The sequence below is a fragment of the Dendrobates tinctorius genome, unplaced genomic scaffold (genome assembly GCF_039654945.1).
Source record: "Dendrobates tinctorius isolate UK_male_01 unplaced genomic scaffold, ASM3965494v1 ptg000206l, whole genome shotgun sequence".
NCBI lineage: Eukaryota > Metazoa > Chordata > Amphibia > Anura > Dendrobatidae > Dendrobates > Dendrobates tinctorius.
Window position 1 is genome coordinate 1,415,874 of NW_027361873.1, and position 288,358 is coordinate 1,704,231.

The following is a 288,358-nucleotide window of genomic DNA, read 5'->3' on the forward strand; positions in this document are numbered from 1 at the left end:
TTCCCTACAGGCGCACCTCTAAAAATCCTTGCTGTCAGACATAAAAACACTGTTGCAAGCAAGAGCGATCTCCCCAGTTCCACAACAGGAGATAGGCAGAGGCCACTACTCTCGCCTCTTCATAATTATAAAACCCTCAGGGAAGCACAGGGTTATAATAAACTTAAAGCCCTTGAACCAAGTGGTAAAGTTTAGACGATTCAAGATGGAGTCGGTCAAGTCAGCAATCCCCCTCATAGGACAAAATTGGGTGATGGCCACAATAGACCTGAAGGACGCTTACTATCACGTCCCAATTCATCCAGACCACAGGAGATTCCTCAGGTTTGCAGTTTCCCAGGGTCCCCAGGTCAACCACTACCAGTTCATTGTCCTGCCGTTTGGGGTGTCATCAGCCCCTCGAGTGTTTACCAAGATAATGGCAGAGGCAATGATCTTCATTCGCCAGCAGGGGATCTGCATTGTCCCATACCTATATGACCTTCTCATAATGGCTCCATCTATATATCGCCTGAACTAGGATGTAGAGAGATCCCTGAAGATTTTACAGTCCTTAGGTTGGATTCCCAACCTGGAGAAATCAGACCTTCTTCCCTCTGCAAGGAAAAAGTTCTTGGGGATACTCTTGGACTCAGAAAATTTCAAGCTGTCTCATGGGCTCAAGCCCATACTTGGATCCTTCAGTCCTATGTACTCCAGAGTTCAAAGAAATATCGGAATACACTGAACAAGAGAACCCCTCTTCCCGGTCACGTGAAGGCGTCTCTCCTGTGGTGGCTGGACTACCAGAATCTTCAGCGGGGTGTCAGCTGGGATCAGCTCCCCTGAAAATCGTCACCACAGATGCCAGTCAGAGAGGCTGGGGTGCTATAGTGGAGAAATCACACTTTCAGGGGATATGGGCCCCAGACATCAGAGCCAGCTCCTCAAATGTGAGAGAACTGAAAGCAGTAGAGGAAACGTTGCAGGCAGCTTCAACCCTTGTCCAAAATCATCATGTACGCATATGCTCAGACAATATGACTACAGTGTCCTACATCCAACACCAAGGAAGCACGAAATTCTTCAGCCTAAAATTGGTGGCTGCAAGAATCTTTTCTTGGGCAGAGAAACATCTGCTGTCCATATCAGAAGTACATCTAAGGGCATCGGACAACGCGGAGGCGGACTTCCTCAGCAGGAAGGATGTTCATCCTGGGGAATGGAGCCTAGACCAAACAGTTTTTTTGTCTCTGGTGTCAAGGTGGGGAAATCACGATGTGGACCTTTATGCCAGCGGTCAAAACGCGAAGGTGTAAACATTTTTTTCCCTCAGTTCCACCGACGGAGCGTGGGAAGTAGATGCCTTCTCCCATCCATGGCAGTTCAATCTGGCTTACGCCTTCTCTCCGATTCCCATGATAGCGAGAACACTGCAGAAGATACGGGCAGAGCAAGTCACTACAATCCTAGTAGCTCCCTTGTGGCCAGGGAGAAGCTGGTATGGAACCCTACAGAACATGGCTCAGGAAGGCCCAATACTTCTGCCCCAGAGGGCCAATCTCCTTCACCAGGGCCCTCTACTGCACCAGACCCGCACAAAATGAACCTTGTGGCCTGACTACTGAAGCCAAAATTCTAAAGGCTAAAGGCCTGTCCGAAAAAGTAATCCAAGCTCTACAGAATAGTAGGAAACCGGTGACTAACGTCATCTACGGGGTAGGTTTGGAAAAAGTTCTCAACTTGGTGTTCCCCAAATGTTCCAGACCCCTTCCATCCTAATATCGCACAGATCTTAGAGTTTCTTCACACCTAGTACATTAAAGGTTCAGGTGTCAGCCCTTAGTTCATTCTACGATCAAGATCTGACAAGCCATCGATGGATCAAGCGATTCATAACCTCAGCAGCTAGGGTCCGTCCCAGACTCCATAGTCAGGTTCCCCCCTGGGACTTGAACCTAGTTCTCAAGGGCTTGACCAGGGAGCCGTTTGAACCACTGTCCTCCACGACTCTGAAAAACTTAACACTAAAAACCGTGTTTTTGGTAGCAATTACTACCGCAAGGTGCATAGGAGAATTGCAAGCCCTTTCAATACAGGAGCCATACTTGACCATCACGGATCCCTCCTTTATGCCTAAGGTAGTCTCCAACTTTCATAGTTTCCAGGACATTGTATTGCCTTCCTTCTGGCCAAACCCCTCCAACACGAAGGAAGAAGTGTTTTACACCCTTGATGTCCATAGAATAGTTCTCTTCTACCTCCAGCAGACGGAGAGTTGGAGGATTGACCAGAATTTATTCATTCAAATTTCCAGTCGGAATAAAGGCAAAAAGGCGGCCAAAAATACAATCGCGAATTGGATCAAGCAAGCTACCAGCCTCGCCTACTCGTCACAGAACGTTCCCCCTCCTACATCTCTGAAAGCCCAGTCTACTCGTTCAATATCAACATCGTGGGCAGAAAGAGGGAACGCATCTTCTGAGCAGATATGCAGAGCCGCTACCTGGTCGTCTGTCCATACATTCACCAGACATTATAGACTAAATTTCAACAGGGATTTAACATTTGGCAGACGTGTTCTGCAGGCTGTTGTCCCTCCCTAAGAAATTAGTTGTTGGTACTCCTCCGATATGACTGTCGTGAAAGGTGACTATAGAAAATAGAGTAATAGTCTTACTGGTAATTCGGTTTCTAGGAACCTTCCACGACAACACTAATTTCCCTCCCTATCTGATACTCTACTGGATGATTCCTGCACTTTGGTGGTAACTATACATGCTAGTGTGTACAGAAAAAACACTGGAGATAGCAGTTAAGGGAGGGTTATTTAACCTCTTGTGCATTTCTTGTCCCCCATTAGGGCGGGTAGACATCCTCCGATATGGCTGTCGTGGAAGGTTCCTAGAAACCGAGTTACCGGTAAGACTAATTCTATTATTTATTTATATAGCACCATTAATTCCATGGTGCTGTACATGAGACGGGGTTACATCAAAATACAAATATCACTTACAGTAAGCAAACTAACAATGACAGACTGGTACAGAGGGAAGAGGACCCTTCCCTTGCAGGCTTACATTCTACAGGATTATGGGGAAGGAGACAGTAGGTCTGAGGTTGCAGTAGCTCCGATGGTGTTGAGGTGGCCGCGTGGTCATTATAGGTTGTAAGCTTTTATGAAGAGATGGGTTTTCATGTTCCGTCTGAAGGATCCAAATGTGGTGGATAACCAGACGTGTTGGGGCACAAATGAGAGAAATATTCGGGAGAAATCTTGGAGGCAATTGGATGAGGAGCAAATAAGCGTGGAGAAGAGAAGGAGGTCTTGGGAGGACCGGCAATTACGTGAGGGAAGATATTGAGAGATTAGTTCGGAAATATATGGAGGAGAGAGGTTATGGATGGCGTTGTAGGTTAGTGTTAGTAGCTTAACCCCTTAATGACTTAGGTTTTTTCGGTTTTGCGTTTTCATTTTTCGCTTCCCTTCTGCCATAACGTTTTTATTTTTCTGTCAATATGGCCATGTGAGGGCTTATTTTTTGGGGGACGAGTTGTACCTTTGAGCGACACCATTGTTTTTACCATGTAGTGTACTAGAAAATGGGAAAAAATTCCAAGTGCGGTGAACTTGCAAAAAAAAGTGCAATCCCACACTTGTTTTTTGTTTGGCTTTTTTGCTAGGTTCATTAAATGCTAAAACTGACCTGCCATTATGATTCTGCAGGTCATTAAGAGTTCATAGACACCAAACATGTCTAGGTTCTCCTTTATCTAAATGGTGACAAAAAAATTGCAAAGATTGCTTTAAAAAAAAATAAAAACTGCACCATTTTCCGAGACCTGTAACGTCTTCATTTTTCGTGATCTCTGGTCGGGTCAGGGCTTATTTTTGCGTGTCGAGCTTACATTTTTAATTATACCACTTTTGTGCAGATGCGTTCTTTTGATCGCCCATTATTGCATTTTAATGCAGTGTCGCGGCGACCAAAATAACGTAATTCTGGCGTTTTGATTTTTTCTCTCTACACCGTTTAGCGAGCAGGTTAATCCTTTTTTTTTATAGGGTGATTCTGAACGCGGCGACACCAAATATGTGTAGGTTTCACTTTTTTTGTTTTATTTTGATTAGGGCGAAAGGAGGGTGATTTAAACTTTTAGGTTTTTTTAGGCTAGAAGCATCCCATACTTGATCGGTTCTCCTACATATACTGTAGGTGATGCTCAGAACGCCTATATGTAGCAGAAATACAGCATTGCTATGAGCGCCGACCTCTGGTTGTCATGGCAACGCGTCGCTGACCCCCGAACACGTGACAGGGTCGGCAGGTTCAAGTTAAATGCCCGCTGTCAGCGTTTGACAGCGGAATTTAACTAGTTAATAGGTGCGGGCGGATCGCGATTCCGCTCGCGCCTATTGCGGGCACATGTCAGCTGTTTAAAACAGCTGACATGTCGTGGCTTTGAGGTGGGCTCACCGCCGGAGCCCACCTCAAACCAGGGGATACTGACCGCTGATGTACTATCCCGTCAGCAGTCAGTAAGGGGTTAAACTGGATAAGCTGGGAAATTGGGAGCCAGTGAAGGGATTTGCAGAGGGGAGAAGCGGAGGAGTAGCGAGGAGAGACATGAATTAGTCAGGCAGCAGAGTTAAGGATGGACTGGAGAGGTGCGAGAGTGTTAGCAGGGAGGCCACAGAAGAGGATGTTGCAGTAGTCGAGGCGGGAGATGATTAGGGCATGCACAAGCATTTCGGTAGTGTGAGGGTTGAGGAAAGGATGGATTCTGGAAATATTTTTGAGCTGGAGGTGACAGGAGGTGGCGAGAGCTTGGATGTGCGGTTTGAAGGACAGGGCAGAGTCGAGGGTTACTCCGAGGCTGCAGATTTCCAGGACAGGGGAAAGTGTGTTTTCATTTATTGTGATAGACCATGTAGGGAAGGTATACGAGATGGAGGAAAGATAATTAGTTCAGTTTTGTCCACATTGAGCTTCAGGAAGTGAGAGGTGAAGAAGGAGAATATGTCTGATAGACACTCTGGGATTCTGGACAGTAGAGAGATGACATCTGGGCCAGAGAGGTAGATCTGAGTGTCATCAGCATATAGATGGTACTGGAAGTCATAGGACTTTGAGTTGTCCCAGGCCAAGGGTATAGACTGAGAAGAGAAAGGGTCCTAGGACAGAGCCTTGAGAGACACCAACAGAGGGCGGGTGAGATGAGGAGGTAGTGTGGGAGTAGGAAATGCTAAAAGTGCGGTTGGTAAGGTATGAGGAGATCCAGGATAGGGAAAGGTCTTTGACACCAAAGGAAGTGAGGATCTGTAGTAGGAGGCAGTGGTCAACTGTGTCTAAGGCAGAGGACAGTCTAGGAGTGTAGAGAATTGACTGTTAGCTTTGACTATAAGTAAGTCGTTTAGTAAGTTTGATCAGGGCAGTCTCAGTGGAATAGTGGGGACGGAAGCCAGATTGTAGGTTGTCAAAGAGCGAGTTAGATGCAAAGTGAGAGGAAAGTTAAGCGTGGATGTGCTGCTCAAGGAGTTTGGAAGCAAATGGGAGCAAAGATATGGCGTAATAGCTGGACATAGCACTTAGGTCAAGGGATAGCTTTTTGAAGATAGGTGTGATTGTGGCATGTTTTAAGCAGAGGGGAAGGTACCAGAAGTTAGTGATAGGTTGAAGAGATGGGTTAGGGATGGGATAAGTGTAGTGGTGAGGTTGGGGAGGAGGTGGGATGGGACGGGATCAAGCGCACAAGTGGTGAGGTGTGATTTGGAGAGAAGATGAGCAAGCTTTCCTTCAGTGATTTTGGAGAGGGAAGTTATGGGGTTAGGGCATTGGTCTGGTATACAAAGGGGTTGTGGTTGTCGGACAACAAAGATTTGCCTTGTTTGGTCTATCTTATTTTTGAAGTGTGTGGCAAAGTCCTCAGCAGAGAATAGGGAAGTCAGAGGGGGCAGTGGTGGGCAGAGGAGGGAGTTAAAAGTGGTGAACAACTGTTTGGGGTTGTGGGATAAGGAAGATACAAGGGATGTAAAATAGGCCTGTTTAGCAGAAGTGAGAGCTGATTGAATGCAAGTGTTGCTTGTTTGAATGAGGTGAAGTCGTCTTGCGAGTGTGTTTTCTTTCAACGGTGCTTTGCAATTCTGGACACTTGCCGAAGCTTTTTAGTGATGTTATTGTGCCAGGGTTGTCTATTAATTAATCGCACTCTGCTATGCATGACAGGGGCGACCGAGTTGATGGCTGATGCAAGAGTGGCATTGTAGAAACTAGATGTGTGATGCTTCTGCGGGGGTGCCCAAGTTGATGGACATGGGTGACAGGTGAGAGGACATTGATGAAAACGTGAGATAGTGGTCAGATAGAGGGAGAGGGGAGGTTGTAAATTTAGATAGGGAGCACAGATTGGTGAAGACTAGGTCTAATGTATGTCCATCTGTGTGGGTGGTGGCTGCAGAGGACCACTGAGTAAGTCCAAAAGATGAAGTGAGCGACAGGAGTTTTGAGGCTGCTGACTGGTGGGTGTCAATGGGGATGTTGAAGTCACCCATGATGATGGTGGGAATGTCAGCAGAGAGAAATTGAAGAAGCCAGGTGGAGAACTGATCAATAAAGGCAGTGGTCACTTGGAGATTGGAGGGAGAGTAGATACGGAATGAGTGGACTTCAAAAGAGGGGGAGGATAAGGGAGGGTAGAGGTGGGATTGGGTTAAAGGTACAGTTGGAAGAAAGGAGAAGGTCCTTTCCTCCTCCATGTCTGTTGCCAGAGCGAGGAAGGTGAAGTGGAGGCTGTGTCGGAGGGTGTCAGCCATATTTCGGTGAGTCCCAGGAAGGAAAAATTGCGAGAGGTAAAGAGGTTGTGAATCACATGGAGTTTATTGAAGAAGGAGCGGGCATTCCAGAGTGATCCAAAGAGAGGGAACAGGGTGGTGGGCATCAAGGGCACGGATTTGAAGCGGGTGAGTTTTCGGGTATTTATATTGGGTTGGGAGCGATAGGAGGGGGTAGTAATGGGAGGTATGATCTGAGGGGGTCTTATATAGGGGCTTCCATTCAAATCTCTGACAGACATGATTCAGATGAAACCCGTGAGGGAGTCACTCGCTATAATGAGGCAGCAGAGTTACTCTGGACACCATCTGGTGTTGTGAGTTCATTTTCCCCTTCACCATTGAGGTCTGATGAACTCCCTCTTCTGGTGAAGGAAGGTAGTGAGGCTGATTACCAAGCACCTGAGCAGAATGATGATGACTGGGTGACTGGAATTGCTGACTGGATATAAGGCAGCCGACGCCCTTCTGCCTTGCGGGTGATTTCTCTGAGGGATTCTAGGAGACCAGTCTGATTCCTGCTCCTCAAAAGCTAAATTTTCTGCTCTGCTTTTTGCATTTGTGTTTTGGTATTGTTTTGCCTTGTTTTTCTGGATTTCTGCCATTACCTGCTGGGGTGAGCTGAATTCCTTTTTGCTCTGTCTTCAGAAAATACTTGAGTACTGATATAGTCTTTTTGAAGCCTAGCGTCTTCAGGCCTTTTTTCCCTATCAGTCTGTTGGCTCTTGTTTTGATAGGATTTTGGCGGATTGCAGACAGCAGCTTTTCTATCCTGTCCTGTTTAGTTAGCTTGGGCCCCATCATTTGCTCAGCCTATCTTTCTATCTGTGTGAGTGTTTTTTCATCTTGCTTCACCGTCATTATATGTTGGGGGCTGCCTATTGCTTTGGGGTCTGCTCTGGGGCAGTTTAGATTTCCCTTTCTGTCTTTAGGCTATTTAGTTCTCCGGCTGTGATCGAGGGGTCTAGGGCACCGTAGGAACCCCCCACGGCTACTGCTAGTTGTTGTTGATAGGTTCAGGGGCCTGCAATCCGATAGCTGCCAACTTCTCTGGTTTTCTGGACTTAGCTAGTATTTCTGTTTTTGCCTCCTACGGTGACTCATTCATAACAATCTGGCCTTTATCCTTCATTTCAGAAATGCACACAACTGTGGCCGACAGCACTTTTATGCATGCCTAAAAAGATGGATCACAGGTCAGATGGCGTCCACAGTGCCTCTGGTTGATTTCATCACACCAAGCTGCTTGCCTATTGCAGATTCAGTCTTCCCAGCCTGGTGCAGGGCTACAATTTTTTTTCTGGTGTCATTCGACAGCCCTTTGGTCTTCACCATAGTGGAGTTTGGAATGTGACTGACGTTGTGGATAGGTGACTTTTATACTGATAACAAGCTCAAAAGAGGTGCCATTACTACAAGTAATGAGTGGAGGACAGAGGAGCCTCTTAAAGAAGAAATTACAGGTCTGTGAGAGCCAGAAATCTTGCATGTGTTTAGGTGACCAAATACGTATTTTCCACCATAATTTGCAAAATAAATGATGCCAAATCAGACAAGGTGATTTTCTGTATTTGTTTTCTCATTTTGACTCTCATAGTTGTGGTCTACCTATAATGTCAAATTTTACAGTGGGTGCAAGACACCGTGGCTTGTACACCTCTCCAGGTCTCTGTCTAACCATTAGACGACCAGGTGTTGTTCAAAGCTGAAAATTAGACTCATCAGAGAAGATTACCTTACTCCAGTCCTCTATGGTCCAATCCTTATGGTCTTTGGCAAACTTCAGCCTGGCTCTCCTTTGCTTCTCATTGATGAAAGGCTTTTTCTAGCTTGCTGAGTGACATTCGAATAAGATAACTGTCTTCCTGGGCAGTGGAGTCGTTTTCGCCCTCTGCTGGTCTGTAGCTTTGTTGTCCCCAATGTCTGCTGCTTGACCTTATTGTACTGAACTTCCGTCTTAGAAATTTTAAGGATGGAGGCAACATGACACTCACTGTATTTCTCTGCTAGTAAAGTCAGAATTGAGCTCTTCTTATCCTCACTCAAGACTTTTCTTTTCATCTCCTTTGATATGGTTAAAAGTTATTTTTTCATTCCTGTTACTTTTGGGATATTACTAGCACTTTTTTTGCACACATAACTGCTGCTGCCAAATACTGGAATGAACAGTCCATGACAATTTAGGCAGCAGGAGAATTGTGTTAGCAAATTGGCAGTGGGAGATTTACAGGGGGAGTGAATTTGCCTGCTAAACCTGATCAGGTGACACACAGGAAGGACTTCCGTAATATAAAAGGCCTGGCCAGGCTGAGAAGAGCAGTTAGAGCCAGAACTTGCACCAAGGCAGGCTGTATGCCTGTGAGGTGGGCTTGCAGCCACCGTTGCCACACAAGAGTGTGAGAGCAGTCAGATGCCGGAGAAGGCCTGAGTTGTGAGGAAGGACCCTACCCACTAAAGTGGAAGGCCGTGACCAGAGCCAAACCAGGCCTGAGGGACACGGCAGCTGTTACTGGGACATACTTAGATAGTGAGACAGGTGGGACATCATGAGCTAGTGAGTGAGATTCGGATGACTTCAGTTGAGGCCTGGAATCCAGACTATGCTGGTCAAGTACCGAAGACCAGAGCAACTCCGGTCAAGACCTGTAACCCAGACGATGCCAGTCATGAGTTAAGGACCAGTCCCCCACTTTACCAGATCAAGGAGATGCCCGTTGGCGGCCAAGCACTGAAGATTATCGAACAATATGCGACCAGAGACTCTCACCTCAGCTGGTGATCGGAGGATCCGAATGAGCAGGGCTGTTGCTTTCAGCATAGACTCACCGTACCGGGTGTGGGCAGGGGGAAGATGCAGATGAGACCGGGCCTGTCTGATGCTAGAGCAGTCCAGAAAGCATTATTAGACTTTAACAGGTCACGGAAAGCCGCAAGTGTGCCCTAGAGCCTGTTCCCCCTAAATACAGCGTTTGCCCACTTGCTGGTTAGACCAAGGTTGGACGGTAGACCACAAACTGATCTCGAGGACATGTCTCTTGTAATGTACTAACCAATATATCTCTATGCATATACAGTTGAGATAGGTGGATAGGTCTTTCAGCATGATAATGATCCCAATCACACTGCCAGGGCAACAAAGAAGTGGCTTCATAAGAAGCATATGAAGGTTCTGGAATGGTCTAGTCAGTCTCCAGATCTTAACCCCATAGAAAACCTTTGGAGGGATTTGAAATCCGTGTTGCCCAGCGACAGGCCCAAAACATCACTGCTCTAGAGGAGATCTGCATGGAGGAATGGGCCAACATACCAACAACAGTGTGTGCCAATCTTGTGAAGACTTACAAAAAACATTTGACCTCTGTCGTTGCCAACAAAAGATATATAACAAAATATTGAGATGAACTCTCAAAATATTGAGATGACCAAATTCTTATTTTCCACCATAATTTGAAAAATAAATCTTGCAAAATCAGACAAGGTGATTTTCTGGATTTGTTTTCTCGTTTTGACTCTCGTAGTTGTGGTCTACCTCTGATGTCAATTACAGGCCTCTCTCATGTCTTTAAGTTTGAGAACTTGCACAATTGGTGGCTGGCTAAATACTTTTTTCCCCACTGTAATTGCTGGTAAATTATACTGTGAATATTGTTCTTGTGCGATATATCTGTGATAATCTTTCCCGCATTTATCCCTGTAGCATGTAAGCCCGAAAGGGCAGGGTCCTCTCTCCCCTCTGTATCAGTCTGTCATTGTTAGTTTGTTTACTGTAAGTGATATCTGTAATTTGTATGTAACCCCTTCTCATGTACAGCACCATGGAATCAATGGTGCTATATAAATAAATAATAATAAATAATAATATGAATAAAGGAGAAGTAGATTGCTGATCCCACTTGTTGTCTCCGCTGTTGCATTCTTATCACCTGCTTTACACACACATGCGGTATAGTTGGTGGGGTATCACCACTGAACACTGTCAAGACCCCCCAAAGGCAGCTGCGGAGAACTAGCACCATATGAGTATACATACATTTGTTATTTTTGCCTATGCACTGAAAACATTTAAATCTGGAAAACGTATTTAAAGAAACATTTGACTGCAGCATTTTTGGTAAAGCAAAATCATTGTTAAAACACCCTGAAAAAGTAATCTGAAAACCATGTTGGCACATCCAGAGCCTCTGGCTGCACTGTTAATAGGCAAATGGGAGACACCAGCTTTGACAATAAAACGGCCTTATCTCCGCCCCATTAAACATCCTGATGACCAAACTCAGATGCAGGTCCTTGTGCATATTGTATGGGCCAAAACTGGCTTGCAAAATTTAGCCTGGGGGCAATCACATAATACTGGCCCACGAGTTGCAAATGGCCCATCTTTAACCTGCTTACCTCTGACTGCTGCATAAAAGCAACAGAAGTAATAAGGCGAAAAAAACTGTTTTATTGGTGTAGTTTTCATACTGGGATTGTGGACACAATGTGCAATGAAACATGTGCAATTCTAGATACATTATTGCGCTGTTAGTAACAGCATGATCATTTAGAGCCGGCTTGCAGAGGGCCAGAGGATGTTGTGTTGCCTGCAAAGAATTGGCAGACTCCGGTTCTTATCTCCCTATATTCAACTGTATTCGAGTCTGAAAGTTAAACACTTTGCCACCGGGACTGAAGTAGCCCTGTCCCTGACGGCAGCAGCATGATGAGGTCATCACACTGCAGCTGTTTCCGGTACCACGGAGCGGAAGAGGCAATGATGCCATGGTAAACAGTAAGCACTCCAGGAGGTGCTGAAGATTAAATATCCTATTGTTGGATGGGGGTTTCTGTTATTATGATGTTACATTATGGAACAATGGGGATAGGATTGTGAAGGAAGCACAGTGTGCAGAGGGGCAGGTTGTGTGGGGATTATTATGGAGAGGAGCTGTGTGTGGAGAATGGTACTGAGAAGAGTTGTGTGGGGGAAATATTACTGAGAGGACCTTTGTGGAGGAGATATTATGGAGAGGAGCGTTGTAGAGGGAAATATTACGGAGAGGAGCTTTGTTTGGGTGTACTTTACAGACAGGATCTTTGTGGGAGGGACCTTATGGAAAAGGGCAGTGTGGGAGGAATATTATGGAGAGGGGCATAGATGGGGAATATTATGGAAAGGGGCAGTGTGGGGAAGATATTTTGTGCAGAAAGTACAGTGATGGACAATTATTTATTCAGGGGTGCAGCATAGGAGATATCTTTATATATGGGGCAGAATAATAATACTTTTATTTTTAAGGGCTCAGTGTCAGGAGGTGCTGCAGAACTCAGAGAAGAGGAAAGTCTGCAGAGACAAGCTGTTGACGTGAAATCTCATCATGTCTTCTGTCCTCTCTGTTAAAACTGCAGAATCAATGTCCATCTGAGTCCATCTTTCCTGCAAATCAATGGTCATTAGGCCCATACAACAATAGTTGCCCAACAGCCCATGAGCAGAGTTCAGTTTCTTCAACCCAGTAGGGACATCGGGTTGTCATTTGTCTCCACGGGTCAGCATGACCCTGGTCTTGCCAGTTTAGAGACCCTGACACAGAGTGCCCAAGTTCCTTTGCAACTAAAGGCCCGTTGGTCAACATATTAATAGCTCCAGCAGTCCAGGAGCACAGTCCATAAAGTCCCTGGTCAGTGCTTTAAGACAAGGATACAGTTCACACAGTCCTGACCTGGCTCAAACATCAAGTTGTCCATTTCTTCCTCTACACCTTATGTGAACAACAGTCCCTTTAAATTTCACAATGCTGCCCTAGTGTCAGGCTCACAGTCCCTGGGGGCAAAGTTCATGTAAAACAAGAGGTAGAGTTCATAGCAAGATGGGACAGAGTCCATAAGGCACGTGCACAGTCCATAGGAGCAGAAAGGACTTGAGACACTTAAATGGTTCACAGTCCTTCAATTCAGCAGGGGAATATGCAATGTGCATAAAACAACTGAGAAAGGAGAAAGAAAACACAAACCTTTGGCTGTCCTGTCACCGGTCATTTCTGAGTCTCTTGTTCTCCGGAACGTGGAACATTCCTATTTTCCTTTCTTCTTTTCTTTATGTGCAACAAGCACAAGTTATCAACTTGGTAAGGGTTGACCTTTTATTTTTGGCCCACTATGTTAGATACTGCAGCTGCCTTCACATCCAAATCTCCCTTGCTTTGGACCACCCAACATAGGTGGTTGAATGGGAGCCCTGGGGCACTATTACCGTTGCCGGAGCACTGGCCACTTCAGTCAGGCCCAAGCCCTTTGCACTGACAGTGTAAGATGCAGTGCTGTATCCTATTTCTCCACTGTTCTTCCAGGTCCATTCCATGGAACCGGAGAACACAGGAGTGGGAAGTGTTGGGGCTCTGACCGAGGGTATCTCATGCTGTGTGCCTATGACAGTCTGGAGAGTCACTTTTTCTGGTTGCACGGCTTGCGGTTCTCCCTCTGATAGGACTACTGCCATCGCATACGACCCTCTTGGTCCCCCCTCTTTTACAAAGCGGACGCGGACCATTCTACTGGAGAGTGGGCCTGTACTTTAGTGACTTGACATTCACTTAGACCTGGTCATTTGTTCCTGCCTCCTGAAGCCACAACCCTTCTTGCCATCCAAGTATTTTACGACCCCATTTGTTATCTGGTCGCCGAGTGCACCACCTCCATAAAGACTTAGCTGGGTCTGCACCCACGCCTCCCACTCCTTCCCCTGAATCACTCTTCAAACCCATCGGGCTTTTTCAGGGGCTGGGGTCTCTTCCACGTACAAAAATTGCAGGGGAAGGGGCCTGCTTCCTGGGCTGGGGCCTCTTTAGGGGGTCAAGGTGCACTCACTGCCAATGTCACCCCCAGGGTCTTCAGCTGTGCTGCCTTTCCACAGGGCCTTGGCCTCACCGATGCATCCGCTGCTGGTTTCGGGTTGTGCTCTGGGACTTCTGATTGACCTTCTGTCTGGAAACTTGGCTCCGAATCCTTCCTTGAGTAGTGCCTGCACAGGAACTATTGTGGCTAATAATACTCCCAGATACATCTCTCCCTCTCCTCTTACTGGGTCATCCTTGCCTTCAACTTGGCCTGTCAAGACCCTCCATGGAATGCTATGCTGTAAGACTCTTCCATCACATCTTGCCTACGTCTATGCTTACCCTTATCTGAGTGGGGTTACTTCCAGCAAACCTGCCCATTTTCTGACAGTTGCCGCCCGTTCTTCATTGACATACTGTAATGGACAGAGTTTCTTTTTCTTCCATTCTTTACATTACTTATATGCTGTACATTATTACAACACATTACATAAGATGCACATCATTATTTCATGTAATACCGCATGACACTATACACACAGTGCAATTGTTGTCTTCAGGAGCAGGAACAGGGTAAGACAGTCCACATCTCTATAGTAGCACTGCCCTCAAATGATTCAGCATTATCAGGTGGCTGTGATAGAAGCAGTAACACCAGCGCTGCCCCCTGATGACTATTCATTTGAGGGTGGTGCTACCAGCAGTGGGGTAGGGCAGGTGTCACTCACTGCTTTTATCACTGCCCCCTGAGAACGATTTATTTGAGGGGAGTGCTATCAGCTGTGGGTTGCACTCTTGTTACTCACCGCTTCGATAACTTTCCCTTGATGACGAGGTGGAAATAGAAGCAGAGTGCGGGCGCTGCACTCACATCTCCCATGGATTCTATCGTTGCGAAACCAGGACATCTTCAAGGGGCGGCGATACAAGAAGCTGTAGTAAGTAACTGCAATGCTGCCCTCTGATGATGTCCTGTTCCAGGAGGAGCAATAAGCTCTACAGGGAAGTGAATGCAGCGCCACCCTCCTGTGATGTCCTGTGTGAGAGTCTTCTCAGACGAAAAAAGTTACAGGAAGTGCAATAAAAAAAACACATTTATGGATTAACTAGATAGGGAGAAGTCAAGGTCATTTTTGAGTAAAGCTAATTACAAAACTGGTTAGGTTGTATAGATAAATATTTATGGACATTTTAGGTTCCAGACCACCCCTTTAAAGGTTTACAGTATTCTTGAAATGCTAAGCGATGCTGTCATATAGGTGTACAATATAAGGTTTTTAGTGGAGTGGAATACATTAATAAATTTTTAATTTATTTTTTGTGGTACTTGAATGATACAAACGGTCTAATTAATTGCCAAGAAAACCCACTCTAGTAGACATTGGTCAACCAGAGAAAGGACTATGCAGTTTATGATTATGTTGTGAAAATTCCTCCTTAGATGTCTTACAAACAACTAGGGGGCACTATGATACTGTTTGCTAAAATTGTACTGATCTTAAAGATCTACAGTGTGGGCCATTTATATGGATACACCGAAATAAAATGGGAGTGGTTGGTGATATCAACTTCCTGTTTGTGGCACATTAGTATATGGGAGGGCGGAAACTTTTCAAGATGGGTGGTGACCATGGTGGCGATTTTGAAGTCAGCCATTTTGGATCCAACTTTATTTTTTTAAAGGTGAAGGGGGTCATGCGACACATGAAACTTATTGAGAATTTCACAAGAAAAACAATGGTGTGCTTGGTTTTAACGTAACTTTATTCTTTCATGAGTTATTTACAAGTTTATGACCACTAATAAAATGTGTTCAAAGTGCTGCCCATTGTGTTGGATTGTCAATGCAAGCAACCCTCTTCTCCCACTGATAGCAACACCGCAGAAGAAATGCTAGCACATGCTTCCAGTATCCGTTGCTTCAGATGCTGCACATCTCGTATCTTCACAGCATAGACAATTGCCTTCAGATGACCCCAAAGATAAAAGTCTAAGAGGGTCAGATCGGGAGACCTTGATGGCCATTCAGCTGGCCCACGATGACCAAAGCACTTTCCAGGAAACTGTTCATGTAAGAATGCTCGGACCTGACACCCATAATTGATGGTATGGTGTGGTATATGCGGTATAAATATAGTGGGCCCATTCTTCATCAATGGAAACCTCAATGCCACTGGATATCTGAAATTGCTACATGATGATGTGTTGCCCTCTTTATGCACTGAAGATGGCAAGTTCCCTGAGTTCTTCCAGCAAGATGGTGCACCACCACATCAGGTCCAAGCATTCCTACAAGGAATCTGACCCCCTTAGACTAGCATTTCTTCTGCGGTGTTGCTGTCAGTGTGTCAAGAGTGGGAGAAGTTTGATGTGTGATATCACCCTCTTCACATTGGAAAAAATAAAGTTGGATCCAAAATGGCCGCCATGGTCACCACCCATCTTCAAAAGTTTCCCCCTCCCATATACTAATGTGCCACAAACAGGAAGTTGACATCACCAACCATTCCCATTTTATTTAGGTGTATCCATATAAATGGCCCACCCTGTAAAACTGTGAAAAAATGAGAACTAATCCCGCTCATAATTGTAAATTATGACATATTAGCAATGACAGAAGTAGTAGCATCCGATGACAGATATGTTAAGCAGTGGGAAATATATTGATTTTTCAACAGGCTTCTGAATACTTTAATCAAGACACCATCTTCAAGATGACAAGCATTTTAAAAAAAATTGACAAGCAGGAGACTAACCATAACAAAGCAGTATTGGTGACAATGAATATTTTCCATTATTTCTAAATGCTGGATTCATAAAAATATCATGATCTGCTACAGCAATATGATCCTCTGGTCAATTATCAAACTTGGTAAGATGATCATCTTTGAAGCTTGTGTGATCAACCAGATCCATTTGGGAGCTCACTAATTCTTTTAGTGAAGTCAGAAAGTACAAACATACAGTTTTATGTAATTATTAGAGGAATCTAGTTGCACCTTTTCAACAGGCTGAATATTTCTTGACTAGTTTGTAACCTGTAATTGATAACCAAGCCTTAGAATGCATTCTAGAGTTTGTCACAAAGGTCAGATTTTGCATTTTTTGGCAAACTAACTTTAACATCAGCAAGGCAATGGTGTCTTATAAGTGATGGCCAATTAATTTAATCACTTTTATTTTGACATTTGTGCAGATATTTGTTTTATTACGCTTTATTTCACGCTGCATCTTTCCAATTCATATGACATTATAGCATTTTTAGTCGAGAGCAATAAAACACACAAATGACCAATAATAGTGATGAGCGAGTATGCTCGGTACTCGAGATTTCTGAGCATGCTCGGGTGGTCTCCGAGTATTTTGGCGTGCTCGGAGATTTAGTTTGTGTCGCCGTAGCTGCATGATTTGTGGCTGCTGGACAGGCAGAATACATGTGTGGAATTCTTAACAAACAGGCAATCCCCAAATGTATTCAGGCTGTCTAGCAGTCGCAAATCATGCAGCTGCGGCGACACAAACTAAATCTCTGAACACGCCCAAAATACATGGAGAGCACCCGAGCACGCTCGGAAATCTCGAGTACCGAGCAAACTCGCTCATCACTAATGACCAACATTTCATTCTTTCAGTAAAGTATCCCTGATTCTTACTTATAATGCGCATGTCCAGTTTGTGGACTGAAATGTTGAAGAATTGTTCTTAAAGGCTATGGCCACCTTTTGGGGAATTATTTCTACTTAAATGCTTGCATTTTTGGCCAAAATAGCATTTTGAAATATTGTTTTTTTCATCAATTTTGCACAGTTTGGCTTCTATAGCCTTTATATGTCACAGTACATAGTGGACTGTATAATGAGTTGACTCCATCTGTATGCTCATTATCACACATGCTCTGTAACTCTTATCTTTCTTTTCCTGGAAGATCTTCTAAGTTGATTTATGACCAAGTGAAAGTAGGTCATAAAAGAGAATGTCTGCACTGTGTACTGTGATACCAAACTGTACAACATTTTTTAATTAAAATCTATTTTTACAATGCTTTATAACCAAAATACAGCCACTCACTTAGAAAATAAAAAACCCAAAGGTGACAAGGCCTTAAATGATTTATTAGGATATAGTGTTATTACTGAGGCACTTCATGACCAAATATTCTTAAAACTCTGGATCCATGCTTTTCAATATTAGTTTAGTCCAAAAAAATCCCTGTAACCAGTATTGTGTAGCTAATGAGTAAACTCGTAGAAATAAACTTACTAATATCTATGCTACTTCAATTAATAATTTGTCCAGGAGACATCAAAATCAGTTTGGTTGACATACGGACATTTTTTACACATTAATTCACTGACTTTTAACATAATGTACATTTACACAAGTGCAACTTCTACAGCATCAGTATGTTTCCATTAAGGGTAAAAAATAGAGGAAAGATTAAAAAAATAACCACAATATATAAAGTAAAACCACAAACTCTGACCTTGCTGTTTTGCATAGATAATACATTTTCTGTAGGTGAATAAATTGCATCCACATTTTTTTTAAGCAAAAGGAAAACAATGTTACAAAACAGAAATGTTTAAGGGGCAATTATTGGTTTGATTTGAGTGTAATTAACATTCTGGGAAAAAATCCTTATCTACTGGGAATTTATTTCAAAAAGAAATAAAATCTAAAAAAAAATTGAAGGTTTTCCCGAGGCCTCATTCAGACGTCCATGTTGCACGTGTGCGTTGGGTTTGTTTGTTTTCACGGATAGAACACATACCCCTTATAATCTATGGTGCTGTTCACATGTCCGTGTTTTTTCATAAGCTGTTTGTCAGTTCAAAACTCAGGGAGACTAGTGATGAGCGAGTATACTTGTTGCCCGGGTTTTTCCGAGCATGCTCGGGTGGTCTCCGAGTATTTTTGGTGTGCTCGGAGATTTAGTTTTCGTCGTCTCAGCTGCATGATTTGCGACTGCTAGACAGCTTGAATACATGTGTGGAATGCCTGTTTGTTAGGGAATTTCCACATGTATTCAGCCTGTCTACAAGTCGCAAATCATTATTATACAAAAATCCAGACTCATTGTATGCCATGCACAAATGTGCTGTGCTCTGACAAAAATTGATCTCCACTCCAAATAACATATGAAAAACAAGCGAACCACAGGAGTTTTTGTTTAGTATAAAATTACAAAAAGTTTTATTACATGTCCAAAAAGACCACATATAAGAATAAAACACACATGTGCTCAATTAGACACCACCAATGTGCTACTTGTAGCTGTAATTTAATTTATATCGGGTTAACATCTAGGGAATTGAGACTACAAGTGAGGGAACATGTGTGGGATATTATGGGGGCAAGAAATGCACAAGATGTTTCAGAACTAAAAACAATTCCCCCGGCATTTTAGGGAAATTCACAATTGTGATCCAACAAAATTTATGGTGAGGGGGATTGAAATTGTCCATACTGGAATACGTGGGGGTAATGTTAAAAAACTTTTGGCCCAACGGGAATTAAAATGGATTATTACATTGGGTACCATGAAGCCATTCGGCCTTAATGACTCCCTGAACTTTGGCCCCTTCTTGTAGTAAAATTGTTTGCTATAAAATCCTTCCACATATTGGTATACTTTTATGTGTGTGGTTGTTTTATATTTTAATTGTTGTTTTGTTTTTATTATTTAGTGAAAATTATTATACTGGTGCATGTACCTTTAAATTTTATCCATGGGATACCCCATATAAAGAAATTCTAAGCCTACCATATGAAGAATGGAAATCGGTGCAACATTATATGGACTAAAATGAATATCTGCTTGAGGCATGGATTTCTGTGACGTCCTGAAAATGGAGTACCAGCACGACCAGAAAGAATTATTTGTGTATTCATGAGGCTTACGTGGACCGTCACTTTAAAGATATGGACTTATTGATGTGTCCTTACTGTTGTAATTATGGTGGTGACAAAAATCTTTTGGTTGGTATGCAATTAGGGGTTTAAACATCGGTGATTCGGTGGCACTGTGGTGCGCGTGCGTCTTTCATCCGGCCGCTCCCGGCCCGCGGGATCCAGCACAGCTATCGCAGGCTTTGTGATCGGGGAGTTTTCTCCTCCCTCACGGGCAGGCGGGGCACCGCCGGGTGACGCGGATATGGGAGGGTTGGGGATCGGCGCATGCGCCGCCATTACACAGTGATATCTGCATGTGTCAGGTGATGGTTACCTGACACAATCACCATGGATACTTAAGGTCCTGCTGCTCAAACTTCCCACACACCTCCCCTTGAGAAAGCGGCATAAAACCTAAGCGAAACGCGTGTCGGGGTGCGTTAGGAACTGGGCTCTGATACTATTCCTGGTAAGAAGGAATTTTTCCTCCTCCCCTTTCTCCTCTTTTCTACTGATTCCTAGCAAATTGTGTTTTAGCACTGCATGGGTTGTGCACTATCGGACAAAAAAGAGAGGGTTATCTTATCCCCTGTTACTTAATGAGGGGCTCCATTATAGCTATGGTGCCTTTTTGGGATTTGTTATAGGATATGACACATACTTGATGTGGGGGAATAGGATATCAGGTTATATATGTATCAGGATGACATGTATATAAGATATTTGATATAGAGGCCCAATCTCCCTTGGTGGTGTCTAATTGAGCACACGTGTGTTTTATTCTTATATGTGGTTACTGTGGTCTTTTTGGACATGTAATAAAACTTTTTGCAATTTTATACTCAACAAAAACTCCTGTGGTTCGCTTGTGTTTCATAAGTTGCAAGTCATGCAGCTGAGATGACGAAATCTAAATCTCCGAGCACGCCAAAATACTCTGAGCTCACCTGAGCATGCTCGGGAAAACATAAGCAACGAGTATACTCACTCATCACTAATGGAGACACCTCTGTTTTTTTTCTGAAAAGGGTCAATCCAAGTCTATGGGTCCTTGAAAACACGTATAGCACATAGATGGCACTGGCGTGGTGTCCATATTTAACACTGCAAATTATAGGAGAAGCTGCGTAATTTATTTATCCATCTGTGAAAAACACTGATTAAACACTGATGATACAAATGGAGTCACGGACCGAACACTGATCCCACACACTGATGACGACGCCGGTACCATTTTTTTTCATGTTTAAACACGGACATGTGAATGAGGCCCAAACAAGCATTTAATGGACAGCTTTCATGTCCTAACCCATCGTACCAACATAACAGCTATGATCTAATTACTAGCTATTTTTGGGGTAGATTGCCTTCACCGGAATTCACATATTTCCTTTAGTTGTGTGGTACCAATTTTTACCGCAAAAGTATACTGTGATAATAATTTGCACCTAATAGAACTCACTAGCATAGGAAGACAGTGCAATCTAATGCATCAGCACTCGTAATGGCTGCAAGAGCAACCAATTAGTTTGCAGAGACTGGTTTTCCACAATGGACTTTTTAACACATTTTTTCCCCTTGCTGCATATTCCAACCTCGCTCTCCTTCACCACTTATGGTCAAAGTTTCTAGAACTATATTGAGGCCCCACGATTTACATGGAAACCTATAGCAGGATAAACAGAAACATGGGGAATGAGACATCAATTCTTATTTTGTTGTGTTAAGTAATATTTTACATTTATAGAATATTTTACTAGTAGGCTAGAGTGGGAAATTTTGGCAGAAGTAGTTTTCAGTTAAACAGTTTGCTTACTGTATTAAGTCAGCATTGCGACCTACTTATTATATAATAGGCCATGCCTACCGGAATTCTCAAGTGTCAATCCACAGAGAATTGGGCGATCCCTGATCCACAGAAAACTGTACATTTCCAACTAGAAACTGGAAGAAAAACCAACCCCTTTTCCCATTTACAAAATGTATACTGTATATTATTATATTATATCTCCATTGGTACATGTGTTTCTTCTTTGGTCATCAATATACCTTTCATTAAGTTTTCAGAAAAGGAATATTAATGGAGCAATTGCAATTTTTGCCATTTAATAATAATATCCTATATACCTCCGCTGAGAAAAGTCAGCTATAAACGTTATATATCCTCTTATTTCTATGGCTTTTATTACCGGGCATTTCAGTAGTGAGAATCATTTACTTTACGTAGGACTCAAATGTGCTAAAATTTTCAAAGCTACAAGGATCATTGGGAACCAACTTTATAAGAGAACGTAGAAGGAGGCTGAGAGGGGCGGACAGAGGATTACTGATTCTCCTTCAAGAGTTTGTTGACTTTTACAGGAAAGTGCCACCAATTGGAGGCAATCTTCTCGCAAGTGCCACCAATTAGAGGTAGCTACATAGTAAGGCCTTTAATGAGCCTTGGTGCATGACCATGGCTAAATGCCAAGCCAGAAACTGTTTTGGGTGTTTGCCCCTATTCAGTGTAGGTGGTACTTTGCAAGATAGTCACTTTTGATCTACAAGAGACCTAACTCGCATCCCTTTGTTTTCCATGGAGCGTTGCCTGTGTACAGACACACGGACTCTGCTGTACACTGATAAGGTGCAAACAGGCTAACTGTAGGGGAGTTTCCACCTGGGCACTTACCCTTGGTCATATTGCAAGGCTTAGTAACCGGTCAGACATTGACTTATAGGGTTGTCACCGCTCTTCAAGGGTGTTTTGCCAGATACATTATTTTACTCTGCAACAGAGTTATTTTAATAACACTTAACATGAAAGGGTTTTGAAAGCAGAAAAAAATGGAAAATGAGACAGGGTGAGATGTCAGATTTAAAGAAAACGACAATTAGGCCGGGATCACACATGCAAGGAATACGGCCGAGTCTCGCATGGTAATACCCGGCACTGCTGTCAGCACACAGGAGCAGAGTGTGCGGCTCCATTTATTTCTATGCAGCCGCACGCTCCGCTCCGGAGTGCCGGCACCAGAGCTTGGTTTTAACCTGCGAGACTCGGCCGTATCTCGCTGTGTGTGATCCTGGCCTAATACTTATACTCACCTCTCTTTACAACTCCATCATGCTACCTACTGTTGGAGCTGGTGTTTGGCCATTGCCGTCAGTCACTAGGCTTTAAAGTGCTGATGGCAGTCGTAGAATTCACATGAGTACTCGGGGACAAAGAGTCCTGGGGAGCAGCAGTGCGGCGGCGTTAGAATGGTAGTGGGATTATCAAGCTTATAGGTTCTTTCATTATTTTATTGCATCCCCCTGCACCTTGGCTAAATTATTTCTGATCTGGGGAAAACCCCTTTAATATTAATATGAATTTAATTGTGCCCACAAGGTAATTTAGATATACTGTACACAATGGAAATTTTAAAATCTGAGAAGGAAACAACATGTTTCATAGTTTGTCTATGTGCTGCCTGTTAACTTGTTATATAGGACCAGTGGATCTTATGGCTGCCTCAGTAATTGACCACCACAGAGCGCATTCGTGTATCTCTACACCCAATATCCCAACTTGTGAAAGATTGGAATCGGAAGGGCCGAGGTTAGCGCATCATATAAGGCTTGCATAACAACAGCGCATATTAACAGTACAATTGTTATTTTTAGGATAAAGTAAATATCCACCCTTAAACGCCATTTTAATTTTCTTATTCTGTGACAATTTCCTACTACCTTTTTCGTAAGTCAAATGTCCAAGCACAGATATAGTAAAATGCAAAAATTCTGCCTGCGGCAACCACTGCAGGGAGCTACGGGCCTGACTATATAGAGCAGAGGAATCAAAAACCACATGTCTCATTCCCTGAGGCAGGGGGAAGGCGCGCATTCAGGAGCATGCGATCCGCGATGGCTGTTCTGTGTGCGCACTCTGCACAGGACCTGTGACGAGGTCACAGGAGGGGGAGGAGTCCAGGGTTCACATGATCAGGGGCCTCCGTGTATGCAAGACGCTGCTGTCTGTGCTGGTTATCATGGTGCTGGCTGAGGTAAAGTTTCTGTGTGGGGTCAGGAGGTGTTTACAGGATGGATGTAGCAGAGCTGTGTGTGTACGGAGCGGTGCTGTGTGTGTATGAGGTGTATGGAGCCATGTGTGTACGGAGCGGAGCCGTGTGTACAAGGTGTATGGAGCAGAGACTTGCCGTGTGTGTACAGAGCTGCATGTGAACGAGGTGTATGGAGCAGAGCCGTGTGTGTACGAGCTGTACGGAGCGAAGCCGTGTGTGTACGAGGTGTGCGGAGCGGAGCCGTGTGTGTACGAGGTGTATGGAGCGGAGCCGTGTGTGTACGAGGTGTACAGAGCGGAGCCGTGTGTGTACGAGGTGTACGGAGCGGAGCCGTGTGTGTACGAGGTGTACGGAGCGGAGCCGTGTGTGTACGAGGTGTACGGAGAGGAGCCGTATGTGTACGGGGTGTACGGAGAGGAGCCGTGTGTGTACGAGGTGTACGGAGCGGAGCCGTGTGTGTACGAGGTGTGCAGAGCGGAGCCGCGTGTGCATGAGGTGTACAGAGCGGAGCGGCGTGTGCATGAGGTGTACAGAGCGGAGCCGTGTGTGTACGAGGTGTGCGGAGCGGAGCCGCGTGTGCATGAGGTGTACAGAGCGGAGCCGCGTGTGCATGAGGTGTACAGAGCGGAGCCGCGTGTGCATGAGGTGTACAGAGCAGAGCCGTGTGTGTACGAGGTGTGCGGAGCGGAGCCGCGTGTGCATGAGGTGTACAGAGCGGAGGTGTGCGGAGCGAAGCCGTGTGTGTACGAGGTGTACGGAGCGGAGCCGTGTGTGCACGAGGTGTACAGAGCGGAGCCGTGTGTACACGAGGTGTACGGAGCGGAGCCGTGTGTGCACGAGGTGTACAGAGCGGAGCCGTGTGTGCACGAGGTGTACAGAGCGGAGCCGTGTGTACACGAGGTGTACAGAGCGGAGCCGTGTGTACACGAGGTGTACAGAGCGGAGCCGTGTGTGCACGAGGTGTACGGAGCGGAGCCACGTGTGCATGAGGTGTACAGAGCAGAGCCGTGTGTGCACGAGGTGTACAGAGCAGAGCCGTGTGTGCACGAGGTGTACGGAGCGGAGCCGTGTGTGCACGAGGTGTACGGAGCGGAGCCGTGTGTGCACGAGGTGTACGGAGCGGAGCCGTGTGTGTACGAGGTGTGCGGAGCCGTGTGTGTACGTGGTGTACGGAGTGGAGCCGCGTGTGTACGAGGTGTACGGCCCGCAGCCGCGTGTGTACGAGGTGTACGGAGCGGAGCCGCGTGTGTACGAGGTGTACGGAGCGGAGCCGCGTGTGTACGAGGTGTACGGAGCGGAGCCGTGTGTGTACGAGGTGTATTATGTTTGAAAGGAATGCGGCCCCCCAGCTCAAATTTTTTTTCTGTGCGGCCCATTTACTCTGCCGAGTTTGAGACCCCTGATATAGAGTGTTATTACAGCATTCAGTGCACAGGCAGTATGCAGTAAACGTCTCAAATCCCTGTAGTGGTGGCAGAAGGCAAAAAATAATGGTATAATTTCATTTTATAATTTAATGTCTGATCAGAGATAGGTCCAAAGCAATCATATTTTGTCTCTTAAATGATACCGCCATGGTTATTATGTAGCTCCACTCTTGCATTAGATGTGTGTTGGTGGTGGCTATATGTTCTTAGTGTGGTCTTGCATACCAAGAGGTGTAACTTATTTATGGAAATTGAAAAAATAGCTTCTTTTTTGACTTGTGGCTCAGTTATATAACTGTTTTTTTAGGTCCATTTACTTTATTTTACCCAAAATGGGACCAAATCTCAGCAGAGATAAAAAGATGTAATATTTCTATTAAAAATATGGACAAGAACATGGACTATAAATATGGCCGTGTAATTAAAACCTTATCAGCAATCGTGCTCACGCAGAACATGCCAAGTCATTTAGATAAGGAAGCTACATTATTGTCCTCCTTGCTCTGAGTTGGGATCCTTTTAGTTTGTATGAATGATGGTTCGTATGATCATTCGGTCCCTTTCCTGTCATTATTGTCTGCAGCACATACCTATTGAATCGAGGGGATGGGCTTAATGATATTTAACTATTAGTGATGAGCGAGCGTGCTTGAATAAGGTGTTATCTGAGCATGCTTGTGTCTTAATTGAATATTTTCTATGTGCTTGAAAAAAAAGCTTGAGTCTCGGCGGCCGTTCGAGATCTGCAACACATGCAGGGATTGTCTAACAATCAAGCAATCCCTGCATGTGTTGCAGCTGCTGAACAGCCGTGCGACATGAAGTCAAAAATACTCGATTAAGACACGCGCACCTTATCCGAGTACGCTCACTATCACTTTGATTTTACCTTTTACACAAGCATAAATAATCTACAAACTAATTTGTTGGCTGATTGATGGGCATGTTCATATGGAGCAATGATCAGGAATAAGCTGATCTATGAACCCATGTAAAAGGCCCTTTAAGGGAATCTGTCAGCAGGTTTTTGCCATCTAATCTAACATCAGCATGATATTTGATCAGAGACCCTGATTCTAGTGATGTGTTACTTACTAGGCTGCTTGCTATATATTCAGCAGGAGATAATCACTAAAGGACTAGCTGTGTCATGCCATGTAGTCTTCCTACTGTATAATCAGGTCCCCACCACTGATTAGCAGATTTTTGCCTATGCACAGTGTACACAGAAAGCTGACAATCAGCGGCATGGGTGGGGTTATACAGAGCTCAGCATTCAGAGAACTGCTAGATCCGATGCAGAGATTTTATCAAAATGATAGCAAACTAGTAAGTGACACATCACTGGAATCAGGGTCTCTATCCCTGCATCATGCTGCTCTCACATTACATAGGAAACACTTGGTGACAGATTTCCTTTAAGCATGGAATGGACGTTGGGATTCCAGATCATCTGATATAACCCACTGGTGTCACATTAGAGTATTTTTGGATTTACTCTATTTAATGTCTAGTGGTATGCCGCCTTTGACATTCGACCAGCAAATTGGTAAAAGATTATGTAAGTCCTATTATTAACCGCCTGCAGATAAAAATGACACCCATACATAAATATGTGTCAGGTAAAGTGGATAACGTTGTCATAGACTAAGACGTATGAGAAACAAATAAATATGATAACCATATGTTAGCAAGCGGCACAATGATGCTAGGACCAATGACAAACCTGAGCATTTATGTCTCCGACATTCTCCAAACACAGTTATGCAAATCTGCAGCCCACCGCGCACCATCCAATGTACCGAAGCAGTTGGTGACATTTTCCACAGCGGCAATATGCAAGCCCAACGCCGTATTGCGGAATCGCCTTCCTAGCGTAACACATTACTTTGGTATAATGTAAATCATCACGTATGGCTTTAGCAGCTTATACATAACAATGAAGGTGTCTAAGTGAAAAAATGAGATTATTGGAGAAGGGAAACCACTAAACAATACAAGAGGAAAAAAACATCCTATATGAAAGGTTTAGGAGTTGAAGATGGACGAGACGCAATGAGATGAGGTGTTACTGTTTATAATCTGTTCTCCGAGATGTATCTTATGACAGATATGAAAATGAGATTTATATCATCCTGTGACTTTGTCATCAAAATATTTAAGAAAAAAAAAAAGAGGAGTGAGAAGGACAAACCGGGAAGGAGAATGAGGAGGACAGGAGGTGTGGTAATTGAAGAGACAGGTGGTGAGCGCAGAGGTGAGCCGGGCTGTGGAATGAATGCAGCATTAGCTGATTATTGCAGGCTGTCACTCCGAGAGCTCATTATCCTGTCTCTCATTGTGAGGATACAATAACTTCCGCAGATTAGTCTTATGTGCAGGGAATCAGAATGGCACATAGCTGCTGGAGAGGCTGGCCGATCTGCAATGTCACACATCATTCTGGGAAACGTAGAATACGTAACTCCTGATGGGAGACATAACCACTGGAGTGCCTTGGATTAAAAAAAAAAGGACAAATTGCAGTCCTTTCGTATAACAGACTGCTTGTCAAGCTGTCATCTCCTGCGGTGCGATTTCAGGCTACAATGTGGGCTTGAGATGTGAAATATCCAACCCCATTCCAATCCACACTCTTCTACTACGTGGATAGAAGAGTTCAGACAAATGGTAGGGTTTCTTAGAAAATGAGAAATTCACAAATGACGCATGGTATGGAAACAGAGAATGGTCGGAAGAATCTAGGAATAAAGGAAGAGTGCGGCTCTCTGCAGAGAGATCGGAAAGGTATAATTCTACGCAAAATGATGGGCGAGAAGGAAACAGAAATCTGATAATGTAGGGGAAGAGTAAAATAAAGCTAATTACATACTCAGAACACATTTGTAGCAAACAAAAACCCAAAGATTTAAGATGAACATAAAATTACCATGGAAGGATAAAAAACGGAGAAAGAGGAACAGTGCCGAGAGGCTGTAGCAGTTGTAGGTTGGAGGGATCGAATGTAAGAATATTAGTATCAGGAAGGCTAGAAAAATGGAAGGTGAATAAGAGATGACTTTTGAACTGGGATTTTAAATTTAGTCATCTAGCTCCAACCTAAAGCATAGGTGTTCTCAAAGGATAGGGAATAACATCCTGATTACTGGGGGGGGGTCTGACTAGTATGACCCCCATCAATCTTGAGAACCTTGTGAATGGAGTGGTGGTTGATCATGCGCATTGTCGCTGCATTTAATTTTAATAGGACTGCCAGGGATAGCTGAGCGCTGTACTTGGCTGGTCTTCAGCACACCCATAACAATGAATGGAGCAGCAGTGCGCATAATCGATCACTGCTTCGTTCACACAGTTGTCGAAATCAGTAGGGGTGCCAGCGATTAGATCTCCAGCAATCCGGAAGTTATTCCCAATCCCATGGCTAGGGGATAACGTTCAAACTTGAAAAGGATTGTTGCTCAGTTCAGTTTCGCATTGAGAATCGAGTGTCACGGTTACCAATACCTACGATGGAAAAGTATTAGTAGGAGTGACATCACCTACCTCACTCACCTCCTGTTCTAGAAATACTCATCAGCCTGTCTTTGGTGAGGGGATAACAGTTTATGGGATGAACATTTTTAACATTATGACTTCATAGCCAACTCAACATATTTTTAGCAGCGCTATACAAAGGCCTTGTCTACTGGAAAAGTCAGTAGGAGGCAGATCACTCAGATCCATCAAACGTGAAGATGACTCAGATATTCGAGGGGACGTTATAAGACAAGGTTCCCTATGTTATTCTTCAGCGCACGTTGCCTGTAGCTAATTATAACTGATGTCTTACAGATTAATATTATGCCGATAGAGGACGGACACATCTCTCAAATGATTTGTTGTTTATACAGCCAGGTTAACAATGATGACCTTTTTTTTGGAAACAACTGTGTCAGATGAAGTTTATTGTAATCGTGGAGGATTTATTGCCTTTAGGTTGTGCAACATATTTTTAAGTGATGGTGAAAATTTATTGATGAAGAGGACACAAATGATCCATGTTCTCTCATGCTTATCAAACTTACAAGGAACCTGACAGCTGATAAATGCTGCCCGAACCACTGGCACCATGTATCAGATACTGGCTGCATGATTTCAGCCAACTCTGAAATGCTGCGGTCTGTCAGTGAAGAACATAATTTAAGAGACACCAAGGAGCAATCTGCACTGGTGACTCTACGAAAAATCAGATCCCAATGCCTGACAAGTCTATCCTTACACATGCACGAAGGGAGAGACTTGTCACTCAAGGAGAGAGGGTGTGAGAAGTCGCAAGGGAACGGCCTTTTTAAATGATCACCAGTGCGGCTTAGTAACCTGGCTGGCTTTTAAAGTATGTGCAGAGTCAAACATATATCTGAATTCATCCAGCCAGTGCCTGGTGCATCCTGCCCCGTTCCCTTTAAGCAAAACGTAGATCATGGAAACTGAGTTTTTATTCATAACTTATAAATCTTTTTGGAATTTCACATCCTGTAATCTTTGGGTTAATCGTAGTGATAGATTCGCTTTACCTTATTTTCCAGGACCTAAAAATCTATAAACTTGGACTTAAAATTGAAAGGGAACCTGTCATGCCAAAAAATGCCATTAACCTGCAGACTTGGTGAGAATTTGCAGATTTAAAGGGAATCTGTCACCCCTTTTTTGAGATATCACCTGCTCCCCCCTCCCTGTCTTGACTACACATTTCTTCTTGTGTAGAGCAAGACAGGGAGGGGGGAGCAGGTGAATAAGCCCCGCCCATCGGACCGCGGACCGTGGCAGTTTACATACATCTGAACCGATATAAAAAAGGTATTTATGCATGAAAGGTGCGGGGTCAGGGGGAAGCAAAAGTACTAAGAGAATCCTTATGTGACACACAATTGAATGATATCATTATATGATATCTCAAAAAAGGGGGGACAGATTCCCTTTAAAAGCGTTCTTAAGCTGTGCGGCCCAAGTAGCCTCTGCTTTTAGTCAGAGATGCGGCCATGACTTTAATAGAATCATAGAATCATAGAATCGTAGAGTTGGAAGGGACCTCCTGGGCCATCTGGTCCAACCCCCTGCTCAAAGCAGGATTCGCTAAATCATCCCAGTCAGATGTCTGTCCAGCCTCTGTTTGAAGACTTCCATTGAAGGAGAACTCACCACTTCTCGTGGCAGCCTGTTCCACTCATTGATCACTCTAACTGTCAAAAAGTTTTTTCTAATATCTAATCTGTGTCTCCTCCCATTCAGTTTCATCCCATTGCTTCTAGTCTTTCCTTGTGCAAATGAGAATAAAGTTGATCCTACTACAATGTGACAGCCCTTTAGATATTTGTAGACAGCTATTAAGTCTCCTCTCAGTCTTCTCTTTTGCAAACTAAACATTCCCAAATCCTGCAACCTTTCCTCATAAGACAGGGTTTGCAGACCGGTCACCATTCTGGTCGCTCTTTTCTGAACTTGCTCCAGTTTGTTGATGTCTTTTTTAAAATGTGGTGCCCAAAACTGGACACAATATTCCAGATGAGGTCTGACCAAAGAGGAGTAGAGGGAAATAATGACTTCACGTGATCTAGACTGTATGCTTCTGTTAATACATCCTAGAATTGCATTTGCCTTTTTTGCTGCTGCATCACACTGTTGACTCATATTCAGTCTGTGATCTATTAGTATACCCAAGTCTTTTTCACATGTGCTGTCACTTAGCCCTATTCCTCCCATTCTATATATGTTTTTTCCATTTTTATTGCCCAGATGTAGTACTTTGCATTTCTCCCTGTTAAAAACCATTCTGTTAGTTGCTGCCCACTTCTCCAGTTTATTTAAATCTTTTTGAATCCTCTCTCTCTCTTCTCTAGTATTAGCTAGAGAACCACTTCTTAGTAAATAGTGAGTGGTGGCTGTAACCATGCCGACAGCATTGAATGACAGCTGGTTTTGTACTGTTGCGCTGGTGAACCGGCTGTCAGTCAGTGCTTGGGCGTGGTTAGAGCCACTGCTCACTATGTACTGAAGGGTGACTGAAGCTGTACCTCTATGACTGAAAGCCAAAAGCTGCTGAGAGGAACAAAGTCAATTTCCTCCCAGGAGCTGGGCCGGCATTGTCGCTGCCCTGAAGCCGATCAGTAGCCACTTTAGGGCTTACTTCTTACTATAGGGCTTGCGTTCTTACTTCTCTTGGACGAAAGTCAAAAAAGCGGAAGAAGCTACGAGTTCAGCAGACAAATACTATACTAACCAATAACCGCCTGTCTCTTGGCAATCCAGTGTAGAAGCTCCCGTGACTCTATCAGTCTTTACTTTTAATCACATGTCCACTGCAGCCAATCAGTGGCCATAGGAGGAGTTTTATTTCAAGGGATGTTACTGACGGATATTTGAAGTCTTTTCTCCACGGGGCAACCACAAACAATTGGGAGTAAGGAAATAAACTGTTTTTGTAAATTTCACAAAGGGGGCAGGGTACAGCAGAATGGCTGAGATGAGAATAATTTGAAGGGAAATTTAGTGCTGAAATACCTGAAACTGAATAAGTTTTATTTTTTTTTTGCAGCAAAAAAGGCCAAAATATATATATATATAATAACTTTTGCAATGAGTTTTTGGCTGCCCAATGCTTTTGACATTGTGAACGTCTTGGAGAGTTCTGACACATCCTGTCTATAGCCCTGACTGTGGCACTTCTGATTATAGCCTTAAAGTGGAAATGTGAAGATGGCTGCGAGCAGGAGAAATCTTTTTACAAGGATTTGTTGCTTTGGTCTACTGCTTAGACAAGTGTAACAACAGAGAAGACGATTATGTTGAAAACCAGACTGCATGTTTATGTAATTCAATGTACAGCGATTGTATTAAAATTGCAGGGAACCTTACTTTTCTACTTGTAATTCAGGCTCCTGCATGAAACAGATGTAATCCCTATTGTTAGAACATAGAAGATGACAAAATGTATATATAACAAAATTTCATTACACTATGAATGAAGCGATAGATGCTGAAATGCATGAATGCAATAGAATAGAGAATGTGCACATCGAAGCTGAGATACAGAGTAGAACGATGCGGAATTTATAAAAAAAAAAAACTGTAAAGCAAAAAGGGACAAGGAGGTGAGATAATAGTAACTAAATGGATAGGATGAAAATCCTCAGCAAACAATAGAATGGTAATATTCTCTATACAGGGATACTTTATCATGAGGACGGACATTCCTGCTTTGAAAAATAACAATAGCAATTATTTTTTTGCTCTTGAAGCAGCCAGAAGCTTATTGGGTTTCCATTGCGATTGCAGCAAAGGGAATCGGGGCTTCATAGCAATCCCCCTGGTGTCACAAGAGAAAACGTCTGAACGGGGTATGGGACAATTATACTTCAAGCAGATACTTCAACGTAGACATATGGAAGGAGAATAGAGAGCGCTACATTTAACATCAACCCATTCAGCAAATTAGGGGGCTAAGGCGAATGATATTGTGGGGGAAGGGAAGACAAATTAACCTTAGTGCTGCCTTTCTCCGGTGCTATGTAGAAAACATTACACATTAGCTGGAGCTCATTAACCCTGCTGACCCTGTGCCCAGCAGCCAAAGAGTTAACCCTTTAGCGACCAAAATTGTTATTGCTCATAAATATAGAGTTATATATCCGTATACATATATACACCTATTATATATAGAAAGTCCCTTCGTGTCACAGATTTTAAAAGCACAGATGGTCACCTGACAATTTAAATGCCCATGCATTTTCCATGCAAATCCTCCCATGCACATTCAGACACCGGAGGGTAAGTCCCATATTTCTCGAGATCTTAGGGGCTCCTCCTCTGTACACCGCAGTCCATTTATAAGTGGGGGATGGGCAGGAGAAACTCCTGAAAGTACATCTAAGTTCATGGCTTGATATCCCCATCATCACTTCATGCCACTGCGCAGGACCTGATTTGCAGCTATTAGCATTACACTAATGATGAAAGCGATGGCGAAGGCGCAGATCAGACTTTTACGGACACAGGTCTGGCGGATTTGTTGATTTGGGGAAGCTGAAACAAAAAAACAAAAAGTGTATTATATTCTATGAATTAGTATAGCAATCATATGCCAACTCTAATGTATTAATGAGAATGTCACCAGGATTTTGCAGCATAATCTAAGACCAGTGTAAGGAGGTGGAATGATGCTATTCTTTTGCTCTCTCTCTCTCTCTCTTAATGTTCTGAATGTTTTTATAATAATCTGGTGGTACTGCTACATGGCATCATGTATTATCACCCAGAATGAATGGTATTGCCACACTGTTATATGTGTTACCATTTGCTGTAAATATGTTGTTTCATTGTGTAATGCTGTGTTTTAGATTGGGAAAGTGCAGTGCCCCCTTTGGGACACTAGAGGGGGGCACTCTAGTATATAGAGCTTTTAGTAGGATAGGGTTAAGTGTAGGAGGGGCTGCCGGGAGTTAAGGTTAGATGAGAAGGAAGTTAGTTCAGACGGGCCAGGGTGCCCGAAGTGTCCACATGGGCTATAGGCCCAGGACGGCTCAGCAGCCACGCAACGATAAGCAACAACAGTCCAAGTTATCCACGGCTATTGGACATCAGTATAGTGGGTCAAAGCAGTAGAGAAGATGTGGCGACTTGTAGCTTGGGCGGATGCTCTTAGGGCGGGAGTCGGACAAGCTGAGGATGCTGTAGCTTCACAGGGAACAGCACAGGTGGGTCCGATGCTTTTCCAGAGTAAACTAAACCAGGTGGCAGATGATTTCAAGTCTGGGGCGAAACAGGCAGAAGGAAATGTCATCATGGCAAGTTTAGGCCAGAAAGAAGCTGGGAAGCAGTCTAAGACCGTCCAGTCTGGGTACGAGCCGTATAGAAACATCAGCAAAGTAGGGAGAGCTGAGGAAGCAAGTAAAGATGCATGTGTCATCTACAATGTGCCAACTGTGGATATATTGTGTGAAGTTATCAGTAAAGAAACCGTTCAAGTTACCATGGACTGTGTCTCAGTCACTGGGAGTCGCCTCGGAGGGGGGCCATTGCCGCTTGGGAAGTGCCCAGGGGGGCCCAAACCTGGAGACGCAGGTACATCGAACAGTGGATTGTATTTTTCTGTGATGGAAGGCTTGGACACAGATGCTTTAGTGTCTCTGGCCACGACTATAGTCCTGGCCGACCCTTACACCAGCACGGTGTAGAGATAGAGACTCTGATTCCAGCGATGAATCTCTTACTGGGCTACTTACTGTAGTTTTGATAAAATAACTGTTATATCAGCAGGAGATTATCACTAGAAGACTAGCAAACTTGCTGCCATGTAGTCCACAACTGACTGATTGGTAGCTTTCTGCCTATGCACAGTGTACACAGAAGTGGTGGTGTGGGAGGGTTTATATAAAGCTTAGTATTCAGGGAACTGGTAGAACTGCAGCAGATAAAACAGGAATTTTATTAAAATTTCAACATGTAGTCCAGCAAGTGACACATTGCTGGAATCAGGGTCTTAGCCCCTACATAATGCTGCTCTCAGGTAGTGTAACAAAAACATGGTGACAGATTCATTGAAACATGTTTGAGAAGACTGAAATTTGATAGAAAACTACCCTTGGTTTCCCATGTTCAATAACTGGTCTAAGGATTTAGCTGAAGATTTACTCTGGAGCGAATAGATAAGTTTGTTACAATAAATTGGTATTATCATTATTTTGTGTTTGTGAGCTTCCACAACTATGGCCACAGTTGAACCAACACACAGGATTAATACTTGCTTTCCATATCTACAGGACAATCCCCTCTTGTTCCGAGGTTTCCAGCCTCTTCAGTCAAGATAATGTTCTCAATGTCACGCATGGATAGGTGCTCACAAAAAGTGTCGTATAATAATCTCTTCAGTTCCTCGACAGACAATGACTGCATGTCACACTGCAAAGAAATATATAGAAGATAAGGAGTTTAACTGAAAAGTACAGTTATGAGACGTTTGCATCATCCTAAAACAAGGGAACCTCACAAGCGCCTATGTTCACCATGACTGCTATACTCTAAATGACGAATAGTAGATTAATGCTGCTCCTGCTAGATATTATGGAATTTATCTTATAAGAAGGGATACTTTAAAAGGGTGGTTCGTACTTTGATATGATGATCTTGATATTGATTTTCTATCCTTACGACCCCCACCAATCTCATACTGGTGACCTAAGGACAGATCATCATCATTATCAAAGTAGTAGGAAACTCCATTAATGCTACAGCATACAATTAACAAATACATCATAAACTGTGTGACCATCTTTTTCGCAAAGTTTGGTGAAGAACTTCTTTGGTCTGACATGACAGATCTTTGAATAAAAAAAAAATTTCCACAATTGGATGTGTTTAAAAGAATGTTCCAGTGCTGAAATAGCCTTATAACTGTGCCCCTGCTGTGTAGTGTGTAATGGCTGTGTCTGACCGTACAGGGACATGGGCTGATCATACCACAGCTCCTGGGCAGCGGAGGAAGCAATAGAGGATACAGACAGGACAGCACGGGATCATAGCTGATTCTTCCTTTAACCCCTTAACGACCACCGATAAGCCTTTTAACAGCGGCAGTTAAGGGGCCTTATTCCTCAGCATATAAATGTATAGTGTTCTGTCCCCACATGAGGCGAATGGAGGTATAGTTGATTGGGGCTGGGAGAGGTCCTGCCTTCGTTTCCTCAATGCAGGGCAGACAGGACCAATATGTTGCTCAGCGTCCGGAGAGATGATGCACACCAGGGATTGTACAGTCCAGACTTGTTTAATTGGAAATCTGGACATACAGCGTATGACAGACTGTCAGTACAATAAGTTCTCCAGAAAAGCAGAGTGTTAACAGCAAGGTGTGAGCAGCAAAGTGTGTGTGTGTGGTCAAAAGACTGATGCCTTTCACAGCTCGGTACAAACATGTCTCTCCCAGGAGAAAGTGAAACTAACAATGGCTGGAAGGAGGAAGAGAAGGAGTGACCTCTGAACCGGAAGTGAAAGGCATGTACAAGAATTAATTAGCTGCAGGCTGCCATACAGAAAAAAGACCAGCAGGTGGCAGCAGAACAAATGCAAGACAATTATACAAAGAATGGAAATAATAATTCAATCTATACAAACCATAGAAGCATAATTCAGATGGAACAGGACATATAGCGCCCCCCAGCATTGGAAAATCTCTGGTGTCTCGGCTAACTAGGGTAGCTGAGACCCCAGAGAACATGATTCGGGTTGGTTCTTACCATTCCCAGTCATATGATCACTGTTATTCACCGAATTAAAAAAAGTCAGATTTTCCATTCATTTCTCTCTCCTCTGATACGATCTAGAGAGAAATGGGGTCCCCCGAGCCCCCCCCCAGTACCTCCGCGATCTCCAGACCCTCCTGCTCTGTCCCCGGCACGGCATCATCTTCCTGAAAGAAAATCGCGGGCACATGCGCAGTGCGCCCACCGAGATCTGCCGGCCGGTTCCCAGCAACAATAGGAGATTTTTCCTATTGGTTCATTTTGATCACTGTAATAGACCATATCACAGTGATCAAAATCAAAAAATAGTAAATCAAACCCCCCCTTTGTCACCCTCTTAGATAAAAATAATAAAATAAAAAAATTGTATTTTTTTTACATTCTTTGCAGTTAGGGTTCGGGTTAGAGCTAGGGTTAGGGTCGGGGCTAGGGTTAAGGTTGAGGATAGAGTTAGGGTTGGGGCTATGGTTAAGGTTGAGGCTAGATTTAGTTTTGGGGTTAGGGTTGTGTTGGGATTACGGTTGTGTTGGGGTTACAGTTGTGGTGTTGGGGTTAGGCTTGTGGTTAGGGTTGTGTTGGGGTTATGGTTGTGGTTAGGGTTAGGATTAGGGTTGTGTTGGAGTTAGGGTTGTGTAGGGATTACGGTTGGAGGCTACGGTTGTTTTGAGGTTACGATTGAGGTGTTGGGGACAGCGTTGTGTTGGGGTTAGGGTTGGGATTAGGGTTAAGTGTGTATTCGGGCTAGGATTGAGGTTAGGGCTGTGTTAGGGTTGGAGATAGAATTGGGGGGTTTCCATTTTTTAGGCACATCAGGGGGTCTCCAAACACGACATGGTGCCCACCATCGATCTTAGCCAATTTTGCATTCAAAACGTCAAATGATGCTCCCTCCCTTCCAAGTCAGGCACCCAAACAGTGGCTTTCCCCCACATATGGGGTATTGGCATACCCAGGAGAAATTGCACAACAAATTTTATGGTTCATTTTGTTCTGATACCCTTGTGAAAATAAGAAAGTTTGGGTCTAAAGTAAATTTTTTCTGAAAAAACTTAAATGTTATTTTTTTCCTTCCACATTGCTTTAGTTCTCGTGAAGCACCTGAAGTGTTAATAAAATTCTTGAATGTGCTTTTGAGCACCTTGAGGGGTGGAGTTTTTGAATAGTGTCACTTTTGGGTCTTTTTTGTCATATTGACCCCTCAAAATCCCTTCAAATGTGAGGTGGTCCCTAAAAAATGGTTTTGTAAATTTTGTTTGAAAAATGAGAAATCGCTGGTCAACTTTTGACCCTTATAACGTCCTAACAAAAAAAAATGTGTCTCAGAATCAGTGGGATCCATTGAAGTATTCCAGAGTTATGACCTCATAAAGTGACAGTGGTCAGAATTTAAAAAATTGACCTGGTCAGGAAGATGAAAACAGAGGAGTGAAGGGGTTACACTTTAAAAACACTTTAAATAGTTGATGCCCAATTTCAGCTGACCACTATCCTTCCAACCTCTCCAGACACATGCGCTCTTGGCTTGTCTAAGTTTGCATTTTCTCTATGTGAGAGGAAACTGCTGTCATACACCTTTGGCAGCCATTTATATGCCAGAAGAATAGGGTATGTTTAAGTCTAACAGGCAGGTCATTCTTTCTCCAGACATCTGCTATCAGGAGAAAATCAGGACATCCTCACACACATTTGGTTGGTCAGTCCTGCTTAAACTGTCAGGTGCAGAAGATGTTAAAGGGAATCTGTCAGCAGGTTTTTGATATTTAATCTCAGGGCAGCATAATACAGAGCAAGTGAGCCTGATTTCAAGGATGTGTCATTCAATGAGCTGTGTGTTGTAGTTTCAATACAATCTGTGTTTTATCAGCAGGAGATTATCACTGTCTGACTTGGTGTCACATGCACAACAGTCAGGCTAATCTGTGTAACCCACCCCCATCACTGATTGGCAGCTTGCTGACAATATACACTGTATACAGGAAGCTGCCAATCAGGGATTCTATCAAAACTGCACCAAGCAGTCCAGTAAGTGATACATTGCAGGAATCAGGCTCTCTTGCCCTATATTATGTTGTCCTCAGATTACATGTCAAAAACCTTCACTTTAATTTAATTTGCATGGTTTCATTTACCAGGAATATGGGCCATTACAGCAGTGAAGGAAACAAACTCTATATTAATGCAAATATTGTAATTTTTGATTGTTGAGCACAATGCTCCTAGCCTCTTCTCTTTGGGACCACCATTGGAATATCTTTGTTGCAGTAGGCCTTTTTGAACAGCTATGGAATATCATTTAGTTAAAGGGTCGCTCATAACTTCCAAAATATCCTCGGATATTTTTTTACAAGGTGAGGTTGGAAGTGGAAGTCTGAAAAAATCAATCATTTTTAACATAAATTTCTATAGCAACAAATAAAAATCCAGTTTAAATATTCTAGCAAGTTCAACATACTGAAAGGGTAACCAATGGGAAGCCAAACTACACTGCTCCAAAAAATAAAGGGAACACTTAAACAACAGAATATAACTCCAAGTAAATCAAACTTCTCTGAAATCAACCTGTCCACTTAGGAAGCAACACTGATTGACAATCAAATTCACATGCTGTAGTGCAAATGGAATAGACAAGAGATGGAAATTATAGGCAATTATCAAGACACCCTCAATAAAGGAGTTGTTCTGCAGGTGGGGACCACAGACCACATCTCATTGCCAATGCTTTCTGGCTGATGTTTTGGTCACTTTTGAATGTTGGTTGTGCTTTCACACTAGTGGTAGCATGAGACGGACTCTACAACCCACACAAGTGGCTCAGGTAGTGCAGCTCATCCAGGATGGCACATCAATGCGAGCTGTGGCAAGAAGGTTTGCTGTGTCTGTCAACGTAGTGTCCAGAGGCTGGAGGCGCTACCAGTAGACGTGGAGGGGGCCGTAGGAGGGCAACAGCCCAGCAGCAGGACCGCTACCTCCGCCTTTGTGCAAGGAGGAACAGGAGGAGCACTGCCAGAGCCCTGCAAAATGACCTCCAGCAGGCCACAAATGTGCATGTGTCTGCACAAACAGTTAGAAACCGACTCCATGAGGATGGTCTGAGGGCCGATGTCCACAGATGGGGGTTGTGCTCACAGCCCAACACTGTGCAGGACGCTTGACATTTGCCACAGAACACCAGGATTAGCAAATTCGTCACTGGCGCCCTGTGCTCTTCACAGATGAAAGCAGGTTCACACTGAGCACGTGACAGACGTGACAGAGTCTGGAGATGCCATGGAGAGCAATCTGCTGCCTTCAACATCCTTCAGCATGGCCGGTTTGGCAGTGGGTCAGTAATGATGTGGGGTGGCGTTTCTTTGGAGGGCCGCACAGCCCTCCATGTGCTCGCCAGAGGTAGCCTTACTGCCATTAGGTACCGAAATGAAATCCTCAGACCATATGCTGGTGCGGTTGGCCATGGTTTCCTCCTAATGCAGGACAATGCCAGACCTCGTGTGGCTGGATTATATCAGCAATTCCTGCAGGATGAAGGCATTGAAGCTATGGACTGGCCCTCCTGTTCCCCAGACCTGAATCTGATTGAGCACATCTGGGACATAATGTCTCGCTCCATCCACCAACGTCACGTTGCACCACAGACTGTCCAGGAGTTGGCGGATGCTTTAGTCCAGGTCTGGGAGGAAATCCCTCAGGAGACCATCCGCCGCCTCATCAGGAGCATGCCCAGGCGTTGTACAGTAGGGAGGTCATACAGGCACGTGGAGGCCACACACAATACTGAGCATCTTTTCCTTGTCATTAGGAATTTCCACTGAAGTTGGATCAGCCTGTAATTTGATTTTCCACTTTGATTTTGAGTATCATTCCAAATCCAGACCTCCATGGGATATTCATTTTGATTTACATTGATAATTGTTATGTTTTATTGTTCTGAACACATTCCACTATGCAATGAATTAAAATTTGCAACTGGAATATTTCATTCAGAGATATCTAGGATGTGGTATTTTAGTGTTCCCTTTATTTTTTGAGCAGTGTATATTTCTATATGTTGCGTATCCTTTATTCACTCATTAGTGACAATCTCGAGGCTGTACATCAGACCTTTTCATGGATATTTTACATTACATCCATCACAGTTGCGTTGGTTTCCAGCTAGCACCACTTGAAGACATAATTGTCATTAACAAATAGAGAATCGGTCAGGTTATTAATGATTGCCTTTAAGCTACATAAAAACTATCTGTTATGCTCTGCAGAGATCACTTCTCAGCACTCATCTTGGTACCATCAGAGACACTATTACAAGGGTAGGTAACATCTCTATTATAAAGATGGAGGCAGATAACACAGCCACCACTAACAATAGGTGAGATCTTATTCCTTGTACATGCCACAGGGCATGCCCACAGCATTCTCTCACAGAAACTAGTGAGCAGTTTTCTGGAGAAGGTTTCTTAGAGTTATGTCTTTTTCATGTGTCTGGGCATTACCTACCATAGAAATTCATAGCAAGCACTTGTCACCAAGAACACCACAAATAATGTCTAGACCATGAGGGATCAAGCATCTAACGGCCCTAAGCACCGCCAAGTCCTGAATATCTATTGTGTTGATTATGTTACTACACAATAAGAATAATTCACAGTCAAATTGTTTTGAAAAATGGCAAGTGCCAAATTCTGAATGCATAGCTGACCATCAGAGACCAGGGCTTATGTATATTTCTACTTTCTAGTACAAGGGTGTACTATGCAGTGAATGTACATATTCCAAGTTAGGATGCCCCTTTAACAATCCTAATTACACCTCTATCACAGACATTTAGTTTGCTGGGCCTATATACCCTGGAAAATGCAAAAAGGCTCCTTTGCTGAACCCAGCATCAGGGGACACCTTCTGGAATAGATTCCCCCCAGGCCACACATACCTCAGAAGCAATCCACCAAGCTTCCCCATACCCAGTAATGTTCTTTTAATGGTTTAGTATAAAGCTTTTTTTTTTGCTTAGGCCTGTTTCACACTTCAGTTTTTGTCCATCAGTCAAGATCCGCCGTTTTGCAAAAAAAACGGATCCGCTATTTTGTTTGGCGGATCCCTTTTTTTTCCCATTGAGTTGCATTACCGGCGGATCTTGACGGATGGCCATCAGTTGGATCCGTTTTTTGGCGGATCCGCCAAAATGTTGCCGTCCGCCGACATGCCCGAACGGAGCATGTAACGTTTTTTCGGGCGGCAGGATCCGCACTTCACACTGCGCATGCCCGAAAGACTTCACTCAGCCTGAAATTTAACCCAAAAGTCTGTTCTGGCGCCTGGAAAAAAAATCTCTCTCTCTCTCTCCCCTCCCCTCCCCGGGCTGCGGTTCCTTTAAAATTCTTCATTCATCGGATCCGTCAGAAAAACAGTCCGGTGGCATCCATTCACATCAGTTAGCAACGGATCCGCTTTCCGCCATTTTGCCGGATTTTAACTGACAAAAAAACTGAAGTGTTTAAACAGGCCTTAACTCTGGAGTACAGCTGGGATCAAAGTAAATTGACTCTTATGGGCACCATGTAATATAATAATGATCTTTATATAGCGCTAACATATTTTGCAGCGCTTTATTATTATCGCTGTCCCCCATGGGGCTCACAATCTAAATTCCCTACCAGTATGTCTTTGGAGTGTGGGAGGAAACCAGAGAAAACCTACGCAAACACAGGGAGAACATACAAACTCCTTGCAGATGTTGTTCTTGGTGGGATTCGAACCCAGGACCCCAGCGCTACAAGGCTGCAGTGCTAGCCACTGTGCCGCCTGTTCATTTTCAAACAAGTAATGAGTAAAACTTGCCTTAGTATCAATGAAATGGGTGCCAATGTAATAAGGTTCTTACACTTTAATTATCACAAAGCCCAGGTTTATACAATTAAAATGTCTATGATAATGCAGTATTGGATATTCTCATGCATATGACACAAATCTAAAAAATGACAAAAGGCTCATGGCATGAGGCAAGACACACTACCCATATTTTCTCAAGTTATTCAACATTGTTTATCCAATTATTTAGAAAATAAAAGTAGACAAACATATGTGCTGATGCAGATGGAAGTCATCAAAGTCATCTTTGATTATACATCTTTTAATATAGATCAACAGACGTGATAATTGCTACTCTAATTCCATAATCATGAAAATATGTAGTTTGTAAATGCATTTTATCTGGTAATTTATGTGATGCAACATAGCAGATTATTTAGCTGTGTGGCTTCAAACAGCAGCTACAGTATACTTGCTATGGTTGGTACATTTTCTTGTGAGTAAATTTGGACAGATGGTGTAACATATGCAATGATTATTTATTTTTTTTTATAACGATTTTAAGAATGAAATTTTTGGAAAATTCTTGGAACTGGTAATAATGTTTATACCTATGCATATCTTATGTCATAGGAAATAAGAAGTTTGGAAAAAAATACTGAGCCTTGGGTGATTCTGTTTGGGGAAGTCCAGATGGCCTACAAAGTAAATCTAACGGGATGTAGAGTAAATGAGTATTTTATTGTTTTAAATTTACTCAAAGTTATAAAAAACAAAAGCAAATTTAAATGTAAAAAATCCATGGCAACTTTTTACATTTAACTCTATGCCTGTTTGTTGATGTTTATACCTTTGACTAATTTTTTAACAATAAAATACTCATTTAGTCCAAATTCTGCCAGATCTTATGACACTAGTCACTACTGATGCACAAGCTGTGAGGCAGGGTGGTTAAGAGATCTGGGGTCAGATACCAAGAGAGCTCATCGTAAACTAAGGGGAAAGACAGAGGCGTAGGTAGGTCATAGTCTGAGATCAGAATTTCAGGAGAACAGCAGATCAAGACAAAAGGGCCAGACAAATGGGCCGAGGTCTGTCAACAAAGATCAGAATAAAATAACTCAGGTCACAGAGCAAACACACACCATTTGAGCTAAGCTACAACTGGCAGTAATCAGAAGCAGAGAGCCAGCTAAATAGCCAGGTAATCACATGGAGGAACTCCACAGCTGGAGTGTCACTCAAAACACTGACAACTCAACACGCCCCAGGCTCCGATTGGATGGCTGAGCTGTTCATCACCATACTGACAGCTCAGCATGCCCCAGCCCTAAATTGGACAGAAGAACAGTCACTCTCTGACACACCAATAGGTGGAATCATGACAGATCTACTTTGTATCCCAACTAGACTTCCTCAACCAGAAGCGCCCAGTATTTCTATGCACACTTCCTGTTTAGCATTTTCATGGATGCCCAGATATCACAAGCGCTACTAAGTGACTGCTGCAGCTGATTCTGTGCGCACTCAGACTTTTACTATACGCTGATTCCCAGTGTTGTGCCTGCTCACTACATACCCCCTAATGTAAGAAGCTCTGCGGGGAGGTTGGTACTAGCCTGGGGTTATAAACCCATCTTGTAGTTATTATTCTAGGAGATGTTGTATTTCTATCTTTTACTTTCCTTGGCCCATTTCAAGTCAAATAACATATTCAAACATGGTGCTCCAAGTCTCTAGGCCGAAAAATGCGACATCATGCCTCACTGGAATTTTATTTGCTCTTTATATAAAACTAATGATTTGCAATCAGTATTTCATCGTTGTTGGCCACAGATTAAAATGGTTTTCCAAGCTTAGCAGAATTTCTGCAGTCACTCTATACTTTATATCTGTAGTCTTTGAAATCATTACAGTGTGCTGTGTGCATACTGTCAGGATTCCTGTCTATCTCCAGTGCAAATGGCTTGGCATGTGACTACAAGTATGCGATTTGCATATTTGTGGTCACAGCTGACTAAATTCTCTAGCGTTAAGCACATAACCGTAACTATGTAAATCACATATTTGCAGTCACGTGACCACCTATTCATGCTGGATGTATCATAACAGTGTGCACATTGCAGGCTCCAGGTTTTGTGGACCCCGGGAGAAACAGTCTCTGTGGGCCCCGTTAACACAGACCACGGATTCTTGATGCACAGATAAGAAATATAGGTATAGTACAATGCCAAAGGTTTCACTTACTTCTTACATTACATGAGTGATATCTATTGTAAATCGTCGCAGCGCACAGCACACAGAATGACTGCAGACTCATCTTTTTAGACCGGACAGTATAGTCCTCCAAACAGTATTATTGGCACCACATAGTCCTTCATACAGTATTATGGGCAGCACATAGTCCTCCATACAGTATTATGGGCACCACATAGTCCTCCAAACAGTATTTTGGGCACCACATAGTCCTCTATACAGAATTATAGGCACCATACAGTTCTGCATACAGAATTAAAGGCACCATAGTCCTCCATACAGAATTATGGGCCCCATATATTGCTCCATGAAGAATAATGGCTCCATATACTGCTTCATACAATATAATGGGCCCCATATATTGCTCCCTACAGTATTATGAGCCCTATATAATGCTCCATACAGTATAATAGGCCCCATATATTGCTCTATACAGTATAATGGGTCCCATTTATTGATCCATACAGTATAATGGGCCCCATATATTGCTCCATACAGTATAATGGTCCCACACAGTGCTCCATACAGTATATAATGGCCTCATATATAGCTACACATAGTATAACAGTCCCCATATATTGTTCCATATGGTGTAATGGACCCCATATATAGCTTCTTACAGTATAATGGGCTCAATATATTTCTCCATACAGTATATAATGGCCCCATATATTACTACATACAGTATAATGGGCCCCCTGTAATCCTCCATACAGTATAATGCTCCATACAGTATAATGGGCCCCATATAATGCTCCATATATAAAAAATAAATCAGATACTCAGCTCTCCCGTTCCCCGCATCTCTGGTCTCCACAGCGCCTTATGATTCTCTGCAGTTCTCAGCACAGAGGGCACTTTGTGGTGACGTCATTGCGCCTTCTGCCCTGAGACATCACAAAGGAGTCTGTTGACACTGGAGACACAGGGAATGAGGAGAGGTGAGTATTTGAGGGGAAAGGGGGCTGGAGTCCCCTGACTCAAGGACCCATAGCGTGCTGGTGTCCCCAACTTCGAGTGAGACCCCCCATTCATCCAGTGCCCTGGCACTTGCCAGATTGGCCCCCTGGTGGTGACGCCAGCCCTAGCATTGCATGCTGTTATAATTTGGCAACCTGCAGTCACAGAGTAACTGCAAAAGTATCTACTGCATCTGGAAAATGCCTTTAATAAAGTTTCTGGAGCCATGTCCAGATTTTGACATTTTACCGCAATAGTAAGTGCAGCAACCGGTATGCAGTAGCTGGAAGTCAGTGGTATGTTCAATGCTTTTAGCGGCTTTATAAACATTTTACACTGGGCCTCACCAGCCAAAACTAAGTGACACATAGACCTAGCCAGTGGTTGTAGTCCATGGCAAAGTCAAAAGATTATTCAATGTTTACCATATGGACAAAACCATGTGGAAACACCTCTTTATTATTGAATGAAGATTTTTCATTCAGCCCTATTGTCAAAGGTGCATAAAATGAAGCGTCTAGCCATGCTGTCTGCCCTTACAAACATTTGTGAAAGAAGAGTTGATTCGTAAGAGCTCACTGAATTTTTGCATGGTACAGTAATAGGATGCCATCATTGAAAGAAGTCAGTTTTAAATATTTTTCCCCTCCTAAATATTCCACAATCAATTGATGTTATGAAAAGACTAAGAAGCGGCAGGGTTGCCGAATACTGAGGAGCATAGCGCATAAAACTTGCCAATGTTCTTCTAACTCAATAGCTGCAAAGCTCCAAAACAAACTGTGTGCTATGAGTTTCCTTGCATGGGTTTCCATAGCCAAGAAGTTGCATACAAGCCTTCCATCACAAAGTACAATGTCAAGCGTTAAATGAAGTGGTGTAAAGCATGTCACGACTGGACTGAAATCACGCTTCTCTATCTGGAAGAGTATGGGTTTGGCAAATGCCAAGAAATCATTACCCACCTGAATGCTTGTGTCAAGTGTAAAGCTTAGGGGAGGAAGTGTAATATTATTGTTTCTGGGCCTTTCGCCCTTAGTTGCAGTGAAGGGAAATATTAATGCTCCAGCATACCAATTCATTTTGAACAATTGTTTGCTTCCAAATTTAGTTTGGAGAAGGTCCCAATCTGTTTCAGCATGACTATATCTAAGTGCACTTAGAAAGATCCATGAAGGCATGTATGAGTGAGTTTGGTGGGGAAACAGGGCTATGGAGTCAGTAAACCAAACCTGCACGTCCGACTCCTCAACTAAAAGCCTAGATCCTTAGATCAGGGATAGAACAGACACTTGTAAGACATTTCATAACTTTCCAAAATTCTTATGAAAAAAATTACATCACATACTGCATTGAACTACTGCACCAATTTATTATATATTTTAGAAGTCTGAGTCGGTCCATTTTATATTGACTCCACCAAAATGGACACCGAGTCCGACTCCACAGCCCTCTGTGGAAGTATTTGACTGGCCTGCACAAAGCCTCGATCTTATCCCCTTTGAATGCCTTTTCTTGTACAAACTAGAAGAGTTTCAAAGCCAAGCTATCTCATTCAACACAGTTGTCTTTATGTCACAAATGCACTTCTAGAAGAATGGGTGCAACTTCCCACAGACCAGACTCTCCAAACTCTTATAGAAAGCTACTCCAGAAGAGTAAAAGCAGTTTCAGCTACAAAAGGGGACCAGCAATTTTATTAATGCCTTTCAATTTAAAAGGACATGTCATACAAGCTTCTGTAGGTGAAATGTGTAAGTGTCCCAGAACTTTTGTCCATGCAGTATATATTTAGTCTCTTGAACAAAATTAGAGATGAATCTGAACTGATTCTAATTTGGCAAATAACGCATAGTTATCAGGGAAATTCGATTTGCATCAAAGGTATTCGATGCATCTTGAGTGTTCTGTATTATACACTGAGGTCTCACCAGACCTCTACACTCATCGCGCATATCTACTTCTCTTTGGGCCACTGCTTTCAGCAGACTAGGCCTCTGACATCCCTGCATGACATGGTCTATTCGGAACCTTGGGGGATGCACGTGATGACATTATGATGTGCACTGCGATGACATGGCACACAGGGATTTGAGGCTTATTGCCGCCAGGAGCCTCAGACCAAAGTGAAGGGGCAAAAGGAGAAAGGCAAAAAAGAGGCACAGAAGACCAGATGGAGAGCTGGGGAGGGGCAACAGGACAAGTGGACGATGAGGTGATTATTATTAATTTTTTCTTACTTTTTGCTGGCCCTGCACAACTTAGCAAAATGGAGAATATGAATTTTTGGAAATTTCAAGGACAATTGAATTCCACTCAAATAAATTATCTCCAAACCCAATATAATATATTCTGTATCCCACTAGCAATATACTATTGCTAAATAGTATTGTGCCCATTTTAGTTAGGTATGTACTGTACTGTTATATTAATGCTTATCACTACTATTGTCCTTTTGGTACGCTGCTGCAAATGTGCAACAGATCTAGTGATACACTACATGGGTAATAAAGTTATTAATAATTTCAAGGCCAATACAAAACATGGGAGAAACACTCCAAGAATACTAGTGCCTAGATAGGATACCACAGAGTAGAATCCGTGAAGTCTGAATTGCTGCGCACTAGGAGCAAAGGTTGTGCTGTCCCTTAAAGAGTCAAGACACTGAGTTGCTGGTGGCATGGGTCAGCATGGAGTCAGCTTTAACATGCATCACTATGTAATGAGATGGCCTGTATAAGAAGGGTGAAGATTACTCATTTAGCAACCTGGTTACAGGACCATGAAAAACAATACAAAAATCTGTGCTACTGTATATCTATGCATTATTACATTGTCAAGCTCATTATATCAGTTTCAAGTAAGAATGGTAATAATTCGTTCCACCTTCAGTATTTAATTTGTGATAATTTATTTCAGTCTATAAATTTTTATTCTGAGTACATTCCATACTTTTGGTCCAGAACCATAGATTTGTGAAATCACTTGTTAAATACCTTCCAAAACACAGTGTCAAAGTCAGCACCATGAAACTTGTCCGGGATTCCCGAAGTTGTAATTTTTGGTCCCAGTAATGTCACAAACTCTTCAAAATCGACCTGGCCATCGCCTAAAAAAAGGGAAAAGAAAATCCAAAACAATTAATACATCATGCTACATATACAGACCTAGAAAAATTTGTTCGTTCTCTTCTGTCAAAGTCAGAAAGCCCCACAATGGTTTGAATTTAAATTGACTGAATATCAACTAACTAACTTGTAGGATTGCTACTACCAACAGGTGGCGCTATAGAGTTCAAGTCCTCTTTTTCTCTGAAGAGGCAATTTGCATATTAACTAATGAAAACCAGACATTGCTTTTGAATTGTGGTTCAATAGAAAAATGTTAAAAAATAACTAATGAAACTGGCATGGACAAAAATGATGGCACCCTTAACTTAATATTTTGTTGCACAACCTTTTGAGGCTATCATTGCAAACAAATAATTTCTGCATCTCATCATTAGTAAACTGCTCCAGCTGTCTCAGGTTTGAGGGTTACCTTCTCTGGACAGCATGTTTTAACTCCTTCCATAGATGTTCAACAGGATTTAGATCCAGGGTACATGGCAGGTCACTTCAGAATAGTCCAATGCTTTACTCTTAGCCATTCTTCACTGTTTTTAGCTGTTTGATGTGGGTCATTACCCTGTTGGAAGACACCTGACGTGACTGAAACCAAGCTTTCTGACACTGGGTAGCACATTTAGCTCCAGAATGCATTGCTATTTTTAAGATTTCATTGTACCCTGCACTGATTCAAGACACCCTGTTCAAAGCAGCCCCAAAACATAACCACATCTCCATGTTTCACAATAGGCACAATGATCTTTTCTTTGAATGGTTCATTTTTGGTTCTGGGAACATAGAGCTGATGTGACTTGCTCAAAAAGCTCCAGTTGTGTCTCATCTGTCCAAAGAACATTCTTACATAAGCATTGTGGCTTGTCAATATGCATTTTGCCAAACTCCAGTTTCGCTATTTTACAGTGGTTCCTTCTTGATCTTCTTCCATGAAATCTTCTTTGGCCAAGACAGTGATGGACAGTGCAATCTTACACTGTTGTACCTTGACCTTGAAGTTAATCTCTAATATTTTTGAATATTTTTGATCTCGTTGGTTACTATTCATATTATCCGTCTGTTGTGGCCATGTCATGGGAAGTTGGCTACTGTTCATAGAGCTTAAACTTCTGAATAATATGTGCTACTGCAGTGACAGGAACATCAAGCTGTTTGGAGATGATCTTATCGCTTTTAATTCTCACATATTTGTTTATAATTTTCTGTTTAATCTCCAGAAACAACTGTCTTCATAGCTTTCCTTGGATCATGTTCAGTGTGGTACACTCAATGATACCAAACAGCATAGTGACTACTTTTCACCCTTGAACCCCTTCACGCCGCAATTCTTAAATTTTTCTGTCCACATTGAAATATGAGCCCTTTTTTTGTGGCAAGTGTTGTACTTTTGAATTACACCATTCATTTTACCACTCAGTGTACAGTGAAATTGTGAAAAAGCTCACAATTCTGACGTTGTTTTTTGGAATTGTTTTTACGGTGTACATTTTCTGATTAAAAATGACCATACAATATGATTCTTCTCATCAACACGATTATGGCGATACCCAACACATCCTTTTTTTTATTATTTTAGTGGTGGAAAAAAACCAGAACATTTTTTGAGGTTGTCATCATTTTCCGAGACCTGTAACATTTTTATTTTATGGAGCTGTGTAATGGCTTATTTTTTGTGGGGCGAGCCAACGTTTTTAATATTACCATTTTGGGACAGATGTGACTTTTTTATTGCTTGTTACAGCTTTTTTTGTGGAAATGTGGTGACAAAAAAAAACAATTTTTGAGTTCTTGAATCTTTTCCGTTTACGGTGTTCACTGATCGAGTTAATTATTTTTAGATTTTGATAGAGTGGACTTTTCTGAAAGAGACGATGTATATCTTTACTGTCAATGGGGGAAAAGGGTGATGATTTGAACCTTTAGTTTTTTTATTTTTTAAAACTCTTTTTTTTACTTTTTACAGTGGGACAGTGGCAGGTGGGGAGTTTAACTGGGGCGGTACACCTGTCAAACAGTATCGCTGGGGTCCTAAGGTGAGCTCAGGGAGGCCAGAAACCTCCCCTCGAGCAGAAGTGCAAGAGCAAAAGCATCGCTGTATATAGCAGAAATCACTATTTCCTATTGTGTTTTGGTTTTTTAATTGTGGATCAACAAACACATTCTTAAAATCTTAGGCTCGGTCCGTAATGCGTTTGTGCCCACTATTGGGCACATATACTCAACAGCTATGAACCCAACAGTAGCCACAGTCAGGATAGATGCCAAGGCATCTGTCCATCATAGGGACCCACTATAAAGAAATTATATCGCGAGTTAACGATGATCTTAGTAAAATCGCAGTCTGCTGTACTTTGCTATACAGATAATCATAGCGGCCAGACGAACCTCAAAATTACACGCTTTTGCCTCCTTTTTTAAACATTTAATCCATTTTTAAGTGGAAAAATTATTTTAACAGTTCTTCAATAAAGACATATATGGGCTATTAAATCAATGTATTTGCTCATATTAATACATGTGGGATTTTTTTACCTAAACCTCTACTGGCCACCTGTCACACAGTTTTCCCTATGGTTTCTCTCCAAGTGTGTTATGTCAAAGGACCTGCCGAGCAGATATGTAAATTGCCTATGTAAATTTAATAAAGAAATTGCTTCTAACCTGTCTTCCAATGTGTCAGGCCCACAATGCACATCAGCCTGATGCTTTGGCTGCACGAAAGAGCCAAAGGCAATCTATCTGCATCATAAGACTGAAAAACTTCACTAGAGTGTGTCCGCTTACATATCATGGTATGAACCTGTTTTGCTGATATGACTCAATTTCTAAAGGGCAACCGGTAGTTAATATGTACCTTTAAAGCATCAGAATGCATTTCAAATTAGACATTGAATATAGTAAAATATTTCTTCTTGTGAGTATTTGGATTGTGTTGTAAATGGCACTACATTTGGCACTATTCGTTACTCGCACAAATAGTACGCTATTAGGGCTATTTGTTACTTGCGAGTAGTTTGCTATTCACTTTGGTATATTCGAGTGACCTGCTCTGCATTTTTTGCAGTTTATTTGCAGCCAATGAACATGCTGGGTTTGCTTGCCAATCACAGTAATGCCGGCACCATCTTTGGTGCCGGCATTACTGTGATTGACTGCCGGAAAAACGGGTGTTTGTCGCGTTGTCATGTGCATGATTATTTCACCATCGGTCAGAGAACCTCACTTCCCACGCTGTCAAAAGATCGCGTGATTTTGCAGCTGTGATCGGAGGTATAAAGTTCACCTTCAGTCACTGGTGTCAGCTGATGGGACTATGGCTGCGTTCCCAGCCGGGCTGAACTGCGGTGACCTTTTTTGGGCGGCTGCAGGCTGCTATTTTTAGGCTGGGAGGGGAAATATTCATGGCCCCTTACCAGCCTGAGAATACCAACCCCCAAGTGTCAGCGGTAGCAAGGTTGGTTGTCAAAATCATTTTTTTAAAATTATTTAAATAATTAAAAAATACAGTGTGGGGACCCCTCAATTCTTGATAACCAGCTTTGTTAACACTGACAGCTGAGGGTTGCAGCCCTCAGCTGTGAGTTTTGCTTGGCTGGTTATCAAAATACAGGGGAACCCATATCGTTTTTTTTAAATTATTTATTTACAGCACACGAGGCGGCTGATGAATACGCTCTTTGAATTTGAATATATACAGTGAGTGTTGAGGGAACAGGAGGTATGTGTTTTTTCTTTCTTTCATACAGTGGGTACGGAAAGTATTCAGACCCCTTTAAAATTTTCACTCTTTGTTTCATTGCAGCCATTTGGTATATTCAAAAAATTCTAGGTTCTTCAAAATAGCTACCATTTTCTTTGATTACTGCTGTGCACACTCTTGGCATTCTCTTGATGAGCTTCAAGAGGTAGTCACCGGAAATGGTTTTCACTTCACAGGTGTGCCCTGTCAGGTTCATTAAGTGGGATTTCTTGCCTTATAAATGGGGTTGGGACTATCAGTTGTGTTGTGCAGAAGTCTGGTGGATACACAGCTGATAGTCCTACTGAATAGACTGTTAGAATTTGTATTATGGCAAGAAAAAAGCAGCTAAGTAAAGAAAAATGAGTGACCATCATTACTTTAAGAAATGAAGGTCAGTCAGTTTGAAAAATTGGGAAAACTTTGAAAGTGTCCCGAAGTGCAGTGGCAAAAGCGCTACAAAGAAACTGGCTCACATGAGGACCGCCCCAGAAAGAAAGTCCAAGAGTCACCTCTGCTGCGGAGGATAAGTTCATCCGAGTCACCAGCCTTAGAAATCGCAGGTTAACAGCAGCTCAGATTAGAGACCAGGTCAATGCCACAGAGAATTCTAGCAGCAGACACATCTCTACAACAACTGTTAAGAGGAGACGTTGTACAGCAGGCCTTCATGGTAAAATAGCTGCTAGGAAACCACTGCTAAGGACAGGCAACAAGCAGAAGAGACTTGTTTGGGCTAAAGAACACAAGGAATGGACATTAGACCAGTGGAAATCTGTGCTTTGGTCAGATGAGTCCAAATTTGAGATCTTTAATTCCATCCACCGTGTCTTTGTGCGACACAGAAAAGGTGAACGGATGGACTCTACATGCCTGGTTCCCACCGTGAAGCATGGAGGAGGAGGTGTGATGGTGTGGGGGTGCTTTGCTGGTGACACTGTTGGGGATTTTTTCAAAATTGAAGGCATACTGAACCAGCATGGCTACCACAGCATCTAGCAGCGGCATGCTATTCCATCCGGTTTGCGTTTAGCTGGACCATCATTTATTTTGCTGGTCTTAGGAGCGCAGGAGAGAGACTCAGACGAGAGATGGGGTTAAACCACAATGCGTTTGGACGGAGGATCCGTCTTCATCAGGTGGATGAAGACGGATCCTCCGTCGAAACGCGTTGTGGTTTAACCCCATCTCTCGTCTAAGTCTCTTTCCTGCGCTCCTAAGACCGCTTTCCATTTTCTCATTGCTCCTATCCTCCATCGGAGGTTTTCGGCTGGAGCTGCGGTGGAGACCTGACATTCTAATCTGCCCCTGGGTTGCTTCCCAAGCGCTCCTCTATGACCGCTCATTACTGACTCTAATTATTTAAAATAAAGGACTTTATTCTAGATGTGTATATTTTATGTATATCATTATAGGGTTAGTAATGGGGTTGTCTTTTAGACGCCTCGCCATTACTAACCCCTTGACTTGATGTCACCTTTGTATTGTCATGTGACATCAACCCCAACACTATCACCCCACTTGTCACCGCACCAGGGTAAGTGGGAAGAGTGAGGCTAAGTGGCAGAATTGGCGTATCTTATGGATGTGTCATTTCTGGAGTGGGTGAGAGCTGATGTTTTAGTCTGAGAGGGGGCCAATATCCATGGCCCCTTTTTAGGCTATTAATATTAGCCCACAGCCATCTGCCTAGCCTTTGCTGGTTATTAATTATAGGGGGTCTCTACGCGATTTTTTTGTGTGGGTCCTCCATTTTAATAACCAGGAAACGCGGCTAAGTATACAGCTTTGAGTTGATATTAATAGCCTGGGAAACTCCATGAGTATTTCTCCCTTCCAAGGCTATAACCCCAGCTGTCCTTTTCCCCTCTGATGGTTAATAAAATGTTGGGGGATCCCACGCCTTTTTTTTCTGAAAGGAATTTGTTTGCTAAAATAAAAACATTAAACAATACAGTAAACTACACACACAAAGCACTGAATATATATCTCACTCGTATATTTACAGTATATACTTGTGTATAAGCCGAGATTTTCAGCACATTTTTTGTGCTGAATACGACCCCCTCAGCTTGTACACGAGTCATTGTCCAGAAAGCTGATGGGAGAGGGGGAGTGGCAAAGCAGTGGTAGGAGCCGGTGGCTGTGGCACAGTGACAGCTGCAGCCGCCGGCTTCAAGAAGACATCATACTCACCCTCCTCACGCCGTTGCTGTATCTCCATCCCTGCATCTCTGTCCCAGCAGCTCTTCACCTGTGCTGAGCGGTCACGTGATATCACTCATTAAGGTAATGAACATGCACGCATCTCCACTCCCATAGGCGTGGAGCGCATATTCATTACCTTAATGAGTGGTACCACGTGAACGGTGAGCACAGGAAGAGTTGCCAGCACCAGGACAACGGAGAGGCAGAGATGGTGCGAGGAGGGTGAGTAGGTCGCGGGGGGGTGAGACATATGGGACCGGGGAAGCTGAGCCATGCGGGATCGGGAAGTTATGTGGGACCGGGGAGCCATGCATACAACAGGAGGAGTCACACATAGCAGGACAGGACGGGGGGAGCCACACATAGCAGGACAGGATGGGGGGAGGAGCCACACATACCATGACAGGACGGGAACCACGCATAGCAGGACAGGGATAAGGGGACAATGCATACCCGGCTTATACTCGAATCAATAAGCTTATCCAGTTTTCTGTGGCAACATTAGGTGCCTCGCTTTATACTCGGGTCGGCTTATACTTGAGTATATACGGTATATATCTTTTTGTATATATCTATTTCTAGATATATACAGGTGCTTCTCACAAAATTAGAATATCATCAAAAAGTTAATTTATTTCGGTTCTTCAATACAAAAAGTGAAACTCATATATTATATAGAGTCATTACAAACAGAGTGATCTATTTCAAGTGTTTATTTCTGTTATTGTTGATGATTATGGCTTACTGTCAATGAAAACCCAAAAGTCATTATCTCAGTAAATTAGAATACTTTATAACACCAGCTTGAAAAATTATTTTAAATCCGAAAAGGTTGGCCTACTGAAATGTATGTTCAGTAAATGCACTCAATACTTGGTCGGGGCTCCTTTTGCATCAATGCCGCGTGGCATGGAGGCGATCAGCCTGTGGCACTCACTGCTGAGGTATTATGGAAGCCCAGGTTGATTTGATAGCAGCCTTCAGCTCATCTGCATTGTTGGATCTGGTGTCTCTCATCTTCCTCTTGACAATACCCTATATATTCTCTATGGGGTTAAGGTCAGGCAAGTTTGCTGGCCAATCAAGCACAGTGACACTGTTGTTTGTAATCCAGGTATTGGTACTTTTGGCAGTGTGAACAGCTGCCAAGTCCTGCTGGAGAATCAAATTTACTCGCATGTAAATAGCATGACACTTGTCCCACTTTTCTGGACCGAAATCGGACCGTTTTTTCTTTGGTGATGGGTATGAGCTCTTAAAGTAATTTTAGGATTTTTTTTACACAGAATACAGAAATTTACAGTATAAATGTGACCTTTGTCATAAACATGTCTACAGAACAGTGGCTTAGCTTATTCATTGCAACCTACAAGGACAGAATATACATATTCATTTGTATGCATGTTTATATCTTGTACTCGTCTGCGGTGGCAATTTCCTAATAAGTATGGTCTGGAATTAGATTTATCATTATTGGCGGCAGTGCTCCCAGAGTGGTTCATTTCTCTGATATATGTGAACATGGCTGTCGATACACTCGCCCGCTAACAGTTTTATTAGGCTAAGTTCACACGTAGCGGAATTCCCGCAGAGGTTACCGTGAGAATTCCGGAAGTCCATTCCGCGGGAAAATCGCATTTTAAATTCCCACGATTTTCCCGTGGAAAAACTAGCGATTTGCAAGCGTAATTAGCTTGCAGAATGCTAGCGTTTTCCAAACGATCTGGAGCATCGCTTGGAGAACTGATTGACAGGTTGGTCACACTCGTCAAACATAGTGTTTGACAAGTGTGACCAACTTTTTACTACTGATGCTGCCTATGCAGCATCAGTAGTAAAAGATAGGATGTAAAAAATAATAAATAAAAAATATTGTAATTCTCACCTTCCGGCGTCCCGCACAGCCTTCCCGCCTCTCTCCACGCTCCCGGCATCTTCCGGTCCCAGTAATCCTTTGTGCGAATGACCGCGAGACGTCGCGCTTCCGCGAGACCGCAACGTCATCGTGGTCATTCTCGCAAAGGATTACTGGGACCGGAAGATGCCGGGAGCGTGGAGAGAGGCAGGAAGGCTGCGCGGGATGCCAGAAGGTGAGAATAACAATATTTTTTATTTTAAATTCTATTTTTTACAGGGATATGGTACCCACAGCCCGGAGGACAGTCTCCTCTCCTCCGGACCGTGGGTACCATCCGCAAATATTCTGCTTACTTTTCGCATGGTGCGCACAGCCACATGCGGAAAGTAAACAGAACAATGCATTCCTATGTGGGCGGAATCGCCGCAATTCTGCTAAATTACTGAGCATGCTGCGTTTTTTACCGCGAAGTGATTCCGCTGCGGAAAAAAACGCAGCATTAGCACAGCATTGTGGAATCCCATAGGATTGCATGGGATGCTTATTTTTCGTGTTTTCGCAGCAAAATCGCGCGTTTAAAACAGCCGCGAAAATGCAAAAAAAACCGCGACGTGTGAACGCAGCCTTAAAGTGGATAAAAATACATATAAGACAGTTCATTTGAATTCTTGAATTAATTAATAGAATGAAATAATGTTTTATTTTTTAGTGATGATATTGACTCTTGGACAATATGAGGTTTCAAAACAGAGGTGCAGACACATTGATGGAGACATTTTCCCACAGAGGTCACATTGACGGAAAAGAAAGGTGAAGTGATTTAATTGACTGTGAACTCTCAGGACCTGTCTGACTGCACCGTGAGTAGGAGATCTTTCCTACACTCATGGTGCCCTCAGACAGGGACAGGAGTTCACTGGGAGACACTGAGCACACGGTGCTCAGTGTTTCTGCTGAATGACAGGCTGTATGGTCGCACCATGCAACCATGCAGCCTGCCATCTAGATGTAGCAGCGCTAGATCCGTCGTGGGACAAATGGATTAGCAGCATCTCTGCGGAAACGTGAGGAATATTGTTTTTTTTTAAACTCTTTTGCAGATGATAACGGCATCGGGGAAAGGGCGAAGTCCTAAGTATGGTGTAACTAAGATTTATTAAAGGAGTCTGTATCATTATTTCAATTAAAGGACTTTTTTTCGGGGTGTCTGTGTTTTCATACAATGTGACTATGGGATTAGTAATGGGGGCGTCTTATTGATGCCTTTCCATTACTAACCTCAGGGCTTGATGTCACCTGGCAATACAAAGGTGACATCAACCCCCCCAACTATCACCCCACTTGCTACTGCTACAGGGCAAGTGGGAAGAGTGAGACTAAGTGCCAGAATTGGTGCATCTTAGAGATGTGCCTTTTCTGGGGCAGATGAGAGCTGATGTTTTTAGCCTGGGGAGGAAGTATCCATGGCCCCTTCCTAGGCTATTAATATCAACCCACACCCGCCTGCATAGCCTTTCCTGGTTATTAACCCCTTTCTGCCATATGACGTAATATTCTGTCCATGTGCCCTGGGACTTAATTCCCAAGGACGGGATAGTACATCATAGCGATCAGCGTCACCCACCGGGGGAGCGCCACTGATTGCGACCGGGTGTCAACTGATTATCACAGCTGACACCCGGCATTATGTGTCAGGGGCAGTCACAGACCGCCCCCGGCACGTTCACCCCTGGCACACTGCGATCAAGCATGATCGCAGTGTACTGGGGGTTTAGAGAAGCATCGGCAGAGAGGGGGCTCCCTCTGTGCTTCCCTGAGACCCCCGGAGCAGCGCGATGTGCTGCGCTTCTCTGGGGGCCTCCTTCCCTGAAGGTCCCCGGATCCAATATGGCCGCGGGGGCCTTCGGGGGCCTACAGAGAGGCGGCTTCCTCAGTGCCTACAGAAAGCAGGTAGTGAGGAAGCCTCTGCAGTGCCTGTCAGATCGCTGATCTGATACAGCGCTGTGTGATGTGTCAGATCAGCGATCTGACACATGACAGTGATGTCACCCTCCTGGGACAATGTAATAAAGTGAAAAAAAAAAAGTGTAAAAATAATTTATAAAAAAATCGCTAAAAAAAAATATTCCCTAATAAATTCATTTTTTGGAAATAAAAAAAAACAATAAAAGTATACATATTTAGTATCACCACGTCCGTAACGACCCGCCCTATAAAACTGTCCCACTAGTTAACCCCTTTAGCGAACCCCTTAAAAAATAAAAATAAAAAACAAAGCAAAAAACGATGCTTTATCATCATACCGCCAAACAAAAAGTGCAATAGTGCGCAAGCAAAAAGACGAATATAAATAACCATGGTACCGCTGAAAACATCATCTTGTCTTGCAAAAAACGAGCTGCCATAGAGCATTATCAGTGAAAAAATAAAAAAAGTTATAGCTCACAGAATAAAGTGATGCATAAATAATTCTTTTTTTTATATAAAATTGTTTTTATTGTCTAAAAGCACCAAAACATAAAAAAGCATAAATGAGGTATCGCTGTAATCATACTGACATGAAGAATAAAACCGCTTTATTAATTTTACCGGATGCGGAACAGTGTAAATGCACACCCCAAATGAAATTCATGAAATGCTGGTTTTTGCTCATTCTGTGTCCCAAAAATCAGAATAAAAAGCGATCAAAAAATGTCACATGCCCGAAAATGGTACCAATAAAAACGTCAACTCGTCCCGTAAAAAATAAGACCTCACATGACTTGGTGGGTCAAAATATGGAAAAATTATAGCTCCCAAAATGTGGTGATGCAAAAACTATTTTTACAATAAAAAGCGCCTTTTAGCATGTGACAGCTGCCAAACATAAAAACACACTATAAGTACTAAATCAAACCCCCCTTCATCACCTTCTTAGTTAGGGAAAAATAATAAAATAAAAAAAAATGTATTTATTTCCATTTTCCCATTAGGGCTAGGGCTAGGGTTAGGGCTGAGATTAGGGTTATGGGTGTGTTGGGGTTAGGGTTGGAGTTAGAATTGGGGGGTTTCCACTGTTTGGGCACATCAGAGGCTCTCCAAACGCGACATGACACACGCAGACCATCAAAATCTGCATTCTAAAACGTCACTACTTCCCTTCCAAGCCCCGATGTGTGTGCCCATACAGTAGTTTTCTCCCACATATGGGATATCGGCATACTCAGTACAAATTGGACAACAACTTTTGGGGTCCCAATTTCTTCTGTTACCCTTGGCAAAATAAAAAAATTGGGGACTAAAAGGTCATGTTTGTGGAAAAAATATGATTTTTTTATTTTCACGGCCGGGCGTTATAAACTTCTGTGAAGCACTTGGGGGTTCAAATTGCTCACCACACATCTAGATAAGTTCCTTGGGGGGTCTAGTTTCCAAAATGGGGTCACTTGTGGGGGGGTTTCCACAATTTAGGTACATCAGGGGCTCTCCAAAGACAACATGACACCCACAGACCATCCCATCAAAGTCTGCATTCCAAAACGTCACTACTTCCCTTCCAAGCCCTGACGTGTGCCCATAGAGTAGTTTTCTCCCGCATATGGGATATCAGCGTACTCAGGACAAATTGGACAACAACTTTTGGGGTCCAATTTCTCCTGTTACCCTTAGCAAAATAAAAAAATTGGGGACTAAAAGATCATGTTTGTGGAAAAAATATGATTTTTTTATTTTCACGGCCTGGCGTTATAAACTTCTGTGAAGCACTTGGGGGTTCAAAGTGCTCACCACACATCTAGATAAGTTCCTTGGGGGCGTCTAGTTTCCAAAATGGTGTTATTTGTGTGGGGTTTCCACTGTTTAGGCACATCAGGGGCTTTCCAAATGCGGCATGGCGTCCGATCCCAATTCCATCCAAAAAAGTCAAATGGCGCTGCATCCCTTCTGAGCTCTGCCATGCGCCCAAATAGTGGTTTACCCCCCATGTGGGGTATCAGCGTACTCAGGACAAATTGCACAATAACGTTTGGGGTCCTGTTACCCTTGGAAAAATAAAAATTGGGGGTGAAAAGATCATTTTTGTGGAAAAAATTTGATTTTTTAATTTCACGGCTGTACGTTATAAACTTCTGTGAAGCCCTTGGGGGTTCAAAGTTCTCACCACATATCTAGATAAGTTCCTTGTGGGGTCTAGTTTCCAAAATGGGGTTACTTGTGGGGGTTTCCACTGTTTAGGCACATCAGGGGCTCTCCAAACGTGACATGGCGTCCGATCTGAATTCCAGCCAATTTTGCATTGAAAAAGTCAAACAGCGCTCCTTCTTTTCTGAGCTCTGCCATGCGCCAAAACAGTGGTTCCCCCCACATATCAGGTATCAAGATACTCAGGAAAAATTGCACAATAACTTTTGCAGTCCAATTTCTCCTGTTACCCTTGGTAAAATAAAAAAAATTGGACCTGAAGTAATTTTTTTGTGAAAAAAAGTTAAATGTTCATTTTTTTTTTAAACATTCAAAAAATTCCTGTGAAGCACCTGAAGGGTTAATAAACTTCTTGAATGTGGTTTTGAGCACCTTGAGGGGTGCAGTTTTTAGAATGGTGTCGCTTTTGGGTATTTTTTTATCATATAGACCCCTCAGGCTGTGTTCACACACAGCGTTTTTTTAGCGTTTTTTACCGCGGTTTTCACTATAAAACCGCTATAAAACCGCTAAAAATAAGCTTCCCATTCATTTCTATGCATTTTGCACTTTCTGTGCACATTGATGCCGCGAAAAAACTGCATCGCGGTAGAAAACGCAGCATGCACATTAATTTTGCAGTTTTTTCTGCGGTTTAGGCTTCTCCCATGCTTTTAGAAACCGCTGCGGTAAAAAACGCATCAAAAACGCATCAAAACCGCGCAAAAAACGCGCAAAAACCGCCGCAGAAAAATAGGTGCGGCTTCTGGGAAGGGATTCAGGTTTTTGTGCAGAAATTTTCTGCAACGTGTGCACATACCCTCAAAGTGACTTCAAATGTGATGTGGTCCCTAAAAATAAAATGGTGTTGTAAAAATGAGAAATCGCTAGTCAACTTTTAACCCTTATAACTTCCTAACAAAAAAAAAATTTTGGTTACAAAATTGTGCTGATGTAAAGTAAACATGTGGGAAATGTTATTTATTAAGTTTTTTGTGTGCCATATCTCTGTGATTTAAGGACATAAAAATTCAAACTTTTCACAAATAAACGCAAGTTATATGAATGAAATTTTACCACTAACATGAAGTACAATATGTCACGAGAAAACTGTGTCAGAAGCACCAGGATCCATGGAAGCGTTCCAGAGTTATGATCTCATAGAGGGACAGTGGTCAGAATTGTAAAAATTGGCCCGGTCGGTCATTAACGTGCAAACCGCCCTTGGGTGTAAAGGGTTTAATTATATTTTTTAGGGTCCGTCCCCATTTTAATAGCCAGGAAAGGCTAAGTATACAGCTGTGAGCTGATATTAATAGCCTGGGAAGCTCCATGGGTATTACCCCCTTGCCAGGCTATAAACATCGGCCCCCAGCCGTCGGCTTTCCCTCTGCTAGTTACGAAAATTGTGTGGGAGCCCACGCCATTGTTTTCTGAAAAATAATCTTTTATTAATTAAATTCATGTACAGTAATTTGCACACACACTGCACTAATTGTATTTGTCACTGACATCTATCTACCTATTCTATATATATTACTGTATGTAATCCATCTTTTCTATTCTATCGGGTCCTGCAGTTATTTTACGGTACACGGGAGATGAATTGCTGGCTTTTCTTCTATCTATCTATCTATCTATCTATCTATCTATCTATCTAATATATACTGCTCAAAAAATAAACGGAACACTTAAACAACAAAACTCCAAAATAACTCCAAGTCAGTCACACTTCTGTGAAATCAACATTGATTGTGATTCAATTTCTCCTGCTGTTGTGCCAATGGAATAAACAACAGGTTTGAAATGATAGGAAGGTCACTAGAATCCATGTGTCTGCTCAGTAAGAGTGTCTAGTGTTCCCTTTATTTTTTTGAGCGGTATATATACTTACAGTATATATGTGTGTCACTGACAGCTATATACAGTATCTTTGTATTCTATGTGTACATATCTATTTTATCTACTCTATTCTAACCTGTCACTCTGATTTTACTGTATGCGAAACACAAAAAACTGAACTGGAGTAGACTTGAATGACATGCATGATGTAAAAGCATGTTCACACTGGCCATAAAAGCAAGCAAAACCAAAGGAAAAAACAATGTGTGTATATACCCTAATGAAAATAAATAAGTAAAAAAGCAAGTGCATTAAATAACATAGGGTACTTGGTAAACACTGTTTTGATAAAAAAACCTAGGTTTTACCGTTAGTGTAGTTACTGTCTCAAATGGGTACACCTTGCCGTGGTGGGACAGCTTTATACTTTTTTGATCAAAACAGTGTTTACCAAGTACCCTATGTTATTTAATGCACTTGCTTTTTTACTTATTTATTTTCATTAGGGTATATACACACATTGTTTTTAATGTATGCGGCACATGAAATGCTGGCTTTTCAAATGACACCGGTGCATAAAAAAAATCGGACAGCACTCTCATGGTCCGAGTGCTGTGCAATTTTTTTCTCGCACCCATAGGCTTGCATTGGTAAGTTTTGGCCGAGTCTCGGTGATAATTGCAGCATGCTGGGATTTTACACGCACGCTGAATACGCCCGAGAAAATAAACGGTGATGTGAGCTGCCCCATAGATTAACAATGGGTCGAGTGCTATGTGATGTTTTCTCGCATAGCACTTTCCCGTATTCTACGGTAGTGTGACGCCGGCCTTAGAGAAGGCTGTCTTGGGGGCAGAAAAAACATTTACTGCCTCGGCTGACCAGGAGGAAAAGTCTGTTTCCTTCTTGGTCCAGCCAGTTAAAGGCTTGGCTATGACCAAAAATTCTTAATTAACTTCTTATAAGAATTAACAAAGCCTAGAAATCTCTGCAAGGCTTTAAGGTTACTCGGCTGCACCCAATCAAGGATGGCCTGTGATTTAACTAGATCCATCTGAAAACCTGAAGCAAAAACCAAATGGCCTAAGAACTGGACCTGCTGTACTTCAATATTACATTTCTCCAGTTTAGCAAATACATGGTTGTCACTTAAAATCTGGAGGACCTGTTGGACATGCTCATGACGCTCCTCCTGAGTACACCATTAAATCAATATATCATCCAGTTAAATTACCACAAATCTACCCACCAGAGCATAAAATGTAATTTATGAAATTTTGAAAAACTGATGGAGCATTGGTCAACGCGAACAGCATCACTAAATTTTCAAAATGACCATCAGACGTATTGAAAGCAGTTTTCCATTCGACACTCTGCCGAACACGTATGAGGTTATATGCCCCACCTCAAATCAAGTTTAGAACACCAATTAGATCCAGCTAGTTAATTAAACAGGTCAGGTATAAGGAGTAAATGATAGGGGTTGCAGATCATGATCTTCTTAATCTCTCTAAAATCCAAGTATGGACGCAACCATCCATCCATCTTTCTTTTTAACAAAAAAGAACCCCACGGCGTCTGGAGAGGTGGATGGCCATTTATTAGAGATATCCCTGAATTGGCACCCTTAAACCAGATAGAAATCTAACCAATTAATTACAAAAATCACTGACTGTGGTGGAAAATGATAAAACTTAACTTTTAATAAATTGTGAATAAACAATATATCAAATCTTCCACAGTGCTTGTGTGCAGTCTGTCCAATCAACCCCAACCACAAGAGGGGGTCATAAAGGACACTAATATAATTATACAACACTGTATTCATGGACTCCAAGTCACCCTTTAATGAGGGAAATGCCAAGGAGATTAAGTTTCAGGGTGTAGAGAAGATTAGGGCTTCCCCCAGGAGGGGTGACTTGGATAATAGGATTTTGAGGAAAGAAGCCCAGTAGATATTTTGGTTAAAGACAGTTAATCCACTGGGTCTGAATGAATGTATTTCCTATACCCCTTTTATCTAGTCATCTTTGAGTCTCTTATATTGACATAGGGTTGTATTATCTAGCAGCATTAGATCAATGTATTATTTTTGGAGGTGCTGTGCATTCTATTTTTCAGCATGTTGCACGATCTGTCCATTTTTCTTTGGGTGTGCACTCCTCCCATTTGGCACAGGTGATTTTAAATTAGCAGGAGACTGCAAAGAAAGGCCCATTTTTGTTCTCACTGGAGAGCTTGAGGAAGGGGAGTTTCAATGCTCCTTTCATTTGGTGTGGGTGCTGTGTGGCGGCCATTGTTGCTGTAGTTTTGTGCTGGTGGGGCGGTGCAGTCTGGAGTCATGGGGACTCAGTCTTGCAACATGGGTGCTGTGAGGCACCAAGCCGTCCGCCCTGCTGGTGCATTGTCACTGCATCAGTGGTCGGCACAAGGCTCTGCTCCATTAGGGAGATAGGGACCCAATAAGAGGTTTGCAGTGATGTGGCAGTGGGCTTCATATAGTCTGATCAGAATGTTAAACTAAGAACCTCATGTTCAGTTACTGTATTTTGTGGTTTCTAAGACGCACCGGATTATAGGACGCACCCCAAATTTTGAGGTGAAAAATAGGAATAAAAACTAATAAAATGGTGGTGCTTCTTACAATCCATGCATCTTATTGCTTACCAGGGGTGTTGGCTGCGGTGAAGCGTGGTCCCAGGGTCGCTGCTGGTGGAGGCAGGAGTGAGGCGATGCTGCGGACCCCAGATTGGGAGAAAGGGGTGTTCGGCTGTGCGACGCTGCAGATATCCGGTGGTAAAGTGGCTTCGCCAACATTTTGTGAAGGCCTGGAGCCCCCATACTTCCATGATTTACATTGCGGTTGGCTCCGGAAAAATGGCCGCCAGGGGCAGCGCATGCGCAGATGGAGATCTTGGTGCTGAGACCTCATGTCCCAAGATCTTGGTGCCGAGATCTCCATCTGTGCATGCGCTGCCTCTGGCAGCCATTTTCCCCGAGTCCACCACAATGTAAACCATGGAAGTGCGGAGGCTCCGGGCTTTCACAAAATGTTGGCGGACACCGTACACCCGCAGTGTTGCACCTCAAAACACCCCCTCATCCCAGCCTGTGGCTTGCAGCAACGCGCCACTCTTGCCTCCTCCAGCGGCGACCCTGAGACCCTGCTCCATTGCGGCTGGTAAGATATATTCGAATTATAAGATGCACCCCCATTTTCCCCCCAAATTTGGGAGCAAAAAGTGCGTCTTATAATCCGAAAAATACGGTTTATATATTTTTTCTAGCGGCATTAGATCAATATATGATTTTTGGAGGTGTTGTGCATTCTCTTTTTCAGCAAATTATAACCACAGTTTACAGTAAAATCATGATAAATAAGAAACCACAAATGCAGGTGTAAAAATAAAACCAGATTTAGTCCCCAGGACACCTGTAAGAAAAACTCCAGTGTTTTTATGATAGACAACCTCAGACTCTTTGAACCTGCATCTTTGCTCTTCAGTATACTTCTTTTTCTTTAGAAAATTAATTATTATATTTGAAACATGGCATGACCAGAACGACCACAATTTAAACAAAAAGGAGCTTATCCTCCAAGTTCAGAACCCTCTCTTGGATCTCTGCAAGCACCAATTTGCATAAGATTGTGTGGTGAAGAGAAGGAGGAACTTAAATGGGGTTACCTCTCCTGCTCCGTGTCTGGAACCACCTGGCCAGGCAGCAGTGTTTCCGGGGGGAAGGTTATGGAACCTGGACCGACCTTTCCATGTGACAGCAGGGGACGGTGACCTGTTAAAAAGGGGCTGCGTGCAGAAAGCAGAGCAGAGTCAGGGCGGGAAAGTACTGCCTGGGCGTGAGGGCCCTCCGTCTGAGGACTGAGACAGACAGGTAGTACGCTGTGAGCGCCCTTTGTGTGAACGTGGACCCACCAGACAGGTCAGAGACAGTCGCTGGTGTATGCAGGCACGGCGTACACAGTGACAGGTCTGAGCCCTTGAGAGAAGTAGCTGGATTGACCGAGGAGCGCAACATCGTTCCTCCGGTGACCCGTACTGAGTATAAATTTGTGACTAAGAGTGGTGAAAGCAGACCCCCTATCACCGCCCAGCACCCTGTTGTTTTCCCCGGTGGCCATTTCATCATCGTGGACAGAGACTTAAGATTCCTCACATGTGCTGTTGACTGTGCCAACGTTGGAGAATTAGATGCTTCAATCAAGCCTTCTACAGACTGATAAGTTTATTCCTGCCTTTGTTTATTTCCTTAAATACTGTATTACCTCTTACTTGTTGCAACTATCCCCCTTGTTGCTCCTCCCTGCGTGGAGTGAATATCCCTGTAAATAAACCTTTAACTCTTGGTCTGCCTCAGCTCTGTGGCAGCATCCTCTGTACCTGCAGGTTATTACAAGACCACCAGTCTCATCTACTCGAGATGCCAGAGAAACATTTTTAAATGTGTCTCTATCTTTCAGTTGTCTATTTAAACAAACAGCAAGTGTTAGGGTACGTGCACACGCTGTGGATTGCAGTGCGGATTTGGTCGCGCAGATTTTGTAAAATCCGCAGGTAAATCTGCAGGTCAAAAGACCTGCGGTTTTACCTGCGGATTGCTCTGCGGTTTTGCCCTGCGGTTTTTCATCTCCTCAATGGAGGAGATGGCAAACCGCAGCGGAATCCGCAGAAAGAATTGACATGTCAATTCTTTCTGCGGTTTCAAAACCGCAGAAAAACCGCGCGGAAAAATCTGCACCGTCTGCACTATTGTTTTTAATTCCCATAGGGAATAATGGTATTGTACACCGCAGCAAAAACTGCTGCGGATCCGCAGCGGCCAAATCCGCTGCGGAACCGCAGCAGAATCCGCAGCATGTGCACACACCCTTATAGCTTCCTCCAAGAACTGCGGACAGGAAATGTAAACCATCATGTACTTTATCTGATCCAAAAGTCCCTGGCAGAACTGTGAAGAGAAGCGTTGTTCCAGGCAGTCAAAACTGCCCAGCGTCTAAACTCTGAGCATTAGTCCTCAACTCTATGACCTCCCTGAGTCAATACATGGATCTTGGATTCATGCACAGCAACTTTGGCAGGATCGTCATAAATAACGCCAAGAGCCTATAAAAATGCATTAACACAGGAAAACACTGGGGAATCCTTTGAGAAAGAAAGTGCCGAAACATGTGGATCTCCACGAAGCAAAGACAAAACAATACCCACCCGTTGGCTCTTGGACCCAGAGGATGCTGGACATCGGCAGGAGACATGAAGCAAAAAAGAAGGAAAGTTTACTTCTGTCCCCATCAAGGCGATCCAGCAATTTTACCTTGGGTTCTAATACAACGTTCTGATGGACCAAGTCCTCTGTAGTGGCAGAATGTGCATGGTACTGCTGGAGCTTGATATCCACCACCTCCAGGAACAAGGCATGAATAGAATCCTTCTGGAAGCCCCAGCACACACTAAATGGACTGCCTATAATGCTATGAAATAATGGAGGAAGGACTAATAAAGGAAGATGCTGCACCTACACCCAACTAGTCTCTGTACAAACTACTTTAGAAAAGTCCCTAGCCACACAACTGAAAACCACCAACTGGGACCTGGCTCCATAAAAGGCCATCAAGGGGTTTTCTAGTACCTCCTGAGGAACCATAGGGAAGGCCACACACAAATCCTACAAAGGGAAAGGAGAGTGTGCAGAGAAACACCAGGACCCAGGGTAAGAAACTAAACATGTTCACACAGGATGGACAGAGCAAAATGCAGAGGACCAAAAACTAAACAGACTAAGAGAAAACTTCTCAATCCCCAAACATAAAAAAGGAAAGGGTGCTGCGGAGGATAACTCACAAACAGACCGCAGGAAAGCAACTAAGATTAGTAAAACAAGATAATCTCTAGCTAAGGAGCTGGCACTCCAAACACCCATCAACCTTGAAATACAACTAGCAAAGAAAGCAGGTGCAAGGTGAGTATAAATAGCCCCCCAAGAGGTGATAGTGTAAGGTGGCCAGGGTGGTAGTTATGGCAACTGGCTTTACTGTTCCCACACCCTAACGCCTCACAGATAAAACAACAAGTCCTTTCTGCTGTGTGTGTGATGTGTGCAGCTGAGTACTTACTTTAGTTGCTGGAGTCCCCTCGGTCTCTGTCACTCCAGCTTCAGGTTTCCAGGTTCCATAAAACACTACAGAGTCACAGTCCTTTTCTAAGGGTCCCGTTACACATAGCGACGCATCAGCGATCCCGACAACTATATGACCTGGTCAGGATCGCTGGTGAGTCGCTACATGATCGCTGGTGAGCTGTCAAACAGGCAGACTCACCAGAGATCAGGACCAGCGAGGATGCGGATAACTAAGCGCGCGCGCCGCTTAGTTACCCGCTGTGTACCCTGGATACCAGCGTGCTGGCGCTGGGAGCTAGTATCCAAGGTAAACAGCGGGTAACTAAGCGCGCGCGGCACCCCTCCCATTTACTTAACCCCTACGCTGCCTATGCCTTACTAACTCTTACATCTATTCTATGCTCTCCTATCTCTATGATGCCCCCCTTGTACTCTAATCCCCTATGGTCCTATATTATGTCCTAATCAATCCCTAAGCTAAAGCACAATACATCACATTACAGTACGTGACAATAACATTAGAAAACCACACATTAACAATGAGGTGCTGCATGTAACCATGCAAACAGTGTCCAGGAGAAAGAATGCACACGAGGGTTCCTGCCACCCCCTTATAATAGGACAGAACAAAATGGATAAGTAACTGACACCTGAATAGAAGAAAACCAAGGAAAAGAAGGCAAAGACAAGCATACCATCAGTAGTTGAACAGAGACTACGCAGGCTGTGGCTCAGCAGAAAGGGAAAACGACCACGCAGCAAAAGGTCACCGGATCAAGTCCCGAAACCAAGCTGTGACTTATGCAATCTGTATTAAAAATTAAAGATTAAATTCTGCCATTTTTCAGTGTACCCTTGGCGGCAGACCACACGGCCGATGGGGGCCCACCTCTTCATCGCACTGAATCCTGGATGCCGATACAGTTGAAAACAATGATGGGAGAGGCAGCTGTCGCTCTCTCTCCCATCATTCCCACTCTGTGATGTCTCAGTGCAGAGGGCGTGATGATGTCACTATAGCGTGCCCTCTGTGCCAAGCAGTACAATGGGTCAGAAGACGTGCTAAAGGAAAATGTGAGTATTTGTTTATTTTTTATGTATGGAGGACTATGTGGTGCCCATAATACTGAGGCTTTTATAAATTCATACTTCCATTTGTTTCAGTAAGTAAAAGATATACATAGCCAGAATGGTCCAACTCTGACACTATCTTTTGTATTGAAATGTCAAACATGCCTCTGCAAAGGTCATTGTGAAGGGAAAGGGGAGCAGGGTCAGCTGTGACATCTCCTATTGTGAATGATGGATCCTATGTTATCAGCTGCATATAGAGATGTTACCTTTCATTGTAGTCCTACCTCTACCAAGTAAACAAAAATTCTCTTGTAAACGCCACCTGAAAGGACAGGAAGTCAGAGTCTAAAAAAGCCCCAGTGGCCAGTGTAAAAATTGCAAGATTATTCCTTTTTTAAATTTAAATAATAATCTTAAAATTAAAAAAAAATGTTGGAAAAATGAAAAAAAAAATACATGTAACATAAAAACCTGATTTAAAAAGTAGGTAATTTTCTGATAGCTTTCATTCAAAGAGGCACTAAGTTTATTAGACTAGACTGTCTGAAAAGACACCAAAAATCGCTGTGTCGCGTGCTGTTTAAGTTTCCGCTCTCCAAACATGAAGCAGCATTAGTAAATCTGCTCCAATAAGACAACTTTACTAATGCTGTCTAATTTTTAAACAGTGTAAATTTACACTGGACATTTTTAAAATGCACCAAATTTATAACTTTCTTTTTATTTGAAAAATGTAATTATATAATATATGTATTGTGTATAATAATATAAAAACAAAATTAACTTACCCTTTCTCCCTTGTCCCATTCTACCAAAGAGCACCAAAGTGGCATTCAAAGTATTAATCATTGTTGTGACATATGCCGAGAAGGTCTGTTACTCCAAGTCCACTTCGGAAATGTTCACCAACCCTAAAAAAAACACGCTTCAAAAACTCTTGGAAAATTCTTTCAGTTCATTACTATGGAAAATTCATTTTGCTGTTCATACAAGGATATTTTTTAGATTTTATTTCCTGAAAAGATACTGAAAAATGACTGGTGAAAAAAAAAGTACTTGCACTTCTTTTATGACAATCCTGAAGGAAACACTAAACCAAGCACTGTCCAATCGAAAGGCTATGTGTACTAGACATCTTTTAAACTAAGGCTAACCTGCTGAGCTTTTCAGTAATGGGGTAAAGTTTAGTGAGTACAATGTCAAGAAGTGAGGTGCTGAAGGAAAGGGCTGTAGAGTCCTTGATTCTAGAAATTCAAAATTCACCGCACACTCCCGAGTTCATGATGAAAAAGGATTTTTATTCAAGTCCATGAATAAAAGCAATTTTATAAGAGCAGGTGAAATGGGGATACAAAAGAGTGACTAAAATTAAATGACAATGTTTCCACCAGTCCGGGGTCTTAATCATTAAGTCACTAAAACAAAAAAAGACAACGTGTGAGAATAGAGACAAATAACATGAGACAAGCAAAATAGCACTTAGGAGAAATATTGGTACATTGAATAATGGTTTGCTCAATGTTGTTGGTCAAAACATGCTGAAACCAGATAAAAATCCACTTGAAAAAAATAAAAGTAAAAACTGAAACTGTGGATGTCCACTATTGTAGCTGTGTTGAAAAGGATATATCCTTAGAGTTAGTCAAAACAGTGTGAAAAAAGGTTGAAAAAAGAGGGGGGGAGGAGAAATAAAAAGATTAGTAAAATAGACTGAAGTGTAAAAAGTAAAACACTAGTAGTAGGCTGTGTAAGCTGGGTACCTAGGTGGCATATAAGGCTAACCGGTGCATAGGTGGTAGAAGACAGAGACAATATAGTGTCAATATAAGTTATTTCCCTGTTTTCTGAAGGTAGAAGAGCAAGGTATCACATTAATGATGGGGGGAGGATTTCCCTGAGGGATCCACAAAGAGGGTGCTGTTCACTCTTTTGAATCACCATTTGATCTGCTCCCATAATATTGTTTTTTTTCATGGGCTTGAATAAAAAACCTTTTTCACCATGAACTCAGGAGTGTGCAGTGAATTTTGAACTTCTAGAGCTTTTCAAGAAGACACTTTAGGAAACTCTAGTGTTATTTTTTCTAATATACAGGGTGGGTCTGTTTGTGGCACATTAGTATATGGGAGGGGGGAAACTTTTCAAGATGGGTGGTGACCATGGCAGCCATTTTGAAGTCAGCCATTTTGGATCCAACTTTATTTTTTTCAATGGGAAGAGGGTCATGTAACACATCAAATTGAGAATTTATTATTTATTTATTGAGAATTTCACAAGAAAAACAATATTGTACTTGGTTTTAATGTAACTTTATTCTTTCGTGAGTTATTTACAAGTTTATGACCACTTATAAAATGTGTTCAAGGTGCTGCCCATTGTGTTGTATTGTCAATGCAACCCTCTTCTCCCACTCTTGACACACTGATAGCAACATCTAAAGGCATTTGTCTATGCTGTGAAGATACGTGATGTGCAGCATCTGAAACAATGGATACTGGAAGCCTGTGCTAGCATTTCTTCTGTGGTGTTGCTATCAGTGTGTCAAGAGTGGTGAAAGAAGGTTGCATTGACAATCCAACACAATGGGCAGCACTTTGTTTTCCAAACGTTTTATTGGAGTTTTAATAAATGGGGAAGAAGGTGTAGGGGAGGGAAGGAAAGATGAAAAGGAAAAGAGGAAGGACAACAGTGTCCAAATGTAAAGAATACATAAAATGTAACATGTTAATGCAGACGCATTTTATACAATGAACTATTACAAAGGTAAGTATTTAAGCATATAATATATTAAATTTGTTCCAAGCCAAAGACCTAACCCCCAAAGGGGCCTAGGCAGGCGCACTCTGGTTGAAGACCTTAAGAGAACAGCTCCAGCCATCTAGACCATTTCCTAGCATGTTTGGCAAATTAATCATGCATATGTGCAAATTTCAGTTCAAAGGAATGATGAAGGCTAATTTTGTCTATAATATCGTTAATTTGTGGAGGTTTTGGATTTTTCCAAAGGAAAGCGATATTGTGTTTGGAAACTAGTAAAATGTGCATAATCAACAGCCTGTTAGTAGGGTCAATTTTGTCAGCGTCTAGAGAAAGAAGGGCCAGACGAGGAGACAAAATAAGTTGCGTTCCTAAGATAAAATCGATAAGATTTGAAACCTTTCTCCAAAAGGGAACAATTTTGGGACATTGCCAAAATATATGCAAAATATTTCCTGGCCTTCCACAACCCCTCCAACAGAGCGGAGAATTGTCAGGGTTGATTCTATGGAGTCTTACGGGGGTATAATACCATCTCATTAAAAGTTTGAAGTGGGTCTCTTGTAGTGATAAGGAAATGGTAGAGGCGTACGAGAGGGAGCATGCCTGTTCAAGGTCAGGAGGGTCAATTATTGTATGTAATTCGTTTTCCCATTTGATAATATTTTGAGTCTTGACCACTGCAAAGCTATTATTACACCACTTGTAAGTATGCTCAAAACTCCAGAAAATATTATGGTCTATATTACAAATAAGATTAACTGCTGGTTCAGAAATTCTTGGTGAAATAGCAAGGAACTCATGGAGTTTGTCTTTAAGGATGACATATTGTAAGAAAGCAGGAGTAGTAGATTGAAATCTATTCTTGAGCTTCTTATAAGGTGTACAAAGAGCACCATCGTATAAATCTTTGAGTCTTTTGAGACCAAGTGCAGACCAAACGGGGTCAATAGTCTGATTGGATGCTTGAAAAATAACTGATAAGGTCAAATTTTGTAATGTGACTTCTTTATTAGAGCGTCTTTTTGGAACAGAAATTTTTTTCCAAGCTTCAGAAATAGCTTGAAAAATTGGATGAGAGTTTTCAATTAATTTTTTATGCAGGAGTTGGTTCAGAATTATTAGGTGAAGAGGTTTATAATTGTTAAAAGACAATTCTAGTTCATGCAAAGCTGGTTTCTTATCATGTGGCCACCAGAATGCGCTTTGACTAAATTTGCAGTGTAATAAGCCGTGATATTTGGGGAACCAGCTCCACCACAAGATTTATGACTGTAGAGAATGTTTTTTGCTATTCTGGGTCTTTTGTTATTCCATATAAAGGAATTCAATGAGGCTTGGAGATTTGTAAGAGAAGAAGTGGGAACTTTATAGATATATATAGGATTTTTGGGATGATGTATGATTTAACCATCATGATACTTCCCCACCAAGAGAGTCCATCATCTCTAGATATACAAAATTCTTTAAAAAGCTTTTTGGTAAGAATCTCTAAGTTTACTTTTATAAGAGAGTTTATATTTTTGACAAATTTTAGGCCTAGGTATGTCAGCCCATCAGTAGCCCAACCCCAAGGCGAGAGGCCCTCAATTTTTCCTTGGTCTATTCCCAGGTTAAAGCCAAGTATTTTGGATTTAGAGTCGTTTATTTTAAAATAAGAGACCTTGGAAAAAGTCTGGATTAGAGTTTATAAGGCAGTGATAAAGTTGCTTGGATCGGTAAGGGTAAGAATTATGTCATCTGGATATATCGCTATTTTAAAATCTTTATACAAGGTTTTAATTCCTGAGATCTTTGTACTATTCCTGATTAATTGGGCCAGAGGTTCAATGGCCAATGCGAAAAGCAATGGTGACAAGGGGAAGCCCTGTCTAGTCCCATTAGCTATATTAAACGTAGGGGAAAGATGATTGTTGGAATATACCCTCGCCTCAGGGCTGGAGTACAAGCCATAATACCTCCTGTGAGTCGAGAATTCATTTCAAATTTTTTGAGAGTCGCTTAGATATAAGACCAATTATGGTGGTCAAACGCTTTCTCTGCATCAAGATAGATAACAGTGGCTTTGAGGTTTTTCAAGGAAATGAGCTTAATTATGTTAATGAGCCTTCTCATACCATCTATGGATTGTCTTCCTTTAATGAAGCCTATCTGATTGTTGGAAATTAGTGTCGGGAGAAATTGATTTAGTCTATTAGCCAAGATTTTTGCGTAAATTTTTATGTCTGTGTTGATGAGGGATGTAGGTCTATAATTAAAAACTTGGCTAGTGTCAGAATTTGTTTTAGGGATTACGACAATGGTCGCTTCCAGCATCTCTTTGGGAAATTGACCTGAGTGGAAAGCTGAATTAAATACTTTTGCAAGGTGAGGGGCCAATAAATTACTAAAAGACTTGAAATAATCACTACTAAACCCGTCTGGTCCGGGTGATTTAAATGTTTTAAGTTTTTTTTTATAGTTTCCAGGACTTCTTGTTCAGTGAAGGGAGAAGACAAAAAAAATAAGTCTTCAGAGTTGAGTTTTGGAAGGTTCATACTGGAAAGGAATGAGTGGGCAGCACTTTGAACACATTTTATAAGTGGTCATAAACTTGTAAATAACTCATGAAAGAATAAAGTTATGTTAAAACCAAGGACACCATGGTTTTCTTGTGAAATTCTCAATAAGTTTGATGTGTCACATGACCCTCTTCCCATTGGAAAAAATAAAGCTGGATCCAAAATGGCTGACTTCAAAATGGCCACCAAGGTCACCAGTCTTGAAAAGTTTCCCCCCTCCCATATACTAATGTGCCAGAAACAGGAAGTTGATATCACCAACCATTCCCATTTTATTTAGATGTATCCATATACATGGCCCACCCTGTATATACTGTATATTTTAGCTGTTTTCGTGGTCATTGCCTGAATGTTTTCCAGACGTATTTTCAGCCTGTGTTTTTTTTGGAGGGCTTTCCCATGGTTTTTGTGAAGTCTTTTTTACTGTTGTTTTCTGGTAATTTTTTCTCTCCCTTGAATATTGAAGAAACAACTAACGGGATTTTTTGAGAAACAATTATAGCAAAACATTCTAGAACACGGTATTCCAGGCGTCTTTGGAGCTTTCCAATCTACTTGTATTGTAAAATATGGAGTGCTTTCTGAGCGGTTTTACACAGATTTGCTTTTACTTCGAAAAGTTTTTGATAGATTTTTCAGGTGGTTTCCACTGTGGAATCTGCCTGAAAAAAAGGACTTTATGCACTTAGCCCATGGCTGTAAGGAATACTTTTGCAAAAAAAAAAAAACTATTCCAAAATCTCAATGTGCACATAACCTAACAAAATATTCATGTCTTCGTCAAACACTAATTTTGACTATAGCAGAGATCCAATTTGAAAGAAGAGAGCATATTTTGTATAATATCCTAAAGTGTTCTACTACCCCCACCATTGATTGTGAAAAGTATGAAATCCAATGTCTCAGGAAAATGTACAAATAATAACTAATAATACCACTAATAACATCATAAGAACAATGAATGGATTTTTAATTTTTGCTGGATTCCCTCTTGGCTGTTCTTCATAGTGAAATATTAAAAATAGAAATCCAGGGATCAAATTTGAGCTTGGGAAACCCTAACATTTTTAATAAGTTACCCACCTCCTCCCATAATGCAACTATATTGTTACAATTTCAGAAACAGTATACAAGCAGTTTTGTTAACCGTCAAGAAATTCTTGGAAAGTCTATAAAAAAGGGTAATTTTTTAACACCTGTAAAACAAATTTGATATGTCCATGATTTTTTAAAGCTTAAAAATTAATACAAATCATTATGACTGTAGTTATCATTATTTTACATTTCACAGTGAATGCAGCTAATGTCTTCATATCAGAATTGTGGATTATTGATATATATCACTTAAAATTTTAATGATTTATTATGGTTTTCTAATGTGTCTGCAATAATGTTGGCGGTCCTTAATTTTTTCATAAACTGATTAGAAAAAAGTAAAGATCAAGTTGGCAACCCCACAAATAAGATTGACTCCGAAGCAGGGCCGGGACAAGGTGCAGGAACAGTAGGCATCCGCCTAAGGCTCTACCTCCTTCCTCCCTGAGGCGGTGCACTTTGAAAAAGAAAGATTTTGCTGAATGCCTGTGACCGCTCAGCACCTTCCTCCAGCTGCGAGCATTCAGCACTCTGATGGCCATGGCACAGGCACTCAGTTGTCGCTCCTTCTATTAGATGCAAATATAATTAATGTGGACACCGCCCGGGACTGGAGCAAAGGAGCTGTAATCCCTGTTCTGGTGGGAACTTGCATCAAAACACAAGCCACTTCTAGCCTGCTCCCTGTTGGAGATGGCACTCGTGACCACTGCTGTAACAGACAGAAGAGGAGACAGTGGCTTCACTGGATGGAGAGCCTGCTTTAGGGGAGAATAACCTTTTTTTCTTAGCTTTTTTTGCCACGTAATGTGGGTCATTACAAAAGGAGTTGGCTTGTGTGGGACATTACAAAAAGAGCTGTCAGGGACATCACAAAAAAAGCTGGCCTGTGGGGGACATTACAAAAGGAGCCGTAGGGGACACTGCAAGAGGGGCTGTGGGGAACATTACAGGAGGGGCTGTGGGGGCAGGAACAGAAGGGCTGTGGGGGACATTATACCTGGGCTGTGCAAATATATTATATTGGGGCCTGTGGGGAACATTACACTGGAGACTATGGGGTGACATCATATTATATGGGGCTGTGGGGGATATTATACCTGGTCTGAGGACATCATACTATATAGGATGCTGTTGTGAACATCATACTGTATAGGGGTTGTGGGGCACATTATACTATGAGCTTTGGAGACATCATAGTGTATAGCTGACTGTGGAGGACATCACAGTGCATAGGGGCTGTGGAGGGCATTATACTATATAGGGGTGTATGGCCAAAATCATACTGTATAGGAAACTGAGGTGACCTATATTTTATTGGGGACTGTGGTGGACATCATACTGTGCATGATGATGTGGAACATTATACTGGGAGCTGTGTAGAGATCATACTGTAGAGGGGGCTGTGGAGACATCATACCGCATAGAGGCTGTGGGGGACATTATTCTGTATTGGTGAATGTGGGGGCCATAATACTGTAGGAATGGATCAAGATTCTTCAGCAATATTCCACAATCTGTTATGTGGTTATATCAAGTCATAACAGTCAAAGGTTGCTCTACTAAGAACTAAAGACTGTTGTCAAATTGAGGGTGAATAATTCTGAGGCTGCAGTTGTCATTAAAAGTGTCATTTTATGTTGAATTAGGAGAAAACCTCTTATATTAGCCATGTTGAGCTATTTAAAGGCACCAGTGCCAAATAAAGTTTACAGCACAACACCGAATACCTTCATACCTGCACCAAATAAATGCCATAGTGCATCACAGTGCTAGGTCAGCACAATAAACGCAGCAGAAACAAATCTTTTCAGCAGAACCAAATCCTGAAGTGCAGGTCAAAATACCGTACAAGTAGCAAAGTAAAAAAAAATGAGACACAAAATGTTTCCACAGTAGCAATAAACAAATACCACAATGCAGCACAATATTCATTGACAGAAGCTTCAAATACCACAAAGCAGAACAAAATTCCTCCCCAATAATGTCAAATAAATACTACAGCGTAACACTACAGTGCTGAATACCCGCTTTCAGCATTAAATACCTCAGCAGTGCCAAAGAAATGTTGCAGTGTGTCACAAAATACCTCTCCAGCAGTGCCATCCATCAACATTATCCCCTTTACCACTACTTCCACATTATCCCATTTTCCACCCATTTCCTTAGACAGTAGCATTTTTTCTCTTTAGCTATTTCTTCTCCTAATGACAACTACCACCTTTCCACCTCTGGCAGCAGCATTCAATTTGTTCTTCCCCATAGTACTCTTCCCCACTGGCAGCCACATTTCCCATTCACATCCCACTCAGACTTGCAAGAGATGATGCAGATTGTGCTGAATAAATCTCCAGTCTTCTAGCTGTTACTCTCCTGTCCCAGCTCCAGTACTGTGCCTTACTCTTTATTGGCCACCTCCCTATAATAATAATAATAATAATAATTTTATTTCTATAGTGCCAACATATTCTGCAGCACTTTACATTTTAGAGGGGACTTGTACAGAAAAAGGCATTACAGAATAACAATAATCACATAAATCAGCAGATACCAAGACGATTGAGGGCCCTGCTCACAAGTTTACAATCTAAGAGGAAAGAAGGGAGACACGAGAGGTGGATGCTAACAATTGCTTTCATTGTTCTGACCAGCCATAATGTAAGAATCGGGTGTTCATGTAATGCTGCATGAGCCGGTTATCAGCCAGAATATGTAAAAGTACAGACACAGGGGGCTATTAAATGCATAAAAGCATGTGAGATGATACGAGGAACCTGGCTATGGTGAAAATTTTAATTGGCAACACAGGGATAGTTAAATAAATGTGTTGAGATGGTAGGCCAGTCTGAAGAAATCGTTTTTCGGACACGCTTAACCCCTTCACCCCCAAGGGTGGTTTGCACGTTCATGACCGGGCCAATTTTTACAATTCTGACCACTGTACCTTTATGAGGTCATAACTCTGGAACGCTTCCATGGATCCCGGTGATTCTGACACTGTTTTCTCGTGACATATTGTACTTCATGTTAGTGGTAAAATTTCATTCAAATAACTTGCGTTTATTTGTGAGAAAAACGGAAATTTGGCGAAAATTTTGAAAATTTCGCGATTTTCCAACTTTGAATTTTTATGCCCTTAAATCACAGAGATACGGCACACAAAAAACTTGATAACTAACATTTCCCACATGTTTACTTTACATCAGCACAATTTTGGAACCAAAATTTTTTTTTGTTAGGAAGTTATAAGGGTTAAAAGTCTATATGATAGAAAATACCCAAAAGTGACACCATTCTAAAAACTGCACCCCTTAAGGTGCTCAAAACCACATTCAAGAAGTTTATTAAACCTTTAGGTGCGTCACAGGAATTTTTTTGAATATTTAAAAAAAAATGAACATCTAACTTTTTTTCATAAAAAAAATACTTCAGGTTCAATTTTTTTTATTTTACCAAGGGTAACAGGAGAAATTGAACTGCAAAAGTTATTGTGCAATTTGTCCTGAGTACGCAGATACCTGATATGTGGGGGGAACGACTGTTTCGGCGCATGGCAGAGCTCAGAATGGAAGGAGCGCCGTTTGACTTTTTCAATGCAAAATTGGCTGGAATTCAGATTGGACGCCATGTCACGTTTGGAGAGTCCCTGATGTACCTAAACAGTGGAAACCCCCTACAAGTGACCCCATTTTGGAAACTAGACCCCCCAAGGAACTTATCTAGATATGTGGTGAGAACTTTGAACCCACAAGGGCTTTACAGAAGTTTATAACGTACAGCGGTACAATTAAAAAATCATATTTTTTCCACAAAAATGATCTTTTCACCCCAATTTTTATTTTCCCAAGGGTAACAGGACCCTAAAAGTTATTGTGCAATTTGTCCTGAGTACGCTGATACCCCACATGTGGGGGTAAACCACTATTTGGGCGCATGGCAGAGCTCGGAAGGGAAGCAGCGCCATTTGACGTTTTTGGCTGGAATTGAGATCGGACACCATGTCGCGTTTGGAAAACCCCTGATGTACCAAAACAGTGGAAACCCCCCACAAATGACACCATTTTGGAAACTAGACCCCCTAAGGAACTTATCTAGATGTGTGGTGAGAACTTTGAACCCCCATGGGCTTCACAGAAGTTTATAACATAAAGCCATACAATTAAAAAATCATATTTTTTCCACAAAAATGATCTTTTCACCCTCAATTCTTATTTTTCCAAGGGTAACAGGACCCTAAAAGTTATTGTGCAATTTGTCCTGAGTACGCTGATACCCCACATGTGGGGGTAAACCACTATTTGGGCGCACGGCAGAGCTCGGAAGGGAAGCAGCGCCATTTGACGTTTTGGGCTGGAATTGAGATCGGACACCATGTCGTGTTTGGAAAACTCCTGATGTACCAAAACAGTGGAAACCCCCCACAAATGACACCATTTTGGAAACTAGACCCCCTAAGGAACTTATCTAGATGTGTGGTGAGCACTTTGACCCCCCCAGTGCTTCACAGAAGTTTATAACACCCGGGCGTGAAAATAAAAAATTCGTATTTTTTCCACAAACATGATCTTTTAATCACCATTTTTTTATTTTCCCAAGGGTACCAGGAGAAATTGGACCCCAAAAGTTGTTGTCCAATTTGTCCTGAGTATGCTGATACCCCATATGTGGGAGAAAACTACTGTATGGGCACACGTCGGGGCTCGGAAGGGAAGTAGTGACGTTTTGGAATGCAGACTTTGATGGAATGGTCTGCGCGTGTCATGTTGCCTTTGGAGAGCCCCTAATGTACCTAAACAGTGGAAACCCCCCACAAATGACACCATTTTGTATACTAGACCCCCCAAGGAACTTATCTAGATGTGTGGTGAGCACTTTGAACCCCCCAGTGCTTCACAGAAGTTTACAACGCCCGGGCGTGAAAATAAAAAAATTCGTATTTTTTCCACAAACATGATCTTTTAGTCACCATTTTTTTATTTTCCCAAGGGTACCAGGAGAAATTGGACCCCAAAAGTTGTTGTCCAATTTGTCCTGAGTATGCTGATACCCCATATGTGGGAGAAAACTACTGTATGGGCACACGTCGGGGCTCGGAAGGGAAGTAGTGACGTTTTGGAATGCAGACTTTGATGGAATGGTCTGCGGGTGTCATGTTGCCTTTGGAGAGCCCCTAATGTACCTAAACAGTGGAAACCCCCCACAAATGACACCATTTTGTATACTAGACCCCCCAAGGAACTTATCTAGATGTGTGGTGAGCACTTTGAACCCCCCAGTGCTTCACAGAAGTTTACAACGCCCGGGCGTGAAAATAAAAAATTTGTATTTTTTCCACAAACATGATCTTTTAGTCACCATTTTTTTATTTTCCCAAGGGTACCAGGAGAAATTGGACCCCAAAAGTTGTTGTCCAATTTGTCCTGAGTATGCTGATACCCCATATGTGGGAGAAAACTACTGTATGGACACATGTCGGGGCTCGGAAGGGAAGCAGTGACGTTTTGGAATGCAGACTTTGATGGAATGGTCTGCGGGTGTCATGTGCGTTTGGAGAGCCCCTGATGTACCTAAACTATTGAAACTCCCCACAAGTGACCCCATTTTGGACACTAGACCCCCCACAGAACTTATCTAGATGTGTGGTGAGCACTTTGAACCCCCAAGTGCTTCACAGAAGTTTATAACACTCGGACGTGAAAATAAAAAAATCATTTTTTTCCACAAAAATGATATTTTTGCCCCCAATTTTTTATTTTCCTAAGGGTAACAGGAGAAATTGGACCCCAAAAATTGTTTTGCAATTTGTCCTGAGTAGGCTGATACCCTACATGTGGGGGTAAAACACTGTTTGGGCGCATAGCAGAGCTTGGAAGGGAAGGAGCACCATTTGACTTTTTCAACTCAGAATTGGCTGGAATTGAGATCAGACGCCATGTTGCATTTGGAGAGCCCCTGATGTGCCCAAACAGTGGAAACCCCCAATTCTAACTCCAACCCGAACCCCAACACGCCCCTAACCCTAACCCTAGCCCTAACCCTAGCCCTAACCCTAGCCCTAACCCTAGCCCTAGCCCTAAACCTACCCTAACCCTAACCCTACCCCAACACACCCCTAGCCCTAACCCTAACCCTAATGGAAAAATGGAAATAAATACATTTTTTTTATTTTATTATTTTTCCCTAACTAAGGGGGTGATAACGGGGGGTTTGATTTACTATTTATGGCGGTTTTTATGTTTGGCGGCTGTCACACGCTAAAAGACGCTTTTTATTGTAAAAATAGTTTTTGCATCACCACATATTGAGAGCTATAATTTTTCCGTATTTTGACCCACCGAGTCATGTGAGGTCTTATTTTTTGCGGGACAAGTTGACGTTTTTATTGGTACCATTTTCGGGCATGTGACATTTTTTGATCGCTTTTTATTCCGATTTTTGAGACGCAGAATGAACAAAAACCAGCGTTTCATGAATTTCTTTTGGGGGGGTGCGTTTACACCGTTCCGCGTACGGTAAAATTGATAAAGCGGTTTTATTCTTCGGGTCAGTACGGTTACAGCGATACCTCATTTAGGTCGTTTTCTATGTTTTTGTCGGTTTTATGCAATGAAAACTATTTTATATAAAAAATAATTATTTTTGCATCGCTTTATTCAGCGAGCTATAACTTTTTTATTTTTTCGCTGATGATGCTGTGTGGCGGCTCGTTTTTTGCGGGACAAGATGACATTTTCAGCGGTACCATGGCTATTTATATGCGTCTTTTTGATCACGCGTTATTACACTTTTTGTTTGGCGGTATGATAATAAATCATTATTTTTTGCTTCGTTTTTTATTTTTATTTTTTAAGGGGTTCGCTAAAGGGGTTAACTAATGGGACAGTTTTATAGGGCGGGTCCTTACGGACGCGGCGATACCTAATATGTGTACTTTTATTGTTTGTTTTTTTTATTATTTCCAAAAAATGGATTTATTGGGGGAATTTTTTTTTTTTTTTTCTAATTTATTTGGCGATTTTTTTTAAAATTATTTTTACACTTTTTTTTATTTTTTTTTTTACTTTATTAAATAGTCCCAGGTGGGACATCACTGTCCTGTGACAGATCGCTGATCTGTCACATCACAGATCACTGTGACAGATCAGCGATCTGCGCAGCCGTGGGGGGCTCAGGGAAGCACGGAGGGAGCCCCCTCCCTGCCGATGCTTCCCTTTAACCCCCGGTACACCGCGATCGTGTTTGATCGCGGTGTGCAAGGGGTTAACGTGTCGGGGGCGGTCCGTGACCGCCCCTGACACATTGTGCCAGGTGTCAGCTGTGATAATCAGCTGACACCCGGCCGCGATCAGCGGCGCTCGCCACGTGGGCGCCGCTGATCGCACCGACGTACTATCCCGTCCCCGGTCATACGGGCCCGGGTACCGTGGACGGGATAGTACGTCGGATGGCAGAAAGGGGTTAAAACTGTGGGTATTGGAGAATAATCAAATTATCCTGTGCATTCCAAATCATTGAGCAGCACTTGAGAAGTCTTGGAGACGGGAGTAGGAGGTTTTGATTATTGAGGATGTTAACCTCAGGTCATTAGCAATACGGAGGGCACGGGTAGGGTGGTAGACTGAGGCGAGGGAAGAGATGTAGGATGGTGCTGCACTGTGGAGTGCTTTGTGGGTGAGAGTGATAAGCTTAAATTGAATTTTGGAGTGGATGGGTAACCAGTGCAATGACTGGCACAAAGTAGAGGCATCGGTGTAACGGTTGGTGAGGAAAATTATCCTGGCTGCAGTATTCAAGACAGGTTGGAGAGGTGACAGTTTGGTCAGAGGGAGACCGATTTGTACAGAGTTACAATAGTCCAGACGAGAATGAATAAGAGCAACAGTAAGAGTTTTTGCAGAGTTGAAAGTAAGAAAAGATCAAATTTTATAAATGTTTTTGAGGTGCAGATAACAAGAGCGAGCCAGTGATCGGAGGTGAGGGGTGAATGACAGTTCTGAATCAAGTATGCCCTCAAGACAGTGGGCATGTTGCTGGGGAGTAATGGTAGAACCACACATAGAGAGGGCAATGTTGGGCATAGCTAGGTTAGTAGAGGGAGGAAACACAAGGAGTTCTGTTTTTCACAGGTTCAGTATCAGACAGTTGTAGGACAATCACTGATGTTTTGTAATAATGCAGGCATGATGTCAAGAGTAGAGTTGTATAATTGGGTGTCATCAGCATAGATATGGTACTGGAAACCAAATCTACTGATTGTCCAATAGGGGCAGTATACAAGGAGAAGAGCAGGGGGCCTAGGACTGATCTTTGAGGAACCCCAACAGTAAGGGGTAGATGAGAGGTGGAGCCAGCAAAGATACAGTAAAGGAGCAGTCAGAGAAGTAAGAGGACAACCAGGAGGTGTCCTTGAGGCCAATGGAGTGAAGCATAGTGAAGAGGAGCTGATGATACACAGTGTCGAATGCTGCACAGAGGTCCAGGAGAATTAGCATGGAGTAGTGACCATTAGATTTAGCTGTTAGTAGATCATTAGAGACTTTAGTGAGGGCAGTTTCAGTAGAGTGTAAAGACCGGAAAACTGATTGAAGAGGGTCGAGAAGAGAGTTATCTGAAAGAAAGCGGATTAGATGGGAGTGGACCAAACATTCCAGGAGTTTAGAGATGAAGGGAAGATTAGAGATGGGTCTATAGTTAACAGCACAGTTTTGGACGAGGTATGTTTTTTTAAGTAATGGATGTATGATGGCATGCTTAAATGAGGAGGGAAAGATACCGGAAAAGAGAGAGAGATTGAATCTTTTTGTTAGGTGAGTTGTGACAGCGGGGGAAAGGGACTGGAGGAGATGTAACAGAATAGGGTCACTGGTGCAAGTAGTAGGGCGAAAAGATACAAGGAGCCTGATCACTTCTTCATCTGTGCAAAGTAATAGAGGAACACAAAGTGATCCAGTGATACAGTAATCCATGCCGCTTTTTTTTTTCAGGTAACCCAGCAAACTCCTTTACCATCATCACCCTGGGATTTTTAAGGCCGACTCAGGCAGAGACAAGGTACTTGGGTATTAAGTAACATTGGTTACAACTGTCTCAAGTTTGTCTTTAGATCGTTACTACTTTATTCGACTCATCTCCAGCCATGCGTCTATCAAGTTCTCTGACTTCTATAGGTGCCATACCTTCAGTGGTATTCCCACTTTCCAGATGCACTTTATCCTGTATAGTTTCAGCATTGAGTCCTATATCCTTCTATGGCAATCCATATATCTGAAGAAAGTCTACGCTGAAACCGAAATGTCTTATATGATCACTGCAGATTGCAAATAAATCATATTTTCTTCTACATCAATTGAGTGCCAAGTTCTTCATAGATATTATACTACGGATTGGGCTCCTACTTATGCACTTTCTGTCGGGAGTGCTGTGGCTCTACTACTACTTTCTTAATGTAAGTCTATGAGACGGAAAACAAGTTATAAAAAAGCACAGGGAGTGATATTATTATTATTATTAGGAATGGAGGTCATTTTTATAAGGAGGCTCTTGGGTGACATAATTACTATTGGGTGCTATGTAACTATAAGGGTGCATAAGAGAGCATTATTAGAGGAAGTATATAGGGGGCACATTACTATGTTTGACAGAGGGAACAAGGGAACATTATTAATGTGTAGGTGCACATAGAAGGCATTGTTATTCTATGGGGCACCAAAGGAGTGTACTATTACTGTGCTAAGCATACAGGGGGGCTTTGTTAATGTCTAGTGTACTGGTTATGATGCTGAATGTTTTTTTTTATAGAGGTGGGGAATGTGAGGAGGGCCCTGGAAAAGTGATAAGCCAAAAATGTCTTTCTGTGTTAAGTTATTCAAGGATGAATTATTGAAAGAAATGATCATGGCAATCTGGGCCGAATGACTGCGATCAGTGACAACATCACTAATGCAGCACCCAGAAGAAAATGAACTTTTCTCTACCTGGGAGCATTCAGTCATATATGTGTGCCTGCATGGCTGTGTTCACCAAGTAAATACTAATATCCAAGGTATCCACAGAAAATCTGTCATGCACAATAATACCATAATATATGCAAACAAGGCACATATAGAATATAGGTCAGAAAAAAATGGTGTGATAAACCAAATAAATTCCTGGATGCAAATTATACGAAATATTCCGAAATATATCACTAGAATGTAAAACCTGACAATGCCTAACCATATATGTGACACAGGCTAAATAAAAAGACATATAAAGTGAAGATCTTTGTGTACATTTTTGACATTTCTCCTTGAGAAAGTAATTATGCGAAACGCGCTGCGGGGCAGCGTTGTGGGCTCATCTATCCTTCCTTACTATGGGTAAGCAATTTATCTTATAATAAACAGCATATACCTTTTCCAGTTTTATTATAGGTTATGGGCACTTTGATGCTATATTATAATGATTGTTGACAAGGACCATTCATGTGGTCTATGCTGCTATTTTTCTACATTTTTGGATATTGATGGTTTCCCAATATATACTCGTTTCAAGTCCTGTATTATACAATGGGTATTTTTCCTAATATTTCTAAATAAACTTATCTTTATACATTATTGGTGGTTTGTGGCTACTCCATCAGTTGGTCTTTTTTGTTCATAATTTAAAGGAATGCTTCACCATTAGTAACATACAATTTTTGACATTTAAATAGGGGGACCTTATACTCATGTTGCCAACCTGGAAAGGTAATATGTGCTTTATGAATATTATTACAATAAACATAGGTATACATCGGCTCCTGAGGTCATTAGAGGCATGTCTAGCTGTACTGAGGCATAAAATTATTAAGCAAAGGAGCATTACGATCACTGTTGTAAGGGGTGCGACGGGGTCAGGAGGAGCTGAAGGGTCTGCACTGAGTCAGCAGGCTCAATTCAGTACTATGCATACAGCAAGGCAGCTCTTTCAGCATCGAAGCCTCTGCACTCTGAAGTGAGGGTCACTGGGGGAGTGCAGCAGAATGATGAGCAGGGGGCTCAGGGTCACTGATGGGGTACTGCGGATTGACAAGTGGATCGGTTGAGTGGATCGCTGAGATGACAATGGGATAGGTGTGCAGTTAGAATGTTAAGTGGAGAATGAAGGAGCTTAGTGCTGTGAAATGCAGAGCTGGAGGGGGCACAGAATAAAAAGAGAGGAGGGTATTTTGAAATAACAAGAGTAGGGAGCATAATGACAAGATAGGAGATAGCATGCCATGGAATAACAAGCTAATGAGTGGAAACGGGAGTGCTGCAGACTGATGACCTTATAACGGTGAGTGACTCTGTCAGGGATCTGTCGATGTGTCCGTCGGAATGTTTTTCAGGGATTCCAACAGAAGCCTTAATGTAGTGTTCAGTGAAATGCGGCCTAAAACTGGCAGGTTTAATGTACTTCAATACAAAATTGCAGCGGCATAGACCAAATGACCAAAGTGTGAAATTTTCTGTACCCATAATGGGACTAAGTAAAAAAAAAGTTCCAAAGAATTGTAACAATGTAAGGAAAAAAAAGCACATAATGATCACAGAAAAAATGTTTCACCATTAAAAATCAAAGGCTTTACTTAAAAACAGAAATAAGCAAAGATTGCATATATAATTGAAATCTCTATGTCCTGAAACATTTGAGCTACGTCACATTATGTAACCGTATGGTGAATACTGTAAACTGTAAAAAAATAAAATAAAAAATAAAATTAATAAACATGGAGTTATTTACTCAAGCTGAGTCATAAAAATGGACTAAGGCTGGTTTCACATTTGCGTTTTTTAGCGCTGGAAAAAAACGCATACCTGCGCATGCGTTTTTTCCCCTATATTTAACATGGGTGCGCATACCTGCGCGCTGGTAAGCGCATGTATGCGATTTTCATGCGCTGCGTTTTTTTGGGGTGTGCGTTGGTATTTTCCAGACGCAGCATGTTGCATTTTTTGGCCCTGCAAAAAAGCGCATGCGCACATATGCGCACGTTTTGTGCTAAAAATGGCCATTATAGCCTATGGATGCGCATATGTGCGCACTGGCATGCTCATGTATGCGTTTTTTTGCATATGCGTTTTTTTTTTAACCATGGCATTTAGGGGTTTGGGTTAGAGTTAGGGTTAGTTAAGGGGGTTTAGGGTCAGGGTTAGGGTTGGGGTTTGGGTCAGGGTTAGGGTTAAGTATGGTTTGGTTAAGGGTTAGGGTCAGGGTTAGGGTCAGGATTAGGGTTAAGTATGGTTTTGTTAAGGGTTAGGGTCAGGGTCAGGGTTAGGGTCAGGGTTAGGGTCAGGGTTAGGGTTAGGGTTAAGTATGGTTTTGTTAAGGATTAGGGTCAGGATTAGGGTTAAGTATGGTTTTGTTAAGGGTTAGGGTCAGGGTTAGGGTTAGGGTTAGGGTCAGGGTTAGGGTTAGGGTCAGGGTTAGGGTTAAGTATGGTTTTGTTAAGGATTAGGGTCAGGGTTAGGGTCAGGATTAGGGTTAAGTATGGTTTTGTTAAGGGTTAGGGTCAGGGTTAGGGTTAGGGTCAGGGTTAGGGTCAGGGTTAGGGTTAGGGTCAGGGTTAGGGTTAAGTATGGTTTTGTTAAGGATTAGGGTCAGGGTTAGGGTCAGGATTAGGGTTAAGTATGGTTTTGTTAAGGGTTAGGGTCAGGGTTAGGGTCAGGGTTAGGGTTAGGGTTAGGGTCAGGGTTAGGGTTAGGGTTAGTTAGGGTTTAGGGTTTGGGTTAGGGTTAAGTATGATTTGGTTAAGGGTTAGGGTCAGGGTTAGGGTCAGGGTTAGGGTTAGGGTTAAGTATGGTTTTGTTAAGGATTAGGGTCAGGGTTAGGGTCAGGATTAGGGTTAAGTATGGTTTTGTTAAGGGTTAGGGTCAGGGTTAGGGTTAGGGTTAGGGTCAGGGTTAGGGTCAGGGTTAGGGTTAGGGTCAGGGTTAGGGTTAGGGTTAGGGTTAGTTAGGGTTTAGGGTTTGGGTTAGGGTTAAGTATGATTTGGTTAAGGGTTAGGGTCAGGGTTAGGGTTAGGGTTAGGGTCAGGGTTAGGGTTAGTAAAGTCATGGTTTGGGTAGTGTGAGGGGCCACCTAAAAATGTTGGAAAAAAACGCAAACGCGGTAAAAACGCACTAAAAACGCGTACAAACGCTTAAAAACGCTGCGTTTTTTTCATGCATGCTCATAAAAATGCTTGAAAAAAACGCAGCAGTTGTATGCTTATGTATGCGTTTTTTCAATGCGTTTTTTTGCGGGAAAAACGCGCTGCAAAAAAAAGCAAGTGTGAAACTAGCCTAAAAAGTGATCAAAATGTTGTATGCAACTAAATGGTATCACTGAAAACATGAATTCATCCTATAAAAATAAGCCCTAAAGATGAAAAAATAAAAAAAATGGCTGTCAGAATATAATTTTACAATGCCAAATTAGTTTTTGTATATTAATTGTTTTTCGTGTGTTTTTGAAAACAGCCAAACATAACACACCTATGGAAAATGGTATCGCTGTAAACATACAGACCCAAAGAATAAAAGTTATCTTTCTCTTTAACCACTCAATGAACAATGTAAAAAAGATACTATATTGGTGTTTTCTATTAATTCTGCACATAAAAAATTGTAATAAGAAACGATCAAAAATTATTATCTGCCCCATAATTGTACCAGTAAAAACCACAACTCATCCTGCAATAAACAAGCCCTAATAAAACAATGTCATAAAAAAATTAAACGTTACAGCTAAAAATTACCCTTAAAAATTTCAATAAAAAACAATCAAAACATCACATGTACCCTAAAATAATAACAATTAAATCAGAAGCAAGTAAGCAGATAAGCTCCCGATCATGAAGTTTACCCCACTCCGTCCTGACTTTAAAAACAAAGAAAAATACTTATCAGATATAGTGATGTGAATTAGGCATTTGACTGTGTATTAGAATGTCTTATCTCTGATATCCATCTGTAATTTTACTTGCCATAGTTAGTCCTTCTCAAAGGTGACCTACTAGTAACATTATATAATGTGATAAATAATTGATTACTTTAAAACAATGAATTTGAAGGTAACCTTGAATATCTTGTCAGGGATCTTTACTGCACAGACTTAAAGTATACAAACAAAATCCTAAATCTGCCGTTATCCATAATCCCATTGCACCTCCATGTCATCCTTATAGAAATCAATGCAAGATTGATTGCTCTCAGTGGCAAACACGGTACCAATACCTTTTCTTTCATTTATAGAATCCTAAGACATGTTATTTGTTGATGTCCTCACAATGTAATGCTGCTTTTAATGTTTTGCGTCTCACTGTTTAGATGACGTAGTGGACTGTTCACCAAAAGCAATGGGTATCTTCAAAATAAAAGCTAAATGATACAGAGAATGATTACAGACATCAAAATCAATGTCAGCATTTTCCTACATTTGTCTATAAGACTGTTTATACCATACACCATAAATAGATAAAAAGCAATCTGTTTTTTTTTTTACCTCATTTGTACACAAGATGCAAACTCATGATATGACTGTCGCCTGAGTCGACTCACTGCTATATAAGACAGATGATGAGAAGGAGACTGCGGTGGACAGGGAACCAAGATTTGGTGAGTATAAAGTTGTTTTTTTTATTATGGGGCCCGGAAGTTGGGTTGGAATGCGCAAGTTTGGAGGTGGGTCCAGCAAAGGGAAATGTGAGTTAGAGTGGTGGTGAGGGGAGCACACCATACCATATACCTGGGTTAGTATGAATTGATTATCCTGGGTATTGACAAGTTTTATTCCAATTACTTTTTCATTTACCTTTAGCATTTACCATCTTTGATGGGTTGGTCACTTTATACTGCACTATATTATATTTATCCAGCAGATTATTATTATTAATATTATATCTTTCTATTTAATATTCTGTGCATTATTGATTATTGTCAAATTAATGAATTAATTATCAATTGCAGATACTTGAAGAGGATGACCGAGAGTTGAAACTGTGTACCCTCACTCGACAGCAAAATCACTGTCAATGAGATCTAAGGTGGAACAAATGCAGAGGTAGCTATAACCCCAGATTTCATAACCAGAGACACTTGTAAAAAAATGACCAGTAGTATGCATGAGAAATACCTTAAAACCTTAAAACCAGTGTCTTTACATCTTAAAGATTTTTTTTCTTTCTCTTCAGCTTTAAGAAATTCATTATTGTATCTGAAACACTGAATCATTATATGACCCATTTGACCAAAGTATAGACAGAAACGAGCAGGTGTTCCAAGTTCAATTCCCTACTTGGACTCTCTGCAGACCTCAATTTGCATCAGTTCTCCTGCCTCAATAGGATGAGAGGGAGAAGTCACTGAAATACCCTTAAATGTGTTCTTATCCCTAAGGCGTCTGTCCAAACGCACTGCCAGTGTCATGGCCTCTTCCAGGGACAATGTGGCGGGACTCAAAACCATCTTATCTGGTATCTGGCTAAAAAGACCCTGGCAGAATTGACTGCGGAGAACTGGATCATTCCAGGAGGTTTCCACTGCCCAGTATGTGAACTGAGACGAAAATACAACTTACATGAAGAAGGAAAGATGGAAAACTTACTTCAGTCCCCATCAAAACAATCTGGTAAATTTACCTTAGGCTCAGAAGAAGTTCTTGGTGGTGTAGAACCTGTGTGGCGACAGATAACGCATGCTATTGTTGACGCTTGATGTCTACAACCGCCTAAGACAGGGGTTGCAATTGTGCGGTTAGGGCATCCACAGTGCCCATGATGGCTTCTCAGTACACAAAAAATGTAATGGGTTGGTGATAATGTTATGATAATGTAGCAACTAACTTGGGGAAAAAAGGCAACAAACTACAGACTAGAAGTCCCTAGTTGTTCCTACATGAGCTGAGATAGCGCTAACCACAGACTAGACGATGGCAACTGGAACCTATGCTGCCTGATAAGCCATTGAGCGCTTGACGTTCTTCCTAAAGAACCAGAGGGAAGAGAACAGTGCAAATTACCTGAATAGAAAGAGTGCTGAAATAGAAAGAGATCCCAGAGTGAGTAAAACAAATAATGAAATACAAAATAAAGGATTAAGTATGCAATGCTAGAATATATGCCGCCTACTTCCTAAAAAGAAACAGAAGATAGGTGCAGGGTAAAGAACATAAACATGATAGATAAGCTCCAGCTGGTCTTTCACTGACTGGCTTAAACTACAGTATTATAACTATGGACATCCAAGTGAGACTATCACCAGCAGGAAATACCAGCAGGGGGGAAAGTACATAAAGCCACATCCAAAAGGTGATAGGGCAGACAAATCAGTAAATGAAAACACATGTTACTCTAAATTACCCCATGAAGCCTGAAGCAAGGATAACAGAAACTAAACATTTGGAGAAAAGGTGTACCAGATATGGCTTGGCAGACAGAGAAGCCAACAACAAAGCACAGACTCAAGGGTTCAAATCCAGATCCATGACAAAAACAATAGGATTTGTAAATTTCCTTTGCAAAATTGATGCTAAATATTAAGGCACATAAATGTAGGTAGATTGCCCATTGTTATGATTACTTCAAATTCTCATGGCAATTCCCATTGGCAACTTTATCTCATCTTAGTAAAGTACTGAGAGGTACACTTGCTGAATCCAAGCTTATGAACGTAGTACTCTAGAAAAGCTGCTCCAGCATCTCAAATATAATAAAATTCTTTCTTTATTAAAATTGCATTTAGAGCACTGCTGTTAGTCGTAGAATGTCATAAAATACAATATTTAAAATAAAATAAAATGACAAGAGATGGGTCTTAATAATTTTCCTACATTGTTGTCAAGTTTCAGATATTTTTATAAAAATTTCTGAAACATATTTACCTAGTCTTATCAATAGCATAAGGTAAATTTGCCACAAAAAAAGAATCTATGGGATATGTTGAAGCATTGTAGAATTATTAATAAATTAAGTGACACATCAAAATTGTGAAAATGGGTCTTGGTCATTAAGTAAAAAATGGCTTTTTCACTAAAGGGTTAAACTAAAAGCATTTATTTTATCTTCATCTGTTCACAAAACATTGTTTCGATAGCTTTCTGAATTATCCAGGCGATCTCTAGCAAACTGCAGACAAGCAGCAATGTTATTTTTGAAGAACAGATGCTTTCTTCTTGCTATTCTACCATGAACACCATTGATGTTTAGTGTCTTCCCGTTGGTTGACTCATGAACATTAACATTAGCTAAAGTTAGAGAGGCCTTTAGTTGTTCAGAGGTTACCTTGGTTTTCTTTATGACCTTGAGAGCTAGTATACCTCTTGCTCTTGGAGTTATCTTTGTTGGTTGATTATTCCCAGGGTAGGTGAAAATGGCTTTCAGTTGCTTCCACTTGTACACAATCTGTTATACTGTGGATTGGGTGACTTCAAACTTGTTAGATTTGTTTTTATTTTAGCCTGATGAGTATCAACAACTCTTTATCCGAGGTCCCCATAAATGTCCTTAATTCATGCCATGATTCACTTCGGCAAATGTGTTGTGAAGGTCAAACTTTAAAAAATTCCAATTCTTTATAATAAAGCAGGTCAACCAATCACACCTGATTTGTCAACCTATTGAATAAAAATGCCACACGCTAATTTCACTTTCAAAATATCTGCTAATCTTAAATATTCACATAATTTTGCTACTCACTGATAGGTGATATTAGAACATTTACAGAAATTTCTAAGTCTAATATTAGGAACTCATTTGTTTTATTTGGTTTTCTTTATTTACTATTAGGGCTTGTGTGAAAATCCCATACATTTGTAGGATAAATTTATGCAGAAATGTGGAAATTCTGAAGCATTCACAAACTTTCAACCACCACTGTACATTGAATAACTACAGGGAAAGATAGATGTTGGTGTCCAGTATTACCTGCTAAAAGTTTTCTGACTATATTTAACTTTTATAATTGGTTTGTCATATTTCAACGTGTATATAGCTTGGACATAGTTACATAGTACTGTTGAAAAAAGACAAATGTCTATCAAGTTCTACCAAAGGATGGGAACAGGCAAAGTGAATGGGCTCAAGTACAACCACAATACATGTTCCAGTCTGGCCCAAAAGAGCTAATCTTTCCTTCCTGATTGACAAGATTAAGAATGTTTGACTGATTTTATATTTGGGAATGAAGCTATTATACTTCTTTGGTCTCTACAGGTGAGTCGAATTCTTTAAGTCAATAGAGAGGATGAGCAGCATAGACCAGAGCCAATAATGAACTACAGTAGTCTGATTGCCATATGAGGACTCAAGAAATAATGTCCCTCCTTATAAGCGTCAGTTAGTATTTGAATCATGGATTTCTGCCTTCCTTTTAATCAACGTATTAAGTTACAAGTTGAACTCTATGGAATTGTGTCTTCTTTTAACTTTAAAACTATGACATTATAAATGGAAAATAGTTAGATCAGTGAGGACCAGGACAGCAGGACATGCATGATGACAGATGGGCAAGTAAAGCTGGAAACAGTAGATGCAGGTGGAGACAGGAGGGCAGTTACATACAGGAACAGCTGAGAAGTATATAGGATTAGGAACTCGCAATAAGGATTTGGCTAATTATAGCAGAGATGTATATGCAATCAGGCACTTGCAGCAGAGAAATGATTAACCAAAGGATTATCAGAGATGTACAGTGGGGAAAAAAAGTATTTAGTCAGTCAGCAATAGTGCAAGTTCCACCACTTAAAAAGATGAGAGGCGTCTGTAATTTACATCATAGGTAGACCTCAACTATGGGAGACAAACTGAGAAAAAAAAATCCAGAAAATCACATTGTCTGTTTTTTTTTCATTTTATTTGCATATTATGGTGGAAAATAAGTATTTGGTCAGAAACAAAATTTCATCTCAATACTTTGTGATATATCCTTTGTTGGCAATGACAGAGGTCAAACGTTTTCTGTAAGTCTTCACAAGGTTGCCACACACTGTTGTTGGTATGTTGGCCCATTCCTCCATGCAGATCTCCTCTAGAGCAGTGATGTTTTTGGCTTTTCGCTTGGCAACACGGACTTTCAACTCCCTCCAAAGGTTTTCTATAGGGTTGAGATCTGGAGACTGGCTAGGTCACTCCAGGACCTTGAAATGCTTCTTACGAAGCCACTCCTTCGTTGCCCTGGCGGTGTGCTTTGGATCATTGTCATGTTGAAAGACCCAGCCACGTTTCATCTTCAATGCCCTTGCTGATGGAAGGAGGTTTGCACTCAAAATCTCACGATACATGGCCCCATTCATTCTTTCATGTACCCGGATCAGTCGTCCTGGCCCCTTTGCAGAGAAACAGCCCCAAAGCATGATGTTTCCACCACCATGCTTTACAGTAGGTATGGTGTTTGATGGATGCAACTCAGTATTCTTTTTCCTCCAAACACGACAAGTTGTGTTTCTACCAAACAGTTCCAGTTTGGTTTCATCAGACCATAGGACATTCTCCCAAAACTCCTCTGGATCATCCAAATGCTCTCTAGCAAACTTCAGACGGGCCGGGACATGTACAGGCTTAAGCAGTGGGACACATCTGGCACTGCAGGATCTGAGTCCATGGTGACGTAGTGTGTTACTTATGGTAGGCCTTGTTACATTAGTCCCAGCTCTCTGCAGTTCATTCACTAGGTCCCCCCGCGTGGTTCTGGGATTTTTGCTCACCGTTCTTGTGATCATTCTGACCCCATGGGGTGGGATTTTGCGTGGAGCACCAGATCGAGGGAGATTATCAGTGGTCTTGTATGTCTTCCATTTTCTAATTATTGCTCCCACAGTTGATTTCTTCACTCCAAGCTGGTTGGCTATTGCAGATTCAGTCTTCCCAGCCTGGTGCAGGGCTACAATTTTGTTTCTGGTGTCCTTTGACAGCTCTTTGGTCTTCACCATAGTGGAGTTTGGAGTCAGACTGTTTGAGGGTGTGCACAGGTGTCTTTTTATACTGATAACAAGTTTAAACAGGTGCCATTACTACAGGTAATGAGTGGAGGAAAGAGGAGACTCTTAAAGAAGAAGTTACAGGTCTGTGAGAGCCAGAAATCTTGATTGCTTGTTTCTGACCAAATACTTATTTTCCACCATAATATGCAAATAAAATGAAAAAAAAACAGACAATGTGATTTTCTGGATTTTTTTTTCTCAGTTTGTCTCCCATAGTTGAGGTCTACCTATGATGTAAATTACAGACGCCTCTCATCTTTTTAAGTGGTGGAACTTGCACTATTGCTGACTGACTAAATACTTTTTTTCCCCACTGTATATGTATTCAGGCACTTACAGCAAGGGAATGTTTAACCACATGATTAACAGAGATGTGAAGGTAATCAGATACCTTTACAGCAGAAAGAAGTTGCAATCTGAAGCCAGATTTCAGAAGAGTTGAGTAACCAATACTAACAGGATAGGAGACATACAGAACAGTATACACAATCAGGAACTTGCAGCAGGGAAATTATTAACCAAAGAATTAGTAGAGATGTATATGTAATCAGGCACTTGCAGCTAGGAAATGGCTGACCACAAGATTAGCAGAGATGTGCAATTGTGGCCAAAAGTTTTGAGACTGACACAAACTTGGGTTTTGAGAAGTTGTTTTTGCCCAATTAGAATACTTGAACCAGCAATCATCCAAATGAATTTACTATATAGTGCAATACAACAGTACGCTATAGCAAGATTCACGATCTCACTGGCTCGATTTCAACAAAACAGAGTCATGGTAGGCAGACCCCCAACTGCCATAGCAACCCATCATTCCCCTGCAGTCTAGTCATGGGGGTGGTCGATGAGCAAGTGGAAAGACATGCCTCCTTGGGCCGCATGATGTAAATAATACTATCAGAGTTTGTCAGTGGCATTTAAGGAATTAACAGCAGCATATACAGAGCTCAGCAATGCTTGTTGCTATTAGAGCAAGATGATAGCAGAATAACACATCTGACTCCGCATCAAAGACAGACCCTATATTGGACATACCAGTACGTTCAATGTCAGCAAGAGGTTAATTTTAGCAGACATAAACTCAGTGTCAGAGAGTAATAGGATAAACTCTCCATCTTAGTTCAGTACCTGGAAGAAGAGCTGTGGCGCAATCAGACGAAAGATGTGGAGGCAGTGACTCTGCCTTCTACTTGATAAAGATGTCTGAAAAGTCCTGGTAATAAAGCAAGCAATTTGTAGGAAGTGAAGGGAGACCAGGATACCAAAGAAGGTGAATGAGGTAGAGTTTTGAAAACATGATGATCCTCATTGAGCAATCTAGTTGGACGATCAATCAATAACTTGAGTGAGTTATTAGCCACAGAAGTCCCAAAAGAACTGGCACATCAGAAAGTGGCAAAGTTAAAAAAAAAGTCCTCTACATGAAGTGGCCTAAATCGACGAGTCACCTTCTCAGTCCAAAACTATGGATATAACCTGGAATTATGGACCCATTCACAGAGATAAGTTTTAATGCCATCCACAGAGATCACTCTAAGGCAAATATACAGCCTTCTGGTTAAAGAGAGGTCAATAAAATTCTTTCTAGCTCTGTAATAAAAAAAAGGCTTGTCCCGAGAGAACGTAGATGAATTAAAGATAATAAATGTAGGTACTCTGCACTCACCTTTAATGGAAGATAGTGTTAACTCCAAGATGATCGCTCCTTTTTTGCCTACTCTATGGTCTAAAGCTTCCCTGTTTGGCCTTCAGTTTTGAACAGTTCATGCGAGAGTGATTCTTTTCACCACAAAAACAAAGTCCATCTGGCAGGTGATATAATCTTAAGGCAGACCCCTTTTTCCAACTAATTTTAATGGGTTCCTGTATGGCCTCTCCCCGGGAAGAGATGTTGCAGATTCTCTACTGTGCAATTTCTGACTTTGTAAAATTTTTAGTATTTTCCCTTTACCTCTTTTTAAAATGTAAATCCCCATTATAGCAATAGAATTCAAATCTTCAAAGGAAGATGGCATATATCTACCAGGAAGTTTGCCCTTGATCCGACTGAATAGTTTAGCATAGAAGATTCTGATGTCAGAGTTGGAATTTGATTCCATAATGTCCTACAGAATTAACCTATTGTCTAAGCCAGCTTTGAGTCAGCAACTGGGTTGACATAACTGGTTCATCAAAAGCTCTATGGAAAATGGACATCAAGGTAGGTAAAGAGTGCAACACAAGATCATCTCATTACGGTAATGATGTGGCCCAAAGCATCTCCTGACAGCAAAGAAAAAATATGCTACTTTTGCCAAATGAGAAAAAAAATATTTGGGAAAGAGATTAACCCCTTCACCCCCAAGGGTGGTTTGCACGTTCATGACCGGGCCAATTTTTACAATTCTGACCACTGTACCTTTATGAGGTCATAACTCTGGAACGCTTCCATGGATCCCTGTGATTCTGACATTGTTTTCTCATGACATATTGTACTTCATGTTAGTGGTAAAATTTCATTCAAATAACTTGCGTTTATTTGTGAGAAAAACGGAAATTTGGCGAAAATTTTGAAAATTTCGCAATTTTCCAACTTTGAATTTTTATGCCCTTAAATCACAGAGATAAGGCACACAAAAAACTTGATAACTAACATTTCCCACATGTTTACTTTACATCAGCACAATTTTGGAACCAAAATTTTTTTTGTTAGGAAGTTATAAGGGTTAAAAGTTGACCAGCGATTTCTCATTTTTACAACACCATTTTATTTTTAGGACCACATCACATTTGAAGCCACTTTGAGGGGTCTATATGATAGAAAATACCAAAAGTGACACCATTCTAAAAACTGCACCCCTTAAGGTGCTCAAAACCACATTCAAGAAGTTTATTAACCCTTTAGGTGCGTCACAGGAATTTTTTTGAATATTTAAAAAAAAATGAACATCTAACTTTTTTTCATAAAAAAAATAATTCAGGTTCAATTTTTTTTATTTTACCAAGGGTAACAGGAGAAATTGGACTGCAAAAGTTATTGTGCAATTTGTCCTGAGTACGCAGATACCTGATATGTGGGGGGGAACGACTGCTTCAGCGCATGGCAGAGCTCAGAATGGAAGGAGCGCCGTTTGACTTTTTCAATGCAAAATTGGCTGGAATTCAGATTGGACGCCATGTCACGTTTGGAGAGTCCCTGATGTACCTAAACAGTAGAAACCCCCTACAAGTGACCCCATTTTGGAAACTAGACCCCCCAAGGAACTTATCTAGATATGTGGTGAGAACTTTGAACCCACGAGGGCTTTACAAAAGTTTATAACGTACAGCGGTACAATTAAAAAATCATATTTTTTCCACAAAAATGATCTTTTCACCCCAATTTTTATTTTCCCAAGGGTAACAGGACCCTAAAAGTTATTGTGCAATTTGTCCTGAGTACGCTTATACCCCACATGTGGGGGTAAACCACTATTTGGGCGCATGGCAGAGCTCGGAAGGGAAGCAGCGCCATTTGACGTTTTTGGCTGGAATTGAGATCGGACACCATGTCGCGTTTGGAAAACCCCTGATGTACCAAAACAGTGGAAACCCCCCACAAATGACACCATTTTGGAAACTAGACCCCCTAAGGAACTTATCTAGATGTGTGGTGAGAACTTTGAACCCCCATGGGCTTCACAGAAGTTTATAACATAAAGCCATACAATTAAAAAATCATATTTTTTCCACAAAAATGATCTTTTCACCCTCAATTCTTATTTTTCCAAGGGTAACAGGACCCTAAAAGTTATTGTGCAATTTGTCCTGAGTATGCTGATACCCCACATGTGGGGGTAAACCACTATTTGGGCGCATGGCAGAGCTCGGAAGGGAAGCAGTGCCATTTGACGTTTTTGGCTGGAATTGAGATCGGACACCATGTCGCGTTTGGAAAACTCCTGATGTACCAAAACAGTGGAAACCCCCCACAAATGACACCATTTTGGAAACTAGACCCCCTAAGGAACTTATCTAGATGTGTGGTGAGAACTTTGAACCCCCATGGGCTTCACAGAAGTTTATAACATAAAGCCATACAATTAAAAAAATCATATTTTTTCCACAAAAATGATCTTTTCACCCTCAATTCTTAATTTTCCAAGGGTAAAAGGACCCTAAAAGCTATTGTGCAATTTGTCCTGAGTACGCTGATACCCCACATGTGGGGGTAAACCACTATTTGGGCGCATGGCAGAGCTCGGAAGGGAAGCAGCGCCATTTGACGTTTTTGGCTGGAATTGAGATCGGACACCATGTCGCGTTTGGAAAACTCCTGATGTACCAAAACAGTGGAAACCCCCCACAAATGACACCATTTTGGAAACTAGACCCCCTACGGAACTTATCTAGATGTGTGGTGAGCACTTTGACCCCCCCAGTGCTTCACAGAAGTTTATAACGCCCGGGCGTGAAAATAAAAAATTTGTATTTTTTCCACAAACATGATCTTTTAGTCACCATTTTTTTATTTTCCCAAGGGTACCAGGAGAAATTGGACCCCAAAAATTGTTGTCCAATTTGTCCTGAGTATGCTGATACCCCATATGTGGGAGAAAACTACTGTATGGGCACACGTCGGGGCTCGGAAGGGAAGTAGTGACGTTTTGGAATGCAGACTTTGATGGAATGGTCTGCGGGTGTCATGTTGCCTTTGGAGAGCCCCTAATGTACCTAAACAGTGGAAACCCCCCACAAATGACACCATTTTGTAAACTAGACCCCCCAAGGAACTTATCTAGATGTGTGGTGAGCACTTTGAACCCCCCAGTGCTTCACAAAAGTTTATAACGCCCGGGCGTGAAAATAAAAAATTCGTATTTTTTCCACAAACATGATCTTTTAGTCACCATTTTTTTATTTTCCCAAGGGTACCAGGAGAAATTGGACCTTAAAAGTTGTTGTCCAATTTGTCATGAGTATGCTGATACCCCATATGTGGGAGAAAACTACTGTATGGGCACACGTCGGGGCTCGGAAGGGAAGTAGTGACGTTTTGGAATGCAGACTTTGATGGAATGGTCTGCGGGTGTCATGTGCGTTTGGAGAGCCCCTGATGTACCTAAACTATTGAAACTCCCCACAAGTGACCCCATTTTGGACACTAGACCCCCCACGGAACTTATCTAGATGTGTGGTGAGCACTTTGAACCCCCAAGTGCTTCACAGAAGTTTATAACACTCGGACGTGAAAATAAAAAAATCATTTTTTTCCACAAAAATGATATTTTTGCCCCCAATTTTTTATTTTCCTAAGGGTAACAGGAGAAATTGGACCCCAAAAATTGTTTTCCAATTTGTCCTGAGTAGGCTGATACCCTACATGTGGGGGTAAAACACTGTTTGGGCGCATGGCAGAGCTTGGAAGGGAAGGAGCACCATTTGACTTTTTCAACTCAGAATTGGCTGGAATTGAGATCAGACGCCATGTTGCATTTGGAGAGCCCCTGATGTGCCCAAACAGTGGAAACCCCCAATTCTAACTCCAACCCGAACCCCAACATGCCCCTAGCCCTAACCCTAACCCTAGCCCTAACCCTAACCCTAGCCCTAACCGTAACCCTACCCTAACCCTAACCCTAGCCCTAACCCTACCCCAACACACCCCTAGCCCTAACCCTAGCCCTAACCCTAATGGAAAAATGGAAATAAATACATTTTTTTTATTTTATTATTTTTCCCTAACTAAGGGGGTGATAACGGGGGGTTTGATTTACTATTTATGGCGGTTTTTATTTTTGGCAGCTGTCGCACGCTAAAAGACGCTTTTTATTGTAAAAATAGTTTTTGCATCACCACATATTGAGAGCTATAATTTTTCCGTATTTTGACCCACCGGGTCATGTGAGGTCTTATTTTTTGCGGGACGAGTTGACGTTTTTATTGGTACCATTTTCGGGCACGTGAAATTTTTTGATCGCTTTTTATTCTGATTTTTGGGACGCAGAATGAAGAAAAACCAGCGTTTCATGAATTTCTTTTGGGGGGTGTGCGTTTACACCGTTCCGCGTGCGGTAAAATTGATAAAGCGGTTTTATTCTTCGGGTCAGTACGGTTACAGCAATACCTCATTTAGGTCGTTTTTTTTGTTTTTGTCGGTTTTATGCAATGAAAACTATTTTATATAAAAAATAATTATTTTTGCATCGCTTTATTCTGTGAGCTATAACTTTTTTATTTTTTCGCTGATGATGCTGTGTGGTGGCTCGTTTTTTGTGGGACAAGATGACGTTTTCAGCGGTACCATGGATATTTATATGCGTCTTTTTGATCGCGCGTTATTACACTTTTTGTTTGGCAGTATGATAATAAATCATTATTTTTTGCTTAGTTTTTTATTTTTATTTTTTAAGGGGTTCGCTAAAGGGGTTAACTAATGGGACAGTTTTATAGGGCGGGTCGTTACGGACGCGGCGATACCTAATATGTGTACTTTTATTATTTTTTTTTATTATTATTTCCAAAAAATGGATTTATTGGGGGAATATATATTTTTTTTTTCTAATTTATTTGGCGATTTTTTTTTAATTATTTTTACACTTTTTTTTATTTTTTTTTTTACTTTATTAAATAGTCCCAGGTGGGACATCACTGTCCTGTGACAGATCGCTGATCTGTCACATCACAGATCAGCGATCTGACACAGGCACTGCAGAAGGCTTCCTCATGCCTGCGCTTTGCAGGCACTGAGGAAGCCAGCTTCCTCAGGCCCCCGTCGCCATCTTGGATTCAGGGGCCTGGAGGAAAGGAGACATTGCGCTGCCGTGGGGGGCTCAGGGAAGCACGGAGGGAGCCCCCTCCCTGCCGATGCTTCCCTTTAACTCCCGGTACACCGCGATCATGTTTGATCGCGGTGTGCAAGGGGTTAACGTGTCGGGGGCGGTCCGTGACCGCCCCTGACACATTGTGCCGGGTGTCAGCTGTGATAATCAGCTGACACCCGGCCGCAATCAGCGGCGCTCACCACGTGGGCGCCGCTGATCGCGCCCGACGTACTATCCCGTCCATGGGCATAGGGGCCCAGGTCCCATGGACGGGATATACCGTCGGATGTCAGGAAGGGGTTAAAATGTAGGGTGCATTGATTTACAAAGCCCTGGCAGGCCTTAGAATATTCATCAAAACAGACAGAGTAGGCAAATGTGAAGGTGTTCCTCAAGAAGAATCTCTTGGAAAAGAAGATGAGTGAGGGACGTGTTGAAGAGCCAGTGGAGTAAAAGCAGGCAGTGTGCCCATATGGGCTGAGAAGTCTCACACAGCGTGTACAACCATTCACTTACAGCAGTTGCATGATCAGCCAACATATGTCCTCTGCATCCAGCAAAAATGGTGTTGATGATGCTGCACCTATGGAATCCATGGTCTGAAAATTTTGTTATGGGCTCAACTGGTAATGTGGATTCTCTAAGCCACAGCTGGACAAAGTGTGGCCCTCAGGCTACATCCGGCCCTCTGGCTGTTCAAGTGCGACGTGTGGACCGAGAAAGCCGTAGGGCTAAAAACAGTGGTCCAGGGGCCACACCATGCCTTTGCCCGGTGTTCGTCCGCCAATCCCCATTGTAACCGCTATCCGCATCCTCAGGATGCAGACAGCAGTGAATAAATTACGTCACTTCATCACGCTGCTGTTGAGAGTCAGTGCACAGGAGTGTTGAGGGAACAGGAGGTATGTGTTTTTTTTCTGTCTTTCATACAGTTGGTGCGGAAAGTATTCAGACCCCTTTAAATTTTTCACTCTTTGTTTCATTGCAGCTGTTTGGTAAATTCAAAAAAGTTCATTTTTTCTCTCATTAATGTACACTCTGCACCCCATCTTGACGGAAAAAAAAGAAATGTAAAAATTTTTGCAAATTTATTAAAAAAGAAAAATTGAAATATCACATGGTCATAAGTATTCAGACCCTTTGTTCAGTATTGAGTAGAAGCACCCTGTTGTAACAATATCTACTGTGCTTTTTTCCCCACAGAGCCTTCTGGAAAGAGGTATAAAATGCAGTATACTGATTTTGTAAAAAATAAGTAAATGACCAATGTATATTGATGTATGCCTATATACTGTAGTGACATATATCAGAAGTATCTCAAGTGCATTTCCAGACATATACGGTATCTCTGACATGCACTGCAAAAGAAGTATGAGCAGAGACCAAGATACAAAACATACATTGAGGATTCTAAGAAGCACACAACATGATTATTCACTGGAACTACTGTCAGATTGCTATCCACTAAGATTAAGATATGGAGACAGTGCCCTATGCTGGAGGAAGGTATAAAAGAAGTATTTAGTTCCTTTGTGAAGTATAAAGATGAAGTACAGAGACTGCTCCCAGGCCTTACCATCCATATCCAGCCTCTGTATAATGACCTCCAGTTCCACTTCATTGGGCATGTACCCCAGAGACCTCATTGCTGTGCCCAGCTCCTGCTTGGAGATGAATCCATTTCCGTCTCGATCAAACACTTTGAAGGCTTCTCGAATCTCTATATAGACAGGCAAAAAAGGTTAACTGTTTCCATCCCATTAGACACCTAGAAAATATTACATTACACTGCTTAGATATTCAATGTAACTGTACAAAATAATGGCTTAATGAAATAGCAAATTAAGAACATTCACATTAAAAGTCTCTTAAATGTAAACCTTATCTACACTGTAGAAGAAGGCTTGTTGTTTTCTTGTAAGGAGAGGAGAGCCTGTAGTGTGCTTCTAATGGTCCCGTCACACCAAACGATGCACCAGCGATCCCGACAATGATACGACCTGGTCAGGATCGCTGGTGCATCGCTACATGATCTCTGGTTAGCTGCCAAACAGGCAGACACACCAGCGATCAGGACCAGCGAGGACGCTGGTATCCAAGGTAAATATCGGGTAACTAAGCGCGCGCGTCGCTTAGTTACCCGCTGTGCACCTTGGATACCAGCTCCCAGCCCGAGCACCCTGGTATCCAAGGTACACAGCGGGTAACTAAGCGCCGCACGCGCTTAGTTACCCGATATTTACCTTGGGTACCAGCTCCCAGCGTCTGGGAGCTCGCTGATCAGCGGGAGACCAACGATCAAAAAATGGCCCAGGACATTCCAGCATGATCAGCGATACCCGGCGGGGGGGGCGGTTGCTGATGCGTGCCACACACAGCAAGATCGCTAATGAGATCGCTGATGCGTCACAAAATCAGCGATCTCGCTATGTGTGACGGGCCCCTTAGGATTATCGGAAAGTCTAAAAACACTTCTGCCCCCATGGTCACTACTTTGTCCACATAACTACATTGCATATACGGTATGTGTAAAGTCACATTCAGACATGGTAGCTTTTTAGCGGATTTTAGTTTTCTGTTAAATAAAAGTTTTCTGTTAAATCCTGCTTTGAGCAGGGGGTTGGACCAGATGGCCCAGGAGGTCGCTTCCAACTCTACGATTCTATGATTCTATTAAATACCTGCAACATATTTACTGTACAAGGTTGGTAACTGGAGTTATACAAAACCTCATTCACATGCAGTGGATTTTTCCACAGCAGATTTCTACTGCCCTTTATCTACAGTAGTGGCTTTAACCCCTTAATGACCGAGACCACTTTGACTTTAATAACCAAGCCATATTTTACAATTCTGTCCACTGTCAATTTATGAGGTTATAGCTCTGGAATGCTTCAACAGATCCCCCTGATTCTGACAATTTTTTTTCGTGACCTGTTGTACTTCATGATAGTGGTAAAATTTCTTCGATATGACTTGCATTTCTTTGTGAAAAAAAAACAGAAATTCGGCAAACATTTAGAAATTTTCTAACTTTAAATATGTATGCTCTTAAATAAGAGAGATATGTCACACAAAATAGTTAATAGATAGCATTTCCCACATGTTCACTTTACATCAGCACAATTTTTGAAACATAGTTTTTTTGCTAGGAAGTTAGAAGCGTTAAAAGTTGACCAGCAATTTCTAATTTTCTCAACAAAATTTACATAATCGTTTTTTTAGGGACCACATCACTTATGAAGTGACTTTAAGGGGCCCAAATTACAGAAAGTACCCAAAAGTGACCCCATTCTAAAAACTGCATCTCTCAAGGTGCTCAAAACCACACGCAAGAGAATTATTAACTCTTCACATGCTTCACAGGAACTGAAAAGTGAGGAAGGAAAAAATTAACATTTAATTTTTTTTGCACAAAAAAAATTACTTTAGACCCAAACATTTTTATTTTCACAAGGGTAACTGGAGAAAATGGACTCCGAGATTTCTTGTGCAATTTGTCCTGAGTACACCATTACCTTATATGTGGGGGAAATCTATTATTTTGGCACACGGCAGGGCTCGGAAGGGAAGGAATGTCATTTAAATTTGAATATAAAATTTGCTGGAATAATAAAAAATTGACCCCATTTTGGAAACCACACCCCTCAAGGATTTTATTCAGATGTATAGTAAGCACAGGTATGACAGAATTTGATAACATGAGGTCGTCATATTAAATAGGTCGTCATTATTGTTGAGCGCAAGTGCTCACTACTCCAGTTGGCATTGGGTGCCTGGGTATGCACCAAATATCGTGGGTGCTTGAGTGATATGCTCGAGCCTCTGCCCCGTATGTTTTGCGGCTGTTAGATGCCCAAAAATCCATGCGGGGATCCACAGTACTCCGTGCATACCTGAGCACCCAATGCAAACTTGAGTAGCGAGTACTTGCGCTCAACACTAGCCGTCATATCGTCATTTTTTTTACGTTTGAAAAAAAACAATTCTAACCCCAACACTAACCCTAACCATAACACAACACAACCCTAACCACAACACAACCCTAACCCTAACGCAACCCTCACCCTAACACAATCCTAACACAACCCTAACCCCAACCCCAAACCTAACCTTAATCCCAACTTCAAAGAATGGAAAAAAATATAGATTTTAGTATCTTCATCTAACTAAGGGGGTGACAAAGGGGGATTTGATTTACTTCATAGAATCGTAGAGTTGGAAGGGACCTCCTGGGCCATCTGGTCCAACCCCCTGCTCAAAGCAGGATTCACTAAATCATCACAGACAGATGTCTGTCCAGCCTCTGTTTGAAGACTTCTATTGAAGGAGTACTCACCACCTCTCGTGGCAGCCTTTTCCACTCATTGATCACTCTGTCAAAAAGTTTTTTCTAATATCTAATCTGTGTCTCCTCCCATTCAGTTTCATCCCATTGTTTCTAGTCTTTCCTTGTGCAAATGAGAATAAAGATGATCCTTCTACAATGTGACAGCCCTTGAGATATTTATAGACAGCTATTAAGTCTCCTCTCAGTCTTGTCTTCTGCAAGCTAAACATTCCCAAATCTTGCAACCTTTCCTCATAAGACAGGGTTTGCAGACTGGTCACCATTCCGGTCACTCTTTTCTGAACGTGCTCCAGTTTGTTGATGTCTTTTTTAAAACGTGGTGCCCAAAACTGGATACAGTATTCCAGATGAAACGTGATCTAGACTGTATGCTTCTGTTAATACATCCTAGAATTGCATTTGTCTTTTTTGCTGCCGCATCACACTGTTGACTCATATTCAGTCTGTGATCTATTAGAATACCTAAGTCTTTTTTCACATGTGCTGTTGCCTAGCCCTATTCCTCCCATTCTGTATATGCTTTTTTCATTTTTATTGCCCAGATGTAGTACTCTGCATTTTTCCCTGTTAAAAACCATTCTGTTAGTTGTTGCCCACTGCTCCAGTTTATTTATATCTTTTTGAATCTTTTTTTTTTCTTTTCATCACTGTGATAGAGTCTATCACAGTGATCAAAAAGAACCAATGTGAAAAAATTCCTATTGTTGCCGGGTACTGGCCGGCATATCTCGGCAGGCGCCCGGCACATGCGCCCATCATTTTTTTCCCAAGAAGATGATGCCAGGCTGGGGGATGGATTAGGAGGGTCCGGGGATGGAGGTGCTACCAGGGGGTCTCTGGAAGCAACATTTCTCTCTCCTCTGACATGTATATCATGTCAGAAGAGAGAGAAATCATCGTAACAGCGTGCATTTTTTTTGTGTTCACCGTTCTTCACTCAATAATGGCGATCACATGATCGAGGACAGGAAGATCCGGCCATCATTTTCCCACTCTGGGGGGCGTTACAGCCTGATTTCCGATCTCTGTTTTAATGTTCGATTTGTTTTTATTAATCAATTTTGAAAATACATAAAAAAAAAAATTACACAAAACCAAATATATTAAGATCAAATATGTCGGACTTAACAAAAACTTGTAATGATAGCAATATTCATGCGGAAATATAAACAAGTCACTCAACATTGCAGCTGCAAAAAAGAAACTACCTAAATTTTCATATCAGCAAATGAAAAATTATTCAGAAAATTCTAACACAGAGGTTAGAAATAGAAAGAGGGAATTTTTTTTTATGGAGGGTGGGAGGATTAGAAGGGAGAAGAGGGATGAAAGAAGGGGGTAACAGGGAGAAGGGGTATTGGAATCAATCTCTGTTTTAAAACGGCGAAGAATGAATAAGGACCCTTAGCGGACGCCATTTTAATGCCTATCGGTAGTCGCTAGGGAGTTGATGGGACAAAATGCTCAGACTACTTGTGTCTTGGGCATGAATATGATCAGATGAATATGTGAGATTTATCAGTATTTTCATTCTGAACTTGTGTGCAGTCTAATTTCCTTCCACATGCCTAAAATATATTTCAAAGTCTTTTGACTTATCTACCTTGCATATGAATGTTAGTGGATAATTAAACTTTTACAAATATTTTGATATGTTATAGGTCTTCAACAGCACTTTTGATTGGTGTGAGTTTGGGTTCTACCATCACAAAATCATTGGGCACAAGACAGGATCATGGGAACATAGAGGAAGAGGACTTACTGGTACTAAATCCCTGGCTGGGAGCTGCTGAAACTTTCCTTATCCGCCTGTCAGCAAATCATAATCAACTATGGGAGTACATGAAAGAAAGGTTGCAATGTCAAAAGTAGAAAAAATGGGTTGCACTCAACCTCTGGTTAAAAATTTCCTTTATTCAAGCATTGGAACAACAGCTTCGGCAGGAGGATAGTGGAGGACATTTTGAAATGACAGCCGTTTTGCGCTAACTGCGCTTCACCGGGTTTCGACAAGACCGTCCCGATTGGGTACAACATGTTGCAGTGTGAAGGCTTTTACTCTTTTTTTTAATCAGAATAGTGGTAACTAAGTACTCTATGTTATTTACATGCATCATTAATATTTACTTATGCTCATTTTGTTTTGTTTTGTTTTTCATGGGTTTTGTCTTTGAAATGGCTATGGTGTGAATGTGCTCTTACACATTGCACATATACCAACTGGTACTGTAAAATGCTGCAAATCTTCCATGGCAAAAACGCAGAAAAAACCCCGCAATGGGTTAATAAGCCCTATTTCACTTTGACAAAAACCCTAATACTAAAAAGTTTGAGTAATTGAGTCATCTGATATATTCTATAAACCTTGTAAACGTGTAATACGCAATTAGCTCAAAGTTTACTGCAAAATATACCTTTGATATAATGATGAATCTCCAGTATAGTGCATTATTCATGAGAATAACCATTTACATATTAGTGAAAGGTAAAGCAAATGAGTGATTCTGGCAAGCAATGTAATCTCATGGCTGGTCAGTGTCTGCCTGCAAAATGAGGCTCAAAAGGCTGTCAAATTCACCTCTTGTTAGTGTATGTACAGTATGTGTGCGTTATCAAGATGAAGATGAGGCGCACAGGTGAATGAACCTCAATGACACATCTCTTCTGACAATTGTGTCAAGGACAAAGGATGTGACTGTAGTTGAAATATGTATTGAACCTCCAATACATACATACCACAGATATCTCTTTCTTTTCTATGATCCATTCTTCATCTGATATTCAGCTTGACCCTTTTTCCCCTGGAGGCTCTTATCCAAGAATATACACATGTATGTATATATATATTGATTTACAAGTCCAAACATCAAAAGAGGCGCCTCCGTTAGCAAGTACGTTTAATACGATTCATAAGGGAATTTTCTAAGTATACAGGTGTAAATGAATAATATAGCACATAGAATGCTATGCAGTATAAGGTCTAATGAAATTCTTGCAGTGCGGATAACTGTATTTATTTGGTAACCTACTGAATTTTATACCAAAGGAGTATGTAAAATAATCAGTAAAGATACGGATATCTGCAGAGGTTACATCTCCGATAGGACCTAGGAAACCCAGATTACTATTTGTACCCCTACCATACATACAGGCTTCTCGGGCATTAAAATAAAGAACTGAGAAGGGAAGCGACAGAAATGCTGCCTGAATTATGTAACAAAATGTTGAAAAAAAAAAATCAGGAAAGTCTAAAGGAGGGAGAGGAGAGAAAGGAGGAGAGTGAGAGTGGCGGGGGATGTGATAAACCATGGGGTCATGATTATAACCCTTCATTATTCGCACTGCGCTTCCAACATGTACAAATATACTGCAGTGTGGCAAAATCATATTAGAAAACACCATCTATGCTGTATGTGAAGAAACAACGTGAGGCACCTGGAGATGGAAGAGATTCACTGCAGTCACATGACCAGCGGCCGCAGCGCACATTACTGTACACATCATGTAGGCGCGCACTCGCCTCATCAAAGTTTGTAAGATGTGGAATGTCGCACGCATACACAGCTACATAAATAAGCTGTCACACAAATCCTTGGCGGCACGGTATACATACACAGAACACAGCCGCACAATGTAAACGTCCCCCTGTGCGGGCAGAGCATGCTCCAACCGTGTAAACACATTCATGCTAAACATACAAAAGCCGACTCCTCACATGGGAAAAATCCCAATATCTAACACTCAGACGCATACACAGGCTCCATGTGGATTTAGCCTCTCCACCGAGCCACTCGCTGCCTTCACTCCCACCGCTGTGACACCGCTTCTCCCCATGTGTTGCTCTCATTGAAAGCTCTGCAGGCGCTGTTTATACTGGGTGACATATACATATATCCGAAAAGAAACACACTACGTCCGCACATCTTTCCACAGGCAATGCATGCACACATACACCGCAGTCCGCAGGTCTCCTTAGCTCACTCCTTTGTGCCTCCTGTTTGAACAAATTGAATTCCTCACAGAAACCTGACAGGAATTTTAATGGGAGAAAGACAATGACACCCGATGTGTGCACACAGCCACCTACCAAGTAACCATCTGCTCAGTACTAATACACCGTCCGGTGATGTACACCTATAGCATTTATTTTATTTATTTTACTCATTTATATAGCGCCATTAATTCCACAGACATTATTGGCATCAATAATATATTCATCCTTTATGTTCAGAAACATCGACATCAGGGACTTAAGTAATCCATATAAAGACAGTTAGTGCAGGCTCCAATCCACAATTCTTCTGGATGTCATGAATTTCAATTCCGTGTTTTTTCTATTCATCGCACTTGTAACATTTGCTCTTCCTATCTTATAAATGCAGAGGAAAAAAAGCCATATTCATAGAATGCACCAAAAGAGCATAAAAACGCCACAAACAAACCTACATTGTTTGAAGTGGGTTTCTTATTTTGCTATAGATTTTCCTATAATATCTGGTAACAGTTTTTTTTAATGAATAAAAAAAAAAACCAAACAAAAAATATTTTTCTCAAAACCCATCATTTTCCCTGTTGTGTATATCACCCTAAACATGGCAAGCTCTTTTACCCCAGAGGCAGGCAGGCAGGCAAGAGCAAGACTTCTTCCATCTAGCTTTCCAATGTCTCTACACAGTCACTGATGTCTGACAGTATACTGTATATCATGTTGGAGTATATATATAGAATATATATACTCCAATCTGATATACCGTATATGTAATAGCTGTTGGCTTATGCTGTGGTAAAAGACTGACAGAAGCATGATTTTGTTTTAGAGTACGTTGATGATATGTTGTGTGACCTCTTTGGTCTGTTTTGCACTTGTTTTCTGTAATCCGCCACGTTTCAATGATGGAGGATAACAGTTGCTGTATGTCCCAAGTAAAACACTTTATTCTCCCACAGTGTCTGAGTGCTGAATGATTCTGCTGAAAGCTGAAATCTTTAACAGGTTCTAGTACCAGACAAACATAGAAAGAGCACAACATAGCACAAGTTAAATAAGCACGCCCATCAAAGTTTTTATCTTCTTAATACATTGCAATCATCATATTATATAGCACCATGTACTTACAATTCTCATTTTGCCTTTCTACCCAATTAATTCTTCTCTTTTCCATTAGGTCTATGACATCACGTGATTAGAGCTTAGAAAGAATCAGCAAGTTTGTGATTAATCATGAGATGTTGTAGACCTAATGGAAAAGAGAAGAGTTAACTGGGTAGAAGGCCAAAATGAGCAATTTTAAAGGGAACCTGTTACGTCTTTTTTATATTTAACTGCCCACAATGTCTTGTTATTGATGCACATTGCATCACTAACATGTTTTTCTCAAGCAAAACATCCCAGTATTTTTAGCAAAAAACACTTTTATACTTTGATGATTGCACCACATACCTTCTGTTTCAGTCATTGGGATGGGGATCTCTAGCTTTCCAGTCATGGTCAGTCAAGTGCCTTCCCTTCACTGCTCCATATGTCACCAATATCTCCCAGTAGATCCTACGCTTGTGCAATGACAGCTTTCCAGGCATGACCACTGAATCTGGGTGTATGTCCCAGCTTCATTTCATATGTGCGCTTGCTCCAGAGCTGCTGAGCGTCACAATGATGCATGTGTCCACAAGCCACTGACTCTCAGAAAGGGATCACCGTTAGCATGTAAAAAAAGTCTCAGTACAGCGCTGAGATCACTGAGTTCACCGCAGTTCACCGTGAGGCCCAGTCTCCCTGCAGGGAGCCATTCTCCCCAGCTTTTTAGGGTGAGCGGTCGCCTCAGGCCACCGATCATACTGATGAGCAAATGTCACACAGATGGATTATGCTGTGGAACACCATGGATTCTTTCAACTTCGGACAGGTGAGTGATGTTGTTTATTGTTTGTTTGTTTACAGGAGACAATGGCTTCAGGGGATAAGGTGTTAAGGTGGGAATGTGATTTTTTGTCCCCATGTCTGCGGTGATCACAGGCAGAGCAGGGGACAATGATGTGAGCTGTCTTCAGGACCCAGCACAAGGAACAGCGCGAACAGTTCCACTGATTCCCAGGCAACGATACATGTTACACTGATGACACTGATTGTGTCATCAGTGTGCACGAGTGCGGGACGTTTTTTGCAGCCCATGCTGCTACTTAAAACAGACATTACAGGATATGTATCTGAAGATATGTGGGATATGGGTAGAAGTGGATCCATTGTGTTGGCTGTTTCACTTTACGACGGGTAAAACAAGAGGGGGACGGCTACATGACTTGTTTCACACCATTGCAATGGTGACAAAACGTCTAATTCTGTAACACTGGCTAGCTAAAACACTCCCAGGGATAAAAGAGATCAAGGAAGGTTTAACATCGGTCTTATTTTTGGAAAAAAGAGAAACAGAAAGAAATAAAGATAAAATGACGAAAAATTTTTTTAAAAAATGGAGAGTGTTTATAGAAATGTCACTGACCACCAGAGAAATTCAAGACTTAATGAGCACCCTTGTGGATTCGGATTGGTATCTATTAGAGGATTTGAGTGGTAATCTGGGTAAACTGAAATGTGTTATATGAGCTAAATGGAGGATAAAGTGGAGCTGGAGATAAGGTGTCTGATTTCAGTCAATGTAATCTATGAAAATGTGGACGTAAAGGGGTTTGATAATTTTATATTTGTTAAGTTTATTTTTGCTTCTATTCAGGCTTAGGTGATAAGCAGGTTTAAATATGTTCTTTGTAACAATTCAATGCAACGTTTATAACTTGTAATATGCAACTTCATTACAAAATCAATAAAAATGATGTTTCAAAAAAAAACAAAAACCCAGACATTACTTTGTTTTGCCTGCAGACACACGGTTCGTGGAATCACTTGAATGGGTCTATGTGTGTAAGTGTCTCTGGTGCGTGTGAAAACTGTCAACACACGTACCGGACACACTGATGTCTGAAAGAGCCCTAAAGTGAAGAGCCCATAGATGCGGAGTGCGATGATGGAAAGAAGAAAACTGGATGGCGGGCGGCTAAAGCAGTTAGCGGTGATGTGAGTTTAAGTTTTTTTTCCTTCCCAGTCCTGTACCAACTTACATACATATTTGAGTAATGAACAAAATACAGAATGCCTTTTGTTTGTAAACAGGAAATGACTGTACTCTTAAAACTGTATAAACTGAAGCTCAGTAGAGAACATGTTATGCAGAAGAAAATAAGTATGATGCTGGAAGTGATTGTACATCTGAGATCAGTAAGTGATATAAAAAACAGCCATGCTGCAGCCAAATTGCCATGACGTTTACCTGATTAATGCAATACAGCCAAGGGTTAAGATACACCTGACAACAGAACTTTTAAAAACCATGCTTATAGATGAATTCCAGAGATGAAAGAAACTTGTTCAGGACTTTTCAAAAAGTGAAAGTGGAATTGTTTTTAGGGTAGGTTCTCACAACCGATTTTTCCACATCTGATAAAAACGGTCTGATTTATTGTGATTAGATTTTGATCAGAGCTTGATCTCAGTTTTTCTTAGATGTGGAGATAAACAACAAAATTTCTTCACCTTTTCCATTCTGTCAGTCCGTGAAAATCATGCCGCACTTGTATGTCATCCGAGAGCAGTCCCATCTTTTTCACAGATCTGTACATTTACATTTCCGATTCCGGCACATGGATCAAAATTTAACATTTCTCAGTCTGGAGAAAACATCGAACATGTGCACAGCCCCATAGAATACTATAAATACGAGTGCTATCCGTGAAAAACCACAGATAGCACTCATCAGGGAAAATCGATAGTGAGCCCTTAAAGCAACAGAGGCGAGGTCTCACATGATGGAAACTAGAGCATGTTTCAGTTTCAACAAAGACATGTAAAGAAAGTCTGTGCAACATGAAAAACAGAACAACAGAAACAATGTTCAAAGTGGACTACACAAAAGGTCAAAGCTGCAATCTCAGATCCATGTGCAAATAATTGGAAAGGCACCTTTAAAGTGACAATGAGGTGCATCAACTCTGGAGCAGCAAGTCACGTGACAACAAAGAGAAGATTTTTCACAGAACCGTACAAAAATAACAATGAAGTAATCAATCTTGCTGATGGAAGCAGAATAAATGCAGAATGTACTTGTGTGCACCATGTGAAAGTAAACAGAATTTAGCCATACCAGTAAAAGACAATGGCACTCATCTGGCTCCAGTGCCAGGTCATTCTCACATCTCCTCTGTACTAATTAGCAGCGGGTTACTCCCTTAGGGCTCATACCCATCACTGTGAAAAAAGTCCTATTTCGGTCTAGAAAAGTGGGACAAGTGACATGCAATTTTCATGCAAGTACAACCCGATGTTTAACATATATCATCCAATTTACATCCAATTTACATGTGAATGCGATTTGATTGCAATGTGATTTTAATATGATCCACTAACATTTTATTAACCAGCAGAGGGAAAGCACATAGCCTTTGGCAGATGTTTTTAGTCTGGGAAGGGTGCTATTCCCATGGAGCTTCACAGGCTATTAATATCAGCTCAAAGCTGTATACTTACCTTTTCCTGGTAATTAAAATGAAGGACCTCCAAAAAAATTACGTAAGGTCACCCTATAATTAATAACCAGCATAGGCTAGGCAGACGGCTGCAGGCTGATATTAATAGCCTAGTAAGGGGCCTTGGATATTGGCCCCCTCCCAGACTAAAATCATCAGCTCTCAGCCATCCCAGAAATGGAGCAGCCATAAAATGCACAAATTCTGGCACTTAGCCTCGCTTTTCACACTTGCCCTGGTGCGGTGGCAAATGGGGTAATAGTATTGTGGTTGTTGTTGCCTTTGTATTGTCAAATGACATCAAGACCAGTGGTTACGAATGGAGAAGTGTCTATAAGACACCCCCATTACTAAACCCTTAGTGATGTTATAAGAAAACATACACAGTCCTTTAATTGAAATAAAGACAGACTCCTTTAATGAATGTACGTTTAGCAAAAACATGTATACTCATGTCAACACCCAATCTACTGAAGCCAATGTCTTCTGTAATAGAATTAAACTAATAAACAACCATTTCCTCACCTTTCCGCCTAGAAGACAACAATCCTTTTGTCCTGCAATGCGTCTAGCACTGCTACATCTAGATTGCAGGCTGCATTGTTGCATGATGTGACTATACAGTCTGCCATCCAGCAGAGACACTCCTGCTGGTTAATAAAATGTCAGGGTATTTCAGGTCATTTTTTCAGAAAATAATTTATTTAGTAAAAAAAAATATGTACAGTAAGCTGCGCAAGCACTGTACTAATTTCTCCATCCTCTTGACTCAGCTACAGCCAGATATCTAGTTATTTCCTCTGCTACTCCTGACTTCATTTAATTACTAACAGTGTTTTTTCCAAGCTCAGTCCAGCTATGTTGCCCACTGTTCTGCAATTAAGATCCTAGATTCCCAACCTCTCACAACTGTTTTCTAATAGTTTGCCAATACATTTCGGCTATTTATGTGTGTCCAGCAGCTCTGCAAGCAAGTTACTAATTTGTGAATACTTCATTGCTATCCTGCAAATGACGATGTCCCTGTAACAAGTTCCTGATAAAAGACACCTTATATACCATATGCCGGCTGGAAGTTACATCTATTGATTTTGTATATCCTAACACCTAGCTCTGCTTGATCTGGTACTTTTTATTCCTCTGGTCTGACATCCAGTATACCCTACTGACCAAGTCCCTGTGAAATGTTATATGTTTTTAGTCTGGAAAAAGGACGGCATTCGCATCCATAAAGTGTATAACAGCTAAGGGACTCTCTGTAAAATTCCAAAGGAAAAAATGTTCTGTCATGGATAGAAAGCATGTGATAGCTAATGCAAAAGTGGTTGAGAATTTAAATAATAGCAAAAGAACAGGTGAGGCTCTGAACACAGAGACACAATGACTGCTAGGCCGGAGTCACACTAGCGAGAAAAACGGACAAGTGCTATGCGAAAAAAAAATCGCATTGCACTCGTCCCAGTGTTAATCTATGGAGCAGCTCCGATCATTTTAAACGGGCTGAGAAAATCGCAGCATGCTGCGATTGTCAGCGATTCTCAGCCGAGATTCACCAATGCAAGTCTATGGGTGCGACAAAAAAACAGATTACACATGGACCACAAGTGTGATTTGCGAGAAATACGCACCGGTGTCAGGAAGCCAGGAATTCATTTTGCCATACAGTAAAATCACACAGACATGTTTAATAAAGAATAGAAAGAATAGATATAGACACATAGAACACACACATATATATATATATAGTGATGTAGTGACCACTGTGCTAGGGGGCGCTGTCTGGGTGTCCCAGAACGAACGGATAGCCTTGTCCAGAGTGGTAACAGGAACAGGGTGCTAAAGGATCGTTATGTATCTCAAGGTGGGTGGCCTTGGGATGGAGGCTTGATTATGTGCTGATCAGTAGAGCTGATCTTTCGTTCCAATGTGTCAGGGAGAAGTCTCCAGGTAGCTGGTGAGACAGGCCGCTAGGGGCACTGTGTGGGTGTCCCAGGATGAACAGATAGCCTTGTCCAGAGTGGTAACAGGAGCAGGCTGCTAAAGGATTGTTATATATCTCATGGTGGGTGGCCTTGGGATGGAGGCTTGCTTATGTGCTGATCAGTAGAGCTGATCTTTCGTTCCAATGTGTCAGGGAGAAGTCTCCAGGTAGCTGGTGAGACAGGCGGGACCAGTTACCTACAAACCCACCCAGGGGGTGTGTTTAAGAACGTTATTGTAAAGTGTGTATGAGTGGTTGAAGGACCTGTGATGAGGTCATAGCCATGTGACCCGGTGGGCATGGCTACGGACCATATAAGGTGGCCAGGGTAGGTCACATGGAGTGAATGCTGGGACCTATTTGGTCCGTTTTGGAAAGTCCCGTCTGAGAGAGATGGGGCTGTCTTCCTGACATCAAATGAATGCTGTTTAATGGCTGCACGAGCCTGATAGTTCCCTGGAGGGAATGGACGTCTGCAGCGTGGTGAAGCAGCCATGAAGTAAACCCAGAGAGGGGATATAACTGTGAGGCTAAGAGAGCCTGTGTGCTGGACATGGCACAATCTGTGTGACCACAGGGATAACAGAGTGAAGCTCTGTCATGGACGCTATGCTGTTAATATGAACTTTATGTTTCTGGTCATGGTTTATGATGCCCAAATAAACCGCTTGGACTGTGATTGCTTTATGGAAAACCTGTGCCAGATGTGATTTATTGGCTGCCAAGCGAGTATCCCCTACCTGAATGACAGCGCTACCTTACTATATATATACAATGGGGAAAAAAAGTATTTAGTCAGTCAGCAATAGTGCAAGTTCCACCACTTAAAAAGATGAGAGGCGTCTGTAATTTACATCATAGGTAGACCTCAACTATGGGAGACAAACTGAGAAAAAAATCCAGAAAATCACATTGTCTGTTTTGTTTTCATTTTATTTGCATATTATGGTGGAAAATAAGTATTTGGTCAGAAACAAGCAATCAAGATTTCTGGCTCTCACAGACCTGTAACTTCTTCTTTAAGAGTCTCCTCTTTCCTCCACTCATTACCTGTAGTAATGGCACCTGTTTAAACTTGTTATCAGTATAAAAGGACATCTGTGCACACCCTCAAACAGTCTGACTCCAAACTCCACTATGGTGAAGACCAAAGAGCTGTCAAAGGACACCAGAAACAAAATTGCAGCCCTGCACCAGGTTGGGAAGACTGAATCTGCAATAGCCAACCAGCTTGGAGTGAAGAAATCAACTGTGGGAGCAATAATTAGAAAATGGAAGACATACAAGACCACTTATAATCTCCCTCGATCTGGTGCTCCACGCAAAATCCCACCCGTGGGGTCAGAATGATCACAAGAACGGTGAGCAAAAATCCCAGAACCACGCGGGGGGACCTAGTGAATGAACTGCAGAGAGCTGGGACCAATGTAACAAGGCCTACCATAAGTAACACACTACGCCACCATGGACTCAGATCCTGCAGTGCCAGACGTGTCCCACTGCTTAAGCCTGTACATGTCCGGGCCCGTCTGAAGTTTGCTAGAGAGCATTTGGATGATCCAGAGGAGTTTTGGGAGAATGTCCTATGGTCTGATGAAACCAAACTGGAACTGTTTGGTAGAAACACAACTTGTCGTGTTTGGAGGAAAAAGAATACTGAGTTGCATCCATCAAACACCATACCTACTGTAAAGCATGGTGGTGGAAACATCATGCTTTGGGGCTGTTTCTCTGCAAAGGGGCCAGGACGACTGATCCGGGTACATGAAAGAATGAATGGGGCCATGTATCGTGAGATTTTGAGTGCAAACCTCCTTCCATCAGCAAGGGCATTGAAGATGAAACTTGGCTGGGTCTTTCAACATGACAATGATCCAAAGCACACCGCCAGGGCAACGAAGGAGTGGCTTCGTAAGAAGCATTTCAAGGTCCTGGAGTGGCCTAGCCAGTCTCCAGATCTCAACCCTATAGAAAACCTTTGGAGGGAGTTGAAAGTCCGTGTTGCCAAGCGAAAAGCCAAAAACATCACTGCTCTAGAGGAGATCTGCATGGAGGAATGGGCCAACATACCAACAACAGTGTGTGGCAACCTTGTGAAGACTTACAGAAAACGTTTGACCTCTGTCATTGCCAACAAAGGATATATCACAAAGTATTGAGATGAAATTTTGTTTCTGACCAAATACTTATTTTCCACCATAATATGCAAATAAAATGAAAACAAAACAGACAATGTGATTTTCTGGATTTTTTTTTCTCAGTTTGTCTCCCATAGTTGAGGTCTACCTATGATGTAAATTACAGACGCCTCTCATCTTTTTAAGTGGTGGAACTTGCACTATTGCTGACTGACTACTTTTTTTCCCCACTGTATATATATATATATATATATACAGTACAGACCAAAAATCTGCTGCTTTGCACACTCTTGGCATTCTCTTCATGAGCTTCAAGTGGTAGTCACCGGAATTGGTCTTCCAACAGTCTTGAAGGAGTTCCCAGAGATGCTTAGCACTTGTTGGCCCTTTTGCCTTCACTATGCGGTCCAGTTCACCCCAAACCATCTTGATTGGGTCTGGTGGCTGTGGAGGCCAGGTCATCTGGCGTAGCACCCCATCACTCTCCTTCTTGGTCAAATAGCCCTTACACAGCCTGGAGGTGTGTTTGGGGTCATTGTCCTGTTGAAAAATAAATGATGGTCCAACTAAACGCAAACCGGATGGAATAGCATGCTGCTGCAAGATGCTGTGGTAGCCATGCTGGTTCAGTATGCCTTCAATTTTGAATAAATCCCCAACAGTGTCACCAGCAAAGCACCCCCACACCTTCACCCCTCCTCCTCCATGCTTCACAGTGAGAAACAAGGCATGTAGAGTTCACCCGTTCACCTTTTCTGTGTCGCACAAAGACACGGTTGTTGGAACCAAAGATCTCAAATTTGGACTCATCAGACGAAAGCACAGATTTCCACTGGTCTAATGTCCATTCCTTGTGTTTTTTAGCCCAAACAAGTCTATTCTGCTTGTTGACTGTTCTTAGCAGTGGTTTCCTAGCAGCTATTTTACCATGAAGGCCTGCTGATGTGTCTGCTGTTAGAACTCTGTGTGGCATTGACCTGGTCTCTAATCTGAGCTGCTGTTAACGTGCGACTTCTGAGGCTGGTGACTCGGATGAACTTATCCTCCGCAGGAGAGGTGACTCTTGGTCTTCCTTTCCTGGGGCGGTCCTCATGTGAGCCAGTTACTTTGTAGCGCTTGATGGTTTTTGCCACTCCACTTGGGGACACTTTCAAAGTTTTCCCAATTTTTCGGACTTACTGACCTTCATTTCTTTAAGTAATGATGGCCACTCGTTTTTCTTTACTTAGCTGCTTTTTCTTGCCATAATACAAATTCTAAGTCTATTCAGTAGGACTATCAGCTGTGCATCCACCAGACTTTTGCAAAACACAACTGATGGTCCCAACCCCATTTAGATGGCAAGAAATCCCACTTATTAAACCTGACATGGCACACCTGTGAAGTGAAAACCATTTCCGGTGACTACCTCTTGAAGCTCATCAAGAGAATGCCAAGAGTGTGCAAAGCAGTAATCAAAGCAAAAGGTGGCTAATTTGAAGAACCTAGAATATAAGACAAAGTATTTTCAGTTATTTCACACTTTTTTGTTAATTATATAATTCCACATGTGTTAATTCATAGTTTTGATGCCTTCAGAGTGAATCTACAATTTTCATAGTCATGAAAATAAAGAAAACTCTTTGAATGAGGTGTGTCCAAACTGGTCTGTACTGTATATATATATATATATATATATATATATATATACACACGTCATTGAGACACATATATATATATTTATAGTTCAGAGTTCTACATAGCATAATAGCCGTTAAATCAATTACCGGCTTCTGTAAAATCATTACAAAACCTGACATGAAATGACACATGGTTTACATACAGTAAACCACTTCATTTCATTTATTTTTTATATGTCCCTGACTAATAATTAGATTAGGGTATGTATGTAAAATTTTGAACATGTAGGTGTTAAACTAACTTGTAAATTCATTGAAATAAAATGCATGGGCTCCCGCGGTAGTTTCTCCGCCAGAGAGGGAAAGCCAGTGAGTGAGGGCAGATTTTAATAGCCTAGAGAGGGACCATTGTTTTTGCCCCCCGGCTAAAAAAAAATCTGCCCCCAGCCACCCCCAAAAAGGCGCATCTATAAGATGCGCCTTTTCTGGCACTTAGCCTCTCTATTCCCATGGCCTTTAGCCATGGCTCATGGGTTAATAATAATGGGTTAATGTCACCTTGCTATTGGAAGGTGACATTAAGCCGGGTAAATAATGGAGAGGTGTCAATAAGACACCTATCAATTATTAATCCTATAGTAGTGAAGGGTTAAAAAACACACACACATTAATTAAAAATTCTTTTAATGAAATAATCACACAGTTTTTGACCAAATTTATTATTCTGCTAATCCAAAAGAATCCCTTGATGTCCTGTAAAAAAAAGAAAATAAAAAAACAACAATATACATAGCTCTCCGCAGTTCAGTCAGGTCCCCCGCTGCAATCCATCACAATGCTACCGGCCCCCTGTAAACCACTGCCGAATGAATGACTTCATGTCTGCGCAGCCTCCCCGGCTGACCGTAGATGAACTAATGAGCGTGGGAAAGTTTCTGAACTTTTTCCCATGCTCCTGAGTTCACCTGAGATCAGTCAGGTCCCCCGCTGCAATCCATCACAATGCTACCGGCCCGCTGTAAACCATTGCCGAATGAATGACTTCATGTCTGCGCAGCCTCCCCGGCTGACCGTAGATGAACTAATGAGCATGGGAAAGTTTCTGAACTTTTTCCCATGCTCCTGAGTCCACCTCAGATCAGCCAGGGACTCTGCGCAGCCTCACTGATGTCAGTGAGGCTGCGCAGAGTCCCTGGCTGACCTGAAGTGAACTCGATAGCGTGGGAAAGTTTCTGAACATTTTTCCACGCTGTCAGATCACCTCCGGTCAGCCGGGGACTCTGTGCAGCCTCAGTGACGACGCAAGTTTAGTTACTACACCGGCAGAATCTGCCGCCCCCTATCTTCAGGGACACACCACCGCCTGAGGCAAAGTGCTCAATAATAATCTCACCCATAAACAGCGTCAAGCGATTACGGAATTGCAATCCATCCCAGGGGTGGTATTTAAGCCGGCAGACAAGGGGGGGAATGTAGTGGTTTGGCCCACAGTCATGTACGAACGTGAGGCCTATAGACAATTAAAAAACTTTGATACATATGAAAAATTGTCGTTCAACTCGACTGCCTCCTTCTCAGCCTCACTCCAGCACATTCTTATTTGTGCTTTGGATGAAGGAACTATTACTAAGGTGGTTTTTGATGGATTGATGGTCAAGACCCCGAAAACACCCACCTTCTACCTCTTGCCCAAGATCCACAAGAGCGCCTTCGAGCCCCCTGGCTGTCCAATCGTGTCCGGTATTGAGTGATTGTGTGACCCAGTGTGCAAATTCTTAGACTATTACCTTAAGCCACAGGTTGAGTTGCTACCCTCCTACATTAAGGACATGACGGACGTCCTGACATGGGTTGACGGCGTTCTTGTGGATACTCACACCATTTTGGTGACTGCGGACGTCGAATCCCTATACACTTGTATCGATCACACCCTAGGCTTGGATGCGGTTCGCCTCTTCCTGGGTATGTCCAGCCTGGATGCGATTTACTCCTCGAGCTGCTGCAGTTTGTCCTTACCCATAATTTCTTTGTTTTTAAGGATCAGTTTTATTTGCAGCGGTGTGGCACGGCCATGGGCGCGGCCTGTGCGCCCTCGTACGCTAATCTCTTCCTGGGTTCCTGGGAGAGATTTATTTTTGGCGACGGGGGGCACCAGCCGCCTCCCATGTGCTGTGCTGCCACCGCTATATTGATGATGTTTTATTCTTTTGGGATGAGATGGTGCAGCAGCTCGGGGAATTCATGGCGTGGCTCAATGTGAACACGTACAACATCAGACTCACTTTAAATAAAATTTAAATATAAATTTATATATGATTTTAGAAGTATTGACTTTCTGGACGTCACTCTGGAGATAGACGACTCTCGTCATATCCAGACTGACGTCTACAGAAAGCCCACTTCTGTAAATGCCTTGCTCCACGCCAGCTCTTCGCACAATACTTCTACCATTCAGGCCATCCCGATCGGCCAATTTCTCAGGATGAGGCGAATCTGCTCCACTGATGATAGATTTGAAAGATGTGCCAGGGATTTGCGTGCCCGTTTTCGTGATCGAGGATATAGCAACAGGTGTATAGGGAGGGGCTATGACAGGGCTAGAGCCACTGCTCGTAAGCATCTCCTGTACCCAAGGATTGGTGCCGCTAGCAGAGGTGGAGGGAGGGGTGGGTCAAATCCCATCCGTTTTATCTCGACCTTCAATCATGAGTGGGACCATATGAGGATACTTTCTAAACATTGGGTGGTTCTGAGCGCTGGACCCTCCTTGAGTACCGCCATTGGTGACCATCTTATGACGTCAAGGAGGTCCAAGAATCTCAGGGATCTTTTAGTGAAGAGCCATTACACCCTTGTAGTTGCCAACCCCTTTGGATCTAGAGGTCCAATAGTGGGATCTTTCCCGTGTGGCCACTGTGTTGCCTGCTCGAATGTCCTGCGTTGCTCGACGTTCCAATCCGCTGACGGTTTAAATCATGTGATCACACATGTGATCGCATTGCTAGGATACTTAAAGGTCCTTTTCCTCATCCAGCTACTTCCCCTTGAGAAAGCGCTCTGTGTGAGCGCGAAACGCGCGTCGGGTGTTGTCGCCTGGATCTGTCCATCTGTGTTCCTTTAGGTAAGCTTCCCACCCTCACCCCATATACTTTCATCATGGTTTTAGGGATTACTCTAATAGGATATGCCTACCGCTATTACCATTAGTGGCTCATAAATACTGATGCAGGATTTTTCCTCACTTACTGATTATGTGCATTTTTTGCCGCAATATTTACCTGCGTTGGATATATCCTGCATTACAGCTTGCACATTTGCTGCATTTTTGTGGGTTTGGGGCACAGTTTGTTATTTCTTCTCCCCTTCTGGTCAGTCCTGTCTGTGTCTTAATATTTCTTTGCAACTTTGCTCTTTGACTTATTACGTGTCTGTGCATGTGCTATTTAATAAATTTTGTACTTTTATATTTACTTTTTGAATCCATTACTCCTTATTTCTCCTTGATCGCAAAGTGCTCAACTTGCCTTATGGTAGGTGCGCCCCTGTGCTTATATAAAGTAAACATGTCAGAAATGTTATTTATTAACTATTTTGTGTGACATAAGTCCAATTTAAGGGCATTCAAATGAAAAGTTTGAAAATTGAAACATCTTCGCAAGATTTCCATTTTTACACAAAAAAGTCATATCGAAGAAATTTTACCATTATCATGAAGTACAATATGTTACGAATAAACAATCTCAATATCAGTGGTATCCGTTTAAGCATTCCAGAATTATTACCTCATAAAGTGACCTGTCAGAATTGTAACATTTGGCCTGGTCATAAAGGTGCAAACAGCCTTTAAAGGGGTTAACCATACATCAGCAGTCACTACTGGTGGGCTGTGGCACTCATGTGACACATTACAATGTAACATGAAAGCCTGGAGATCTGGTCCAATGCCTACACACAATCTCTTGAAAATATACTGCAATGTCTATCTGTTTTTCCACAGTGCATATGTATGTCAGAGGTTAAAAAAATGACATTGTTCATTGTTGTAAGACAAACATTAACACATTTCTGGAGTTTATCTCACTTTCTGAGTTTATTCCCATGACACATATTAGTTCTCAGCTTAAAGGGGTTTGACTAAATCCATGTGTTTTTTTGCGGAAGCAAAAATATTCAGGATCCAGTATTTTGTCTGATTATTGCTATGTTATATTTTATTATACTGATTATTTCAGCTATTACATCATTCAATGTTTAATATTGAATTGATTGTCTTAATCAATATCCCCCAACCTGTGGCTCGTCAGCTGTTGCAAAACTACAACTCCAATCATATCTTGCGAAAACATCACATGGGCATGAAATGGCCGCAAGCTGGTTGCATGGTGCTCTCCCATTTGTCTTTTGTGATGTACTATAATTTATGCTGACCCTGGTGAATGCCATGAATATCTTCTTTGCTAAGCACACCTATCAGACACATGCTGTCAGGACAAGATGGGAGTGGTAGTTTCAGGTGGGGAATCATAGGTTAGGGAACAGTGGTCTAGAGCAATGTAATGTACTTTGTTGGATCTGTATACTATCGGATTCCAAGATTTGTTCTGATGGACATGTGGCATCCCTGTGGTCTCAGTCGCCACAGGGTACTGCACTTCATTCAGAGGTGTAGTACTCTGCTCTCAGGTAAGGAGGGGGCATTGCCTTGCCAGGTCTCTCACACTTACATCCAGCACCAGACCTCTCTCTCAGTGCATGGGGAAAGTTAGGTAGAGGGTGTGGGTGAAGGAAGTTAGAGGGGGAGGAGTCAGAGTGTGGTAAGCAGAGAGCTATTAGACTAGAGGAACAGTCTAGGAGGGGAGCTGAAACTGAGTGTAGCTTGTTCCCAGACTACAGGAAGAGAAGCAAGAGGGAAGTAAAGGCTCCAGTAGTGGAGAGGAAGAGGTCTCAGGGACACGGATAGTGAGAATCCATCCGTGGGGCCCGTATCCACCTGTCTTCCTCACCAGGTGGAGGGACCAGGTCACAGTAAGGGGACCGTCCCCAAAACTAGTGGAGAAACTAAGGACTCAGCTAGTAAACCGGAGGCTGCAGTATTTGCAGGTGCTGCAGCCACATCCATTCATATTCGCTGAAAAGGCAGGCGTATAGGATCCTGTGGTCTGACCAACGTCGCCCAGCGAGATCTGAGTCTGCTGGCTTTGGACACTGTGTATGAAGATGCAGGGCAGGAGAGGCGGTAGCCAGCGTAGTAAGACGGCCAGGAAAGGAACATCTAAGGGAGCCCTAGCAACATGCACCCCAAGCTACCTGACAGCTGTCTGGACCATAATTCCTGAGGAAACCCCGACTGGGGTTTGTACCATCCAAACTGTGGGTAAACTTGAGAAGACTGCACCTTGCTGTGCACTAAAATTTATTTCTGTGTCACTTGCCCTGCACTACAACCACCATCATCACCATAATCCTACCCTGGTTACTAGCTCTGCCTGTGGAGAGCTGAACCAACTCTGCTGCATTAACATCTACCCCAGTGGACTACATCTGCAGCGTCGGCTAACACCTTTACTTGCTGAACACCACAAGTGGCATCACAAACTATCTTTTATAAACTTAATCATCCCCTTTCATCTTTTTCATTGCACGCCCAGGGCTACGGACCGGGTCACTTCTGCCGTGACATCCCCTTTAAGAACTGACCGGCCCGGTACCGAGTACCTCACGGCCCTAGCGGGTGTTGCAGATGCCCTTGACTTTAATGGGCATCTGTCTAATTTTGGTCAAGGTTCCACTGTTTTTGACCAGAAGAATTTTACTGCACACAACAATGTAAGCTTTTATTAGGTTAGCCATTTAAGTGGGAAGGACCCATTGCCAAAATCAAGATGAGATTATGAGTTCTTCCTTTTTTATAAATCACTTCTATTACATGTTCATTTTATATAGAGGAACAGATATAATGAATATTTCAAAAAGTAAACAAAATGGTTCAATAAAATCAGTATCTTGTAAAACAACATATCCCAACTCAATTGCAGAAGCTTAGGTATCCATGGTTACGACCACTCATAGACTGACAGTTAGTCATAGAATCATAGAATCATAGAATCATAGAATCGTAGAGTTGGAAGGGACCTCCTGGGCCATCTGGTCCAACCCCCTGCTCAAAGCAGGATTCGCTAAATCATCCCAGTCAGATGTCTGTCCAGCCTCTGTTTGAAGACTTCCATTGAAGGAGAACTCACCACTTCTCGTGGCAGCCTGTTCCACTCATTGATCACTCTAACTGTCAAAAAGTTTTTTCTAATATCTAATCTGTGTCTCTTCCCATTCAGTTTCATCCCATTGCTTCTAGTCTTTCCTTGTGCAAATGAGAATAAAGTTGATCCTTCTACAATGTGACAGCCCTTTAGATATTTGTAGACAGCTATTAAGTCTCCTCTCAGTCTTCTCTTTTGCAAACTAAACATTCCCAAATCCTGCAACCTTTCCTCATAAGACAGGGTTTGCAGACCGGTCACCATTCTGGTCGCTCTTTTCTGAACTTGCTCCAGTTTGTTGATGTCTTTTTTAAAATGTGGTGCCCAAGTCAGTTGTTTGTGATTGTAACCATGGATACCTGAGATACTGCAATGCCTACACATGGGGTAAGAATCAGGGAATCAGAATCAGAAGAACTATATTACATTTCTAATTGGAGGTATTTTCTAATATTATTATTGTTACGCATTCTACATATTGGGATAAGATTTTGGAGATGGAAATACCCCTTTAAGCGTATAATGTTGTGAGAATATTCCTGAGGCTTTGCTCCCAAATATTTTTGGTTCAAGTGCTGTCCATGGAAAAATTGACAGCACTTGGACCAATGTTAATAAATGGCGATGTTAAGATTTCAAATGAGACTCACCTAATCAAGTCCATGGGTGTTCAAAAATAAATCAGATCTATAAAGATCACCTGCATAGCATTCAATTTTAACAGATACATTGCCATTTATTAGCATACAAAATTGGATTTGGTTTTGTACATTTTATTCAATGCTGCATAAAAGCATATTCAATATGGATAAACAGTCATGGTGAAAGTGTTGGCACCCTTGTTCAAGAAAATGAAGTATTTCCCCCAGTATTATACACACGTTTATTTCTTTAGTGTGTATTTGAACAACATGAAAAAAAAACAGAGAAAAAAGGGCAAATTGAACATAATTTCACACAAAACTCTAAAAATCAGCCGGACAAAATTATTGGCACCTTTTCGAAAATGTGGGAAAACAACTTTGTTTCAAGCATTTGATGCTTATTCAAGCTCGTCTATGGTAAGTAACACGTGTGGACAATATGAAAATCACACCTGAAACCAGTTAAAAAAGGAAAAGATTGACTCAGTCTTTGCATTGTGTGTCTGTGTGTGCCACACTAAGCATGGAGAACAGAAAGAGGAGAAGACAACTGTTTGACAACTTGAGAACCAAATTTGGTGAAAAATATCAACATTTTTAAGGTTACAAGTCCATCTCCGGTTATCTTGATGTTCCTTTGTCCACGATGTACAACATAATCAAGAAGTTTACAACCCATGGCACTGTAGCTAATTTCCCTGGATGTTGACGGCAGAGAAAAATTGATGAATGGTTGCAACGCAGGTCAGTACGGATCCTGCAGCCCCAATCAAGTCTCAAAGAAATTCAAGTTATCCTGTAGGCTCAGGGTATCCATCAATATTTGAATGAAATGAAACGCTATGGTAGGAAACACAGGAGGACCCCACTGCTGACACAGATACATAAAAAGGCTAGACTGCAGTTTGAAAATGTGCGTGAGTAAGCCAAAATCTTTCTGGGAAATCGTCTTTTGGACACATGAAACCAAGTTAGAGCTTTTTTTGGTGAATCATATCATTCTACTGTTTACGAAAAACAGCATGAGGCCTAAAAAAACAAAAGAGCCAGTACCTGGGTCAAATATGGTGGTGGTTCAAAGATATTTTGGAGTTGTTTTGCTGCCTCTGGCACTGGTTGCGTTGACTGTGGGCAAGGAATCATGAAGATTACCAAAGGATTTGGAGTCACAATGTAGTGCCCAGTATCAGAAAGCTGATTTTGCGCCTTATGTTAAGGGTCTTCCAGCAGTACAAAGTCCCCAAACATACATCAAGAAGCACCCAGGAATGGATGGAAATAAAGTGCTGGATAGTTCTGAAGAGGCCAGCAATGAGTCTGGATCTAAATCCCATTGAACACCTGAGGAGTGATCTTAAAATTGCTGTTGGATAAGGTACCCTTCAAATATGAGAGACCTGGAGCAGTTTATGAAAGAAGAATGGTCCAAAATTGCAGTTGAGAGGTGTAAGAAGCTTATTGATGGTTATAGGAAGTGATTGATTGCAGTTATTTATTCCAAACTGTGTGCAAACAAATATTGAGTTGCGGGTGCCAATAATTTTGTCCAGGACATTTTTGGGGTTTTGTCCAATTTGCCTTTTTTCTTCATTTGTTTGGTGTTGTTCCAATTCACACAAAGGAAATAAACACGTGTATAACAAAACCTTTGTAATTGCAATCATTTTCTGGGAGAAATACTTCATTTTCTGGGACAATTTCAAGGATGCCAAAACTTTTGGCCATGAATGTACCTGTGTAAAAAACAGAGATGAGGATGTTAAAACAGATGAAAAAATCATGTTTTTTCTTGGTGATAATTTGAATATTGTTATTACTAGAGTTGAGCGAAACGGGTCGAAAAATTTCAAAAGTCGCCGACTTTTGGCAAAGTCGGGTGTCATGAAACGAAACCCGACCCTAGGATGAGGTCGGCCACGAGGTCGGCGACTTACGCGCCAAAGTTGCGTTTCAAAAGTTTGTTTTGCGCTCTTTTTCAGCCAATCAGGATCCACGGACACTGTGGGCAACGTGATGACATAGGCAGGGGTCACCACCATCTTTCAGAAGGGCATGCAAGTGATTGGCTTGCTTTGGTGGGCGTCACAGGGGTTATAAAAGGGCGTGCACGCCGACTGCCATCTTACTTCTGCCGATCTTAGCATAGGGAGAGGTTGCTGCTGCTGATTCTGTAGGGAGAGCGTTAGGCAGGGAAGAAGAAAAAAAAACTGCTTCTGCTGCTAGCGATTTTGCCTGTACAACACACCAGTCACTGTGTGTGCAGTGCAAGGGGAGGCTATATTGTGGTGGATCAGCGGTGTTGGTTGTTAGGCTGCCTTCTAAGGCTTCCTGACAGCTGCATTGCTGTTTACCCACTGCTCTGCAAACTGCTTTTTTAAAAGCAATCACAATTTTTTTTTTTGTCCTGCTGAGGTACTGAGTGTGCATTTTTTCACACCATACAGCGGTGTACGCTCCTCACACAGTACCGTGTAACGGCTGTTATCACAGCCACAGTGAAGCTATCTGTGTGTCACTCTGTGAGAATAAGTCGAGGACATGTTCCGTTCTTACAGACCTGCACCTACTAGTTTTGTCTATCTTTCAAACAGTTAAATAAATTTGCTGTTTGATCACATTCAAAACTATAGAGAGACAGCGTGTGTCAGTCCGTATACTTAAAAAACACGGAGCTTGACAATTTTACGTACACCGGACAGCCGTGTACGTGCACGCTCCTCTCAGTACCGTGTAACGGCTGTTATCACGGCCACAGTGAAGCTATCTGTGTGTCACTGTGGAAGGATAAGTGGAGGACTTGTTCCGTTCTTACAGACCTACACTCTAGGGAGATTCCTATTCTGCCCAATTCTACATACACCTTGTAGTTTGTGATACACTAGCCAATTTCTGCCTGTGACATAGCGCTCTGATATTCAGTGGGCCTCACACAATCCAAAAGTGTCCAGTGTCCACTAGTGTGTGCAGAAATTCAAAATCTCTGTGATCCTGTAGTCACTTTTTTCACACCTGTGCCATCGAGCCTGTGACATAGCGCTCTGATATTCAGTGGGCCTCACACAATCCAAAAGTGTCCAGTGTCCACTAGTGTGTGCAGAAATTCAAAATCTCCCTTATCCTGTAGTCACTTTTTTCACACCTGTGCCATCGAGCCTGTGACATAGCGCTCTGATATTCAGTGGGCCTCACACAATTCAAAAGTGTCCAGTGTCCACTAGTGTGTGCAGAAATTCAAAATCTCCCTTATCCTGTAGTCACTTTTTTCACACCTGTGCCTTCAAGCCTGTGACATAGCGCTCTGATATTCAGTGGGCCTCACACAATTCAAAAGTGTCCAGTGTCCACTAGTGTGTGCAGAAATTCAAAATCTCCCTTATCCTGTAGTCACTTTTTTCACACCTGTGCCATCGAGCCTGTGACATAGCGCTCTGATATTCAGTGGGCCTCACACAATCCAAAAGTGTCCAGTGTCCACTAGTGTGTGCAGAAATTCAAAATCTCCCTTATCCTGTAGTCACTTTTTTCACACCTGTGCCATCGAGCCTGTGACATAGCGCTGTGATATTCAGTGGGCCTCACACAATCCATAAGTGTCCAGTGTCCACAAGTGTGTGCAGAAATTCAAAATCTCCCCTGTCCTATAGACACCTTGTACCTTGTTTTACATTACTATATAGTTTGTTGGATTTTGTCTACATTTCTACAAAAAATGAGGAAGGCTGGTGGAAGAGGCCGTGGAATTGGGCTGGGGTTGGCAGCTGGTAATGATGGTGTTGGTGGTGGATCTGATGGTAGTGGCAAGAGCAAAATAGGACCGAATGCAGGAGGTGTTGAGCCTGCGTCATCGTCTGGCTCCATAAGGCTTCGAAGGCTTAGTTTTCTAGGAGTTGGCAAACCGCTTTTAAAGCCAGAGCATCAGGAAAAAGTTTTGTCTTACATTGCTGACTCAGCCTCCAGCTCTATCGCCTCCTCTTCTGAAGTTGTAAAAAGTAAAAGCACTGAGTTGTCATTGGAGGCTCATGTTCATGAACCACACCTTTCCTTGTGTCCTTCACCCAACCAAGATTGAAGGATGACGCAGGCCATACTACTGATTACTCCATGGAGCTGTTTTCACATACCATGCCTGGATTATCAAGTGAAATGGTGAATTACCCAGGCCAAGATGAATCTGACATGGAGTGCACTGATGCACAGCCGCTGATAGATGATTCTGCTGGTACATTCACTCAGAGCACTACATTGTCCTCGCAGTGTACAGAGCCAGATTCTGACCCTGATGAGACTCAGGTGCCCCTTCCCGCACACTATACCACCATACACGGTGACACAGAGGAAGGTGCACATGACATTGAAGAGGAGGTGATGGATGACCCAGTTGTTGACCCAGATTGGCATCCATTGGGGGAAGAGGGTGCTGCTTCCAATAGCTCAGATGAGGAGCATCCACAGCAGACATCGACATCGCAACAGCTGTTATCTGGCAGGCCCGGAGTACTCCAAAGACAGGTTCCAAAAATCAAAAGAGTTGCTGGACAGCTTGTCCAGAGGGTCAAAGGATCACAGCGTGCTAGGCCGCAAAATGTCTGCCAAAGTAGGAAGAGTGCAGTGTGGCACTTTTTTGAACAAAATCCTCATGATCAGGCCAAGGTTATCTGTAAGAAGTGCGCAAAGACCTTTAGCCGAGGGAAAAATCTGAAAAATTTGAATACCAGTTGCATGCTTAGACATTTAACCACCATGCACTTGCAAGCGTGGACACAACACCAAACCTCAAGTGCCACATGTGCAACTGATCACAAAGAAGGTAGTCAGCAACGCTACATTGTTTCCCCCACTGTAAGCCCACCGGTTAGCACAGCAGCAAATGTTGAGGTCTCGTTGCAAGGCCACAGCAGTCAGGGAATCCCACTGTTATATCACCGAAATACTGAATCTAGGCCATCAGAAAGAACACCAACTCCATCACCATCATCAACCCTCTCTCAGTCCGCCCTGTCCACCGCTACTTCCACCATATGTAGCTCTCAAGTCCAGCTCACCCTCCCAGACACTATGAGTAGGTCAAGAAAGTACTCAGTCTCTCATCCGCGTACACTGGGTTTGAACACCCACATTGCCAAACTAATCTCGTTTGAGATGATGCCCTATCGGTTGGTGGAAAGCGCAGCTTTCCGTGAACTCATGGCCTATGCAGTACCACGCTATTACCTACCCAGTCGCCACTTCTTCTCTCGCAAAGCCATCCCAGCCCTCCACCATCATGTAAAAGACCGCATTGTCCATGCACTCAGTCAGTGAGTGGAAAGCTGCCCCTCACAACTGATGCATGGTCCAGTCGGCATGGCCAGGGCCGTTACGTGTCCATCACTGCTCACTGGGTTAATGTGGTGGATGCAGGGTCCACAAGGGACAGCGGTGGTGGGACAGTGCTGCCTAGCCCACGGTATAGGAAACAGTTGGCTGTAGGCGTTCGACCCTCTTCCTTCTCCTCCAGAAGCGAAAGCTCGTCCACAGAGCGCAGTCGTACGAGCACTCCATCTGCAGCTGCCACTGTTGCACATGAGGTGTCCCCCTATCGAGCAGCTAGTGGAAAGCGTCAGCAGGCTGTGTTGCAGATGATGTATTTGGGCGACAGACACACCGCCGAGGTGCTGGCCGAGTACTTGAAGCGACAAACTGAGTCATGGCTGGGTAGTGTACATCTTGAGGCAGGCAAGGTAGTTAGTGATAACGGCCGTAATTTTGTGGCAGCCATAGCCCTTTCAAAACTCAGCCACATACCTTGCTTGGCTCACACCTTGAACCTGGTGGTGCAGTGCTTCCTCAAAAATTATCCGGAGTTAACAGCCCTGCTCCAGAAGGTGCGAAGACTGTGCGCGCACATCCGCCGGTCGCCTGTACACTCCGTTCGTATGCAGAAGCTGCAGCGATTGCTCCACCTTCCCAACCACCGCCTCATTATCGACATTGCAACAAGGTGGAACTCCACCCTGCACATGGTGGTGCGGCTGTGCGAGCAGAGGCAGGCCATAATGCATTTGTGGGAGGATACACGGCCAGGCACTTTGAGAGCAGACATGGAGTTGACAGGTGTGCAGTGGTCGAAGCTGAAAGACCTCTGTAAAGTCCTTCAGTGTTTTGAGGAATGCACACGGCTGGTAAGCGCAGACGACACCATCCTAAGCATGAGCATCCCACTTATGCGTCTGCTCATGCAAACTTTGACGCACCTTAAGGAGCAGGCGTCTGCAGCCAATGTTGATGAGGAGGAAGAGGAGGAGGGAATCCTTGATGACATTCAGCCATTGTCTGCTCAGGGACCTCTCCTGGACGAGGTGGAGGAAGAAGAGGAGGAGGAGGATGATGATGGGGATGATTACTTAGGGGAGGAGGATGCATCTCGTGGGGCAAGTGAAAATGTTGGCGTGGCAAGGTCTGGTACAGGGTTTGTGCGTGACTGGAGGGATGTGGATTTGCCAGAAAGTGCTCCTCCAACCAGCACTCGCAGTGCATCATTGACACCGGGAACATTGGCCCACATGTCAGATTATGCCTTGCAGATCCTAAAAAGGGACCCCCGCATTGCCAAAATGATGAACGATGACGACTACTGGTTGGCCAGCATCCTGGATCCACGCTATAAAGGCAAATTACAAAACATCATGCCACAGGAGAACCTTGACCTAATATTGGCTAATAATCAAGCAACTCTGGTAAATCGGTTGCTTGAGGCATTCCCAGCACACAGCAGCGGTGATGGTTCTCACACGAGCCGTACGGGCCGGGGGCAGCTTGGCAGAGGTGTTCATGGTGCACACAGCAGAAGTGGCGTTGGAGACAGGGGTTTCACGACAATGTTGTGGACTGATTTTTCAAGTACCGCTCACACAACTGGTAATACTGCATCGATGGAAAGTGACAGGAGACAGCAGTTGTCAACTATGGTTACAAACTACTTTTCCTCCCATATCGATGTTCTCCCACACAGGTCATTCCCCTTTGACTATTGGGCCGCTAAACTGGACACCTGGCCTGAATTGGCACAATATGCCTTACAGGAGCTCGCTTGCCCAGCTGCAAGTGTGCTATCGGAAAGAGTCTTTAGTGCAGCTGGATCAATCCTGACAGAAAAAAGGACCCGTCTGTCAACCCAAAATGTGAATGATCTAACCTTCATTAAAATGAACCATGCATGGGTTTCCAAGGATTTTGTCCCACCTTCCCCTGATGACACATAGGGTGACAGAAAAACGGCTTGCTTTGGTCCACCTCTTCCTGGGACTTGACCTATTTCGCCTTTTGCATCAGCTGAATGTCCAACATCAACATATGCCACTTTCTAAAACTCCCTAACTGTGCTGCCTCCCCCCCCATGGCCGGGGTCACCACCTAGCACACGACACCGTGCGAGTGCCGTTGCCCTGGACAGGTGGGTAGGCCGACTCTTGGCCGCGGGCACTGGCACAGGGTCCCTCATAGTGCAATCAAGAGTCTCTGACGGTGGTGGTGCACACCCGCCGTCAGACACACCGCCGTACTATGAGGGGCCCAGTGCCAGTACCGACGCCCACGAGTGGGCCCCCTTGCTTGGGCAGGGCCCCAGCATTTGCAATCTTTACCTCTCCCTGCTCCTCCGCTGTGTAGTCTGGGCCGTCAAATCCATACTGTGCCTGACACCGTCTGAGCCTGCCTCCTGATGTATAGACATATATTTTGAATGTGTATGCTATCCATACATGTTATCCGGGGATACAGTACCCTTTCTCACCTTTGTGCAATCACGTGCAAGCCATACTGGGCCTAACACTGTCTGAGCCTGCCTCCTGATGTATTGACATATATTTTGAATGTGTACGCTATCCATACATGTTATCCGGGGATACGGTACCCTTTCTCACCTTTGTGCAATCACGTGTAATCCATACTGGGCGTGAGAACGGCCAGCGAGCTGTTAAGCAAGCTACAGCACCTGTGGTTTGCACACGTAAGTTTTTCATTTTTTCAGGAATGACGGTTAGGCCTAATTCCGGAACTGCGGTTGACCTGCACTTACTGGGAAATCATCGTTCACGGGTAATAATTGTAATCAGTGATCCCCATCACTAACGTTGTTCAGCGGGTTATCTGCACCTGTAAGCGACAAACGCTGGCCTTTTCAGTGTAGCGCACATGCAGCCACGGACATGTAAGGGCATGACACACCAGTTATTGGCCAATCTCATGTGCCAGAGCCTCACGTGTCCCTCTAGTAAGCCGGACTCGGACCGCGGGGCATGATGGAGTCTCGTTCGTTAACAGAATTAAGCTTGCAATGTGTGCATCTTTTCTGTAGCTGGCATGGTTGAGGTTTCCCAGGTGGAGTCGAATTTAACCGTAGGCTCCACTCCTGGTGGTGCCCTTCTGGACATTCCTTTAAGGTTCAGCTTTGCAACCATACTGCCCACGTAAAACAAACACTTTGCCTTCATGAACGCTGTTTGGAGGGTCATGACTCGTGGGAATAACGCTGCCCAATCAGTTAACCTGCTAGAGAGATCCTTCGTTGCTCCCAAGCATGACATCACACTCCCTAGGAGGAAGGTAATGCCACTGTGGCGACCGTACTCCTGGGGGCGACACAAGTGCACTGATGCCCAGCCACTGCTCGATGAATCTGCTGGTACATTGACCCAGACCACTACATTCCCCTCGCACGCTACACGGCCTGAATCTGACCCTGATGAAACTCAGGTTACCCTTCCCATATACAGTTCCATCTTACACGGTGACAAAGAGGAAGCTGCAGATGAAAGTGCAGGTTCGGCCCACCCGCCATCAGACACACCACCGTACTATCAGGGGCCCTGTGCCAGTGCCGTCGCCAACGAGTGGGCCTCCCCTGCTTGCTCAGGATCACAGCATTTGCAAGGTTGAAATACTGTGCAGTGAGATGGAAGATGGGGACGACGAGGAGTCCAGACTAGTACAGGGATTCCCTAGCAAGGAGACTTATTTGATTGTTTTCAATGTTGGGACAGCAATTTTTGGGGAGCACTATTCTCTGGAGAATGATAGATGGGGCCCACCATACACTGGAACATTCCAAAGGTGGACATCAGACACTGGAGCAGCATTTACAGGGCCCATTATACACTAGAGCATTAGAAATGGGGCCCATTATGTTTGGAGCATTATTTGGGCCCATAAGACAGTGGAGCTTCATCCATGGGGACCAACATATACTGTAGCATTATGTGGAGCTCATCATATACTGTTTCAAACATTATATGGGACCAATGATTCTGTATGGAGAAATAGATGGGCCTCGTCATGAGATGTAAAAAGTGAAGTATTTTTCATTGTACTATACCGCTATTTCTCTGCCGTATCGGAGCATGATGAGTAGTGGTATGTGTTAAAGGGGCGCTCTTTCGCCCAGGGCACATGAAAACCTGGAGCCAGCCCTACCCCCCCACAACTTTAGCCAAATAACCCCCATTTTTCAGTGCGTAACTTGTATTATGAAGTTAATTAAGGTTGACAAGCTTAAGTAAGAAGAATTGATGCTTTTGGCATTCAAATGGGCACTGTAGGTGTGTTTCCTGTCCTCCTCTCACTGCCGACTTTTATTCCCCATTGACTTACATTGGGTTTCGTGTTTCGGGACGACCCCGACTTTTCCCTATAATCCGCCGATCTTGCTCGACCCGACTTTTGGAAAAGTCGGGTTTCACGAAACGAAACTCGACCCTAAAAAACCAAAAGTCGCTCAACTCTAGTTATTACACTAAAATGAGCTTAGTCCCTCTGAAAAAACTCATGGGTTTGATACACGAAGAATGGCATTGTGCACACCAGTCTTAGTGATGGGCTCACTGGAATACAAAATGCCAAATTAATTTTATGGCTGCTGCCCAAATATAGTCTGGTATTTGTGTGTTCTTTTATCATTGGTTTTGTAAGAGGGATATAGTTCTTTATTCAAAATATTAACTATTTATATATATACTCAGGGTAGTGGTTTGAATTGAAATATTAAAGGAGCTTTTAAATGTTGGCTTAGTTCCTCCAATATTTTTTGAATCAGGAGGCAATCTGGTAGATAATAAAAAATTCCCGCTTTGGGATGTTGACAACAAGGATGTGTAGTCAACTGAACGTGACATTTTGGATTGAAGTAGAGGAGAAATACAGGACCTATATAGGAACATTAAGCACAATTATGCATCATATATTGAAGGGGTTGTCCATGCTTTTGAAAGTATGAAGTCATTCTATTTCACTGGAAATTTTTGAATCCTCACAGCATAACCTCACAGTGTGAGCACCACATGCTGTCAGGACTCTGCGTGGGTGGTGAGCACGTGACCAAAAGTATGTGATTTGCAGACTTTTGACCCCATTCCAACTAGACTTTGATCAATGCAAGTGAATTGAATGAGACCACGCATGTCTAGTCAGTACGTGGCAGCAGGTATGCAAATCGCATAGCTGTGTCATGTGACTGCTTTTTCTCGCTGAAAGCATCAGAGAATCCTGACAGTGTGCGGTGTGAATATTCAAAAGTCTGTAGTCACATAGAATAACTGTAGTCACCTATCAGCCTTTGAGCTATGCAATCATGGGGTGCAGATAGTTTGCAATGGAAGAAAAAAGTGGGTTGGCACTACGTTTACCATAGTGGTGCTCATGGAGAAATAGCAGTAGATAAAATAGAATCCCGCTATTCACATGCATTGAAGTCCCCCATACTTGCTATAATGGTGGCTGATATTGACAGGGGACCATTTTTTTCACTATACACTGCAATACTATAGTATTCCAGTATATAGTATAAAGGTCCCGTTACATTTAGTGATGCACCAGCAATCCCGACAATGATACGACCCGGTCAGGATCACTGGTGCATCGCTAAATGGTCACTAGTGAGCTGTCAAACAGGCAGATCTCATCAGCGATGCAGCAGCGGTCGGCGGTCGTTACTTACCTGTCACATGCCGCTCTAATGACGTCTTCCACCCGCATCCATGCGTCGCTCGTCGGCGCCAGTAGGAAGCCGGCGATGAGAAATGGACCAGGACGATCTTGCACGATCAGCAATATCCAGCGGGGGGGCCGGTCAGAGGTAAGTGTCACATGTAGCGAGATCGCTAGCGATATCGCTGTTGCGTCACAAAATCGGTGACGCTATAGCGAGATCGCTAGCGATATTGCTATGTGTAAAAGGCCCTTAAGTGAGGAAGCAAATGCAGATTCAAGTCCCTTGAGGAGACTACAAAATAAGATAAAAATTAAAAAAAAGTTTTTACAAAAATGAAAAAATATTAATTTTAAAACATATTTGGTATCTCTGTATCAATGAAAGTCTGGTCTATAAAAATATAACATTAATCAATCCAATTGGTAAATGCAATGACAAGAAAAGAAAATGGAACACCAGAATTTCAATTTTTGGTTGCCACAAATCCACAAAAAATACAGTAAGAAGAGATCACAGCGCTGTACAGTTGTGACCAAAAGTATTGACACCCCTGCAATTCTGTCAGATAATACTCAGTTTCTTCCTGAAAATGATTGCAAACACAAATTCTTTGTTATTATTATCTTCATTTAATTTGTCTTAAATGAAAAAACACAAAAAGAATTGTCGTAAAGCCAAATTGGATATAATTCCACACCAAACATAAAAAAGAGGGTGGACAAAAGTATTGGCACTGTTCGAAAAATAATGTGATGCTTCTCTAATTTGTGTAATTAACAGCACCTGTTACTTACCTGTGGCACCTAACAGGTGCTGGCAATAACTAAATCACACTTGCAGCCAGTTGACATGGATTAAAGTTGACTCAACCTCTCTCCTGTGTCCTTGTGTGTACCACATTGAGCATGGAGAAAAGAAAGAAGACCAAAGAACTGTCTGAGGACTTGAGAAACCAAATTGTGAGGAAGCATGAGCAATCTCAAGGCTACAAGTCCATCTCCAAAGACCTGAATGTTCCTGTGTCTACCGTGCGCAGTGTCATCAAGAAGTTTAAAGCCCATGGCTGTTATGAATGGGTCACCGAGGAGAAAAAAACAAAACAAGCTAAGTCACAGAAAACCAGAGAGGTTGGTAACTATGCAGATTGCAGATCCCTGATCCTAACCACACGACTAGCAGCAGCCGTGGAGCGTACCTACGATGATCCTAGACGCTTTGTCACAGCCAGAGAACTACATAAGCCTGAAGCAAGAAAAGGGGAAAACTAACTGCCCCAGATCAGACCCCAAAGGAAAGACAGCCCCCACACATGTATTGACGGTGAAGCAAGATGAAAGCACAAACACAGGCAGGAAAATAGGCTGAGCAAACGATGGGTCCCAAACTAACTAGAAAGGATAGGAAAGGAAAGACACTGTCTGCAATCTGCAAAAAACCCTACAAAAATAATGTCCAACACTTCTGATAGCAAAATTAACCCTGAAGTCACTAGACTTCTCTCACTAAATCAGCACTCTGAAATATTCTGAGACAGAGCAAAAAGAGGCCAATCTAATAAGGGACAAAGAGCAAATTGGCAAATACAGGTAAATAAGAGTGGAAATTCAGCACAGCCCCAGCCGGAGCTGGCTGACCACACAAAAAACTGAATAGACCAACAAAATCAAGTGTGAACATTAGCAAAAAAAACTTAGCTTTAGATGACTGGAACAGAGCTGAAAACCAAGACCTGACAAGCCAGAAGGAATCACCAGCACCAGAATAGGGAGTCGGCTGTCTTAAATCCAGTCTGAGATTCCTGAGGTCCAATCGTCATCCTCATTATCAGGTGACAGATCTCTACTGATTAAATCAGCCTCACTACCTCCTGTTACCACCAGAGGGAGCCTGGCAGGAGAACTCACAACTGGTGGACCAGAAAATGAACTCACAACACATCTGTGGCTAACCTCCCTAGATGTGGCCGGAAAAGAAAAATTGACAAGAGATTTCAACACAAGATTGTGCGGATGTTGGATAAAGAACCTCGACTAACATCCAAACAAATTCAAGCTGCCCTGCAGTCCGAGGGTACAACAGTGTCAACCCGTACTATCTGTCGGCATCTGAATGAAAAGGGACTGTATGGTAGGAGACCCAAGAAGATCCCACTTCTTACCCCGAGACATAAAAAAGCCAGGCTGGAGTTTGCCAAAACTTACCTGAAAAAGCCTAAAACGTTTTGGAAGAATGTTCTCTGGTCAGATGAGACAAAAGTAGAGCTTTTTGGGCAAAGGCATCAACATAGAGTTTACAGGAGAAAAAAAGAGGCATTCAAAGAAAAGAACACGGTCCCTACATTCAAACATGGCGGAGGTTCCCTGATGTTTTGGGGTTGCTTTGCTGCCTCTGGCACTGGACTGCTTGACCGTGTGCATAGCATTATGAAGTCTGAAGACTACCAACAAATGTTGCATAATGTAGGGCCCAGTGTGAGAAAGCTGGGTCTCCCTCAGAGGTCATGGGTCTTCCAGCAGAACAATGACCCAAAACACACTTCAAAAAGCACTAGAAAAAGGTTTGAGAGAAAGCACTCGAGACTTCTAAGGTGGCCAGCAATGAGTCCAGACCTGAATTCCATAGAACACCTGTGAAGAGATCTAAAATTGGCAGTTTGGAGAAGGCACCCTTCAAATATCAGGAACCTGGAGAAGTTTGCCAAAGAAGAATGGTCTAAAATTCCAGCAGAACATTGTAAGAAACTCATTGATGGTTACCGGAAGCTGTTGGTCGCAGTTATTTTGGCTAAAGGTTGTGCAACCAAGTATTAGGCTGAGGGTGCCAATACTTTTGTCTAGCCCATTTTTTGAGTTTTGTGTGAAATGATCAATGTTTTGCTTTTTGCTTCATTCTCTTTTGTGTTTTTTCATTTAAGACAAATTAAATGAAGATAATAATACCAAAGAATTTGTGTTTGCAATCATTTTCAGGAAGAAACTGAGTATTATCTGACAGAATTGCAGGGGTGTCAATACTTTTGGCCACAACTGTATCTTCCCCAAATGGTATCTATAACAGCATCAGCTCACTGCACAAAAAAACAAGCCCTCACTCAGCTTACTTTACCTAAAAATTAAACCTTACAAGTCTCAAAAGACTTTGATATAAGCAATTTTTTTAAATGAATTTCCGATTTTATTTTCACCACTTAAATAAAAAAAATATTATACAAGTTTGGAATTATCATAATCATACTGACCTGGAAAATCATACTGACCAGACATTTTTTTTTTTATCCAAATGTTTTTCTTGACATTTTTCAGTTAGCAACATTACAAACATAAAAAGAACGCAATTCCCAACCCCTCACCCTAACATGCAACACCATTAAAGTGTAAAACTTTTAAATTATGTTCCACAGTTCTGCACCAAAGCAAAATAATTTTCCATGGATAAACAATTAAATGCTAGATCAGATTAATATCATGTACCTTGGATTTTTATATTTTAAGATATTTTAAGATATTGGTGTCATACTTAACAATATTGTAGAAATGGCTAGTTATAGTGATCAAAACAGACCTAAGCAAAATCTTTGTAGTTTTCTAGATATCAAGCCAGGGCCATCAATCCATGAGGTCCACAATTTCTAAAACTTAGAGATAGCACCTGTTTTTAGATATATGCCTCTTTCCTTTTAACAATTAGTTAATTTTGTTTATAAATTCTGACACTGTGGGCGCCTCTTCCGATATCCAGTTCTGGGCTATTAATTTCCTAGCCATATATAGCATGCGTGACACTGCTGTTTTACCATGTTCATCAAAGTTTAGGTCCTGTTATACCCCAATATACATATAAACTGTGAGGGGTCTACTTAATTGAATAAACTCACATCATGTGGTTCATATCTGCTGAGTATATGTTACATCTAGTAAAAATAGATCTTGGCCGAAAGCCAATATTATATAGAAATTGGGGTGTCCTATACACCTGATGCAACACATACAGATGAGGCAATCTATGGGATTCACTTAGGGACAGTTGTGGAACTCTTTCCATAATTTCAGCCAATGGATTTCTTCAATAGGACCTATGACACCCTCCCGTTTTTCTTTTTGGATGTTTCGTTAGGACAAGATCTAACAGACTATTATGATGTAGTGAGATTAAGTCACTAGCGCTATGTGAGCTGGTTATCCTCTGTATTAATGTATTACGAGGCACACCAGTATCTAAACTGAGAAAGACCCTCTGCATGATATGCATGTCGTAGCTGGAGGTACTTATAAAATTCAGGATGGGGTAATCCAAATTCACTTTGCAGTTATGAAAAATCCTTAATCAAGTTGCCTGTTAACATATAAATGAATCTGTCTAGCGCCTTTAAGCTCCAAGTTATAAACCCTTCTATTTGGTATAGATTAGAATGCCATGGGATTCCCAACAACGATATAGATTGTGCGAGGTAAAGTTCCCCCTTCAATTGCTTTCTGAAAAGTAGTCAATAATTGTAATAATAAGTTCCCCCCAAATCTCTTTTATATCTCCGTGGGGGAGCACATCTAACCCTGGTGATTTGTTATTTGCCATAGACGCCACGGCGGTTTGTAATTCCTCCGGCTGCAGAAGACTATTTAAATATTTTTGATCTGTTTCAGAAAAGGTCAGGAGATTAAACTTCTCCAAGTAAGGCAAAATTTGTTCTCTCTTGACTTGCAGTTTGGATTTGTATAGATCTTTATAAAAATCCAATAAAATATTTGAAATCTAGTCAGGCTGATTGACAATTGTACCCTTTTTATCTCTTAAAGCCCCAATAAAGGAAGTCCCCAACTGAGCTCTTGCAATTATGGTCGGTAAATGTTCCGCTTCAGCCCCTCAAGAAAGCATCTGTGAGAACATGCGTTTGTTCTTGGCTCTTTCCTTAATATGCGTGGTGTATGCCTCTTGTGCCTCCCTTCAGACCACCAGATCTCCCTTTGTGCCGGACATGACAAATTTTTGACCAGTCATTTTTACCATACAATGAACACCTTAAAAACAAACCCAATTATTATTGTGGAATTTCGCCACTCTTTTTGTTTTTACAGAGTTCATCATGTGATATCTTTATAATATGATTATCTGAATCTCTGGGTCAAGCATGATACCAATATAGAATACAGTATATATTGTCTTTTTAAATGTACAATGCAATCTTCTTATTTTTTTTTCCTCATTACATGACTCATAATGTAATATTTTATTTTTCCATCTGCTGATGTTTGTGGACCACTTGTAGTTTTCATTGGCATTTTTCCATCTGCTGATGTTTGTGGACCACTTGTAGTTTTCATTGGCATTGCTACTATTATTGGCTTCATATAACGTTTTAATATTTTTTATTCAGTTTTCTGGGAGACTTGATGAACAAAAAAAGAAGTTCATCTTGCACTGATTTGCAGCTTTATTGGCACACATTAAAAACGATCCAAACATATGTTGACACACTTTTCTTCCACGCTCGTGACCAGCTTCTGGCACAGTATGTATCCAATATGGAAAAAAAAGCTAGTCCCGAATTTAGATTAAAAGTGATTTCCAGCTTTACTGATACATGTTAAAATCTATATTGAGGCATCAGATGATAGATAAAAGGGCACTGTATTTCGATACAAAATGCTTTGACCCATAATGCATGTTGCATTCAAAATGCTTTAGGGGAGTCTTTTTACATGTAAACCTAAGTCCGGATATGGATTTTAACATGTGGGCAATAACGCTGGAAATTACTTTAAAAGAAGCCCTCCCATCAAAATATTATCCTCTTAATATATTGCATACTATATAGCACTCTGTACTTACAATTGCCCATTTTGCCTTTCTATCCAGCTAATTCTTCTCTTTTCCATTAGGTCTATGACATCACATCATTAAAAACAGTGCTGTAAAAACATGGCTCTGTGTCTGAATCCTTCTAAGCTCCATGTAGAAACAGGAGGTCAATTTTCCCTGCATGACTCATAAGTCACTGCAAAGGTTCCTGGGGGTGAGGTGGACAGGAGGGAGCAGCTTGGTCAGAAGTTGAAGAGGAGAATGATAAATTCAGAGACTAGAGACTTCCTGTTTCTACAAAGAGGAGAGATAAGAGAAGAATTAACTGGGTATAAAGGCAAAATGAGCAATTACAAGTACACAGTGCTACAAGTGCTTCTCACAGTATAAGAATATTAAAAAGTACATTTATTTCAGTTCTTCAATACAAAAAGTGAAACTCATATATTCAATAGAGTCATTACAAACAGTGATCTATTACACGTGTTTATTTCTGTAAATGTTGATGATTATGGCTTACAGACAATGAAAACCCAGAAGTCATTATCTCACTAAAATAGAATACTTTATAACACCAGCTTGAAAAATGATTTTAATATCAGAAATGTTGGCCTACTGAAATGTATGTTCAGTAAATGCACACAATACTTGGTCGGGGCTCCTTTTGCATCAATTACTGCATCAATGCGGCGTGGCATGGAGGCGATCAGCCTGTGGCACTGCTGAGGTGTTATGGAAGCCCAGGTTGCTTTGATAGCAGCCTTCAGCTCGTCTGCATTGTTGGGTCTGTTGTCTCTCATCTTCCTCTTGACAATACCCCATAGATTCTCTATGGAGTTAAGGTCAGGTGAGTTTGCTGGCCAATCAAGCACAGTGATACTGTTGTTTTTAAACCAGGTATTTGTACTTTTGGCAGTGGGGACAGGTGCCAAGTCCTGCTGGAGAATGAAATTTTCATCTCCAAAAAGCTTGTTGGCAGAGGGAGGCATAAAATACTCTAAAATTTCCTGGTAGGCGGATGTGCTGACTTTGGTCTTCATAAAACACAGTGGACCTATAGCAGCAGATGGCATGGCTCCCCAAACTATCATTCATTGTGGAAACTTCATACTAGACCTCAAGCGGCTTGGATTGTGTGCCTCTCCACTCTTCCTCCAGACTCTGGGACCTTGATTTACAAATGAAATGCAAAATTTACTTTCATCTGAAAATAACACCTTGGACCACTGAGCAACAGTCCAGTTCTTTTTCTCCTTGGCCCAGGAAAGACGCTTCTGGCGTTGTCTATTGGTCATGAGTGGCTTGACACAAGGAATGCAACACTTGTAGCCCATGTCCTGGATATGTGTGTGGTGGCTTTTGAAGCAATGACTCCAGCAGCAGTCCACTCCTTGTGAATCTCCCCAAAATTTTGGGATGGCCTTTTCTTAACAATCCTTTCAAGGCTGCGGTTATCCCGGTTGCTTGTGCACCTTCTTCTACCACACTTTTTCCTTCCACTCAACTTCCCATTAATATGCTTGATACAGCATTCTGAACAGCCAACTTCTTTAGCAATTACCTTCTGTCATGTCCAGGGGAAGACACTGACAGCTTGGGGCGCCTGTGCAAGAAATATGTCTGGGCCCCCTTTTATGGCGACAAAGCTATATACAGTATATATGTATATCTACAGTTGTGGCCAAAAGTATTGACACCCCTGCAATTCTGTCAGATAATACTCAGTTTCTTCCTGAAAATGATTGCAAACACAAATTATTTGGTATTATTATCTTCATTTAATTTGTCTTAAATGAAAAAACACAAAAAGAATTGTCCTAAAGCCAAATTGGATATAGTTCCACACCAAACATAAAAAAGATGGTGGACAAAAGTATTGGTACTGTTCGAAAAATCATGTGATGCTTCTCTAATTTGTGTAATTAACAGCACCTGTAACTTACCTGTGGAACCTAACAGGTGTTGGCAATAACTAAATCACACTTGCAGCCAGTTGACATGGATTAAAGTTGACTTAACCTCTGTCCTGTGTCCTTGTGAGTACCACATTGAGCATGGAGAAAAGAAAGAAGTCCAAAGAACTGTCTGAGGACTTGAGAAACCAAATTGTGAGGAAGCATGAGCAATCTAAAGGCTACAGTCCATCTCCAAAGACCTGAATGTTCCTGTGTCTACCGTGCACAGTTTAATCAAGAAGTTTAAAGCCCATGGCACTGTGGCTAACCTCCCTAGATGTGGACGGAAAAGAAAAATTGACAAGAGATTTCAACACAAGATTGTGCGGATGTTGGATAAAGAACATCGACTAACATCCAAACAAGTTCAAGCTGCCCTGCAGTCCGAGGGTACAACAGTGTCAACCCGTACTATCCGTCGGCGTCTGAATGAAAAGGGACTGTATGGTAGGAGAGCCAAGAAGACCACGCTTCTTACCCCGAGACATAAAAAAGCCAGGCTGGAGTTTGCCAAAACCTACCTGAAAAAGCCTAAAACGTTTTGGAAGAATGTTCTCTGGTCAGATGAGACAAAAGTAGAGCTTTTTGGGCAAAGGCATCAACATAGAGTTTACAGGAGAAAAAAAGAGGCATTCAAAGAAAAGAACACGGTCCCTACAGTCAAACATGGCGGAGGTTCCCTGATGTTTGGGGTTGCTTTACTGCCTCTGGTACTGGACTGCTTGACCGTGTGCATGGCATTATGAAGTCAGAAGACTACCAACAAATTTTGCAGCATAATGCAGGGCCCAGTGTGAGAAAGCTGGGTCTCCCTCAGAGGTCATGGGTCTTCCAGCAGGACAATGACCCAAATCACACTTCAAAAAGCACTAGAAAATGGTTTGAGAGAAAGCACTGGAGACTTCTAAGGTGGCCAGCAATACATCCAGACCTGAATCCCATAGAACACCTGTGGAGAAATCTAAAAATGGCAGTTTGGAGAAGGCACCCTTCAAATATCAGGGACCTGGAGCAGTTTGCCAAAGAAGAATGGTCTAAAATTCCAGCAGAGCATTGTAAGAAACTCATTGATGGTTACCGGAAGCGGTTGGTCGCAGTTATTTTGGCTAAAGGTTGTGCAACCAAGTATTAGGCTGAGGGTGCCAATACTTTTGTCTGGCCCATTTTTTGAGTTTTGTGAGAAATGATCAATGTTTTGCTTTTTGCTTCATTCTCTTTTGTGTTTTTCCATTTAAGACAAATTAAATGAAGATAATAATACCAAAGAATTTGGGTTTGCAATCATTTTCAGGAAGAAACTGAGTATTATCTGACAGAATTGCAGGGGTGTCAATACTTTTGGCCACAACTGTATATATATAGCCACACACACATACATGTATATATATTACATAGTCTCCTTTATTATTTATATTGCTGTTCCTTATACAGTGCCCTCTCTTGTTATGTACAGTACCGTCCCTTGCACATTGGATTATATAGAGCCCTGTTTTTTTATTACATACCATCCTGTCTTGTTAGCTGTATAATGGAGGAGCTGATCGATTGGTAGTCTGGTCACCGACTGCTCCATCTGCACTCATTTTATATCTAAAAATAGATTTATTATGTAATAAAAGAGGCCGCTGTGTATAACAAAATTAACAAGAATATACTATGTAAAAGACAGCACTGTACATAACAGCAGAAGAAGCTATATAATAAGGGACGGCACCATATATAACTAGAGAGGATGGTACATAATAAGGGATGGTGTTATACATAATAAAAGAGGAAACTATGTAACTAAGGATGGTGTTATACAGAATTAGTGAGTACACTATATACTAAGGGACTGTGTTAGACATAATAAGCGCTAATAATGTCTTCCTCCACCTCCTCCTGTTCCTAAGTCCATTATAAGTCCCCCTTCCTCCCATCCCAGTCCCCCACACCCCTCATTGTTCTCCTCCCCCCGCATCCCATTATTGTCCTCTCCCCACCCCATCATTGCCCTCTTCACCACCTCCATCATTGCTTTCTCCCCTGCCACCCCATCATTTCCACCTCCCCACCACCCCCGTCATTGTCTCTTCCCCCACCACTCCCATCATTGCCCATTCCACCACCTCATTAGTTCCTCCTCCCCCACGACCCCCATTATTGCCCTTTCCACCACCACCATCATCATCATTGCTTTTTCCCCACCACCCCATCATTTGCCTTTCCACCACCTCCATAATTGCCTTCTTCCCCACCACTCCCATCATTGCCCTCTCCATCACCCCCATCATTGCCTCCTTCCCCATCACGCCCATCATTGTCTTTTCCACTATCACCGTAATTCCCTTCTCCCACATCTCCAGCATTGCCTTCTCCAACACCCCCATCATTGCCCTTTCCACCACCTCCATCATTTCCTCCTCCCTCACATCCTCATCCTTGTTCATTCCCCAACTTCCATCATTTCCTCCTCCACCACCATCCCCATCATTGCCTTCTCCCAATCACCCCATCTTTGCCTTCTCCCCATCATTGCCTTCTCCATCACCCCCATGATTGCCTTCTCCCCTTCACCCCATCATTGCCTTCTCCTCATCATTGCCTTCTCCATCACCCCCATCATTGCCATCTCCCCATCACTGCATTCTCCATCACCCCCATCATTGCCTTCTCCCCATCAATGCCTTTTCCCCATTACCCCCATCATTGCCTTCTCCCTATCACCCCCGTCATTGCCTTCTCCCAATCACCCCCGCCATTGCCCTCTCCTCCACCTACAGACACACACGGCACCATTCACCTCTCACATTCCCCAGCAGCGCTACGCATGCACACACACACACACACACAAACCACCACTCATCTCTACACACACACAGTACACGTACATACAAAAAAAACACACACAGCACCTCTGACCTGTCTGCACACTCTTCCGCAGCCGCAGCATCACCGCTTCCCGGCTGCTTCCTCTCTCTGGCACAGCAGGCCGCTGAATGATGACGTCATCTAGTGGTGCTGCTGGCTGTGTCAGAAACAGGAAGCGTGGGCACCGGGCAGGAAGCAGGATGGATCTCTGCAGCTCCGCTGCTATTTACTCCTGTAGGCAGTGGCAGCGGAGCTGCTGGGACCACTCCCTGCCCGCCGCACATAAGGGCAATCTGGCCAGGGGCCCCTAGGAGCCTCGGGCTTGGAGAAACAGGCCAGATTGCCCTCTTTATTAGCCGCCCAGCAGGGGTCCCCTGGAGCTTCTGGGCCCCGTTGCAGCCACACAGGCTGCACAGGTGGTATGTCCACCCATGGTCAAGTCAGTAGTCTTCCCCATGATTGTGGAGCCTACTGGAACAGACTAGGGGACCTGTTTTTATACACTTAGGAAGCCATTGCAGGTGTTTTTGTTGATTATTCTAATTTATTGTGAAAATTACTTTTGGGTTTTCATTGGCTGTAAGCCATAATCATCAACATTAACAGAATTAAACACTTGAAATAGTGTTGCTTCTCTAATTACACAAATTAGAGAAGCATCACATGATTTTTCGAACAGTGCCAATACTTTTCTCCACCCTCTTTTTTATGTTTGGTGTGGAATTATATCCAATTTGGCTTTAGGACAATTCTTCTGTGTTTTTTCATTTAAGACAAATTAAATGAAGATAATAATACCAAAGAATTTTGTTTACAATCATTTTCAGGAAGAAACTGAGTATTATCTGACAAAATTGCAGGGGTGTCAATACTTTTGGCCACAACTGTAGGTAAATACAAATTACCTATATAGACAATGGCAACGCCGAAACACGCGTTGGGGTGGGTGCAGGCTCCAGGGCATTGCTATTACTATCCGGGTAAGATAATTTTTGCTGTGGTGGCTCTATGATTATGATGATATGTTTGTTATTATATGGGCCAGTACATTGTATGATGTATCCGGTATATATATAATTACCTATTGGTGTACTCTTTGGAGTAATTTGTATTTACCTGTATAGACCTTAAAATACTTATTATGTTCGATGCCCTGCATTACCTGTACCCTTTTGGTATTTTTCCTGATGCACATATGCACTTTGTGTCTCCCCTATGTTAATGTTCTCTGTGATTTGACAATAAAATTTATACCTTTTATATAAAAAAATTGGGCTTTTTGGATCGCTCTTTCTTCTTCTTTTGTTAGCTCTGGTTGCGATTGGCTCTGTATAAAGGTCCTATACTTGCACCAATATGTGCTACTATTATATGATGATTATTTATTTACCATAATGGTGCATTGTATATTGCTTTGCGTTTGTTTCATCAAATCTTGTGAGCAGATTTTCTTTTTGCTTGCTTCTGCACTACTTTTCTTGTGCAGTGTATTATGTTTGTCAGTTTTAGGTCTCATGTACACGCCTGTATTTTCGGTCTAGCAGTAAAAAAAAAATGGGTCACACTTGGACCAATGTTATTCAATGAGACATTGCAGGTAAACATTTTTTTTTCACTGCCTGAATCTGCCTATGAAAAATTCACGGTATGCATGATTTTCCTCCAAAATCGGATGAGACTAGCCTATTGAAGTCTATGGGTGTGAGAAAGAAAATTGGATGCCATAAGGAGCCACAGTATAGCCTCTGATTTTCACAGATCCATTATATTTCTGTAACATAGTAAAGTGTTAATGGTCTTGTAAATGATTAAAAGCTCTTGAGTAAAAAAATTAGATTTCTAAGGATTGTACATGGATGACAAGTGAGAAAAAAAAAATCGCCCCAGTTTTCTGGATGCAACGCTAAATGATTTTTAAAAATATTATGTGACCCTTGCCTTATAGTAGAACCCAGGTTTCTAGGCATTGCCTCAGTGATTGCCCACCTGGGGTTCTTTGTCAGGCCCCTCGCTGCCATGGAAATCAATGGGCATCCCGTGAGTATGTCATACGAATGCCGATGTGATTACAGAAGAGGCTTCCCCGTCATCCGGGATGTCATGTCATCTATGCATGACTGATCCCACAGTGCTCTAAAAACGTGGCTCTGTGTCTGTGGAATTGGGTCCCTACAGCTGCCATATAAAGGTGTATTGGAGGTCAGCGCTATGGACAGTGATTGAGTAGAAACGTCTACTGGATTTACAGGCATACAATTTACAGGGATTTAAATAAATAAAATGCATATTGTACCTTTCCCAACAATCTACTGTATATCAATCTGCTCGACTCATTGTGACCTTCTATAAAGTTTCCTTTAGATTGCTACACTTGACATGGTCCTTGAAAGGCTCAAATACAAGAACACCAGGTTCCATTTACCAAACCTGAACCCAGGAGAACACACATCATTACACAAATATAATTAGGAGAATTCACTAAAGAAACAAAGAACATTTACACTTTTGGCACGTGTTTGCAGATTTGCAAATGATCCTTACTGAAATGAGTTGTAAATTAATTTTAATTATTAGGGCAGATAAATTCAGGTTGGGTCTTGTCATGGATGATGCTACATCTTGCTATCATGGCGGGTGAGATAAAGCAATAAATAGCACAGAACCTGTTGTCCCATGCAACACTTTGGGAAATACTGTAATGTTTTTAACCAATGCTAATTGAACTTTTAACCCTTAAGAGGGGATTATATAACCCTTGCACCAGGTTTGGCAAGACAGAAGTTTGAGAGATTGCAGCAATGACCTTAATAGTCCAACGAGATCCCATACAATGCCTATATTCTCAGACACCATTGAGAATATATGTTTATCGCCCTGCTGCATGTATGCAGATATCTTGGTGGTATATTGTATGTTTAATTAACAACATGGCTGTAAGATAAGAGGTGGTGGGATGGCGCTTTACCCATTTTAATTCATATAATATATTGACATATGGTGGTAGAGTGGTTCTCCATTCATAGAATGGAAGGAATGCAGAAGCTTACTCTTAAAGAGGCAACCAGATTGGTGGCTACTGAGTCTTAAAAGAGGAATCAAACTTGATGGGTGTGAAATCTAACAGGCAACAAGTTCATATTTTTAACAATGTGGCAAAAGGCAATTGATTGATATAAACAGAGGTAAAAGCTGGTATATACAACAACACTTCTGACAAACACTTTAACAGCCCTTTGTTTGCTCTGGTACAGATTCTGTGTCACCTTCAATGCAGCACAACACACACAGTGCTGGTCACAGCCCCTCTCACAGCTCCCGATAGTAATGCAGTAGTAGTAGTAGTGTTTGGGAATCTTATATGCACTTCTCCAGTCTATTCCTCAGTTATTGCATGTTAGTCTCTCACACATACACGCACCTATTTTTCCGTGGCATCCTTCTGCGCACACAGACGTCATTCTACATAATATCTGTTGTGACTAAACTTTGTCTTTCTAGTTGATGCACTCCTCACTCACAGGACCATGCCAATTTGCTCCCATCTGTGGTGGCAATCCTTGCCCTCTCTAAGCTATGGCGGTACGCTCATACAGGTGTGCTGGTAGTCCCTCCTAGGCCAACTAAAATGACTATAGTACAGGCTATTTATTTCACGCTCCTCTGCGGCCCTATGCAAAGCTCTGAGGTATCACACCTTGTATAGCAAATTCTAATCACCCCCATATGATAGCTAACCATGACGCAAGCAGTGTAGGTCTCCTTCTTCTGCCTAACTGCACCATCTGTATGTGTCTACACCCTACTGGTGGGAAACATGAACCTCTAATGCTCTTTGCAAGTGGATATGGCTGCATTTATGACTCATATCCCACAATGTCATCTCCCTCAGCTGTTTATACCAGCATTGCAGTGCATTAACTATTAAAGGACACAATGCAACATGGTATTACTCTTGTGATGTTCCTCAAATTTGTTGCATGTGTCGTAACACAGTCATGGCACCCACAATGTCATAAGTGTATATTACATAGTTATTACAAGGTATAACTTGTAGGTACAGGTGTAATATTACCTAGCAAAACCACATTGCTGGCGGGATATAGCGGATACTGTATAATATAACATATTATGACATATAACTGGCACACTGTAACGCTATTGCCGGTTCCCCTTACTTGTCCATGCATAGACGCAGACTTACTCAGTGCCCCGGCCACGGGGAGTGGTCCCCGACGTGCTCCCTGCTTCCTTTCTTGTTCTGAGTCCTTGTAGCGCATGCTCACCTGCTCTTAAAAGGGGCAGCGCACCCATAGTAAAATGCCCCCATACAATGGCTGGGGAGCATTTAGTATAAAAGCTCACCTGCAAGATAGCTCCCAGCCATATGCTGAAGACATCTTGCTTAAAAGGCACCCTCCGCAATAGGAAGGTGCTAAACAACCCAAGTATCATTAGGTAGTGTGGTGGTCTACTAATGAGTTGTGAGGTCCCCTGGTCCTGGAGTGGCCAATATCCAGAACCTGTAGTCCCTGGTCCTTGTGCAGCCAGTCCTAAACCCGAAGTCCCTGGTCCTGGTGTGGCCAGTCCTGAACCCGAAGTCACTGGTCTTAGGGCTCCAGTGCCTGAACTTGTCTCCCCGTCTGCATGCGTCCAGTCCATGAATCAGTATCCGAGTCCTGTGTGTCTGAATGTGTACCTATTCGAGTACTCTGTGTATACGAATCAGCATTGTATGAGACTCTGTGTCTGTAACGGTTCTACCTGTGGAACCTGAACTTAGCAGTCTGGACAGAGCCTGAGTCAGTAGCTATTCTGCAGAGGATCTAGAACCTATTAGTCTGAATCGAGCTCTACTCCTTTCTTTGTCTGTGTACCTGAGCAGCTGCTATATCTGCGTCTACCTAGGGGTGGTATCTAATAGCTACCTGCAGCTAAGCCTGACTCCACCATCAGAAGCTCCAGTGAACACCAGGTAGCCGCTTAGCTATGCCCCTCATAGGTAAGCTGTGGTACAGTGGGTCCACAAAACCTGTGCACCACCTGTGTGCGTAGCACACACATTAACATAATACTATGCAAATGCCCATTTTAAGGTAAGTTAACCAGGTTGTATCTATATAATAACCAATAAATGATATAATAATTCAGAAAATAACAATGGATTCAGGTGGCACAAGCCCTTCATTTTAGTAAGAAGATAGAGGATCCATGCTCAATTCTCATACAGGGTGATTACTTAAAAAGTCTGTGAGAATTGCACATAAAGATTGGGATTAACACTATTTATTGTTAACACCATCATGCCAACTTCAAACAAAACAGATGACAACATAAGCCTTAATAGTCGTAATATGGTATTCCAAGTCCAAATCAAGTATCACGTAATGAACATACACTATAGAAAACCTGCCAAATGATAACATTCAATCCTTACAAATAGTGGCAAAATAATTACTGTTAGCCTTGTTTTAGTAAACGGAATATAACTTAGACCATTGAGTTTATATATCACCAAGTAGAGATTATTATATGTAGCACCATAGATGTCCAAAATGCCAGGCACCTCATGTACACCTTCTACATTAAATGTGGCCGTGCCCTGCAATAGGGATTTTTTGGATACAGATTGGCACCTTTGTAAATAAGCTTAACACAAAATTGCCCAAACACAAAACATTTGCGCCCAATTTGGAATATTCTCATCATGGATGGAAGATAGACTAAAACATGCAAAGAAATTATTGTTTTATACCTCTGCAGTGGCATGTAAATCAATATCACATTGTTGGATAGTGACAAATTCCCTGCCCACAAGAAGACTGTTCCTTGAAAAACTCTAATTTATTTTTCCAATGAACTGGATTGAATGCTCTTTCTTAGAAAAGTTAATTAGTTTTAAGGGATTTCGAATACATTTGTACTTCCAGAACAAATTGGAACCAAACTAAAGCAATGTTTTGGTCAAACAACTAGGTACCTTGAACAAATGACAAGTAGTACCAGTTTACTTGTATCCTAATGGGATTATCCATGACATGGAATAAAATACTCAACCTGGGACATTATCCTTGTAAGCCATGTAATAATTTACATGCAGAACATAATTAATGGTTGACAAGATAGGATGCTTTTCTCATCCCCGTCTTTTATTTTCTGTACCCTTTATTAACAACCGGAGTTATAAAAACATTTTCGAGACCTTCAAAACCCATATACAGTTGTGGCCAAAAGTATTGACACCCCTGCAATTTTGTCAGATAATACGCAGTTTCTTCCTGAAAATTATTGCAAACACAAATTATTTGTTATTATTATCTTCAGTTAATTTGTCTTAAATGAAAAAACACAAAAAGAATTGTCTTAAAGCCAAATTTGATATAATTCCACACCAAACATAAAAAAGAGGGTGGACAAAAGTATTGGCACTGTTCGAAAAATCATGTGATGCTTCTCTAATTTGTATAATTAACAGCACCTGTAACTTGCCTGTGGTACCTAACAGGTGTTGGCAATAGCTAAATCACACTTGCAGACAGTTGACATGGATTAAAGTTGACTCAACCTCTGTCCTGTGTCCTTGTGTGTACATTGAGCATGGAGAAAAGAAAGAAGACCAAAGAACTGTCTGAGGACTTGAGAAACCAAATTGTGAGGAAGCATGAGCAATCTCAAGGCTACAAGTCCATCTCCAAAGACCTGAATGTTCCTGTGTCTACTGTGCGCAGTGTCATCAAGAAGTTTAAAGCCCATGGCACTGTGGCTAACCTCCCTAGATGTGGACGGAAAAGAAAAATTGACAAGAGATTTCAACGCAAGATTGTGCGGATGTTGGATAAAGAACCTCGACTAACATCCAAACAAGTTCAAGCTGCCCTGCAGTCCGAGGGTACAACAGTGTCAACCCGTACTATCCGTCGGCGTCTGAATGAAAAGGGACTGTATGGTAGGAGACCCAGGAAGACCCCACTTCTTACCCCGAGACATAAAAAAGCCAGGCTGGAGTTTGCCAAAACTTACCTGAAAAAGCCTAAAACGTTTTGGAAGAATGTTCTCTGGTCAGATGAGACAAAAGTAGAGCTTTTTGGGCAAAGGCATAAACATAGAGTTTACAGGAGAAAAAAAGAGGCATTCAAGGAAAAAAATCACGGTCCCTACAGTCAAACATGGCGGAGGTTCCCTGATGTTTTGGGGTTGCTTTGCTGCCTCTCGCACTGGACTGCTTGACCGTGTGCATGGCTATATGAAGTCTGAAGACTACCAACAAATTTTGCAGCATAATGTTTGGCCCAGTGTGAGAAAGCTGGGTCTCCCTCAGAGGTCATGGGTCTTCCAGCAGGACAATGACCCAAAGCACACTTCAAAAAGAAAATGGTTTGAGAGAAAGCACTGGAGACTTCTAAGGTGGCCAGCAATGAGTCCAGACCTGAATCCCATAGAACACCTGTGGAGAGATCTAAAAATGGCCCCCTTCTAATATCAGGGACCTGGAGCAGTTTGCCAAACAAGAATGGTCTAAAATTCCAGCAGAGCATTGTAAGAAACTCATTGATGGTTACCGGAAGCGGTTGGTCGCAGTTATTTTGGCTAAAGGTTGTGCAACCAAGTATTAGGCTGAGGGTGCCAGTACTTTTGTCTGGCCCATTTTTGGAGTTTTGTGTGAAATGATCAATGTTTTGCTTCATTCTCTTTTGTGTTTTTTCATTTAAGACAAATTAAATGAAGATAATAATACCAAAGAATTTGTGATTGCAATCATTTTCAGGAAGAAACTGAGTATTATCTGACAAAATTACAGGGGTGTCAATACTTTTGGCCACAACTGTATGCTTTAGCAAATGAAATAGAAAACAAAAGATGCAGAAGATGGAAAGAGTTCTTAGAAAAGTCATTAGAAGGAGATAACTAAAGGTTTTTGCAGATTTGTGATGGGATTTTAGACTTTCAGCATAAAAGAAGGCCAGATGTGATTAGTTGCTCCGTAGTGTGAGGCGAGTCTTGATAAAATTCAAACTCCCACGTTAAGTGTGAGGGCAAGAGTCGTAGAGAAGAAGACCAATTAGCAAGGAGTCAAAGTATGGTTGAAGGAAAAGAAATGGATTATGATCTTAATAGCTTCATGTCTGAGAAATGAGAATAATTTAAAAAGCTTTTGAAGATGGATGCATGAGGACTTTGATTGTAATGAATGCCTTACAGAACAGGGTAAGATCCCTAGAAAAGGTAGGCTTGATGGTAACATTTAGGTGTTTGTAATGAGTAGTACTTTGTGGGAAGAAATATCAATAGTTCTATTTAACTTATATTCAGCTTTTATCGTATCTGCAAGTTATGAAAATAATCAGTCACAAGGTTATTATGGAAAATAATGTGGAAAGACAGATGAATGTACTTGATGTCGCAAGAATGATATTTGATTGAAGCAAGAGAGAAGCTAGTACAGGATATGGGACAGCATGCAAGGCAAATTTAAACAGAACTTGTAAGCACGATTTTGCAAGTTAAAGTAAAGATGTGGCTGTATTATGGATGATATACATATTAATTGATACCTTTGGTGAAGCAATCCTCTGTGGTTCTTCTTTGAAGTTTTTTGGTATTGAGATTTCAATACACATGGGCAGGACTGTGCGTTGGATCTTCTCCTCCTTCTCCGATCACTCCACCTGACTCCAGTGTGTGAATGACAGGCCATTACTTTTTCAGTTACCTTCTTCTTATTTGAAATTTTGCTCCATCATTGCCGCAGAGAGTGTGCAGATTGATTTCTCGACCGGTCGTCAATAAAAAGACATCGGAAGTAGTCATGATTAGTGATGAACGAGTATGCTCTTTACTCAAGATTTCCAAGCATGCTCGGGTGTTCTCCGAGTATTTTGGGCATGCTCAGAGATTTAGTTTGTGTGGCCACAGCTGCATGATTTGCAGCTGCTGGACAGCCTGAATACATGTGTGGATTTAATAACAAACATGCAATCATGCAGCTGCGGCGACAACACAAACAAAATCTCAGAACACCCGAACATGTTCAGAAAACTTGAGTAATGAGCATACTCGCTCATCACTAGTGATGATCAAATCCGTGGATGTTCGGGTTTGCCGAGTTCAGGTGGACTTTTTTAAAAGTCCAGTTCGGGACCTGAACTTCACCCCGAACTCTGAACCCATTTCAAGTCAATGGGGACCCAAACTTCAGTGCTATAAAATGGTTGTAAAACGGTCAGAGTAAGGGATAGGTGGCTACAAAGGGAAGCAAAATGGATGTAAAAGCAGGACAATTGCCTTGCAAACAAGAAGTAAATGAATAAAAATTTTAAGTGCCCTTACAGAAATTGACATGAAAAATAAAATGCAAAGAGAGGCGCAATGAGTGTACCTGTGTTTAAATTAATTCCCTAACTGAATCGACAGGGTGCTCACCTTAAAGGGTTGTACCACCCTTGCACAACCACGGTGTGAACGTGAATGGTAGTTGGGGAGCGTGTCCTAGCAACCCAAAAGGGCACTGTACGTGGCTGTCAGCAACCTCCGCTCTCCTGGTTAGTCCATCTCTCACCGGCTTCCAGATGTGAAGTTGAGACCGATCCCAGCCGTAAGTGAACACCAAGGATCCCGGAGCTTCCCAGCACCGCCCAGCAAATGCAGATTCTCCCACAAGCAACTGCCCTCCAAGCTGCTCCTGCCGCTGATCCTCAGAGAGGAAAATTCAATGTTAAGCAACAACAAAAAAAGCGGTCTATAGGAGTGCTAAAGGAGAGGCAGAAACAAGAAAAAGGGTAAAAAACTCAGCTTTAATTCTTCCTCCAATACCCACTGTTGTTGCTTCCTACAGAAATTTAGGCTTGCTACCGTCAGTCCAGTTACAAATTTTACCCACAGAGCATGGAGCAGAGTACTCCCACAGAAGCAGCTTACAAATGTAATCCTCAGAGCATGAGGCAGGGTACCTCTACATTAGCAACTTACTAATTTCACCCACAGAGCATAGGACACAGAACCCCTACAGAATCTCATAAAAAATTTCCCCCACAGCTCCAAAATTTCACCTCCAGTAGTGTACAAGGAACCGCTAACAGAAAGCTGGTAGTATGATCTTGAATCGAATTGGTGGACCACCGTGAGACTTGCTCCCAGCAGTCCAGTTAAAAATTTCACCCACAGAGCATGGGGCAGAGTACCCCCCACAAAATCTCCTCAAAAATTTCACCCATAGAGCATGATCTCACATTTCTCCCACAACTGCAAAATGTCAGCACCAGTTATGTACATTACAAATGTCACCGATGAAAAGCTGGTAGTATGATAATGGATCGCGCTGGCGGGCCGCCATGAGGCTTGCTACTTGCAGTCCAGTTAAAAATTTACCCACAGAGCATGGGGTAGAGTACCCCTATAGAAGCAGCTTACAAATTTCACCCACAGATCATGGGGTAGAGTACCCCTACAGAAGCAGCTTACAGATTTCATCCATAGAGCCAAACTTTTATCTTCAGTAGCGTACAGTAGAATCATAGAATCGTAGAGTTGGAAGGGACCTCCTGGGCCATCTGGTCCAACCCCCTGCTCAAAGCAAGATTCGCTAAATCATCCCAGACAGATGTCTGTCCAGCCTCTGTTTGAAAACTTCTATTGAAGGAGAACTCACCACCTCTCATGGCAGCCTGTTCCACTCATTGATCACTCTAACTGTGAAAAAGCTTTTTCTAATATCTAATCTGTGTCTCCTCCCATTCAGTTTCATCCCATTGCTTCTAGTCTTTCCTTGTGCAAATGAGAATAAAGATGATCCTTCTACAATGCGACAGCCCTTGAGATATTTATAGAAAGCTATTAAGTCTCCTCTCAGTCTTCTCTTCTGCAAGCTAAACATTCCCAAATCCTGCAACCTTTCCTGACAGGGTTTGCAGACCGGTCACCATTCTGGTCGCTCTTTTCTGAACTTGCTCCAGTTTGTTGATGTCTTTTTTAAAACGTGGCGCCCAAAACTGGACACAGTATTCCAGATGAGGTCTGACCAAAGAGGAGTAGAGGGCAATAATGACTTCACGTGATCTAGACTGTATGCTTCGGTTAATACATCCTAGAATTGCATTAGCCTTTTTTGCTGCTGCATGACACTGTTGACTCACATTCAGTCTGTGATCTATTAGTATACCCAAGTCTTTTTTCACATGTGCTGTTGCTTAGCTCTATTCCTCCCATTCTGTATATGCTTTTTTCATTTTTATTGCCCAGATGTAGCACTTTGCATTTTTCCCTGTTAAAAACCATTCTGTTAGTTGCTGCCCACTGATCCAGTTTATATATATCTTTTTGAATCCTCTCTCTCTCTTCTCTAGTATTAGCTATCCCTCCTAGCTTTGTGTCATCAGCAAACTTAATCAGTTTACCCTCAATTCCTTCATCTAAATCATTGATAAAGATGTTTAACAATACAGGGCCCAGGACAGAGCCCTCTGGTACCCCACTTGAGACATTCTTCCAACTGGATGTGCAGCCATTTATGACCACTCTTTGGGTCCGATCACTAAGCCAGTTATGAATCCACCTAACAGTTGCCTTGTCCATTCCATACTTAGCCATTTTTTCCAAAAGGATTGTGTGAGATACTTTGTCAAATGCTTTGCGGAAGTCAAGATATACTATATCTACAGCATTTCCCTGATCCACACAATCAGTGATTCTGTCATAGAAGGAAATTAAGTTAGTCTGACATTACTTATTAGTTACAAACCCAAGCTGACTCTGTTTAATCACTTCATTCTTATCCAGGTACTTACATGTTGTTTAATAATTTGTTCAAAGATCTTTCCTGGTATAGAAGTCAGACTCACCGGCCTATAGTTGCCTGGGTCCACCTTCTTCCCCTTTTTGAAGATAGGGACAACATTTGCTCTTCTCCAGTCTTCTGGGACTTCTCCTGTTCTCCAAAAATTTTCAAAGATTATCGAGAGGGGTTCAGAAATTTCTTCTGCTATCTCCTTGAGTACTCTGGAGTGTAATTCATCTGGACCTGGAGACTTGAATTCATTTAGGTTAGCTAAGTGTTTCCTCACTATCTTTCTGTTTATAGATATCCTGGATTCTTCTATTCCATTAATAGGACAGTGAAGAACAGCTGATGTTACATTTCCTTTCTGAGAGAAAACAGATTCAAAACAGGAATTTAAAAGTTTGGCCTTCTCAACATCCTATCTTACCATTTCATCATTTTCATCCTGTAAAAATCCTATAGCATCTTTGACTTTTCTTTTACTTTTGACATGTCCCCAAAATCCTTTATTATTGCTTTTGACGTCTCTTGCAAGCCTCAATTCATTGTCAGCTTTAGTAATCTTATTCATGCCCTGCAGGTTCTGCAGACAGCATTATATTCTTCTTTAGATATGCCTCCCTCTTTCCATTTTATAAACATTTCATTCTTCCTTTTTAGCATGTGCTTAAGTTCTGTGTTCATCCATCCTGGTTTCCTTAAATGCTTTCTATTCTTCTCTCTTTTCGGAATTGTTAACAATTCTGCTTTGAGAATTTCATTTTTCAAGATTTCCCATCCTTCCTGGACATTTTTGTCCTTAAGGAGATCCAGCCATTGGATCCCTCCAATTCTCTTTCTGAATCCCTTAAAATCTGCCTTTCTGAAATCTAACCTTGACGTCTGAGTCTTCACAGGTCTTCCTCCTCTAGTTATCCAAAATTCTAAAATAGCATGGTCGCTACCTCGTAGGGTCCCAGCCACTTTTACCTCCTCAACCATTTCCTCCCTGGTTATAAGGATTAGATCCAAGGTAGCAGTTCCCCTTGTTTGCTCCCCAACCTTTTGGAAGATAAAGTTGTCAGCAAGAGAGGATAAGAATTTCCTTGACCTGTTAGTTTTGCCTGAGAGAGATTCCCAACAAATGTCAGGATAGTTGAAATCTCCCATGACAACTATGTCATATGTTTTGGAGAACGTGGCCATTTGATGCATAAAGAGTTCATCCATATCTTCAGCTTGCACAGGCGGCCTGTAGTAAATGCCTACAAAGGTGTCCTTTCCAGTGTTCTGTCCTTGTATTCTTACCCAGTTTCCACAGAACTCCCAATCTCTGAAGCTTCAATCTCTGTGCAAGATATACGCGTTTCTAACATACAATGCGACACCTCCTCCTCGTTTATAAAGTCTGTTTCAAGCAAATAAGTTGTATCCTTCTAGCCTTGTATTCCAATCATGTGTATTGTCCCACCAAGTTTCAGTGATTCCAATGACATCATATTTCTTTTCCTGCATTAGTAGTTCCAATTCTCCATGTTTGTTGCCCATGCTTTCTGCATTAGTATAGAAACATTTTAGTTTGTGATTGGTTTCTCTTTCTTTAATATTTTTATTATTTAGATTCTTTTGTCTTTGTTCTTCCTTTCCACTTCTAATAGCAGAGTTCCCAATAGCATTTGTCAGGTGTGTGGCTTTTTCTCGCCTTTTGCTTCCCTTCCCACATTGTTCTACTTTATAGCTCTCCTGATGAGTGTAGCAAGGCGACTTCCAAATACATGTTTTTCAGTCTTCGTAAGGTGCACCCCATCACTCCGTGATCCAGAAATCCAAATCCTTGCTGACGGCTCCATCGACGTAGCCAGTTGTTCACCTGCAGAGTCTTATTCCACCTCCTTGTTCCATGGCCATCCACTGGGAGGATGGAAGAGAAGACCACCTGCGCTCCCAGTTCTTTCACTTTCTTGCCTAAGTCTTCAAAGTCTCTGCAGATGGTTTCCAGGTCGTTTCTTGCGGTGTCATTTGTCCCCACATGTAGTAGCAGGAATGGGTAGTCATCTGTAGGTCTGAAGAGTCCTGATATCCTGTCAGACACATCTTTAATTTTTGCACCTGGAAGACAGCACATTTCTCTTGAGGTTATATCCGATCTGCAGATAGCAGCCTCTGTTCCTCTCAACAGGGAATCCCCCATGACCACCATTCTCCGTTTCTTCTTCACAACAATTTTTTTTCTCCATCCAGGAGGATTCTAAAGGAGAGTAGAGCAGATGCAGATAAAAAAAGCTTATAGAGATGGTTGATGCCAATTATTTATTTCCCAGACTACTAAAAAGCACACAGTGGTCCTCAAAAATGATTTATTTGGCCTATAAATGGTAACGAGGTGGATGATGCCAATTATTTGTCTCCCAGATTACTAGAAAACACACAGTGGCTTACAGGCACAGTACTCCCACAGGCAAAGGATGCATAGTACACAAAGCATCTTAAAGGCACAGTACCCCCACAGGCGGAGGATGCAGCGTACACATAGGCTTAAAGCAACAGTACACCCACAGACAGGGGGGTGCAAAATACAAACAGTGGCTTATAGGAATAGTACTCCCACAGGTGGGGGTGCAGAGTACACACAGTTGCTTAAAGGCACAGGAGTCCCACAGATATGGATTGCAGAGTGCACACAGCGACTTTTTTGCAGTGTGCAGTCACAATTTGTTCCTCACTCCAGCTGCGTCGTATCCCTACACTAATGAAAGCATAATCTCGGTAGCACTTGTGATCCGGCCTTTAGACAGTATTTGAAATAACTGTAATTGTTATTAGAAGTGCCCACAGTGCCCTTTCAACAAGGATTATTAGACTGGCAAACCTGAACAGGAAACCGGACGTACAGTAAAACGTCTGTGTTTTGGGTTTGGTAAGGCTTGCTATAGTGTCTGCATAAGGGGGAGGAAAAAATCCAAAACGACAACCATAGGTCTATTATATAAAATTGCTTTATTAATGGAAAGGCAAGGAATCATATTACATGCTAAAAATGCTGATAGTCAGCCAAAAGAAAAATAAGGGCACAGCAGACCATGGATGCCCTGAATATATAATCATCATCTAATATATAAAGCTCAAAGTGTGTGGGTATGTATGTGTGTATGTGTGTATGTCTGGGATAGGCATCCGCACCGTCGCAGCTGCAGCCATAAAATTTGGCACAGTCACACGTCTGGACCCCGAGAGTGTCCTAAGCTATGTTGTGAGGCGAAATTTTAACCCTGCGCGTTCCAAGTCACCAAACAATTTTGCCCCTATCTACATACTGTGGAAAAAGTGTGTGTGTATCAAGCCCCGCCCCTCATTATGATGTCACAATGGCTGCCATGGCGACGCTGATGTCATCATAGGTTGCAAGTCCCGCCCCTCATGATGTCATAATGGTTGACTATGGGATGGAGGATGTGTGATGGGTATATGGGCACTGGACTATGGGATGGAGGATATGTATGACGGGTATATGCGCACGGGACAATGGGATGGCGGATATGTATGATGGGTATATGGGCACAGGACTATGGGATGGAGGATATGTATGATGGGTATATGGGCATTGGACTATGAGATGAAGGATGTGTGATGGGTATATGGGCACTCGACTATGGGATGGCGAATATGTATGATGGGTATATGGGCATGGGACTATGGGATGGAGAATATGTATGATGGGTATATGGGCATGGGACTATGGGATGGAGGATGTGTGATGGGTATATGGGCACTGGACTATGGGATGTAGGATATGTATGATGGGTATATGGGCATGGGACTATGGGATGGCGGATATGTATGATGGGTATATGGGCACAGGACTATGGGATGGAGGATATGTATGATGGGTATATGGGCACGGGACTATGGGATGGAGGATGTGTGATGGGTATATGGGCATGGGACTATGGGATGGAGGATGTGTGATGGGTATATGGGCACTCGACTATGGGATGGAGGATATGTATGATGGGTATATGGGCATGGGCCTATGGGATCATGGGATATGTATGATGGGTATATGGGCACGGGACAATGGGATGGAGGATAATTATAATTTGCTATAACTAACCACACGGGCAGCGCTGGGCTCTTCAGCTAGTATTGTATAAACCTTATATCAATACCACATAATATCAGAAGGTAAATAGGTACATTAGGTAACAAACCATATAACATAATTGGACAATTAGAACAGATGCTAGCCAGAAGGTATCATGTAAATAGTATAAGATAGATCTCCGTGTTACAAATAGAAACGCGCTTTGGGGCTTTTTTTTAGTTCAAGCAATGTCCAGATGTAAACTTTGAATGGGGCCAAACAGCACAGTTCTAATGATGGAGTAGTGGGCATTCTCAGATAATGCAGTGTTATGACTGCACAATCACATGCACATGGTAGGGTACAAACCAGGACAAATACCTGAACCTGACAGATCCCTGTTCACTGGTAAAAGCCCTATTCTGACCCTACCTGAATTGAAAGGTTGGTACCCTATGATAACGCAATGGCACCCCCACTCAAAAGTTGCTCACCCTGAATGCTCCTAACAGCTCCTAGTATAGCTCTGCCTGTGCAGCAACTTACGCTGGAAAAAAGGTTATACACTAAAAACTGCAACTCATCCTGCTGGTTCCTGTACAGACTAGATATACTGACTTTTCAGTCCCTAGTGGTAACTGTGGGTGCAGAGATAGACCTAACCACAGATTAGGAGATGGCAACTCTGGCATAAACTGCCTAAAAGGCAGAGGAGTTGCTTCACACTCCTCCTTAAGAACCAGAGGGCAGAGCAGAGTGTTAATTACCTACAAGAAGAGAATTGTGCTCATCAAAGGAAAGATCCCAGAGTCAGTAAAGTAAATAATGAAATACCAAACAAAGAATAAAGCAAGTATTGTTAACAAATATACTGCCTACTTCCTAATAATATGTAGAAGATATAAGAAGACTTAACTGGAATTTCACAGAATGGCTCCAAACATCACTAAAATGTCAGAACATCCAGATGAATTTATCACCAGTAGGATAATCCAGAAAGGGGACAGAATATAAAGCTTCCAACAAAAGGTGATATGCCCACAAATGAAAACACTTGTGTTAAGCTAAGCAGACTGCAGCCAGAAGAGGAGAACCCAAACACACAGAGAAAATATGTCTCCCTCCTGTGGCTTGTCAGAAAGAGAAGCTGACCACAGAATATAAACTCAATGGATTGAATCCAGGAGCGTGACATGCAGCTGTTGTCCTCTTGAAGTAAATAGGGGCTGAGCTGCAGAATGCAATAGCAACCTCTATCAATTGCTGTTTTACTCTGATTACTGTAAAGTGTAGAAGTAAAACAAGAAACCACTGGGTGCAGATGAAAAATATGACGGTTTATGAGTATAGGTATAGTAATTTTAGTAAGGCTACATGTTTCAGCACAATACAGGTGCCTTCATCAGGCCTTATGAATGAAGAGGTATGGACACACATTATATACTGTGTGCATATGAGTGTGCATATATATATATATATATATATAGTATATATATTTTTTTCAGATAGAAATATTAAAATTCATAAGACATCTCCAGAGAGAGGACATGATCCCCTCACATTGAACATATGGGATTAATTATAGCTGGGAGGAGAGAAATTAATAACTAGGGGAGAGAGAAACTAGCTATAACTGAGGAAGTAGAGACAGAGCTGACACTTCCATCTCAATTGAAGTAGGGATGTCCTGCAGTGCCCAGGTTATTACAGCAAATAAATGCTTTGACAAAAAGACAGCCAGACTAAGATTCTTAAATGTAGAGGCGGGTCAATACACTTCCCAAGAGCTTCCTCTGATCAAAGAACTGCTCCGATACTTTTTGTCTTCGGAGTCCAGATATGAAAATTTGGGTTTTGCATTGATCTAATATTTATTGGAGAGATATTTTTGGAGTTGTAGCGAAAGGACAAACCTGTTGCATTCACGCACATAACCGTAGGGCCATTAGAACTGCTCCAACTTAATATTGGTCCAATGGATGTTGCTATACATGTCATGTGTCATCTCTATAAAAATATAAAATCACGATGGCAAACATGACAATGATATCTACCACCTGGGACTTCCAGTGGCAAAGATATCCTGTAAGTTGGGGATATCATGGAATTCTGGAGGGCCTAGCACATCCTACAACCAGCCTCCATGTGAGCTTATCAAAGAGGGTATGTGGGTGTAGCATTAAGCTAATAAAAGTAAAAGTTTGGGTCTCTGTCTTTGTTCATTCTGGAAGACATAAGTTAGCATTCATTTACATTAAAAATACTCAGCAAACAAACTAGCTATAATACGCCTAACCAGGCTAAACAAACCAGTCAAAAAAATGATTATGATGGTATACTAAGGACCACACCCAGGCCTTACCTAACCCTATTTCTCCCTGATGCACCCCTACCTAACTGCGGAGGTTGACACCCTATCGTGAATGCACATTGGCGCCCCTGCTCAACGACAGGTAGCCCTAGATTCACCCTGTTGTTCCCTGTGTATGTAACAAGGTACCAATAAATTTTTCAGGATAGCCAGAAACTGTGTCTGATCATTCCAACAGAACTAAATTCACCTGGATGTCTGTATATACTCAAATGCAGTGTAAAACGGCCACAAGTAATAAGGGAACAAGAGGAGAGGGGTGAAGATGGTAGCGGGTAGGGTTATTTCAAATGCACTAAGGGGTAATAATGACAAAACTCTGATAGAGGAACCCTGTCCAAAAATATTTAAGTAAAAAACAGTGGGGAAAAAGTATTTGGTCAGCCACCAATTGTGCAAGTTCTCCCACTTAAAAAGATGAAAGAGGCCTGTAATTGATATCATAGGTAGACCACAACTATGAGAGTCAAAATGAGAAAACAAATCCAGAAAATCACAGCTTGGTGTGATGAAATCAACTGTCGGAGCAATAATAAGAAAATCAAAGACATTCAAGACCACTGATAATCTCCCTCGATCTGGGGCTCCACGCAAGATCACGCCCCGTGGGGTCAAAATGATCACAAGAACGGTGATCAAAAATCCCAGAACCACACGGGGGGACCTAGTGAATGACCTGCATAAAGCTGGTAACAAAGGCTACTATCAGTAACACACTTTGCCGCCAGGGACTCAGATCCTGTAGTGTCAGACGTGTCCACCCTGTTTAAGCCAGTACATGCCCGGGCCCATCTGAAGTTAGCTAGAGAGCATTTGGATTATCCAGAAGAGTATTGGGAGAATGTCATATGGTCTGATGAAGCCAAAGTAGAACTGTTTGGTAGAAACAAAACTCATCATGTTTGGAGGAGACAGAATGCTGAGTTGCATCCAAAGAACACCATACCTACTGTGAAGCATGGGTGTCGCAACATCATGCTTTGAGGCTGTTTCTCATTTTGACTCTCATAGTTGTGTTCTACCTATGATGTCAATCACACTGTGTTCCAAATTATTATGCAAATTGGATTTAAGTGTCATAAAGATGTAATTTTTTGTTTTTCAAATAAACTCATAGATGGTATTGTGTATCAGGGCTCTTTGGATCACTGAAATCAATCTCAAACGCCTGTGATAATTAGTTTACCAGGTGAGCTCAATTAAAGGAAAACTACTTAAGAATGATGTTCCACATTATTAAGCAAGGCACAGGTTTCAAGGAATTTAGGAAAGAAAAAGGATCTCTCTGCTGCTGAAAAGCATCAAATAGTGCAATGCCTTGGTCAAGAGATGAAAACATTAGATATTTCCCAAAAATTTAAACATGATCATCGTACTGTTAAGAGATTTGTGGTTGATTCTGAGCACAGACATGTTTGTGCTGATAAAGGCAGAATGAGGAAGGTTTCTGCCAGGCAAGTTCATCGGATTAAGAGAGCGGCTGCTAAAAAGCCATTACAAACCAGCAAACAGATATTTAAAGCTGCTAGTGCCTCTGGAGTCCCTCGAACCTCAAGGTGTAGGATCCTTCAAAGGCTTGCTGTGGTGCATAAACCTACTATTCAGCCACCCCTAAACAGTGTTCACAAGCAGAAATGGTTGCAGTGGGCCCAGACATACATGAAGACTAATTTTCATACAGTCTTGTTTACTGATGAGTGTCGAGCAACCCTGGATGGTCCAGATGGATGGAGTAGTGGATGGTTGGTGGATGGCCACCATGTCCCAACCAGGCTGCGACATCAGCAAGGAGGTGCAAGAGTCATGTTTTGGGCCGGAATCATGGGGAAACAGCTGGTAGGGCTCTTTAAGGTTCCTGAAGGTGTGAAAATGACCTCTGCAAAGTATATCGAGTTTCTGACTGACAGCTGTCTTCCATGGTATAAGAAGCAGAAATGTGCCTTCAGGAGCAAAATCATTTTCATGCATGACAATGCACCATCTCATGCTGCAAAGAATACCTCTGAGTCATTGGCTGCTATGGGCATAAAAGGAGATAAACTCATGGTGTGGCCACCATCTTCCCCTGACCTCAACCCTATAGAGAACCTTTGGAGTATCATCAAGCAAAAGATCTATGAGGGTGGGAGGCAGTTCACATCCAAACAGCAGCTCTGGGAGGCTATTCTGACTTTATGCAAAGTAATACAAGCAGAAACTCTCCAAAAACTTCCAAGTTCAATGGATGCAAGAATTGTGAACGTGATATCAAAGCAGGGTTCCTATGTTAACATATAACTTGGCCTGTTAGGATGTTTTGGAGTTAAATAGCTTTCTTGTTCAGTGAATGTAACCTCCTAATGCTGCAAATTCCACAAATGAACATTTTCAGTTCTTTAAAACATATCAAATGTTTAGAAATTCTACTGTGCCTAATAATTTGGAACAGTGCAATTTGAGTTTTTATTCATTTTGGAGATTATACTGTTATCATTGGGAGGTTTCTTCAATAAAATTCGATGTATAATCTAACAGGTGATGACTTTTATTGGACTGACTGTCATTTGTACCGACTATTTAGGAAAATCATAGAAAAATATCATTTGCATAATAATTTGGAACACAGTGTACAGGCCTCTTTCATCTTTTTAAGTAGGAGAACTTGCACAATTGGTGGATGACTAAATACTTTTTTCCCCACTGTAGACAGCAGAGTTTATTGAGATATATCAAAGGTGGCATTAAACATACTTTGATAGTATTAAAAATCAAACACGAAGATTCAGGTGATAAAGGCGCAAGGTATGCACACATCATAATATAAGGAGAGGCTGTATTAGCATTAGCATTATTAGTATTAGTATTATGTATGAGCCATAAGTCATTGTAAAAATGACTTATGGCTCATACATAGACCTCAGTGTGCTCTAACAAGTCGGAGTTTCAGTCACCTGACCCAGAAAAGGCATGGAGTATCCCTGGAAACTGGGGAAAATGGCAACTGGTGATTATATTACTGCACTTAAACGATACTACATAAAATAGTCTTAGGCAATAAAAAAATAGTGGAATTGCTTCTTTAACCTCCGGCAGCAGCCAGATGTAAACAGGAAAAATGAGTCTATTTTAATATTGATGTTTGTTTGGAATAGGGGAAGTTTTACCCTACTGTATCATCAGTTTTTATTATTATTGCTTTTCTATTCTTGCCTATATGAATTTAACCATTTTCTGTGTTTTATAAGTAATTCATGACCTTTGACCTATGATATCATATCAGTTATCAGTTTCATTTTATACGTGTATATTGTGACAAAGTCACTGGTAAAGTGCTGGAGAGGAGATATGTTTTGCTACGCTTATGGCATCAGTGGTTTTCCTCCAGCACAATAAGTGTTGTGAGGGGTTAACAGCTAGTTTATTTAATGAGCTGTTTTTTTGTGGACAACCAGAGTGTGGGTGGGAAGTCGTCCACCTTATCTCCACCCCAGGGTGTGGTCTGGGACTTAAGTAGATGGCATCCAGAGGCAGTAGGTGTTCAGTGTCTGGAGAGAAACACTCTAAAGAAGAGTTTTGTGTTTGGCTTATACCTAAACCGTGGGTCCTGCTAACCCTGAGCGGGCTGATTCCAGCTAGCAGAAGGACTGTTCTAGGGCCCCCAGAGGTACCATTTGGGATACCCCAATTATCAGGCAAATAACATGGTGGACACCGCTATAGAGGATTTTGGGTAAGGGGCAAAGGATGGCCATTACCAACTGGAATGAACTGAATGCCATCCTTGGAGAGAGGATAACGTGATATTGTAGCACCTCTCCCTTTGTAGAGAGAAAATATAAAACTAAAGCCCCTACAATTACCGACCAGTGTGCACTGGTTGCCAAGATACACTGTGGCGTCATGTGGGCATGAGAGGCTGGACTATTCAGCAGCGTCAATCTATGCTCAGACATATGAATCTGACGGGCATCATTTGCCGCTGGACACATGCGCGATATAAACGGCTTTTACCCAGTGATCACCTATACGGCGACTGCGCTGCGCAAAATGGAACACGGGCAACCAGAAGCATGGGGCAAAATGAGCAAAAGGGCGCATGCGCCACCGGCAGTATTATCTACAGTGTGGTGACTGGGAGGTTAGAGCTTAAAAACCAGAAGCACATGCAGCAATGGGGCTTGAATAAGCTGGAGCAGGGCAACGCTGCGCTCCATTTCTAGTACCTCTATCGGCTAAAACTAATTAAGACATGCACAGTAACGTCTATGAAGACATTATCACAATGTTAAACCCTGTGATGTTTTCTTCCACACTTCTACCCATGAGCCCTCTGGTTAATTGAGAGGGTTATTTAAACTCCCCATTATCTCTGTAAAACTTACACCTACAACCAGGCTGTCTTTTCTGATGTCTTGCATCTTCTGACACTGATGGTCCCATTTGCCCTCCTGAAGAACTCTTACCATGGGAGGGAAACGCGTCGAGGCTGAAATTTTTTCTCATTTTGACTGTCATAGTTGTGGTCTACCTATGATGTCAATTACAGGCCTCTCATCTTTTTAAGTGGGAGGACTTGCACAATTGATGGCTGACTAAATACTTTCTTTCCCCACTGTATTTTAACTGGTGGACTTTTGACTCCACTATTCTATATAAGATGAACTAAAATGACGCTCTCCAATAATAAAAACCTCTGTATTAGAGGTGGACTACAGTGTAATGTTATAGCCTGAAGATTAAGCCAGCTATTACAGGGATCGGTGATCCATGCATCTGCTGCATATTCAGGCAGATCAGAAGCCATTATTTTTTGTGCATGTATAATAAGGGAGTTGCATAATGTAAGTATATACTGTATGAACAGATGTTAAGACTGGTGGAAAATATGTTTGTCCATATTTACTAAATTGAGAGTGAAGGGTGAAAAGGATAAATGATGCATATAATGTTTGATCCAGTGAACAACTAGCTTGTGATTCCTAATTATTTATTTTGTCAATATTGTGTCATGGATCTCCATGATAAGCTCCACTGACTTATAATATCAAAATCTTCCATAAAATAATGCTGGAATAATGTAACATGATCTTTCCAGCGAATGAACATTTGTTCATATTGTGGTAGATTACCTGACTTAGCGGTACACGGAGGTAGAAACGGGAGCACTGTCTCTTTAAAACTTCCGTTGGTTTATTATACAGGAAACATAAAACAATGTAAAGTGAAAGTAAACACAGCCCTTCAGGCAAAACAGGTAAAGCACAAACATATTGGTATTCAGTCTCTGCATCTGGAGTCTCTCTCTCCAGCCCTACTGAATACTGACTGCCTCTGGAGGTCGACTATTTAAGCCCCAGACCACACCCTGGGGTGGAGTAAAGGTAGACAAGCTCCCACTCGCTATATGGTTGTCCACAAAAACTCAACCCTTCAACAAAATGGCTAATTAAAACCTCTCCACACTTAGTATGCTGGAGGAAAACTTCTTGGTTTTAAATCACTCAGGCCAACAGCCTCAGCAAAACATATCTCCCCTTGCCAGTGACTATGTCACAATATGTTGAAACTTAATTACTAAAGACACAAACACACATCTGCTAAGTATACAGTGGGGAAAAAAAGTATTTAGTCAGTCAGCAATAGTGCAAGTTCCACCACTTAAAAAGATGAGAGGCGTCTGTAATTTACATCATAGGTAGACCTCAACTATGGGAGACAAACTGAGAAAAAAAAATCCAGAAAATCACATTGTCTGGTTTTTTTTTCATTTTATTTGCATATTATGGTGGAAAATAAGTATTTGGTCAGAAACAAAATTTCATCTCAATACTTTGTGATATATCCTTTGTTGGCAATGACAGAGGTCAAACGTTTTCTGTAAGTCTTCACAAGGTTGCCACACACTGTTGTTGGTATGTTGGCCCATTCCTCCATGCAGATCTCCTCTAGAGCAGTGATGTTTTTGGCTTTTCGCTTGGCAACACGGACTTTCAACTCCCTCCAAAGGTTTTCTATAGGGTTGAGATCTGGAGACTGGCTAGGCCACTCCAGGACCTTGAAATGCTTCTTACGAAGCCACTCCTTCGTTGCCCTGGCGGTGTGCTTTGGATCATTGTCATGTTGAAAGACCCAGCCACGTTTCATCTTCAATGCCCTTGCTGATGGAAGGAGGTTTGCACTCAAAATCTCACGATACATGTCCCCATTCATTCTTTCATGTACCCGGATCAGTCGACCTGGCCCCTTTGCAGAGAAACAGCCCCAAAGCATGATGTTTCCACCACCATGCTTTACAGTAGGTATGGTGTTTGATGGATGCAACTCAGTATTCTTTTTCCTCCAAACACGACAAGTTGTGTTTCTACCAAACAGTTCCAGTTTGGTTTCATCAGACCATAGGACATTCTCCCAAAACTCCTCTGGATCATCCAAATGCTCTCTAGCAAACTTCAGATGGGCCCGGACATGTACAAGCTTAAGCAGTGGGACACGTCTGGCACTGCAGGATCTGAGTCCATGGTGGCGTAGTGTGTTACTTATGGTAGGCCTTGTTACATTGGTCCCAGCTCTCTGCAGTTCATTCACTAGGTCCCCCCGCGTGGTTCTGGGATTTCTGCTCACCGTTCTTGTGATCATTCTGACCCCACGGGGTGGGATTTTGCATGGAGCACCAGATCGAGGGAGATTATCAGTGGTCTTGTATGTCTTCCATGTTCTAATTATTGCTCCCACAGTTGATTTCTTCACTCCAAGCTGGTTGGCTATTGCAGATTCAGTCTTCCCAGCCTGGTGCAGGCCTACAATTTTGTTTCTGGTGTCCTTTGACAGCTCTTTGGTCTTCACCATAGTGGAGTTTGGAGTCAGACTGTTTGAGGGTGTGCACAGGTGTCTTTTTATACTGATAAGTTTAAGCAGGTGCCATTACTACAGGTAATGAGTGGAGGAAAGAGGAGACTCTTAAAGAAGAAGTTACAGGTCTGTGAGAGCCAGAAATCTTGATTGCTTGTTTCTGACCAAATACTTATTTTCCACCATAATATGCAAATAAAATGAAAAAAAAACAGACAATGTGATTTTCTGGATTTTTTTTTCTCAGTTTGTCTCCCATAGTTGAGGTCTACCTATGATGTAAATTACAGACGCCTCTCATCTTTTTAAGTGGCGGAACTTGCACTATTGCTGACTGACTAAATACTTTTTTTCCCCACTGTATATATGCAAATTGAGTCTTCAGAGAGAAAGCAAACTTGTGCTCTAGTGCTTCCTGTTGGAAGTAGCAATCCTAATAGTCAATATTGGGCCTTGCCACATGATTTACAATATAAACCATACTAGACAATCTATTTGCAGATACTTGTTCCGTACTTGTTTCGGGGTGATTGCCCCTCCTCAGTGCAAATCCAGAGGTCTGAGTTTCGTACCTAGATGGGGTGAGTTTGAAATAAGATGGAACACAAAAATATCCTATGTAATATCTCTGTTTGGCCACGTGACTGGCTTATATGGAACCTTAAAGATAATAAATGGCCATGAATTAAATTATTGAATTATTATTTTTGATCTCATCATTTTCTTTTTACATGATGAGAGCAGAATAATCTCAATATACAATATTACAATATCACCAGAGTACATAATTGGTGGAAGTCCTCTCTAAACAGGTCTACACCTCATACATAGGCTAGCTCAGGAACAGACAAAACCTCTCAGTTTTGTTAACGCCTTATTGTTCTAACCAAAATATGGTGCAACAAGCACTTAAAAGTGATATACATGATATGATCCAGTACTTTCATAAGAATATATTAAAACATTAATTCTAACTACACCAGATGATCTTTAATAAAATACTTAGGGTAAGTGCACACGTAGTTTTTTGGTGGTGCGGATTTTGTAGTAAAGTCCTGCGGTTTATCTGCAGATTTGCCTGCGGTTTTGCCCTGCGGTTTCACACCTCATAATAGATGAGGTGTGAAACCGCAGCGGTTCGGCACAAAAGAATTGACATACTGCGGATTGTAAACCGCAGCAAATCTGCGCGGAAAAATCTGCAGCATGTGCACAGCGTTTTTCAGTTTACCATTGAAAACAATGGTACTGTACAACGCAGCTAAATCTGCTGCGGACCCGCAGGGCCAATACCGCTGCACATACCCTTAACACGCAACTCGAGCAGCATTAGATAACCTAGTTTGTTATATATAAATTGTTGACAATGATGAAGAAAGATTAGTAGCATTATATATACTAATATTGGAAATGACATTGTGCAAGTCAGGGAAAGCAAAGTTAATTTAAAAGAGGACAAGGAAGAAACATGTATTAAAATACCTAATGGTGCACATTAAATACAGTGCATAACTGGAATCAGAGGCAGGATTATGGCTAAAGGGCAAATCATAACTCACTAAGAGAATATTACATAGTAAGAAACAGGATGAAAGTCGAATAAGACATCTCATTTATGTCACCCATCCGCCTGTACTTTACACAGCATGACCTAGAGGGCTGTATTAAACATTTCTCATTTCACATACTATTCACACAACCTACAAAAATACTACTTAAATCTTTTTTTTGGTAAAAATATAAGAAACTAATGCAGAATTTCCAAGGAATGGTAGAAGGTAACAAATGCCTGAGAGCACGATGTGCTTAATGTTTTATTTGAAGGCACGCAAGTCTGAAAAGGAATTTATCTCTTCAAATAGTATCTGTAATAAAACCAATATTTGCCCTATGTACTTTTCAATTCTACGACATTTCACTCAGTAAATGTGTGTGTTATTTTATACCTGCAGATCGCTGACGTTCTTAATTCTACATCTCAGTACGTAATATCTCAGTCTTCCTGCTGGGTCACAGAATACAAGCATCAAAGGAGGAAGCAAACCTAAATGTGACCGTACGCATCAGACTAAGGGCGATGTTAAACATCAGTTTTCTTGGGACGTGCACTATCCGCTACTTTTACCGATTACTGACCCACTACATTCAGTTTGCTTTTTCCCACATTTTTTTTTTGCATACTGACCTTAAAAAAAGCAAAACAGAGTCACATCCTACATAGATCAGATCCGTGTTGCAAGTTTTATGTAATAGTCAATATGAACTGAAACATGTATCGCTCCGTCAGCAAAACAGATGAATCTAAAGTGTGTCCACTTTTAGCAAAGTTGACACTATATGGAACACTGAGCATGTAGGAATACAACTTAAGTTTGGGTAGACAATATTCAATAAAATAAGCTAATTTTGGAAAATGTACACTATATGGACAAAAGTATTGGGACCGGAGCACATTATACCTAGAGGAGTTTTATAACATCCAATTCTAAATTCATTGTATTAATTTGGCGTTTGTCCCCTCTTTGGGGAAGGATTTGTACAAGATTTTTGGTGTTTCTGTGGGAATTTTTGCTTATTCATCCAAAAGAGCATTTGTGACATCAGCATTGATGTCAGATGAAAGGGCCTGACTTGGAATATCAGTTTTAGCTCATAACCAACGGATTCGATGTATAGAGGTCAAGGCTCTGTGTCAGCATGTATTTATCCAAAATGTCTTGGTATGCTGAAACATTAAATGGAATCTGTCACCCCCTGGGACGCTTTTAAGCTATTACTATGGGCATACAGGTAACAGAATAGTAAAAATATTTACCTGTATGCCTCATAGCTGCGGTCTAATTGTTGAGAAACTGTTTTAATCTTTTATGTTAGTGATTTTTTCCGGGCTCCGGCGCGTGTGGTACCTGAAAGAAATCTCTGCCTCCTGTCTTCATCATCATAAAACCCCACTTCAATGTACGCTGCACTACCCTGTGACCTGCAGCTGTGGTGCCATAATCCAGGGCCTGTGCCCTGCACTCGTGCTATTATCTGTACCTTATCCACCCTTCTATAGGAAGTGTCTTCATCCTTCTTCTGCGCAGTAACAGTAACTCGCCACCGCCAGCGCAGAAGGATGAAGACACTGACCGTAGAAGGGAGGATAAAGTAGGATTAAAAGCGAAAGTGCAGGACGCAGGCGTGGGGTTACATCTCCACAGCTGCACCTCACAGGGCTGAGTGACGTGTATGGGAGGTATAATGCAGATAGGAGGCAGAGATTTCTTACAGGCGCCACACGCCCTGAAGCCTGGAAGAAATCATTAACAAAAAACATAAAAACTCAATTTCTCAGCAACTAGACTGCAGCTATGAGGTATATCAGTGAGACTAGTTTAACCATTCTGTTACCTGTATGCCCATGGTAATACCTTAACAGTGTCACAGGGGGTGACAGATTCTCTTCGAAGCCTAAACAACGTCTGAAAAAAAGATAACATTAGCATTCACCAAGCCAAGACTCATCCAGAATGTGTTTCCATTGCTCCAGAGTCCAGCAGTAGCAGCGAGCTTTACATTACCTCATCCGATACTTGGCATTGGGCATGGTGATGTAAGGCTTGCATGCAGCTGCTCGACCATGGAAATCCATGCTATGAAGCTCTTGTCACACAAGTTTCATGTTGATTTTAATGCCAGAGGAGATTTGGAACGCTGTACTTATTGAGTCAGCAGATCACTGGCGACTTGAATGCACTATGAAAGTCATCACTCGGTGATCTCAGTCTGTATCTCTACACTTTGTAGCCAAGTTACAGTTCCTAAACTGTCAGGATTCGAACCCAGCAACTCTTGAGCACCAGGCAGTAGCTCTTCTCTCTGAGCTGGACAGTTCCGTGCTAACCTAGATAATTGCACCTGTGTTGTTTCTGATTGTCTCCACCCTGAGTTCCTGTTTGGCTTCACCTTGATTGAACACCCTATTTAAACCTGACATTGCTCTTATTGATCACCCTATTTAAGCCTGGTATTGCACTCCTTTCCTTGCAAAATTATTGAGCTACTAGCCTCTAGTCAAGCTTATATTCACCTGCTGCTTATCATCAAGATTCTACTGCTGCTCCTGTGTACCAACCCCTGACTACACTACATGTTGCTCCTGTGTACCGACTTCTTGGCTATCCCTGACTCTGCTACCTGTTGCTGCCACCTAGTGGTTGCAATACCATTACTCCCACCCAGGTTAGTCCATAACATAAACAATTCCACTTTCAATATTACCACTCACAGCTCATCAAACAATATTTAGTAGAGAAAAATATTAAAAAAAAAACTTTATTAACTGACTTGTTACAATAGTGGCTCTTGTTACTGGACCATGCTTTAATTCAGTGATATCTTTAAAAACCCATTGTTTTAAAAATGTTTGTAAAGTAAGGCTGCTGAATTTTTGGCAATGGGACTTAATTAAAAGCCTGAATGCAATGATTAAAGGGAATCTGTCACCAGTTTTTTGTTACCTCATCTGACAGCAACATAATGTAAAGCAAGAGGCTTTGATTCCAATGATGTATCACTTAGTTAACTGGATGCAGCCTTTGTGACACAGAGTTTTCTCTGCTGTAAATGTACCACTGCTCAAAAGCTAACCTGTTATGAATGGGTCACCGAGGAGAATAGCAGGCCCAGGCTAAGCCACAGAAAACCAGAGAGGTTGGTAACTAAGCGGATTGCAGACTCCTGATCCTGTCCACACAACTAGTAGTAGCCGTGAAGCGTACCTACGATGATCCTAGACGCCTCGGCACAGCCGGAGAGCTAACTAAGCCTAAAGCAAGAAAGGGGAAATCTAAACTGCCCTGGAGCAGACCCCAAAGGAATAGATAGCCCCCCAAACATATATTGTCGGTGAGACAAGATGAAAACACAAACGCAAGCAGAAAAATAGGCTGAGCAAACAAAGGGGCCCACACTGACTAGACAGGACAGGAAAGTAAAGACACTGTCTGCAATCACGCAAAAAAACCTGCAAAAAGTCCAACACGTCTGATGCACAAAAAACACTGTTCGAACGACTTCGCCCCCACTATATCAGCACTCTGGTATATTCTGAAAGCAAAGCAAAAAGAGACCAATATAACAGGGGACAAAACAAACCGGCACAAGAAGTAACATATGGGCGGTGATTCAGCACAGCCCCAGCCGGAGCTGGCTGACCCGCACAAAGCAGAGATAGACAAAACCAGATCAAATGCAAACAGAAGAGCAAATGAACCACTTAGCTGAACCATGCAGGGAAAGAGAGGAGACATAAGACCTCAGAACGCACTGGAAGAAAATCACCAGCAGGGATAGAGGGAGTCAGCTGTCTTAAATCCCAATCAGAAACCCCAGATCTCCAATCGTCTTCCTCATTATCAGGTGGCAAGCCTCTGTCAATCAGATCAGCTCCACTACCTCCAGTAACCACCAGAGGGAGCCCAGAAAGAGAACTCACAACCCCTTTGTCAATCTGACCAGCTCCACTACCTTCAGTAATCACCAGAGGGAAGCCTGAGAGAGAATTCACAACAGTACCCCTCCTTGAGGAGGGGTCACCGAACCCTCATCCACACCACCAGGCCGGTCAGGATGGGCCCAGTGAAAAGCACGAACCAATCTTTTGGCATGAATGTCAGAAGCAGAGACCCAAGAATTATCCTCCTGGCCATAACCCTTCCACTTGACCAAGTACTGGAGTCTCCGTCTAGCCAAACGAGAATCCAATATTTTCTCTACTTCATACTCCAAATTACCTTTAACCAATACAGGGTCAGGATGCGCCGCCATGGGAACTACTGGCTCTACAAACCTCTTCAACAAAGATTTATGGAACACGTTATGAATCTTAAACGTAACTGGAAGAGCCAAACGGAAAGAAATGGGATTAAGGATTTCCAAAATTTTATAAGATCCAATGACTCTTGGCTTGAATTTTAGAGACGCAACCTTCATAGGAATATTCTTTGAAGGCAACCAAACCATATCACCCACTTTAAACCAGGGACCAATGGTCCTATGCCGGTTGGAAAACCATTGGGCTTTTTACTGAGAGTGGGACAAAATATCCACCACTAGGTCCCAAATCTGCTGCATTCTCTCTACCACAGAATCCACACTTTGGCAGGCCGAATATTCCACCTGCCCTGAAGAAAATCGAGGATGAAACCCAAAGTTACAGAAAAAGGGCGACATCAAAGTGGCAGAACTAGCCCTATTGTTTAGCGCAAATTCATCCAGGGGCAAAAATGAGACCAAGTCATCCTGATCAGCAGATATGAAACATCTCAAATAGGATTCCAAGTCTGGTTTGTTCTCTCAGTCTGTCCATTGGTCTGAGGATGAAATGCAGAGGAGAAAGGTAATTGAATTCGCAGTTTGGAACAAAAAGCTCTCCAAAATCTGGAAACAAACTGGACTCCTCTGTCCGACACAATGATCTCACGAATCCCGTGCAACCGAACCACCTGTTGTAAAAACAAGGGCACCAACTCAGAAGAAGATGGCAACTTTGGGAGTGGTATAAGATAGACCATCTTAGAAAATCTATCACAGATCACCCAGATAACAGTCATTCTCTGAGAGACAGGAAGATCAGAAATAAAATCCATTGAGATATGAGTCCATGGCCTCCTGGGCACTGGCAGGGGCATCAACAACCCACTAGAACAAGGTCAGGGCTTGGACCGAGAACAAGTCCCACAGGACAGCACGAAATTCCTGACATCACGAGATAAGGCAGGCCACCAAAAAGACCGACTCACCAAATCTCTGGTACCAAAAATACCTGGATGACCAGCCAATGCGGAGCAATGAATTTCAGACATTACTCTTTTCCTCCACTGGTCAGGGACATACAATTTTTTCTATAGGGCAATGTTCAGGTTTGTCCTCCTGAAATTCCTCCAGGGCACTCTCAAATCGGGTGAGAACTACACCCTCATTTAGAATGGTAGTAGACTCGGTCACATCAAGAGAATCCACAAAGAAACTCCTAGAAAGGGCATCCGCCTTAACATTCTTAGTGCCCGGAAGAAAAGAGACCACAAAATTAAAATGCGTGAAAAACAAGGCACACCTAGCCTGTCTAGGATTCAAGCGTTTGGGTGATTCAAGATAAATCAAATTCTTGTGGTCGGTGAGGACGACAACTTGATGTCTTGCTCCCTCCAACCAATGTCTCCACTCTTCAAATGCCCATTTCATGGCCAACAATTCCCGATTCCCCACGTCATAGTTACATTCAGATGGGGAAAATTTTCGAGAAAAGAAGGCACAGGGATTCATCTTAGAAGTCACCGGATCTCTCTGGGACAAAACGGCTCCTGCACCAATTTCAGAAGCATCTACCTCCACCTGAAATGGGAGTGAGGCATCAGGTTGCCATAGAACCGGAGCAGAAGTGAATCTCTGCTTAAGTTCCTGAAATGCCGAAACTGCCTCTGGAGACCAATTCACCACGTCAGCGCCCTTTTTGGTCAAATCAGTCAGTGGTTTAACAAAACCAGAAAAATTACTTATAAATTTATGGTAGAAATTAGCAAAACCCAAAAACTTCTGTAGAGCCTTCAAAGATGTGGGCTGAACCTAATCATAAATGGCCTGTATCTTGGCCGGGTCCATTTCAATAGCAGATGGGGACAAAATGAATCCCAAAAATGAAATCCTCTGTACACCAAAGAGGCACTTCGATCCCTTAACATACAGAGAATTTTCCCTCAAAATCCGAAACACAGTCCGGACATCTTCCACATGAGAATCCCAATCACTGGAAAAGATCAAAATATCATCCAAATAAATGATCAAAAACTTATCCACAAAGTCCCGGAAAATATCGTTCATAAAAGACTGGAAGACAGAAGGGGCATTAGTAAGCCCAAAAGGCATCACCAGGTACTCAAAATGTCCCTCCGGAGTATTAAACGCCGTCTTCCATTCATTCCTGTGCTTGATGCGAATAAGATTATACGCCCCCTGAGGTCAAGCTTGGTAAACCAACAGGCACTTTTAACTCTGGAAAATAAATCAGAAATCAGGGGTAACGGGTACTGATATTTAACAGTGATTTTGTAACGGGAACGATAGTCAATACATGGCCTTAATGAACCATCTTTCTTGGCCACAAAAAAAACAGCACCTAAAGGCGAAGAGGATGGTCTAATATGACCCTTCTCCAACGACTCCTTGATATAAGATCGCATAGCATCATGTTCGGGTACCGATAAGTTGAAAAGCCGACCCTTGGGAAATTTACACCCGGGCATTAACTCAATTGCACAGTCATAATTCCTATGAGGAGGCAAAGACGCAGACTTACTCTTACTGAATACATCAGAAAAATCAGCCAAATAGTCAGGAATATAATGAGACTGGGGAGAGGTGGAGAAAACAGGAGTGTCACTAAGAACACATTGACAACCCCAACTCACCACAGACACAGATTTCCAATCTAAAACAGGATTATGAGTTTGCAACCAAGGAAAACCAAGAACAATAGTATCATGCAAATTGTGCAACACCAAAAATGTACAATTTTCTTGGTGGTCCGGGGCGACCTGCATTATCACCTGGGTCCAAAACTGAGATTTATTCTTCGCCAAAGGAGTAGCATCAATACCCCTCAAAGGGATAGGAGTCCGCAAGGGTATCATGGGAAAATCACAACGTTTAGCAAAGTCCAAATCCATCAGATTCAAAGCTGCTCCTGAATCAACAAAAGCCTTAGCCGAAAATGTAGACAAGGAGCAGATCAGGGTAATCGCCAAAAGGAACTTAGGCTGTACACTGCCCACCACAAATGTGTGAGCAAAACGCTTTTCTCATTTCGGGTAGACAGCAATAGTATGAGAGGCGTCCCCACAGAAAAAGCACAACTTATTACGCCTTCTAAACTCCTGACGTTGCGCCCTAGACAAAACCCTGTCGTATTGCATGGGTTCAGAAGTGCGTTCGAAAGGCGGCAACGCCTCTCGTGTAGTTTTACGTTCAAGTAAATGCCGATCAATTTGAATGGCCAATGACATGGAGTCGTCAAGACCAGAGGGAACAGGAAATCCCACCATAACATCTTATACGGTTTCTGCCAAACCCTTCCGAAAGAGAGCTGCTAGGGCATCGTCATTCCATTTAGTAAGGACCGCCCACTTTTGGAATTTTTGACAATATAACTCTGCAGAATCTTGACCCTGGTTCAATGCCAATAAGGTTTTCTCAGCTTGATCAATAGCATTAGGTTCATCATAAAACAACCCCAAGGCTTGAAAAAACGCGTCCACATTAGCCAGAATAGGATCTCCGGGTGTCAAAGAGAAGGCCCAATCTTGGGGATCGCCGTGCAGCAGGGAGATGACAATTTTAACCTGCTGCACAGAGCTGCCCGATGAGTTAGGTTTCAAAGCAAAAAATAGTTTACAATTATTCTTAAAATTCAAAAATTTAGACCGATCCCCAGAAAACACATCAGAAGTAGGGATTTTTGGTTCAACAGCAGATGATTGAGCGAGATAGGCAGAAATTCCTCGCACTTCAGCAGCGAGCTGCTCAACACGATCAGACAATTGCTTAGTCTACATTTAGACAAAAAATATCCTCCTGCAGCCCCAGAAAAAAAAAAGAGGAAAAAATATATATAAAAAAATTCTGAAACTTTTTTTTAATTTAAAATTCTTTCCTTGTTTAGAGTACCCTAGAGTCTACAGTTAGGCTGGTGATTCTGTTAGGAATGGGTCATCGAGGAGTTTTCTCTGCTGTAAATGTACCACTGCTCAAAAGCTAACCTGTTATGAATGGGTCACCGAGGAGGATAGCAGGCCCAAGCTAAGCCACAGAAAACCAGAGAGGTTGGTAACTAAGCGGATTGCAAACTCCTGATCCTGTCCACATAACTAGCAGTAGCCGTGGAGCGTACCTACAATGATTCTAGATGCCTCGACACAGCCGGAGAACTAAATAAGCCTAAAGCAAGAAAGGGGAAATCTAAACTGCCCCAGAGCAGACCCCAAAGGAATAGATAGCCCCCAAACATATATTGTCAGTGAGACAAGATGAAAACACAAACGCAGGCAGAAAAATAGACTGAGCAAATGATGGGGCCCACATTGACTAGACAGGACAGGAAAGTAAAGACACTGTCTGCAATCACGCAAAAAACCCTGCAAAAAGTCCAACACGTCTGATGCACAAAAAACACTGAAGTTGCACGACTTCACCCCCACAATATCAGCACTCTGGTATATTCTGAAAGCAAGGCAAAAAGAGACCAATATAACAGGGGACAAAACAAACTGGCACAAGCAGTAACATATGGGCGGTGATTCAGCACAGCCCCAGCCGGAGCTGGCTGACCTGCACAAAGCAGAGATAGATAAAACCAGATCAAATGCAAACAGAATAGCAAATAAACCACTTAGCTAAACCATGCAGGGAAAGAGCAGGACACATCAGACCTCAGAAGGCACAGGAGGAAAATCACCAGCAGGGATAGAGGGAGTCAGTTGTCTTAAATCCCAATCAGAAACTCCAGATCTCCAATCGTCTTCCTCATTATCAGGTGGCAAGCCTCTGTCAATCAGATCAGCTCCACTACCTCCAGTAACCACCAGAGGGAGCCCAGAAAGAGAACTCACAACCCCTCTGTCAATCTGACCAGCTCCACTACCTTCAGTAATCACCAGAGGGAAGCCAGAGAGAGAATTCACAACACTAACCCTGTCCAAACCACTGATTAGCAGCTTTCTGCGCAAATTGTATATTGACAGTCAGCTGCTAATCAGTGCTGGGGTCAGGGTTGTACCAGGAAGCACAAGGACAGCTAGTCAGGCAGTCATATCTGCTGCTGATAAAGCACTGAAAGTATTGAAATGACAGCAACCAGCCTAATAAGGGACACATCATTAAAATCAGTGTCTCAGCCCCTACCCCATGGTGTTCTTAGATTACATAGCAAAAACTTGGTGACAGATTCCCTTTATGAGGTGTGTCCTCTACATTTTGTCCATATAGTGCAATGTCCACTGAGAATAAGAGGTTAAAGGTCATCTGTACTCGCACCAGAAAATAGAGATTACATCTTCATCTAAATGTAAGAAGAAAGACCGTACCGCGGGCACCTATTCTGTGCCGGTTCCGGATCTGTTGGGGCTGTCTCCTCTGTTGTCCGAGGGAAAGCTTAAGGGACCGAACCAATCCTTGCATGCGGAAGCAGGGGGTGTAGTTAAGGGGGTACAGCTTTAGTGTGTGTGGAAACAGGGAGACTTGGCGGGAACAGACAGTACGCAGCAGGGATAGGTGAGAGCATCCGTATAGCGCAGGCCTGCGCCCAAGTAGCGCTACTGCTGCCTCCGCCGCTGGCAGAGACTGTGAGGAGAGACGTGCAGTGTGCCCGTCGGTCACCACGAAGTGAGGTGCCAGATGATCCAGGCCTGTGAGTAAAGGGTGTGGGACCATTATTCGTGCTTTAATTTCCCAGTGTACATCTGCCGGACCACCGTGGATGCAGACAGCGTGGTGTCCCACACTCTCCCGGCTACATCAGTATATGGACTAGGGGCAGTGGAAGGTATCGGAGACCGACCACTGTTGCCAGAAGACAGATCTACATTATCTTCAGGACCCCCACCGGACAAGTACCATGTGTCACGTGGGGCTTAGTCCCACTAAGGCTGTAATACCCGGGGGCCCTGTGATGTCCCTATAACTAGGGGAAACCCTGTCTGACCCTCAACCCAGGGTTTTTGCTGATGGTGCAAATGCCTGAGCCTCCAACTTTTCTTTGTCTCCTGCTCAGCCCTGCACCTAACCCTCCACCCAGTGAGGAGACACACCACCAAAGCCCCCACACAAATAAAGACAGACAGGGAGAACTTAAACTGCACTGCGCCGCACACACACAGGAATATACAGTAATGTGAACAGGGCACAACTAAAGACAAATATGGGAAGGAGAAAGGATAACAACGGATCATACGACACCAGATACGAATCTCTCTCTCTGCAACACCTCCACTCCAGACCGGAACCACTTGGTATGAAACACAAGCTATAATCGGCGACGCCCATAGGCCAGCATGACTATTTGGGAAGGGAAGCAAAAGACCAGAAAAAGCCATACACCTGACAAATGCTATTGAGAACTCTGCTATTAGAAGTGGAAAGGAAGAACAAAGACGAAAGAATCTAATTAATAAAAATATTGGAGAAAGAGAAACCAATCACAAACTAAAATGTTTCTATACTAATGCACAAAGCATGGGCAGCAAACAAGGAGAATTGGAACTACTAACACAGGAAAAGAAATATGATGTCATTGGAATCACTGAAACTTGGTGGGACAATACACATGATTGGAATACAAGACTAGAAGGATACAACTTATTTGCAAGAAACAGACTTGATAAACGAGGAGGGGGTGTCGCATTGTATGTTAGAAACGCGTATATCTGCACAGAGATTGAAGCTTCAGAGACTGGGAGTTCTGTGGAAACTGTTTGGGTCAGAATACAAGGACAGAACAATGGAAAGGACACCATTGTAGGCATTTACTACAGGCCGCCTGTGCAAAATGAAGATATGGATGAACTCTTTATGCATCAAATGGCCAAGTTCTCCAAAAAATATGACATAGTTGTCATGGGAGATTTCAACTATCCAGACATTTGTTGGGAATCTCTCTCAGGCAAAACTAACAGGTCAAGGAAATTCTTATCCTCTCTTGCTGACAACTTTATCTTCCAAAAGGTAAGGGAGAAAACAAGGGGAACTGCTACCTTGGATCTAATCCTTATAAACAGGGAGGAAATGGTTGAGGAGGTAAAAGTGGCTGGGACCCTAGGAGGTAGCGACCATGCTATTTTAGAATTTTGGATAACTAGAGGCGGAAGACCTGTGAAGACTCAGACGTCAAGGTTAGATTTCAGAAAGGCAGATTTTAAGGGATTCAGAAAGAGAATTGGAGGGATCCAATGGCTGGATATCCTTAAAGACAAAAATGTCCAGGAAGGATGGGAAATCTTGAAAAATGAAATTCTCAAAGCACAGTTGTTAACAATTCCGAAAAGAGGGAAGAATAGGAAGCATTTAAGGAAACCAGGATGGATGAACACAGAACTTAAGCACATGCTAAAAAGGAAGAAAAAAATGTTTATAAAATGGAAAGAGGGAGGCATATCTAAAGAAGAATATAATGCTGTCTGCAGAACCTGCAGGGCACAAATCAGATTATCTAAAGCTGAAAATGAATTGAGGCTTGCAAGAGATGTCAAAAGCAATATTAAAGGATTTTGGGGATATGTCAAAAGTAAAAGAAAAGTCAAAGATGCTATAGGATTTTTACAGGATGAAAATGATGAAATGGTAAGATAGGATGTTGAGAAGGCTGAACTTTTAAATTCCTATTTTGCATCTGTTTTCTCTCAGAAAGGAAATGTAACATCAACTGTTATTCACTGTCCTATTAAGGGAATAGAAGAATCCAGGATATCTATAAACAGAAAGATAGTGAGGAAACACTTAGCTAACCTAAATGAATTCAAGTCTCCAGGTCCAGATGAATTACACCCAAGAGTACTGAAGGAGATAGCAGAAGAAATTTTTGAACCCCTCTCCATAATCTTTGAAAATTCTTGGAGAACAGGAGAAGTGCCAGAAGACTGGAGAAGAGCAAATGTTGTTCCTATCTTCAAAAAGGGGAAGAAGGTGGACCCAGGCAACTATAGGCCGGTGAGTCTGACTTCTATACCAGGAAAGATCTTTGAACAAATTATTAAACAACATGTATGTCAATACCTGGATAAGAATGAAGTGATTAAACAGAGTCAGCATGGGTTTGTAACTAATAAGTCATGTCAGACTAACTTAATTTCCTTCTATGATGGTATCACTGATTGGGTGGATCAAGGAAATGCTGTAGATATAGTATATCTTGACTTCAGCAAAGCATTTGACAAAGTCTCTCATACAATCCTTATTGAAAAAATGACTAAGTATGGAATGGACAAGGCAACTGTTAGGTGGATTCATAACTGGCTTAGTGATCGGACCCAAAGAGTGGTCGTAAATGGCTGCACATCCAGTTGGAAGAATGTCTCAAGTGGGGTACCACAGGGCTCTGTCCTGGGCCGTGTATTGTTCAACATCTTTATCAACGATTTAGATGAAGGAATTGAGGGTAAACTGATTAAATTTGCTGATGACACAAAGCTAGGAGGGATAGCTAATACTAGAGAAGAGAGAGAGAGGATTCAAAAAGATTTAAATAAACTGGAGAAGTGGGCAGCAACTAACAGAATGGTTTTTAACAGGGAGAAATGCAAAGTACTACATCTGGGCAATAAAAATGAAAAAAGCAGATATAGAATGGGAGGAATAGGGCTAAGTGACAGCACATGTGAAAAAGACTTGGGTATACTAATAGATTACAGACTGAATATGAGTCAACAGTGTGATGCAGCAGCAAAAAAGGCAAATGCAATTCTAGGATGTATTAACAGAAGCATACAGTCTAGATCACGTGAAGTCATTATTTCCCTCTACTCCTCTTTGGTCAGACCTCATCTGGAATATTGTGTCCAGTTTTGGGCACCACATTTTAAAAAAGACATCAACAAACTGGAGCAAGTTCAGAAAAGAGCGACCAGAATGGTGACCGGTCTGCAAACCCTGTCTTATGAGGAAAGGTTGCAGGATTTGGGAATGTTTAGTTTGCAAAAGAGAAGACTGAGAGGAGACTTAATAGCTGTCTACAAATATCTAAAGGGCTGTCACATTTTAGAAGGATCAACTTTATTCTCATTTGCACGAGGAAAGACTAGAAGCAATGGGATGAAACTGAATGGGAGGAGGCACATATTAGATATTAGAAAAAACTTTTTGACAGTTAGAGTGATCAATGAGTGGAACAGGCTGCCACGAGAAGTGATGAGTTCTCCTTCAATGGAAGTCTTCAAACAGAGGCTGGACAGACATCTGACTGGGATGATTTAGCGAATCCTGCTTTGAGCAGGGGGTTGGACCAGATGGCCCAGGAGGTCCCTTCCAACTCTACGATTCTATGATTCTATTTAAAGACCGTGGGCGTGACTAACCATCCAACCTGGTCTCCAGCAGGATTAACCCCCGAGAGCCTGAAGATCAGGCCGGCGCCACTGAGGCTATAGTGGCTGGAGGTGGAACTACCTCTGCCTGCCAGACTCTGTGGTGTGAACAGCGTCCGACATTACATTACCCCGTCTTCTACGAGGGACCTCCGGACCCTCAAGACTCATAGGACCCGGCTTGTCCGGATGACAACGGTGAAAAGAACTGACCAGCCGATCCGCATGTATGTCTGAGGCTGGAACCCAAGACCTCTCCTCCGGACCATACCCCCGCCAGTGCACCAAATACTGAAGAGTACGGCGTACTACTCGAGAGTCCACTACCTTGGCGACCTCAAATTCTAAATCGCCATCCACCATGACTGGAGGTGGCATTGGTGTCACGTCCACAGAGCCTACCACCTTTTTCAATAAAGCTCTGTGAAACACATTGTGTATCTTGTACACCGCAGGAAGTTCAAACCGATACGCCACTGGGTTAATGATGGCAGAAATCCTAAAAGGCCCAATAAACCTTGGACCCAGTTTTAAAGATGGAATTTTGAGTCTTATGTTCTTCGTAGCTAACCACACCCATTCACCCACACACAGGTCCGGACCTGGCACACGTCTACTGTCAGCCACCCGTTTGTACCTGGCACTCATGCTCAACAAACGCTGTTTCACCCGCCTCCAGACTGATGACAATTGGGCTCCTAGCTGATCCTCCTCCGGGACACCCCCCGAGTCACCCTGACGTAAGGTACAAAACTGAGAATGTTGACCGTACACACAAAAGAATGGAGACTCTCCCGATGACTCTTGGCGGTGATTATTTAACGCGAATTCGGCCAGAGGAAGGAAAGTAGACCACTCCTCCTGGTTGTCGGACACAAAGCATCGTAAATATTGTTCTAGATTTTGGTTCATGCGCTCAGTTTGTCCATTAGATTGTGGATGAAACGCCGATGAATGTGACAACTTGATCCCCAAACGTGAGCAAAAAGCTTTCCAAAACCTCGCCACAAATTGCGTACCCCTATCAGATACTATGTCCGACGGTACTCCGTGGAGTCTGACCACCTCCTTCACAAATACCTGAGCCAATGTCTTAGCATTGGGCAAAGAAGACAACGCCACAAAATGCGCCATCTTTGAAAAACGGTCAACCACCACCAGGATGACCGTGTTCCCCGCCGAGGCTGGCAAGTCAGTGATGAAATCCATGGAGATTTCTGTCCATGGCCTATTGGGTACCCCCAGAGGCTGTAGCGTGCCAGCAGGACGGGTACGGGGTGACTTAGCCCTAGCGCACGTGATGCAAGCTGCCACATATGAGACCACGTCCTGCCGGATTTTGGGCCACCAGAAACGACGCGATACCAGCTCTAAGGTGCCCCTCACCCCTGGATGACCAGCCAGTACCGAGTCGTGGTGTTCCTTCAACACTTTAAGTCGAAGATGCAGGGGTACAAATGATTTGTTGGCGGGAAGTCCTGGTGGTACCTCCTCTTGGGCATCGGCAATCTCCGCCTCTACCTCCGTCGTGAGAGCCGAGACCACTACCCCTTTCTGGAGGATGGGTACCGGCTCTTCCCGAGGTTCTCCCCCCGGAAAACACCTAGACAAAGCATCCGCCTTGGTGTTTTTAGCCCCGGGACGGTAAGTCACCAGAAAATTGAAACGAGTAAAAAACAATGCCCAGCGAGCCTGCCTAGGAGACAGACGCTTGGCCGACTCCAGATAGAGCAGATTCTTATGGTCGGTGATGACTGTGACCTGGTGAGCCGCCCCCTCCAAGAAGTGTCGCCATTCCTCAAAAGCCAGTTTGATGGCCAACAACTCCCTGTTGCCGATATCATAATTCCGTTCGGCCGGCGAAAACTTCTTGGAGAAGTAGGCGCATGGATGCATCTCACTCAAGGATGAGCCTTGAGACAGTACTGCCCCCACTCCCACCTCCGACGCATCAACCTCCACCACAAAAGGTTTAGACACGTCTGGTTGCACCAGAATGGGGGCTGAAGCAAAACTATTCTTCAGACGCTCAAAGGCACGTATAGCCACCTCAGGCCAGTTCGCCAGATCGGCACCCTTTTTTGTCATGTCCGTGAGTGGTTTGGCGATAGTCGAAAAGTGTTTTATAAACTTCCTATAATAATTCGCAAACCCAAGGAACCGCTGGAGTGCTTTCAGACTCTCCGGCCTCTCCCACTGCAGCACCGCTTGCACCTTAGCGGTGTCCATTTTAAACCCGGCTGCGGACACAATATATCCCAAAAAGGGTAACTCCTGGACAAAAAATAAACATTTTTCCAGCTTAGCATAGAGCTGGTTCTCCCGGAGCAACTGTAACACCTGCCTGACATGCTCCAAATGAGTGTCCCGATCGCTAGAATAAATGAGGATATCAACCAGGTATACAATCACAAATCTCCCCAGGACATGAGCAAATACATCATTAATAAAATGTTGGAAAACGGCAGGCGCGGTGGTCAACCCAAACGGCATAACCAGACTCTCAAAATGACCCTCAGGAGTGTTAAACGCCATCTTCCACTCATCCCCCTGACGGACCCTTATGAGGTTATACGCCCCCCTGAGGTCCAGCTTGGAAAACAATTTCGCCCCCGCTACCTGGTTGAACAAATCCGGGATTAACGGCATAGGGTAAGGATCACGGATAGTAATCTGGTTTAACTCTCGGAAATCCAGACACGGGCGTAACCCCCCATCTTTCTTCTTAATGATGAAAAACCCCGCGGCTACAGGCGAGGACGAAGGCCGGATGTGTCCTTTGTTCAGACACTCCGCGATGTAGTTTTTCAGAGCTTGTCTCTCAGGACCAGAAATATTAAACATCCTGGCCTTAGGTAATTTGGCCCCGGGTTTTAACCTGATCGCACAGTCATAGGCTCTATGTGGAGGCAGTTCTGAGCAACCCCTCTCAGAGAAAACATCTGCGAAATCCTGCAAAGCCTCCGGCAGGCTGGGCGTCACGGCGGACACACAAGTGGCCAAGCAATTGTCTTGGCAAAAACCACTCCATTGTACTATGTCCTGAGTTTTCCAATCAATTACCGGGTTGTGTCTGGACAACCATGGAAAACCCAGGACCATTTGTGCTGGGAGATTACGGAGGACCCTACATGTAACTGACTCAGAATGTAGGACCCCAATGTGGAGTTTCACCTCTGCCACAAAATCCGTAATATCCCCTTGAGGGAGGGGAACAGCATTAATGGTCACCACCTGTATGGGGTGAGGAAGTTTTTCAATCTTAAACCCGGCGGTGTGTGCAAACTCCTCATCTATGAGATTGGTGGCGGAACCGCTATCCACAAACACTGATATTGGTAGCTCTCTGCCCGCGATAATAACCTTGGCAGGGAGCATACATTGAGATACCATCATGGAGGATATGCATACGCTCAGTTGGGTCTCCTCCATACCCTCTGAGCTTAACAGTTTTCCGCCGATGTGACCCTCTTAGGTAGTGCCGGGCAAACGTTAATATAATGACCTCTTTTACCACAGTAGAAACATGCTCCGGGCTTCCGGAATCCCGGAGCGCGACGCTTAACCTGTGCCACGCCAGCAATCTGCATAGGTTCAGAGGACTCATCTACTTCAACCACACTTGCACCTCTGCTTTCCCCCAGAGGTAGCGTCTCCTGTGCCCCCTGACGAAAACGGCGATCAATACGTATCACCAAACTCATGGCCTATCATCAAACCCAAGACGACTTTTTGAAACCTTAAACTCCCTCCTGAAACCTAAAGTACAGGCCCCCATCACCAACCTCAGAAGTGAGGATCTGGCCACTTATTTCCTAGAAAAAATCAACCACATACATCAGGATATCTCAGCCCTATCTCCTCAGTGCCTGGATCCCCTTCCCTGCTGCACCTCAAGCTCACTAGACATCTTTGAGCCTGTTTCAGAAGAAGAAGTTTCCAAGCTCCTCGCTTCTGCTCGGCCTACAACCTGCAACAGTGACCCTATTCCTTCACAGCTCCTGCAGTCTCTCTCACCAGTGGTCACCACTCACCTGACTAAAATATTTAACTTCTCTCTTTCTTCAGGTATATTTCCCTCCTCATTTAAACATGCCATCATAACCCCTTTACTTAAAAAGCCATCCCTGGACCAGAACTGCACTGCTAACTACAGACCTGTCTCTAACCTTCCCTTCATCTCTAAACTCCTGGAACGCCTGGTCCACTCCCGTCTAATCCGCTATCTCTCGGATAACTCTCTTCTCAACCCCTTACAATCTGGTTTCCGCTCTTTACACTCTACTGAAACTGCCCTCACTAAAGTCTCTAATGATTTAATAACAGCTAAATCGAAAGGTCATTGCTCCCTGCTGATTCTACTGGATCTCTCTGCCGCATTTGACACTGTGGATCACCAGCTCCTCCTCACTATGCTCCGCTCTATAGGCCTCAAGGACACAGCCCTCTCCTGGTTCTCCTCCTACCTCTCTGACCGCTCCTTCACTGTATCTTTTTCCGGCTCCTCTTCCTCTTCTCGTCCCCTTACTATCGGGGTCCCGCAGGGCTCAGTCCTAGGCCCCCTCATCTTCTCTTTATACACTGCCCCTATTGGACAAACAATCAGCAGATTTGGGTTCCAGTATCATCTCTATGCTGATGACACCCAATTATACACTTCTTCCCCTGACATCACCCCTACCCTAATTCAAAATACCAAGGATTGTCTGTCTGCTGTCTCTAGCATCATGTCCTCCCTCTATCTGAAACTAAATCTCTCTAAAACTGAACTTCTTGTGTTTCTCCCCTCTACTAACCTCACTCTACCTAACATCGAAATAACCCTGGAGGGTTCAACCATAACTCCCAAGCAGCATGCCCACTGTCTTGGGGTCATATTCGACACTGAACTTTCCTTTACTCCGTACATCCGATCACTCAGTCGCTCTTGTCACCTGCATCTTAAAAACATCTCCAGAATCCGACCTTTTCTCACCTTTGAAACTGCTAAGACTCTTACTGTCGCTCTTATTCATTCTCGTCTGGACTACTGCAACTCTCTTCTGATCGGTCTCCCTCTTACCAAACTTTCTCCTCTCCAATCCATCTTGAATGCGGCAGCCAGGGTCATATTTCTGTCCAGCCGCTTCACCGATGCCTCCATCTTGTGCCAGTCATTACACTGGCTACCTATTCGCTACAGGGTCCAGTATAAACTCATCTCTCTCACCCACAAAGCTCTCCACTGTTCTGCACCGCCTTATATCTCCTCTCTCGTCTCTGTCTATCGCCCTACACGTGCCCTCCGTTCTACAAATGACCTAAGACTAACATCCCCCGTAATCCGAACCTCGCACCTCCGTCTCCAAGACTTCTCTCGTGCTGCTCCAGCTCTCTGGAATGCACTTCCCCAGACGATCAGACTGATACCTAGCCCTGACCTATTCAAGCGTGCTTTGAAAACCCATCTCTTCAAACAAGCCTACCACATCAACTACTCAGCAAGCTAACTTTGCCCTGTTCCCTCCTTCCAAATATTATTCTGAATCTGCACCCTACTATTCATCTGTCTCCACACCCTTCATGCACATGATAACTGCATTTGATACTTGTCTATTGCACTTAAACACACGGGCTGATGACCGGATCATGCAGCTTTATATGAAAATCCCTATTATAATTGCCAGACCTGAATTAACAAGCATTTCTCACCTACTGTGTCCCCCCATTTCCTTGTAGATTGTAAGCTTGTGAGCAGGGACCTCACTCCTAATGTCACTGTTTGAATTGTCTTAACTTGTATTGAATTTATTGTCTGTACATGTCCCCGCTTAATTGTAAAGTGCTGCGGAATATGTTGGCGCTATATAAATAAAAATTATTATTATTTATTATTATTATGGCCTACTCCAACGATGCCGGAGACTCATACATCAGGAGGGCTTGTTTAACCCTCCCTGACACCCCATGCATAAACTGGCTCCGCAGCGCTGGGTCATTCCACTGTGTGTCTACGGCCCAGCGGCGAAATTCCGAACAATAGTCCACTGCCAAGCGCTCCCCCTGGCGGAGGGCGCGGATTTTAGATTCCACTAGAGCCAGTCGGTCAGGATCATCGTAAATGAGTCCGAGGGCAGAAAAAACATTATCAACAGAAAGAAATGTAGCAGAGTCAGCTGGTAAGGAAAATGCCCATGCTTGGGGGTCACCACTCAGTAATGACAACACCAGCCCTACCCGCTGGGCCTCATTACCTGAGGAGATCGGCCGCATGCGGAAGTATAACTTGCAGGCCTCCCGAAATACGACAAATTTGCTGCGATCCCCTGAAAAACATTCTGGCAGCGGAAACTTCGGCTCTGCACTGATACCTGCAGATGCCGTTTGCACCTTCGCTACTACCAGGCCCTGCTGCTGAACTGCCCCTTTCAACTCGGAGATCTGTAAGGACAGCGCCGCCAACTGGCGGGTTATGGAATCTAATGGATCCATGGACTCCTGAAAAAATGTGGGCCGATTATAATGTCACGTGGGGCTTAGTCCCACTAAGGTTGTAATACCCGGGGGCCCTGTGATGTCCCTATAACTAGGGGAAACCCTGTCTGACCCTCAACCCAGGGTTTTTGCTGATGGTGCAAATGCCTGAGCCTCCAACCTTTCCTTGTCTCCTGCTCAGCCCTGCACCTAACCCTCCACCCTCCACCCAGTGAGGAGACACACCACCAAAGCCCCCACACAAATAAAGACAGACAGGGAGAACTTAAACTGCACTGCGCCGCACACACACAGGAATATACAGTAATGTGAACAGGGCACAACTAAACACAAATATGGGAAGGAGAAAGGATAACAACGGATCATACGACACCAGATACGAATCTCTCTCTCTGCAACACCTCCACTCCAGACCGGAACCACTTGGTATGAAACACAAGCTATAATCGGCGACGCCCATAGGCCAGCATGACTATTTAAAGACCGTGGGCGTGACTAACCATCCAACCTGGTCTCCAGCAGGATTAACCCCCGAGAGCCTGAAGATCAGGCCGGCGCCACTGAGGCTATAGTGGCTGGAGGTGGAACTACCTCTGCCTGCCGGACTCTGTGGTGTGAACAGCGTCCGACATGACACCATGCCTGCCGTTGTGGACATCATCTCCTGCTCCGTGATTCATCCTATCCTGAGGAACGTCTGACAGGATAAGTGACCCCACAGGAACCCTTTTTGCTGTTCTTTAACTCCACATATTGCTTATCCTTTGAACTGTTTGCGCCCCTGTTAACCATTTACCTCCCTGCGTGGAGTTTTCCCTGTTAAGTAAAGTTACTAACCCTTGCTCTGCCTTCTGTCTGTCACTGCATCCTGCAACCTCCTCACATAAACACAGATATGGGCATCATTAGATTTCAGGAAATAGCCATAATATGCAATGAGATCTGTGTGAATGTTGGTATTCCTAAAATGCCTGCAGCAGGGAAGGAGCTTTGGTGGATGAGTCAGTAAACTAACAGCAAAGTGTCACGATGTTTGCTAAGTAGGGATCCACATTTTGAAATATATTATATTAAAATACTTTTCATCTGAACCACAGATTTAGAATCTAGGAACTTGAAGACCCCATCTTAGTCTAACCATGCAGAAAATGACTGCAGTGGACTAGATCATTTTGCTCATATGTTGTCACTGTATGTCACTAACCTTCACTCGGTAGCGTTTAGTGCTGTCACTTTATCCCAATTATAATCTCTGTGAAAAGTTCACAATACAGTCCTGGCTGGCTTGTAAAGTTCACCTTCACATCGCATAAGAGAAACACAAAGCATAATCTGCCGCTTTTATATACTACTACTTATATAGAGGCTTTGAGTGGTCATTGTGTCGCTAACAATGAGGACACCATTGGTGAAGAATGCAGATTACTCAATCACTATTATTCTTGGCTTCATACTCCCAAATTACATTTTGTCAGATCATCTTGATAATGTGTAACCACAATACTGAGAACATGCATATTTTAGTTAATTTGATACCAATTGTTATTTTTAAGGATTTCAATTATATTTGCAATGGGACATTAAACCTCGTTACAGCTGAAGTCTATTATAGGCGGCTTATACAAAGGGCCAGTAATTGACAAGTCATTTACAGTTGTTGCCACAATATTGTGTATTTCCTCCGCACTGTGATCAATAGCTGCTGCATGCAGATGGCTCCCAGCTCAGATTTGTAGTTGTGAATTTCCACCAAGGAGTCTGGCAATGTATAAGTAGCAGGTCCCCCGTCATACATGGGTACATGTGCTGCCAGCTGAGATGTATTTCCAACACATCTGTTACTTTAGAATTTCTTTATATTTTGATTCTAATATTTAAAAAACTATTTTTTTCTTCATTTTTTGTAAAGATGAAAATGACCTGTAGTTTATATCTACATGAAAGCCATAGAATACATTTTTTTTCTTTTTTTTTTTTTTATTGTTGGCATAAATGCTTCTGCATAGTTAGTCTAAATGATTTCTCACTTTTTGCTGTGTTGCAAACAGTAGGTGGCTGCATTATCACTAATTGGTTGGTTGTGTTATCTATAGCCTATGAAGACTGAGCTAGGCTAAAGTAGGTCACAATAATACTGGCGATATTAAGCAACTGGCCTGATATTGAAGAACATGAAGGATGAATAATGCAGCTTAAGTGTTAATTTGATATTAAAAATCTACTACATTTTGATTAGAGGAATGTGCTTGGACAAATGTTCTCATGGTCCAGACTGATGAAGCAGGTTACTAAGCTGTAGCTATTTCTCTTCTACTTTTGCTACCCAATGCACTGGGCATCATTGTGGCCACGTCTGCCATAATGGAGCTAGGGACTGGCACAGTCATATTTACAGGGGTTATCTGGGACTTTTTTTTTCTTTACAATGTGCCTAAGAATTAACAGGCAGATAGTTGCTAGCTCCCTTCTTGTTGTTCCCGACGCTGATCTCTGCCAGCAAAGAGCGGTCACAAACCACTCCTACCGGTGACTCAGCTGCTTCTACTGACACCTTGTCTACAGAGCAGCGGCTTATTTTCCGCTCTTTTCTGCTGATGGGGCGTGATTGCTGTCATGCTGATTGAAAGCTGACTCCCCGCTGGTAAAATGCAGGAAGCCAGCTATCAATCAGCAAGACATTGGCAGTCATGCTCCATTGACAGAGCAGCCAAGAAGAAGAAGAAGAGCTGCTCTGTAGACATGGAGTAGCTGAATCGCCGGCAGGAGAGGTAGGTGACCACCCTGGGCTGTCACTGGGTACAACAGCAACTACCTGCCAGTTAGTTTTTAGGCACATAGTAAAGAAAAAAATAAATAATGGCTAACCCCTTTAACATTCATCTTGTGGTATTGTTCTAGGAAAGATGAAGAATACTATGTAGCATGCCCATATCTATTTAGTTGCCATCAGGTCACTGACAGTGGAGTCAGCGTGGGTTAGCCATATTCCCCTATTTCACAATACTATGAAGCTTGTGAAAAGTGGTCAGGAAAAAGATAAATTATCCTATTTCAGTACAAAGGGGGCTAAAGTAAAATACTGTAGAAAAGCAAAAGTGGTAAATTTGAGTTTTTACTATAGGATCTTATTTACAGTCATGGCCACAAGTGATTGGCACCATTGAAATTGTTCCAGAAAATGAAGTATTCTTCCCAGAAAATTATTGTAGTTACAAATGTTTTGTTATACTCATGTTTATTCACTTTGTATTTGAACAAAACAAAAAACAGGGAAAAAAGCAAATTGGAAATCATTTCACACAAAATCCCAATATTGTCCTGGCACCCTCAAATTATTATTTGGTTGCACACCCTTTGGAATAAATAACTGCAATCACTTTTTTCGTAGAACTATCAACAAGCTTCTTACATCTCTCAACTGGAATTTGGGGCCACTCTTCATTTACAAACTGTTCCAGGACTCTCATATTTGAAGACTGTCTTCTCCCAACAGCAATTTTAAGATCTCTCCAGAGGTGTTCAATAGAATTTAGATCCTCCTGACCCATTGCTGGCAGTTTCAGAATTCTTCAGGGCTTTGTTTCAATCCATTTCTGGGTGCTCCTCGAAGTATGTTTGGGGTCATTGTCCTGCTGGAAGACCATGACCTAGGACGCAAATCCAGCTTTTTGACACTGGGCATTATATTACGACCTAAAATCCTTTGGTTATTTTCAGCTTTCATGATGGTGTAAGGCAGCCAGAGTGGTAGTCATAGCAACAGGCTGTACGGTTCCAACACCCTGGCGCCCCACAGATAAAACACAATGTCCTTTTTGCTGCATGTACGGCGTACGCAGCAGCACACTTACAGTCACTCTCAGAGTCCTTTCCAGTTCTGTCACTCTGGCTCCACAGTTCCAAGTTCTACAAAACACCTCAGAGTCACAGTTCTTTTCCAACAGTTGAACTTAACTAAGCAAGAGGGCATTCATTACACTGGCAGCACAGGTTATGCACACAGACATCTTCTTCCTTTCTCTCCCTGCCATCTGGGCAGCCTCGATCCTTACTAGTGGCTTTGTCTCCCTTTTCCATGCAATCAGAGCAGCCTCTTTGGACAATCCGTGTCCCATCTGTACTTCCAGCATCATCAACTCCTTGTCAGCCCCTCATCCAGTTCCAATTGGGAAAGGTGCCAGGACTGTCATCTCAGCGGCTCACGCCCCGGTCGTAGACCCCAGATCCTTCCTGAGGATGATCCTGTTCAGCTGGTACCTGGCTGCACTATTCTCTGCCTGGGGCCCCTTACTGCCATAACAGCTTTATCCCCACCGCCGGCTGGCCACTTCATCTACTGGATACACCTCACCCTGGGCAAGCCTGCCTGGTCTCTACTGCGTATACAAGAAGTACCTCTCCTATATCTCTATGACTCCACCCTGCTCGGTTCTAACTCCTCCCCACTAAACAACTCCCATGCTGCCTGTACCTTACTAACACTCCTATCTATTCTATGCTATTCTATTCCCTATCTCTATGATGCCCCCCTCTATTCTAATCCCTCTACGGTCCTATACTGTCCCTAAGCTTACAAACAGTACATAACAAATGCATCACATTACAGTGTAATAACATTAGTGAATATGAATAACTGTCAAGGTGCTGCATGTGATATATATGTGCAGTGTTCAGGAGAGAGGAGGCACGTGAGGGTCCCCGCCACCACCTTACAATGGCTTACACACCATCATGGCATAAAGTGCCACAGGCAGCAAAATAACCCCAAAACATCTTTGAACCTCCATCATATTTGACTGTAGGTACTGTGTACTTTTCTTTCTAGGCCTCCTTTCAATTTTGGTAAACAGTATAATGATGTGCTTTACCAAAAAGCGCTATCTGTCCACAAGATGCTTTCCCAGAATAATTTTATCTTACTCAGTCTAGATTTTTTAAATCTATGTGTCAACAGTGGGGTCCTCCTGGATCTCCTGCCATACACTAATGCACCCTGAGCCTGCAGGACAGCTTGAATTTCTTTGGAATTTGATTGGGGCTGCTTATCCTCCATCCAGGACTATCCTGCATTACAACCTTTCATCAATTTTTCTCTGCTGTCCACATCCAGGGAGATTAGCTACAGTGCCATGGATTATAAACTTCTTGATTATGTTTTGCACCGAGGACAAAGGAACATCAAGATCTCTGGAGATGGACTTGTAACCTTGAAATTGTTGATATTGTTGAACATCTTTGGTTCTCAATACCTTAGTCAGTACTCTTTTCCTCTTTCTGTTCTCCGTGCTCAGCATGGTACACACAGACACACAATACAAAGAATGCGTCCACCTCTCCCCTTTTCATCTGGCTTCAGATGTGATTTTCATATTACCCACACCTGTTACTTGCCACAGGTGAGTTTAAACGAGCATCACATGCTTGAAACAAAGTTGTTTACCAATTATTTTTAGAAAGGTGTCAACAATTTTGGCCAGTCCATTTATGAGGTTTTGTGTGAAATGATGCCCAATTTACTTTTTTTGTGTTTTTTCCAGTACACATAAAGGAAATAAATATTCATTTATCAATAGTTGTCCACAATCTGAAGTCTGCCGGTACACCTTGGGCTGCACTTCTTTAATCATGAAACACAGAACTTGATCCTAATATATGGATCAGGAGCCTACAATCGAAGTGACCAAAGATTAACTTAAAACTAAATGCTGTTTGTTAAAATTTCAGGAAATGTCAGCATTCAAGCCTTTCTATTCCAGTACCTATTTCCTGAAATTTTAATATGTTTTAATTTATAATCAAATAAACATTTTGTTTAAATTAATTTTTGGTCAATTCGATTGTAGGTTCCTGATCCATATATTAGGAACAAGTTCTGTGTTTCATATAAGGAAATAAATATGTGTATAACAAAACATGGGTAATTGCAATCATTTTCTGGGAATAATTTTTCATTTTCTGGGACAATATCAACGGTGCCAACACTTTTGGCCACAGTAGAGAACTGTGTGCACTACTAAGGAAGGTGCCGTAGTAGGATCCCACACCATGAAGTAATAAAAATAAACTAGGCACTCAACTTAAAGATGAATTTTTTTGACTTTTAATGTAGTCAAGGCAAAATGTTTTGGCCACATTTGGCCTTTATCAATTGCAAACTATACAGGAGTGTCAGGGATTCTCCAGGCACGTGCACACATCCAGGTCCCTTGGTTTGTTTCCCATTGGGGTTTTTCCTCTTTAAACGCCCCATACTCTTGTGAAAGTGACCATACCGAGACGTGCCTCACCTCACTAAATATCCACAGGATTCCCACAAATCCCTGACACTCCTGTATAGTTTGTAATTGATAAAGGTCAAACGTTTTGCCTTGACTACATTAAAAGTAAAAAAAAAATCATCTTTAAGTTGAGTGCCTAGATCATTTTTATTATTAACACTTTTGGCCATGTCTGTAGCTAATTGCCTGGTTCACTGGTGAACACAGACAGAAGAGGACCAGGAAGACAAAAAGAGTACATGGGCACTTGGCAGCCCAATAACTCATCATAAAGCACAATTCCACCTGCTTTGCAGATGGAAGTGGCCCCCCTTACCTCTTGGGCCCCTGTGTGGCTGCACAGGTGGCACCAATGATATTTCCGCCCCTGGCCTGTTTACTTTGTGGTAAGTTTGTTACCTAGTGGTCATGATACAATTTATTGCATTTGTTTCCAAATCATATTCAGGGCTATACTGCTGTGACCCAGATACTGAGCCAGTTCCGATTCAGTAGAGAGGAAAGAACAACACTTGTTTTTTTTAATATTCATTACAGACTGTGATTTGGATTCTGTGGTAAATGATATTTTCATCCATGTTGTCATTCAGCTTTTTCAAAACAGATGTAAATTTCAAGAGCGTTTTGAAGGTCTACATCTGAAGATTTGTAAGTTCTTCGCTCTTTCTGAAGTCATAGGACAAAGGGGACCTTCAAGCTTTTAATTCCAGTTCCGAAATATATGTTATCATCATGAAGTGCCAAACAATATTTTGAAGGAATACATGCTATATAAATTATTTACCCACGCAACACAACCATCTTCATCTGCAATTCATCATAGTGACTGAACAGACAACGGAATATTTTCAGTACACATGAAAAAGTAAAGATTAGTAGAAGTCAACCAAAGAAATTCCTCCTGCCGTCCCCGACTGTTGTCAGTTTGTACTCCGAGGATCCTGTACTGCAGTAATACTCACGCGGCACTCAGACATTGTATTAGAAGGACACAAATAAATGAGATGCTGTCTGAATAGCACATGATCTAAATATTAAAGCAAGTAATATTGTAAAGTGACATAAATCCAGGCTAGAAATGAGAAACTTTAGATATTGTTGCCATGCATCTGTTAGCACTTAAATTATGAGTCATCCGAATGATTTTCCCTGTCTCCAATGCTCATTGGTGCATTTCAGATAAGAACCTTTTGCACTCAAGTGTCATAAATCCATCAACCCGACCCCATCATCAAGATCTAAAAACAATGTCAGATGGGCCATGAAAGCTTCCAGAGTTTCTTCTAAACAGAATCGAAATAGTTCCGAATTTACTGCTCATAAACTTAATTTTATCAAGCCAGTATTGATATTCGATAACAATGGAATATACGTTCACTGCGCACTGAATGCATAAAAAATACATAAAAAAGATCAAAAAGTTGAATATATACAAACTCATATCCTTTCAAAAGGAGAACATATTCTGCAATTCTTAATAGGTTTTTTTGCCAAGGTGACAAATAAGGTTCCATAGATTAAAAGATACAGAATTTTTCATTTATTATTATTTTTTTATAAAGGGGCGAGACCCTCAACTGCCAGTTACCATTACGGTTTTAATAGTATTTCTTCAACCGTCAGGTATACAGGACAATTATACCATCTACAAACCTATCAGCCCCTTGGATCGAGCCTGTGTAGGAGGGGAGGCCTCCGCCGAGTACCCGGGCCGGAACCGAGGGGACCGTCTTCCAGGTTTCTGGGGTATCTGTTTCCAGGGAGCAGAGCTAGGGGATGGACCGCTGAGACTGACAGGGCAGTTGGGGGAGGAGTCCAGAGAAGAGGGGCGAAGAGGGTCGGACTCTGTGAGTCAGCAGAACGAGGGAGAAGGAGGTGGAGGAGACTTGGGGAAGGCCAGAAAGCGAGAGCCATGAGCAGCTACCGTAGAGGAGGACAGCGACATGAAGGAGGCTCTCGGTGGACAGCAGAGAGACGGCGCCGAGCTTACCGACAAAAGAAGACTGCTGCCGACGCCACCTCAATCCAGCTCGCAGCCATCGCCACTTCACTCCCGACCACGGTGGTGACTCCTCATTTGCCACTCGCAGCTGCCACCGCCCCGCTCCAGTCCGCGGTAGAGACTGGGCCTGTGCCCGCTGCGGATCCTCCAGTGCGGCCTCAGACTGCGCCTGTGGCCTATCAACCGCCAGTAATCACCGCCGCTGCCAGTCCCTGTCAGAGAGTTGTGACCTCCACTCTCCCACTCCCAAGCGGTATCCTGCTGCCTCTGCTGGTGGACATCCCGCCAAAGAACTCTCCGTGGGCCTGTTGTGCCCCTGCTCCTCCTGGGCGTCAGAACGCCCGAAGACTACGCCAGATCTTCAGTGGCTGGGCCCAGTGGCTGTGACGCAGACACACCGTGGAACAGGACGCCGAGGGATGTCAGGACTAGTGTTGAGCATTCCGATACTGCAATATCGGGTATCGGCCGATATTCGCTGTATCAGAGTTCCGATACTGAGTTCCGATACTTTTAGAATATCGAATACCGGAATCGGAAGTTCCCATAATGCAATGAGCCAGCTTGATTTTATTCAGCCAATGAGGAATCCTAAGAAATGTGGGCACAATCTGTTATGCATGTTAACTAATGGCATGGCTGTGATTGGCTACTGAAATGATGTCATGATGCACTATAAAAGCCGCCGCCACCACCATTTTGGGTTCACTCTGCTGTGAATTTACTTAAGGACAGGACGCTGCTGTTCTGACTCTGAGGGACAGTTTGAGCTAACGATTTGCTTTATTGTGCTTTACCCAGGCTACTTTAGCAACCGCTGTGTGAGAAGCTTTCTTTTGCCTTGCAGCGCTGTTCATGGCTGTCTGGGAGGTCTCTGTGTGTGAGTGCAGCTTATGCTGTAGTGTGTTCTGCAGCCACCTCCGGTTGTAGTCCGCTCAGCGTGCGTCACTGCCTCATACATTGTCCTTTTTTGCATTAGTGCTGCTCATTTTTCCAGATTTCTCCTATTAGTGTGGTTCCATCCGTATCCAGCTAGAATATTTACAAACACTATATAGGAGTAGATAGAGGAGCCTTTCTGCTGGCTTGTGCCCTGCAGCCCCAGCCAGATTAGTATTAGCCTATTTTTTGGAGCTTCATTTATTGCATTGTAGGTTACCTTCCTGCATTGTAATAGCTACTAAAAGTTTGTGATACTATCGGTTTTACATCTTTGGGCACATCTAGTGTCTTTTTGTGAGAAAAAAAAGTTAATAAAGTTCAACAAACACTCCACTTTACATTTGTGTAGGCCACATTGGCTCATATTAAAGTCTAGTCCACACTTTATAAAATTAGCGTTTCTTATACCTGTTAGCAGCTGTTTAGGAATAAGCACACTAAGCCCTTAGTACTTTTCTGCCTATCTTTATCAGTCAACCAAGATGAAGAAGGCAGGGAGCAAGGCAAGTGGTCGTGGAGTTTCTGCAGGGAGAGGACGTGGGGATTCTGTGCCTGCTGCGGGCACCAGTGACTCAGCATCCCCCAGTTTTACCAGGGAACAGTACTTTATGCGCAGCTTTGTAGGAGTTCGCCGTACCCCACTGCTGCGGGACGAACAAATTGAAGCCGTTGTCGGATGGATGGCAGCTAACGCATCGCCTTCAATTAGTTCAAGATCCTCTCAGGTCCAGAGCACTGAAGAGCACCCATCTGTCTCTTCACCACCTGCCAAATTGCCCAGGCAGTCAGAGAGCCCTGGACAGGAGCCATCTCTACTTCTGTTCTCTGAATCTGTTGTCTTGGAAAGAGGGGGCCAGCCAAGCAGCATTCAAGAATTTGAAGAAGAGGTAGTATGCAGTGATGTGCAACAGCTTTGTCTCTCTGAATCTGAAGAGGCGGGTGGGCCAGTGCCTGTGGTCAGCACACCTCAGTACGCATCTGGATATGGATGATGAGACTCAGGTGCCACTTTCTGGTGCGTACTGTGCTGTCGAGACAACCCAGGAGAAGCAGTCGTTTGAAGAGGGTAGTGTAGATGATGAGGTCCTTGACCCATCATGGCGTGAGGTACAGGAAGGTGGTGGGAGAAGCTCTGAGGAAGAGATTCCCCAAACGGTCAAAAAAGGAGGGAGATGGAGGGGGCAGACTCGGTTGCCTGTAGCCTCCACTTCGGCACCCATTAGGAGCATGCCTCTTCCAAAACCCAAAACAGGCGCTACCAAGACTTGCAGTGCCTGGTCCTTTTTTGACACAGTTGCAGATGACATTTGCTTTGTCAAATGCAAGCTGTATAATCAGAAAGTGAAAAGAGGGAAAAGTGTCAGCAACCTCAATACCACAAATATGTGGAAACATGTGCGGACCAAGCACGTGGTGGAGTTACAAAGACACACTGAAGACCTATGCCAACCTACAGCGCCATCTACCACCTCTTCAGCTCGTGTTGTAGCCTCTTCCTCCAGCTCACACACAGCCGGTTCGGTTTCCTCACAGGATCACCATGGAAGAACCTCTGGCACTGTTGTACAGAGACACAGTGTCATTCCACCCACAGCACCACGTTCCCTGTCATCCTCACACTCCCAGGCCAGTCTACAGCCATCAGTAGCACAGGCATGGGAGAAAAGGCACCCATACTCGGCAAACCACCCCCAAGCACAGGCTCTGAATGCTGGCATTGCAAAACTACTGTCCCTTGAAGTGCTCTCATTCAGGCTGGTGGAGACTGACACCTTCCGTAACTTCATGGCATTGGCAGTCCCACAATACAACGTGCCCAGCCGCTTTTATTTCAGCAGGCAAGCCGTCCCTGCCCTGCAAAAGCATGTGGAGGGAAAAATTAAACATGCGCTACTAAACGCCGTCAGTGGCAAGGTTTGACAACACGTCAATTGAAGGTGCGTGTGCGCGAGCATGTCTTGGGCATTGAGGCATCGGCTGGCCACGAGGATGCATCCACGCTGAAGACGATCCCACGTCATTTCAGGCTCTGCCATGGTAGTGACAGTAGCTTGATACGGTTTAAGGGTATCGATACTATTGACATCAATATAAGGGGAGGGAAACTATCCACAAGACTTGCACGTCTTGAATCCAGATGGATCTGGACATTGAAAACTGTGCATCCTCACGGGTTGAATGAGAATCTTTCATTTGCCCCTTTCCTCTGATAATTGCTACTTGGAGTCCCACATGCAGTCTGGTGTCATTTTTTGTTTTTAATTTTTCTTTCAATATATTTTTAGATTTCCTTGCATTTTTTCTGGGCCAACCGATTGATCTGCTGGATGATAGAAGATATGGAGACATCTCTACGTATAACCATATTGGATAGACATGTGGCTATACAGATGAAGTGGAGGTCACATAATATCTTCCTTTTTCATATTATTTATGTGGAGGACTGTATACGTATATATATTTAAGATTCTCAAGATGATTACCTCAATAATGTTTTGCATGTGTGTATATATATATATTTTTTTTATGTATACTTTCCTTGTCATTCACGACATTGGTTCTGTTTATGACGAACTCTGATTGCCTTGTATCAGATCTGTATAATTTACAGTATATTTGGTTATTGTGGTGATTTATAATATATTTCATATGATCATTGATGCTTTGGCTACCTAGTAACATTGCCAATGTTTGTATTTAATGCACGCACTATTATCAGCATAACATTATTGTGATAATTCTCTTAGTCCTTTATTATTAATTTTTGAATATTCTTTGTGATTGTTCACTTTAATTTAACAGCTTTATATCTATGTATGCTCCGATGTTGGGTGTGCGTATGTATGTATATTTCCTGCTGCTATTGCAGCCTCTTAGACATTCACTAAGCCACCCATTAACAAAATGCCGGGCTGTTCCTCCCTTCTCTCCCTGCGCCTGCACGGTGTCCAGACATCTCGCGCTAGCACTGTGGAGTCATGGGCGTTTGGTCACGTGGGTCCCCACGTGGTTCCAGCGTCACACCTCCCCATTTGCTGCGCTGTAGATGCCTGGTCTTCTCCTGGGCAACGGTTTACTTTATCCGCCCACACTCTTTGCGCAATCGCGGGGGCTTGCAGCGTGGATGTTGTCATAACAACGGGTGACAACTTCCGTTTTTGAATCCAGCGCTCATTTCCGTTTTTGGCCTTTTTAAACTGTGCGTGCATGTTATTAGAGTGCCCCCTGAAGAAGGTGTGTCCGAAACACGCGTTGGGGCGGGCCCGGGGACCCTCTTGTTGCCTGCACTGGCTGTTCTCAGGTAAATTACTATATACTGGTGTGATTGCGATTGTTTGTACATAATATCTGCCCACATTCACACTACTACAGATATTAAACTTGCTCCAATTAGGCCTCTGGCTACACTCTGTTTCTACTGTAATCCCTGGGCTCCAACACCGCCAGTTGCTGCTCAGAAGTGATTTTGGCACGGGTACTCTCTCCTGCCCAGCCTGGTTTCAGCACGCCAGCTGTTTCCGGATAGTGTCAACGTCACTTTGCCTCCAATACGTTGTCCTGTCGTGTTGCGGTCGGGTTAGCCGACTCTATGGTGCCTGCAGTTTAGGTGCTTCCTATGTGGGCTGCGGGATCTGGCAATGAAGGTTGGTTCCGTAGTGCCAATAGGACAAGCTCCCCCTGTAGAACTGTGGGTTTCGGTAACTCCGGCCGGCTCGCGGCCTTGCAACTTTTTTTTCATGTGTACCTTCTGCTGCCTATCTGAGTTCCAGTACCATTAGCTGATTCTTTGGAAGTCAATCTTGAATATGTTCCCCTGGGTTTCAGTAACGTCAGCTGGTTCCAGGCAGAGCCTTTGGCTTAGGTGCCTCCTTCTCGGTATCCGAGTTCCACCAACGTTTGCTGGTCCTTGGTAGTGCTTTCTGGCACAGGTACCTCCTGCTTAGTAACCGGGTTCCAGTACCATCAGCTGGTCCTCGGTAGTTCCATTGGCTCTTGTACCTTCAGCTACCCATCCAGGCTCCAGTACCGTCAGTTGATTCTCAGCAGTTCCTCAGCCTTCTTGTACCTTCTGCTACATTTCCAAGTTCAAGCTTTTTGAAATGGTTTTTGGTAATCACTCTGGATCTCCCTGATGACGACCCTAAAGACAACCCTGAAGACCACCCCGAAGAAGACGACGACCCCGAAAACGACGACCCTGGAGATGAAGACCCTGAAGACCACCCCGAAGAATTAAAATTTTTTTTACAAAAAATTAATTCCTGCTATTCCATTTGATTGGGCTAAACCTCTATGCCTTTAATGTCTCCTCTACCTCCCCCAATAGATTCTACATTATTCTTAGTTGTTTTCCATCATGTAGAATTAACCTACAAGGAAAGTAAGGGTTTTTTTCATTCCGATATTTGTGTCCCATTGACTTGCATTGGTTTCCGGTATCGGAATCGGCGATATCCGATATTTTTGGGGTATCGGTCCGATCCAATCCGATCTGATATTTCCCGATATCGGAAGGTATCGCTCAACACTAGTCAGGACGGATAAGTGATACATAGTGACTAAGGACCCGTAGTTGCCCATTCCACGGCCATATAGTGACCGGTCGTTGCCGAATTAGTCGTGTTCTCCCAATCCTTGTTTATGTGTATTGGTTCCCTGCGAGGACAACTACTGTTATTCTGTTGGTTGCATAACAATAGCCCTAACAGCATTTATCTATAAAGTTAACATTTAAAGTCATATCTGTCTCGCGTCTCGTCACTGCATCCTGCGTACCTGCTATTACCACATTTGGTGTAGTCGGCAGGATGCAGTCTCCGAGCACGGAGAGTGGCACCCCAGGCCAGAGCGGGGCCATAGACACAGCAAGCAACCAGGGACCCCGGTCCAGCATTTCTCTGGGGGCTATGCTAAACAACCTGCCCAGGTTCTCAGGCTCCAACACCATGCTGTCGAGCTGGGCAGAGCGAATGTGAGGCCTCTTTCGAATGCATCCGATGACCCCTGACCTGGAATCTGAGGTAGCTCTCATGGCATTAGAAGGGGAGGCCCGGGATTCAGTAATGTTGAGGCCCCTGGGACACCGCAACACCTTTGCTAGGGTCTTGCGGATACTGGAAGAGACCCATGGGGATCCGACAGATGTGGGAGAGTTGAGGACCCAGTTGTTCAGTCGACTGCAAGGACAGGGGGAGACTATTACCCAGTATATGAATGTCCTCCAAGAGTTATACACGGCCATCGAGCGGGAGGACGGCATAGGGGTAGGACCCATCGACATTACCCTACGTGACTTGTTAGTGACTGGACTCTGAGAAACCCGTTGATAAAGCAGGCACTACGGGAGCAGGTCCCAGTGAACCCACATTTAGCTTTCTCTGAGGTGGGGAGTCAGGCGCGTGCACGAGAGCAGGAGTAGGGAATGACGGTCCCCGTGGGGAAGGTCCGGAGTGTGGAGGCCGCTGTGACTGCAGTCGGAGAGCCCCAATAGATAGAAGAGATGAAACAAGAGCTGAAGAACATCAGGGGGGAGTTTTTCCCGAAGTGAAGAGAAGAACCGAGGTCACGTCTGGGCGGCCTAGTTTCAATCCCGGGCCCTAGGGCCTCGCAATGCTCGGAGCGGCCGGCCCTCACAGCCCCAGTGCTATGAGTGCGGGGAGCTGGGCCACTTCGCACGAGAGTGTCCGTGGCATGGGAGGCGCCCATCCCGGCCGCCATTAAACTAGAGGGCTCCGGGCTGGGGGGATGCCGCTCTGAGCCAGAATCCACGACATGGGGTGGTGGAAGTCCCGGAGACCTGGTCGCGAAGTGTCCAGTGGTATGGGCAGAAGTCGAGGGCCGTGCCGTATGGTGCTTAGTGGACATGGGGTCGCAAGTAACGACCATGAATGCAACTTACTTTCGGCAGCATTTCCCTGAGGCAGGGAGACTCCAGTGGGGACCCATGATAAAACTGGTAGCCGCCAATCAATTACCGGTCCATGTCACCGGGGTGGTTTGGGTGCAGATGACGCTGTGTGGCAAATCTCTCGGATGCCGGGGAGTGGTCCTGACTCATGGAGAAACCAATGACAAACATCCAGTTATCCTGGGAATGAACATCCTGCGGGAGTTTGGCAATTTACTCCTCAATGACCCAACGCAAGAGACTCTGAACCAGTGGGGTTCCCGCATGCCCCAAGGGCAGATCTTTCAGCAGTTGGTGCGGGAGGCACGAGTTCTCCAGGACTGCCAGGAGGGCGAGGCACTGGGCAAAGTCATAGCGCCAGCGGCTTCCCCGCTCATACTGCCCCCCGAGCAGACAGTGGTGGCCCTGCCCATCCGGGCCCCGGTGCCTTTGGAGGGCGTGGAGATGCAGGTGGAGCCATGCTACTCGGAACGCCTGCCTCCTGGCATACTGGTGGCCCGCTCCCTGGCCACTGTGCGGAGAGGGACCGTACTGGTGCACTGTGTCAACCTAGAAGACCAAGACATCGTCTTAAAGCCTCAGGTCGAGATGGCCAAGATGGTGAGGCCGTTGGAAGAGGTGCTGTCAGCCTCTACAGTCCAATTGAAGGTGAACCCGAGGACCCTTGGGCAGTGACTATTCGAACTCTACAGGCTGCCGAGTCCTCGACTCAGGAAAAGGGCTGAAACATCCTGGAAAGTATGCGGGCTGAACTCTCTGGCCTGGCTCCCGCCCAACTTCTCCAGGTAGAGACACTACTAGGACAGTATCACGGGGTATTCGCTAGCCACGAGGATGATTTTGGATGCACCACAGCCATCACGCACGGAATTCCCACAGTAGGAACGGCCCCTATACGGGAACGATATAGACAAATTCCCCCACAACTATACCAGGAGGTAAAAACTTTACTGGCCCAAATGCTGCGGAAGAGGGTCATACGAGAGAGCCAGAGCCCCTGGTCGGCTCCCATCGTGTTGGTCCACAAAAAGGATGGCACCCTGCGGTTCTGCATGGACTATAGAAAGCTGAATGCCAGTACCATCAAAGACTTGTACCCGTTGCCTCGTATAGAAGAATCCCTGTCCGCCTTGGGGAAGGTGAAGTACTTTTCAACGTTAGATCTGGCCAGTGGGTATTGGCAGGTGCCGATATCGGAAGAAGACAGGGCTAAGACGGCGTTCATTCTTCCTATGGGACTGTTCGAGTTCAATCGAATGCCGTTCGGGCAGGCCAATGTCCCGGGGACCTTTCAGCGGCTGATGGAGCAGTGTCTGGGGGATCTCAACTTCGAGGCCACGCTGATATACCTGGACGACATAATCATCTATGCTGCCATGTTTGAGGACCACCTGCGGCGGTTGGGGCAGGTGCTCAGCCGGCTGCAGAAGTACGGGTTGAAGGTGAAGCCCCAGAAATGCCACCTGTTTCGCACCCAGATTGAATATCTGGGGCATGTCGTCTCTGCCGAGGGTGTTAAACCGTCCCTGGAAAAGGTTGCTGACATTCAGGGATGGCTGACCCCTGAGACGATAAAAGACATGCGGGCCTTCCTGGGGCTGGCTGCATACTACCATCGTTTCGTAAAGAATTTTGCACGCTGGGCCCGAGCCCTGCAGGACCTGCTAAAGGGGGCTCCTGCCGGGGCAAATGGACGGAAAATCCAGTGGCAACAACCGCAAGAAGAGGCCTTCCAAGACCTTAAGGCTGCGCTCTCGGGTGCCCCAGTGTTAGCTTATGCGGATTTCTCGCAACCGTTCATACTACACACTGATGGGAGCCTCTAAGGGCTAGTGGCTGTGCTGTCACAAGTTCAGGACGGCTGTGAGAGAGTGATCGTGTATGGTAGCCGATCACTTCATGACTCAGAGCGAAACCCTGACAATTACAGCTCCTTTAAGCACGAGCTCCTCGCGGTAGTGTGGGCCATGACGGTACGGTTCGCAGAGTACCTGTCAGGCTCCGAAGTGGTGATGCGGACCGACAACAACCCGCTGGCCCACTTGGAAAATGCCAAATTGGGGGCTCTGAAGCAGCGATGGGTGGCCCGGATGGCCAAGTTCAACTACAAGATCATCTACAAAAGAGGAGCAAAAAATGTGCACGCGGATGCCCTCTCCAGGATCCGGCACACAACGCCAGGGAAAAGTTGAGACGACGAATTGGAAGGAGAAGAGACACCGTCGCCGTGCTCACGGCTGCCATGCAAGAAGGACCCCGAAAGGGTGTGCTGGAGCAATCACGTGACAGATGGATTCAACAGCAGCAAGAAGATGAAGAAATTGGGCTCCTACGCCGATGGGTGATCACCGGCAGACTACCCACTGACGCCCAGAGACAGACTTCATCTCAGGATATGTTGCTGATGCTACGCAAATGGGAGAAACTAGTCATCAAGAAGGGACTGTTGTATCGTAAGACAGTATCAAGGGTGACGTCTGCAACAATTTGGCAGATAGTTGTGCCCAGAGCCCAACTCAGTGAACTGACAAGGGAAGCCCACGAAAAGGGGGCTCACTTCGGAGTCCACAAGACCTTGTAGTGGTTGCAGCGGATAGTTTACCATCCGCGCTTGCACGCTGCTGTGGAAGAAACTTGCCGGGCCTGCCGCCTATGCGAACTAGCTAAACCACCCGCACAACGGGCCCCGATGCAGACGATAGTGACATCAGCACCCCTCGAGCTACTGACGGTGGACTATGTGACCATTGGCCCTGCATACCAGGGGTATGAACATTGTCTCATCATGGTGGATCACTTCACCAAATTTGCCGTGGTAACCCCCACCCGAGATCAAACTGCAGAGTCAGCCACCTATGCAATCTGCAAGAACTTTATCCAAGTGTACGGCTGCCCTCAACGGATACATTCAGATCAGGCAGCATGCTTCCTGGGGAAGGTCATGGAGGAGTTACATCATCTCTATGGTATCAATAAATCTCGGACCACACCATACCATCCACAGGGAAAAGGGGCCTGCGAGCGCTTTAATCGGACACTAATTCAAATGTTGCGTACCCTGGAGAGTGACCGGAAGGCCCGCTGGCCTGAGTATGTCCCTGAACTAGTGTGGGTCTATAACAACCGGGTGCACCGAGTGTCAGAGACACCGCACTACACTCGCTCACAGAGCCAGTGCGCGTGTCCTGAGTACAGAAACAGTGCTTAAAGATACCTGTGGAGGAGGGCAGCAGAGGTGACAATGCGTGCTTCAAACTATTCAAACTATTGGTGTCAGGGTCCAGTCAGCGCCGGAAAGTAAAGATGCACAGGACCTACGGACACAGAAGTTAGCAAGCTGGCACAGGACATATGGTCATGTGCTTGCAAGGGGGCAGGGCTTAGCGTCCTGCTTTCAGATAGGACAGGACACCATACAACAACTCAGAGTCAGGCAAAACGGAGGTCACAACAGTACGGGCAAACGAGGCACAGGAGGGACAAACAGACAGGTGGTCAGACAAAGCCAAAGGTCATACACAAGAGGGCGACATGGTACCAAGGGGACGAGCAGAGAAAAGTCGGGTCACAAGCATAGAGTCATACACGAGAGGTAGCACAGTACAAGAGGGGCAGGCAGAACTCGTAACAGGGACAGAACCGGATCAAAACCAAACAAGCAAGCAAGATATCAGGCACAAGGCACACGTATGCACAAGGTCAACTAACTCAGCCGAGGGCAGGAGTATAACTGACCCCGGACCTAGGTCCAGTGAGCATTAAATAGCCGCCCTCTGCCGGAGAGAGGCGGAACAATTAACCCCCAGTCTGATCAGGATGGGCCAAAGCGAAACCCCGTCCTGGATCATGACACCGAGTTACCGGCTATACCCCCTACTCACTGCTATTCGAGCGAGAAGGCAAAGGGATCATGGAGGTAGAACTAAACCCGGAGGAACCCCAACCCTGGTCTGGAGTGTCATCATGGGTCCGAAACCACCGGCACCGGCTACAGACCCTTCACCGCATTGTCCAGACAAAACTCCAGGACCTAGAGCACCCAGGGGGGACTCTACCTCCACCCACCGACTTTCAGACTGTCGATCGAGTACTCGTACTAGACCAGCGCCCCCAGAACAAGCTAGAACCCCGGTGGGAAGAGAGGCCTTACCGAGTATTGCGCCGAATAAGCCTCGATGGGCCTGTGTATGAGATACGACCTGAAAGGGACGGGGCACTTCCCACTCGTACTGTGCACCGTAATATGTTGCGGCCCTGTACATCCAATGATCCCATGCAACCCAAACTCATTCCTCAGGCCCCCGATCCAAAGCCCACGGTCTGGGACCTAGATGACGAAGAAGATAGCCCAGCGGTACAAGCGGGCCATCCAAGGAACAATATCTCAGCAAGTCACGCCAGCCCACCAGAATCGGCCAGTCCACCACTGGCCACCACCCCAAAAAGCTCCACCATAGTCGAACCAAGACGCTCCGAGCGGTCAACAGCCGGCAAACCCCCTGAACGCTAGGAACAGGATCAGTTTGTACGGCAACAGGAACTTTTGTCTCAAAAGGCCAACCCGTGCCTACCGAGACCCTCGCCCGAGGACTGGCGAGCATATAGGATGGGGGAGTGTAGGAAGGGAGGCCTCCGACGAGTACCTGGGCCGGAACCGAGGGGTCCGTCTTCCAGATTTCTGGGGTATCTGTTTCCAGGGAGCAGAGCTAGGGGATGGATCGCTGAGACTGACAGGGGAGTTGGGGGGAGGAGTCCAGAGAAGAGGGGCGGAGAGGGCCGGACTGTGTGAGTCAGCAGAACGAGGGAGAAGGAGGTGGAGGAGACTTGGGGAAGGCCAGAGAGCAAGAGCCATGAGCAGCTACCATAGAGGAGGACAGCGACAGGAGGGAGGCTCTCGGTGGACCGCAGAGAGACGGCGCCGAGCTTACCGACAAAAGAAGACTGCTGCCTCACTCCAGCTCTGGGCTGCGGCCTACTCGCAGCCTCCGCTGCCGACGCCGCCTCACTCCAGCTCGTGGCTGCGGCCTCCTCGCTGCTGCCCGCAGCCACCGCCACTTCACTCCCGACCACGGTGGTAACTCCTCCTTTGCCGCCTGCAGCTGCCACCGCCCCGCTCCAGTCCGCGGTAGAGACTGGGCCTGTCCCCGCTGCGGATCCTCCAGTGCGGCCTCAGACTGCGCCTGTGGCCTATCAGCCGCCAGTAATCACCGCCGCTGCCAGTCCCTGTCAGGGAGTTGCGACCTCAATCTCCCACTGCCAGGCGGTATCCCGCTGCCTCTGCTGGGGGACATCCCGCCAAAGAACTCTCCGCGGGCCTGTTGTGCCCTTGCTCCTCCTGGGCGTCGGAACGCCCGAAGACTACACCAGATCTTCAGTGGCTGGGCCCAGTGTCTGCAACACAGACACACTGTGGAACAGGACGCCGAGGGATGTCAGGATGGATAAGTGATACATAGTGACTAAGGACCCGTAGTTGGCCATTCCGTGGCCATATAGTGACCGTTCTTTGCCGGATTAGTCATGTTCTCCCAATCCTTGTTTATGTGTATTGGTTCCCTGCGAGGACAACTACTGTTATTCTGTTGGTTGCGTAACAATAGCCTCAACGGCATTTATCTATAAAGTTAACGTTTAAAGTCATATCTGTCTCGCGTCTCGTCACTGCATCCTGCGTACCTGCTATTACCACAGCTGTATAGGATTGTTCAGCTTTTCTTGTGCTCACGTCTTTAGTTACAATGTCAATATGGTGATGTGCACTTGATGGAAAAGGCCCATGTGTGCACACGTTCATTTGCTGCATAGGAAAAGGTCAAATGAAGAAGGGACAAATATGGACTCTCCTGATTAATCAATTTCAAAAGTTCAACTTACACGTAATTTGACTGCTATTAACATGAAATTGTTGATAAAAATAAATAAATCAATTAATTAATTAATGATATGATGGCATACAGATTGCAACAGATTGGCTCATAGGTGACCTTACCACAGCACCCCAGTAAGCTACTTTCCAGGGAATAATATGCCAATAATCTGTGCCAGTCTTTTCATATGTCGTTTTGCAGGACATTCAGAGAAACTGAGTGTAAGCATAATCTTTAGGAAAGGGATGGTTGAGAGAATGCATTTTTTAAGTAATTAAATAAGCTGGTTATAATAAATAAAAAACGGCAAGCCCCAAACAGCACCCAATAAAACAGTATAAACTAAAAAGCACACTGAGCTTGTGATCGCACCACTCGCATATTCAGTATAGACTACATAGCAATTCCTATCTGCAGCCAGTCTTCTTTTATGGCGTTCTCACAGACGGTACTGGCAACCTTCCCTTATAACAGCGCGCTATGACACCTGATTTACTCCAATTACCATTCACTCAATACATCATCACCCTCACTGGACAAGTCAATGAATGAAATCCAGGAAAGACATAAGGAAACTGCTTCTCTACATTCCAGATATTCTGCCTGCCATATTAGAACCATCATCAATTTTACAGAATGAGGAAACCCCAACCCCACTGATATTGGCATACTCCTGATGCTGACATCCCAGGGATCACCTAGTGAATGAGGGAGGAAGATTAATCTCTGCAATCCATGTGCTCATAGTAAGATGTTCAGTTAATGGAATAAATATATATATATATATATATATGCAGTGTATATATATATGTATTCATATATATATGCCCATGTATATGTATATATATGTGTAACATATATAATTATATTGTCAGTGACTACATACATTGGTACAGTATTTATATACATGTAGTAAGTGACTATATACATGAGCACATTATATATATTTATATATAGTGACTGCATACATGAGCACGGTATATATATAGTAACTACATATGCACAGTATATATATATATATATACACACACATATAGCAAGTGACTACATACATGAGCACAGTATACTGTATATATATGTATATACTATGTATATATATATAGTAAGTACATACACGAGCACAATATCCATATACAGTTGTGGCCAAAAGTATTGACACCCCTGCAATTCTGTCAGATAATACTCAGTTTGTTCCTGAAAATGATTGCAAACACAAATTCTTTGATATTATTATCTTCATTTAATTTGTCTTAAATGAAAAAACACAAAAAGAATTGACCTAAAGCCAAATTGGATATATTTCCACACCAAACATAAAAAAGAGGGTGGACAAAAGTATTGGCACTGTTCAAAAAATCATGTGCTGCTTCTCTAATTTGTGTAATTAACAGCACCTGTAACTTACCTGTGGCACCTAACAGGTGTTGGCAATAACTAAATCACACTTGCAGCCAGTTGACATGGATTAAAGTTGACTCAACCTCTGTCCTGTGTCCTTGTGTGTACCACATTGAGCATGGAGAAAAGAAAGAAAACCAAAGAACTGTCTGAGGACTTGAGAAACCAAATTGTGAGGAAGCATGAGCAATCTCACGGCTACAAGTCCATCTCCAAAGACCTGAATGTTCCTGTGTCTACCGTGCGCAGTGTCATGAAGAAGTTTAAAGCCCATGGCACTGTGGCTAACCTCCTTAGATGTGTACGGAAAAGAAAAATTGACAAGAGATTTCAACGCAAGATTGTGAGGATGTTGGATAAAGAACCTCGACTAACATCCAAACAAGTTCAAGCTGCCCTGCAGTCCGAGGGTACATCAGTGTCAACCCGTACTATCCGTCGGCGTCTGAATGAAAAGGGAATGTATGGTAGGAGACCCAGGAAGACCCCACTTCTTACCTCGAGACAAGTCAGGCTGGAGTTTGCTAAAACTTACCCGAAAAAGCCTAAAACGTTTTGGAAGAATGTTCTCTGGTCAGATGAGACAAAAGTAGAGCTTTTGGGGCAAAGGCATCAACATAGAGTTTACAGGAGAAAAAAAGAGGCATTCAAAGAAAAGAATACGGTCCCTACAGTCAAACATGGTGGAGGTTCCCTGATGTTTTGGGGTTGCTTTGCTGCCTCAGGCACTGGACTGCTTGACCGTGTGCATGGCATTATGAAGTCTGAAGACTACCAACACATTTTGCAGCATAATGTAGGGCCCAGTGTGCGAAAGCTGGGTCTCCCTCAGAGGTCATGGGTCTTCCAGCAGGACAATGACCCAAAACACACTTCAAAAAGCACTAGAAAATGGTTTGCGAGAAAGCATTGGAGACTTCTAAGGTGGCCAACAATGAGTCCAGACCTGAATCCCATAGAACACCTGTGGAGAGATCTAAAATGGCAGTTTGGAGAAGGCACCCTTCAAATATCAGGGACCTGGAGCAGTTTGCCAAACAAGAATGGTCTAAAATTCCAGCAGAGCATGTAAGAAACTCATTGATGGTTACCAGAAGCGGTTGGTCGCAGTTATTTTGGCTAAAGGTTGTGCAACCAAGTATTAGGCTGAGGGTGCCAATACTTTTGTCTGGCCCATTTTTGGAGTTTTGTGTGAAATGATCAATGTTTTGCTTTTTGCTTCATTCTCTTTTGTGTTTTTTTTCATTTAAGACAAATTAAATGAAGATAATACCAAAGAATTTGTGTTTGCAATCATTTTCAGGAAGAAACTGAGTATTATCTGACAGAATTGCAGGGGTGTCAATACTTTTGGCCACAACTGTATACATATTTTCACACACACAGACACAGGTGGCACACATGGTTCGTGGACCCACTATGCCACGGGTCCAGGCTTATCTAGGAGAGGCATAGCTAAGCAGCTACCTGGTGTTCACTGTAGCTCCTGATGGAGGAGTCAAGCTTGAGCTGTAGGTAGCCGCCAAGTACTACTCCTAGGCAGTCCCTTGTACTGCAGCTGCTGACACCAAGGGTCCAATACGACTCGCGCTCCGCTCAGACTACTGCTCAGGCAGGAATGATACTGTCATGAAGTCACAGACAGGACCAGACTCGGAGACTGCTATAACAGTCTGGATACACTGAATACACATTCACATGCAGTGGCACCAGTATTAGCGTTACAAATACAGTTTAGTAAGTGACCATATGCATGAGCACAGTATGTATATATATATATATATATATATATATAAATATGTATTTTTATTTCATTGCAGCCATTTGGTAAACTCAAAAATGTTCTTTTTTTTCTCATTAATGTACACTCAGCACCCCATCTTAACTGAAAAAACAGAAATGCAGAAATTTTTGCAAATTTACTAAAAAAAAGAAAAACTGAAATATCACATGGTCTTAAGTATTCAGACCTTTTGCTCAGTACTGAGTAGAAGCATCTTTTGAGCTAGTACAGCCACGAGTCTTCTTGGGAATGATGCAACGAGTTTTTCACACCTGGATTTGGGGATCCTCTGCCATTCTTCCTTGCAGATCCTCTACAGTTCCGTCAGGTTGGATGGTAAACGTTGGTGGACAGCCATTTTCAGGTCTCTCCAGAGATGCTCAATTGGGTTTAGGTCAGGGCTCTGGCTGGGCCAGTCAATAATAGTCACAGAGTTGTTCTGAAGCCACTCCTTTGGTATTTTAGCTGTGTGCTTAGGGTCATTGTCTTGTGGAAGGTAAATCTTCAGCCAAGTCTGAGGTCCAGAGCACTCTGGAAGAGGTTTTCATCCAGGATATCTCTGTACTTGAATGCATTTATGTTTCCTTCAATTGCAACCAGTTGACCTGTCCCTGTAGCTGAAAAACACCCCCATAGCAGGATGCTGCCACCACCATGTTTTACTGTTGGGATTGTATTGGGCAGGTGATGAGCAGTGCATAGTTTTCTCCACACAGACCGCTTAGAATTATCACCAAAAAGTTCTATCTTCTCATCAGACCAGAAAATCTTGTTTCTCATAGTCTGAAAGTCCTTCATGTTTTCATTAGCAAACTCTTTACGGGGTTCCATATGTCTGGCACTGAGGAGAGGCTTCTGTTGGGCCACTCTGCCATGAAGGCCCGAATGGTGGAGGGCTGCAGTGATTGTTGACTTTGTGGAACTTTCTCACATCTTCCTACTGCATCTCTGGAGCTCAGCCACAGTGATCTTGGGGTTTTTCTTTACCTCTCTCACCAAGGTTCTTGTCTTACGATTGCTCAGTTTGGCTGGATGGCCAGATCTAGGAAGACTTCTGGTGGTCCCAAACTTCTTCCATTTAAGTATTATGAAGGCCACTGTGCTCTTAGGAGCCTTGAGTACTGCAGAAATTCTTTTCTAACCTTGGCCAGATCTGTGCCTTGCCACAATTCTGTCTCTGAGCTCCGTGGCCAGTTCCTTTGAGCTCATGATTCTCATTTGGTCTGACATGCACTGTGAGCTGTGAGGTCTTATATAGACAGGTGTGTGCCTTTACAAATCAAGTCCTATCAGTAGTTAACCACAGCTGAACTCCAATGAAGTTGTAGAACCATCTCAAGGAGGATCACAAGGAAGTGGACAGCATGTGACTTAAATATCAGTGTCTGAGCAAAGGGTCTGAATGCTTATGACCATGTGATATTTCAGTTTTTCTTTTTTTAATACATTTGCAAAAAAATTTTTCAGTCAAAATGGGGTGCAGAATGTACATTAATGAGAGAAAAAATGAACTTTTTTAAATTTACCAAATGGCTGCAGTGAAACAAAGAGTGAAAAATTCAAAGAGGTCTGAATACTTTCCATGCCCACTGTATATACTTATAGTAAGTGACTGCATATATGAGCACAGTATATATACATATAGTAAGTGACTGCATATATGAGCACAGTATATATATATGCATATAGTGACTACATATAGGAGCACAGTATGTATATATACATATAGTAAGTGACTATATGCATGAGCACACTATATATATAGTAAGTGACTGCATGTATAGCACAGTATATATATATATACATATAGTAAGTGACTACATATATAAGCACAGTATATATATATACATATAGTGACTATATGCATGAGCACAGAATATATACTGTATATACATATAGTAAGTGTCTGCATATATGAGCATAGTATATATGTATATATATAGTAAGTGACTATATAAGCACAGTAGTGTATATACACATATAGTGAGTACATACATGAGCACAATGTATATATATATACATAGATACATATAGTGACTGCATACATGAGCATAGTGTATATATATATAGCTACATACAGTAAGTGACTGCATACATGAGCACAGTATATATATAATATATATAGCTACATATAGTGACCGCATACAAGAGCACAGTATATAAATATAGTGACCGCATACATGAGCACAGTATATACATATATACATATAGTGACTGCATACATGAGCACAGTATATACAGTTGTGGCAAAAAGTATTGACACCCCTGCAATTCTGTCAGATAATACTCAGTTTCTTCCTGAAAATGATTGCAAACACAAATCCTTTGTTATTATTATCTTCATTTAATTTGTCTTAAATGAAAAAACACAAAAAGAATTGTCCTAAAGCCAAATTGGATATAATTCCACACCAAACAAAAAAAGAGGGTGGACAAAAGTATTGGCACTGTTCGAAAAATCATGTGATGCTTCTCTAATTTGTGTAATTAACAGCACCTGTAACTTACCTGTGGCACCTAACAGGTGTTGGCAATAACGAAATCACACTTGCAGCCAGTTGACATGGATTAAAGTTGACCCAACCTCTGTCCTGTGTCCTTGTGTGTACCACATTGAGCATGGAGAAAAGAAAGAAGACCTAAGAACTGTCTGAGGACTTGAGAAATCAAATTGTGAGGAAGCATGAGCAATCTCAAGGCTACAAGTCCATCTCCAAAGACCTGAATGTTCCTGTGTCTACCATGCGCAGTGTCATCAAGAAGTTTAAAGCCCATGGCACTGTGGCTAACCTCCCTAGATGTGGACGGAAAAGAAAAATTGACAAGAGATTTCAACGCAAGATTGTGCGGATGTTGGATAAAGAACCTCGACTAACATCCAAGCAACTTCAAGCTGCCCTGCAGTCCGAGGGTACAGCAGTGTCAACCCGTACTATGTGTCGGCATCTGAATGAAAAGGGACTGTATGGTAGGAGACCCAGGAAGACCCCACTTCTTACCCCGAGACATAAAAAAGCCAGGCTGGAGTTTGCCAAAACTTACCTGAAAAGGCCTAAAACGTTTTGGAAGAATGTTCTCTGGTCAGATGAGACAAAAGTAGAGCTTTTTGGGCAAAGGCATCAACATAGAGTTTACAGGAGAAAAAAGAGGCATTCAAAGAAAAGAACACGATCTCTACAGTCAAACATGGCGGAGGTTCCCTGTTGTTTTGGGGTTGCTTTGCTACCTCTGGCACTGGACTGCTTGACTGTGTGCATGGCATCATGAAGTCTGAAGACTACCAACAAATGTTGCAGCATAATGTAGGGCCCAGTGTGAGAAAGCTGGGTCTCCCTCAGAGGTCATGGGTCTTCCAGCAGGACAATGACCCAAAACACACTTCAAAAAGCATTAGAAAATGGTTTGAGAGAAAGCACTAGAGACTTCTAAGGTGGCTAGCAATGAGTCCAGACCTGAATCCCATAGAACACCTGTGGAGAGATCTAAAAATGGCAGTTTGGAGAAGGCACCCTTCTAATATCAGGGACCTGGAGCAGTTTGCCAAAGAAGAATGGTCTAAAATTCCAGCAGAGCATTGTAAGAAACTCATTGATGGTTACCGGAAGCGGTTGGTCGCAGTTATTTTGGCTAAAGGTTGTGCAACCAAGTATTAGGCTGAGGGTGCCAATACTTTTGTCTGGCCCATTTTTGGAGTTTTGTGTGAAATGATCAATGTTTTGCTTTTTGCTTCATTCTCTTTTGTGTTTTTTCATTTAAGACAAATTAAATGAAGATAATAATACCAAAGAATTTGTGTTTGCAATCATTTTCAGGAAGAAACTGAGTATTATCTCACAGAATTGCAGGGGTGTCAATACTTTTGGCCACAACTGTACATATATACATATAGTGACTGCATACATGAGCACAGTATATACACATATACATATAGTGACTGCACACATGAGCACAGTATATACATATATAGTGACCGCATACATGAGCACAGTATATACACATATAGTGACTGCATACATGAGCACAGTATATACATATATACATATAGTGACTGCATACATGAGCACAGTATATACATATATACATATAGTGACTGCATACATGAGCACAGTATATACATATATACATATAGTGACTGCATATATGAGCACAGTATATACATATATACATATAGTGACCGCAGACATGAGCACAGTATATACATATATACATATAGTGACTGCATACATGAGCACAGTATATACATATATACATATAGTGACTGCACACATGAGCACAGTATATACATATATACATATAGTGACTGCATACATGAGCACAGTATATACATATATACATATAGTGACCGCATACATGAGCACAGTATATACATATATACATATAGTGACTGCATACATGAGCACAGTATATAAATATACATATAGTAAGTGACTGCATATATGAGCACAGTATATACATATAGTAAGTGACTGCATATATGAGCACAGTATATACATATATACATATAGTTAGTGACTGCATACATGAGCACAGTATATACATATATACATATAGTTAGTGACTGCATACATGAGCACAGTATATAAATATACATATAGTAAGTGACTGCATATATGAGCACAGTATACACATATAGCGACTGCATACATGAGCACAGTATATAAATATACATATAGTAAGTGACTGCATATATGAGCACAGTATACACATATAGTGACTGCATACATGAGCACAGTATATACATATATACATATAGTGACCGCATACATGAGCACAGTATATACATATTTACATATAGTGACTGCATACATGAGCACAGTATATACACATATACATATAGTGACCGCATACATGAGCACAGTATATACATATGTACATATAGTGACTGCATACATGAGCACAGTATATACATATACATATAGTAAGTGACTGCATAAATGAGCACAGTATATACATATATACATATAGTTAGTGACTGCATACATGAGCACAGTATATACATATACATATAGTAAGTGACCGCATACATGAGCACAGTATACACATGTAGTAAGTGACTGCATATATGAGCACAGTATATACATATATACATATAGTGACTACATACATGAGCACAGTATATATATATATATATATACATATAGTGACTGCATACATGAGCACAGTATATACATATACATATAGTAAGTGACTGCATACATGAGCACAGTATATAAATATACATATAGTAAGTGACTGCATACATGAGCACAGTATATACATATACATATAGTAAGTGACCGCATACATGAGCACAGTATATACATATATACATATAGTGACTGCATACATGAGCACAGTATATAGATATATACATATAGTGACTGCATACATGAGCACAGCATATACATATGTATACATATAGTGACTGCACACATGAGCACAGTATATACATATATACATATAGTGACTGCACACATGAGCACAGTATATACATACAGTGGGGAGAAAAAGTATTTAGTCAGTCAGCAATAGTGCAAGTTCCACCACTTAAAAAGATGAGAGGCGTCTGTAATTTACATCATAGGTAGACCTCAACTATGGGAGACAAACTGAGAAAAAAAAATCCAGAAAATCACATTGTCTGGTTTTTTTTCATTTTATTTGCATATTATGGTGGAAAATAAGTATTTGGTCAGAAACAAGCAATCAAGATTTCTGGCTCTCACAGACCTGTAACTTCTTCTTTAAGAGTCTCCTCTTTCCTCCACTCATTACCTGTAGTAATGGCACCTGTTTAAACTTGTTATCAGTATAAAAAGACACCTGTGCACACCCTCAAACAGTCTGACTCCAAACTCCACTATGGTGAAGACCAAAGAGCTGTCAAAGGACACCAGAAACAAAATTGTAGCCCTGCACCAGGCTGGGAAGACTGAATCTGCAATAGCCAACCAGCTTGGAGTGAAGAAATCAACTGTGGGAGCAATAATTAGAAAATGGAAGACATACAAGACCACTGATAATCTCCCTCGATCTGGTGCTCCACGCAAAATCCCACCCCATGGGGTCAGAATGATCGCAAGAACGGTGAGCAAAAATCCCAGAACCACGCGGGGGGACCTAGTGAATGAACTGCAGAGAGCTGGGACTAATGTAACAAGGCCTACCATAAGTAACACACTACGCCACCATGGACTCAGATCCTGCAGTGCCAGACGTGTCCCACTGCTTAAGCCTGTACATGTCCAGGCCCGTCTGAAGTTTGCTAGAGAGCATTTGGATGATCCAGAGGAGTTTTGGGAGAATGTCCTATGGTCTGATGAAACCAAACTGGAACTGTTTGGTAGAAACACAACTTGTCGTGTTTGGAGGAAAAACAATACTGAGTTGCATCCATCAAACACCATACCTACTGTAAAGCATGGTGGTGGAAACATCATGCTTTGGGGCTGTTTCTCTGCAAAGGGGCCAGGACGACTGATCCGGGTACATGAAAGAATGAATGGGGCCATGTATCGTGAGATTTTGAGTGCAAACCTCCTTCCATCAGCAAGGGCATTGAAGATGAAACGTGGCTGGGTCTTTCAACATGACAATGATCCAAAGCACACCGCCAGGGCAACGAAGGAGTGGCTTCGTAAGAAGCATTTCAAGGTCCTGGAGTGACCTAGCCAGTCTCCAGATCTCAACCCTATAGAAAACCTTTGGAGGGAGTTGAAAGTCCGTGTTGCCAAGTGAAAAGCCAAAAACATCACTGCTCTAGAGGAGATCTGCATGGAGGAATGGGCCAACATACCAACAACAGTGTGTGGCAACCTTGTGAAGACTTACAGAAAACGTTTGACCTCTGTCATTGCCAACAAAGGATATATCACAAAGTATTGAGATGAAATTTTGTTTCTGACCAAATACTTATTTTCCACCATAATATGCAAATAAAATGAAAAAAAAACAGACAATGTGATTTTCTGGATTTTTTTTTCTCAGTTTGTCTCCCATAGTTGAGGTCTACCTATGATGTAAATTACAGACGCCTCTCATCTTTTTAAGTGGTGGAACTTGCACTATTGCTGACTGACTAAATACTTTTTTTCCCCACTGTATGTACATATAGTGACTGCACACATGAGCACAGTATATACATATATACATATAGTGACTGCATACATGAGCACAGTATATACATATGTACATATAGTGACTGCATAAATGAGCACAGTATATACATACACATATAGTGACTGCATACATGAGCACAGTATATACATATACATATAGTTAGTGACTGCATACATGAGCACAGTATATAAATATACATATAGTAAGTGACTGCATACACGAGCACAGTATATACATATATACATATAGTAAGTGACCGCATACATGAGCACAGTATACACATATAGTAAGTGACTGCATATATGAGCACAGTATATACATATGTACATATAGTGACTGCATACATGAGCACAGTATATACATATATACATATAGTGACCGCATACATGAGCACAGTATATACATATAGTAAGTGACTGCATATATGAGCACAGTATATACATATGTACATATAGTGACTGCATATATGAGCACAGTATATACATATGTACATATAGTGACCGCATATATGAGCACAGTATATACATATATACATATAGTGACTGCATACATGAGCACAGTATATACATACACATATAGTGACTGCATACATGAGCACAGTATATACATATATACATATAGTGACCGCATACATGAGCACAGTATATACATATAGTAAGTGACTGCATATATGAGCACAGTATATACATATGTACATATAGTGACTGCATATATGAGCACAGTATATACATATGTACATATAGTGACTGCATACATGAGCACAGTATATACATATATACATATAGTGACTGCATACATGAGCACAGTATATACATATGTACATATAGTGACTGCATACATGAGCACAGTATATACATATGTACATATAGTGACTGCATACATAAGCACAGTATATACATACACATATAGTGACTGCATACATGAGCACAGTATATACATATACATATAGTAAGTGACCGCATACATGAGCACAGTATATACATATATACATATAGTAAGTGACCGCATACATGAGCACAGTATATACATATACATATAGTAAGTGACCGCATACATGAGCACAGTATATACATATATACATATAGTAAGTGACCGCATACATGAGCACAGTATATAAATATACATATAGTAAGTGACTGCATATATGAGCACAGTATATACATATGTATACATATAGTGACTGCATACATGAGCACAGTATATACATACACATATAGTGACTGCATATATGAGCACAGTATATACATATGTACATATAGTGACTGCATACATGAGCACAGTATATACATACACATATAGTGACTGCATACATGAGCACAGTATATACATATACATATAGTTAGTGACTGCATACATGAGCACAGTATATACATATATACATATAGTGACTGCATACATGAGCACAGTATATACATATATACATATAGTGACTGCATACATGAGCACAGTATATACATATGTACATATAGTGACTGCATACATGAGCACAGTATATACATATGTACATATAGTGACTGCATACATGAGCACAGTATATACATACACATATAGTGACTGCATACATGAGCACAGTATATTCATATACATATAGTAAGTGACCGCATACATGAGCACAGTATATACATATATACATATAGTAAGTGACCGCATACATGAGCACAGTATATAAATATACATATAGTAAGTGACTGCATATATGAGCACAGTATATACATATGTATACATATAGTGACTGCATACATGAGCACAGTATATACATACACATATAGTGACTGCATATATGAGCACAGTATATACATATAGTAAGTGACCGCATACATGAGCACAGTATATACATATAGTAAGTGACTGCATATATGAGCACAGTATATACATATATACATATAGTGACTGCACACATGAGCACAGTATATACATATATACATATAGTGACTGCATATATGAGCACAGTATATACATATACATATAGTAAGTGACTGCATATATGAGCACAGTATATACATATACATATAGTAAGTGACCGCATACATGAGCACAGTATATACATATATACATATAGTAAGTGACTGCATATATGAGCACAGTATATACATATACATATAGTAAGTGACCGCATACATGAGCACAGTATATACATATACATATAGTAAGTGACCGCATACATGAGCACAGTATATACATATACATATAGTAAGTGACCGCATACATGAGCACAGTATATAAATATACATATAGTAAGTGACTGCATATATGAGCACAGTATATACATATGTATACATATAGTGACTGCATACATGAGCACAGTATATACATACACATATAGTGACTGCATATATGAGCACAGTATATACATATAGTAAGTGACCGCATACATGAGCACAGTATATACATATAGTAAGTGACTGCATATATGAGCACAGTATATACATATATACATATAGTGACTGCATACATGAGCACAGTATACACATATATACATATAGTGACCGCATACATGAGCACAGTATATACATATATACATATAGTGACTGCATATATGAGCACAGTATATACATATACATATAGTAAGTGACTGCATATATGAGCACAGTATATACATATACATATAGTAAGTGACTGCATACATGAGCACAGTATATACATACACATATAGTGACTGCATATATGAGCACAGTATATACATATAGTAAGTGACCGCATACATGAGCACAGTATATACATATAGTAAGTGACTGCATATATGAGCACAGTATATACATATATACATATAGTGACTGCATACATGAGCACAGTATATACATATATACATATAGTGACCGCATACATGAGCACAGTATATACATATATACATATAGTGACTGCATATATGAGCACAGTATATACATATACATATAGTAAGTGACTGCATATATGAGCACAGTATATACATATACATATAGTAAGTGACCGCATACATGAGCACAGTATATACATATATACATATAGTAAGTTACTGCATATATGAGCACAGTATATACATATACATATAGTAAGTGACTGCATATATGAGCACAGTATATACATATACATATAGTAAGTGACCGCATACATGAGCACAGTATATACATATATACATATAGTAAGTGACTGCATACATGAGCACAGTATATACATATACATATAGTAAGTGACCGCATACATGAGCACAGTATATACATATACATATAGTAAGTGACCGCATACATGAGCACAGTATATAAATATACATATAGTAAGTGACTGCATATATGAGCACAGTATATACATATGTATACATATAGTGACTGCATACATGAGCACAGTATATACATACACATATAGTGACTGCATATATGAGCACAGTATATACATATAGTAAGTGACCGCATACATGAGCACAGTATATACATATAGTAAGTGACTGCATATATGAGCACAGTATATACATATATACATATAGTGACTGCATACATGAGCACAGTATATACATATATACATATAGTGACCGCATACATGAGCACAGTATATACATATATACATATAGTGACCGCATACATGAGCACAGTATATACATATATACATATAGTGACTGCATACATGAGCACAGTATATACATATACATATAGTGACTGCATACATGAGCACAGTATATACATATACATATAGTAAGTTACTGCATATATGAGCACAGTATATACATATACATATAGTAAGTGACTGCATATATGAGCACAGTATATACATATACATATAGTAAGTGACCGCATACATGAGCACAGTATATACATATATACATATAGTAAGTGACCGCATACATGAGCACAGTATATACATATATACATATAGTAAGTGACTGCATATATGAGCACAGTATATACATATACATATAGTAAGTGACTGCATACATGAGCACAGTATATACATATACATATAGTAAGTGACTGCATACATGAGCACAGTATATACATATATACATATAGTGACCGCATACATGAGCACAGTATATACATATATACATATAGTGACTGCATACATGAGCACAGTATATACATATACATATAGTAAGTGACCGCATACATGAGCACAGTATATACATATATACATATAGTAAGTGACTGCATATATGAGCAGAGTCCCTAGTCCAGGCTTCACTCGTATAATGTGTCCTCTTCACCTTTAGGTGCCTCCCCCAATATCACACCCCACCTCACCTGTTGAAGCCTCCCCCTCCCGTTTGGGTCATTTCACCTACCCAGAGGATCGCTGCCCCCAACTATTCATCGCCCCCCGCAGTCCGCAGCACTTACCCTCTATCTCGTCTTCGGGGAGCTGGGTGGGCGAGTGCTCTCTCAGTAATTCGGGGATAGTGTAGACCCCCCTGTACATTAGCGCCGCCGTCACCGGGTGAAAAGGCATCTCTGCGGGCGAGGGGACACCCGGGGGCAGACACGACTCGCAGGGGCAGCATGCGGAGTGACTGTCACCGAGAGACTGCCACCAGTGGACGAGGATCACCAACACACAGTGCGGGCACTGTCACTGGCCGAGTGTCACAGGTGAGCTGCATGCGGGCACACAGTGGCTGTCACATTGAGAGGGGCTGCCACTACTGAACGAATGTCAGGGGCAGAATGAGAGGATGTCTTATGGAGAGGGAGACAGCTGGAGTGTGACAGAATGTCACTGGAAGAGACAGCAGAATGAGGAGAGAGAGAGACAGGGAATGGTATTTTAGGAGAGAGTTGAATGAAGAGCTGTCAGAGGAAGAGATTACAGAGAGAGAGACGGCATGCGGTAGAACTCAGGTAGCAGCTAGGAATAATGAGAGACCTCGGCACGGTACAGAGACTGATGAAGATGGAGAAAGGGAGAAGAGACAGATGAAAGAGGAAAATGTAGACAGTGACAAAAAAGAGAAGAAGACAAGGAGTGTGGCAGGAGAGCAGGAAAGAGAGTGTGATCAGGAGCCTGGGAGACTGCAGGGAAGGAGACAGGCAACAGGAGAGAGGGAAGAAGGAAGCCAGAATGAAAGAAATGACAAGGAGGGGGGAATTGAGGATGGAGGGAGAAGGGGAAGACAGAACTGGAAGGAAGGGGAGAGGGGATGAGGTAGGAAGAAGGAGGGATAGAAAGTGCACATAGAAGAATAAGGTGCTAGATGGAGATAACTACAGCCCCCTCTATATAACTACAGCCCCCTGTATATAACCACAGCCCCCTGTATATAACTACAGCCTCTGTGTATAACTACAGCCCCCATACATAACTACAGCCCCCTGTATATAACTACAGCCCCCTGTATATAACTACAGCCCCCATACATAACTACAGCCCCCTGTATATAACTACAGCCCCCTGTATATAACTACAGCCCCCTGTATATAACAACAGCCCCCTGCATATAACTACAGCCTCTGTGTATAACTACAGCCCCCTGTATATAACCACAGCCCCCTGTATATAACTACAGCCTCTGTGTATAACTACAGCCCCCATACATAACTACAGCCCCCTGTATATAACTACAGCCCCCATACATAACTACAGCCCCCTGTATATAACTACAGCCCCCTGTATATAACAACAGCCCCCTGTATATAACTACAGCCTCTGTGTATAACTACAGCCCCCTGTATATAACTACAGCCCCCATACATAACTACAGCCCCCTGTATATAACTACAGCCCCCTGTATATAACTACAGCCCCCTGTATATAACAACAGCCCCCTGTATATAACTACAGCCTCTGTGTATAACTACAGCCCCCTGTATATAACTACAGCCCCCATACATAACTACAGCCCCCTGTATATAACTACAGCCTCTGTGTATAACTACAGCCCCCTGTATATAACTACAGCCCCCTGTATATAACAGCCCCCTGTATATAACTACAGCCTCTGTGTATAACTACAGCCCCCTGTATATAACTACAGCCCCCATACATAACTACAGCCCCCTGTATATAACTACAGCCCCCTGTATATAACAACAGCCCCCTGTATATAACTACAGCCTCTGTGTATAACTACAGCCCCCTGTATATAACTACAGCCCCATACATAACTACAGCCCCTTGTATATAACTACAGCCCCCTGTATATAACTACAGCCCCCTGTATATAACAACAGCCCCCTGTGTATATAACTACAGCCTCTGTGTATAACTACAGCCCCCTGTATATAACTACAGCCCCCATACATAACTACAGCCCCCTGTATATAACTACAGCCCCCTGTATATAACTACAGCCCCCTGTATATAACAACAGCCCCCTGTATATAACTGCAGCCTCTGTGTATAACTACAGCCCCCTGTATATAACTACAGCCCCCTGTATATAACTACAGCCCCCTGTATATAACAACAGCCCCCTGTATATAACTACAGCCTCTGTGTATAACTACAGCCCCCTGTATATAACTACAGCCCCCATACATAACTACAGCCCCCTGTATATAACTACAGCCCCCTGTATATAACAACAGCCCCCTGTATATAACTACAGCCTCTGTGTATAACTACAGCCCCCTGTATATAACTACAGCCCCCATACATAACTACAGCCCCCTGTATATAACTACAGCCCCCTGTATATAACTACAGCCCCCCGTATATAACTACAGCCCCCTGTATATAACTACAGCTCCCGTACATAACTACAGCCCCCATATATAACTACAGCCCCCCCATATATAACTACAGCCCCCTGTATATAACTACAGCCCCCATACATAACTACAGCCCCGTGTATACAACTACAGCCCCCTGTATATAACTACAGCCCCCTGTATATAACTACAGCCTCTGTGTATAACTACAGCCCCCTGTATATAACTACAGCCCCCATACATAACTACAGCCCCCTGTATATAACTACAGCCCCCTGTATATAACTACAGCCCCCTGTATATAACAACAGCCCCCTGTATATAACTACAGCCTCTGTGTATAACTACAGCCCCCTGTATATAACTACAGCCCCCATACATAACTACAGCCCCCTGTATATAACTACAGCCCCCTGTATATAACTACAGCCCCCTGTATATAACTACAGCCCCCTGTATATAACTACAGCTCCCGTACATAACTACAGCCCCCATATATAACTACAGCCCCCCCATATATAACTACAGCCCCCTGTATATAACTACAGCCCCCTGTATATTACAACAGCCCCTTGTATATAACTACAGCCCCCCGTGTATAACTACAGCCCCCAGTATATATTACAGCCCCCTGTATATAACTACATCCCCTGCATATAACTACAGCCCTCGTATATAACTACAGCCCCCTGTATATAACAACAGCCCCCTGTATATAACAACAGCCCCCTGTGTATAACTACAGCCCCCGTATATAACTACAGCCCCCGTATATAACTACAGCCCCCTGTATATAACCACAGCCCCCTGTATATAACTACAGCCCCCCGTATATATTACAGCCCCCGTATATAACTACAGCCCCCGTATATAACTACAGCCCCCCGTATATAACTACAACCCCCTGTATATAACTACAGCCCCCTGTGTATAACGACAGCCCCCTGTATATAACTACAGCCCCCTGTATATAACTAGAACCCCCTGTATATAACTACAGCCCCCTGTATATAACTAGAACCCCCTGTATATAACTACAGCCCCCTGTATATAACTACAGCCCCCTGTGTATAACGACAGCCCCCTGTATATAACTACAGCCCCCTGTATATAACTAGAACCCCCTGTATATAACTACAGCCCCCCGTATATAACTACAGCCCCTGTATATAACTACAGCCCCCTGTGTATATCTACAGCCCCCCGTATATAACTACAGCCCCCCGTATATAACTACAGCCCTCACTACAATGCCCCCTGTATATAACAACAGCCCCCTGTATATAACTACAGCCCCCTGTATATAACAACAGCCCCCTGTATATAACTACAGCCCCCTGTATATAACTACAACCCCCTGTATATAACAACAGCCCCCTGTACATAACTACAGCCCCCCGTATATAACTACAGCCCCCCGTATATAACTACAGCCCCCTGTATATAACTACAGCCCCCCGTATATAACTACAGCCCCCTGTATATAACTACAACCCCCTGTATATAACAACAGCCCCCTGTACATAACTACAGCCTCCCGTATATAACTACAGCCCCCCGTATATAACTAGAACCCCCTGTATATAACTACAGCCCCCTGTATATAACTAGAACCCCCTGTATATAACTACAGCCCCCTGTATATAACTACAGCCCCCTGTGTATAACGACAGCCCCCTGTATATAACTACAGCCCCCTGTATATAACTAGAACCCCCTGTATATAACTACAGCCCCCTGTATATAACTACAGCCCCTGTATATAACTACAGCCCCCTGTGTATATCTACAGCCCCCCGTATATAACTACAGCCCCCCGTATATAACTACAGCCCTCACTACAATGCCCCCTGTATATAACAACAGCCCCCTGTATATAACTACAGCCCCCTGTATATAACAGCCCCCTGTATATAACTACAGCCCCCTGTATATAACTACAACCCCCTGTATATATCAACAGCCCCCTGTACATAACTACAGCCCCCCGTATATAACTACAGCCCCCGTATATAACTACAGCCCCCTGTATATAACTACAGCCCCTGTATATAACTACAGCCCTCTTGTATATAACTACAGCCCCCCGTATATAACAACAGCCCTCTGTATATAACTAAAGCCCCCGTATATAACTACAGCCCCCTGTATATAACAACAGCCCCCTGTATATAACAGCCCTCTTGTATATAACTACAGACCCCGTATATAACAACAGTCCCCCGTATATAACTACATCCCCCGTACATAACTACAGCCCCTGTATATAACTACAGCCCCCTGTATATAACTAAAGCCCCGTATATAACTACAGCCCCCTGTATATAACTACAGCCCCCTGTATATAACTACAGCCCTCAGTACAATGCCCCCTGTATATAACTACAGCCTCCTTTATATAACTACAGCCCTCAGTACAATGCCCCCTGTATATAACTACAGCCCTCTGTATATAACTAAAGCCCCTGTATATAACAACAGCCCCCTGTATATAACAACAGCCCTCTTGTATATAACTACAGCCCCCGTATATAACAACAGCCCCCTGTATATAACTAAAGCCCCCGTATATAACTACAGCCCCCTGTATATAACTACAGCCCTCAGTACAATGCCCCCTGTATATAACTACAGCCCCCCGTATATAACAACAGCCCCCTGTGTAAAACTACAGCCCCCCGTATATAACTACAGCCCCCTGTATATAACAACAGCCCCTTGTATATAACTACAGCCCCCTGTATATAACTACAGCCCTCACTACAATGCCCCCTCTATATAACAACAGCCCCCCATATATAACTACAGCCCCCCGTATATAACTACAGCCCCCTGTGTATAACTACAGCCCCCTGTATATAACTACAGCCCCCTGTATATAACAACAGCCCCTTGTATATAACTACAGCCCCCCGTATATAACTACAGCCCCCTGTATATAACTACAGCCCCCCGTATATAACTACAGCCCCCTGTGTATAACTACAGCCCCCTGTATATAACTACAGCCCCCCGTATATAACTACAGCCCTCACTACAATGCCCCCTGCCCGGACTCCCTCTCCTCCGATAAGTGCTTTTCCTACCAGTCCTTATTTACTATACACCATGAAATCTAGCCATCATGGTCACCGGCAGTCCTGACCTAGGTGACCCTGGCCATGCTGGGAGCTACAGTGTGCTGCATAGTCCTGTGCCTCTGACACCACACATCACACACCGTACAGGGCAGAGGAGCTGCACACATCCACAGTCTTATCTGCAATTTGCCATTGATGAGAGATTTCTTTGTGTCTTGAATTCCACACTGAGATATTGGAAGCAGCGCGATGCAGAGAATTCATTTTACTAGTGTTCTCCTGTAAACATGGACACACGGCACACATGATGTACATACACATATACACCGTAGCATGGGAACACATTCATCCTACAAGCCCATCTGATACATAGACAGAGCACTTCACAAATGGTAGAGGTTTTCTCCTTCATGATCTCATGCTCTCCTTATCTCACATCATTTATACCATGATTTCTGCATACTGCTGGGGCATCAGGCACTTTTTTTGTCCCTTACAATCTTTGCTAGGACAGATTGGAATTAATTACATTTTTCTCCTCCTCCTCGTTTTCTAATATTGTGGTACTTGTGGAGTGAGAGAGTCCTGCAAATAATCAGACGTCCTGTGGATTTAATGGATAGGACTATCCCAAGCTACAGTTCCCATTACTGATAGAGTAGACAGTTCTGGTTTGCCAATTAACTCGTTGTATCAAACGAATGAACCTTTAGGAGATCAGGTTGGACTTCAAGATTTACCGATTTTAAGGCCCAGTCATGGCAAATCTTAAATTAGCGTGTCCAGTTCAAAAAAATTATCCTTAAGTTATACATCTGATATACTTTGGTTAAGGTGTGCTGATCCTCCGATATGCTCTCTGGTCCTAGGAAATCCACATTGATTTGTGATCAATACTAGACAGTGTTTCCTAATTCATCCCACCATCAACGCTGTGTGTGAAGAGGGGTGACTGATGGCTGATTTCAATAGCTAAGTCACCCACTTTTTCTGTATATCTATTGCCTGTGACAGGCAAGGAGGCTGACCTAGCTAATAGACAACCCATTTGAGCAGTAGAACTAGTGGTGTAGCCACTAGATAGCTATTCAGGGGTGTCATCGAGAAGGAGGGAGTCACAGGTTATGGTTTACATTTTCCCTGACCTTAAAATTACTTTGTTGAAACTATTTCTCTGAGAGGTAAGGGATACACAGGGCCAATTCTACTTTTGTACACGAGGTGACAACAACCCATCGCCCTACCGAAATAAAAAAAAACATTAGTATGAAATCCACTCAAAAATAAAATCTCACAGTATCCTCTTCTAACTGTAATATACACTTTAATATCACTCCTCAATATTGAAATTGCAACACCAAAAAGGAAAAGTCTTTGAATTATGGAGATGACAGGATTCATAGACATTGTAATGTTATGCAGATGATGAAGAAATGTAAATTTTCAAAACATCTCGATTTATTTAGTATCAAGTATCAAGTATGCGTGCCAAACGAAGAAATACAAACACTTAAACATCTTGGCATGTTACCAGTAAGGTTATTAATAGTTGTCTGAGGATTGTTCTCCTATGCTGAATACACTTGGGCACACAAATCATCAAGATTTGGTATTGGCAACTACTTTCAGAATTGCTGACCAATGAAGACCCAAGTTTGTTCGATAGGAGTCAAGTCTGGAGAAGCTGCAGGCCATGGTAGCATTTTTAGGACACACAAGAAACTCGAGAAACATTCGGCTTGGCTTTGTCATGCTCAAAAACAGCTCCTAGGACACTTTGGAGAAATGACTCCACCACTGGTTCCACAACCAAATCAATTTAATGTTGAGCTGTTAGGGAATCTGGAATGAAGACTAGAGGGGTCTACCAGCCATACGTTATGCCACCCCATAATTCCTGAAATAGGACCGGTATGTCATTCCCTTGTGAGTACCATTTCATGGCATTGCCCATGTGGTCTCTAGACCAATCTTTGGCTGTCATTGTCAAAGGCAGCACTCATCACTAAAGAGGATAGACCTCCATTTTGGCCGCCATTACCATTATAATATCATTTGAGAGCGGAAGTGAATGGAACATCTGGAGCTGGATGTCTGACTCGTAGCCCAATGTCATGAAAACACATTCTGATGGTTTGTGTAGACACTGTGTGACACCTTAGGTTTTTTTTATTTGTATTTATTGTAAAATCTCACTTGCAGTACAGAATAAATCAGTTGTGTGGAACCAGTGGTACAGTCATTTCTCTGAAGTATGTCAGGAGCCGTATTACAACACTACACCAGGCCGCATGGTACATGTGCTACTCTGATCAGTCTGACCTGCAGCGACTCTGAACTTGTCTCCCACGTCATGTCATCCGATATTTGAGGCTGAATCCTGTGTGTCAGGTGCCGGTCCTGCTGGTGAAGCTCAGTCAAAGGTTTAAGGAAAGGAAATAAGTGGCAAGTCCGTCCACGATATGTAAAAATTTAGTTCATGCTTTATAAAGCATGAACTAAATTTTTACATATCACGGACGGATGTGCGGCTTATTTTCTTTCCTTAAACCTTAGTGATAGTATGCCAAGGCGCGTAATTGCAAGTATTTCTGCACAAAATAAATATTGAATAAGTCAAGATGTCTTGAAAATTTTGGTTCATTTTTTTCATATTTTGCATGTCATTAGCATGCCCATCTTTTGGTCTCCATATATCCATGATTTTTTCTTCTTGGCGTTGCAATTTCAGTGTTGAGGAGTGTATATTACCAGGAAATAAACAGTACCCACAACTATGTAAAAGCCATGAATAAACTTCATAAAAATATTCCATCAATTAATTATGCCCATAAATAAAAATATACTACATACATCAATATGCAAGCAATGAACCACACACACACATACTGTATATACACACAGTAAAAAATCTACATAAATATAGGCCATCAGAATCCATATACACAGCTCAAAAAAATAAAGGGAACACTTAAGCAACAGAATATAGCTTCAAGTAAATCAAACTTCTATGAAACCGTCTTGCCACAGCTCGCATTGATCTGCCATCCTGGATGAGTTGCACTACCTGAGCCACTTGTGGGGGTTGTAGAGTCCGTCTCATGCTACCACGAGTGTGAAAGCACAACCAACATTCAAAACTGACCAAACCATCAGCCAGAATGCATTGGTAATGAGATGTGGTCTGTGGTCCCCACCTGCAGAACCACTCCTTTGTTGAGGGTGTCTTGATAATTGCCAATAATTTTCATCTGTTGTCTATTCCATTTGCACAACAGCATGTGACATTGATTGTCAATCAGTGTTGCTTTCTAAGTGGACAGTTTGATTTCACAGAAGTTTGATTTACTTGGAGTTATATTCTGTTGTTTAAGTGTTCCCTTTATTTTTTTTGAGCAGTGCATATGCATACACAAACCCACTTGCAAAAAGTTGGGGGCTCTGTGTAAAATGTAAAGAAAACAAGAATGCAACGATTTGGAAATCTCGCATAGCCATTCATTAGAAAAAATGAACTAATTTAGAAATTGATAGCGGCAACACATCTCAAAAAGTTGGCACTATGTTAACAAAAGGCTGGAAAAGTAAGTGGCACTAATGAAAAAAAGCTGAAGGTTTCAACTTGGTCACATGACTGTGTATAAGAAGTGCATGTTGGAGAGGGAGAGTCTCTCAGAAGCAAAGATGGTTAGAAGTTTACCATTCCGTGAACTTGGTCTAAAAATTGTAGACCAATGATAGAAAAATGTTCCAGAGCAAAAAAATTGCAAAGACTTTGTATATCCCACCATCTACAGTGCATAAAATTATCAAAAAAATCTGAGATTCTGTAGAAATTCATGTGCATAAGGGAGAAAGCTGGCAATTAATCTTGGATTCTCATGATCTATGGGCCATCAAGTGGCACTAAAAACAGGCAGGATTCAGTCATGCAAATTATTGCATGGACTCAGGACTACATGCAGAAATCATTGTCTGTGTAAAAGCTCTCCATGCAGTCCACAAAAGCAAGCTTAAGCTCTATTAAGAAGAAACCATATATAGTGGGTATGGAAAGTATTCAGACCCCTTTACATTTTTCACTCTTTGTTTCATTGCAGCCATTAGGTAAATTCAAAAAAGTTCATTCTTTTTTTCATTAATGTACACTCTGCACCCCTTCTTGACTGAAAAAAGAAAAACTGAAATATCACATGGTCTTAAGTATTCAGACCTTTTGCTCAGTATTGAGTAGAAGCATCTTTTGAGTTAGTACAGCCATGAGTCTTCTTGGGAATGATGCACAAGTTTTTCACACCTGGATTTGGGGATCCTCTGCCATTCTTCCTTGCAGATCCTCTACAGTTCCGTCAGGTTGGATGGTGAACGTTGGTGGACAGCCATTTTCAGGTCTCTCCAGAGATGCTCAATTTGGTTTAGGTCAGGTCTCTGGCTGGGCCATTCAAGAATGGTTACAGAGTTGTTCTGAAGCCACTCCTTTGTTATTTTAGTTATGTGCTTAGGGTCATTGTCTTGTTGGAAGGTGAACCTTCGGCCAAGTCTGAGGTCCAGAGTACTCTGGAAGAGGTTTTCATTCAGGATATCTCTGTACTTGGCCGCATTCATGTTTCCTTCAATTGCAGCCAGTTGTCCTGTCCCTGCAGCTGAAAAAGACCCCCATAGCAGGATGCTGCCACCACCATGTTTCACTGTTGGGATTGTATTGGGCATGTGATGAGCAGTGCCTAGTTTTTTCCACCCAAACAGCTTAGAATTATCACGAAAAAGTTTTATCTTCATCTCAACAGACCAGAGATCCTTTTTCTCATAGTCTGGGAGTCCTTTGGGCTTTCATATGTCTGGCGCTGAGAAGAGGCTTCCGTCGAGCCACTCTGCCATAAAGGCCCGACTGGTGGAGGGCTGCAGTGATAATTGACTTTGTGAAACTTTCTCCCATCTCCCTACTGCAACTGCATCTGTGGAGCTCAGCCACAGTGATCTTGGGGTTCTTCTTTACCTCTCTCACCAAAGCTCTTCTCCCACGATTGCTCAGTTTGGCTGGACAGCTAGGTCTAGGAAGACTTCTGGTGGTCCCAAGCTTCTTCCATTTAAGGATTATGGAGGCCACTGTGCTCTTATGAACCTTGAGTACTGCAGAAATTCTTTTCTAACCTTGGTTAGATCTGTGCCTTGCCACAATTCTGTCTCTGAGCTCCTTGGCCAGTTCCTTTGACCTCATGATTCTCATTAGGTCTGAGATGCACTGTGAGGTCTTATATAGACAGGTGTGTGCCTTTACAAATCAAGTCCTATCAGTTTAATTAAACACAGCTGGACTCCAATGAAGGAGTAGAACCATCTCAAGGAGGATCACAAAGAAATTGACAGCATGTGATTTAAATATGAGTGTCTGAGCGAAGGGTCTGAATACTTTTGATCATGTGATATTTCAGGGTTTTTTTATAATAAATTTGCAAAATTGTATACAATTCTGTTTTTTTTCAGTCAACATGGGGTGCAGAGTGTACATTAATGAGAAAAAAAATGAACTTTTTTAAATTTACCAAATGGTTGCAATGAAACAAAGAGTGAAAAATTTAAAGGGGTCTGAATACTTAACATACCCACTGTAAGGCAAGAATGGATCAACATTCCTGTCCCAAAAATTCATCAATTGTTTCCTCATTTCCCAGACATTTACAGACTGTTGTGAACAGAAGAGGGGATGCTACACTATTGCATGCAAATCAGAAGCCGCGGAGACACCATCACATGTTTCTCAACGCAAGCAATGACTAGCCAGGTCTTTCACCGGGAAGGAACAACCACGGGAAGGGCAGTCTCCAATGAAGGAAACCACCTATGCCAAAACATGGTATCCATCCACAGACAGCTGTTTCGGGGTATTTGCCCCTCATCAGTGTGGAGTAGGAAACTGGCTAGTAGGAGCAATGCCTAGTGGAAGACTATGAAAAATGAGGATGATTGACCTCATGGAGATCAACATCATGCACTGCAGAGACACCATCACGTGTTTCTCAACGCAGTGATTCTAGAGCATTGCCCCCATCCCTTATGGGAAATATGTAAAACATGCAAATCAGAAGCCGCGGAGACACCATCACATGTTTCTCAACGCAAGCAATGACTAGCCAGGTCTTTCACCGGGAAGGAACAACCACGGGAAGGGCAGTCTCCAATGAAGGAAACCACCTATGCCAAAACATGGTATCCATCCACAGACAGCTGTTTCGGGGTATTTGCCCCTCATCAGTGTGGAGTAGGAAACTGGCTAGTAGGAGCAATGCCTAGTGGAAGACTATGAAAAATGAGGATGATTGACCTCATGGAGATCAACATCATGCACTGCGGAGACACCATCACGTGTTTCTCAACGCAGTGATTCTAGAGCATTGCCCCCATCCCTTATGGGAAATATGTAAAACATGCAAATCAGAAGCCGCGGAGACACCATCACATGTTTCTCAACGCAAGCAATGACTAGCCAGGTCTTTCACCGGGAAGGAACAACCACGGGAAGGGCAGTCTCCAATGAAGGAAACCACCTATGCCAAAACATGGTATCCATCCACAGACAACTGTTTCGGGGTATTTGCCCCTCATCAGTGTGGAGTAGGAAACTGGCTAGTAGGAGCAATGCCTAGTGGAAGACTTTGAAAAATGAGGATGATTGACCTCATGGAGATCAACATCATGCACTGCGGAGACACCATCACGTGTTTCTCAACGCAGTGATTCTAGAGCATTGCCCCCATCCCTTATGGGAAATATGTAAAACATGCAAATCAGAAGCCGCGGAGACACCATCACATGTTTCTCAACGCAAGCAATGACTAGCCAGGTCTTTCACCGGGAAGGAACAACCACGGGAAGGGCAGTGTCCAATGAAGGAAACCACCTATGCCAAAACATGGTATCCATCCACAGACAGCTGTTTCAGGGTATTTGCCCCTCATCAGTGTGGAGTAGGAAACTGGCTAGTAGGAGCAATGCCTAGTGGAAGACTATGAAAAATGAGGATGATTGACCTCATGGAGATCAACATCATGCACTGCGGAGACACCATCACGTGTTTCTCAACGCAGTGATTCTAGAGCATTGCCCCCATCCCTTATGGGAAATATGTAAAACATGCAAATCAGAAGCCGCGGAGACACCATCACATGTTTCTCAACGCAAGCAATGACTAGCCAGGTCTTTCACCGTGAAGGAACAACCACGGGAAGGGCAGTCTCCAATGAAGGAAACCACCTATGCCAAAACATGGTATCCATCCACAGACAGCTGTTTCAGGGTATTTGCCCCTCATCAGTGTGGAGTAGGAAACTGGCTAGTAGGAGCAATGCCTAGTGGAAGACTATGAAAAATGAGCATGATTGACCTCATGGAGATCAACATCATGCACAGCGGAGACACCATCACGTGTTTCTCAACGCAGTGATTCTAGAGCATTGCCCCTATCCCTTATGGGAAATATGTAAAACATGCAAATCAGAAGCCGCGGAGACACCATCACATGTTTCTCAATGCAAGCAATGACTAGCCAGGTCTTTCACCGGGAAGGAGCAACCACGGGAAGGGCAGTGTCCAATGAAGGAAACCACCTATGCCAAAACATGGTATCCATCCACAGACAGCTGTTTCGGGGTCTTTGCCCCTCATCAGTGTGGAGTAGGAAACTGGCTAGTATGTTTTACATATTTCCCATAAGGGATGGGGGCAATGCTCTAGAATCACTGCGTTGAGAAACACGTGATGGTGTCTCCGCAGTGCATGATGTTGATCTCCATGAGGTCAATCATCCTCATTTTTCATAGTCTTCCACTAGGCATTGCTCCTACTAGCCAGTTTCCTACTCCACACTGATGAGGGGCAAATACCCTGAAACAGCTGTCTGTGGATGGATACCATGTTTTGGCATAGGTGGTTTCCTTCATTGGAGACTGCCCTTCCCGTGGTTGTTCCTTCCCGGTGAAAGATCTGGCTAGTCATTGCTTGCGTTGAGAAACATGTGATGGTGTCTCCGCGGCTTCTGATTTGCATGTTTTACATATTTCTCATAAGGGATGGGGGCAACGCTCTAGAATCACTGCGTTGAGAAACACGTGATGGTGTCTCCGCAGTGCATGACGTTGATCTCCATGAGGTCAATCATCCTCATTTTTAATAGTCTTCCACTAGGCATTGCTCCTACTAGCCAGTTTCCTACTCCACACTGATGAGGGGCAAATACCCCGAAACAGCTGTCTGTGGATGGATACCATGTTTTGGCATAGGTGGTTTCCTTCATTGGAGACTGCCCTTCCCGTGGTTGTTCCTTCCCGGTGAAAGACCTGGCTAGTCATTGCTTGCGTTGAGAAACATGTGATGGTGTCTCCGCGGCTTCTGATTTGCATGTTTTACATATTTTCCATAAGGGATGGGGGCAATGCTCTAGAATCACTGCGTTGAGAAACACGTGATGGTGTCTCCGCAGTGCATGATGTTGATCTCCATGAGGTCAATCATCCTCATTTTTCATAGTCTTCCACTAGGCATTGCTCCTACTAGCCAGTTTCCTACTCCACACTGATGAGGGGCAAATACCCCGAAACAGCTGTCTGTGGATGGATACCATGTTTTGGCATAGGTGGTTTCCTTCATTGGAGACTGCCCTTCCCGTGGTTGTTCCTTCCCGGTGAAAGACCTGGCTAGTCATTGCTTGCGTTGAGAAACATGTGATGGTGTCTCCGCGGCTTCTGATTTGCATGTTTTACATATTTCCCATAAGGGATGGGGGCAATGCTCTAGAATCACTGCGTTGAGAAACACGTGATGGTGTCTCCGCAGTGCATGATGTTGATCTCCATGAGGTCAATCATCCTCATTTTTCATAGTGCTACACTATTGCAGACATGGACTGGGCCCAACTTTTTTGAGATGTGTTGCTACCATCAATTTTTAAATGGGTTAATTTTAACTTCTAATCTGTGTTCATGGTTCTTTCATGAATAAAATATGGCTATAAGAGATTTCCAAATCACGGCATTCTTGTTATCTTTACATTTTACACTGCATACCATCTTTTTTGTAATTGGGGTGATATACACACATACATACATATATATATATATATATATATATATATATACTGTATGCATTACATGTACATGTACAAGCAGCAATGTCCTTGTCTGTAAAGCCTTTGTTTAGTTTCTTTGGAGGTAACCATGGTTAACAGAAGACAATATTTCAGGCTACAACCTACTTTTTAAGAAACTGGTCTTCTCTTATAATTCAATCAGTATGACATGTATATCAGCTGCTTTATCATCATTAACACTTTTATCCTGAACTAGAAGGTGAGAAGATCTTTGGTTTGATGTGACAGGGCTGAATATCAATGGAAATCAGTTTTTTTGTGATTAAGTAAATTTTCATGACAGGGCAAGATTTGGCAATTTTTTGCAATTTATCTGTTCACTCTTCATAATAAAAATTGCCACAATAAAAACTGAAGCAGCAAACTTTGTGAAAACCAAAATTTGTGTCAGTCTCTAAACTTTTGGCATTGATTGTTCAGTTTCTACAAGGAGTCTGAAGTAGTCTTTTTTATCATTGGTTCATACTGCTGCTCGCTACCTCCCCCTGCAGCTCTGTATCAACTTGTTGGCTACAAAACTGTCACTAATGAAACAAAAAGTTGGTGACGAAAGAGATGATTTTTATTATCGCTAGGGTAGTGCTCTCTTACTTCGTCAAGAAGAATTATACTTATATTTTCATTATGTCTCCATATAAGTTATCTAAAATAACACAATTCTACTTCTACCACAATTAGAATAAATTGATTATTGACAAGATATTAATAAGCACAATGAATAAATTATACACATTAAAAATGACAATTTAAACCATTTTTCTTAAAATGGCAACAGCAGTACCTATACGATAAGGAGAAGGATTGTCACTGTGATTGACAGCCACACTACTGCACTACTAGCCAGGATGGGAGAATATTTCTGTCTTGGCTTTAACCCACTCCACACTGGAATCTGTGAAGCGGACATAGTTCCCTTTTTTCCTGTAATCCCCAGCAACCAGGGTTGAGTGGAAGGTCAGGATAGACCTGGACCTAATAATGGTCCCTAGGGCTGTCTAATCAGAAAGTATGCTACATGCGCAGGTATTCATGTACCATCATAAAGACATCTGATTGTTCAATGTGTTTAAAAACAAATAGAAATAAAGTTCCTCTAAGGTGACTAAAAACTTCTTAAAGTAAGGACCATAAGGCAGAAATTAATTAAATCAATTTCTTTCCTTAAAAAACAAACGCTAACTATAAATCATCATGCTTGCTTTGACATGTAGAATAAAGTTAGGTCCTCTAATTCCTCTATTACTTTAATTGTTCAACAATCTGAAAAAATGGAAAAAACAATGAGCAAACTTTATACTTTTCTTAAATTGATTTGTTTCTGGAATATTGCCTAAAAATATGAATCATCAGTCCTTAAGGGGTTATAGGTAGTATCTTCTTTGGAAATCCCTTTTTTGTTACAAGGGTATCCTGACACTAAATTGATTGTATGATTTCCCACTGCTCGGACCCCATTGATCACCTGTAATTTACAGGGAATGAAGCATAACGCACTTCACATTGAAATCAATGTGCTGTCCGTGTAATGTATGGATGTGCTGGGACCTCCAAAGCTAAAAAGCCTGATAATTGCTCTATTCCATGGCTGATAGAAAAGGTCCTGAACGGGAAACAACTATCTATTAATTCAAGTACTAATGGGTTATTTAAAAATGGGCTTTCTAAACTCTTTAAAAGGAAATTGTCAGAAGTTCTCAGCTTCAATAACCATCAGCAGACTGAAATAGGACTGTGTTTTCACAGCATTTCAAAGTAAAACTCAACTGACTACTTTGAGATCACCTGTCAGTATTTCATGCTGCCCCATGGGGCAGATATCTGCCTGTCTATCTATCAATCTATAAAACTTCAGGGATATCAACCAGTCCAGTTAGGAGGCATACAGTAAATGATTGTTAATCACCTTCTATTGTGCAAATGAATGTGACAACATGAGCACTGGAGAATCAACAGCAAGACAACCCCCCCCCCCCACAAAATTAAAAGAATGGTTTTGCAAGTGGTGGTGATACTTACTCTCTCCCTATCCTTCCTGACTAATTCATATCTAATTTTGTAGAAACATTACCCCATAGATCCCATTCACTGCTTGTAACATGAGGCAATAGTATGGCCAGCCTTAGCTATGTGCAACCTGTGCGGTTGCACTGTGCGCTGGCTGCAGGCTTGGACTGGCCCTCAGTAGAACTTGAAAATCCTCTGGTGGGCCCTATGCAAGAGTGGGTCACCATTCTCTTAGGCTAGTTTCACACTAGCGTTTCTGTTAGGGCTGGCGGAATGCACCAAATAATAAAATAATATTAAGGTGCGTTCGCAGCCCGGGGTCCACCGTGCAGGGATGGTAAACTGCTGCTTAGTAATGGCGGAAGTATAAAGCGGTATACAAGAGGTCACACATGGGTTAACGTCACCCAGTGTTAACAGAAGCAAACTCTGTTACGACACAGAGCCGCGCCACCGCTGAACATAAATGCCAGAGCCTGTTAAATTCACAGCACTCGGCAAGAGAGTGCTTAGTATGTGGTCACAGAACTCAGCCCCAAGGACACGAGGTCTGAGTCCCTCTAGACCTACTGAGCGCGCGGCGTCGCACCTGCAGACGCCACTATAGCTGCTGACTAAGGTGGAGTGTCGAGCACGTGCACCGTGGCATGCAGAGCCACCGGTGGACACTGATGTTAGTCTCAGACTCTGCCTCTACCTACACCTAAGCCTGGGAGCTTAACAGGCTGGGCTGCACAACACATGTGTACCAAGGGTAGGGGTTTCAAATGAGTCAGTCACCAGAGACATTCATACTTGCATACAACACTCACTCCTCATAGTCTGGTAATGCAGTCTATACTAGCGCATGGCCGAGTGGCCATGCGAACCTTTTATAGCCGCGTCCTTCTGGGACCTTCCTGACCTTTCTGATGGTCCAATCCGAGCTGGAGAAGGACCTGAGCATGTGACCTCTGATCTCCAATGAGAGATCGTCCCACGGGCATGCCCAGTGGAGCGAAAGGAGGACTTAGTCCTTGGAGTATCTCGCTGCTGACCAGCATGCGTTGCTATAGCTGGACCAGAGGTGGCGGCAGCAACCAAACCCACGGAGCTAGTCTGGGCAGAGCGCTGGGACCGATAAGTCTGCTGAGCAACCTCCTCTGCGGCTGGAGAGGAATGGGAGACCGCCGTAAGCAAGGCTCGGGATTCCCGCTGTGCAGCGACAGGAACCCAACACCTAACAGTTTCTCAGAGCTGCGGAGGGCTGCGGACTTCCTTCGTCTAGCTCCGCCTATTGCCACACCTCCTCCGGTCTGCTCCGCCTATGGCCACCTGCGTGCCTATCTTTAACATTTGGTACGCAGGATGTGCGGATGCATCCCCATGCGTAGTTTTGGCGATGTGGTGAAAAAAACCCCTCCAACTCGTTGCGTTCAACGCAGGTCGCCGCATCGTCAAAACGACGCATGCGAACGCATCCACATACATCTGCACGGCCTGCGTTCCTAATGTTAAAGATAGATACGCAGGCTGCATGCGGCCATAGGCGGAGCAGACCGGAGGAGGTGCGGCAATGGGCAGAGCTACACGGAGGACGTCCGCAGCCCTCTGCAGCTCTGAGAAACGCTAGTGTGAAACTAGCCTTATATGAGCAGTACTTGGTACAATATACTTGAATCACTTTGTACAGACAAAGGCGACATCTCATTCATTTAAAACATTCTACTCAATTCACTGTTATATAAATTTCTGATTGAGGATAATGTCACATTTGCATGTAGCTGAAAAGTGAGGCCCTGGAGTTGGTTACTGGTGGGTAGTGATGTGTTGTTCACGAATGATCCGGTACAAAGAGCCGGCTCATAGTAACATAGTAATATAGTCAGCAAGGCCGAAAAAAGACATTTGTTCATCCAGTTCAGCCTATATTCCGTCAGATTAAATCCCCAGATCTACGTCCTTCTAAAGAACCTAATCACTGTGAGATACAATATTGTTACGCTCCAGGAAGACATCCAGGCTTCTCTTGAACCCCTCGACTGAGTTCGCCATCACCACCTACTCAGGCAAGGAATTCCAGATTCTCACTGCCCTAACAGTAAAGAATCCTCTTCTCTGCTGGTGGAAAAACCTTTTCTCCTCCAGACGCAGAGAATGCCCCCTTGTGACCGTCACCTTACTTGGTATAAACAGATCCTTGGAGAGATATTTGTATTGTCCCCTTATATACTTATGCATGGTTATTAGATCACCCCTCAGTCATCTTTTTTCTAGAACGATGTGAACTGCTGTGAACTTCTAGACCGATGTGAACCTGCTGTGAAAGATGGGAGCCAGCACCCCAGCGAGAGCCACTAAATTCTCTGAATAGCTCTCACTGTGCGTAAAATCTCAGTGTTCAGCAGAAATAACTCAGCCTACCTGAGCAACACTCCACCCACTCATCAATTTATTTGGTTACTAGCAAGTGCGCGGAGTTTCTGTCATAAGTGGGCAGGGTTTAGACTGCATTACATCAGCAAAAATATGTGTTCCATAGGATGAAGGGACGGAGAGGATAAAGTCTCTATCCTGGGTTGAGGAGGTTAACACTGCACGGCGACTGTATGCAGTCTTATCAGGGCACAATTTAAAACGGGTCACCTGGCTTTCCTGCCGGTACTGGCGCATAACTACGTTCTTCCCATGGGCCTTATGACTCACGGTCAGCGGTATCAGTGGCGTCAGCGGTAGCAGCAGTGTCAGCGGACACTGGACAAGTGTCTGTTGACAGTCTCTGGTTGTGGCGTTGCGGCACCTCAGGTTTGGGTTTGCTCCGACGTGATGCTCTGAGGTCGGAGCAATCATTCTGTTCACCTGCACGCTGCATATTCCTGCCAAGTCTGCCTCTTTTCCGCACGCCGCGGCTTTTTAAGCTTAGCCGCACACCCTGTCATTGTGTGCAACGACTGGTCCAGGGCCTTAAGCTTTTCCCCCGTGCAATAAAGGTGACAGCCCTGACAGTTCCGGATCCGTCACGGAAAAGGTATGCCTGACATGGTCCTTCTCCTTACATGTGCATCACTCGCCAAAAGGACAGCAGAAATGGAGCTGCGCCTGCAGGGAATTGTCTGAGAGATAAGTATGAAAAACTTTTTTTTTTGTAAAATGAATTAATTGAGTGTGAGGAGGGGGGAGGAAATGAGCATGAATTGAAGCTGGAGGGTGGCCTACAGTGAATGATGATTAATTGAAACTGGGAGTGGGGGGGACAGCAAATAATGATTAATTGAGACTGGGGGTGGGGACATCAAATAATGATTAACTGAGACAGGGGGTGGGGTGGGAACAGCAAATGGTGATTAATTGAGACTGGGAAGGGGACAGCAAATGATAATGAATTGAGACTGGGGAGGGGACATAAAATAATGATTAACTGAGACTGGAGTGGGGTCAGGACAGCAAATGGTAATTAATTGAGACTGGGGACAGCATATGTTAATGAATGTGGATTGGGGAGGGGACATCAAATAATGATTAATTGAGACTGGGGGTGAGGTGAGGAGAGCAAATGGTGATCAATTGAGACTGGGGGACAGCAAATGATGAGCTGAGACTGGAGGTGGGGAGAATAAATAATGATGAATTGAGACTGGGAGATGGGGTACTGCAAATAATGATTGAGACCTGGGGGACAGCAAATGGTGATGAAAAGAAACTGGGGGTGGGGGAGAATAAATCTGTTTTTTCTAAACACTGTTTTTCAGTGATTCCTTTGTATTCCCGTTCATACTGCACCCTCACACACAAATGATACACCATTTGAAAGGTAAACTTTCCCCCTTCAGCAAGAAAATAGCCAAACAAACCACACATCCACAATTTGATCACAAAATACAGTTTAAACATTAATTTTCATAAACCTGCACTAAGGAAAAATGACCTGCAGGCGTCACCACAGTACCCAACAGCACACTACCAACACATTTGTAAACATGCACTGGCTTTTTCGCTCAGTACTTCGCCTCACACACACACACATGATGCACCATTTGAAAGGTAAACTTGCTCCCTTCAGCAAGAAAAAAGCCAAACAAACCACACATTCACGATTTTATCACTAAATACAGTTTAAACATTCATTTTCATAAACCTGCAGAAAGACACAATGACCTGTAGGTGGCCTTTACTTATCAAAACAATTCATTGTATTACCAATCTACATATATAAATACCTGTCTGTGTTCATCAGCTCATGAAATACATTTACATTTGACCAGCTTGCTTTTTCTGAAATTGCCTGCGCCCCCGATGACCAATGTACGAAAATTTTGCACGGGCCAAGCTAGTAATATTAAATTGAAACTGGGGTTGAGGTATAAATTGAGTATGGGGGTTGGGGAGAATAAATAATTATTAATTGAGACTGGGGATGGGGTAGAATAAATAATGAATTGAGATTGGGGGTGGGGACTGCAAATTGTGATGAATTGAGACTGGGGAGGGGGAAAATAAATAATAATGACTTGAGACTGGGGGTGGGTTACAGCAAATGGTGATGAATTGTGACTGGAAGGTGTGGGGGAGTAAATGATGAATTGAGACTGGGGTGGGGACAGCAAATGGTGATCAATTGAGACTGGTGTTGGTATACAGCATATAGTGCTAAATTGAGACTGGGGTGGTATACAGCATATAGTGATGAATTGAGACTGGGGGTGTGGGAGACTAAATAATGATGAATTAAGACTAGGGGCTGGGGTATGGCAAATAATTAAGACTTGGGGGACAGCAAATGGTGATGAATTGAGATGGGGTGGCGACAGCAAATGGTGATGAATTGGGTATGCGGGTGGGGGAGAAGAAAATAATGATGAATTGAGACTGGGGGATGGAGTACAGCAAATGGTGATTAATTGAGAGGGGGTGAAGAACAGCAAATGATGATGACTTGAGGAGACACCTGTAGCTGTGCAGGGCATAACTATGTAGCTTTTTTCTTCACCTGGATAGTGTGGAAGTTGGTGAAAAAGTGGGGAATGTGCTATGAAAGTGGTGCACTAGATAACTGTGTTATTTTCCTCAGAGACAAGTCCTGACTGGAACAAGAGATGGTGGTGGATGAAGAAGAAAAGCAAAGATGAATATATTCAGCTAGACACATCACTGGTGAGTCAGTGTGTTACCTGTACACTGACACTATGCACTATATAGTATATACAGAGTTCTTTTTTAATGTCACGTGATCACTGTATTAGCTCTACCTTATACACTATATACAGAGCTCCTGTGGTAATATATGATCTGGCCATGGTGTGACTGTATTTGTTCCTTGTATGTGATGGTATTTGGTCACAAAGTGGTGGTAATATGTGCTCAAGTCATGGTGTGATGGCACGTGTTCTTTGTAAGTGATATTATTTGGTCACTAAGTGGTGCTATTATATGGTCCAGCAATGGTGTGACGTGTTTGTCCCTTGTATGTGGTATTATTAGGTCACTATATGGTGGTAATATGTGGTCTGGTCATGGTGTGGTGGTATTTTTCCCTTGTATGTGGTATTATAGGGGTCACTATGTGGTGGTAATATGTGATCTGGTCAAGATGTGGTGCTATCTGTCCCTTCTATGTGGTATTATTCTGTCAGTATGTGATGGTAATTTGTGGTCTGGTGATGACGTGGCGTTATTTGTCCCTTGTATGTGGTATTATTAATCATTTTAAAAATGTATATGACACATTTCCTTAAAGAAAAATATATCTAAAAAGAGTATTGGATATTTTAAGACATGTTTAATAGGTTAAAGTAGAGTAGGGCCCAGCCAAAAGAGTTTATCTTGTCGTGGTGGCGTCTGAAATTTTTTTTTGGGCCAAAACAAAAGCTGCTGATTATGTATATGATCTGGTGTTCAATGGGAACTGTTAATTTGTGTGATTGGTGAGTATGTGGAGCAGAAGTGGAGATTTTCCGAGAGTGGGCTGTGGGAATGTGGAAGGTTCCAGGGGTGGAGGCGGAGCTGGGAAGGAGCATGGGCAGAGTCTCAAGGGGGCCTGAAAATTTTGCCAGTATGGGGCCCTGAAATTCCTTTGTAATACTCAGCCTCTCTACTTACTGCTCCACTGAAGCACCGTGTATGAATAGCTTCCACACAGGTAAGTGTAATATGTGTGCATGTGTAATATATATATTTATCAAGTGATGTGTGATATATCTGTGTTATGTACAATGTTTGGTACATACCTGTGTCATGTATTGTGTGTACTACTTATATGTTGTGTATAGTGTGTCAAGTATAATATAAGCATAATATATGTCTCATGTATTATGTCTCATCTATATAGGTGTCATGTATTATTTATGTGCAATATATGTGTCATTTATAATGTGTAATGTATTATATATGTGTAATATGTGTTGTGTATAAAATGTACTGTGTCATGTATTATGTGTGGGTGTGGACCCACTGCGCCACGGATCTGGCTTAACCTGGAGGTGGCATGACTAAGTGTCTACCGCGTCTTCACTAGGGCCTCTGATGATGAGGCTAGACGGGCTCTCAGTAGTCACCAGGTACCACTCCAGAGCAGTTTCTGGGACTACAGCAGCTGACAGGAGGGTCAAAGATGCAGGTTCGAGGTACAGTAGGTAAGGCAGAAGCGTAGTCAGAAGGTTTGAGGTCGGAGCAGGCAGCATGGGTTCTCAATGCAAAGCCAGAGTCAGGGATGGAGAAGTCAAACTGAGCAGACGGGGTCGATAACAGGAGACAGAATACGGAGATACGCATACACAGGAGGTTCCAGGCTAGGAATCAACGTCGTTCAGGTGGGAGGAGCTGTTGGCACGGGATAGGCCAGGGAAACTAAGCTTGGCAGGACACAGCAGGGCTAAATTCCTGCAGAGACTGGCCACGCCTCTTATGGAAACCACTGCAAATGCAGCAGTGTTGAGGACTGTGAGCCACATCCAGAACATTGAGTAGTCACATCAGGCTTTCAACCCCTTATGGTAATGACTCCCAGAGCCTCCATTACTACTATAATTACAGCCAAACCTTTCCCACAGAAATCACACTGAGGCATCATTGTTATGATTGGGTCACCGAGGAGGAGAGCAAGCGTAAGCTAAGCCACAGAAAACCAGAGAGGTTGGTAACTAAGCGGATTGCAGACCCCTGATCCTATCCACACAACTAGCAGTAGCCGAGGAGCGTGCCTACGATGATCCTAGACGCCTTGGCACAGCCGGAGAGCTAACTAAGCCTAGAGCAAGAAAGTGCAAATCTAAACTGTCCCAGAGCAGACCCCAAAGGAATAGATAGCCCCCAAACATATATTGTCGGTGAGACAAGATGAAAACACAAACGCAGGTAGGAAAATAGACTGAGCAAACGATGGGACCCACACTGACTAGACAGGACAGGAAAGGAAAGACACTGTCTGCAATCACGCAAAAAACCCTGCAAAAAGGTCCAACATGTCTGATGCAAAAATACTGAAGTCGCACGACTTCGCCCACTATATCAGCACTCTGGTATATTCTGAAAGCAGAGCAAAAATAGGCCAATCTAATAAGGGACAAAAACAAACTAGCAAAAGCAGTAACATATGGATGGTGATTCAGCACAGCCCCAGTCGGAGCTGGCTGACCCACACAAAACTGAAATAGACAAAGCCAGATCAAATGTGAACAGAATAGCAAAAGAACACTTAGCTGAGCATGCAGGGACTGAGCTGGAAACTAAGACCTCAGGAGGCAGGAAAAAATCACCAGCCGGGATAAAGGGAGTCGGCTGTCTTAAATCCAGTCTGAAACCCCAAATCTCCAATCGTCGTCCTCATTATCAGGTGGCAAGCCTCTGTTAATCAGATCAGCTCCATTACCTCCAGTAACCACTAGAGGGAGCCCAGAAAGAGAACTCGCAACCCCTCCGTCAACCTGACCAGCTCCACCACCTTCAACAGTAACCAGAGGTAGGCCAGAAAGCGAATTCACAACACAACATATCACATCAAGGTCCCACCTTATCCCCATTCAGTCTTCTGGAATCAATCACTCCCCACATCATTATCACATTCAGCTTCAAGCAACTCCTCAGACAATAACATTGTCCTATTTTCAGCTTACCATATTTAATTTATTTCTAAGTTCCAAAAGTAAGTACAGTGGGGAAAAAAAGTATTTAGTCAGTCAGCAGTAGTGCAAGTTCCACCACTTAAAAAGATGAGAGGCGTCTGTAATTTACATCATAGGTAGACCTCAACTATGGGAGACAAACTGAGAAAAAAAATCCAGAAAATCACATTGTCTGTTTTTTTTTCATTTTATTTGCATATTATGGTGGAAAATAAGTATTTGGTCAGAAACAAAATTTCATCTCAATACTTTGTGATATATCCTTTGTTGGCAATGACAGAGGTCAAACGTTTTCTTTAAGTCTTCACAAGGTTGCCACACACTGTTGTTGGTATGTTGGCCCATTCCTCCATGCAGATCTCCTCTAGAGCAGTGATGTTTTTGGCTTTTCGCTTGGCAACACGGACTTTCAACTCCCTCCAAAGGTTTTCTATAGGGTTGAGATCTGGAGACTGGCTAGGCCACTCCAGGACCTTGAAATGCTTCTTACGAAGCCACTCCTTCGTTGCCCTGGCGGTGTGCTTTGGATCATTGTCATGTTGAAAGACCCAGCCACGTTTCATCTTCAATGCCCTAGCTGATGGAAGGAGGTTTGCACTCAAAATCTCTCGATACATGGCCCCATTCATTCTTTCATGTACCCGGATCAGTCGTCCTGGCCCCTTTGCAGAGAAACAGCCCCAAAGCATGATGTTTCCACCACCATGCTTTACAGTAGGTATGGTGTTTGATGGATGCAACTCAGTATTGTTTTTCCTCCAAACACGACAAGTTGTGTTTCTACCAAACAGTTCCAGTTTGGTTTCATCAGACCATAGGACATTCTCCCAAAACTCCTCTGGATCATCCAAATGCTCTCTAGCAAACTTCAGATGGGCCCGGACATGTACAGGCTTAAGCAGTGGGACACGTCTGGCACTGCAGGATCTGAGTCCATGGTGGCGTAGTGTGTTACTTATGGTAGGCCTTGTTACATTGGTCCCAGCTCTCTGCAGTTCATTCACTAGGTCCCCCCGCGTGGTTCTGGGATTTTTGTTCACCGTTCTTGTGATCATTCTGACCCCACGGGGTGGGATTTTGCGTGGAGCACCAGATCGAGGGAGATTATCAGTGGTCTTGTATGTCTTCCATTTTCTATTTATTGCTCCCACAGTTGATTTCTTCACCACTCCAAGCTGGTTGGCTATTGCAGATTCAGTCTTCCCAGCCTGGTGCAGGGCTACAATTTTGTTTCTGGTGTCCTTTGACAGCTCTTTGGTCTTCACCATAGTGGAGTTTGGAGTCAGACTGTTTGAGGGTGTGCACAGGTGTCTTTTTATACTGATAACAAGTTTAAACAGGTGCCATTACTACAGGTAATGAGTGGAGGAAAGAGGAGACTCTTAAAGAAGAAGTTACAGGTCTGTGAGAGCCAGAAATCTTGATTGCTTGTTTCTGACCAAATACTTATTTTCCACCATAATATGCAAATAAAATGAAAAAAAAAACAGACAATGTGATTTTCTGGATTTTTTTTTCTCAGTTTGTCTCCCATAGTTGAGGTCTACCTATGATGTAAATTAGACGCCTCTCATCTTTTTAAGGGGTGGAACTTGCACTATTGCTGACTGACTAAATACTTTTTTTCCCCACTGTATATGCACATCCAGATCTGCTCTTCTGTGCAGGGTCAGTCATAGCCACGTGCGTAAAGTGAGCATTTCAATGCAATTCTATGGCGCCGCAGAATTAATGAACATGCTGCGGATTTTAACGCTATGCGATTTCGCAGCGGAAAAATCCACAGCATTAGCACACCAATTGCGGAATCCCACAGGATTGCATGGAAATGCGTTTTGTTAGCGTTTTTTTATACGGTGTGAAAAAAGCAGCGGAAACGCTTAAAAAACGCAACATGGGCACAGAGCCTAACTGTTAATGAGACTTCTGCACCTCTTGACAGGTATTTTGGCCCACTCCTCAATAGCAAACTGCTCCAGTTGTCTCTTGTTTTAGCTGTGTTTTGGGTCGCTATCCTGTTGCAAGACCCATGACCTGCGACTGAGACCAAGCTTTTTGACACTGAGCAGCATATTTGCCTCTAGAATCACTTGATAGTCTTGAGATTTCATTGTACCCTGCACAGATTCTAGACACCCTGTGCCAGATGCAGCAAAGCAGCCCCAGAACATAACAGAACCTTCTCTATGTTTCACAGGAGGGACAGTGTTCTTTTCTTGATATGCTTCATTTTTCCATCTGTGAACATAGAGGTGATGTGCCTTGCTAAAAAGTTCAATTTTTGTCTCATCTGTCCATAGGACATTCTCCCAGAAGCTTTGTGGCTTGTCAACATGTAGTTTGGCAAATTCCAGTCTTGCTTTTTTATGATTTTTTTTCAACAATGGTGTTCTCCTTGGTCGTCTCCCATGAAGTCCACTTTGGCTCACACAGCGACGGCTCATACAGCGATCTGACACTGATGTTCCTTGAGCTTGAAGTTCACCTTTAATCTGTTTAGATGTTTTTCTGGGCTCTTTTGTTACCATTCGTATTATCCGTCTCTTTGATTTGTCATCAATTTTCCTCCTGCTCCATGTCCAGGGGGGTTGGCCACAGTCTCATGGATCTTAAACTTCTGCATAATATGTGCAACTGTAGTCACAGGAACATCAAGCTGCTTGGAGATGGTCTTATAACTTTTACCTTTAACATGTTTGTCTATAATTTTCTTTCTAATCTCCTGAGACAACTCTTTTCTTCACTTCCTCTGGTCCACGTTGAGTGTGATACACACCATGTCACCAAACAGCACAGTGAGTTTCTGTAGCTCTCTATACATGCCCACTCACTGATTCCAAGATTGTAGACACCTGTGATGCAAATTAGTGGACACACCGCGATTTATCAAGTCCCTTTTGTCACATTATTTTTAGGGGTATCATCATTTCTGTCCAGGCCTATTTCATGAGTTTTATTTTTAAAAAAAATTCTGTGGAAGCATGGTTGAAAAGCAATGTCTGACTTTCATTTGTTCATTTTCATAGATTTTTTATTTATTACTTTTGTCAGATTCAAGTTACTTCTGCCACCATTGTGGGTTTTTCTGTCATTAAACAAGGGGTACCAACAATTTTGACCACGTGTGTATGTGCTTGTGGGGGGGGGGGGTCATCAAAACTGAAAAGCTAGATACACCTCTGTGTATATGATATGTTGCAATTTATTACCTAATTTTTATATTTCAGTACAATACCAAATCTGATTCATTCTTTAGAGTGGCACATCATTAAGAACAAAGAAGAAAATCAAATTGAAAGGTCCAAATGGTATGAAAAATTAATTTTTATTTATATTATGAACATAAATAAGTGAGGTACAGGACAAAAAACAGAGAAAAACATGGACAGACCACAAAGGACAAGGCAAAGAGATTGTAAAATTGTATAATTGTGCATCCAAGGGACAAACTCCACGTGCATCAGGTATTTATGTGGGGATTCACCCTTCAACAACTTCACCTTGGCAGCATGTTTATAATCTTGCCAGAGTGCATTATCTATATTATTGTCCTCTTATGATCCATTGAAAGCAGGTTGTGGCTATTTAGCCCCTGGTATCTTTGGCACAGGCACTTTACCTTACTTTCTGCTCTTGTCTCTTCCTCACATAGCAGCACATACTCACTTTCATTGTACAGGGTAGGCCATTATATGGATACACCTAAATAAAATGGGAATGGTTGATGATATCAACTTCCTGTTTGTGGCACATTAGTATATGGGAGGGGGGAAACTTTTCAAGATGGGTGGTGGTGACCATGGCGGCCATTTTAAAGTTGACCATTTTGGATCCAACTTTATTTTTTTCAATGGGAAGAGGGTCATGTGACACATCAGACTAATTGAGAATTTCACAAGAAAAGCAATGGAGTGCTTGGTTTTAACGTAACTTTATTCTTTCATGAATTATTTACAAGTTTATGACCAGTTATAAAATGTGTTCAAAGTGCTGCCCATTGTGTTGGATTGTCAATGCAAGCAACCCTCTTCTCCCACTCTTGACACACTGATAGCCCACCCTGTATTATACTTTGCATGCAGCATTTAAGCATTACTTAGATAAGTGAACTGATATTATCAGGCCTTATGACTGCAATCTTTCACATAGGCATTTTACTATCTATTTAATATTAAGCTTTTATAATTTGCTGCTCTTATTTATACAATTTTAAATTCTCTTTGCCTTGTCCCTTTTTTGTCTGTCCATGTTTTCCCTGTTTTTTGTCCCCTACCCCTACTTCACTTGTTTATGTTCATAATGTAAATAAACATGTATTTCTTTAATAAAATTTGGACATTTCAATTCCGTTTTCTTCTTTGTTCTTATTGTTCATCTTGCCGATATGTCCTATATCTTGTCCATTGTACACATGTGGCCGTATTTTGTCTAGAATAACCTCTTATGACCTTTTATTTCATGTGTAATCCTCCTTTGAGACATTCCATTAATCTAAGAGTGGCACATCACCCTAAACCCTTTACTGAAAAGTGGCTTACTTTTGACGCTTCAACATCTTTGCAGTAATGTGGCATTTTAACTTTCATTCAGTATGATACAGTTTTGATATTTGCTTTTGTAGTTTATCTATAGCCATATTTAGCTGAGCAAAGCAAGGGAAAAGCACATCTTGAAAAAATAAAGACACTCCAGATGATATGGGGAACCTGCCTGCTATTCAAAATTAATCCCTGGATCATGTGCAAGCTGCTAATGGTGTGGAAGAACAACATCATCCAGAATTGGATACTCTTAAAGGGGTTGTCCTGTCTTAAGCTGCAAGCAGTGGAGTCTGATGGGTCTAAGTGCAGAATTTGAACCTGAGTCCCCCCACCTTCACATTGGTCAGATGTATGGGCCCCATATAGGGTTGTATATGTCCCCCTTCCTGGTATATATGACCCCATCGGGGTATATATGTTCCTCTTCCTGGGCCTATCCTGGGATATATGTTCTCCATCCTGGGCCCATCCTGGTATATATAGTCATGGTCAAAATTGTTGGCACCCTTGAAATTGTTCCAGAAAATGAAGTATTTCTCCCAGAAAATTATTGCAATTACACATTTTGTTGGACACATGTTTATTTCCTTTGTGTATATTGGAAGGCAAATTGAACCTAATTTCACACAAAAACCCCAAAATAGGCTGGCCAAAATTGTTGGCACTGTTACAAAATTGTGGGTAAAGAACTTTGTTTCAAGCATGTGATGCGTGTTCAAAATCACCTGTGGCAAGTAACAGGTGTGGGAAATATGAAAATCACACCTGAAAAAAGATAAAAAGGATAGAAGCTGACAATCTTTGCATTATGTGTCTGTGTTTGCCTCACTAAGCGCGGAGAACAGAAGAGAACTGTCTGAGGACTTGAGAACCAAAATTGTTGAAAAATATCAATAATCTCAAGGTTACAAGTCCATGTCCAGAGATCTTAATGTACCTTTGTCCATGGTGCACAACATAATAAAGAAGTTTACAACCCATGGCCTGTAGCTAATCTCCCTGGACGTGGACGGGAGAGAAAAATTGATGGATGGTTGCAGTGCAGGATAGTCCAGATAGTGGATAAGCAGACCCAATCAAGTTCCAAACAAATTCAACAGTCCTGTAGGCTCAGTTTGCATCAGTTTCAGCACGAACTACGTTGACATTTGAATTAAATTAATCGCTTTGGTATTTAGTTATGCTCCTGGCTACAAATCTGTATTCATTCAATGTGACTGCAAACTTGTGAATTCTCACACCATGTGCACTGCGGAATAAAAGAGAGGTCTGTACCAAGAATGCACATGTCCGTTACACTTACTACCTTAGAAAAGAGATTTATGACCTGTGTGGGTCGGCAGGATTGTGGGTATTGAGTAACATGGACCAATTTCTTAGTGAATAATTCTGCTCTAAAAAAGTTATCCGGCATCATTTGCTAATCACTGGTCCTTCCTTTATCCCCTCACAGACTTCTCTGTCTCCCTTATCAGAGACCTCAGTATCTGTGGATGACAAGTGTGGCCTTGTGGTTGTGTACATCCTGTACAGGCTTTCTTGCTTGCTTATTACACTATAGAAGCAGAAATTAAATCAGTGGCATACTACTAATAGTGGCAGGCCATGCGGCCACTATGGAGCCTGAGTTGGGGGTCTTGTGTGCCAATCGACACTGACCCCCACGCGATGTCTCAATTTCAGCGATAAATGCATACTCAGAATACAAATACAGTTTAATGCTGGAAGCTGTTGACTCTGTAAGGAGGTGGTGCTGTTATGGACAGTAAGAGACACGCTGCCACTTTAAGAGACAGCACCCCCTTGGTTGGTGTGATGGAATGTTCTGCTCCCCCCTGCAAAAGACTGTGCTATGAACTGCCCAAGACTAAGAGGGGAGTGGTTGAGCCTGTGAGAGAGAGAGAAAGAAGCTGCTTCTGAGAAGGGCTGTACATGTAGCTGTGGAAAAGGTCTCACAGTCTGAACAAATCGGACTTGTGAAATTGAACAGCCCCTTAATGGTGGCTATCCTGTGCTATTTTGAGAAGCCACAAAAAGACCGAGAAAGGGGATTTACAGTTTCCAGCCTCACCTCCAGGACCCTGAAGCAAGGAGAAGACCACGTTTCCCGGATCTGCCAGATGGATGTGTGTACCCCCAAACATGACTGCTGGGGGCCCCAGAGACTGGACTTGAATCCCCAACACTACAGTAAGTTTGTTCCCGTTTGTGCACATGACAGGGCTTAGTGTAGGCTTCAATAGACAGAACACGTGTTTAGCAGGGGCCAGGGAGGTTATACGTAGAGTAGCATCATTCTTTGTTTATTGTTTGGATTTGCCTGTGTGAAATATATTGATCCTGTAATAGTGGGAGCACCGTGCTATTTGAAAGCCCAGCTAAAGAATACAAACATGTAAATTATCTTTTGCCACTGCATACCCCTGTTTGCACCTTCCCTATCCACTTCATTCCTTGCCTTCCAATAAATGTACCCTTTGTTGTTTGCAAAGCATCTTGTGTACTGTAATCTCCCTGCACCGTGGTGGTCCCCCGGCCATCGCTTCAACTCTCTGTTCTACTATTCAGCCTATACGTCTGAATTTCAATGCAAAAGGTGAAATCATACTGTATAGAGCGATTATATGGCCATCATACTGTGGGAGCACTTTAAGAGTATCATACTGTGTTGAGAGTTCTGGTGGGTATTAAACTGTATTTGGAGGCCATGGGAGGCATTATACTATGCTATTAGTCATGGTGGAGACATCATACTATGTAGGGAGCACTGTGGCAACATCATAGTTATTATGGGCACTGTGGGAGCATCTGAATGGTGTAGTGTTAGGCACAGAGATGAAGCAGTGCTGAGTAGGTTGGCGCAGGAAGGAGGCAATGACACAGCTGCATGCAGTTCCAATTCTTTTACTCACGTTTCTGGCACAGACAGGTGCCAGCTTCAGTGCCGCAGCATCCAGGTCACGGGCTCAGCCAACTCCCAGGCAGATGGAATTAACCCTTCCACCACTCCCTTTCATGTGCCTGTTCTGAACGTCTCCTTGCTAGCGTTAATCGGAAGTACTTGTAGTTCTGAATTACACTCAAGTTTCTCCTTCTTGATGGTCCTTATGACTCCACTCGTATGACAGGCTGCTGTAGCCTGCTTCAGGGACTTCACACAATCATGTCCCAGCTCACACACGTTGCTGCTTTGTCTTTGAGTCTTAGGTGGGAATAAAGTGGTCACAACTTCTATTCCTCCGGTTTCTGCTGTAGGATCATTAGTATCACACACAGCCTCGGATACCGGCGCCCGGCCTTGGCGCATTAAACTTAGGAAAGGGCTCTGCACTAGCCCTAGTCCCCAGTCTCTCTCCTCCTCACGTTCCGTTCTTAACGATCTTCCTTCTGGACATCTGATCCTTCTTTCTTCCTCTTTCCTTGCCAACAGCTCCAGCTCACAGGAGGCTGCTGCAACTACGTCCTTTCCCTCTTTCCCCCAGAGGGGAACTGCCTTCCTCCCCCTCTATGGGGATTCCCACTACAGAGAGGTCCTCTCTCCACTTCCCCCTGCAGGGAACTTCTGACCTAACTTCTTGTCAGCTTTCCCCTCTAGTGTAATCTATGCTCCACCCACCACCCAACACCCTTCATGAACCAAAGCAGCTGCCATAAAGGGTGCTCTGCTGTTCTAAGGTGTCTGTGCTGGATGTAGGTGCTGGAGTCTGGTCAGGTTTTACCATCGTACCTGGGAAGTGGGATACTACACCTCAGGAGGAGGTGCAGTACCTCTGTGGTGACTGAACCCTCAGGGGTGCCACACATGCCCAGAGAGAACTGCTGATAATGAGTAAGGAGTGAACTAGGAAATCTCTACTGCACAAGGATGTGGCCATATTTGAGACAAAAATATGAGGCTTGTAGGTTTTCTGGCTCACTCAGAACCCCCTTACTTTTCTAGCTCACCGGTATTGAGCTCAACAGGCTTATCTTGCTGTGAGCCATTAATGTTTAATAAAATGTTTCATGGTTACTATGCTAATTTATATACCTCCGTATGCAACCATGCCTCTGCTGAAATGGTTGTCTTCCTGGAAGACTTGCCCCTACAGAACCTATCTGATGAGTCTGCATTGCATGACTCCTCCATCACTGAAAGTGAAATAGCCGAGGCAATCAAATCCCTTCCATTGGGTAAAATTCCTGGCCTAAGCGGCATGTCTAATGATCTGTATAGAGGAAATGCTGTTGCTATTCATTAAAACATTCAATTCAATGCAGAATGTTTCAGTAAGAGAGGCATTGATGGTGGTTATCCTCAAGTCGGGGCAACATCAACGTTCTACAGACTCTTAATGTCTGATTTCTATGTTAAACTCTAACATTTACATTTTTGTCACAATTTTGTACTCAAGACTTAAGGAAATGATCTTATCTTTGATTCTTTTGGACCAGTACAGTTTCATACCTTGCAAAGCTGCTAATATTAATATTATAAAATAGTATAGAGGTTCAGTAGCGCTAGTGTGTAAAGTACAGCGAAGATAGACAAACAACCACGATTTTGTAAAAAATATGTAACTAAATTGAATAAAAGCAAATTCGCTCACATAGACCTCTCCAGACTAGAAGATAAGGTGAAAAGTAGGAATTTAATGCTAGAATTAGTATATACAGTCATATGTAAAAGTTTGGGCACCCCTATTAATGTTAACCTTTTTTCTTTATAACAATTTTGGTTTTTGCAACAGCTATTTCAGTTTCATATATCTAATAACTGATGGACTCAGTTATATTTCTGGATTCAAATGAGGTTTATTGTACTAACAGAAAATGGGCAATCTGCATATTAATAAAATTTGACCGGTGCAAAAGTATGGGCACCTCAACATAAAAGTGACATTAATATTTCGTAGATCCTCCTTTTGCAAAAATAACAGCCTCTAGTCGCTTCCTGTAGCTATTAATGAGTTTCTGGGTCCTGGATGAAGGTATTTGTGACCATTCCTGTTTACAAAACAATTCCAGTTCAGTTAAGTTTGATGGTCGCCGAGCATGCACAGCCCGCTTCAAATCATACCACAGATGTTCAATGATATTCAGGTCTGGGGACTGGGATGGCCATTCCAGAACATTGTAATTGTTCCTCTGCATGAATGCCTGAGTAGATTTGGAGCGGTGTTTTGGATCATTATCTTGCTGAATTATCCATCCCCTGCGTAACTTCAACTTCGTCACTGATTCTTGCACATTATTGTCAAGAATCTGCTGATACTGAGTTGAATCCATGCGACCCTCAACTTTAACAAGATTGCTGGTGCCGGCATTGGCCACACAGCCCCAAAGCATGATGGAACCTCCACCAAATTTTACTGTGGATAGCAAGTGTTTTTCTTGGAATGCTGTGTTTTTTAGCCTCCATGCATAACGCCTTTTTGTATGACCAAACAACTCAATCTTTGTTTCATCAGTCCACAGGATCTTCGTCCAAAATGTAACTGGCTTGTCCAAATGTGCTTTTGCATACCTCAGGCGACTCTGTTTGTGGCGTGCTTGCAGAAACGGCATCTTTCGTATCACTCTCCCATACAGCGTCTCCTTGTGCAAAGTGCGCTGTATTGTTGACCGATGCACAGTGACGCCATCTGCAGCAAGATGATGCTGCAGGTCTTTGGTGGTGGTCTGTGGATTGTCCTTGTCTGTTCTCACCATTCTTCTTCTCTGCCTTTCTGATATTTTTCTTGGCCTGACACTTCTGGGCTTACCAAGAACTGTACCTGTGTTCTTCCATTTCCTTACTATGTTCCTCACAGTGGAAACTGACAGGTTAAATCTCTGAGACAACTTTTTGTATCCTTCCCCTGAAAAGCTATGTTGAATAATCTTTGTTTTCAGATCATTTGAGAGTTGTTTTGAGGAGCCCATGATGCCACTCTTCATAGGAGAATCAAATAGGAGAACTACTTGCAAGTGGCCACCTTAAATACCTTTTCTCATGATTTGATACACCTGGCTTTGAAGTTCAAAGCTCAATGAGGTTACAATTTAGCAATTCAGTGCTTCAGGAAGTCAGTAAAAAGTAGTTAGGAGTGTTCAAATCAAGAAAATGATAAGGGTACCCATACTTTTGCACCGGTCAAATTTTGTTTAAATGCAGATTGCACATTTTCTGTTAGTACAATAAACCTCATTTGAATCCAGAAATATAACTGAGTCCATCAGTTATTAGATATATGAAACTGAAATAGCTGTTGCAAAAACCAAAATTGTTATAAAGAAAAAAGGTTAACATTAATAGGGGTGCCCAAACTTTTACATATGACTGTATATCAAGACAATAAATTGCACAATGCCCAATAAAATGTTTTGCATTAAGCCCAAAAGAAAAAAGAAAAAGGGGTTAGTTCTCCAAAAGGACCTGCACAGGGAAAACCTAGGAAGAAAGGGGGATGATAGGTTAAATAACAAGAATCAATCGGAGGAATATGTTGCAAATCACCTGTAAAAAGATTGGTTACAAGTGATAAATAATAAGCACACCCTTATAAAAAATTTGCACTTGTGAATATGGACCTTCCAGTAGACAAAGAGTGATTTAGACACTCAACTAGAACATAGTCCTAAAAAGTCCCAGAACGTAGAAACTTTAGTAAGGAAGTCCCGCAATAAGGTAACCAAATAGAGTTACTTCCCAAGTCTTTAAGGAAAAAATGCCCCGGCCTGTGGCAAATCCCATGGGTACTTGGTGAAATACTGATAGATACCTTTCCAGGGTGGAGGGAATGTTCCCTGTAGATCTTATTGTGCACAGCCATCAGTAGAGGAAAGTCCCAGCAGCCGCAAAATGCAGCCACATCCTCACTATAGGCGGTGGCTGGAACAGGACCTGGCAATTCCACCGGTAGTCCTGTACTTCAATATAGTGGTGCGTTACCTGCACAGATTGAGAAGAGAGGAGGTTCCCTGTTACCTTCAGCATATCGGCATGTCCAGCAGTCACTAGAAAGGAGTCCCGCATTTATTAATATTAATTGCATTTTTCTCAAAATCGCTGCAGCTAATTTAGTTAAAAGCCCAAACTATGTTGTGTCTTTGGATACATGTAAGGCAATTGATTCTATCCAGTAACCATACCTTTAGGAGGACTTAAAAAGGATCTGAATTGCTGTTTGTTTGTTCATTCTGTCTCCCAAAAATTGAAATAAAAAACTAAAATTGTTATTTAGTTTCAAAGGATATTAATAAAAACTCATTATGCAAAAAAAACAAGCCCCAGGACTATTGTCTGTCAATGGAAAAATAAAGGTTTTCCATATCATTAGTAGCCCAAAAGTGAACAGCAACATGGCTCCCAAAAACCAATCCAATAAAATCCAAAAGCCATATAGGCTCCCTGCCGAGCACAGCAGCATGCCCAAACCACAGTTAACAGTGGAACTTAATAAAGAAGAAAACCTTTCAAGCTTCTCCATTTCCTTTGTGCTCCCCTGCGATCGGGTTACCCTGCTTCCCATGTGTTAGGAACGGCGGAACGCACTAAATAAAATAATAAAATGCGTTCGCCGCTCGGGGTCCACCATGCAGTAGGTGGTATAACTGCTGCTAAGTGGTGTCAGAAAAGCAATATGGCGGTATGATGCACACTGGTTAAACTTCACCCGGAGTGCGCAGAGCGGCCTCTGTTCACACACAGAGGTGCCGCAACAAAAAACATACAAAACGCTGAACCTGTTAGTGACACAGGCTTTAGGTAGATGCACACACGGTATCTGGTCACAGGAGCAGGACCCAAGACAGAGGAGCTGTGTCCCTCTAGACCTACCGTGTGTGCGACGTCGCTGCTGCGAGCGCCTAGAAGGGCTGCAACTGCAGCGCTGCGTAGGATACTGCCGTTCGACGACAAAGCCAGATAGCAAGCGCGATGTCGGACGCTAGCGTAGCGGTGCGGTGAGCCCAGTGGCTTAAGGCTTGCCACTGACTGTCGCTGACTACTAAACTAATTCCCTATCACCATGCGTAATATCAGAGGGAAGGGGTTTCAAATGAATCAGTCACCAGAGTTATACATCCATCACCATTCACACATAGCAAGTATAGTCTATACTAGCGCATGGCGGAACAGCCATGAGCGCCTTTTATAGCAGCCGGGACCTTCTGCACGCTTCCAGATCTCTGAGATGGACCAATGAGAACTGGAGCGGGACCTGAGCACATGACTCCCGATCTCCAATGGGAGATCGTCCCATGAGCATGCCCAGAAAGAGGACAGAAGGACTTAGCCTCAGGAGAGATTTGCTGCAAGGCAATCTCCTCTGCAATCGAAAAATAGGAGGAGAGTGCAGAATGTGAGGATCTGGATCCCTGCTGAGTAAATGCAGTAATCAGACTCCTAACACCATGTTTATATCCTGTCTAGAGGCACCCGACAGGAGCAGCATCGGAATACTATTACCAGCGCCCTGTCAGCCTGGCGCTCCATATATCTGTCGCACTCTGACTATTTCAATCCACAGTTAAGGTTGACATGTATGGCATTGCTGCAGAGAGAAGAATCCATTTAAAAGAGTTCTTTAGGACCTAATGATTGATTACTTAATCTTTAAACAGGTAATCAATTAGAGATTGGTAGGAGAGCCAACAAATCTGTTCATGGGATCAGCGTAGGATAACAAAAAAATTATTTACAAATTTCCTAAGGAAAAAGATTCCTAACTAAAGATCCCTTAAATAAAATATAACTTTTATTGATTGGTTACCGGGCATAGTAACTAACTAATATCCCACATTATCCCGGCAGCCAGAGTCACTTGACTACTACCCCTAATATTCCACATCATCCCGTCAGAGCCACCGGACTACTACCTTTAATGACCCACATCATCCTGTCAGAGTCACCGGACTACTACCACTAATATCACACATCATCCTGTCAGCCAGAGCCACTGGACTACTACCCCTAATATCCCACATCATCCTGTCAGCCAGAGCTACTGGACTAATACCCCTAATATCCCACATCATCCCATCAGCCAGAGCCACCGGACTACTACCACTAATATCCCACATCATCCCGTCAGCCAGAGCCACCGGACTACTATCACTAATATCCCACATCATCCCGTCAGAGTCACCAGACTACTACCACTAATATCCCACATCATCCTGTCAGAGCCACCGGACTACTACCCCAATATGCCACATCATCCTGTCAGCCTGGGGTCAGAACCAGAGTGCTGAGTGGAACGGTCCTAACTTCCATACCGGGGATCCCTTTAAGAGAGGCCTGGGGTCAGAATCAGAACACTGAGTGGATTTGCCCTGACTTCCATACCAATGATCCCTTTAATAGAAGCCTGGGGTCAGAATCAGAGAGCTGAAGGATTTGCCCTTGCTTCCATACTAGAGATCCCTTTGAGAGACTTGGGGTCAGTACCAAAGCGCAGAGTGGATTTGCCTTCACTTCCATACCGGGGATCCCTTTAAGAGGGGCCTGGGGTCAAAACCAGAGTGCAGAGTGGATTTGCCCTGACTTTGTCGCATTCAGGAGAATTTGGGCAATAAATCATGTGGTTCATTTTACCTGCTCCTACCCCTTGTGAAAATTAAAATTTTGAGGCTAAAGCAACATTTTAGTGGAAAAAAATGTACCATAATTTTTAATTTTCTCTTACCAATGCTAAGCAGATTGCAAATTATCATTATACCCCTAGATGAATTTTTTAAGAGGTGTAGTTTCCAATATAGGGTCAGTTTTGGGTGATTTAAGCTGTTTCAGCACCTTGAGGGTCTACAAATGTGACATGCTGTACTCAATTTCAGTCAAATTTTCACTCCAGGAGTTAAATAGCACACCCTTTCCATGCTATTCTGTTCACCCAAACAATAAATTCCAACAATATGTAGGGTTTTGAGTGCATCTTCATAAATTGCATAAATAAATTTTTGGATACATTTTCCATTATTACCCTTTGTGAAAACGAAAAGCAACATTTTAGTTGAAAGAATGGATTTTTTTATTTTTTCGTTGTACCGTGCATTAATTACTGTGCTGCACCAAAAGAGTTATCAAACTTCCTAAATGCAGTTTTGACTACAGTTTTCAAAATAGGGTCTTGTTTGCGGGTTTTCTGACCGATAAGCCCCTCAAAATCAATTTAAAATTTAAATGGCTCCTAAAAAATAGGTTTTGTAAATATTGTCTAAAAAAAACTTTTGTATCTTCTAACATTCCAACAAAATAAAAGGACATTTGAAAAATTAATGTCAAAGTATAATAGACATGTGTTATATGTTATACATAGATGTTTTGCTTTAACTATTTTGCATGGTATCTGTTTTAACCCCTTAATCCCATATGATGTACTATCCCGTCCATGTGCCCTGGGACTTAATTCCCAGGGACAGGATTGTACGTCATAGCGATCAGCGGCGCCCACGTGGTGAGCGCCGCTGATCGCGGCCGGGTGTCAGCTGATTATCACAGCTGACACCCGACACGTTAAACCGTTGCACACCGCGATCAAACACGATCGCGGTGTGCCGGGGGTTAAAGGGAAGCATCGGCAGGGAGGGGGCTCCCTCCTTGCTTCCCTGAGCCCCCCACGGCAGCGCAATGTGCAGCGCTGCTGCGGGGGGGGGCCCCTTGCCTGCAGGCCCCCAAATCCAAGATGGCGACGGGGACCTTCGGGGACCTGCAGGGAGCCGGCTTCCTCAGTGCCTGCAAAGCGCAGGCACGAGGAAGCCTGCTGCACTGCCTGTGACAGATCGCTGATCTGTCACAGTGATCTGTGACAGATCAGCGATCTGTCACAGGACAGTGATGTCCCACCTGGGACAAGGTAATAAAGTAAAAAAAAAAAAAAAAAAGTGTTAAAATAATTTTTAAAAAAAAATCGCCAAATTAATTAGAAAAAAAAAGAAAATATTCCCCCAATAAATTCATTTGTTGGAAATAAAAAAAACAAACAATAAAAGTACACATATTTGGCATCGCCGTGTCCGTAACGACCTGCCCTATAAAACTGTCCCATTAGTTAACCCCTTTAGTGGACCCCTTAAAAAATAAAAATAAAAAATGAAGCAAAAAATAATGATTTATATCATACTGCCGAACAAAAAGTGCAATAACGCGCGATCAAAAAGACACATAAATATCCATGGTACCGCTGAAAACGTCATCTTGTCCCGCAAAAAACGAGCTGCAATACAGCATCATCAGCGAAAAAATAAAAAAGTTATAGCTCGCAGAATAAAGTGATGCAAAAATAATTATTTTTTATATAAAATAGTTTTCATTGCATAAAAGCGCCAAAACATGCAAAAACGACCTAAATAAGGTATTGCTGTAACCGTACTGACCCGAAGAATAAAACTGCTTTATCAATTTTATCGCACATGGAACGGTGTAAACGCACCCCCCCAAAAGAAATTCATGAAACGCTGGTTTTTGTTCATTCTGCGTCCCAAAAATCGGAATAAAAAGCGATCAAAAAATGTCACGTGCCCAAAAATGGTACCAATAAAAACGTCAACTCATCCCGCAAAAAATAAGACCCACATGACTCAGTGGGTCAAAATACGGAAAAATTATAGCTCTCAATATGTGGTGATGCAAAAACTATTTTTACAATAAAAAGCGTCTTTTAGCGTGTGACAGCTGCCAAACATAAAAACCCGCCATAAATAGTAAATCAAACCCCCGTTATCACCCCCTTAGTTAGGGAAAAATAATAAAATTAAAAGAAAATGTATTTATTTCCATTTTCCCATTAGGGTTATGGCTAGGGTTAGGGCCAGGGCTAGGGTTAGGGCTAGGGTTAGGGCTAGGGTTAGGGCTAGGGTTAGGGTTAGGGCTAGGGTTAGGGCTGAGATTAGGGTTAGGGGTGTGTTGGGGTTAGGGTTGGAGTTAGAATTGGGGGTTTCCACTGTTTGGGCACATCAGGTGCTCTCCAAATGCAACATGGCGTCTGATCTCAATTCCAGCCAATTCTGAGTTGAAAAAGTCAAATTGTGGTCCTTCCCTTCCAAGCTCTGCCATGTGCCCAAACAGTGTTTTACTCCCACATATGGGGTATCAGCCTACTCAGGACAAATTGAAAAACAACTGTTGGGGTCCAATTTCTCCTGTTACCCTTAGGAAAATAAAAAATTGGGGGCAAAAATATCATTTTTGTGGAAAAAAATGATTTTTGTATTTTCACGCTCGAGCGTTATAAACTTCTGTGAAGCACTTGGGGGTTCAAAGTGCTCACCACACATCTAGATAAGTTCTGTGGGGGGTCTAGTTTCCAAAATGGTGTCATTTGTGGGGAGCTTCAATAGTTTAGGTACATCAGGGGCTCTCCAAACGCACATGACACCCGCAGACCATTCCATCAAAGTCTGCATTCCAAAACATCACTACTTCCCTTCCGAGACCCGACGTGTGCCCATACAGTAGTTTTCTCCCACATATGGGGTATAAGCCTACTCAGGACAAATTGTAAAACAACTTTTGGGGTCCAATTTCTCCTGTTAGGCTAAGTGCACACGTACCGGAACTCTCGCGGAAATTACAGTGAGAATTCCGGAATTCCATTATGCGGGAAAATCGCATTTTAAATTCCCGCTATTTTCCCGCGGAAAAACTAGCATTTTGCAAGCGTATTTAGCTTGCAAAATGCTAGCGTTTTCCAAGCGATCTGTAGCATCGCTTGGAAAGTGATTGACAGGTTGGTCACACTCGTCAAACATAGTGTTTGACGAGTGTGACCAACTTTTTACTACTGAGGCCGCCTATGCGGCCTCAGTAGTAAAAGATAGAATGTAAAAAAAAATAAAAAATGGTGTTATTCTTACCTTCCAACGTCCCGCGCATCCGTTCCCAGTAATCCTTTGCGAAAATGCCCGCGATGACGTCCGTTCTCACGGGATCGCGATGTCTCGCGGTGATTCGCGATGACGTCGCGCGAATGACCGCGAGACTTCACGATCCCGTGAGAACGGACGCCATCGCGGGCATTCTCGCAAAGGATTACTGGGAATGAGAGCGTGGAGAGAGGCGGGAAGGCTGCGCGGGACGCCGGAAGGTAAGAATAACAATATTTTTTATTTTAAATTCTATTTTTTACAGGGATATGGTACCCAAAGCCCAGAGGACAGTCTCCTCTCCTCCGGACCGTGGGTACCATCCGCAATTGTTCTGCTTACTTTCCGCATGGTGTGCACAGCCACATGCGGGAAGTAAGCGGAACAATGCATTCCTATGGGTGCGGGATCGCCGCGATTCCACAAATTAATGAGCATGCTGCGGTTTTTACCGCGAAGCGATTCCGCCGCGGTAAAAACCGCAGCATTAGCACAGCATTGCAGAATCCCATAGGAATGCATGGGATGCTTATTTTTCGCGTTTTCACGGCAAAATCGCACGGTTAAAACCGCCGCGGAAACGCGAAAAAAACGCCACGTGTGAACTCAGCCTTACCCTTAGGAAAATAAAAAATTGGGGGCAAAAATATCATTTTTGTGGAAAAAAATGATTTTTTTATTTTCACGCCCGGGCGTTATAATCTTCTGTGAAGCACTTGGGGGTTCAAAGTGCTCACCACACATCTAGATAAGTTCTGTGGTGGGTCTAGTTTCCAAAATGGGGTCACTTGTGGGGAGTTTCAATAGTTTAGGTACATCAGGGGCTCTCCAAACGCACATGACACCCGCAGACCATTCCATCAAAGTCTGCATTCCAAAACGTCACTACTTCCCTTCCGAGACCCGACGTGTGCCCATACAGTAGTTTTCTCCCACATATGGGGTGTCAGCGTACTCAGGACAAATTACAAATTGGACAACAACTTTTGGGGTCCAATTTCTCATGTTACCCTTGGGAAAATAAAAAAATGGGGACTAAAAGATCATGTTTGTGGAAAAAATACGATTTTTTTATTTTCACGCCCGGTCGTTATAAACTTCTGTGAAGCACTGGGGGGTTCAAAGTGCTCACCACACAACTAGATAAGTTCCTTAGGGGGTCTAGTTTCCAAAATGGGGTCACTTGTGGGGGGTTTCCACTGTTTAGGTACATCAGGGGCTCTCCAAAAGCAACATGACACCCGCAGACCATTCCATCAAAGTCTGCATTCCAAAACGTCACTACTTCCCTTCCGAGACCCGACGTGTGCCCATACAGTAATTTTCTCCCACATATGGGGTGTCAGCGTACTCAGGACAAATTGGGGTCACTTGTGGGGGGTTTCCACTGTTTTGGTACATCAGGTGCTCTCCAAAGCGACATGGTGTCCGATCTCAATTCCAGCCAAAAATGTCAAATGGCGCTGCTTCCCTTCCGAACTCTGCCATGCGCCCAAATAGTGGTCTACCCCCACATATGTGGTATCAGCATACTCAGGACAAATTTCACAATAACTTTTAGGGTCCTGATACCCTTGGGAAAATAAAAATTTGGGGTGAAAAGATCATTTTTGTGGAAAAAATATGATTTTTTAATTGTACCGCTGTACGTTATAAACTTCTTTGAAGCCCTGAATTATTTTTTTGGTGAAAAAAGTTAAATGTTCATTTTTTTTTAAATATTCAAAAAATTCCTGTGACGCACCTAAAGGGTTAATAAACTTCTTGAATGTGGTTTTGAGCACCTTAAGGGGTGCAGTTTTTAGAATGGTGTCACTTTTGGGTATTTTCTATCATATAGACCCCTCAAAGTGGCTTCAAATGTGATGTGGTCCGTAAAAATAAAATGGTGTTGCAAAAATGAGAAATCAATTTTTAACCCTTATAACTTCCTAACAAAAAAAATTTTGGTTCCAAAATTGTGCTGATGTAAAGTAAACATGTGGGAAATGTTACTTATCAAGTTTTTTGTGTGCCGTTTCTCTGTGATTTAAGGTCATAAAAATTCAAAGTTGGAAAATTGCGAAATTTTCAAAATTTTCGCCAAATTTCCATTTTTTTCACAAATATACGCAAGTTATTTGAATGAAATTTTACCACTAACATGAAGTACAATATGTCACGAGAAAACATTGTCAGAATCACCAGGATCCATGGCAGCGTTTTCAGAGTTATTACCTAATAAAGGGACAGTGGTCAGAATTGTAAAAATGGGCCCGGTCATGAAAGTGCAACCCACCCTTGGGGCTTAAGGGGTTAAAGGAGCATGCTCATGTTATTGTTATTAAATTTCTTTAGTTGGTTAACATGAAAATAATAAAGTTTGCAATTAACTTGTTTTTCTGTTTGCTGTCATTCTCTTGCAATGAGAGCTTTTATCTTGCATAGTGTACAGCTGGTTTCCATGGAGTTTGGCCACTAGCGTCTACTGAATGGATGTGCACTGATTTTTCTAGTAAGAGTATGAAGCAGTATACAGTAGAAGCTTATAATATGACCGTGAATGAATATGAGCTAAGGAGAAATAGTAAAAAATGTCAAAAGTGTTTTAATGTGTGAAAAGCTTGCATGAACAGAAGGTAATATATGATTTAGAGGGCTGTGAGTGAAAATCATGACTTTTTCTAGTTTGTAGTTCAATGTGATAGTAAGCTTGATTACATAGATTCCAGATTGCGCCATCAAGTAAAACAGTTGATTCAGTGTGCTGCATCTAAGTCATTTTATTCGGACTCCCATGACAGAACCACGAGAGAGGGGATCCGCCCTTCGGGAACAGGAAACCTACAGATACAAAAGGGCGGCACCTCTCCCACGCATCAGTTGTTTTCCTGTTCCTGAGGGGACGGGATCCTGCAGATGACCGGATCCCAGACCGGCCGGCCGATACAGGTAGCGAGGGTGTCTCCTACCTCGGCCTGGTGCGGAGCTCCTGGAAGACGCCACAGTGGCCCAGGATGGGTGGCACGGCGGTGGCGTAGACAGCAGGGAGCGGCATCCGGAGGAGGTCCGTCTCCATAAGAAGACCGCGCCGGTGAGTATGCCCCCCGGGGACTCCCAACTCCAGCGGCGCGATCGCGGTGGTCGGGAGCGGCTGCAGGGCATTGGGGCCGGGGAGCGCTCCATAGTGCAGTGCCCGGGCGTCCCGCGTGACTTCCGGTCACGCCGGAGTCGCGGTGACGTCAGGGGGGGTGCTTCCGGGTCGGCGGCGCACTGCACAGGCGCAGGGATCCAAGATGGCAGCGCCCATCGGGAGGACGCCGGTAAGCGCCGGTTCTCCTGACCGGAGCAGCGCTGGCTGGGGAGGGAGGCCCGATTGGGGGGGCGCGGCAAGGGAAGGAAATCTGCTGTCCGGAGGAGGAGGGGTATATAGGCAGGACCCTGGATGGGTGCCTTGCCTGGGCCACATTATTGCGTGCAGTAATGGAGAGCGAGCAGCAGCAGCAAAAGGAGCAGCAGCAAAAGCAGCAGCAACGGCGGCAACACCGACAATCTTCATTGCCGCCCCTGGATGACCTTAGGCAGGTCAAACAGAAGAAGAAAGAGTCCCATGACAGTAAGGAGCGTCCGGGACGAAGTGACCAATCCAGTCATAAAGGCTCCTCTAGGCGGACAGGAGCATCGACTGAGAAAAATCCTCCTCATTCTCCGGTACTTGATTGTGGCACTGGTAAGTGATCTTCGTGAATGTTCACTCAGTGACGGGGCCTCCTTCTGTGTTTTATTCTAGGGGAAGAAAGCTACGAGTAAAACCAAACACAGGGAATGCACACTCTGTGCATGCCCGATACCAGACTCATGCCCCAAAAAGTTGTGTCCCCCCTGTATCCAGCAAACAGTGGCGGAGGAGTCGCCCGCAGTAGCAGCATGTTTAAGGGATATAGTTAGGGCAGAGATGAAAGAAACCCTAAAATCCCTGTCCCAGCCAGAAAGTTTAAGGGGTGAGGACCCGGTGGAGTCGGATTCCTCGACAGAGTGGAGGAGAAGCAAGGACTCCCAGGTTTCATCTCTCTTGTCCTCCTCAGAAGAAGAGGACTCTGGTCGGTTTTGCCTGCCACTTGACCGAGTAGACAAGTTAGTGAAGGCAGTCAGAGGGACAATGGAGGTGGAGGAGCCGAAGCCTCAATTATCCATGCAGGATGTCATGTTCGGGGGACTGGAGCAGAGGAAGCGTACAGTCTTCCCACTAAACGAAAAGATTCAGGATCTGATCCGCATGGAGTGGAAAAATGAAGATTGTGGAATTCATTATGTGTATGGGACCAAAGGAATCTCAATTAGTCACATGGCAGATATATACAAAACCAATACACATACACATGAAGGACAAATAATCTGGACAACTGCAATCACAAGGAATCAAAAACTGAATGGAACGGCCAGCAGTCAAAATGTCACATAAAAATCAATACTTTATTAATGATCTGTAATTGGACAAAGGTACATGGGAGGGGGGGAAAAAAAAACTCACCAAAGGCTAGACAAAAGGCCTAGTATGTCACCCACATCAAACAGGATAACAACCCCGTATGGTCACATTAGTCAGGAGTTCATACAAAGTTACCCCATAGTTGGTAAATACAATATACATCGGCATGATAACCGGGGGCATCAGGAACTAACTGACAATAACAAATATATATAATAAAGAACGAATGTTCCTATTGCATGGACCTACACAGGGCCTGTAATGTTACCTGGACGTAGTGAGAATGAAGCATACAGCAGCTGGACCCCGACGCGCGTTTCGGAGCGTACTGCTCCTTCCTCAGGGGGCGTGGCTGGCATAATCAGTGAATGGAGTTTATAACGTGCCAGCTGTGCAGTTATTGGATGCGCCGGCTGCGTGTCATGACTGAGGTAGCGCCCTCCTCCAGACAAAGCGGAAACACGCGGGCGCCACGTGATCCGAGACGTCAGAGGGAGGAACCACCAACAGGCCGACCAGTCAGCGCATGGAAAAAACCGGAAGTGCAATATCCGCCATTTTGAAAGAGGGTGAATGTAAGGGAATGGACGAACAATAAATAAAACAGACAAAATACAGAAAAGCAATATGAGTAAGCCGGACATCGAGTAGCGGTATTTAGAAGCATGTATAATTAAATTATGGTGCCAATAAAAAAACAAAAAAACACAGAATGGGAAGGGAAATGCTTTCCACCTATAACAATATGTGGAAGTCCTGGCACAGATTACAATATGTCAACATACATACGCGTGCGCTGCGCACACCGTTATATATACACATATAGCACGCACACACCTTGGCCAAGTAAATGTCCAAAAGGAACATGCCCACGAACGGGGCATACCCTAAACGACCATTGTTGTACGTAGACAAAGTTGTGCACAAAAGCGCACAAAATGCAAAATTGAACAGATAACCACATAGAATGGAAGCAAAAAAGAATAAAAATGTCCATATGGCACACTAAAATAGCCACAAGAAAGACAAACAGTTATCCTCTTGGAAGCATCTTCATTAATGATATTCCGGCCAACTCAACAACTTGTTGTTAAAAGACAATCTTCCAGCAATTCACAAATCATCCATACTGCACAGTCCAATGATCCAAAAGATGTGCCTAGATGATAGAGAGAGATAATAAAATTAGAATCCATAAAAGTCATCAGAAAGAAACAATGAAAAAACAATGAAAAAAACAATGAGAAAAATCAAGGAAAGCCACAGTGATATTGCTGATGTCCAGCAGGCGGGGACTATAGAAACGGAGCATAGGATATATTCTCATTTAGACCGTTTGGATACATAGTACCTAGTCTCCATATCCAACGAGTCTCAAGTTGAGCCAGGCGACCAGACAATTTACCACCCCTTATGTTTATTTTAAGGGAGTCAATGCCCCGAATCCTGAGTAATGCAGAATTGCACTGATGGTACTCCTTAAAATGTCTGGGCAGCGTTTTTAGAAGGGAGTCATCAGTACAGGTCAGAGCGGCCTGTATACCTAGAACATGTTCCCTTGTGCGGACTTTAAGCTGCCTTGTGGTCATGCCCACATAAATTAATCCACAGGGACACGTGGCATGGTATATCACATATCGAGTGATGCACGATATCCGACACTTGATCTTAAATGTTTTTGTACCATCATGATTGACAAACGAGTTACAGCGCTCAATGTTCGGACAGGCCACACATTTCCCACATGGAAAGCAGCCATGCCCAGTTGGAAACGCATCCAAAAAGGTGGACGCCGGACGGTGGACATAATGACTAGTAACCAGTTTGTCCCGTAAGTTGCTGGCCCGTCTAAATGTGATTGGAGGAAACTTGGGAAGAAATTTAGCTAAAATAGGATCAGCCTTGAGAATAGGCCATGCCTTCTTCATTGCCACCCGGACCATCCCATGTAACGGATGAAAAGAGGTAATAAACCTCACGGTATTAACATTTTTACGTTTTGCCAATGGGGCATCCCTGTAAAGGAGATCATCACGAGTCGAATATTTAGCACGTTGGTAGGCTTTCTTGACACAGCGTTTACTATACCCGCGTGACAGGAATCGTGCTTGTAATTCCTTAGCTCTACTGTAAAAATCATTATCAGAAGAGCAAATTCGACGTAACCGCAAGAACTGACCCACAGGGATAGCCTTAATGAGATGATGTGGATGGCAAGAGGAGGCATGGAGGAGAGAGTTAGTGGCAGTTTCTTTGCGGTAAATGTCTGTCCGAGTATTACCATCTACATCCTTCTTGATAGTGACATCAAGAAAATTGATTTTAAATGAATCCCATGTCAGAGTAAGTTTTATGTTATAGTCATTAGAATTCAAATAGGACACAAATTGCATAAGGTCGACGGAACTACCCTGCCAGACAAACAAGATATCGTCGATATAGCGCGCCCAAAATGGAACACGGTCTATCGACCCCTGTCTGTCAGACAGGAAGAGGTCCCTCTCCCACAGCCCCAGGAAGAGGTTGGCATAGGAAGGCGCAAAGGCCGCCCCCATGGCAGTCCCCTGGAGCTGCAGGTAAAAGGACCCCTTGAACACGAAAAAGTTGTGCGTGAGAGTGAACTCTAATAGCTCCAGGATGAGGTCCCTGAGTCCCAGTGGGATCATTGATGTACTAAGAAAAAACTGAACTGCCCGCAGGCCGTCTAGATGTCTAATGCTCGTGTATAGGGACTCAACATCCACAGAAGCCAGAAGGGTATCACTCTCCAAACATAGTCCGTCGACCCTACGCAATAGATCACCCGTGTCCTTGAGGAAGGAGGGTAGGCTGGTAACCAGCGGCTGAAGAAGATGGTCAATCCATTTATTAACATTTTCGAGAAAGTTCCCCCTCCCCGAAACTATAGGTCTACCAGGTGGACAGTTAATATTCTTATGGATTTTGGGCAAGAGGTAGAATGTAGAAATAGTAGGTTCTTTGACGATGAGTGATGAAGCAAGCTGTTTAGTGACAATGCCGTCGACTATAGCTTTATCAAGAATCTTATCCAATTTAGCAATAAATGCCGAGAGGGGATTATAAGTAAGCTTTCTGTAGCAAACTGGATTATCCAGCTGCCGGAATGCCTCCCTCTCGTACATTTGTGTCGGCCAGATCACCACATTGCCACCTTTATCGGCTGGCTTTAATACCACATCTGTCAAATTTTTAAGATGATGCAGCCTCATCCTCTCATCGCCAGTCAAATTATCGCCTCTGCCAAACATAGGAATTTTTCTAAAATCCTCAGTTACCACCCGCACAAATAGATCTATACTAGGGCACGATGTAAGGGGGGGAAACTTTGTCGAACGTGGACGAATGGATGCAGGAATCTTACCATAGTCCTCATCATGTTCAGCCACTAGTTCCTCAAGAGTCCTTATTGCCTCCTGTTCTTCCTCTGTGGGAAAAAGATGGTGTAGATCATTATTAAAGAAATGCCTTTTAAACAATAAGGATCTGGCAAATAAATTTAGATCTTTAACCGCCGAAAAGGTGTCAAAATTAGAAGTAGGTGAAAAAGTAAGACCTCTCCCCAATAGGGATAGGTCCACCTCAGTAAGATTGTAATTACTAAGATTAATCACCTTATTATCTCTCCTGTTGGTATCCGATAGATTTGCAAGGCGTCTTTTGTAAGGGTGAAAAGAGTGATCCCTTAGTCTGTGAGATCCATCTATTCCATAAGAGGAGACCGAAGTCTGAGATGTGTCAGAAAGGCCACTTAGGGATGAGACTGAAATATCAGAGGTGGTACGATGAAGTTTGGAATTGTTTTTGGGTCTGGGGGTGGTGTTGTTCAGCAGGCGGGCACTTTCAATTGGGACACCAAATTTCAAAACGTTAAAACACTATTACTTAGGAGATCTAGACTATGGTGGAACAGAGCATTCTTGGAGAAGTATATAGCAAGTAATATGATTCCAAGAGGATTACGTGTAAAAGTGATCCCCACTTTTCCAATAGAGGATGATAAATTCACCAATAGGTGGGAAGAAGCATGCAATACATGCTCCCTAGTGTTTCTACAACTTCTTATTAATTTTAATACGGTGAACATAGAAACACTGGATAAATCCATTGACTTAATTCAGGAAGAGATACGGAGAGATTGCCCTGCTGATAGAGTTAAAGTCTTCGAATCTGAGTTAGACAAGGCCATGGACCTATTGGTCAAAAATATTAAAGAAAATCAGCTGTCCAAATTTAAGAGAGATTCTAGAGACTATCAAAATAAGAAGGTCTATCTGTGGAGGAGTGTGAACAATTCCAAACTTCATCGTACCACCTCTGATATTTCAGTCTCATCCCTAAGTGGCCTTTCTGACACATCTCAGACTTCGGTCTCCTCTTATGGAATAGATGGATCTCACAGACTAAGGGATCACTCTTTTCACCCTTACAAAAGACGCCTTGCAAATCTATCGGATACCAACAGGAGAGATAATAAGGTGATTAATCTTAGTAATTACAATCTTACTGAGGTGGACCTATCCCTATTGGGGAGAGGTCTTACTTTTTCACCTACTTCTAATTTTGACACCTTTTCGGCGGTTAAAGATCTAAATTTATTTGCCAGATCCTTATTGTTTAAAAGGCATTTCTTTAATAATGATCTACACCATCTTTTTCCCACAGAGGAAGAACAGGAGGCAATAAGGACTCTTGAGGAACTAGCGGCTGAACATGATGAGGACTATGGTAAGATTCCTGCATCCATTCGTCCACGTTCGACAAAGTTTCCCCCCCTTACATCATGCCCTAGTATAGATCTATTTGTGCGGGTGGTAACTGAGGATTTTAGAAAAATTCCTAAGTTTGGCAGAGGCGATAATTTGACTGGCGATGAGAGGATGAGGCTGCATCATCTTAAAAATTTGACAGATGTGGTATTAAAGCCAGCCGATAAAGGTGGCAATGTGGTGATCTGGCTGACACAAATGTACGAGAGGGAGGCATTCCGGCAGCTGGATAATCCAGTTTGCTACAGAAAGCTTACTTATAATCCCCTCTCGGCATTTATTGCTAAATTGGATAAGATTCTTGATAAAGCTATAGTCGACGGCATTGTCACTAAACAGCTTGCTTCATCACTCATCGTCAAAGAACCTACTATTTCTACATTCTACCTCTTGCCCAAAATCCATAAGAATATTAACTGTCCACCTGGTAGACCTATAGTTTCGGGGAGGGGGAACTTTCTCGAAAATGTTAATAAATGGATTGACCATCTTCTTCAGCCGCTGGTTACCAGCCTACCCTCCTTCCTCAAGGACACGGGTGATCTATTGCGTAGGGTCGACGGACTATGTTTGGAGAGTGATACCCTTCTGGCTTCTGTGGATGTTGAGTCCCTATACACGAGCATTAGACATCTAGACGGCCTGCGGGCAGTTCAGTTTTTTCTTAGTACATCAATGATCCCACTGGGACTCAGGGACCTCATCCTGGAGCTATTAGAGTTCACTCTCACGCACAACTTTTTCGTGTTCAAGGGGTCCTTTTACCTGCAGCTCCAGGGGACTGCCATGAGGGCGGCCTTTGCGCCTTCCTATGCCAACCTCTTCCTGGGGCTGTGGGAGAGGGACCTCTTCCTGTCTGACAGACAGGGGTCGATAGACCGTGTTCCATTTTGGGCGCGCTATATCGACGATATCCTGTTTGTCTGGCAGGGTAGTTCCGTCGACCTTATGCAATTTGTGTCCTCTTTGAATTCTAATGACTATAACATAAAACTTACTCTGACATGGGATTCATTTAAAATCAATTTTCTTGATGTCACTATCAAGAAGGATGTAGATGGTAATATTCGGACAGACATTTACCGCAAAGAAACTGCCACTAACTCTCTCCTCCATGCCTCCTCTTGCCATCCGCATCATCTCATTAAGGCTATCCCTGTGGGTCAGTTCTTGCGGTTACGTCGAATTTGCTCTTCTGATAATGATTTTTACAGTAGAGCTAAGGAATTACAAGCACGATTCCTGTCACGCAGGTATAGTAAACGCTGTGTCAAGAAAGCCTACCAACGTGCTAAATATTCGACTCATGATGATCTCCTTTACAGGGATGCCCCATTGGCAAAACGTAAAAATGTTAATACCGTGAGGTTTATTACCTCTTTTCATCCATTACATGGGATGGTCCGGATGGCAATGAAGAAGGCATGGCCTATTCTCAAGGCTGATCCTATTTTAGCTAAATTTCTTCCCAAGTTTCCTCCAATCACATTTAGACGGGCCAGCAACTTACGGGACAAACTGGTTACTAGTCATTATGTCCACCGTCCAGCGTCCACCTTTTTGGATGCGTTTCCAACTGGGCATGGCTGCTTTCCATGTGGGAAATGTGTGGCCTGTCCGAACATTGAGCGCTGTAACTCGTTTGTCAATCATGATGGTACAAAAACATTTAAGATCAAGTGTCGGATATCGTGCATCACTCGATATGTGATATACCATGCCACGTGTCCCTGTGGATTAATTTATGTGGGCATGACCACAAGGCAGCTTAAAGTCCGCACAAGGGAACATGTTCTAGGTATACAGGCCGCTCTGACCTGTACTGATGACTCCCTTCTAAAAACGCTGCCCAGACATTTTAAGGAGTACCATCAGTGCAATTCTGCATTACTCAGGATTCGGGGCATTGACTCCCTTAAAATAAACATAAGGGGTGGTAAATTGTCTGGTCGCCTGGCTCAACTTGAGACTCGTTGGATATGGAGACTAGGTACTATGTATCCAAACGGTCTAAATGAGAATATATCCTATGCTCCGTTACTATAGTCCCCGCCTGCTGGACATCAGCAATATCACTGTGGCTTTCCTTGATTTTTCTCATTGTTTTTTTCATTGTTTTTTCATTGTTTCTTTCTGATGACTTTTATGGATTCTAATTTTATTATCTCTCTCTATCATCTAGGCACATCTTTTGGATCATTGGACTGTGCAGTATGGATGATTTGTGAATTGCTGGAAGATTGTCTTTTAACAACAAGTTGTTGAGTTGGCCGGAATATCATTAATGAAGATGCTTCCAAGAGGATAACTGTTTGTCTTTCTTGTGGCTATTTTAGTGTGCCATATGGACATTTTTATTCTTTTTTGCTTCCATTCTATGTGGTTATCTGTTCAATTTTGCATTTTGTGCGCTTTTGTGCACAACTTTGTCTACGTACAACAATGGTCGTTTAGGGTATGCCCCGTTCGTGGGCATGTTCCTTTTGGACATTTACTTGGCCAAGGTGTGTGCGTGCTATATGTGTATATATAACGGTGTGCGCAGCGCACGCGTATGTATGTTGACATATTGTAATCTGTGCCAGGACTTCCACATATTGTTATAGGTGGAAAGCATTTCCCTTCCCATTCTGTGTTTTTTTGTTTTTTTATTGGCACCATAATTTAATTATACATGCTTCTAAATACCGCTACTCGATGTCCGGCTTACTCATATTGCTTTTCTGTATTTTGTCTGTTTTATTTATTGTTCGTCCATTCCCTTACATTCACCCTCTTTCAAAATGGCGGATATTGCACTTCCGTTTTTTTCCATGCGCTGACTGGTCGGCCTGTTGGTGGTTCCTCCCTCTGACGTCTCGGATCACGTGGGGCCCGCGTGTTTCCGCTTTGTCTGGAGGAGGGCGCTACCTCAGTCATGACACGCAGCCGGCGCATCCAATAACTGCACAGCTGGCACGTTATAAACTCCATTCACTGATTATGCCAGCCACGCCCCCTGAGGAAGGAGCAGTACGCTCCGAAACGCGCGTCGGGGTCCGGCCGCTGTATGCTTCATTCTCACTACGTCCAGGTAACATTACAGGCCCTGTGTAGGTCCATGCAATTGGAACATTCGTTCTTTATTATATATATTTGTTATTGTCAGTTAGTTCCTGATGCCCCCGGTTATCATGCCGATGTATATTGTATTTACCAACTATGGGGTAACTTTGTATGAACTCCTGACTAATGTGACCATACGGGGTTGTTATCCTGTTTGATGTGGGTGACATACTAGGCCTTTTGTCTAGCCTTTGGTGAGTTTTTTTTCCCCACCTCCCATGTACCTTTGTCCAATTACAGATCATTAATAAAGTATTGATCTTTATGTGACATTTTGACTGCTGGCCGTTCCATTCAGTTTTTGATGGAGTGGAAAAAGCCAGATGAAAGAGGGCCGCTACCACCAGCCCTCAAGCGGAGATATCCCTTTGTCGATTCAACAATAAATACTTGGGACAAGGCCCCCAAATTAGATACAGCTATTGCGAAGGCATCAAAAAGATCCTCATCACCCTTTGACGACATGGGGTCCCTTAAAGATCCTCTAGACAGGAAGGCAGATACCTTCCTTAAAAATACCTGGGAGATGGCAGCCTGTTCCTTAAGACCAGCAGTAGCATCAACATGCACGGCCAGGTCCATGATGGTTTGGTTGGACCAGTTAGAATCACAATTAAAACAAGGAACATCTAGACAGGCGATCCTTGGGGCCCTACCGATAATCCAGGATGGCGCAGCCTTCCTAGCAGATGCCTCAGCTGATGCAGTCAGAATGGCTGCCAGGGCGGCAGGGCTCTCTAATGCAGCTCGGAGAGCCCTGTGGCTAAAGTGTTGGCCGGGAGATATTCAGTCCAGGGCGAAACTCTGCACTATCCCATGTGAAGGGGAGTATTTATTTGGAGCAGTCCTGGACGAACTGCTGGAGAAGGCCGGGGATGATAAGAAAAAATTCCCAAACCTTTGGTCCGCACCTTACCGACATCCATTTAATAGGAGGAGATTCGGTCAAGGGAGACGGAGCAACCCTTCACCTAATAGAGACCGTCCCAGATGGGAGGATAGGAGAAGAGGTACGGGTTTCATGTTCAGGCGCTCATCGAGAGAACGAAAAAGACAGAACCAATGACTAGCAATTCCCGTGGGGGGTAGACTGTCATCCTTCCTCCCAGCATGGTTACAGGTCACCAATAGTGACTGGGTGCGGAAGGTGATATCCACCGGGCTCAGGTTGGAATTCACTCAGGTCCCACGGGATACCTTTAAACCAACACCTTTAAGATCTTCACCCCTCGAACAAGCGGCCTTAGAAGCAGAGGTCTTGAACCTGTGCCTGAAAAATGTCCTGATAGAGGTTCCAGAATCTGAGAGAGGAAAAGAGTTCTACTCTCCCTTATTCCTAATCCAAAAGCCGGATAAGACATTTAGAACAATTATTAATTTACGTTTCCTTAATTAATTTTTGGTTAATCGCACCTTTAAAATGGAGTCCATCAATTCGACAATAAAGATGCTGTTTGAAGGGTGTTTTATGGCAGTCGTGGACTTGAAAGACGCGTACTATCATGTACCTATACACGCAGATTTCCAGCAGTTCCTGAGGGTGGCGGTATCAATAGATGGTGTAATCCGTCATTATCAATATAGAGCCCTGCCCTTTGGTCTTTCAGCAGCGCCCCGGGTATTTACAAAAATAGTGGCCGAAGTTATGGCTCATTTACGTGAAGTTGACATCTTAATTGTCCCATACTTAGATGATTTCTTGATCGTGGGAAATTCAGTGGGCCATTGTCTATCTCAGATAGAGGAAGCCAAGTCCAGATTAGAGAACCTGGGATGGATAATAAATTGCGAGAAATCCCGATTTTAGCCCTTAAGGGTCCAGAGGTTTCTGGGCTTGCTGTTAAATTCAGAAACTTCAGCAGTGTCTGTTACCAGTAGAGAAATTATGGCAGATACAGCAGCAGGTTCTATGGGCAATCAATAAACCCTCCATGACCCTCAGGCAGGCCATGTCCCTGTTAGGCTCCCTAGCCTCGTGTATCCCAGCGGTCAAGTGGGCACAATTCCACACTAGGGCCCTTCAGAAAGATGTCCTGGTTAATAGCAGAGCCTTAGAGGGCTCCTTGCAGGGTCAAGTATTGCTAAGCCCCTCAACTATTACATCTCTTAAGTG

General features: G+C 42.8%; 1 protein-coding gene and 1 long non-coding RNA gene across 2 annotated transcripts; one reads left to right on the top strand and one right to left on the bottom strand.

Annotated features, from left to right (window-relative positions):
- Positions 1-30,849: 30,849 nt before the first annotated feature.
- CABP7 (calcium binding protein 7) lies at positions 30,850-231,999 on the bottom strand. Its single transcript, XM_073554072.1, has 5 exons — positions 231,891-231,999; positions 104,146-104,289; positions 48,279-48,391; positions 34,771-34,924; positions 30,850-33,049 (listed from the first exon to the last, which is right to left on the bottom strand). Exons 1-5 carry the CDS (start codon positions 231,997-231,999, stop codon positions 32,922-32,924), a joined length of 648 nt encoding a protein of 215 aa, XP_073410173.1. The 3' UTR covers positions 30,850-32,921.
- On the top strand, positions 84,816-92,465 carry LOC141057952 (uncharacterized). Its single transcript, XR_012222054.1, has 4 exons — positions 84,816-84,879; positions 90,332-90,428; positions 90,780-90,873; positions 91,004-92,465. It is a non-coding gene; the product is annotated as an uncharacterized lncRNA (long non-coding RNA).
- Positions 232,000-288,358: the final 56,359 nt, after the last annotated feature.

Excerpts from the sequence above, each read along its gene's own strand:
- CABP7 (XM_073554072.1), bottom strand. The coding sequence starts at position 231,999 with ATGCCTTTTCACCCGGTGACGGCGGCGCTAATGTACAGGGGGGTCTAC. Across the intron at positions 104,290-231,890 it reads CCCCGAAGACGAGATAGAGG|AGATTCGAGAAGCCTTCAAA; the intron begins GTAAGTGCTGCG and ends CTGTCTATATAG. Across the intron at positions 33,050-34,770 it reads TTGTCCTGTAGATATGGAAA|CTTCCCCAAATCAACAAATC; the intron begins GCAAGTATTAAT and ends TTTTTGTTTCAG.